Genomic DNA, 218,484 nt, shown 5'->3' with positions numbered 1-218,484 from the left:
GCCAGCATAATGAAAGAATTATTGTCATCAAGATAGACACCAAACCAATGCCCACCACAATAGTGCAGGTCTATATGCCTACTAGTTCAGCAGATTGTGAGGAAATCAAAAGAATATATGAAGAGATAGAAGACTTAATACAATATGTAAAAGGTGACTGGAATACAGTGGTAGGCCAAGGAAGAGAAGGTAATACAGTAGGAAAATTCGGATTGGAACAAAGGAATGAAAGAGGAAGTCAGCTGGTTGAATTCTGCACTGATAATTTAGTCCTTGCCAATACTTGGTTCAAACACCACAAACAACGGCTGTATACGTGGACGAGACCTGGAGACACTGGAAGGTATCAAATAGACTTCATTATGATTAGCCAGAGATTCAGAAACCAGGTGTTGGATTGCAAAACTTTCCCAGGAGCAGACGTGGACTCTGACCACAACTTGTTGGTCATGAAATGCCATCTGAAGTTGAAGAAATTGAAGAAAGGAAGGAATGCAAGGAGATGAGATCTAGACAAGTTGAAAGAAAAGAGAGTGAGGGATTGTTTCAAAGAACATGTTGCATAAGGACTAAATGAAAAGGCTGAAGGAAACACAACAGAGGAAGAGTGGAAAGTCATGAAAAATGAAGTCAGTAGGGCTGCTGAAGAAATGTTAGGAAGGAAGAAAAGAACAGCTAAGAATCAGTGGATAACTCAGGAGATACTAGACCTAATTGATGAAAGGATGAAAATACAGTACAAGAATGATAGAAATGAAGAGGGCAGAAAAGAATACAGGCGATTAAAGAATGAAATGGATAGAAAGTGCAAGGTAGCTAAGGAAGAATGGCTGAAGGAGAAGTGCAAGGATGTCGAAGGTTGTACGGTCCTAGGAAAGGTAGATGCTGCATACAGGAAAATCAAGGAAAGCTTTGGAGAAAGGAAATCTAGGTGTATGAATATTAAGATCTCAGATAGGTAACTCGTGTCCTCATCCTGAGGTGGTGCAGCTCTTTTCAGGCACACCCCCAACGGAGAAGATCTCAGATGGAAAGCCACTTCTAGGGAAAGAAGACAAAGCAGAAAGATGGCAGGAACATATCCAACAGTTGTAGCAAGTTAAAGATGTAGATGATTTGGTTCTGGAACAAGAAGAGGCTGTTGATGCTGATGAAATGGGAGACCCAATTTTGAGGTCAGAGTTTGACAGAGCTGTGAGAGACCTAAATAGGAATAAGGCACCTGGAATTGATGACATTCCCTCTGAATTACTGACTGCCTTAGGAGAAACCAGCATGGCAAGGTTATTCCATTTAGTGTGTAAGTTGTATGAGACAGGAGAAGTGCCATTTGATTTTCGGCAGAATGTTGTTATACCTATTCCCAAGCAAGCTGGTGCTGACAAGTGTGAAAATTACCGCACCATTAGTTTAGTATCTCATGCCTGCAAAATTTTAACACATATTATTTACAGAAGAATGAAAAGACAAGTTGAAGATGAGTTGGGAGAAGATCATTTTGGCTTCAGAAGAAATGTAGGAACATGTGAAGCAATCCTTACTTTACGTCTGATCTTAGAGGATCGAATTAAGAAGGAGAAGCCCAAGTACATGGCGTTTGTAAATCTAGAAAAGGCATTCGATAATGTTGATTGGACCAAGCTATTTAACCCTCAGCGGACAACTGTTGGGCATTTCCTGACATCCCAATTTCCTGTTCTGGACGTATGTCGGGATCAGGGGCGTATTCTCCTTGAATGCAAGGCATTCATTGCATGCGTTATGATAACACAAAGAACTGTCTCATGTACGATTTTAGGTTGTTTCAAGTCAAATATTAACGATTTCATCCCTGAGAAGTTCAAAAGGTCCGCGCAACTGTACTGGTTCCGTTGCTTGACTACGTGTGGTGCTGGTGTAGTCTCGCCGTCTACTCCACTCTATGGTGTAGATGTTGATTCCCATAGGGAACCTAAAATATTTGTCCCGAACGAGTAAATTTATAATACCAATATAATGGTCCGTTATTGGAAAATTTATAATGTCCAATAACGGACCATTATATTGGTATTACTCCACTCTAGGAAGAAAGAGACAGCAAATGGAGGAGTTACGGATGTAAGGCATTCAATCTTAAAATTGCATTCAGTGGCAGACGTAGTTCTGAAACCCTCCGAACGATGTCGCTGCAATTGAAACTTGGTCAGAATTTGTCACCCCATACCCGTGCTACCCTCTGCCATCTGTTAACAACTTGGAGAAAGTCGGCATCTTTATAGCGAACGGGACCCACAGATTACCCCCCAGCGAGAACCCAACGTGATGAAACTGACCAATGCCACTGGGGTGACTTACCCCCAGTGCTTCAGTTGTGGCTAACTAGTGAGTTAATTCATTGTGTTTTCGGTGTTTTATTATATTTTGCGCACATGTGGTATTAACGATGGATGAGTCTAAAACGGATATAATTGTAAATCAGTTTGAAAAGCCATTTACTGGCCGTTCGTTTGATGAAAAGATTCAAATAGGTAAAGCCGGGAGACCTCTACCTTCCCTCGTAAATTTCTTCTTCTTAATCTGCTTATCCTCCAGGGTTGGCTTTTCCCTCGGACTCAGTGAGGGATCCCTCCTCTACCGCCTCAAGGGCAGTGTACTGGAGCTTCAGACTCTGGGTCGGGGGATACAACTGGGGAGGATGACCATTACCAGCATTTGCCTGGAGGAGAAGTGGGAAACCACGGAAAACCACTTCGAGGATGGCTGAGGTGGGAATCGAACCCACCTTTACTCAGTTGACCTCCCGAGGCTGAGTGGACCCCATTCCAGCCCTCGTACCACTTTTCAAATTTCGTGGCAGAGCCGGGAATCGAACCCGGGCCTCCGGGGGTGGCAGCTAATCACACTAACCACTACACCACAGAGGTGGACCCTCGTAAATTTAAAATCAGAAAACAAGAATTGTGTACGCACGTTCAATCCAGAAACTTACAGTAAAACTGTTTGGCTCGAGTTCACCTACATGTAATTAGGGTGAGTAGAATTGAAATTTACTTAATACGTTGTGTTAACTGCATGGTTACTAGTTGCATGCCTCAGTGGAGATTCCAGGATACGCCACTGGTCGGGATATACCTGCCACCTGTTTCCGCGGTAAATATATACACGTGTGAAGCAATTATGCATGCTGTTGCTATCTATAGTTATTGTATAGGACCTTTAGGAATGTCACAGCCTTCTAGATGCGTTAAAACTTTGTTTTATGAGTTTTACAGGTAAATAAAGAACGAGCTGTTGTTTACATTAATCAGCTGTGAAAATGGTGGCGCACAGACAGGGTAATGCTACTTCGTCTGATATAGATCGTTTTGTTAGATGAAATTGACAGCAGTGATGACGAATTATCAGTTATGGACAGTGAGTTTAATGTTTCTGAGAGTGATGATGACAATTCTAGCAAAATAGAAGTAGTTGAAAGCGAGAATGAAAGCAATATAAATAGTAGTGAACCAGGCAATGGTTGAAGAGTTTATTGCCCAGATGATCAAAACTTTGTAAAGAAACCACACACTTTGATTAGTGGTTTCTCACCTCTCACAGGTAAGAAACCATCTACTCCCGTTGAATTTTTTACACTATTTTTTACGTAAGAATTGGTACAACAAATTGTTGACGAGACTAACTGCTATGCAAGAGAAAAAATACAAATGAATGCTTCGAGAAGTACCACACGGGGAAGAAATATAAATAGGAAAGGGGCAAACTGTCTTTCAACTACATGTTTATTGTGTATCTAGAGTGATTAATTAATTCATAATCTGTTAGTCAGACTTTGTATCTTCATTGTAACTATACAGCTTTTTCAAAAAAAAAAAACGACTAGTGCAGGACTACACAAGGAAAACATTTGTCCGCAAAGGGTTAAGATTCTGAAGGTGATTGGGATCAGATACCGAGAACGAAGAATTATCTACAATCTGTATAAAAATCGGTCTGCAGTGATAAGAATCAAGGGCTTTGAAAAAGAAGCAGCAATCCAGAAAGGATTGAGGCAAGGCTGCAGTTTGAAACCCCTCCTTTTCAATGTTTACATAGAACAGCCAGTAAAGGAAATCAAAGAGGAATGTGGAAAGGGAATCACAATCCAAGGAGAGGAAATCAAAACCTTGAGATTTGCAGATAATATTGTTATTTTATCTGAGACTGCAGAAAATTTCAAAGTTCCTGAATGGTATCGACAAAGTCTTGGGTAAGGAGTGCAAGATGAAAAACAATAAGTCCAAAACAAAAGTAATGGGGTGCAGTTGAGCGAAGGCAGGCGATGCAGGAAATATTAGATTAGGAAATGAAATCTTAAAGGAAGTAGATTAATATTGTTACTTAGGTAGTAAAATAACTAACGATGGCAGAAGTAAGGAGGACATAAAATGCAGACTAGCACAAGCAAGGAAGAGCTTTCTTAAGAAAATAAATTTTCTCACTTCAAACATTGATATACGAATTAGAAAGATGTTTCATCTGGAGCGTGGCATTGTATGGAAGTGTATGGAAGTAAAGCTTTTGAAATGTGGTGTTACAGAAGAATGCTGAAGGTGAGATGGATAGATCGAATCACGAATGAAGAGATACAGAATCGAATTGGTAAGAGGAGATCGATTTGGCTAAATTTGACAAGAAAAAGAGATAGAATGATAGGACACATCTTAAGACACCCAGGACTTGTTCAGTTGGTTTTTGTAGGAAGTGTAGGCTGTAAGAACGGTAGGGGTAGACCAAGGTATGAATATGACAAGCAGATTAGAGCAGATGTAGGATGCAGTAGTTACATAGAAATGAAAAGGTTAGCACAGGGTAGGGTGGCATGGAGAGTTGCATCAAACTAGTCTATGAACTGATGACTCAAACACACAACACACATTTCAGTAAGAGTATCACTGAGCGGAGTAGCCGTGTGTGTCAACATGCTACCGCTATGGAGTCAAGCTCTGCACTCGGCAGGCGAGTGGGTTCGAACCCCACCGTCAGCTGTCCTGAGATTTTTTTTTTTTTTTTTTTGTGGTTTCCCTTTTGCACTCCCAAGCAAATGCCAGGAAAGTTCCTATTCATAAGCCACAGCAGATTCCTTCCACCTCGTTACCCAGTTTCACTCACCATCATTCACTTCATATTCATCATCTTCTCAACTGAGGTTGGCATCAGGAAGGGCATCCAGCCATAAAAAAATGCTGTAAAATATAATCTCACTTCATCCCCGACACCGTTTTGGGCTGCGGGGCTATGGGTACGATATGCAATCCATTAATAGTACCAGTAAAAATTTATCTGTAAAAGTGCTTCTTCCTAAAAAAAAAATAAATAAAAAAACCGGCCCAGAGGGTTCTCCTAATCACCAAAACTTGGCAGTGAAAAGGGTAAAGCAAATTCTTACACTGAGACACCAGACGACTGAAGGATGTGCTTAGAAACAGCCGAATCAAAGCTTCGCTATTCAAAGCAGTAAACTGTGCTACCGACGTATTTGAGCACCTTCAAATACCACCGGACTTAGCCAGAATCGAACCTATCAAGCTGCAGTCAGAAGGCCAGCGCTCTACTGTCCGAGCAAATCAGCCTGGCTGTTTAAGAAATATTGCCAGTGGTAATGTTAGGCAAATCGCCTTGTATAGAAAGTTAGGAACGTGAAAAGGAATGTACAGTGTAACAGGAGACAAGGACATATATTTTTTCTTTCATTTGTGTCAGTGGCATCATACATAAAAATAAGGATAAAGAAAACATAATTACAATATTTCGGCCCAATATTTGGCAGTGTTTATCTGTTGACCACAGGCGTACAAGGTGTGTCCTTGTAGAAAATGCCATTTCTTCAGGTTGTCCTTGGATTTCCCAATCCAAGCTAGTAGCTTGTTTAACGACTTCCATGTAGTCCAGGTTTCCTCATGGCCAGAAGGCAGTTTTTCTTTAAGTTTCAATATTCCAAATGGTCTGGGAATTAACAGTTCCATAGTTCAGTTCTAGTTTTCTTTGGATCTACAACTGGAGGTGTTGGAAGGTTGCAGAGAAATACTTCTGACTTAAGCCTGTCTGATGGCAGATGACGTCCACGTAGATCAGAGTTGCTCAGGTGGTTGCCTACTGAGGCTGACCCAATGTGACTGGGATGCTTGTCGAAATAATGTGGGCAGCTTGCGTACCAATTGTAAATCACAGTCAAGCGAGAGAACGAACACATTCTGTACAACAAAGGAGTGACGTTCGATTGTTTAACTGGCATTCATTCAGGTGTGGCACGTTCTATATGCTCAGTGAACCCCTAGAAATAGCTAACTCTTAGTAAAATGGTTTATCTAGAGCCTATTCCTTAAATTAGCTCTGAATATTTGTGCACGCAGCAGTAGTTTTAACATCAACACTTGTTGCTCCTGGAACCACCGAACAGGTTTAATTTGTGGACTGACGGTGCAGGGCTATGCGATATAGAGATGGTGCACGAGACCATGAGAAGCAAACAGGGGAGGCTGAGAACATAGTCCAGGTATTGCTGGTGAGTCAGCCCGGGATAGACACGAGTTACATCGGGCAGTATCGAAATTAGCCGAAGCAATGTCTCACAGCACGTGGTTAAAAGGGATTTTAATTTTGTGACGATCATTGTTGTTTAACCTAACATCTAGGTCATTGGCCCCTGATGGAACGAAATGATAAAATGTAATGACAAAATTAAAAGTCCAAAATCATCCACTGACTGGAATTCAAAATTGTGATAATGATGATGAAGAATGAAAAGATGAATATGAATTTAAGATAATCAGTGGATATGATCTGGAATGCCCCACCTTCCCAGAAACTATCTTAAATCAATAGTACTACTGACCAAGGGATGGCTTCTAAAGCACAATCCTGAATCAATGATGCTTGTTGTCTAAAGGGGTCCAAAATCCAGGTCAACGGTCCCTCATAATGATACTTACTGCTAGCAAAGTAGAACCACGGTATTTGTCATGCTGCGGTACTAATCAAAATTAGCATAGACGCACGGTGTTCCACACATTATGGTACTAATAAATATTGTACGTCGCACAGGTAACACAGATCTATGGTGTTTCTCACATAATGGCACCACTCATAGGCAACGCAAACCAACGGTGCTCCTCACATAGGTGAACTAATCATGGGCACCGGTATTCCCGTGGTGTTCCTCACATAGTGGGTACTAATCACAGGCAACGCAGACCCACAGTGTCGCTCATATAGTGGTACAACTCACAGGCAACGCCCAGACCTGCGGTGTTGCTCACATGGGTATGACTCACAGGTACTGGAAACCCACAGGGGAACCACACTCTGCTGCTACTAATCACAAACCTATTTCGTACCTAATTTAGTGGTACTACTCGCAACTAAAGGCGACCCATGGTGTTCCCCGTGGGATGGTACTAATCACAAGTAGTTTCATGGTTCTAATACAATCATCCCTTGGTCGCCCATTTTAGTAGCGTCTTACGATAGGTAGGGGATACTGTGGGTGTGTTCTTCGTCTGCGTCCCCCACGTACAGGGGTATTTAATTTTGTGATTTAGCGTTTTTGATATAATTAACCACAATGAACCAGAGTATTTTGGTAACTACGATTTGTATAGCGTCAGTAAGCGTATGTAGCCAAAAGGAACTTTGACCCCATCAACACAGTAATTAAAACAGAGAGGACTTTTCCTATTTGTGAAACTCACAACCTGACTTTTAACCCTGTTTATCTGCTGTCCATCTCACAACATTTTGCAGTTGCTCACAATCTTGTAACTTATTTATTACTCTATACAGAATAACATCACCTGCAAAAAGCCTAATCTCTGATTCCACTTCTTTACTCATATCATCTATATATATAAAATAACTTGTCCTGACTGACTGACTGACTGACTGATTCATCATCGCCGAGCCAAAACTACTGGACATAAAGAAATGAAATTTTGGGGATGTATCCATATTAAGATGTAGGTGCTCGCTAAGAGAGGATTTTTGTATATTCCGTGGCTAAGGGGGTGAAAAGGGGGGTGAAATTTTAAAAAGAGTGTATCTATATCTCAAAACTTTAAAAGTTTACAGATGTAAAAATTGGTATTTAGAATCTTTTTTTTTTAAATAAGGATACACGTATTTTTTTGTTTTCTGAAAACCCCAATCGGAGGGGTGGAAAAGGGTGAAAATGGGGAAAAATGGGTTGAATGACTTCAATCAGGATACCGGTACTTATATCTCAGAAACTGAAGATATTACAGATCTGAAAATTGGTACTTTTGATCTCTTTTAAAAATAAAGAAACACGTATTTTTTTGTTTTTGGAAAATCCAATTAATGGGAGGGTGAAAAGGGGGTGAATTTTTAAAATGAGTGAATCTATATCTCCAAACTTTTAAAGTTTGCAGATGTAAAAACTGGTATTTAGAATCTTCATTAAAAATAAAGAAACACGTATTTTTTTGTTTTCGGAAAATCGCAATAGGAGGAGTGAAAGGGGGTGGAAAAAGGGTTGAATGCCTTTAATGAGGCTACTTATATCTCAGAAACAGAAGATATTACAGACCTGAAAATCGGTGTTTGGGATCTCCTTTAAAAATACAGAAACACGTATTTTTTTGTTTCTGGAAAATCCAATTAAGGGAGGGGGTGAAAAGGGGGTAATATTTTAAAATGAGTGTATCTATATCTCAAAACTTTTAAAGTTTATAGATGTGAAAATTAGTTTTTAGAATCTCCTTTAAAAATAAAGAAACACGTATATTTTGTTTTCGGAAAATCCTAATAGGAAGGGTGGAAAAGGTTGAAGAAGGGGTCGAATGCTTTTCATGAGTCTACTTATATTTCAGAACCTGAAGATATTACAGACTTGAAAATTGGTATTTGGGATCTACTTTAAAAGTAAAGAAACACGTATTTTTTCGTTTTTGGAAAATCCAAATATTGGGGTGAAAAGGGGTGGGGGTGAATTTTTTAAAATGAGTGTGTCTACATCTTAAAACTTTAAAATTTACAGATGTAAAAATTGGTAGTTAGAATCTCCTCTAAAAATAAAGGAACACATATTTTTTTTGTTTCCTGCAAATCCCAATAAAAGGGCTGTAAAAGGGTGAAAAATGGGTTGAATGCCTTTAATGAGGATACATATATGTCAGAAACGAAAGATATTACAGAAAATTTGTATATGGGATCTCCTTTAAAAATAAAGAAAAAAGTATTTTTTAGTTTTTGGAAAATCCAATTAATGGCGGTTAAACAGGAGTGACGAATTGGCGTGAATTTCTTGAAAGACTACATCTACAGAATATCTTGGAAACGTAAAATGTTACAGACGTAAAAAGTGGGTGTTTGGAATCTCCTGTAAATGTAAAGAAACATAGGTGATTTGTTTTTGGAAACTCCACTTAAGGGGAACTCAAAAGGGGTGAAATTTTAAAATGAGAATTTTTACAGTATATCTAAAAAACTTAACATGTTACAGAAGTGAAAAATGGTATTTTTTATCTCTATTAAACATAAAGAAACGTGTATTTTTAGTTTTCGGAAATATCACCTGGGTGGAGGGGGGGGGGTAAAAGTGACTGAAAATGGTGTTGAATTCTTTTAATTAGGCTACTGATATATCAAAAATTAAGATTTTACAGACGTGAAATTTGATATTTTCAATCTGCTTTAAAAGTAAAAATACACGTATTCTCTTAAAATCCAATGAAGCGGGGGGGGGGGGTGTGTGTGTGAAAGAATTGAAAAATTAATTGGCTTAATTGTATGAGAATACATACATCTAATAAAAACTAAAGTTATTACAGATGTGAAAATTCGTATTTGGATCTCCTTTAAATACAAAGAAAAACGCGTTTTGGGCGGGAAACCATCTTGGAGGGCGGGAGTGTAAAGGAGTTGAATTCCTTTCATGAGGACACATAAATAAAAAACTGAAGAAGTTAGAGTCGTGATAATTGGTATTTAGAAGATCCTTTACTATTAAAGAAACAAGTATTTTTTTCGGGAAAGTTCACTTTGGGGGGGGGGGGGGAGTAGTGTGAAATGAAGTGAAAAAGGTAAATTACTTTTATGGGGATACTTATATCTCAAAACTGAAGGTAATAGACGTGAACATTGGTGTTTGGAATCTCCCTTAAACATAAAGAAACAAGCCTTCTTTTAATTTTTTTTTGGGGGGGGGGGGGGTGGCGGTAAATAAACTTAACGGCGGTGGGGTGTAGAAGGAGGTGAGACCAATTGATTTTACTGTTATTAATGTACTTATAAGGATCCTCCGTTGCTCAGGCGGCACCGCGCCGGCCTCTCACAGCTGGGTTCCGTGGTTCAAATCCCGGTCACTCCATGTGACATTCGTGCTGGACAAAACGGAGGCGGGACAGGTTTTTCTCTGGATACTCCGGTTTTCCCTGTCATCAGCCATTCCAGCGATACATAATAATAATAATAATAATAATAATAATAATAATAATAATAATAATAATAATAATAATGTTCCGGACCGTCGTCAAATGTGCGGACCGCGTTGGTAACGGCTCCTGGACGGGTAATGACTAAGAATGCAGTCCGGCCGCGGGTTCAGTGCCGCCAAATCACCCAATATGACACCACGCCGGATCTCCTAAAGGATTTTATCCATATTAAAAATGATTAAAAGAAAATATGGCAAAGATTTACGGACCCAACTGACCAGGAGGAATACCTGAGCCTAGCCCGGGAAGTACGAAATCGATTGCTGGAAAGGAATATTGAAAAATGGGAGGAAACATGCCGTAAAATAATAGAAAACGAGTCAGATCGGGAATTTTGGAGGATTCTCGCAGAAAACGAGTTAGATCGCGAATTTCGGTGGATTATGTATCTAAAACAATAAGCATTCAATTATAAATTTCAGTATAATACCGTAGCGAAGCACGGGTATCTTGCTAGTTTATATATATAAGAAAACATAAAGGTCCAATGATACTGCCTTGAGGAATTCCCCTCTTAATTATTGCAGGGTCAGATAAAGCCTCACCTACTCTAATGCTCTGAGTTCTGTTTCCTAGAAATATAGCAAGTCATTCAGTCACTCTCTTGTCTAGTCCAATTACACTCATTTTTTCAGTAGTCTCCCATGATCTACCCTATCAAATGCCTTGGACAGGTCAATCGCGATACAGTCCATTTGACCTCCTGAATCGAAGATATCTGCTATATCTTGCTGGAATCCTACAAGTTGAGCTTCAGTGGAATAACCTTTCCTAAACTCGAACTGCAATCGAACCAGTTACTAATTTTGTAAACATGTCTAATATTATCAGAAAGAATGCCTTCCCAAAGCTTACATGCAACACATGTCAAACTTACTAGCCTGTAATTTTCAGCTTTATGTCTATCACCCTTTCCTTTATACACAGGGGCTACTATAGCAACTCTCCATTTATTTGGTATGGCTCCTTCATGCAAACAATAATCAAATAAGTACTTCGGATATCGTACTATGTCCCAACCCATTGTCATTAGTATAACCCCAGAAATCTTATCAATTCAGCTGATTTTCTAGTTTTCAACTTTTGTATCTTATTGTAAATAGCATTATCATAATATGAAAATTTTAATACTTCTTTAGCTTTAGTCACATCCTCTATCTGGACATAATCCCTGTAACCAACTATCTTTACATACTGCTGCTTTCTGAAGATCCTCACATACACACTCCCCTTGTTCATTAATGATTCCTGGAATGTCTTTGGAACCTGTTTCTGCCTTAAAGTACCTATACATACCCTTCCATTTTTCACTAAAATTTGTATGACTGCCAATTATGCTTGTCATCATGTTATCCATAACTGAGTTCTTTGCTAGATTCTATTTCCTAGTAAGTTCCTTCCATTTCTCCTTACTTCCACAGCCATTTCTAACAATTTCTTTCCAATCTGCAGCTCCTTCTTAGTCTCTATTTCTCTATTATAATAAGGTGGGTCTTGACCATTCCTTACCACCTTTAAAGGTACAAACCTATTTTCACATTTCTCAACAACTGCTTTAAACCCATCTCAGAGTCTGTTTACATTTTTATTTACCGTTTTCCACCAATCATAGTTACTTTTTAAAAGCTCCCTCATACCTGCTTTCAGCCATATGGTACTGCCTAATAGTCCTACTTTTAAGGCCTTCCTTTCTATCACATTTACTTTTAACTACGACAAAAACAGCTTCATGATCACTAATACCATCTATTACTTTGGTTTCTCTATTGAGCTCATCTGGTTTTATCAGCACCATGTCCATGACATTTTTTACCCTCTAGTTGGTTCGATCACTTTCTGAATCAGCTGTCCTTCCCATATTAGCTTATTTGCCATTTGTTGGTCATGCTTCCTGTTGCTGCATTACCTTCCCAATTGACATTTGGTAAACTCAGATTTTTTTTTTATCCGTATTGAAAATTTCGTTAAGTATATAGGAAAATATTTAAAATTTTATTTCCACCTATTCAATACAATATAAGATATTGACATTTAACTTAAAACATTTTTCAAAAGTGAGACATGTCTCACCTCATATTTTGAGGCATCTTCAGTCACTAATCAAAACATTATTTCAGTCAGACAACGTTTCCAAATATTCTACAGCTATTATACAAATGTTCATGAAATAACTAAAACTCTATTGTAGTGATGAAAGCATGTGTTGTTCACTTGATGAAAAGGACGTCATAGGATGGTACAGTATTACAGAAGATGGCTTGAAGCCTTAGTCAATATTAAATTTTAAATACATAGTGGAAAGCATATAAAATCATTTCATTAAAAATATACAATACATTTAAAATGATATTAAAATAGTAGGTTCTTAGTTGGTACATTTAAAAATGGAGGTATCTTATAATTATGAGTGACAGTTGATGGCTTAAAGCCGTAGTCAGAGTTTGAAGCATAAGTAGAATAACACGTTAATATGAGGCACAAGAATATGAAAAAGATTACATTAATGAATGTAGAAGATAAAGAAAAAACATTCCAAAATGCTGGGCAATTGTTGTTTACGCCAGCGTATATTTGCCCGTAATATTTGATGGTCAAACAGTTCGTAGATTGTTTATAAAATGGTTCAGCGAAATTGTGTTTACACGAAGTTTAAAGTTGGCTTAAATTTATTCTGAATCATCGGAGTAAGTTTGTGGAGATGATGATAAGCAGTTATTCTCTACGTTGGTAAGATTTGACATGAGGTTGAATGGCTGTTGTTTTCATAACTGATTGACAATTATTTTCAAAGTGTTGTTATTGGAAATTTTATCTTATTGACGAATGTTGTGGAAATTTGATGGGGCTGTTGAAATAATGTTGTCAGGATCTGACAACGATTCTCACAACAAGTCAAACAATCCCACAACGCCATAGAACCAACCAATCTACAACATTATTTCAACAGCCCCATCAAATTTCCACAACATTCGTCAATAAGATAAAATTTCCAATAACAACACTTTGAAAATAATTGTCAATCCGTTATGAAAACAACAGCCATTCAACCTCATGTCAAATCTTACCAACGTAGAAAATAACTGCTTATCATCATCTCCACAAACTTACTCCGATGATTCAGAATAAATTTAAGCCAACTTTAAACTTTGTGTAAACACAATTTCGCTGAACCATTTTATAAACAATCTACGAACTGTTTGACCATCAAATATTACGGGCAAATATACGCTGGCGTAAACAATTGCCTAGCATTTTGGAATGTTTTTTCTTTATCTTCTATATTCATTAATGTAATCTTTTTCATATTCTTGTACCTCATATTAACGTGTTATTCTACTTATGCTTCAAACTCTGACAACGGCTTTAAGCCATCAACTGTCACTCATAATTTTAAGATACCTCCATTTTTAAGTGTACCAACTAAGAACCTACTATTTTAATATCATTTTAAATGTATTGTATATTTTTAATGAAATGATTTTATATGCTTTCCACTATGTATTTAAAATTTAATATTGACTAAGGCTTCAAGCCATCTTCTGTAATACTGTACCATCCTATGACGTCCTTTTCATCAAGTGAACAACACATGCTTTCATCACTACAATAGAGTTTTAGTTATTTCATGAACATTTGTATAATAGCTGTAGAATATTTGGAAACGTTGTCTGACTGAAATAATGTTTTGATTAGTGACTGAAGATGCCTCAAAATACGAGGCGAAACATGTCTCACTTTTGAAAAATGTTTTAAGTTAAATGTCAATATCTTATATTGTATTGAATAGGTGGAAATAAAATTTTAAATATTTTTCTATATACTTAAATTCAGATCTCCCGCTACAATCACATTCCTTTCCATGTCGTTTTCCACATACCTGATTATCTTTACGATGACAATGACCATCACCTGGAAAACGAAGATGCTGTTCCAACAGAAAAAGTAGGACTGACAAGTCTAAATTCGAGTTATTTCTACGGCAGTCCTAGGCCTCATCTCTCAAAATGTAATGACTCGTGCATTGGCAATGTTACAGCTGAAAAAATGAATGCTTTCTTCGAAGACACAGAAACAACTCCAACTGAACTGATGGTGCAGTAAATTGTACTGCACGCAAACTTGAACAAAAGAAACTTGTGCACTGTTTCAGTAAATAAAAACAGTCTTGAATTTAATAGCCTAAAAAAAAAAAGCATTGTTTAATTTCTTGCCAGCATCAAAATGAAGGTTGGTATATTAAGTAGCTTTTAGTCTATTCTTGATTATCTGGTACACCTTCAGTCCCATCTCATCGGGATAAACGACTTTCTCGCATACATCCATTTCTTCTCGGCCCTGGATGAGCTGGTTTCTGCTTTGCAGCTTCAACAGATGACCAGGGATATACGCTCTCCGATAGGCTCTCTTGATAGATCTTCAGTCATGATGAGGTAAGTGTAGGATAGAAGAAAGAGAGGACAAAGGGAAGAGAAAAAATATAAGGATGAATACAGATGGCAAAGGACTGATGATGATGCTTGTTGTTTAAAAGGTCCTAACATCTAGGTCATGGCTATGAAATGTAATGACAATTTCAAAGTCCAAAATTCATCCACTGACTAGAATTCAAAATGTGGCTATGAAGAATGAATGAATGAATGAATGCATATGAATTTAATAGCATTTTACAAAAAAGATAAATACATGATAACAAAAGCATGGGACTCTGAAATCCTGTTGGGCAGTAAACAGTCTTAAAACCCAGTATTGACCACAACTTAGATGTATATGTTGAGACAAGATCTACATTAATTATTTAGAATTATTATTTAAATAGGAAACACATGAATTGTGGTGAATTATTAACTAAGTATAAAGTAACTATTTAACTAATATTTACAACTAAAAAATACAAAATATTAAATAGGCATTTGTGCTTTCTAACTCATGACTACATCAAGGTACAGGCCACATTTACAACTGAAAAATACAAGTATGCACTGTCACTCCCAACTTATCTCTACTTCACAGTACAGGGCAAAGCAGTTTTTCCTGTCACTGCAGCACAAATTAACTTTACAAATCTTTCAAACTGAGTAAGGCTTAGACTCAACTTTCTGCAGGCTGCACACTTCACATCTTCCTCCATTCAATGAAAATACAGGCCAATGACACCCCCTATTTCCTAGCCTTACATCACTGAACACTGAATAGGCATTTTTCCCTCTTTTAGGTTGGGGTGCATCAGTCGGCATGGGTCTTTGGCTGGATCTCTTTTTCCTACGTTCTTTTTGTCACCAGTCCTTTGGCAGCAGCTCTTCTGAATTGCAATACTTTTGGGTACATCTGGTTATGTATGATGAAGGCATTGACAAAACAACCTGTGCCACCACTTTCTTGACTTCCTATCAGATGATCAGCTTTGTCAACACCTCCCATATCTGCATTATAGTCTTTTACTACAATGGGACACTTTACCTCTAGTTTGGTGCCATCATTTCTTGTTCTTTGCACAAAAGTTTCTTCTGTTCCATGAAAGGTGGAAGCAAATAAAACTGATTTGTTGTCCATCCATTTGAAAAAACTAATCCCCACATTTGAAATACAATAGTCATAGTGTCCCCTGTTCAAGGACTTGTCAGGGATAAGAGGAGGCAGTCCTTTACGGTTTGCCCAAGCTGTACCACAAGCTAAAGTATTTTCTATTTTGAGGCCTTCAAGTAAATGGAGAGAAGAGAAATAATTGTCCAAGAACACTATCAAACCTTGTCCTCAGAATGGTTGTGCAAGTTGTAACACAACCCTCTCTCCCAATCCGTACTGAGCTAACTCTTCATCAATTGATTCCTCTTTGTCCTGATACACAATAAACTTAAAAACAGAACCATGTTGATCACCTAAATACCATAACTTGTATCCTCTTTTGATTGGTTTCATGGGGATAAACTGCTTGAGTTTACTTTGTCCTTTGAATAAAATCATTGACTCATCAATGCTGACAGATTTAGTTACATTGTATTATTGTGAAAATTGCCGGTTAGCAATATCGATAACAGGGCGAATTTTATATAATTTATCATGACAATTCTTTGGTCTAGCTAGATTATCACTGACATGAAGATTACTAAGTATGTCATTAAACGTTTCCTTGGCATTGCATCAGATACAAATGGTTGACCTAAATCATTACTACTGGGCGAGTTGGCCGTGCACGTAGAGGCGCGCGGCTGTGAGCTTGCATCCGGGAGATAGTAGGTTCGAATCCCACTATCGGCAGCCCTGAAGATGGTTTTCCGTGGTTTCCCATTTTCACACCAGGCAAATGCTGGGGCTGTACCTTAATTAAGGCCACGGCCGCTTCCTTCCAACTCCTAGGCCTTTCCTATCCCATCGTCGCCATAAGACCTATATGTGTCGGTGCGACGTAAAGCCCCTAGCAAAAAAAAAAAAATCATTACTTGTAGACCAATAATCCCTCCAGGAAGGCAAAGTAACATAACCCATCTAAAAGTTGATACCTAAGGAATGTAAAAAATTCAGTGTCTTTCATACATAAAGTCTTGCCATTTTGAACAGCAAATACATTGGACTGATGGCATATGTGCTCGATGAGTGGTCCACACAGCTGAATGAAGATGTCTGTTGGAGTCTTGCACTTAGTGAAATGCTCCTTCTTAGGCCCTATACACCAAAACAATCAACATCTTAAATCTTTTGGTTCTTACATAATAAGTCACTAGCTGTGAATATAATGAGGCTATTTATTATATCTGAGACTCACCTTCATGATGTTCATATACAAATATCACCGTCGAAGAGGGCTTTTTTCTGCATCCTCTATTGGGCTCAGGAAGTTTAACTTTCTTTCTTGCAGTCTTACTTTCAACTGATGGACCATCTTCAGCATTTGCTTCAAAATCATTGCACAGTTCATAGTAATCATTTTCAGGATTAACACCTAAAAATGAAACAAATATGCTATTTATAACGGCCTCCAAACCGTTCTAGTAGCTATTTTATAATTATTAGGCCTAACACTACAAATGAAGAGTAGCCCTACTCAGGAATAGAACTATTCAGACATCACTGTGTATTTGTCTATTGACATAACTAATAGGGAAAATAAAAATAAATAAATAAATAAATAAATAAATAAATAAATAAATAAATAAATAAATAAATAAATAAATAAATAAATAAATAAATAAATAAATAAATAAATAAATAAATAAATAAATAAATAAATAAATAAATACTAGTATCTGTTCTCTAATGTCAGTGACTAACATAAACCCATAAAAATAATGAAAATTATATTCAAGCCAAAGACCATTCAAATATCATTGTATATTTGTATTTATTTGCATTTGTATTAGGCCATTGATGGGAAAATAAATAAATACTTAGTCAGCAGCTTCCAATTCTGCATCAAATACACTGGTAAAATTATCAGCTGTTTCTTCTTTGTCACTGTCTTCTAAATCTGTTAAGTTTCCTTCATCTACTGGAATCTCTTCACATAAGACAAAAATAAGTTCACCTTCATTTAATCCTTTTGTCTTAGGCCGAAACATTTTCAACATTTCACTCTAATTTTAATTAATACAACGTGCATAATTATTGCCGCCCTCCAACAACACTAAGGCATGGAACAAAACACTCACGACACGAGTGTCACTAGCTGCCCATCGGGACTTGCAAGTCCCTCTTAGAAATATGTGAATATTTATGATATTATATATTAGAAGCCTTGTGCAGTAATAGAAATATATTTCCAAATATGCATGCTTCACACAAGGTAATAAATAATTTGAAAACTGATTAATTTTTTTCTACGGTTGCCTAGATACCACAGCTGAGATATAACCATTTAACTGCCATCTGTTGACCAGTAATAACACTACAAGTACATTTCTTCCTGCTCAGAAGTGGGATTGGCAAGTGCCATCCAAACTCTGCCAATAAAATGTGAATGCATTTTATATGGGCGGGACGACCAAGGGACTGCTTCCAAAGCACAATCCTGAATCGATGATGCCTGTTGTCCAAAGGGGTCCAAAGTCCAGGTCAACGGCCCCTCATAATGGTACTTATCGCTAGTAAAGTGGAACCATGATATGTCTCACGTTGCGGCACTAATCAAAAGTACCATAGACTCGCTGTGTTCCACACGTTATGATACTACTAACAAGTATTGTACGTCGCACAGGTAACCCAGACCTATGGTGTTTCTCATATAATGGTGCCAATCATAGGCAACATAAACCCATGGTGTTCCTCACATAGTGATACTAATCACAGGCAACGTGAGCCCGGGGTGTTCCGAATGTAGTGGTACTAATCGCAGGTATTGTAAACCCACAGTGAACCACTCTCTGCTGCTACTAATCACAAACCTATTGTATACCTAACATAGTGGTACTACTCAAGTTAAGGCGACCCAAGGTGTTCCCCCCCTCGCGTGATAGTACTAATCACAAGTAGTTTTATGGTTATTAATCATCCCTTGGTCGCTCCTTTTAGTCGCCTCTTATGACGGGCAGGAGATACCGTGGGTGTCTGTGTCACCTGCCCACAGGGGGGAGGTAAAGGACTTGCTAGTGGCTGTACGTCGCACCGACACAGATAGGTCTTATGGCGACGATGGGATAGGCCTAGGGGTTGGAAGGAAGCGACCGTGGCCCTAATTAAGGTACAGCCCCAGCATTCGCCTGGTGTGAAAATGGGAAGCCATGGAAAACCATTTTTAAAGCTGCTGACAGTGGGATTCGAACCCACCATCTCCCGGATGCAAGCTCGCTGCGGCGTGCCCCTAACCGCACGGCCAACTCACCTGGTAGGTAAAGGACTAGGAACACAGGACGGTCATAGGCAAAATAATAGGATAAAGACAGTAACAAGTCAGTACCGAGAGGTGTGGTCGTGCATGTTAATGTGCTATGGCTATGGAGTCCAGCTCTGCATTTGGGAGACACATGGGTTTGAACCCCACCGTCAGCTGTCCTGAGAACAGTTTACTGTGGTTTCTCATTTTCACTTCCTCGCAAATGCCGGGACAGGTCTATTCACAGGCCACAGTCGATTTCTTCCGCCTCCTTACCCATTTAATTAATTTAATCTTCATTAGTTCTCAACTGAGGGTAGCGCCAGGAAGGTCATTTTACCATTAAAACATGCTATATGAATTCATCTCATCTCGTCCCTGTTTTTGTATCAAGAAATGGGACAAAGGGGTAGACATACATCAATGATGTCCAAGTCAGTGCGTGAAAGAGCAGACAGCAAAGAAGGAGAAGAAATGGAATCGATGAGGAGATTGGCTCTGTGAGTAAACTGTATGAGTCAGTTAAGTATTCAGAAGATAAGAGGAATGTTAATTTATGTATACCACTGTCAATGTGCTGAATGTCCGTCTCCTTGGCCAAATGGTCGGTGTAGTGGCTTTCAGTCAAGAGAAACCCAGCTGCGATTCCTGGCCAGATCAAATGGTTAATTACCATGGCACGGGGACTGGATGTTTGTGGTGTCCCCAAAGCCCCTGCAACTCACACACAACACTACCCTTCACCACACGGCAGATGCTGCCCACCCCCGTCAGAGGGTCTGTCTTACAAGGGCTGTACCAGGCCAGCAATGGCCACAAAATGTTATTCATGTGTTGAATTAGTTCTCTTCAGGGAGAGAATTGTCACAGAACACCAATGAGACTGCAGTTTTCTTTTCATAAACAAAAGTGCAAATAAAACAAATGTTCATTTTATTAACAAAGTCATTTATTATTTAATTTGTACATTCACACTCTTATAATCCTACAAATGCCACACACATTTGCTGAGAACACAATGAAAAATATTTCTAGTTTCAGTTGGTCAAAGTTGCAGATGATATGTGGTCTGATCATCACATAGGCCATACAACATTCAACAATAACAAACATTAGTGAGAATTTGCCTGAAAGCCAGCAAACTGCCACCGCCTCTCCATGTTGGCTCCGATGCCCGACAACTCCTGCCGAAACACTGTCGGAAATCGACTCATCAGAGTCTCAACTTCGCCTGGCCGCAGGGTTGGCTCCAGTTTCTGAAGGTAGGACCAGACGTAATCCACTCCAGCACCAAACGGGTGGACGTGTAAAAATGTCGCAATTAGACCTGCAACATACAACAGACGTATTAAAGTAATTTATTATGTATCAGCTCCATCTGTGGTAAGGTTACAATTCACATAGCAGCCATTGGTTGGAAAAATAAAATAAAATCACCATCAGAATGTTGGCCTGCAGAATAGGAAAGGTGGTGGTATAAAAATCACTAGATTGCGTGCAAAATGACTGGATTAAATTCCAAGCCTCCAATGCAGTTTTCAACACTCCATTCATGTTCCTCGAGTTTACTGACCCTGTTACTTGCATTTGCCTAGCCATTTCTTCAGTATGCTCTTCCTGACATCACATTTTTTCCAGCATTTTGATCCCTCTTTCTTTCATTTTTTTACTCAGTTCCATTATAGATAAATTTGTCGTCATCCATTTGATTTCTTTAATTCTAGCATCTTTTGTCCAGTATTTCTGTATTTACAGTTACAATTCACATTCGAGCTCGTGAGCCCGCCTGGTGGCCATGACTGTTAAGGCGTTAAGTCTGTATGGTCTGACACCATGGTTAGCCAGTGTGAGTCCCATTGGTGACAAACATTTCCACCATCAGAATGATGGCCGGCAGAGTATACAATATCTAATCACTAGACTGTGTGCCAAAAGCCTGGGTTCAACTCCAAACCTCTCTGCAGTGTTCATGGTGATTAATGGTGATTCGTCCATCGAATGGTGACGTTAAGCCTTAAGCAGACCCTTTGGTGCTATTCAACAGGAGTAGGCTATGTGCCAGCACCAGGTTTCACCATCTCCCTTCCTAGTATCATATAGCACGTCATTCATTTCATCTCATTAACTCCTCTGACGAGGTTGACATCAGGAAGGGTATCATCTCGCTTCATACCTGACCTTGCAGAGAAATGGGACAAGGGTTGGATATATATAGTTATTATATATAGTTTTCCTTGACATTTTCACGGTCCATAAGATCAAACCTTTTGAAGATTTGTGTGCATTTCTGAAGCAATTATTATCATTGATGATGTATTACCTCTCCCCAGAGCCCAGCTGGCAAACATAGATACCAGGGGCGCATACTGAGGTCTACCAAGGCTATCGGTGAAGCCCAAACCTCAAATGAGAAAGATGGAAATCCGAATCACATTATAATGTAAGCATCTGACATCTGACACATTGTTCCATTTACAAAACTTGAAAGCAATGAGAAAAAACGTAGCTCGTATTTCTGAGTGCAAGGCATCGGAGACTGATATCGCAGACCAAGCACTGCGTCCCTCTTCCCTCGCCTCACTTTGCGCCACGCTGCCGAATGTTACATTGGTCCAGGGACCGAGGGGATAGGTGGACAAGGCTTCAGTCCTTCAGATCACCGCTCGCCCTGTCACTGCTAAGGAGGGGAGAGCTCACCGATTCAAAGTTCTCCGGAAGACTCCGAACAGACACGAGTGACCCATGTACTATGGTGTCATGTGTTTGCTGTTGCATGTATAAGACATCTTATAGATTAAAAAAAATTTTTTTTACAAGTTGCTTTACGTCGCACCGGGACAGATAGGTCTTTCGGTGATGATGGGACAGGAAAGGGCTACAAGTGGGAAGGAAGCAGCCATGGCCTTAATAAAAGGACAGCCTCAGCATTTGCCTGGTTTAAAAATGGGAAACCATGAAAATCACCTTCAAGGCTGCCGACAGTGGGGTTCAAATCCACTATCTCCCAAATACTGGATACTGGTCGCACTTGAGCGAGTGCAGCTATCGAGCTCAGTACCGATCATTTATAGCTGAGAAAATTATTTGAGTATTGTCTGACACATGATCACGGGTTCGATTCCAAACAACCATGCCTTCCTCATTGTAGATACTTCCGCACCTCATACTTCTGATTTAATTATATAGATAACAGAGTGCTGGGATTTCACTCCTGCCTACTTATACATCCTTGTAGGAAGACACTAGGGCCCTGTTTCATAAAACTAACTAATAATATCAGAACTCATAAAAATAATTATTAGTTAACCAAATTCTGTTTCATAAAGATTTACATATGAAATAAAATATCTTCACTAATAATATTAGTTCATTAGTCAGCTGATACAAATGGAGGTTATAATCGGTCTGTTGCATATGTTCTTGGTTTGGGTTTGTTCCCAGCAATAGGCTAACGCTTGACTACAACCGACTATTAATCCACATGTTTGAGAGGCTCACTTGATATTTTCGATGCTGTGACTTTGATACATATGAAAATGGATAAAAGAAGTGAAAATAATGTGAGAGAAGAAAGTTTCTTTGCAGAAAGTGATTGAGTTACAGCGTCAACTATTCGCAACCATTTGCACAATATAACCCTCCTTGTTCCTTTTTTATTTCATGTGCTCTTAAAAATCTCTGTTGAGATGGACTACTACCCTCTGTTGGTGGGGGCGGTAGAATAACAGCCGCGGTATCCCCTGCCTGTCGTAAGAAGTGACTAAAAGGGGTCCGAAGGCTCTCAACTTGGGAGTGTGGGTTGGCGAACACGGGGCACTGAGATGAGTCCTGCCATTGCTTCAGCTTACTTGTGCCAGGCTCATTTTCATCTACCCTTCCGGCCTCCCTTGTTCAACTCTTCTTTTCCGACCCTGACAGTATTAGGTTGCGAGGCCGAGAGTGTCTTTCATTATCACGCCCTTTGTGGCTCTTCTCTTTCTTTGGCCGATACCTTCATTTTTCAAAATGTCGGATTCTTTTCATTTTTCTATCTGATTAGTGTTATTATAGATGATGGTTGCCTAGTTGTAGCCTACTTCCCCTTATAACAATAATCTTCCCTACCATCATCTTGGTTTACTGGTGATATAAGTCAAGATTTTAAAGGATACCTGGAGTGTCCGAGCAGAAATGCAATAAATCAACACAATGGTACTGTGTATCACTACCAACCGGTGGAGTGCAATGCGAAGCTGCTATTTTAAGGTTATGCTTCATTCCTTGCAGTAGAACGTTCTATTACCAATCCTATCAATAAATACTCAAAAGTTCTGTAATCTAACCTAAATCTCCCATTGTATTCATATGTTTGTGACATGCCAGTACAGGCTGTTTATGACGTAACATTCATTGAACGGTGAATACCTACACTCGTTCCTTATCACTATTTGAATCAGAGTCGACCATTTCAGAGATCTTCACGATTTTATGCCAAAATATTAATATAACACTCAGTTTGATTTCACTAATAATATGAATTATGAGTCAAAATACACTCATGGAAATAACCCTAATAATATGAGGAACTTTTATTAGTAATGTTGTCTATGAAACAATTTACTAATATTATTAGGAATATCTACTAATAATTTTGACTCAAACTAATTACTAATATTATTAGCTAATAACTCTATGAAACATAATACTAATATTATTAGTTAATATTATTGGTTTCTTACTAATAATATTAGGGAAAGATATTTTATGAAACAGGGCCCAGGGCTGCTGTTATAGGAGTAATAGGCCTATCATTTATTTTTAAGATACTAAATGAAGATGACCCAATGAAGATGAAATGAATGGCAAAGATGTCATAAACATCCAATCCCCAAGTCAGGGGAATTAAAGAGTACAAGGAATTTGATCCCAAGAATTGAACCGGGGCCATCGGATCAAAGGCAAGCATTCTATCCGTTTAACAACAAAGCCGAGCTCTAATTTGCTAAACACTTTTTTTTGCTAGGGGCTTTACGTCGCACCGACACAGATAGGTCTTATGGCGACGATGGGATAGGAAAGGCCTAGGAGTTGGAAGGAAGCGGCCGTGGCCTTAATTAAGGTACAGCCCCAGCATTTGCCTGGTGTGAAAATGGGAAACCACGGAAAACCATTTTCAGGGCTGCCGATAGTGGGATTCGAACCTACTATCTCCCGGATGCAAGCTCACAGCCGCGCGCCTCTACACGCACGGCCAACTCGCCCGGTTTGCTAAACACTATGCTACCATTTCCACTGATCAGGCGTTGAGTATTGGCAGTGGCAGAGGCCTTGCAGTAGCTTGTGAAACAGCCCTAACAACACAGCAGGCTACTCTGGTGGCTCAAAACGTTAAAGATTTGACGTTAACTAAACCAACTGTCGAAAAAGGGGAATGGGGTAATTTAAGTCTAGTAGTAGCCCACATCTCGATCCCAACATATGCCACTGACAGATACCAAAGTGGTCTTGGGGCCATAACGAGGTCGAGGGATGGACTAACATACAGGGTCTTTCATAAAGAATGAACCAATTTCATCAAGCTATATTTTCCCAACAGTCAGTAGTACAAGATTAAACCTAAGACACATGTGTTTGACCTATGTTCAAGTTTAGTCCTACAAGTGTTCAATACGACCACCACCACCAGCAGCACGGACCACATTAAGGTGATAGGACAATTCCTCCCAAACGCGTTGCAGCATATCATGATCCACTGAGTTGATCACACGTGTTATCCGCTCTTGAAGGTCATCCAGTGTAGTGGGGGAACATAAACGTTGTCCTCGACGTATCCCCACAGGAAGAAGTCTCAAGGAGTGAGATCTGGGAGGCCATGCGAGTAGAGCATGATCTGTAGCAGTGTGTCGACCAATCCACTGTTGAGGCACTGTTTCATTCAGAAATGCTAGCACTGGTACACTCCAATGGGGAGGGGCTCCATCTTGTTGGAGAATGAAGTCGCATGAGTGTGTTTGCAGCAAAGGGAAGAACCAGGTCCGTAATATTGCGAGATAGCTTTGTCCTGTGACAGTGGTTGTGTTGAAGAAGAAAGGGCCATAAACCCTGACATTACTGACCGCACAGAAAACATTTACCTTGGGAGAATTCCATTTGTGCTCGACTGTAGCATGTGAGTATTCGGTTCCCCAAATCCGAACATTGTGACGATTGACACAGCCATTGATATGGAAGGTTGCTTCGTTACTAAAAATGAGGTGCGAAAAGGTGTGTATCATTTTCCATGCTCAGTATCGCAGCACAGAATTCAATCCCTTGTCCCTTGTCAACATGCCTCAGCTGAAGTTTGTACGGTTTCACGTATAGGCATCTTTTCAGGACACACCAGATACTGATACTGCTCACCTGAAGCTGACGGCGACCTTGAGATAGGGATTTCCGGGGGCTCCGAGTAAACATCTCTTGGATTATTCTCACATTTTCTTCTGACCGTGCAGTTCGCGGTCGACCAAGGCTTTTTCCTTTACACAAACATTCTGTTTCCTGGAACTGTTGGAACCACCTTTGGATGTTCTTGGGAGAGGGCCTGTATGCGCCGACGTTAAATCACCTACGGAACTCACGTTGCACCGTGACCACAGCCCTGGTCCGTGCGAACGCAACAACACAGAACGCTTTGTGCTGAAGTGCTGCCATTGTTAGACTCACGTAGCAATTGAGTGAGCTCACTACTGTGCAGGTTGAATGGACTACAATAATTTAACTTAAGAGTTTAAAGTCATGTGAAGTTAACACTATATTTGATCTGTGGTTTGGTTCCGAAACTAGTACCTCATGTGAACGACATGTGATTGATTCACATTAATAAATGTCTTTGTATTGAATAGGAGGACCCTTATGAAGTTCAATAATTGTAATCCCACTTCAATACGGATCATGAAATTTCTAAATATCAAGGTTGAATGGAGTCGGGGGAGGGGCGGGGAGGGGAGGAAGGCACGTAGTACTCTACTGACTACTAATAGAAATGTGAGGCCACACCCTTTGTAACGATATGCAACTCGTATGCTTGAGTATGGCGCAATAAGCCTTCGAAATTGGTTCATTCTTTATGAGAGACCCTGTATAATTCACATTAATTTCCTGAAGTTTCTTAAGACATTGCGGACGGGAGACGAGTTAACTTGTCTTTAGCTGGCTGAACGTTGCGGATGGGAGACGAGTTAATTCGTCTTCACGAGATTCTTATGTTCGGTGACATCTGTTGAAACTTCTGAAACTAGCTGGCGGTCGAGGTTGCTAGAATCTCGGTGTTGAAGCTTTATGTTATTCCATGATAGCTTAGCGTTACGTTCATCTTCTGTTTTGTGATTCATTTGCTAAGTTTTCCTATCTCATGTTTACGTTGTTAAAGGAGCCATGTGGTGGGTATGGCGTTTCCCAGACTGAACATGAGCTTAGATGCAGACAAAGATTTTTAATTAACTATATCTGGATAAGTAACCAGATTGCTCCAGCGATGTTGACGACCGCGAGTTCGACGTTGAAAGCTACTCTAACAAAAAAGTTTTGGTTGATCATAATGATGTGCGCCCTCCAAAACAATGTGACAGAGGTGGTCAAGAACGAGGCTAAAAGTGATATTGTGAGCGTAAATGGAAGTATATGCATATTTATTGTGATGAATGGGTAGAAAATAACAGTTCACTGACTTTAGAGGATTTCCCAAGAGTTCCTGGCAAAAACGGTAAGACTTGATGAACCTCAAAATATTGAGTAGTTGGGCTTACTTTTTGTGATGATTTCTTTGAACTTGTTGCCGAGCATACGAAATTGTATCACGAGCAAACTTCTTCATTACACAAAATATCCCCTAAGAGCTTGAACTGGCCTGATGTAATGATATGACAAGATGATTTTTTGCTTTGATTATATTGATGGGACAGGTAAAAAAGTCGTATTGGAAAGACTACTGGTCACCGTATACAGTGAGTAGAAATAGATTTGAGCAGATACCACACTAGGAAACGTTATTATGACTCTTAACAAAGGTCTCCTGTAAATTTCACCATAATCAGTACAAGGTTAATGAAGCTCGACTCATTTGTTTATGTGCATGCGCTGTAGCAATATGTTACACAGAAAATGGCCAGGCACAGGAGCTGAGCAGTGTGATGATCACCCGGTCCGCAATGTGTTAAGTATCTTTGTTATTTCTATTGCTCCTGCTTTTCTGCACATTTTTTCTTGTCACTTGCGACCTGCTTTAACTGATAATAGTTTCACAGGTTGTTCATATTACTTGTAGAATATGAAGAAGTAAAATTTTCAAAATTTCTTCTCTCTATGTCGCTTTAACATCAAACACTAACTAATTTGAAAGCAAAGGAGCACTGGATCCTAAATTCCATAAGCTAATCCATTCTATCGTTAAACAAGGTCAATTGCAATGACAGGGTGTCTATCACATCCAGATTTTGAAATTCTGACATTTCCCTGTTTTCCAGATATAAAAACAAATTTTTTTTCCCTGACCCATAATGACAAAAATTAACATTATAATAACATTATAAAGGAAGTTTTCAGCTATGAGAGTAATATTAAAATACATTTTGGAAATTTAACATCCAAAAAAATAAACGAGCAATTAATGTGCATATTAAATTTCAAAACTTGGAAGTTGAATTTAGTATAATCAAATTCACTTTAAGATTTAAAAAAATTGTTTACCATTACTGCTTCAGTGAAGAAATTTCTTCATCTGTAGCCACCAATGACTATCAAGCTTCTGCCATCACCCTCCGCTTCTTTTCTTCTAATTCTTTCAGCAACAAAGCGGCCTTTTATTTATTATTATTTTTTTTGCAAAGAATCTTCTACTTCCAATGCTTCACGTTTCTCCTTTAGATTTTGAACATACAAAGCAGCATGGAGCGTTCTAATAAATGGAAACCTCTTCAATTCCACCAAGGTTTGAAATAGCATCATATATTCTTCTTTGTGCTCCAAGGGATTCTTGTAGTATGTTCTCTACTATAATTTCTTTATTAATAGATTAACCATGTTCAAGTGAAGCATTTCCATGAAAAAATATTAGTATCATTTTCAGAAATGAAGCCTACTTTTCTGTTTTCAAATTTTCTGTTAGCAAAACAGTGTGGAGCCAAAAGTGATTTATCCTCTTGTCTTTTCAAGACAAAGAATTCACTACTTCTTTGAAAGTACCATTCTCCCAAACAGAAGTGAACTCCCTTTGTACATGATTGACTTCATTACCTGAAATTCATTTGTTTTCAACAAAGGCATTTAAAGCTATCCTTAGCCATTTGTTGCTTACAGGTTGCTTGGCTACACTTGGATCGAAACAAGAAATTCCATTAGTCAGTTTATATGCCAGCGGTGACTGTTCCAGTAACTTTTTACACAAAGCCAGACAATCTGTGCGAAACACTAATATATCTCGATCATTTAATCCAGAAATGCCACGAAGTGCTGCTCTAGCAACATAACCTACGACAATTTTAGAAGCAGGAAGAAGATTTTCTTTTCTGTCTAAATTAATTTTGAGGACATTTTCTGAAGACTGCAGTGACTCAGTCTTAACAAACCTTGTCATGGCATTTTTCATTGTTGCAATGAGAGATTTATACAGAGTGGTGCAAATGGAAGATCTGTCTGAAAATGTTTTAGGAATGGTTCCAAATCTCCAACAAGTAATAATAAAAATGACAACTTGGCCTTAAGAAGCTTATCTTTAAGTGAAGTTGATACTACAGTATAAGTCCGTTATAGCGAGAATTCATAATGGCGAAAAATTTACTAGCTATGGCGGATTGTTGTTACATCTGATTTTTTCGTAAACCTCACGTGCATTACAATCAAACGGCAAGTTGAGTTTTCGCAGATTCCCATTCTATGGCTTACTCGAAAATTATTTTTCTAATTCCGAGACAACGTGAAAGGAGATGTTCAATTTCATTCTGAAGAACTGGAGTAGTATCACTCCAGTGGCTTCTGTGGCAAACTTTTCAGTTTTCTTATTCAAACAAGAGTCTCCTAACCTAACTTAACTTCGTATGTATCATGAAAACATATTTCAAGCGCCAGTAATAACCTTTTCGCTATAAATTACTCAGGAATAGTCTTTCCGAAATTTAACCAGGCGTGAGAAAATACAATGTAACCCCATAGTGCGCGTTCCTCATTAAGACAACTTCTCGCTTATCACGTTGTAAATTCGAAGTCCCGATTCACATCGTATTAAATCTATTTAAAATACCCCATTTATCGCATCATATAATTTCATTATTACCACTCAGTACGATCACATTTTTCCCTGCACTGAAATTTTTCCTTACCATCCCTTGTGAAAGAAACGTTTCCAACACAGGTTAAAGCCCATGCCACAGTAGGCAGTATACCGGGTGGTACACCTCCACGCCGCTTGTTCGAATATTGCGCCAATTGAAACTCCTCTACAGGAGAGGGCCTGAACCTTGAAAAACTGTATTGACTCAACAGTTTCTCCGAAGATGGCTCTACCAAGAACTATGGTAATACACTAAGGTGTAATGGAATGTACTCCCCTGAAGAAATTTTGTATTCCTTTACTAAGTTTTGTTCTGTGGTTTGTGGGTTGGCAACATTAATCCTTTCTTTCCGCCTGTTTTGAATTTAGCCAATCACTATTTCTGTAATTAATTTTCCTCCAATCATTGCTTTCTTCTTCGAATTTCCATGTGTAATTATTTGTCTACCAATAAAATTGGGGGGTGTGTCTACTCATTCCTGAAAGGTCTCGAGTTTTCAGCAAGAGTATAAAAACTGCTGATTTTCTTGTCTCGGTGCCACTAGTATAACATCTAACTCAGTGTGTGAATATGTAGCAGGGGGCGGGAAGCGCCTCGTTCTTCAGTCAGCAGATCTTCAACAAGGTAATGGCCTTTTAACATCTTTATTTCTTGCTAGCTCAGCAATTTAACTCTCGGGGAAGGTTTGAATCCTTTAATATGTAACCCATCTTTTTAAAATGTAAATTCCTCTTCTGTCTATGTAAAGTCTACAAATCTCTTTTACTGTAAAGCGGGGATAGAGTGCGCTTTACCCTCTCGAGCTCCCCTTCATTTTGAAATTGAGGTGACTACGTTTTCATAATCGTTTCTTCTCTTCCTTAATGTATTAAAGTTTTCTCATATGAGTCACCTCCCTAGCTTGGGATTAGCCCCTGTATTATCGGCCTAGCGCCACATAGGTTTTAAAAAGAAACTTTAGTGTAGGAGTGCAAGTAAACGCCTCCATTCAATTTTGTATTTTGGGCCATTTATTTAACTCGTTTTGTTTTCCTTCCTGAGAAGGCCCAGTAGATTGGGTACGAGGTACCCCTGTACCATTATATGTGTGCCTTGAGGGCAGTTAGTGTGAAGTCTGCTCTTTCCTAAATTTGATCTCTGTGTGCCTCTAGGAGGCTTAACATTGTAATTAGGAGCAAGTGCTCCTTGGCATGATGGGGTTTTCTGCCCCTTTGTTCAATTTTGTACCTTGGTAAAGTTGGGCTAACAGCTCAAGGATTGTGATTGTGGGGCTCGAAGCCCAGACCTTGTTATAATCCCCTAACTCTTGTAATTTCTTTGTATCTGATTTTGGCTTGTTGACTTGTTAAGTTTTCAAATTCTATGTTACCATTGTTAAGTTTTGAAAATATAACCTTTGTTGAAATTTTAATTCATCTTTCGAACTTGTAGTTAGACCCATTCCAGCCCGCACCTTCTTTCACCTCTGCCTTCCACGGATAACTCTGTAACAGGCAGGTCGGGGAAAGTTTCGCGAACACGGGAAAAGACCTTGAATTCTGGAACTTAAGGAGTAAATTATAGGTTTGGGAAGCAAGCCATTAGCCTCAGGAAAGTTCAGTTTTGCTCTCCGGTTTTCACTGATATTGCTGAAGTTAGAAATGTATTATGTGTTGAATGATGTAGTGAAGGGTAGCAAATATTTGTCGCATGACAGACTATGTAAGGATTAGGAACATAATTGTGTGAAGTTGACTAGCGTAGTACAGATCTGTCTTGTGGTAGCACCATTACAGATACTGAAAAAGTAGTTTATTAATGAAGACAAAACCATGAAGTGGACAGGCATCTGCATCTTTCAACGGTGGCACGTATGTTGAAACTCGCACCGCCGAGTTTCGACTTGAGTCTATCAAAGTTTTGTCGCATTCAAGATGACGGTCAAAGTCATTTTTCTCACACATGGCCGAGTTTAACCTCCAAATAATTCATGGTCTAAGATTGTGATCTGCAATAAGGCGCTGATACTTTTATGGGTCCCCACTGAAAATGTTTTTATGTTTGTTGTCAGGTATTTTACACACCTATTAATACACTGTTTTTACTTAATAAGCCCCAGTGGAAAAGGTCCTCATATTTGTTCTCCTGTCCTTTTCACGCCTTTTTATACTTACATCGCATCTTTAGAAACGGTAGATAGCCTATATCTTTCACTATACCCCTACATACACGACGTAAAATGCATTCATGTCAGAAAAACATATCATGTGTTTATTGCTCTTGCTATGTGCCGTACTTGCTCTAGCGGACTTCTACTGTCTTTTGAAGCTGTTACAGTTTGGGATTTTCTTGCCTCTGTTTGTTCCTTCTACATATTTGTCAACATTGCATGATATTTTTGAGAAGCCTTGTTGTTATAAGCAATTCTTAACATTCATTCTGCACATCTTTAACAAACTGAACTCTTAATCTTTCGTTTTGAAATATTTTAAGATTATAAACTACAGCCCTAATGTACTCTTGTGAAATAGGGCTCCAGGCTGTAACGGATATTCAACAACAACAACAACAACAACAACACGTAGGATATCTATAGCACGTTCAATGACTTTCGAATTTTCAAGACATCCTATAGCACAATTATAGCACAACATTTTGAAGGAAATATGTTTGAAACTGAATAATGTGTATAATTAGCACGTCCTGCAGGAACGTAGCAAAACAAGAAGAGCACGTAGAAACGCAACAATATTCCACTGGATTTCTTTTACTGCCATTTTATATGAATTGCACACAGTATGCAAGCCATAAGGTCCAATGTTCACCAAAATAGGAGCATCTGGATCATCATTTAATAAATTACCGATATCCTGAAGGAACTTTTTATTAACATTTGGACCATTCATTGAAATTTGTAAGAGTTTTTTTAGATTGAGTCCTTGCAGTGCTCGCAAAAAACCATTTAACAAATCTGAGGTAGAGTGACCAAGAAACACTGAATCAAAATGAGAAGAGCATATCTCATTAGCATCAGGATTGAAACAACGAACTACAAGATCCATTTGGCCCATCTGAGAAACTTTATTCAGTGACTCGTCAAAACCAACAGTGAAATGTGTGCACTTACAACACATCTCAAGAACTTTTTTATGAAAATAGGGAGCCAAACCATGACTGATTGTATATGCAACTTTCATTCTGTGCAATTGAACTTTCAAAGCTTTTTCAGAGTCTGGAAACGTTACTGGGAACAAACATACACCAGCTTCACTGGCACGTAAAGAATGGTGTTGCATGATAGTATGCATGCACCATATAATCTCAGCTTTGGTTATTTGCTCTCCTGAAAGATAATTCTGTAGAAATCTCATTTCTGGTGAACTTTCTTCAAACCTGCCAACTTTTAGAAATCAAAAGTAGGAAGATTTTTTTAGTTTTTTGATTTCAACACGTATATTGTGCCACGGTCTTGGTGAAAAAAGGACAGGATAAAAGGTACACACATTTACAGTTACAATGTGAATTGACCATTAAATTCAAAATCTTAAACTAAGAAAACATAAAAATAGTTACAAAAAATTGACCTAATCATTCTCATTTATGACACGGGCACAATATTTATATCACACCGACACAGGAACAAAATGCATAATAGTTCCTTTTAGACTGTAAAATGAACGGAAATTATAATTTTATAGATATTTCTGAACACTTGGTAACGTTGGCTACGTTTTGTGACCATAATGTGAAGAGAAAATACCAGAAACTGTCACCAACACAACTCCCTGTAATACATGCAACTCATAAAAATTATGAAGTAAGAATGAACATAAATGCACTGAAATATGCATATCAATGTGTCTCATACATTATTAACATATGACTTTGACCGACGAAAAGCACAGAACCGTAAGAAAAAACTCGTGGCCTACAACTCCAACGAAACTATACACAGAAACTACGTTAACAGCGCGCAAATCACACAATAACAACCTCATTCTTTCGTCCCGATTAACGGAGTCGCTAGCGCATGCTAGCCTCTCTTGTTTGTAGGACGATTGCTGTCCCGAATTCCCAGCTGTGAAGCATACACGCTGCTATAGTGAGCGGGCTACACGGCAGGGACGCACTGGATACACTCGTGAAATAAAGCATAAAATAAATGCTCTATTGGTGAAAAATATTTAATTCCCTCCATGGGAATTTAGAATTTTCCATTCGGAATTGCCAGGCGGGCAATAATTCGATTGTGGAGATTTATCTCCCGTATGCAGTAATCAGACTGTGCCTCTTATAAGGGCTTCTGATAAGTTCACCTGCATACATCCCAGCGTCAGTGGGTAGGGTCTGACACATCCCACTCTGATGAGTCTAGTGTCAGACCTAAAATGAAACACTGGTTAATAGAGCAAACGCCTGAAAAGCCTTACATCTGATATGTTTTTGACATGCTCTATTGGTGAAAAATAAATAATTCCCTCCATGGGAATTTAGAATTTTCCATTCGGAATTGCTAGGCGGGCAATAATTCCATTGTGGAGATTTGTCTCCCGTATGCAATTATCAGACTGTGCCTCTCATAAGGGCTTTTGATAAGTTCACCTGGGAATTTAGAATTTTCCATTCAAATAAATACCCCTGAAAATGAGGTTGCGTAAATTACACAAGCACATAAGAATTTACCATTTATCCTAGGGGAAAAGTATTGACTTTACTGGAGGTTATATTGGTCAAAAATAGGAAGAAGTAAAAATAAGTCGGAAAATCGGTAGAAGAGTTAAAAAAATGGAAAGTTTCTGGGCAAATCGGAAGGGTTGGCAGGTATGCTTCTTTAATGGAAGAAGGAGAAGAAGAAGAAGAAGAAGCAGTGAAGTCATATATGATAGAGTTCTTTGTGGTAGCTGTGGCAGGCAGAGGACAATTTGTGCTTGCGACCAGGGTATTATCTACTGAGTTTAAGTCTTTTGTTACTTCACTATTCGAATGTTCTTTTTTAAAATAAATTGAAAGGTATGATGAGAACTAGCTGAACTTGACACTACTGGCAAGCTTCTTTCCTCCCATGTGACTTTTTAATGCCTGTTTCCCCATGTTGCTAAGAGAAAATTATGTTTGACATATTATGCAATATGCTGAAAATTTGTCCTGAGGCATGGGTTTCAACCATGTTCTGAAAGTATCATCAAGCAGCCACCTTTCATTAAACAAAGTTTTCCTTGGCTTTGATGAAGATACTGTCACCTGAAAAGGGAAGTAACATAAGGATATTGTAAAAATTTTAAATAGTCCTATACTCCGCACAGCTTTCTTCTAAACCGACAGTTTGCAAAACATGTGAGCAGTGCCTTACCTATGTTGCCAGCACTCTACGTGTATTGCTTTGATAACAGCTGATGCAATATAACTGCGGCACACAGTCCTTGTAAAATGTAATACCGTACTAAGAAAATCACACGCGAATCACAAGTGAAAACAAATTCACAAAACCTTCAAAGATAGTGTATGCACTTCCTAACAATATCCGTCACTAAAACAAGAATAGGTACATTATTATTAAGAATAAAGGAAATAAATTATTTGTGGCTAATGACTGGCATAGGAAGGAGGTTATGGCTGATCGAGAGCACGGTGCCAATTTTTGCCGAGTCACATTCTTGCCGCTTGTCTTTCACGAACTATACTGGGGTATGGTACACAGATGAACTATATACTAACACATGGATGTATATAAAATTACATCTACACTGAACACTAATAAACCTATACCACACATGCCGAGTGAGGTAGCTTAACCACAGGGTGATGTAGACAATACAGTTGGCAGCCAGGTTTCGAGATTGCGCTCAACCGATATAAATCGATATGAATGGAAGCTTAGGATTGGCTGGATCAAGAGCGAATACATACAAACATACTTCACAAAATCGAAATCTCCAAACCCACAAAAACTTTCTTCTTACAATGTGATGTCACTTTATCTTAAATCTTGCTCTGTATTCACAAAATTACACGTGATATTACAAGTTACTAGTCGTGCCTTAAAACTTCCGAACCTCTCGCACGAAAGATAGGTTAGAAACTCAACATGCCGTGGCCCGAACGGTGTCATGATGCATTACACATTTGCACAAAGCTTACCTGCGTCAACGCACTTAATAACAATAATACAGTAGAACCGCAAAAATTAGAAATCGGTTAATTCAAAATCGTGCCTAATTCGAAGAACCTTCTGTTCCTGGAAACATGAGGTACGGTTTTGCATGTTATTTAAATTGTTTAATTCAAAATACAGATTATTCATATTTCGAAGAATAATGTCGGTCCCATTATCAAAATTTAGACTTTTAATTCACAACTGCCTTTACATTAAAAAAATCCCAGTATTTTACAGAGTAACTTAAATTGAAAATTTATCCATGTCATGATAGAACGGGTCTTCCAGAACGTGCAGGGTAGCTTTTTGCACTTTCTCTCACTTCGGAGTACCTACAGTGTGCTTCATATCTGCTAGGTTTGAGTGAAATCGTAATTCTTTTGTATTCCGCGTTTTAAGGAACGCCACAATATTACGTAGCAGGCAGCGTGCGGAGAAGCAGAATCCGTAAACACTGGTGATGCCGACAGTTGGCGAAAAAGCGTGGGTCATATAGTCAATTCGTGTGCACCGAACATTATTGTCAATGCCTATGAAACTGCGTTGTTTCTTTTAATGCCAAGCCCAAATGGACTTATGGTTTTAAAGGAGCGAAGTGCTAGTACAAGGGTTGGGGTCATTGTATTGTGTTACAATTCACACGGAAACAAAAGACCTTTTCTCCCCTCATCTTAGGAAAGTTCGATAAACCACGATTTTTTATGGGCATCAGGTACTTTCTGTGCAAGTACAGGGCATATAAAATGCAAACAGTACAGTAATCAAATGAATAAAGCATTTGCACACGACAGCCAGCATAGATTTCTCCCTGTCTTTGAATCATGCTTGGTTTTTCTATCGTTGCATGAAGTTACGTTTGTCAGCGAGTTATTCGAGTGCATTATTTGAATACTGTAAATGCACCTTGTTGGGTACATTTTTTTTTGTTAGTTGCTTTACGTCACGCCGACACAGATAGGTCTAATGGCGACGATGGGACAGGGAAGGGCTGGGAGCGGGAGGGAAGCGGCCGTGGCCTTAATTAAGCTACAGCCCCAGCATTTGCCTAGTGTGAAAATGGGAAACCACAGAAAACCATTTTCAGGGCTGCCGAATGTGGGGTTCGAACCTACTATCTCCCGAATACTGGACACTGGCCGCACTTAAACGACTGCAGCTATCGAGCTCAGTGGATACATTTTGGAAATAGTTTTTTCCATGACATTTGAAGGGTTTAAACTGTGAATCAAGGTAACAGGTCTTAGAATATTTTGTGACACGGCAAGAGATGGCATTTCTGAATTACGAGTTGGCGGTTAATTCGAAATCATGTAATTTGAAGTCCGGCTTTTGCGTCCCAACGACTTCGAATTAACGAGGTTTTACTGTAATGAGCACTTGAATGAATATTAAGTTTAAGTAAATTTCTCACTTTCCTGCATTCAGTTACCTTCAGTTACCTTATGATCTATGCCAGTGGTTCCCAACCTTTTGTGACACATCTCCCCTTTGTGGAGGCTGACTAACACCTACTGCCCCCTTGTCATTTTCATTGTAGGCCTAATTTGAAGTAAAGTGTAAACAATAAACCAGTTTTATTATTTTAAACAAATTTATTACCGTATATAAAAACAATCAGAGCAGTTATCCGGTCACTCTTAAATAAAATAGGAAAAAGTAAAATGTACATTTTTACAGATATTTTAAGAAAAAATATATGAAATAATGAACTAATATCATTGATGTACATTTAAAAAACCAGAGTACATGTTTTTCATTTTAAAATCGGAATCTGGAAAAATTAAGAAAGTTGACAGTTAAAATTTGAAAATATAAATGAAAGTTTGAAAACTTTGTTATTGTTTTATTTTACCTTTTCAATGGCTGCCTTGTGCTTGGTGGATTTGTGTTAAAGCTTGAATATCCGGCCTTATGTTTGTCAAGTTCCTTTGAGGCAAATGTCCAACTTATTTCTATTGTGAGGAGCTGGATAACAGAACTAAATCCTTTCCAATTAACTATGTTGACAGGAATGAGATGAGATAAGTCATAAATGAAAGAAAAGTTCCACCTAATCAATACTATTTTATTATCACATGTAGGACCGTTTTCAACCTCTCAGAAGGTCATACTCAGCTACACTAGAATTGCATTTACATACTATGCCTCATATTGGGAGCTAATGACATACTCTAGAATTCAACAATTTTATAGTGGTTATACCCATGCTAAGAATTCATTTTATATAGTTACAATTACAAAAATTAATTGCTCTTATTACACTCAATGTACATATGTAAGAACTAATATGAGTTCGTCTTTTCTTTAACGTGATGAGTATGTCGGAGTATTTTTAAACATAAGCATTTGCCTAGTCAATTTAATTGATCTCCAATCTTATGAATATTTAGTCCTGTATGAAATGAACTTAGTTGAACAATTGCAAAAATAGTCAGTATTATAGTAGTTTTAACAATAATTTACACTAAATAGAGAGATACGTGTTGATAGTTCAATAAAACAAATGACTAGCCAAAATAAAATATTATTAAACATGGTTTAACGTGCTTGACTGCACTGTTGATTGTCTAATGCGGCAGGTAACAGTGGTTCTTGCGTTGTACAGTTTGTGTCATATTAGAATAATAAGAAGTTAGTCCATAAACAGAACACTTAAACGCATTAAAACAATAAAAGTCACAATAAAAAATTAGTAAACATGGTTTAACGTGCCTGATTGCACTGTTGACTGTCTAAAGCGGCAGGTAACAGTAGTTCTTGCGTTGTTACAGTGCGTATTATGTTAGAATGATGTGAAGTAGCTCATTAAGCAAAATTCTTAAACACATTAAAACATTAAAATCACTGTAATGTGCGTTGGATGTAAACTTCAATTGACAGTCCAAAGTAATAAGTGACAGACACCTTCTTATGTTGTTTGCAAGTTATGAGCTTAAATTATTTTGTAACTATATAAAACATTGAATTATTAGTATGGGTATAACCACTATAAAATTGTTGAATTCTAGAGTATGTCATTAGCTCCCAATATGAGGCACAGTATGTAAATGCAATTCTAGTGTAGCTGAGGACGACCTTCTGAGAGGTCGAAACCAGTCCTACATGTGATAAAATAGTATTGATTAGGTGGAACTTTTCTTTCATTTATGACTTATGGTGACTATCAATACGGAACAAAAATGAAATTTATCAATCAAGAATGAGATGAGATGTGGTTCAGTTTTTCCACACAGTTGTGGATAAGTGTCCACAAGCTTCACCCAGGCTAACTCGTAACCGCTGTGCTTGAAAATGATTTTCGCCTCACAATCACACTTCAGATCTAGAAACTCTGTCTGCAAAGTTTTATAAAGTTTATCCACAGCTTTAAACGCGAATGGATCTAGAATTCTATCCGGAATTTGTAACTTGGTCAAATCTTCAAACCTTGATTCCATATCAGTTTTTAACTGGTCAAGGTGATCGGTAAAAATTAGGATTTTGTCTTCTGGGAGTTCAGTAGTCTTCTTATCTGACAATGAACACTTTTTCAGGCTCAGAAACTGAATCAGCACTTTACGGACAATATTTACCCTGTGAATATCAAACTTGGCGATGAATGATGAAATAATTCCTTTGGCCTTGATAAGGCTCATCTTGTTTCCTTGAAGCCTAATACTGACTTCGTTCATTTTTTCAAAAAATATCTGTAAGGTACGCAAGTTCCAGCTTGCGTTGCTTCAAATTCTCACTTAAAACAGGATCAGACGAGTCGAGAAACTCAGTAACCGTGTCAAATAATTCGAAGAAGCGGCGCAAACAGTTTCCTTTGGAATGCCACCTCACGGCCGTTATGTAGAAGCAAGCGTTCGAATTCCTCATCTTTTTCATGGCAAAGTTGTTGGAACAGACGGTCATTGAGGGAATTAGCTTTAACATTGGTGACACCTGTAATAACCAATTGTAGGGTTTCATTCAGGACACCATTCAATTTTTTCGCAGCTAAGTGTTGACGATGAATGACACAGTGAATAGTGATGACCTCTGGCACTTCTTTCTTAAGGTGGGCTAGAAACCCAGCATGATGACCTGACATGGCAGCAGCACCGTCTGTTGCGTAAGCGCCCACGTTTGTTAGGGAAATCTCTTTTCCCTCAAAATAATCTTGCACCACTTTAAAAATAGACGATCCCTTCGTATCAGTGATCAAAATTCTAGCAAACAACATTTCCTCGGTAATTTCCTTTTGTTCATTTATAAACTTCACATAAGCTAATAAAATTGCTTTGTTATCAGTCACAGTTGTTTCATCAGTATGCAAAGCAAATTTACTTTTTTTTTTTCAACAAATTGGTGAGTTTGGATTCAATGTCCATGGCCATTTCGTCACTTTGCCTGGAAACAGTATTGTTTCTCAAAGGAACCGATTGATCGTATTACTAAGGCCCTCGCCTAGTATGATTTCAACAATTTTTGTGGTATCCGGTAAAACAAGAGTTTCGCCAATTGTCTGAGGTTTACTACATTTAGCGATCAATAAGAAACAAGAAGACCTTTGTCAAGATTGGTTGATGGTTTTATAAATGATTCACTCACATTAGGCCGTTTATCAGCTTTAGCTTTGAGGTGTTGGAAATAACTACCTAAGTTCTTTACTCTATCACTGTGTACTATTGTAAATGATCTTTCATTCGCGAAGGCTCCATGGCTTCATTACTAGTAAATGTTTCATTGCACAACAGACAATGTGAAAACTGCACATTTTGCGGTGACGCTATAAACCCGAATTTTAAATACTCAGCTGATTATTGACAACACTTCTTTTTCGAATCCATTGCGCATGAACTTCTACACTTCAAAACAAAAGCACAAAAACTGATTTTGAGGCACACAAAGGCTAGTTAAGACTGAAGACATATTTAGGTCAATGGCAAGTGTGTTGTGATGGCAGGAGTTGAGTCACCAGTTGGCTGCACTGAACAACAACAGTTGGGAACAGTGGAGAAGGGTGAGTGCAGTGAAATCGCTGGCTGAGAATAGCCAGTGACTCGTGCTACCCGGCAACTTCTATTGTACACTGCTATTTTACTTTCCCCCCTTTGAATACTCATCGCCCGCAAATCGACCCCCACTTATTTATTGCCCCCCTGATAACCCAAATCGCCCACTTGGGGGCGATCGCCCCCAGGTTGGGAACCACTGATCTATGCACTTCAAGCTGGACTATTCTCTTGTTTATCAAGACTCAACAACTGGGATACCTTCTCAAAAATTTTATATTTTACAGTCAGACACACCTCATCATTTCAACTGGTTATAATCTAACAGTGACTTTATAGGTGCTGTCATGTGTTTTAGATGGTCATTTAAAATTTGTCTTAGGTGCATTCAAGTGTTGTATATAGATACACCTTATGTTCTACAAACCTCAAGCTGGACTATTTTCTCGTGTATCATACCCTAACAATTGTGTTACCTTCTCTGATTTACTTTCATTGTTTTAACTTGTTACAATTTAACTTTTAACATTAATCCTTATATTTGCTGTCATGTGTTTTATATTTTAACTAGTCATAGTTTAACATTTGTCTTGTAGGTGCTATCATGTGTTATATATTGCTATTTGATGGTTGTATTTTGCTCAACTGATTAGTTGGTTGATGATGATGCGCAATGAGCGTCGAAACTAGTACCAATCTTCTTTAAACGTTATGTGATATATACTCACATCAATGAACATTCATGTGTAGAACCATACATAACAGAGTTCTAGCACCCTTGACTTCTGAATAGTTCCGGTATATCTCAAAACATAGCACTAAACTTCAGTCTGCTGCTAACATGATAACTCAGGACCGGTCCGTAACGCTCGGCCAGGCAAACACGAGTTTTCTCGGAACCAGTCCGCATTGTTTTAATAAAAGATAAACCTAAAACCTCAATAATTTCAACCTTTACTTTTAACAAGGACATTTTCAAAATCACTAACACTTTAAAAAAATACAATATAAATATAGCATTCAAAACTAATAATAATTCTGACATCTTATACAACTCCACCTCTATTAATAAATTTAATTGTTTTTCTAAATCAGGTGTTTATAGATTTAAATGTCATGATGGCAATTTTTCTTACATTGGACAAACGGGGAGAAACTCCATCACTAGATACTTGGAACATGAAAATGCCATTAGATACAATAAATTTTCGGCTGTAGGTCAACATATGCATGACTTTAACCATAATTTCACCAACATTCAACAAGATCTAAGAATTCTTAAAACATTACAAAAAGGCCAATTACTTGATATAACAGAGAATTTTTTCATACATTTAGATCAATATTTTAACTCTAATTACAACCAAAATGAAATATGTAAAAAAAAAAAAAAATTCCATTTGTTCTTTTTATCATTATTCTTAACAATTTTAATTTAACCAATCTGAATTCAATCTTCCATTCTATTCATTCTACCTTTCCTCAGCATTTATCCCCATTCCCTCATTCTTCAGTCCCACCTTAAGATTCCCTCTATTCTTAACACTTTTCATTAAACCTTAGTAATTTTTCCTTATAATCTCTATCATTTTCTTTTTTTCCTTTTTCTTTTTCATGTCATTTGCTTTCTAGCATGTTATTTTACGAATACGTCCAACATTTGGTTACGTAAGATGAGCAACAATTTGACTGTCATTCTTTTCATTTAATATTTTACATTCCTTAAATTTGTTAATATTTCCTACATTTTTCTAATTTATTTTTCCTTTATTTTATATAAGCATTGGATAAGATTTCACTCCACCATTTGAATACAAAGAATATTTTTTTCTAACTTAATTCAAGTGCCTTTTCACTTTCATTTTTAAAGTCATTAATCTCCATGGATACCTTCAATATTTTTACATTGCTTTCTTTTTACACAGCTATATAGAATATCCTTTCTACTGCAATAATATACTGTATTTACGCGAATAATCCCCGCATATTATTTTTAAAATTCGAGGCACGAAATTGGGTTGCGGGTTTTATTTGCGTCAAGGTTGCCAACATGCTCCTGGCTCACCTAGTTTTCGATGCTGAGTGTACAGTTATGCTTTGTGCAACCGTAGATGGAAGAAAACTGTCCCCATATGTCATATTTAAACAGAAAACTATTCAGACTTTTAATTCTAAACTGACTTTACATTCTTTTAAAAATAGTACCGTATTTTACAGAGTAATTTAAATTCAAAATTTTACCACGTCACGATAGAACGCGTCTTCCGGAACGTGCAGGGGTAGCTTTCCGCACTTTCACTCACTTCAGTGCGTTTCACAGTTGAAAATATAGTGAAATCGTAATTCTTTTGTATTCAGCGTTTTAAAGAAAGCCACAATATCACGTAGCAGGCAGTACGCGGAAAAGCAGAATCCGCAAAAACTGGTGAGGGTTGGTATTTCTGAATTACAAGATGGCTGTTAATTCGAAATCACATAATTGGAAGTCCGATTTCTGTATTACAAAGACTTCGAATTAACGAGGTTTTACTGTATCGCAAAACTAACATCAGTATGTCATAGAAAGAAAGAGATCTACCTTATCAATACTAAATTTATTAATGTTTTTTAAAACAGGACCGGTTTTGACTTATCACAAGTCATCCTCAGCTGTCATTTACATACACATTAGAATACATGTTTTAACAGTTGTATTTTACAAATAAACATGTCATGTTTGATAGACATTAGGTAGTATGTCTAGAAGTGAAATTCTGCTTCTTACGTCTAAGTTTAGAGGATCAAGAATATTAAAAAGATATCTATAACACATTAAAAGAATTACAACACATGATAAAAGTTGTTGTTTACACCTGACCTTGAATATAGCATTAACATTCAAGTTTTACTAGTAATAGTTCTTTAAAAAGACTTTCATATTGCGTTGTTTTTAGTCGACTAAATATGCTTAAATGTAGCCGCATGTGCTTATACAGTATACTTTTTATTAGGCTTAGACTTTGTCAAAATGAGTAATGTGAATCTGAAGTTGAAATTACAATAACAAAGTGAAATGCGTTTGAAATAACAGTAAGCTAGGTAATTGAAACCTCTGTTGAATGACTCCTTCAATTATATGCTATTTAAAATACATTTCATGCAAAGAAGACATTAGCACACTTCAATATATAAAAGTTGCAAGGTATAAGACAATCATATAAGTTTTGTGAAATTCATATGAAGTATTGTTCTTTCTTCATGCGTATGTGTCAAGTTCAAATGGGGTAGTATACTTTATATAAACTTTGTCAAAATAAATAATGTGAATCTGAATTTGAGATTGCGTTGAGAAATGAAATGCCAGGTGATTAAAACCTGTATTGAATGACCTCTTCAAATATATACTGTGTAAAATACATTATATGCAACCTATGACAATGGTACATTTCAATATGCAAGGTAAAAGGTAAGAGGCAGTCCTGCAAATTTGTAAATCTTCATATGAAGTACTGTTCTTCACGTGTATATGCCAAGTTCAAATGGGGCACTATTGGCCACTGTAAGATATTTGCTAAAGTCCAATCACTATAAACTTATATTGTCTTGTTAACCCATATGCATCCACCCGCCCTTTGCTCTGACATTGCTAGGAATCCGCCAACTTTTTGGTATGCAACCTGGCTGTTGCAAGCTTTCGGTTAAAACAGTATAGTGGGTGATCGACTGCGCGTATTATCACGGGACCTGTTGTATATTATTGAGAAATTCCACACTATTGCTCATGACACCAAAAACAGAACAATACAGAAATATAACACATAAAAATCCCTTTGAAATCTTAAATTTTTCATTACCTTATCTCACCTCGGAAGTTCTTTAGTGTGTGTTATGGCCTTAATTATACGGCACGAGCCTAACATTTGCCTGATTTGAAATAAGGAAATAATAGGAAACCAATACGACATGAGCCTAACATTTGCCTGATTTCGAAATAAGGAATTAATGGGAAACAAATCACGAGTAAGTGAATGAAGAGATTCGAACCTATATCCCAAATACGAACTTACAGCCGTCTCTCTCGGTGTATTATTATTATTATTATTATTAAGAGGATCAGTGGTAAAGTGTTCACATCTAGGTACCAAGATCGTAGGTTCAAATCCGGCAGTCGCAATCGGATCTTGAGGGGCGGGAGAAAGTTCATTCGGCATTCCATGTCGTACGATATTACAACGGAAAGATCTCTGGTAATATATTTCGTTTTCATTCATGAACAGGATCACTAATAACTTCTTCCTCACTAATACTGCTGAAATCAGAGCCTAAAACATCAAATATGCTTTGAATTTCGCTTTTACTGAGCATTTCGCGCGAGCAAGCAACTTCCTTCTCAGTCAGCCATCTTGTCAACAACAGAATACAGATTTCTCGATCGATATTTTAATCAATTCTCTTTGCCAAAGTTGCATACGAGAGCACTCTGGTGACACTTTGAGACACCAAGAACAGATTTCAATTAGAAATGTTTCCGGAAAATGCCAACAGATGTCACAAATGTATCCAATATGCGACCTTGCATGCCGGCGTACCAGTCCGCTTGTTGAGTCCTGGCCCAGCCGCTCGAGCGCGTACCAGTCCGCTTACGGGTGCATAAGGGTTAAATATACAGATTGAAGATGAATGTGCTGCTGGGGTTATGAAAGCTGTTGTTGTAGGGGGTTCTTTTTCGGTCTATGATACTCGCTAACTATTGTCGTGAGATGATCGGGAAGTGTATCGCTTGGCAGCTTGGCTTTGCAGGACTGCCTCTTACCTTTTACCTTGCATATTGAAATGTACCATTGTCTTATGTTACATATAATGTATTTTACACACTATATATTTGAAGAGGTCATTCAATACAGGTTTTAATCACCTGGCATTTCATTTCTCAACGCAATCTCAAATTCAGATTCACATTATTTATTTTGACAAAGTTTATATAAAGTATACTACCCCATTTGAACTTGACACATACGCATGAAGAAAGAACAATACTTCATATGAATTTCACAAAACTTATATGATTGTCTTATACCTTGCAACTTTTATATATTGAAGTGTGCTAATGTCTTCTTTGCATGAAATGTATTTTAAATAGCATATAATTGAAGGAGTCATTCAACAGAGGTTTCAATTACCTAGCTTACTGTTATTTCAAACGCATTTCACTTTGTTATTGTAATTTCAACTTCGGATTCACATTACTCATTTTGACAAAGTCTAAGCCTAATAAAAAGTATACTGTATAAGCACATGCGGCTACATTTAAGCATATTTAGTCGACTAAAAACAACGCAATATGAAAGTCTTTTTAAAGAACTATTACTAGTAAAACTTGAACGTTAATGCTATATTCAAGGTCAGGTGTAAACAACAACTTTTATCATGTGTTGTAATTCTTTTAGGGCCGATTGTATAAACATCACTAACTGGAGATCAGTTTTGATCTAAGGTCGGAAAATGATCTATGATCAGACCGGTGTCGTGTTGTATAACACAGACCTAAGATCAACTAGTCGAAGTTCAATTCTGATCCCAGTTCATTTTTGAGCGCTTGGCAACAGCGCAGAAACAGCTGAATATCGCTGGTCGCCGCGCGCATTTTGACACTGTTTTCCTTCTTATTCACGTGTGCTGTGGTGAAAAGAAGAAAGTTATGTCTGAAATTAAGCAGAAAAAGGACCGTTCGCCTAATTTTTCCAAGGAGGATAAGGCTTTCCTAGTAGAAATTGTATTGGATAAATATAAAGACATTATAGAGTCGAAAATGATGGATGCGATAACATCCGCGCAAAAACAGGATGCATGGAAAAATGTTGCTACAGATTTCAATTCTCGCAACATACATCGGCCTAATCGGTCTTGGCAAACATTAAAATTGTGTTACGAGAATATAAAAAAGAGAACGAAGAAAGCATTTGCCCATGATAAGGTAAGTTATAAAATATATTATGGAAATGTTATTTTGTTACCGGTATCAAAAACAACCCAACTATTAACCTAATGCATTTTTTTAAGATTCAACTGAACAAGACAGGAGGTGGTTATTTTAAAAAACCAACCGTGGATGAGACGGGACAAAAATTGATTGCTGCCCTGCAGGCGCAATTTTTTCCCCTTGCCAATCCATATGATGATGATGCCAGTTTTCATCCTGAGGTTATGTCAGGTGAGCTGCATTTTACTGTGTAAGATGCTATCTTATAGAGACCTAAATATTTGTATCGCCTGCCTTTTAAACCGAAATAATTTTGCTGTTACTTTTCAAAGAAAGTTCCTGTTGATGAGGTGTGTCTATATAGTCCTTTGCTGTTTTGTTTCAGAGTTGCACGGCGGTAATGAGTTTATTTCCGTCACTACCTCAGATGAGTCGCAAGCTATTGCAGCGCAGGAGATGGAACATATCATACTGCTGGAAGATATACCAGCCCATACTGAGGTTGTAGAAAGTACCTGTATTGAAGAAGTAAGTGAAGAAAACTTATTTATACATTAGTCCCTTTAACATATGTTAAATTTGTTGGCAAGCAATAGGCCTACACATCTTTGTTTCTTCTATTTCAGGTTTCTGATCCCAAATCAATAGGCCTACAAGATGATCTTCACACTGCTCTTGCTTCCACCTCAAAAACTGCTACTGAAGTCACAAAGTCAAGGTCGCCAAAGAGAAAGAAGACTGGGGACAGTGTACTTGACATGAAGAATGTATTTTATGAAAGAAGATTGGAATGTTTAGAAAGTGAGCACAGGATGAAAATGGAATGTATACAAGCTGAACATAGGGTGAAAATGGAGACCTTAAACCTTGATAAAGAATTGAAACAATTAGAAATTTTAGAGATAAAAATAAAATTAGGCCTGGACAAGGAAGACTGAGTTTAAATAGTACACTGACATTAATAGGGCAAGTATTGTAAAATAAATATTTTTAAAGCTTTTTTTATTTAAATTTAGTTTTTTGTTATTGTAGATAAAGTATTGCAATTATTAGGTTAGTCATACAACTGTTTTATGTACTTTTCACAATAGCTCAACTTTATACTTTCATAAATATTACATTATTAATAATTGCTATCCTCATAGCATTGTTCTCTCTTTCATGAACGTTGTTTGCAGCATGTACTGGACTTTCTTCATATGCTTTTCTTGCAGCGAACAAAAGTGAAGGAAAAATGGATATCCGAATTCCCTCTTCTTCTTCTTCTTCTTCTTTTCTTCGTGGGGCCTCTAAATTTTAGTTCCTAATTAGCGTCGACCTCTTAAGAACTTTTGCTACCATGTTTTTCCTTCATTCCCGCCTAGATATACCTGCTCCCTTCACAAAGCTGCAGGCTGTTCTTATTGGGTTTCTTGGATTCTTTCTCTCTCTTCACCTGGTAGTCCTAGGTGGACAGTCTGATTCTACCCAGCGCCTCATGTTCGAAAAGTATGTGTTCAGCTGATCTGACTACCTCAGCCAGCCAGCCTTTTTTTTTTTTTTTTTTTTTTTTTTTCTTCTCTCTCAGTTTTTTGTTAGAAGTTTGGATAGCTAGCTTCTCCGATTCCCAGGATGGAAAGATGGTTTGACGTAGCTGAGAACAAAATAGCTTTAGCAGTTATTTTCATACATCTTGGAGGTAACTTCCTGGTTGTGTTTCACTTCGGTTTCTTTAATAATGTATATTTAAGGCTGTGCGAGTTATTAGCCCGCAACAACACGAGTTTGGTGGCGGGGCTGCCACCTGAGCCTCCAAGCTTGCTGTTTTCTGTAGGGGTTGTCTCCCTTAGCCTCTGAAGATCCATTTTCACCACAAGGCAGAGTTTCCCCTTGTTTCTTTAAACCCCACGGAAAGAGGGCTGCCTCATCTTCCAGCTTTGCCATTCCAAAGGTGTCCTTTTCCGCCGCATCTGCCATTGAGGACTTCACCAGAGCCCTGTTAGCCTTCACTTTTCAGAGTTCCTGTAGGGCCTTCACAGCCACCATAGTGGTCATGGGGCACACACAGATCCCGCTGTACATCACCCCTACAGGCAATCCCCTACTTCATGCCATCGTCCACCTCCCACAATGTGAATGAGGGGTTGGGCTTAAGAGAGACAGTAATTTCATTAGGTTGGAGCAAACAAAAATAAATGTCCTTGTAATACACATCAGTGGAAGGATAATGAAAGAAAGAGCAGTTAGCAGTATATGAGACAAAACAATCCTGTCTGAGAAAGTAAGTTACATTCCGTAAATAACTAACTTGATTTTATTTTTAACCACTGTGTAAATGACTGAATACGTAGTAGTATACACATGAGTACTATATTTTAATAATTATTGACCTCATCGCATGTAAGTGCATATTTTATACATGAGAAGCACTGATTCTCCTATAAACATTACTTTTTGTGGCACAGTTGAAGTCCTTCTCAGCTCAGTATCAAACTGTACTGGAACAATTAGGAATGGTTTGTTAACATGTGCATATGTAGAAACAGAGTTTTATGTCACTAGTTTTAACAGGTGCTGTCATCAATGTACAAAACCTGAACAGTTGTACAGAATATATTAGAGGTAATATGTAAATAACCCTCAATCCTGTATCTTCCATGTTTCTAACTAATAAAAATTAGTATTGCCCTCATAGCATGAGAATGTGGTTGACACACCTTAAATCTTGCACCCTCGACAAGTACAAAGTATCTACTATGTCTATGATCTGCTGGACAACCTGTTTTATGTATTAAGAAATACTAATATAACGTAGATATTATGTGCTAGTTACATAACATTAATACATTTTTGAGTCATTTGCACTCCAAATTAAAATGTAAATACTGTAAATCTGTTTATTTAAATGATAAATCATCATTATTGTCAGCATAATTAAATTTGGATTAGTGTGGAATCACATGCGAACACACTATTCCACATGGCATCACAAACCTTCACGTTACTCCACAGCAATTGAGTGGTACGCTCCGGAGTTAAATGGTTATGAACGAGCAGTAGAACATGAAGTTCAAAATACCTCGCACCGACACAGATAGGCTTATGGCGACGATGGGATAGGAAAGGGCTAGGAATGGGAAGGAAGCGTCCATGGCCTTAATTAAGGTACAGTCCCAGCAATTTGCTGGTGTGAAAATGGGAAACCACGGAAAACCATCTTCAGGGCTGCCGACAGTGGTGTTTGAACCCACTATCTCCCAAATACTGGATACTGGCCACACTTAAGCGACTGCAGCTATCATGTTTTGAAATGTAATATGCTTATAAAATTTGTTTAATTGCACTAATCTACAGTATTACAAAATATTTCAATGTGAAAATATTATACAAGAGTGCAATGCGAACATACCAACAAGTTTGTCTTTTCATAGCATTCATTATTATTACTTGATAATAATTCATTACCTTAGTCCTGTCATTCCCTACTGCCACTTCTCGCTGGATGTGAGGAGAGAAATTAGGTGTCATTCTCAGTCCTGTATTGCTCAAAGGGCCTGTCTTACTGTCAGCACCCAATCCTTGTTATACTAAGGAATGACAATACATTTCTAACATGGCTTGTGTGCAAAACCCCTTTGTGCTGGTGCTGTCATAGCTAGATGAGTGGTGTATAGTAATTTTCTATGTATCATATAGATGCTGTATGTTATGATGACAATGTTCACCGATGAAGAATATTTTTTGAACTGAAAAAAAAAAAGTGGAAAAGAAGATTTAGGTACTATAAGATAACTATAACAACTAAAACTCTAGCAAGCTTCCATAAGATGTAGGGAGTGTAGTATTTTTTTACCAGATACTGTTACAATGTTTAATGAAGCAAACACATAATCTGTAAGTATTTGAAGTTAAATTATTTAGGGAGGAAAACATTGCTGACATGCTATACTCGATTGAGGTGGGGAATGGTCAAAAGACTGATCTAAAAAAAAACAATTTATGTTGTAGTCCTTCATTCAAAATCTCTGTCCCACAAGTTATTTCCTAATGAATGTGCTGATTCAAACAATCCTTCCTCCACGACTCAGATTCTAAATATTACAGTCAGTGAAAAAAACTGTGTTTGCTTCATCAAACGAAAACTCTGTTTGTTTCTTGCTGACATAAAAAACATGGATGTAATGTGTGTTCTGTGTGCAATAGTCTAACTGTTCATGTTGTGCGCTCTAGATGACTGGTTTACGTGAATGTAATGATAACTTTATATTTTGATGTTGAGTTGTTTTGTAACAAAGTGTAATGTACCCACATATTAAGTATAAATATATCTGCAGCAATTATTTCATACTTCTTTTGACCTTGTACCTGCCTGGTGAATCAAATTATATTTGTAATGAACTGCTAGAATGAACAAGCAACAAATCAAAATATGTACAGGAGGTCAGAAACAACGTGAAACGCTAACTTCACTCTTATGTCGATATCTCGTGCCATTGTCATTTTATCTGCTGCTCAAGTTAGCCAATCAGATCGCTAAGCAGACAAATTCAAATGGGCTATACGAGGCGGTGTTGCTAAATCTGGACGTGGCTTGGTTGGACTTGAGAGCCATGCTGAAAAATGAGCATCAAGCCTTATCACACCGTGGGTTTTAGCCAATGCCACCGTAGTACCGTAGCGTGCTTACTATGGGCCGAGTGGTGGCGATTATTGTTTTAAAGAGGAGGTACAACTAGGCAACCATCCTCTATATAACACTAACCAGAGAGAGAAAAAATGGGAGGGATGCGGCACTTCAAAAAAATGAAGATGTCAGCCAAAGAAAAAAAGGGCCACGAAGGGCGTGAAATGAAAGGCTCCCTAGTATTCGCAACCCTAATACCGTTGGGGTTGGAAAAGAACAAGGGTTGACCAAGGGAGGTCGCATAGAATAGATGAAAGTGAGGAGCCTGACAAAAGTGGAAGCAATGCCAGGACTCAGCTAAGGGTCCCGTGTCGTCCACCCACGTTCCCTAAGTTTAGAGCCCCTGGGGCCCCTTTTTAGTCATCTCTTGTGACAGGCAGAGGATACCGCGGGTGTTATTCTACCGCCCCCACTCACAGGGGAGAGCCGAGTCTATCAGCAGGGAGGTCTTTGTTCAAGTCCCTCCCCTGGAAAAATGTAATTTCTTCTATTGGTTCTCGCAAGCCGCTCATAAGCCACGTCCAGATTTAGCATCACACTGGCTCGCAAAGCCCATCTGAAGCCCACTTGAACATTTAACGAAAACCACTCATTACAAGATATTGGAATCATTCCGTATTGACGGTTTTCACTTTACAATGGCGAAAAATGAAAGTATCCTCCTATTCAATATATCATATATTCCGTCATTAGACGGAGTAAACAAGTTCAGACATGTTTCGGCTCGTTTGAGCCATCTTCAGTGAAAAAATTAGGGGGGTTGGAATAATTTACATAATATGAGTTGAAAGAATACTAAAAAACATAATGAAAGCGCAAATGAAAAAACAAACAAAAGAGAGCCTAGACGGAAACAAAATTAGCACAAATATACAATATTTACATCAATATGCAGAGCAAAAAACAACTTATTGCGACAAAATTCAGTGAAACAGGTGTTAATTTGAAATAATAATTGATACTAAAAACTGCGTTAACCTAAGAAACAAGGGAATGAGAAAAACAAATGATGCAGATGGAAATGAATAATAGTAGCACATGGTGAGGTTGTGGACCTCATAGTTTACAAATTATTGGTTTATAAAAATGACAAAACAGTTTGAAATCGCTGTCAAAATCATCCTAGTGGAAACCCATCACATCTAATTGGTCAGGAGGAGAGCGGGAGCAAACATTTTGAGAGAAACCAAGCCTGAATTAACCTGCAGGCGAAAAGCCTGTGATAAGGAGAAAAAAAAAAAAAAAAACACACCATGAAATTTAAGGCTTTGGAAATAGCAGCATTCTCAATATCTTCTCAATCTAGCGGTCCCTTTCTTCATTATTGTTTCATAATGTTGGCTGGTGTTTTGCCTTATTATAGAGGGGTCGGAAGGGCCGCATATAAAAATATGAGAAGCTGTGTTAGGTAGAAGACAGATGCATAGTAAATTGTAGTAATCTAGTGGAAACCGTCAATGAAGTTCTAATGGTGTGCAGTAGGTGGTTGTCCTCTCGAGTGGCCTGGCGAACGAGACCGTTACTTTGAGAAATATTGTTACCTAAATACATTATTAATAATTGCTGCCCTAATAGCAGTGTTTTCTCTTCCACGAACGTCATTTGCAACAGGTACTGAAATTTCTTCGAATGCTCTTCTTGCAGCGAACACAGCCTCATCTCTCTCAGGGACCTCATCTACTGCATTTACAGCGATATTGTGCAAGACGAATGCTGCAACTATGATTACTGGCACACGAGCTAACTTCACTCTTAGCCCCATTCTGAGACAAGGGAACCGTCTTTTCACAACCCCAAATGTTCTTTCTATTGCTGACCTGGTTGCTTTATGGGTTCGATTATAAGCTCGCTCTGCAGCTGTTTGGGCATGAAGTACTGGAGTCAGCAGGTAACGACAACACTGATAGCCATTGTCTCCCAGGAGTATGCCTTCTGGAAAGTCGCCCGTTTCGAACTGAGCATGCACTCGTGAATTAATGAAAATGTTGCTATCGTGAGCAGATCCTGGCCATCTTGCTACGATATTTAGGGACCTGAGCCTAGCATCACAAATAACTTGAACATTTAATGAAAACCACCCATGACGATTCCTATAAACTTCTGCGTTATCGCCCCCAGGAGATATTATAGGTATGTGGGTACAATCTATAGCGCCTATAACACCAGGGAAGTGTTTTGCATCAAAAAAATCACGCATGGTTTTCCTCACGTCAATTTGTTCGGAAGGCATTTTGATGAACTCTTGTTTCAGTGCAGCTGTAAGATTAGATACGCGATGAATGGCTCTGCAGACTGTCGCTGCATCTACATGCAGTAAATCACCAACGACTAACTGAAAACTTCCCGTGGCAAAGAATCTCAAAGTTAGTAACAACATGTGCATTGGAGACAAAGGTTTGTTTCTCTTGGTTGGTTTAACTAGATTATCACGCAACCTGAGTTCTAGCTGTTCCACGGTATCTTTCCCCAAGCGATACCTCAGTTTAAATTTCTTGTCACTTAATTCTTCCATTGGATTTCCTCTTTCACAGAAGACACGGGGAGCCCGACGAAATTCATCATTTTCATCATCGGAAGATATATCTGAGAAATCAGAGTAATCAGACATCTGTAAAATACGAACGAGATAAGATAATAACGTAACCAATTTATCGAGGTTATGTTACAAAATTATTACATTACACTGCAATAATAAAAGAAGCTTAATATTGGCTATATACGGACAACTATATCTAGCAATGTATGAGGTTAGACTTCAGTGGTTTTTTAAATATTTATCGTAAAAACACAGGTAATATTTTATTAACAATCAGCTGTTTTTGTATCGGAATTATGTTATAGAATTATTACATTACACTGCAATAATAAAAGAAGCGTAATATTGCCTATATACGGACAACTATAGCTAGCAATGTATGAGGTTAGACTTCAGTGTATTTTTTTACCATTTATCGTAAAAAAACACAGGTAATATTTTATTAACGATCAGCTGTTCTTGTATCTCAAGCAGAAAAAACTCCATGAACTTCGATCAAAGAATTTGATCGGAGAAATTTCTCCAGTCAAAGTTGATCGTAGTTCAGTGCAATTTGATCTCAAAATAACGTTTATACAATACAAATGTACGAGTTTTGCCTGAACTGGGATCAATTTCGTCTCTGATCTAGGATCAAGAGGTTTATACAATCGGCCCTTAATGTGTTAAAGATAGATATCTTTTTAATATTCTTGATCCTCTAAACTTAGACGTAAGAAGCAGAATTTTACTTCTAGACATACTACCTAATGTCTATCAAACATGACATGTTTATTTGTAAGATACAACTGTTGAAACATGTATTCTAATGTGTATGTAAATGACAGCTGAGGATGACTTGTGATAAGTCGAAACCGGTCCTGTTTTAAAAAACATTAGTAAATTTAGTATTGATAAGGTGGGTCTCTTTCTTTCTAGGACATACTATAGATATCAATACGGAACATCATGAAATTTATTAATCAAGAAACTAACATCAGATCTTGCCGGTGTGTCTATTTCAAGTGTTTACATTGCAGAAAAGAATTATCCACCATCGGTCGTGTTACTGTCCAGTAAAAAGAGACCATGTGTGAGAAGTGTTTTAGGCCCGTATTCACCTACATCAGTAACTTTTGCTGTTATCTTAGATTTTCAAAACTCTGATATGTCATTATTTCGGATAACGCTCGCTTCCGTATTCACCACAGAATTTATTATCTCGGTTTACCAAAACTAAGTTTTTGTTTCAATCTCAGTTTGAACTGCATTTTTTCATACTGACGCACAGAAAACAAATGACTACGTGCTGCCGCCACTATCAAATTGTAAACAAGTTTTTGATTCCATTCGGGGATTGCAAATAATTTGCATAAATTATGTCCACTATTGAGCAGAAACGGAGAAAGAAGCCTAATATGACTTTCCGAGAGAGGGAATGGTTACTGAACTTGGTGACAGAAAGCAGAAAGGGAATAAGAAAAACCAATTATAGCCTAAACATTGTACGTCACTCAAAAAATAAGTCAGTATTCCTTCATTCTTCATTAAAAGTTACCCAGCAGTGTATCGTACAAGATATTAGCTATAATTGAGAATTCATTTTAGGCCTACCTATGTGTTGGGATTTCCAGGTTATGTTCGGAAGCTTTAGATAACCTAAAATGTGTCTGAAAATTAGAGTCGTCGTAGTCCTGGAAATATGTCGCACGTTCTTTCATCCATCTAGGACGTTTATTAATTACATTATCTTGATCATATTACTCGTCGCTGTGATTTTATCTTTCAATTAGATATTCCAGCCGCCTATGGGCGTTAAAGATGTGGAGTGTGACAAACTTGTAAGTAAATTAGGAGAGGATTCTAGTGATGCAAGAGACAATGAATCTTCCTATCTACAGGGAATCGAGTCTATTGCAAGTTCAGATTAATGAAATACCTGTCACGTAAGTAGACCTACTTGCTTATTTTCATGGAAAATATATTTCATAGCAGTGATATTTGCGTAAAGATCGCGTGGACCTCGCGGAGTGATATGAAATATTTGTTTATGCCTAAGTTACTCTTCTGATGAAAGGAATTTTAGTTTGTTTCATTTTTTTCAAAATGAGCCTTTCTAAAATGAGGGTGCGGGCATTATTCGACGGCGGGGATTATTCGGGTAAATACAGTATTTGTTCAACTCGTATTTTAATTAGGACATTACTTTGCATGTATGCTCAATTCTACATCTCATCAAGATTATAATTGATATAAAGTGTAAAAGTGTATCTACACTTTGCAGTGATACAAAGAATTTCAAAATAATTCTTCTCTACTACAACAACATTGATGCATATATGCCCAATTCCATACCTCATCAAGATTGTGAATTTCGACTTGTATATACGTTCTTGAATACTACGAAAAATACTAAAAGACTTCTTCTCATATATTCCCACAGCTAAGTGAACAAAAGTGTTTTAAGGAAATTCTAAAAACATTTTTTTCATAGTGTCAAACTTCTATGTTTTGAGACCATCTTTAAAACAACTGTGTTTCAAATACGTTGTTCTACACGTGATAGGCTGAAGATGGCCTTTAAATAGGTTGAAACTAGTCCCATGAAATGTTTATTTAATAATCACTATTTAATTTGTATTGAAAAGGTGGATGTAACTCGCTTACTTTAATTTGGTTTAATCAAAGTTCAATACGGACCCATAAAATGAAATTCATTTCACTAGATAAGTTAGTTTACGTTACACCAACACAGATAGGCCTTATGGTGACGATGGAACAGGAAAGGACTAGGAGTGGGAAGGAAGCAGCCGTGGCCTTAACTGGTGTGAAAATGAAAAACCATGCACTACCATCTTCAGGGCCACCGACAGTTGGGTTCAAACCCACCATCACTTAAATACTGCATACTGGCCGCACTTAAGCGACTGCTGCTATCGAGCTCGGTAGATTCTCTCTCTTTTTTTTTTACTTCAATACTTGTTATAATGAAATTTCATTGTATTATCGCAAATCAAGTGGCTCTTACTTTGTACAATACTCTACAGAGTCAAGCACACAGACCACAGGATTGAGAGAAGCACAAGATTCACAGAAAGGAGTTAAGGTAGTTTAACCGCTCAATGATCACCTTACAATAGAAGAAAGCTGGGGTAAATCAGAATTAGATAAAGGGTAGACGAGAAGAGGAAGAAATGGGGTCTGTTACTCACCAATTAACTTCGCCTCTCTGTCGGAGATTCGTGCTGAGACACTATCCGCAGGGTCCACTTTGCCATCCTCCTCTTTGAGATCTGAACCGGCAATGTCAGCTGCCAACGAAGCGGCATCTCCGTTTGTTTCACTGCTGCCCATGTCTGTCTTGGAGGCTGCCAGCTGTAAACGAGCTTGTAACTCTCGCACTTTGAGCTCGTCCTCGTTTTGGCGTCGTTTAGAATCCATCAGTTGCTGCAGATATAAATACTGTTAACAAATTGTATTTTCAAGTCACATTTTCTCTAAGAACATGAAAACTGGAATACCTGTTGCATTCCTTGTAAAGTCTGCTGCAGCACCTTCAACTGCTTCTCTTTCTGGTCCAATTCGGCCTTCAAGTCAGACCGCACCAAGTCTACCTCGTTCTTGTAGGCTTCCAGCTGGCATCGCAGGCTATCGTTCTCCTCCTAGTTGATAAGAAATGACAAAATAATTTAAACTTTCTTTAAATATTCAAGTTATAAGGGTATATAGAAATATGAATACCTAATAGCAATGACATTTCAGTGAGGGATGAGGGAAGATCATAACAGGGGACACATCTTTGTATAATGCAGTCTTCAAATACCGTAGAGGGGTGTCTCTACTCATCAATTTCAATTCTTCTGTTTTTATTTCTTCTCAGCTCGACAAGCTGGAGTTAACACATATCTGAATGCGTTACCCTCCAGAAATCGAAGGATATTTTAATGTTTTTGAAATTTTTTTCAATGTTACGGAAAGCAATGAGTGTAATAAATTTTGGAATATTTAGAAAGATCACACTTTCTTCTACACAAATATGAGTTTTAATTATCATAATACTGCAGCAAATTGGTCGAGTGGCATGGGTATCCTTGTTTACAACCAGTAATTTGCTTCCTCGCCATTCGTCGCTTGACGATAGGCTCACATAGAGTTGTTGCAGGTTGTCATACATGGGAACCAACCAAAATTTTTAGGGAGTGGCATAAAACTATATTACAGAACCCACTTCACACCAATTAGAAATTAGCTTATTATCTAAGTTTACTTGCCTGAACCATCAGAATCATATTCACTTGGTGTGTAATTGTCATCCTTGTCCTCATTTTCAGAACCCGGGTCTTCCATAAGAACTACCAGTATGGATTCATCTAAATTTCGTACACTTGAATTAGACATGCCAAATATTCACAAAAGTGACACAAGCAAGCTTGCTTCTCCCTTCCTGTCGGCACGCTTATACTTTCCCCGCTTGTTTCACAGCTGAGAGTAAACGATGACGCAGCCTAAGGTTATGTAGGAACAAGGCTGTGTTATCAGCGCTTTGAAAGAAGAGCTCTCGACTTATGCTCATAATTAGTCCATTTTATGCTGCCAGAAGCCTCCAACAGTTTTCTGGTGAAGTCACAGCTCGCTGTACTACTTTCAGCTACAGTTAAAAACATGCGCCCGTAGAGTCTCCGAGTTACATCAGGAATGAAATGACGTGCCTGCAGTTTCTACGTGTGGTGTCTCCAATGTGTTAAAGATCAAAACAGGTGGTAAAAGACCAAGAACACAATGGGTTGATACAGAAGTTCGCAGGTGGTCTGAGGAGAAATGGATATAGAAGTTCTGTTGCTCTCTTCCCACTGGGTGTTCATGTCCCAATCTTTCTATACACATGTAATTAATTTCTTGATTAGATCTGTATTAAAGTACAACTTGACAATACACTTTTTAAGAGATGTAAGTTTGCCTGCTAAGCTGAAGGGACCAGCAGGAAACTCCTCTATCATGTTCAGCAGATACATTCACAGAGTTTACATTATTGTTTAACTTCAAGTTCTGGTTTGACCACATTTATATTTCTGCCCACAGATACAGTTAAGAGGTGTTCCCCAGTCCATCAGTTCTGGTCAAATGTACCACATTTACTACCAACAACAAGCAGGACTGATAGTTTTATGTTACCATTTGTTTTCTCATACAGAAACATTGTCAAGATATCGCACCGTTCATTTCAGTTTTAACGCGTAATCAGTGCCTGGACTAAGTGTGTGTTTTATGACAACAGTAAGGATTTTATCCATTTTTCATTTCTGTATTTTACTCATTAAAAGGAACAGCAAGTGTCAAGACAAAGAAGGACAGACAATTTTTCTCCATTTAAAATGTTGTGTGTTTTTGTGTATATTTTAATCTCCATACGGACTAGAATTTTTTTTTAGCAACGATATTCTTTCTGTCAATTGTAGCTCAGGATGTTCCCGATGGAGGATGAAACATACATACATACATACATACATACATACATACATACATACATACATACATTATCGTTAGAAACCGAATCTAACCATCGTCGTCTTGGTCTACCTCTACTTCTCTTACCCTCCATAGCAGAGTCCATTATTCTCCTAGGTAACCTATCCTTCTCCATTCGCCTCACATGACCCCACCACCGAAGCCGGTTTATGCGTACAGCTTCATCCATCGAGTTCATCCCTAAATTATCCTTTATCTCCTCATTCAGAGTACCATCCTTGCTACTTTCATGTCTGTTACTTCTAACTTATGAATAAGATATCCTGCATCCACCCAGCTTTCGCTCCTGTAAAGCAAAGTTGGTCTGAAAACAGACCGATGTAAAGATAGTTTCATCTGGGTGCTGACTTCCTTCTTACAGAATACTGCTGATCGCAACTGTGAGCTCACTGCATTAGCTTTACTACACCTTGATTCAATCTCACTTACTATATTACCATCCTGGGAGAACACACAACCTATATACTTGAAATTATTGACCTGTTCTAGCTTTGTATCACCAATCTCTCATGCAGTTCTGTTGAATTTCTTACCTACTGACATCAATTTAGTTTTCGAGAGGCTAATTTTCATACCATACTCATTGCACCTATTTTCAAGTTCCAAGATATTACACTGCAGGCTTTCGGCACAATCTGCCATTAAGACCAAGTCGTAAGCATAGGCCAGACTTCTTACTACATTTCCACCTAAATGAATCCCTCCCTGCCATTTTATATCTTTCAGCAGATGATCCATGTAGACTACGAACAGTAAAGGTGAAAGATTACAGCCTTGTCTAACCCCTTTAAGTACCCTGAACCAAGAACTCATTCTACCACCAATTCTCACTGAAACCCAACTGTCAACATAAATGCCTTTGAATGATTTTAATAATCTACCTTTAATGCCATAGTCCCCCAGTATAGCAAACATCTTTTCCCTCTGTACCCTGTCATATGCTTTCTCTAGATCTACGAAACATAAACACAACTGCCTATTCCTCTCGTAGCATTTTTCAATTACCTGGTGCATACTGAAAATCTGATCCTGACAGCCTCTCTGTGGTCTGAAAGCACATTGGTCTTCATCCAACTTCCTCTCAACTACTGATCGCACCCTCCCTTCCAAGATGCCAGTGAATACTTTGCGTGGTATACTAATCAATAAGATACCTTCCTGTTCCCTTCCTTATAGATAGGTGCAATTACTGTTTTTGTCCAATCTGAAGGTACCTTACCAACACTTCATGCTAATTTTACTAATCTATAAAGCCATTTCATCCCTGCCTTCCCACTATAGTTCACCATTTCAGTTCTAATTTCATCTATTCCTGCTGCTTTATGACAATGGAGTTTATTTACTATCCTTTCCACTTCTTCAAGCGTAATTTCACCAACAACATTTTCCTCCTCCCCATGAGCTTGGCTGTTCGCAACACCACCAGGATGATTTCCTTTTACATTGAGAAGATGTTCAAAATATTCCCTCCACCTCTCCAGTGATTCCCTGGGATCTATTATGAGTTCACCTGAATTACTCAAAACACTGTTCATTTCCTTTTTCCCTCCCTTCCTAAGATTCTTTATTACTGTCCAGAAAGGTTTCTCTGCTGCTTGACCTAGCCTTTCCAGGTTATTACCAAAATCTTCCCATGACTTCTTTTTGGATTCAAAACTATTTGTTTCGCTCTGTTTCTTTCATCTACGCACAAATGGCTGTCTGCCTCGGCCCTTGTTTGGAGCCATTTCTGATAAGCCTTCTTTTTACGTTTACAAGCTGCTCTCACTTCATCATTCCACCAAGATGTTCGCCCTTTCCCATCTTTACACACCGTTGTTCCTAGGCATCCCTTGCTGTTCCTACTACAGCATCCCTGTATGCCACCCATTCACTTTCTATATCCTGAACCTGCTTATGATCTACTGTTTGAAACTTCTCACTAATCATATCCATGTACTTCTGTCTAATTTCCTCGTCCTGGAGATTTTCTACCCTTATTCGTTTGCAGACAGATTTCACTTTCTCTACCCTAGGCCTAGAGATACTTAGTTCACTACAGATCAGATAGTGGTCTGTATCATCAAAAAATCCCCGGAAAACTTGTACATTCCTAACAGATTTCCTGAATTCAAAGTCTGTTAAGATATAGTCTATTATGGATCTGGTACCCCTAGCCTCCCATGTGTAGCGGTGAATAGCCTTATGCTTGAAGAATGTATTCGTAACTGCTAAACTCATATTAGCACAAAAGTCCAACAAACGCTTCCCATTCCCATCAGCTTCCATATCTTCCCCACATTTACCAATCACCCTTTCGTATCCTTCAGTTCTATTCCCAACTCTCGCATTGAAATCGCCCATTAGCAGTATTCTATCCTTGCTGTTGACCCTGACCACGATGTCACTCAATGCTTCATAAAACTTGTCAACTTCATCCTCATCTGGACCCTCACATGGTGAATACACGGAGACAATTCTAGTCCTAATTCCTCCAACTGACAAATCTACTCACATCATTCGCTTATTTATGTGCCTAACAGAAACTATGTTGCGTGCAATGGTATTCCTGATAAACAGCCCTACCCCAGACTATGCCCTTCCCTTTCTAACACCCGTCAAGTACACTTTATAATCTCCTATCTCTTTCTCGTTATCTCCCATTACCCGAACATCACTTACTCCTAGCACATCCAGATTCATCCTCTTAGCTGACTCAGCCAGTTCTACTTTCTTCCGTAAGTCCCATTAATATTGATAGCTCCCCATCGAATTCCATTTCGTTCACCAAGTTGTTTCAAAGGAGTCCCTCGCCTGTCAAATGGGAGTGAGACTCCGTTACTCCCATAGGTCCGAAGCCTACTTAAAATGTTCTGAGCTCGGTAAATTCATGAAGCAGGATGCTACCCTACTTGCACATAGTCCAAGCGAGGATCTCTCCTCTAATGGGTTATGGACCACCGGTGAACTGTATAGTCCTAGCCGCCTGAGCACAAGGAGGGCCATGATTCAGAATATGTCCGAGATGCCCACTCCCATTCCATAGCAACTGGTATCCCGACTCTCAGGACCACTTACTAGGCCACTCAGCCGTTGCCCATAGTTCACGAACTAGGACGTGACTACAGTAACCCACACCATGAACCACATGAAACATGTACTACATAATTTAATATGACTGAATTCCAATAACATTTAGTGGATATCAATTAGTATTGAAAAGGTGGACCGATACATCTCTTAAAAGGTGTATTCTCAAACTGTGTAATACTGCATAATATGATTTGCACTTGACTTATTAAATAAATATTAGCATCTTAACTTAAGCACTGACCTTGAGACTGTTCTTGTCATCCAAGTCGGAGCGACTTCGCTTCTTATGACCTCCGTAGTCCTCCTCCGTATCGGACACTTCCATCTCCTCGTCAGCACGTTCGTTGAGGACTTCTTCTAGCTGGACGGTCTTAATCTCCTGCACACATGAACCAGCCATCTAACTTTTGCATGATCAAAGCAAGTTTAATGTCCCCAACACCTCTCTCAATGGTAGTACCATATCAACTCGTGTATAGTGCGTGCCTTCCAACCACCAAGCTTCATTTCACATCAAAACGATCTGGCTTTTCCCCGCATACAAAAGAGCCTATTTCACTGTTATCAATATATCCATGTTCATCAGCACACTCAGATTCAATAAACAACATGCACAGTCTAACTTTCTTAACTCATACATCTACAACATGAATGTGCAATATCTCAAAGGAATTTTTGTTTCCCAATGGAATCATATATTTTAGGTGTAATGTAAGTTTTACTGTTCAAATTCTTCGGTACCTAGAAGGATATATCAAGTCCAGATGTAAAATACTTTTCTGTAACTCGAAGATATGCAGAACATTTTGCTTATCCCCTACAAACCTAGTTCCTGTACAAGGTACATCAACTTATACAGGGTGTCCGAGAAGTCCCCGTACCCCTAGTTTCAAACGTGTGCTGTCGTCGCTCAATCAATTGAGCAGTCTCCACTGAAATCCATTCGCAAAAGAGCAGCTGAACTTCAAGTACTGAGTCAACAATGCACGACCACATTAAAAGATATTTGAAAATGAAAGGATTTAGGCCGATGCATGTGAATGAATTATCTGACAATGACATGGAGCAACGAGTTTCAGCCTGCTGTGCTCTGTTAGCACAATTCCCAACTGCTGTGTCTCGCTCAAGTGTTATTTTCAGATGAACATGCGATATATCGCAGTTCACATAGGAGGAATGTGGTTTTCTGGTCTAAGGAAAATCCTCATTATGTGCAAGAGTTGGAAAGGAACCCCCCCTCATGATATGGTATGGGCTGGGATATCATCACGTCACTTGTGCGGACCGTATTTTTTTGATGGGTATGTGAATGGAAAATCTTATTTGCATACGTTACAATCTTGGTTAATACCTCAGCTTCAAGACAAGGGAATCATGGGTCATGTGTGGTTACAGCAGGATGGGGCTCCAGCACATTCTGCTATTCAGGTGGGCGAGTTCCTTGATGAACAATTTCAAGGCCGCTGGATTGGCCGTGGCTCACCAACATCTCCAGCCCCATTGAAATGGCCACCACAAAACTCGGACCTTGCCACGCCAGACATCTCATTATTGGGAATAATCAAGTCCCATGTGGCTCAACGTCGGTACACGACTAATGAAGAATTGCGCCAAAGTGTGGAGGAAGCCTTTTGTTCCAGAACTCCTGAGATGCTCCGCAAGATGTCAATGAGGACTTGGAGATGGATAGAACTCTGTGTAAGGCATGGTGGTGCACATACAGATTCCCTGGATTCATAGCTTTTATATGTAAGTACTCCACTATAATACGAAAGGTATGAAACTAGGGGTACGGGGACTTCTAGGGCATGCTGTACAAGAATAAGCATGCTCTAAATTTCAGTCGGAGTGTGTTTCACTAACCGCATGTCACAGCAGCTTAAAATCCTATGTTAGGCTACTTTGCAACCTGTTTTAGAGTACAGGGCAATGGTGATATCTATGTCGAGCAATACTCTGCTGGATTACTTGATTCCTGCTCAGAATAGCAGGTCTGTCACCACCATAGAGAAGAAATGTATGCCGATTTTAAAATGATACCATATGATTTTAAAAGTGTAGATGTAGAATAAAGCTGTGGTATTGGAAACAAAAATTAGGAAGTAAACAATCTTCTTCTTCTTCTTTTCCTGCCGCTTTTTCCCACACCTGTGGGGTCGCGGGTGCTGCGAACTACGTCGCACATGTGGATTTGGCCCTGTTTTACGGCCGGATGCCCTTCCTGACGCCAACCCTCTATGGAGGGATGTAAGCACTATTGCGTGTTTCTGTGGTGGTTGGTAGTGTAGTGTGTTGTCTGAATATGATGAGGAGAGTGTTGGGACGGACATATACACCCAGTCCCCGAGCCGGAAGAATTAATCAGAAGCGATTAAAATCCCCGACCCGGCCGGGAATCGAACCCGGGACCCTCTGAACCGAAGGCCAGTACGCTGACCATTCAGCCAACGAGTCGGACTAGGAAGTAAATAATGGTATAGCTAAATGTTTATGGAGCCAAAGTAGTATGCAGATTTTTCTATAACTCAAATTTTTGATCATTCGCAGTATTTTCAGCCTCTGCAAGCACTATGAGGCATTGAAATTATAATGTATTTACACCTTACACTCAGTTTGATCATTTCTCAAATTCGTTATTAGAGCTGAAGAGGACAAAGTCAAAATATGCAGTTTTTGAAGACTACAAATTGAAGAGCCTGGTCAAGAATAAGACTGCTCCACTGATTTGGTGCTTAGCTATAATGGAACACGAGCAGCTGGGGTTTATTTCACTCTTTCAGCTGACACATGACTGGAGATCGCTCTCGGAGCAGTATGGTTCTTTACACAGTTGTGAATCTTCTTTGACCAAGACAGCATAACAACAAGAGATTCCCGCAGCTGTGACATACAAGTTTTACTTTAACATAATCAGTGTTGTGAAGGAGTACAATTTTTTTCCTGAAATATTTGTCAAAAAAATGCATTTGTGTAATTTGATTTATTTTGCCAAGAACAGACATGTGACCATTTGCAGAATCAGATCACAGGAGTACAGAATGCTATTATTTGTATAATTTGAAGATTAAAATACTACTGCATAAGTGAAAAAGTGAAGAATTTCATCACCAAAAGGCAAAGGAAAATGAAAAGACTTTCTTATGGTCTTGCTACGCTACAATACATAGTTTCACAGCAAGTTTGGCACATGGGAAGAAACATGATCGCTCCATCCGGAGTACACAAAGTAAGAGGAGTAAACTAAACCAAGAAATAAAATCTTCACTTTTACAACTTGGACTTTGCACCGAGTTCTTCAATTAGCAACTAATTAGAGTAATATTTTGCTGTGCACAAACGCACAAACTTTGTATCAAATGCTGACCGAGTGTGTTTCAAGCACATTCACACTATACACGAGAAGACACGATCTTAACCACTGATGAGTGCTGGAAAGCAACAGCTTGTGCTACACGTGCAAAGTAATAATTTTTGAGTATAGCATAGACCAATTTACTTGTTCTTATTAATTAAAAGTGTAGCAACACTAAGCTACTCTTCTGAAAGTTCAGTGTCTAGCTCTAAGTTGCGTGTCACTTATAAAGTGTCTAAGGATTTGTATAAAAGCCCCAGGCAGGAGAAAAAATGCAGACAAAAGTTTCTATATAAAATATTTTGAATGAGCTACATCTCACAGCAACATTCACATAAAACAGTTCCAAAAAGGTCAAATCCTTAATAACATTTAACAAATGACACGGTGTGTCCTTGTTTTGTGATAATTTAACGTAATTTTGTAACCTGTGACCTGGCTGTTGATCTCGAGTGTGGTCCAGACCTCAAGTCATCACCTACCTGATCGTGGTCTCTCCTCGTATGCTGGTTTGACTCAGGGGAGAACAACAGTGCACTTTTAACAAGTTGTGAGAGACATTATTCAAACATCATTTCAATAAATCAATTATACCCATATGAGAACTTGATTATATTACAATAGCCTAAAGACAAGAGGATGTGATACCTGGAGGTGCAATGGATAGAAAATTAGTCTGTCATCAGTCCTTTCTAACAACATTGTGAATAATTGTTTATGAGCGTTACCTTAATTATCTTGTTCCTTACAAGTCAGTCAGCAGACATGACTACGAGAAATGGTAACAAACTACAGTATATCCGACTGACCCTGTGTGGGTGCTGTGAACTGCAAGCAAAACCTATTTGCACATAGAATGTAACTTGTCCCTCAACCAAATCCTGCTAAAAAATATATATACGGTACAAATGGCTGTTCTAGGCCCCTGAAATTTTAAGAACAACTGTTAGGATGCTGGGTATATGCAGCGGTTGTGTTCATAGGAGAAAGGGCGGAGGGACTGTATGGTTCACGGTGAGTCAGAATGTTTGGCGGACACCAGAATGTGACTGTGGGGGCTTTTTGGAAGAACATAATGGGTGTGGGATGAGGATGAGAGAAGAATAAAAGGTGGGGCTAAGATCACGGGACAAACCGTAGTAGAATATGCAGATAATCTTGAAAGAAATCTAACTTGAGGGCACGGACAGAATGACCAGAAGAGTATGGGGAAAAACGGGCAGGATGAGAGTAAAGGGAACTGAGAGGATTGTTGAACTCAGGAAGGACTGGGCTGAGAAACAGAACAAGGTGAAAGGAAAGGAAACCAGGGAAAATGAGTACACACAAACATGCCGGAACTCAACAACAGAGAAGAGTACAGGGAAAAGATAGAGAAGCACCAGTAAGGAAGACAAGGGAAGAGATACTCAAAATGTGAGAGGAAGAACAAGAAGAGAGAAGGACAGAAGAGGGTAAAGAGGTTGTGAGAGGAGAAGAGGTAGACCCAAGCCATGACTAGGCTATCCACGATCCTATAGGGGCCGTAACAAAAAGATGGAATGCTTGTTCTAAAATGTGATTGAGTTTTTGTGGAGCCAGGATGAAAAGTGGTTAAAAAGGATACCAGTCTCGGACAGAGCTCACAGCTTGGGAAATCTAGCTGTTCAACCAAATGGGTGCGGGTAACCCCTAGCAGTACAGGCCTTCCTCAGGTGGTCATCAAAACGAGGCATATGCTTTGGTGGTTGAACAAATCCGTACGTCCCGGATGGCACGGCTGAATGGTAGTGGCCGTTTCATGTCATATGGGTGAAAACTGTCATAGTGGAGATACTGCTGACATTAGTGGGTTTGATGTGTGAATGGCCAGTAAAGGGCCCTTCGGTTCAGAGGATCCTGGGTTTGATCTGATTGCCTCGAGGATTTGAACTCTGTATAGTCAATTCTCATAGCTCTAGGACTGGGTGTTTGTGTTAATACATATTTTAATTTACATACAACATACCACACTACTAACCACCACACACAATAATGAATTCATCCTTCTAAATGAGACTGGCATCAGGAAAGGCACCCAGCCGTAAAACTGGTCTAAATACATACAATGTGCCGACCCCAGGTAAATGGGGAAAGGCCAGGAAAAGAGAAGTTGGTGCGTTTGATGTGTCCATAGGTTGGAGGTCAATGTAAAGGAAATTGAGAGAAGTGGAGAAGATCTGTCAAATAAAACTGACAATATAATTAGAATTGAGGTAGTTCAGGAATGAGTCAAGTAAGTTTGCTTTGTGGTGTCGCAGAGGAAAGATGTTATCAATGAACTTCCATCGGAGCTCAGCAGTGAGGAAATCATCTTGAGTTCTCCCAAGAAAAGAGTGACATAGGAGGCTCACAGTGGTACAATAAATCTGGTGGAATGACTGCCTCCTAAAGTTGAAAAGTTGTGGTTAAGGATGTTTTGCGCAAGACAGATGAGGAAGGAGATAACGGACAGGGTACCGAGTTGTCTTGTGTTCAAGGAGGTATTTATTGCTCTAAGACCATCAGCATGTGGGATGTTGGTGTATAGTGAGATGAGAATATCTTTTAACATCATTTGTGTTTGTTTGTTCACTTGTTTTAGTTATTAGATGTGTTTGTACAGATTTGTATTACGGCTTATGATGGCCAGTCAAGGCCGAAACTACTTCCTCGACTAAAAAATGTACTGTAAACATTAAGTAATATAGTATTGAAAAGGTGAACCATTTCTGACATTATCTTTGTTATTATTGTAGTGAAATTAGCTCAATGGTGACTGGGAAGATTGGCAAGATGTTCTAGAAAACGACAAGTGTCGCGAATATGCAGTGTGGTATCACGATGGTAATCTTAATGTGCTAAAATGTCATGGAATCTATGCCAAATAGTGTAATGCAACTTATAAAACTGAAATGAGGATATATTACTTATTAATAAAGATTAAAGGTATGTAATAGACAATGTGAAGAAAAATTCTCACATGTGTAGAGTTTTTTGTTGTTGTCGAATTCTGATATTAATTTGCAAGGGACTATATAGTATACTTTTGCAGAATCTAATGTGGCTAGCAGTAGACAGCAATGGATAGTGCTGGATGATCTAAAGAAATAAGTTGCACGATAGTAAAAAACGCTCGTATTGCTACATATAAGTCGTAAAATGTGGAAGTACTGTCAATATCTCCCGTATGTGTATACTTCAGTATTTCTTGTTGCATGAGAGTAAGAAATGAAAGACATAAAGTAAACTCGTGTCCTCATCCCGAGGTGACAATCTCGTCTCAAAAAATACCACAACAGGATGTAAATGGATCAGAAAAGTAAGAGAGGATCTGAAGGAAATAGGCCTTACAACAGAAGACACCACACATAAGATAACCTCCGGTTAACTCTTACACAAAACAACCAACAACACGCATATTTTCAACTGAGGAAAGGGCACGAAGATCGGAGCGTCTGAAGAAGTACTGGGAGGACCGCAAAGCCCGAACAATCCCTTCAAAGAGACCTGAACGACGGACTGACTAATGTGATCCTATGTGGTCATAAAAGAAGAAGAAATTCGTATTGCTGGATAACATAAAGCATGTTCCTATACTAAGGTTGAAACGTGTATTTCATACCGGTACTGACGAATGCTTAACACTAGAACCGCCGGAGCGGTCAAAATGACCGCTACACTTTTTCAAAGCCTTATATTGACCACATTTTCTGTCGTATTGCAAAGAGCTTCAGTGACTTTTCCTGATTACCGGTCAGAATCATCCGTATTAAATGTAATTAATTTTGCGTCATTGGTTAGGACGTAGGTAACGAGTATACCAAGAACCGCCGGAGCGGTCATTTTGACCGCTGTATTGATTATCATAATAAAATCTATTAGAACATGTGCTTATTCCTCTGTTTGAGATAACATTTGTTTATAATTATTCTCCCTGCAATAATGTAAGCACAACTATGAAACTCTGATAGTATATCTACGGCCATTGTTCATTCTCTTCTTTATTCATTTTTCTAAAGGTGGCTAATGGGTCACTCTCCTCTGAGAGTAGCGAACATTCTTCCGCTGTCACAATTCCCTAATGATATACGTTATTTTGATGTCAACATTACAACCTTGGTACTGAAATTCAGCAATTAGACTGCAATTATGCCTGGTGTAGGCCGAGAACTGAAAGGTTTCGATTGTTCTATTACAGCAGTAGAAAATGCGATAGGAAAAGCTGGAAGAAAGAAGTGACGCATCAACACAAGCCTCCCAGGACCAAGTAATATGTTACTAGGTACAGATGGCATCACGTAGTGGACTGTAGGAGAGTTTGTGAAGACTACACCTGGCAGGATGGCTTGTCACAACATCTTGAAAGAAAATCCAGGACCTACTCCATACTCAAAGCGGTATGTTGCTGACGACAGTGTAGCGTGTGCATGGCGTCTTTTTATTGATGAATCTATATTGAAACACATCAAACACTCTACGAAAACTGAAGCAAAACGCGTATTAGGAGATAAATTGTGGAGTGTAAGTTTAGAAAACTGGAGGCATTCATTGGCTTAGTGTATGCTCGTGGTGTACTTGGAGCTAGTAGCACTATACCTAATGAACTCTGGTCTAAAAAGTAGGGGCCACCATTCTTCAGTGAAACAACGGGGAGGAATTTTGTCGAGAAATACAAAGATTTTTGCGTTTCGACGTCAGAATTACAAGATTAGAACGTTTGAAAACTGATAAATTTGCATTAGTATCAAAAGTATGGAACAAATTCATTGAAAATTGTCAATTGTCTTATATTCCAGGTGAAAATCTGCCTGCTGATGAGTAGCTTTTTACAGTACATACCCAACAAACCAGATAAAACTGGAATTACATTTTGGCTGCTTGTGGACGATGACTCAAAGTTTCCGTGCAATGGGTTTCCTTACCTAGGAAAAGACGATCTCAGACCACGTGACGAGGCTCTACCCGAAAGTGTAGTAATGAAGTTAGTGGAGCCTTTTCAAAACACGGGGCGAAAAGTGACTACAGATAACTTTTCATGCAACAGTGAAACTTGGTAAGAAGTTGAAAAGTAATAGTTCAAATATTGTTGGAACCATTAGACGATCAAGGAGAGAAATTCCTAAAGCTGTGAAGGCTATGAAAGCTAGTCTTTACGACTCAACTCTCCTGAAACATTCCAATGACACACTTACTGTTTATCAAGGAAAACGAAACAAGAACGTCCTTCTATACAGTACTTAGCACTCAGAAGTTGAACTTCAAGCGAATCCCAAAAGGATTCCCGAAACAGAAGACTTCTACTACAATACAAAATATGACGTGGACATGGTAGATCAAATGGGAAGAAAATATACTATTCGATCCCTTACACGAAGATGGCCTGTTCATGTACGATCGTATTTCATAATATTCTTGACTTGGCAGCTATCAACTCCTGGATGTCTGGCTCCATGGCTAAAAGGTTAGCATGCTGGCCTTTAGTCACAGGGGTCCCGGGTTCGATTCCTGGCTGGGTCGGGAATTTTAACCGAAATTGGTTAATTACCCTGGCACGGGAACTGGGTATATGTGTCGTCTTCATCATGTGTCCACGGACACATCCCGGCACTAAAAGCCATACACCATTTCATTTCAACTCCTAGATCAATTTCAAACACTGACAGGGAAGAAGATCAGTCGCCGAAATGACATCCTGAAACTAGCAGTGGAGCTTCGTGTGGGGTACATGGGATCGAAACTTAAGTCTGTGGATACAGAACCCGAATTTAGGAAGCCTGTGGAAGGAAATGTACAGACTAGGCAATGCCAAATGAGGAAATGCAGGAATAAGACAAGTTTTACCTGCAGAAATTGCAAACAGCGAGTGCGTGGTTCTTGCTCAAAGGACATAACTAAGGTCGTGGTATGTAGTTCCTGCTTCTAAAGACGCAGGATTGCATCAGCGTGTGCAAATACACTAAAGGAAAAGAAGGAGACAAATATGTTGTGGTACGTGGATTTGGCAAACAAGTTTCAGGTCATAAATTGTACTAAATGGAATGTTACAGTAATTCTATTTTCTGATAATGAGTAATAACTATTTTTACCGTTTATACTAATAGAATTTGAAGTAAAAACAATGTTGGTTTTTTAGATAAGTGTGTTTTACAGAAACGTTTTTGTGTTTGTAATAAATTAGGAAAATATCACATTTGCAAAACTATTAAATATTTTGAATCTTTTCTGTGTTAGATCCCATAATTTATGTTTTATAAATTTAGTATTACATATTTGAAACAATGATAATGAGTTACTATACGTACTGAGCATAAAAATAATAATTAGAATACAGCGGTCAAAATGACCGCATCGGCGGTTCTAGGTATACAGCATGTTCCGGCGGTCCTAGTGTTAATGAATGGACATGTGAACTTCTGAAATTCTGTTCGAAAAATAGAAAACAAATATTGTTAAAGGTGATGACTTTTAGCATTTAGGTTTGTACATGTAGTATTGTATTTAGTAGCATTTTATATCTTAAAGCATTTTGAATGAGAACATAGAATTTGATTTCATTCTGGCTTTTGATAAAACTGCAAAATCAAAATTGCATTTATATACAGCTAATGATAAAAATTCATGAATTTAATAAAATTATACATTTTAAATTGATATAGGCTAAAATATAACATTAAAAAATCAAAATTATACTGATGCAAAAATCAGAACAGAACATTTCTGAATATTTTGTGTCATTTGTGTTCTATCTCTAACAATTAACGTGCATTTACTGAAATATATTTCAGCATCTACAATCTTGATAAGACTAAAAATACATTGCAGAGCTGCTTGGGCAAGCCCTGGATATTTAACAGTCAACAGCAACAGCACCAACTGCCCAGTTTAAAATTTCCAGAAGAAAAACAAAATACAAAAATAAGGTTTTATTTAAAGAATACTCATTTTGCAATTTTATCTTATTTTCAAAATGGTTTACTAGTCATGAAATAATTTATAAGCATTTTGCACAGTATTGTTATTGTGAAAAATCACCACTCCTACAGTAATAATAGTCTGCTTTCAATCAGTAAATGACAGTGATCACTGCTAAAATAAATGTTTTGCTCAAATGGTGTTTGGTTAAAAGTAGAAGTATGGCCTCACTCCAATCCAATGAAGTATGGTCAAGCCAAGGAAAGGATGGGGGAGACCAAAAGTCCACGTTAAACAACCAGAAATCTCTCTGCTGCAGACAGGTGAGGCTTTTTCCATGGTACCAGTATCAACTTCAAAAAGGACTATGAAGGAAAGGAAGCATCCACATCACTTGTTCCAGGAGTCTTCCAACCTCCAGGTAGCACTTGTACAGGTTCTCTACCCACCTTCCTCTGGGAGCTACAGTACATAACATACAGTTGGGAGAGCAGATGCCAGGCCCTCATCCAGGGGTGTCCACATCACTGCTACTGCACTAATTTTCAGTGATGCAGACACTTTATTGTACTATCTTCACGACTTACCTCACTGCTGCAACAATGTAACAAGAACAGATAACTAAATAAGAGATTCTTACCTTACCTGGGATCAACTGCAACCTTCTCACTTTCCATGCTTCCTTCAAATAGGTAAAATGTATTTAACAATTTCTCTTGTTTGGTTGTAAAACCTTCCACCTGTGATCAAAAATTATGACACTCCTCAAACCAAGTGGATACTATCAGAGCCTCCATTTCTAAGCACTGCTTATACGAAGCTGAAGTCTCAAGAAAACAAGCAATGTGATTCTCCAATACAATCTAAGCTAGATTTTACTTACTGCCTACTACTGTATCTTGATGCACGTATCTGTGACAGTATGAAATCTGCCCAGTAATGGCATTTAGAACATGACTAGTGCATCTAAATACAATTGCAAAAGCAACTGCAACTGCTTCACTCATCACAACGACTTGCATGTCTCATTACAGTGCCGCCATCAGTTTTTGTGGTTTCCCCAGTAACCACCTAACCTTTGGTGGTATTACTTGTGAATTCAACCAGCTTCCAGGCTGAAGACAGATCTTATTTTTAATTTTATTTAACTTATTCACATCATGACCACACGCTTTACTGCAAAATGCACTCTTCTAAACGGCCAGGAGCTATTAGCAGAGACAAGATCCCAGGTTTGATTCCCTCTCCTCCAAAGACTAATTCTTGACCGAGGGCTCAGCCTCACGAGACGAACACAAGTTGTTTTACGTCGCACTGACACGCTCATTGTCTTATGGCAACGATGGTACAGGAAAGGGCTAGGAGTGGGAAGGAAGCGGCCATGGCCTTAATTAAGTTACAGCCCCAGCATGTGCCTGGTGTGAAAATGGGAAACCATGAAAAACCATCTTCAGGGCTGTCGACAGCGGGGTTCGAACCAACTATCTTCCGAATACTGGATACTGGCCGCACTTAAGCGATTATGAGATGAACAATGGAGCTGTCTGAAATGAGGGGAGTGCAGCGATATGGTTGAGGAAGTTGGCCGAGCAGCAGTCTTGCCTTTTAGCCCTTTGTGGGGTCGCGGGTGTGAACTGTGTCGCACGTGTGGACTTGGCCCTGTTTTACAGCTGGATGCCCTTCCTGACACCACCTCTATATGAAGGGATGTAAGCACTATTGCATGTTTCTGTGGTGGTTGGTAGTGTGGTATGTTGTCTGAATATGATGAAGAGAGCATTGGGACGGACACTTATACCCAGTCCCCGAGCCAGAAGAATTAATCAAAGTGGTTAAAATCCCCAATCCGACTGGGAATTGAACCCGCAACCCTCTGAACCGAAGGCCAGTACGCTGACCATTCAGCCAACGAGTCGGACAATTTCAGACAATATCAACATTATTATTTCAAGTTAAAAACAAGAGAGTCACCTACATAAATACATGCTAACTAATTTTCTTGTAGCATCTTCACTGTTGCTTCTTTTGCATCACACAGGTCCTTCTCAGTCAACTGCTTTTGATAACATGTGTAAGAGCACAAGAACATTCCCCCCCATCAGGAAAGCACCAAGGGTCCTTATGTCGTACTCAGAAACGTCTAAATAAATGCCTGAACTACACCACAGCACTGTACAAAAAAAACAGGCAATGAAATTAATAAACATCAGTGCAAGGAAACTAATTATTATATTCAAAATGAAAACCTACAACCTGTTTCCCAGTCAGTGACCGGGTCAGGGATGGAATGAATGAAGCCCCCATCTTGCGGCGAGGATAGGAATTGTGCCAACTGCCGAAGCCTGTCGCACTCTTCTGGGGCAATGATTAATGAATTACAGATAAAATGAAATGATACTGGAGAGTGTTGCTGGATTGAAAGATGACAGGGTAAACCGGAGTACTCTGAGAAAAACATGTCCTGCCTCTGCTTTGACCAGCACAAATCTCACATGAAGTGACCAGGATTCAAACTATGGAACCTAGTGGTGAGAGGCTGACACGGTGCAGCCTGAGCCACGGAGGCTTAATTATTATATTAGATATAATAGAACTAATTCAGGGCATTTGCTGAGAATTTGCTTTTGATCATTGTCAATACCAGATGTTCACAGTAGAACTGGAGAGGATGAAAACATCCGAGTTATCGTGAATCTCTACTGGAATCAGTGCGCACAAGTAAGGGTCAAGACAAACTGACCGAGCAAGTGGAAATTCACAGAGGTGTGGGGCAAGGTTGTGTGCTTCCCTCCATTCTGTTTAACATTTGCTCACAAGAAATCTTCATAGGAGCCCTGATAGATCTGGCAGTGGGCAGTACCAAAACAACAGCCAGTACACAGATTATACGTATAGTTCTGCTGACCAACAATCAAGAAGACCTGCAATGGTTAGGTGACTGAATAAGAGTTGCCAGACTTATGGCTTAGAGTTGAATATTAAATAGATCCAGTTCATGGTGATATGCTGCAAGGAAATACTATGCTGATGGTGGGAAACTATGAAATGAAAATAGTTAACCGCTTCAACTCTCTGCAAAGCTGACTCAACACACACACAAGACCATGACGCTGAATTCAAATCCCAAAAAGAAATGGCGAAATTCACTTTCATTAAAATGAGAACCAATGCTGTGCTGTAGAGACCAGGTTCCCACCACAAAACTACGCATCCTAAAATGCTGTATGCATCCTGTCTTATTGTTGAGTTGAAGCACAGATTCTAACAGAGTTATCAGAGAAGAAAAGACTCATTTGAAATGCGAAATTATGAATGAACTGTGGATCATAAAAAATTAAAAAGAGCTACAGAACACTATTAAGCAGCGTAAGTGGAACATTTTGGTCTCATGGTACGGAATGAAGAATGATACTATGTGGTTCAGCTCGTGATCCTAGGGGAATAATTTTGGCAGATGCCCAGGATGGCCCAGGAATCTATACAGACTGTCATTTGCTGAATTCTTCAGGGGAACTATCAACAACAATAGGATTGTCAACAACCAGACCAAACAGGGCACAATAATAATATTAAATGAGACCTGTGGAATATGTCTCTTTCAAAGATTCTGGAAATTTTTGTGACTTGGACTTTCGGAACAGAGGGTGTCTGCCCCTGTTGATTCTAGAATGATTTTTGAGTTGTTCGCTATTTTCTTAAGAAGGAAAGTTCTGGATAATAGTTCTGTTGGAGAAAATAACAGGAGTTTTGATTGGTGGATCTGGGTGGCGAGAGGTAAGCTCTGTGGCCTGATTGGTTACCTGGTGATCGGACCGGGGCCAGCCTCGGCCTTTTTAAGAGAGCGAGGCAAGATTTCGTGGTCTTTTCGTTTCTCGTCAGTCCAGCGATCACTCATGTCGGCGATCCTCCCTCCCTCCCTCCCTGGCCTACCTTGGGGTGAGCACTGTTGGTTTCATTTCTGCCTTCATTTAAATTAGCTTGCTTTCTTCTCACATAGGAGTTTACCCCTACTCACCCAGACTCACCACTCAATTATTAAGATGCCTTAGCTTTTCAGCTGGGCCTGCCTGTTTGATTTTGGAGGCATTCTCCTTTTCTTTTGGTTTTGTAAACAGTGTAATTAGTAGATTACTTTTATTTCCCTCGGGGTTTGCCTCCAGTAACCTTGCGTCACTTGATGCACGCTAGTTTTCCTCTGCCCGCATCAGAAGTGTTTTTGGTGTGCGAGTAAGTTGAACTGGCCTCTGTGTCAAGTTTAAGTAATTCTGATTTCCCCCATGTTTCCATTATGTGGCGCGATTGTCTGAAAGCGTGTTACCTTTCACTTAAAACTGTAATTGTATCATGTGGTTCCTATTAGCCTTAAACGTTGTATTCTGGAAGTGGCATTATGTTAAGGTATCTTTGGTTAGCCTCTTTGACTTAACAGAAAAGCCCTTGGCAATTTACATCTCATTTTGTTGTTTTGAGATATCGTAACTGGATTTTTGAATTGATGGGTTTTGTTTCGAATTTTACTTTGTAATATTTATTTTGGAAAAAAATATTAACAGATCAAGGGATCACCGTTAATTTTTCTTAAAATCCACAACCTATGTATCCCCGTGGCCCTGGTGAGGTTCCTACGCCTGCTCCACATTCTTTCTTATAGTCGTCACATTGCCCAACCTGATGTTCATTTATTTGTACTTGATGCAGTTTATTTGATGTTTTGGTTTGTGCTAAAGGTGTTAAAGTGCCATGTAATTTATGTATTCCCTTTTCTTTACTATGTGTCGTGTAACCATTGGAAACTGGTTACATATTGGTAGCCGAGCAAGTGATTGATTCTGGACAAAAGAAAAGTGAACAGTGATCGTCGTAACTAACCTAAAAAAAGCTTACTGTCTAAAATTTTTAAATCGCCTTGAAATTTAGTTACTGTCTGTCAGGATGGCTGGTGCTGTTCCTAACCCTTTCCATTTGAGAAAGGTAGAATTAATTTACGAACTTCAAATCCGTAAACTGAATTCCACAGGCAATGTCACAGATGACACGAGCCTGTTGAAACAGTACCTTAATTTGCCGGTAACCATACCTGCGTTAAATGCAGATGAATTGCGTGAGTCTTTGGTGGTGGTTAGAGATAAATTGTCAGAATTTAATGCCATTCTTGTGCCTTCCTATTCTTCTGAGTCCTCATATGGACAATTAGCACGGGTTAATGCAGAACTACAGCATTATCTGGATCAAATTCAGGATTTGTTGTCTCTTAAATTGCCAGCAGATGAGCGGCAAGAGTGTGAACCCTTATTAGTACAATTGTAAAGGATATTTAAGAAAATTGTAGGCTTGCTTGAAGGGAATGAGTAGCCTAATACAAGTTCTGAGGTTCAAATGTCTACCCCTTCTGAAGTGTGTGAAAGTGTTAACTCTGGTTCCATATCTGTAGCTTCTCAAATGTGTACTGTGGTCACTTAGTGCTAGTGTTATTCAGGAGTCGGATGTGGGTAACATTCCCCTAGGATCTTCTCATGCTTTGTTTTCAAGAGGTATGGCACCTGTAAATAATTCATGTAATGTATCTTCTACGCATGTTGGTATCTCTACTAATTTTCCTGTGGCACCTGGTAATTCTACCGTGGCTCAGCGTCAGCCTTCTGTTGCTACACAACCTGGCTCTTATGTGATGGTGCAAAACCATCCCCCTGTCCTAGTGCCATCTGTATCAAGTGCTCTTTTAGATTGCATAACCCCTACACAAGTGGTTAATGCTCCAATGGTCTCTCAAATTTGTGAGAATGTTTCGCAGATGAGAATATCTGCACCTGTCACCTCACAGTCTAATGCTAGTCCTAACCTCACTTTCAGTACCCCATCCTTTTTGTAAGGGCGCTCGAATCAAGGTTACTATGCTGCTGTATCTCCTCAGGACCACTCTAGTCCTTCCCAGATACCTGCTACACCTGCTTTCTCCCAGATTTTCTCCAAATTACCTCACCCGTTGACTACTGTATTTAAGGGAGTCTCTAAATTTTCGGCGAACTCTATTGACGATGTTATTTCTTTCCTTTGATTTTTAATTGAGTTTAAGGATCAGGCTATTGCGTGCAATCTACGTAACTATCACGCGTTTCAAATCTTATATCCACATGTATCTTGGAGCTCTTTCTGAGCATATCGTTAGAGCCATTTCGGAAAGATGGACGGTAGATCAGTTTCATGCACATGTACTTGAATTTTTCATTCCTTCTTGTGCCTTGTCTTCATTGGTGCAGAAACACTTATTTCAGAGTGCAGCACTTGAATGAGTCGTCGTCTGAATATATTCAGGACATTATGTTCTATGCTAGAATTTTTATGCGACCAGCAACTTTCGCTCAGTTGGAAGCTGTCACTTTAAGACGGAGGTATTCAATATGCCGACCAGCTACGCGCTGCGTTAACCCCCCTCCAATGAGCATGTCTTCTCCTTGGGTTACTAAAACTGCCCCTTCACCTTCTTCAAAGCCACGTAATTCTAGTGCATATTTTAATTGTGGTTCCACTAAGCATTTCCAGAGGAATTGTCCTAAGATTGGGCCCGTGGGCAATTCAAAACCTGTTTCGTTTTCCTCCGTATCGGCTGTTGCCTCCCAAATTGAAAGCCCTTAAGGCTATTATTGACCAAATGCTTGCTGACGGAGTGATACGTCCTTCTAAGTCAGCTTATTCTTCTCCCTTCATGTCCCTAAACTACAAGGTGGTTATCGTCCTGTTGTTGACTATCGGATGTTGAACCGTAAAGTGGTACTTCAATCTGTTCTCCTTCCTAATTTGCACTCTTGTTTTTCTTGGTTTGCTAATGCCAAATTTTTTACCACTTTTAATTTAAATCAGGCACATTACCCGATACCTCCTGCCGAGGAATCCAAGCACCTCACTGCTTTTGCTACCGATTGGAACCTCTATGAATTTGAAAGCGTCCTTTTGGATTAAGTACAGGCGCTGCTGTCCTTACTCGGTTACTGGATAATGTTTTGTCAGACATTAAATTCAAGTTTGTGTACAATTACCTGGACGATTTGGTAATTTTTAGTGAAACATTTGAAGAACACCTTGTCCATCTTGTCCTTGAAAGACTACGCAAAGCAGGTCTAACCCTTAAGGCTAGTCAGGTTTCTTTCGCACAACCCCAGATGTCCTTCTTAGGGCATACTGTGTTGGGGAAGGGTGTCTATTGATCAGGCCTGTACTGCTGCTATCCAAAATTTTCCTACACCTAAGGATGTCAAGGCTGTATCCAGATTTATTGGCATGGTTAAAATCTTCCGTAAATTCATCCCCAATTTTACTGAAAGAGCAGCTCCATTAAATGCCTTGAGAAGAAAGGATGCTAAATTAGTGTGAGGTGATGCCCAACGTGAAGCCTTTTGTGACTTGAAATCCGCTTTATGTAATGCTCCTGTACTGGCTATGCCAGACTTTTCTGAACGTTTCATCCTTCAAACTGATGCCTCTTCCACAGGTATATCTGGTGTTCTCCTTCAGGAATTTGAAGAGGGGCTTCGTCCCATTTTTTATGCTTCTCGTGCTCTGAATTCTGCTGAATGAAACTACTCCATTTATGAGTTGGAAGCCTTAGCTGTTGTATTTTCCTTAAAATGGTTCAGAATGTACCTTGAACATCTCCCTTTTGATCTTGTAAATGATAATCAGGCGTTGAGTTGGGTACTGGCCAAGCCAAGAAAGACCAGTCGTCTTGCGCGTTGGGCAGTACGCATCTCAGCCTTCCAATTTGAAGCTCGTCACATTCGTGGTGCTTAAAACATTGTGGCTGATGGCCTCAGTAGGATTTTCTATCCAGGCAGTTCTGATCCTCAATCAGAGCCTGCAGACCCCTCTCCTGAATGAGTTTCGGCCTTCGTGAATGTAGATCTCACTAACTCTTCTTTCCTTTTCAAGGATATAATTAAACATCAGGAAGACGATGCTGAATTAAAAGCTATAATTGACAGGATTAAATCTGGTGAACATATTAAGCTTTATGTTCTTAAAAATGGTGGCTTGTGTTGTCCTGCTTGTGGTCGCAGAGACCACAAAATTAGCTAACCTAGTTTCCGCTCTCTTCAAGTATTTTTGTAAACGCTTCACTTGGAAATCCATGGATTGTAATATCTGCACCCTTGTTAAATCTTGTAAAACTTGCAACATCAGTAACCTGCTCCTAATACTCGCCTAGGTCTATTGTCATCCGAGCAAGCTTCTTGTCCTACAGAAAGATTGTTCGTAGATTTCATTGGTCCTTTCCTGAGGTCACGGACCGGCCATTGTTTCATACTTGTGTGTGTTGATGCGTTTTACGTGGCTGTTCCCAACTTGTATGGCTAATGCTGACACTACCATCTCTTGCTTGAAACAGATCTTTGCTTCAATTGGACCCTGTCAATGTTTGGTGAGTGATAATGCAAGAGCTTTAACCTCAGTGCATTTCCGTAATTTCTGATTTGATCTATCCATTGCTCATGTAACCACTACCCTGTATTATCCAAGGCCAAATTATGCTGAAAGAGTGAATCATAATTTTCGATCTGCTCTCATTGATCACTTTGCTGACCACTCTAAGTGGGATTCATCACTAAATTGGTTGTCATTTGCTTTTAACACTGCCGTCCATGAGAGTCACAAGCAAACTCCTGCCTCATTAATGCTAGCCTTTACCCCAAATTCTCCACTTTCTACGCTAAGGTTCAGCGTAATTACAACCATGGGCGAAGACTGCACAATCTGTCTGTAGGTGACCAGGTGTTTGTCAAAACGCATCCCGTCAGTAGTGCTGCGGACCATGTTATCTGTAAGCTGGCCCCCATATTTTGAGGTCCCTGCACCATCTTAAAGATCCTTACCCCAGTGTCATTAGTGAGAGATCCCGAAAGGAAAAGGATCAGCAGAGTACATCTCTCACAGGTAAAGGTACCGTAACTTGTATAGGGATGGGTAAATTCCGTTTTTCGTGACCATGTAGATTTAGTTGTAAGATGTTTGTAAGATTTTAGATGCTGGCCAGCGCGTACTCGTTATTTCTGTACCTTAATCATAACTTATTTGAGTAATTTAGTAATAGGAATTGTAATAGTTGTGTATAAATACATTAGGTATCCTCCTTAAACATTGGTTTCCTTTAGTATAATGGGTTTAGTATGATAAGTAAGTAAGGTAGGTTTTAGTTCTAGGGTCACTAATTGGAATTTATTCCCCTAACATTTCTGCATTTGGGTCAACTCCTGTAGTTCTATTTTTCTTTCATCCACCTTTTATCTTGTCTGAAATGTAGGAATAGTGCTTGCCCCGGGGCTGGGTGCCCTAAAGTACCTGGTGTGGGAGGGATTCTCTACACGAAATTCGTTGAGGCACCAGCTGGGTGACTAAGCTAGTCAATAAATTAAAGAAAGATAATTATAAAAATCCCCCCTTGAAAACTGTCTTGTCTCCAAGATCTTCTGGTCCAGCAGGGTAGCTTTGCTTCAAGTATTCCCTGTCTGCTGCGTGTTGGTTTATGCTTCAGTGGCTGCGATAACTGACTCCATCTGACGGCAACCTAACGTGCTAGTTGAGAAGCATACTGTATGATTTGGGGCGCTACCATCCGGCACCGCAGTCCAGTGGCCAAATGTCCAGATGGCGGCAGTCTTCCTAGACAGCACCTCTCTTCTCTGCCTGCTACCTGTTAGTTCAAGACACAGTTGGGCTGCGCTGCAACTTGCCAGATGACCATGGCTGGACTGAACATGTATGGAGCCTGTTGGCAAATGGCAAACGGCCGTGTTGTCAGCCACATAATCAGCAATAACCAGTGGTCAAGTTGAGCAACTTTAATTCTATGACAAAGTGAAAACTGATGCAAGATCAACTTATCCCAAACTTAGCTAAGAAGGGGGCAGTGGACGCTTTCTTACAAGAAAATGAATGGGCTCTGAATTACTGAGATTGTGGCAGCAATGAGTAATACATACGTTTCAGTGGACAGAGTTAAAAGGTTGAAGCAATTTTGGAAGACTATAAACATATTTTCGGACTGTTATACTGTATTTTGTTGATGAAGATTCCAACTTTTTATGCCAATCACCTTTTGATATTTATGTTGTGTTTATATGTAACACTTAAAATATCTCAAGTTACTGAAGGGACCTTTGATGTAGTGACATTTTTAAATTTGTTTTTATTGGAAGTTCAACTTGAAGTAATCATGCTTGTCAGTAAAGTGACTGTCAAACTTTCTGAGAACTATCAGTGGTATACTTGAAAATCGTTTGTGAATGCCATTATGTTATGTTTGACAACATATCAGTGCTATGGTGTGCAAGTTTCCTTGTGTGCTCGACCCCCCCCCCCCCAGCAACCCCAGTTAATTTTATGGTAATTGTCGAGCGTAGCTCGATTCTCATGGGGAGGAAGAATGAGACCTGTGGAATATGTTTCTTTCAAAGAAACATTTACTATGTGGTGTAAAAAATTATTGTAGAATATTTTATTTGTATTCCTTTTATCTATATAAACTTGGAAATGTAAGTATTAAATTGTAAAGAGTTGTTATTGTTGAGTGATATTTTGTAATGTTCTGGACATTTTCATGACTTGGGCTTTCAGACGGAACAGGGGGTGTCTGTTCCTAACAATTCTAGAATGATTTTCGAATTGTTCGCTATTTTCTTAAGAAGGAAAGTTCTGGATAATATTTCTGTTGGAGAAAATAACAGGAGTTTTGATCGGTGGATCTGGGCGGCGAGGGGTAAGTTCCTGTGGCCTGATTGGTTACCTGTGATTGGACCGGGGTCAGCCTGGATTTTTGAATTGATGGGTTTTATTTCGAATTTTCTTTGTAATGTTTATTTTGGAAGAAAATATTAACAGATCAAGGGATCACCGTTGATTTTTCTTAAAATCCACAACCTATGTATCCCCGTGGCCCTGGTGAGGTTCCTACGCCTGCTCCACATCCTTTCTTATAGTCGCCACGTTGCCCAACCTGATGTTCATTTGTTTGTACTTGATGCAGTTTATCTGATGTTTTGGTTTGTGCTAAAGGTGTTAAAGTGCCGTGTAATTTTAAGTTTTCCTTTTTCTTTACTATTTGTCATGTAACTACTGGAAACCGGTTGTATTAACATTGATGCTTTCACGGCCCGTACTTGTGGACATGATATGGGCTTTTGGGCTTATGCCGTGTCAAAGAAACAAGGTGAAACTCTTTAAATTTTGCAGAGAACTTTGCTCCGCGACTTATTTATTATTGTAGAAGTCTTCCTTGTGAACAGTCGAGATTTTCTTCTGAAGACGTAGAGCAGAGTTCTCTGCGAAACATAAAGAGTTTCTCCTTGTCGTCTTGATACGGCATAAGCCCAAAAGCCCATATCATGTCTACAATAATAATAAGGAGAAGAAAAGAAGTAAGATATTATGCTCATAATCAAAGGTTGTGCATAAATGTCGCCATCTTGTAATCTTTTCATGGACTATTTTCGAACTATAAGTCACCTGCATAACTTTTTTTTTTTTTTTTTTTTTCATATTCATGGGAGAAAGAATTTGTGAACAGAATTTTGAATTCATAAAATTCTTAATAATCAGTACCACCTCAATATTGTAGAAACTATAGAAAATCTGTAGTACAGTAGTTTGCATTTCTGCATATATGACTTGATCTGTCACTCGTTCCTTCTGTAGAAGATGCCACTACCCAGATCTAAGTAGCATATTACACAAGCAACACAAACTGAATGCCACGTAACTGAGGCTTCCATTTGCCCTCCACAGACTCCCAAAGTCCCACACCCTCCCACTTATTTCCATTACCCTAGGCTTACACCTCACACGAAGGTCAGGCCACTACTTACATGTTTACGAGCTCCAATCTCCGACCTGATGGCTGCAACACTAAACCAACATTGAACATACTCCTGGATGTTCCTGTAGAAACACCTCTGCTCCCCCAACTGCAATTGGAAGATGTACAAAGGACTATGGCATTTAATTTTAAGTTCAAGTAGCGAAATGAGGCCATGACCTTTGTACATGGGGCAAGAATCTTCCAGGAGGCCATACGTACCGCCGTTTGCTTCTTCCACATCTCTATGTTCTTTCTCTGGGCTTTGGTGAAATGGTCCCAAACCTTCTTGTGGCTGGCAGCCGAGAATACTCTCTCGATCTGACCGACTGACCGTGAGGAGAGACAAGCACAGTTAGAGAAATGACAACACCCTTGATGGCTGAGACTGGGCTGACCCTACACACCCACATCTACACAACACACACATCCTCAAAGATTACACTTACAGAACTAAGTAAATTGATACATGGTCGGGGGAAGATCATATTCTGATTGGTAAGGGGAATTGGCTTGAACTGACTACTATGATGCATCATAAACCATGTAAGGCAGCTATGTGATATGTTGAGCACAATTCTCAACGTACAATATTATATTCGAGATTGCCAGCATATCATTGCGTTCTTGGTCCTATTGCAGAGGTGCCAACTTTTGAAGCGGGTTATCAGTAAATTCCCCCACCCGCACAACCCTTAGAAAATGTTCAAGTCAAATCCAAAGCATGCTCCTCCCCTGCTCGATAATGACACACTCTCTACCCTTCCAACAGCTCTCTATTCTTAAGTATATCATATTTCACAATAAAATTAGCACATTCTGTGATAAATTCTTTGTAGCTTGATTTGCACCCAACATCTGCTTTTCAGAGTAGGCTTTCTTGAAGCATCCCCCCCCCCCCCCCGTGATGACATTTTCGTCTGTTGAACCTTAAGTGATTCCAGTGTAGATGTGCCCAATGTAGGTCTAAATCCAGTCTGATTTTTCCTATCAATACTGAAAATTCTTTATGTGCAGAGTTAATGTCAAGTGCGCTTAATACTGTAAATACAACACTGCTTTAGGTTTTATAGTGGAGAAAAGCAGAGTAGATTCACAATGACATTTACAATGCTCACGGATAACAGAAGGAAGTGACGATCGAGTAAGTATCAAAACTAGGAGGGTTGAACAATAATGCTCCACAGGAATGGTACAATTTTCATCTTCCCTTCTTTTTTGTAGAAAATTATTTTTCATGGTAATATCGTTTTCCCGCAATAATTTCCCCTTTGACTGTAATGCCGCAATTGTGAGGTGAATTCGGTAATAATTACAGACAATCCATAATAGTTGGCAACTCTGCTATTGGCAACTGTCACTAAGAACAATTACAGTGATCTATTGTACCTTAAAACATCTTCTAAAGGAACAATCTGATGTTCACAGTCTCATTGTTATGGTAAACACATCTATATCTCTGCTATCGTGATGACAGCAGTATATGGAGATGTGGAGATTGTCCATGTCATTTTTATGTTTCCAGGTTTATCCTTTTCTCTTCTTTCTGTCGCTCCCTCTCTCCATACTGATCTGTAAATATGTTCCTTTTCACATTGCAGTATTTCTCTACATAATGCTTGTAACCAGTAAATGATACTTGTGCGTAAGAACTCTTACTAATTTCTCTTCTTCCCACTGTAATCAATTTGAACTCATGTTAGAGCTGTGCTGACCAATTTCCAATTCTAAACTTAAAAAACAGATTTTTAAAAGTTCTTTATTAAACCGTATGACAGCTGACCAAAATATCAATTCTTCTTCAAAATAAATACCATTTTTGATGGCTGTCACCCATTTCTTTGCCAGTATCTTAATTTGTAGGCAATACCAATCTTTGGATGCGGAGGTACCAACCTCTGCAAATTTTTTCTGTGTGTGAGAGAGAGAGAGGGAGAGAGAGAGAGAGAGAGAGAGAGAAAAAGAGATAATGCCACAGACCAGAACAAACCAGCCAGAAGACACAATATCTGAATTGTATGCTGGATGAAGTACCAGTTTCACTGCCATGCTGCACAGCTGCATAATGTCATCTAACTAACTAAACTGGATTCAGATGCTCACAATAGAACTCAAGTGTCAATTGCAAGGCCTGTTGGGATTTATTTGAAGTGAACAATATGTTCAAAATGCTAACAAACACAGATAGTGATTACTACACTAACCATGAACAACTTCTGATAAAGGTTTTTTTCCTCACATGGTATCCAAAGTTGTCTTCTTTCAGGCTTGTGTAAAAATAGCCATTTGGTGTTTCTAAGAAGATATCAACTTGCCAGCTTGGTCTACTTTTCAGCTTTTGGTTGAGCCACTGTACAATGTAGGAGGGTAATGGACAGTCAGTGGAGGAAATGCTACTAAATCTCAATAAAGGTAGTATATGTTCTTCACTGGAGCAGCTACGAAAGGCATCGGTACTCCATGTTGGGCAGCCTATATTCCTGCTGGAGGTAATAGCTCTAAAATGCCTTTGGGTACAGCAAACCCATCATAATATGGTAGGGGGCTCAATGAACATGAGTCACAGTGTACTCTAGAAAGTGTTACAGCATTCCCCACAGACAACGCACAGCTCGTGTAGTCAGACCTGTGAGAAGTGAGTGACTGACAAATGAGAGCACTAAGATAGGAACTATCAATGTAGAACAGGAAAGGAAGGGGAAACAAAGAGATCATAGGACAAACTGGCTAAGGAAAGAGAAATGCTGCTAGGATGCCTTGAAAGATTTCAGTACATAAAAATGGTTTAGGAAAAGGAACAGCCAGAACGACTGAAATACTGCTGGTACACTGATAAGACTGTATCTTCATTGGGAAAGGGAATCTGAAACAACTGATAGACACTGAAGGAGATCACCAAAGAGAGAGAGCCAAATTCTGCCTTTGAAACAAGAAGTCCATTATAGCAGGAATTCATAACATGAAAAATTTACTTTCTATAGCGGATTGTTGTTATATCCAATTTCTCGTAAAAGTCGGGACCCTCCCCCAACAAAGATTAAAACAGGTTTGAAATGGCAATAAGTTTATCCATACTACGGCTTACTCATTTGTTATTTTTTGAATTCCGATTCTAATGTGAAAGTGTAGGTTCAATTTCATTCAGAAAAAATTATAGTATTATTCCAAAGGCTTCTGTGGCAAATTTTTCAGTTTTCTTATTCAAAACCATAAAACATACTTCAAGCGCCAGTAGAGAAATTATAACCTCCGCGTTATAAATTTACATGGGAATAACCTTTCCGAAATTTAACCAGATGCAAGAAAATATAAACTATCTTCTGAAATCAGAGATGCACTCTGCCATATCTGGAGGTGTATCACATTCTTACTTAATAACAGTATATAACATTAAAATTAAGTGATCGTTTACTTCAGCCTTTAGGCTTATATCTAATAAGTTAACAACTGCTATCGGCCACATCATTTACAAAAATGTATTATCCTCTTTAATTTCAAACTTCTCTTAGAGAACAGCAGTTCCGACATCGCTTTTGAATATCCACGAGAGAGCTTACTAGTGCACATAGCAAGAAAACTATACAGAAAATGATCACATTCTGCGGCAAACGTTTCAGTTTTCTTATTTAATCAGTGTCACTCAACCGTATATCTACCATGAAATGATAATTTTCTCACTATAAATTTACATGGGAACAGCCTTTTGAAATATAACCAGACGCGAGAAAAAATAAATTAACCTCTAAAATCAGTGATGCACTCTGCTATATCTTGCGGAGTAGCACATTTTTACTTAATTTCAGTACATAGCATTAAAATTAAGCGATTGTTTACTTCAGCCTTTATTTCTAACGAGTTAACAACTACTACCAACCACATTATTTACACATTGATTACAAAAACATGGTTTTTCTCTTTCATTTCAAATTTTCATTACGGAACAGCAGTTGATGGGTATTGCTAATCAACTCCATCACCTTCAAATGTTGAAGAGAGAGTTCACTAGTGCACATAGCAAGAAAACACAGCAATCAACTCAGACATCAACCTCGCTATAAATTTACACGATAATAGCATTTACGAAATTTAACCAGATGGGACAAAATATAAACTAACCTTTGAAATCAGAGATGCAATCTGCTGTATCTTGAGGTGGATCACCTTCTTATTTAATTTCAGTATATAACATTAAAATTAAGCGATTGTTTACTTCAAACTTTATTTCTATAGAGTTAACAATTGCTATCAGCCACGTTATTTAAGCATTTATTATGAAAACAGGTTCTTTTTCATTTAAAATTTTCTTTAGGGAACAGCAGTCGATGGGTATTACTAATAAACTTCAACATCGCCTTTCAATGCCGACGAGAGAGCTCGATAATGCACATAGTGAGGAAACAATTTTGAAGATTATCAATAGCATTCATTAGAATCGCTGGGTGCATAAATTCGATAACAGAAAAAATCATGCACGTTTAATTGCTCGTAATAACAGATGCCTCAGTGATAGCACTCTCGCTGTAACCAAAGGCTAATACACAGTTAAATATAGGAATTTTCAAGGGACAGAAGAAAAGTTGTTATAATGGGGTTCTCGCTATATGCTGTATTCGCTACAGTGGACTTCTTGCTATCTGCTTTACGTCGCACCGACACAGATAGGTCTTATGGCGACGATGGGATAGGAAAGGCCTAGGAATGGGAAGGAAGTGGCTGTGGCCTTAATTAAAGTACAGCCCCAGCATTTGCCTGGTGTGAAAATGGGAAACCACGGAAAACCACCTTCAGGGCTGTCGACAGTGGGGCTCGAACCCACTATCTCCCGATTACTGGATACTGGCCGCACTTAAGCGACTGCAGCTATCTAGCTCGGTACAGTGGACTTCTACTGTACTTACAGCAAAAAGGCGGAAGAAGATGGGGACAACAAAACTATGTAAAAGTGAAAGAAAGGATGAGTTTCAGAGTAAATTGAAACAAAGAATGTCAAAGAAAAAAAAGAAAAACAGGTATAGAAGACAAATGCTCTAAAAACTGTAAAAGCAGTTAGTTGAACGTAACAATAGAAGAAGAATGGACATGTTCAAAACAGCACAGTGAAATGTACAAAAGTTAACATGTAGAAGAACATGTGGATGGAAGAAGGACAAAACAATACAAGGTTTCAGACCATTTGTTCTTACGAAACAATGCCGACTCTGGTCTGATATAAAAGGTTGCGTATAAAATTTCCCACAAGACCGGTTTAATATTGTACAATCTGTATAACACAAAGATCCAAGATTTAAAGCCATAACAATGAAAAGATAAAATTTTCTACTTTCTATCAACTCATTATAACAGGCTATTATGAACACGAAAGTATACCATGAATGGCAACGAAGTTAACTGGCTCAATATTTGTTGGATGAAGTATGAAACATGTATGCCTTTTATAACGAAGTTTAAAGAGACAATGAAAGAACATGTAAGTTTCAGACAAGTAATTTTTATGTAAAAGTGAAAAGAAACTTTGCTAAGATAAAGGAATTACTTTAGAAGTCCCACAGGAAAGTTACACCAGAAAAGTACAGAAACATACTTAGTTAATTTCATTACACCATTGACTTCAAAGTGCTACGAGAAAATCACAAAACAGTAATCAGGATGTACAGGCTGTAATCAAAACCGTTTGTCTAAGGAAGAAACGCAGAAGTGAACTGGCTTAAAATGACATTTACGGTATGTTCTTCAGAATCATATATATATATAAATTATGTCATTTTACAGGCTCTCATTTAAGCAGAAATTCCTTCTATATGAGACCCCACTGGCTGCTGCCGTCCAGACAGTAGCAGGCCTGACGGAATGACACTTGTGCCATGGAAAAGGGGTAGATCTCTCCAGTGGGATTTTACCTGCATTCACATATTCATCCAGTCCAATCTTCCGATTTCGTTAATGAGTGCTGGAGGTGCAGCCACAAGTATGGAATACAGTGATTTGTTAGACAAATTTTTCGTGCCAGCAACCATTGAATCCAGTGGTACCTGGGGCAATGATGGCCTCAATTTTATCAAAGAGGTTGGTCAACAAATTGCTCGTATTTTTGTCGATACCTGATCAACTACTTTTCTTATTCAGCGCATCATCGTGGCTCTATAGTGTGGGAATGTCACATCCATTCTCAGGACACTACCACCTGGTAAAGATTTGGATGAAGTTCTTCTCCTTTAAGACATGACTTCATATTTTATAAAAAAATGAATTTTATTACTTAGTAACACTTCCTCAATTTAGAGATTGGCTAAAACACAAAGTATACTAAATAACAAGTTATTAAATATCAACAATGATATATCTCAGATAAACAGAATTAAGTAATGCACTGAAAGAAGCAGGTTTCCGTGAAACATGTTCATTGCGGTAGTGGACCATGTCCATCAATTTGAAAACAAGATTTTTGGTTTGTTAGGTGAAAAATTGATTGTACATTGTATGCAAAATTCAAATTCGGATTTCCTTTCTGCAACAGTACATAAATAAATCTTGAATTTCTTAATTAACTAACTTTATTGGACTAAGTCCACTTATCTGAAAACAATACAATATGGACTTCGTCCACATTTGTTGTGAGGCCATCACTGCAGAACGAGGTAACTTCATTTCATTGAAGAATACAGGTTGCTGGAGCCTCAGTGATTAAAGATTCACAGGGCCTTCCTCTTTCTAACAAAGCCATTGGTTCTATTCCATACTATGATGGATTTCTTTCAACATTCAAAAGTGTACAAAGACACTATGCTTCAGTAGGTACTTTCCATACACTTTTATTTAAAAAGTGTGTCTAATTAGTTGAATTTTGGTTTGTTTACCGACTGCTTCTCAGATTACTTCCAATTTCCTTTCGAGTATTTATTTTCTGATTTCCCTCCGATGTCTAAACATTATTTATAATAAAACATTTCATTTGAAATAAGTACATTTGTCATAACATGGAATGAAATAATGTATGCAACAGCAGCCACTAAAATGACAGGTTTCTCTTACTCGTTTGAAAATTCCAAGCAAGCTCGGACATAAAAAAGCACCTTGCTCGTAAGGTAAGCTATCGCTTTCCGTGGTTGTTATGTAAATAACTACTAAGTCCTACTAGCTACTTACATGGATTTCAGAGATGCAGAGGAGGCAGAATAATCCCATGCAGAAGTTATATTACGTACCGGTAAATCTAACAACACGAGACTGGCATATTTGAGCACCTTCAAATATCACAGGACTGAACTGGGATCAAACCCGCCAACTTGGGCTCAGAAGGCCAGTGCTTCTACGTCTGAGCAACTCAGCAAGGCTTCTCTGTTTCTCTTCAACTATTTATTGCTGATCATATCTATAGTTTTACTTTGTGTGAATAGCACTGAATACATTACTCTCAAAAATAATTTGCATACATACATTTATTTCTGCTACAGAGAAATGCATAGGACCGTGGATATATTTTTGGGCTTGAAAGACAAGAGAGCAAATACAGATTCTTTCGTTGTTCCCTATTAATAACCTCTTACGACGTGCAGGAGATATAGTTCCGATAAATCAAGAGAATAACGAGTGTATATAAAGAAGATTGGTAAGGCTCAAGAATTGTGAGAAAATGAAAGACATTCTAGACCTCATAAATATATAATTATTATTACTGAAAATCCTCAGCCTGTTTCCAGTCATTCGAATTGGTCAGGAATGGAATGAATGAAGCCTCCATCTAGTGGCGAGGATAGGAACTGTGCCAACTGTCAAAGCGTGTCGCATTCCTCTGGGGCAATGATTAATGACTGACAGATAAGTGAAATAATATTGGAGTGTTGCTGGAATGAAAGATCACAGGGAAAACCGGAGTACGAGGAGAAAAACCCGTTTCACCTCCGCTTACCCACCACAAATCTCGCATGGAGTGGTCTGAACCACGGAACCAAGCGGTGAGAGGCCGGTGCGCTACTGTCTGAGCCACGGAGGCTCCTATTTATTTATTTATTTATTTATTTATTTTGTTTGTTTTGACCCATAAAGGATCACATAAATCAAATTATGATTTTTTGTTTTCTTGTTCTTCCAGAATTTCTTCATCATGTCGCTATGTTTAGTTCAACATTTGTCAGTACGTTTTCTCCTAGATCTGCTGGGCTTATCTCCTGAAGCAACTTCCCAAGAGTAGATCTCATGTCTGAAAGTTTTGCAGTCTTCTTGAGATCAGTTTGGCCTTGTTTGATCCAAACCATTGTCGTCTTTAATGTTTGTGAGAACATCAATATTTTCTTTGTTAGTCGGTTGTCATCTAGCCTTATAATGTGTCCATAAAATTGCAGTCGTCGTTTACGTAAATCTGTTTCAATGTTTGAGTATTTTTCTGTAATCTTGTGTGATTGCAGATGATATCCTTCATCTGTAAGTTTTGGGCCAATGATTTTTCGGATGATTTTCCTTTCAGCTTTCTTGATATTTTCAAGATCCCCTTTATAATTGAGGTTTAAGGTCTCACTGGCATTGCGTGTTTCAGGTTTGATGACCGGCATGTAATGTTGAATTTTTGTGTTAATGCTCATGCATTTTTTGTTGTAGATGTTTACAATTTTCCCTATATGCTTTCTGCATTTCAAGTTCATATGTTTTTTATGCTATTCTTTCTGTACCTGTAGGTTCAATGATTTCACCTAAATATTTGAAATTATTGTGCCATATTTTGTTACCAACGTTTGTGGTTCAATGAGTTTTTGAGGATTGCCAAATCATCAGCAAAGGCGAAGAAGTAACGTTGATATTATTCTGTTTTCTTCCTAACGTGATAGGTTTCCAGATGTTGCGACTTTTCAATTCTTTTTCCCATTCTTTGATGACCTTATCAAGAACGATATTGAACAGCAATGGAGAAAGTCTGTCACCCTGCCGGATACCAGTTTTAATGGGAAAAGGTTGAGAGATCTCTCCAATGAATATGACCTTGGAAATTGTGTTAGAGTTTGTTGCCTTGTCTTCGGATCAAGATTGTTTTCTTCGAGTATATTAAAAAGAGATTGTCGGTCAATGGAGTCATAAGCCTTCCGGAAGTCGACAACTGTACAGATGGTTGGGAGGTTTTGCGTGGCTCAAAGTTTCAAGGTGGATTTCAGATTGAAGATTTGTTTGAAGGCTGATCTCTTTGGTATGAAGCCAGCTTGATATTCACCAATTCGGGGCCCAAGTTGTTCTTGCACACGTTGTAAAAGATAGGTGGAGAGGATTTTATAAGCAATGGGTAAGATGGAAACTCCTCTTATCTTTTTTTTTTTTTTTTGTGGTGGGTGGATGAGGTGCATTTCCATTCGTGCGGTAGTTTTTCATTTTGCCAAATGTCTTGAATGATCTGTGCGATTTCCTGAGTGATCGTGGTCCTAAATTTTTCTATAGTTCAGCGGTGATTCCGTCTTCTCCTGATGTCTTTCCGTTCTTGAGTTTTTTGACGAGGTGATGGATTTCTTCTTGCATTGGCTTCAGGTCATATGTGTTCTGGGATTGTGTGTATGAATCGCTCAGGTGGTTCAGGGCAATTGAGGAGATCAGAAAAATAACGCGTTAGTTCTTCACAATTTTCTTTGTTAGTGATTGCTAGACTTACATCTTGTTTCTTGAAGGTCAAATTTTAAATCTGTTTGCGAAAGTTTTTTTTATAAAACTCGACTGTTGTGATTTCTGAAGCCATCCTCGATTGACTGAAATTGCATAGTTTGTATAATTATGTTTAGTTGTCCTGATAGTTCTGCTTGCCTGTTTGCAGACGTCAAGAAAGTGTTGTAGGATTTCTGGAGATTTGTGGCTGTTGTATTTTTGAAATGCGATTCGGCAATCTATAACAACTTGATCACAGTTGGAATCCCACCAGGGGTGTTTTGCTTTCTTTTTTAGTGGAACCTGTTCCTTGGCTTTTCTGATAATTTTGCTGCAGAAGTCTGTCCAATTGTTCACTAGTTCTTTATCCCATTCTTCTGCGATTTTTGTTTCTTGAATTTTGGATGTGTCAAATTCTGGGATGTACCGTCAAACAGGGCGATTTCGGACAGTATGGTAGATTTGCCATATTTTGTCGCTTAGCAACGAGCCGTCTGTGCTTTGCACTTCTGCGTGCGTTTTAGTTTGGCCTTGAAGTTATGTTTCCCGCGTTCTGTGCTTTTTATTACTTCATACTTTGGAAAATTTCCGTGTGCACTGGCATTGTTGAAAGTTCATGCGTTATCATTAAGTGGATACATAAACACGATTGCTGTGGAATTTTGGTGTGATTTAGTGAAAAATAGTGTTTTACGCACATTTTACTGAAAACTGAAAGCAGTCTGGGTGATTTCGGACAATGCCTAGAAATTATCAGATGCAGAAAGAAGCTGCTTCGAGGGGTAATTACGAACCAAAATTATTAGAAAAAGCCGTATGTGATATCAAAAGTGGCAAGTTGTCTTATAGGAATGCATTTGATTTCTATGGTATGCGTTGGTCCACCCTACAAAATAAAGTGCGGAATGTACATCCAAAAAATGGAAAGACAACCAATGCTAAATGAGGAAGAAGGAAATGCTCAAGGAAGCTCGTCACCCTCCGGCCATGCTCCAACCCAACAGAACCTGCTACTTCCCGCCGCCGCCGCAAATAAAATGTTCTTCCTGGGATGTCAATTTTTGGCCGTGACTTCCGCCGAGATGAAAGCAGTACAGAAACAAGTGATGGCGCTGGCATCAGCAGTGAAAATTAATGCGTTGAAGCACACAATGAATGTAATGACGTTCTGGTGTTGCAAGAAGAGGCTTTCCTTGTTGCAGATTATAAATAAAAGTTGAGGACAATGAGCATACTACCGGCAGTATTTTGGCCTGGCCTGGAATATTTGTTCAAGGGATGTGGATGTCAAATACTTGCGCCCATATAAAAACAACAGAAAAGTGTGTTCCCTAACATCCCTGCTGATGATACAACAGCTAAAGAACAAATTTTGAAAATACTTCCAGTCCAAGTTAAGAAGAGAGGAATGTTTATTTTCAAAGAAAACATATTTTAGATTTATAGGCCGTAGCAACTACATGTTCACTGCATCGATCTTTTTTTGCTCTGAGATTTGTATTGTTTGTAAGAAAAATTATTAAGATTTCTCAGTAGGATGTCTGTACAGTTTATACCTATTAACATTTCAATTTAGACCGGAAAACTTTACATTTACCTTGTCAGAAAAAAAAAAAAAAAAGATCAATCAGTAACACATTACATTTATCATTACTCTGATTTTAACCAGCTAGTCATACTTTGGACACCCTCAGAACACTTAAAATATCACAACACTAAAGCAAAAAGAACTAAGAATTGAAATAAAGGACTATTTATGTTCAAAATCACATAATACGTTTTGAAACTTCGGACAGCGGTTTAAAATGCACGTGCGTCCGAAATCTCCCCGAAGTACGGGGTGAATTCGGACACTAATTTTTGTTTTCTCAGGAAAACCTGCGTTTGTGTATATTTTTCGTTTGTGGGGTATTGCATTAATTGGATATATTCCTCATTATTTGGATAATAAACAATACAATTTAAGATTCCCTTCGTGAGTTAAGACAAAAAATAACCTCAAAACCATCCAAAATCATCCCGTTTAACGGTAAATTTTAAAAAAATTATCTTCGGCGAAAATTTCATTTTGATTCTTGTAAGGTAGTGATTCGAATCAATGTTTGCCCCTCACTAGACCTGAACGTCATGGATGGTTCTGTAATGGGCATGGGAGATGGCAACATGATCAATCTGGTATTCACCGAGATGTTGAATGGGAGAGCCAAGTTTTCTGTTTGTGTGCAAGTTTCCTGAAATGGGTAGACATAACTTTGAGGTTAAATTGATGACAAATGTCTACCAATCGTGCGCTGTTGGTGTTCGTGTTTTGGTGTGTGGAATTTTTGTCGATGGTTTTGCGATAGATTTTTCTTTGCCAAGTTGAACATTGAAATCTCCCATCAGGATTTTCACGTCATCTCGATGAATTTTATTCGTAATTTTTTCCAAGATTTTTCAAAATTTTCAGAATTTTTCTTATTGTCGATGTTAGTATGTGCACAAGCATTGACAAGTGTGCGCATGGTCACAATTCGATCATTAACGGGTGTGACTCCTTTGACAGAGTTGACGATTGATTTGTGGACAAGAAAAGCCATTCCGAAGATTGGTGTACCTTTCACGATTCTCTGTAATGTTTTGCTCCTGAAAATGCGGTAATTTCCATAGTCCATAGTTTCATTGTTAGTCATCCTAGTTTCTTGAAGAGCGAGAATGAGAATTTTTTGTCTGTCAATTTATTGTGTAAGATTGTGTAATTTTTCTGTCTGAATTAGGGTATTGATGTTCAGAGTTCCAATGAATGTTTTCTGTTTATATGGAAGGTGACCTTTCAAGATTTTTCTTATTGTCGATGTTTTTTTACCTACTTGCTTTACGTTGCACCGACACAGATAGGTCTTATGGCGATGATGGAATAGGAAAGGCCTAGAAGTGGGAAGGAAGTGTCCGTGGCCTTAATTAAGGTACAGCCCCAGCATTTGCCAGGTATGAAAATGGGAAACCATGGAAAACCATTTTCAGGGCTGCCGACAGTGGGGTTCGAACCCACTATCTCCTGAATACTGGCTGCACTTAAACTACTGCAGCTATCGAGCTCGGTGGTCATAATTCAATCATTAATGGGTGTGACTTCTTGGACAGAGTTAATGATGGATTTGTGGACAAGAAAAGCCATTCCGAAGATTGGTGTACCTTTCACGACTCCCTTTAATGTTTTGTTCTTGAAAATGCGGTAATTTCCATAGTCCATAGTTTCGTTGTCAGTCAACCTAGTTTCTTGAAGAGCGAGAATGAGAATTTTTTGTCTGTCAATTTCTTGTGTAAGATAGTGTAATTTTCCTGTCTGAATTAGGGTATTGATGTTTAGAGTTCCAATGAATGTTTTCTGTTTGTATGGACGGTGACGAGAGATCTCTGACACTCTCGGCTGTGCTTGGCTGGACTCCCCAGAATCCGAAAGCCCAGTTGCCATCTGTTGATGGGTGGATTGTGTACCACCTGGGGTAGAGTTGTGTTTGCTTGCACAGTTCATATTTGCTCGTACTTGATTGGTTTGGCCTGGTGACTGCCAGGACCACATAGGACCAGAGGTTGTTCAGGCCTTTGAAAGATGGTATTTCCAGCCGAGCACACTGAGCTAACAGATGCTGACCACTAGCCGCTGGAAACCAATACAGATGCTAATGGATTCAAGTTGCATCTAAGATAGTCCTTCCACCTTCTTCGCCATTGGGAATTATTTTCCTCTTCTGCCGTTGTAGCTGTTGACTATCTCTGCATTTCCCCCAAAACTGATCAGCTCACTGACCTGGTTTCCTGCTGGGATTGATTACCCAAACTTCCACTAGGTTGCTCTGCTTAACAGGGGGCACCTCTTGTAGGTTACATGTTGGAGTTTAATAGTAATAATAATACTACTCGAAGAAAAATGCTCGATAAAACCTCCACTACAATGCAAATCTTGGTTTTGATAAAGATCCACTACAATAAATTTGACAGAACAATGACCATATAAATGCAGATGAAAGCATTATAAAATCATTACGTCCATTATAATGGCATCGAGAAGTATAAATTCCATGACCTACGCAACGCTGGTGAGCTCCTGTCTTCTTCATGGTTTCCATGGCAGGGATGGCAAATAAAACAAGATGGCTGGCACTTAGGGCAAAGACAGTACACACATAAACCGAGTGTCTCGAGTTTCTCTCCAAGTAGTATTGTTATTATTATTACTCAGCCCTGTAATGTAGAGTTAGAGTGCCTGTCTCTTTTTCCAAGGGCCTGGTTTCATTCTCCAGCCAGTTCAAGGAATTTAATAATGGACTGAATAGAACGGTGATCACTTGATACAAGATTTTCTCAAGTTCTTAGTTATAGGAAGAAAGCACACAGCGAGAAGATGGCGCTACTGACCTAGTATACATAGATGAACACTGGTTGCCGTGGTAACAATGTTGTTGGGAAACTGATGACGCTGATTCCAGATAGACCAAAATCATAGCCAAGTTAATAAACTGACAGATCTACTGAAGATTCGTCTTCAGAAATGCTATGGCTAGAATTTAGCTCCAGTGTGGTCAACCTCTTTAAAGGAGCAATATTTCCTTTTCTTTCTGTCATTACCCCTCTCTTCATGATCTATCTTATCTATAGAGAATGATCATCCTGTTAAGACTTTTGGAACTTCACTTCCATCTTTACCTATCCTGTCATTCGTTACTTCTCTGTTTACCATGTATATATGCCTATGCTACTCGCACTAAGCCCATGATCCATTATATCCACTGTTTGGGAGGTGGTCTCACCCCGAGTTCCCTATAAGCTATTTAAAATACTCTGACATAAGCACGTGCAGTTCCTCAGGAAGCACATAGTTAGGTGTAGAACAAACTACGAACCAGCCAATGCTCCCAGCTTCCAATTAGCTAATTGTTAAACCTTCTGAGTATGTAAAAATCTAGCCTTCACTGGATGCAGGAGGAGCTTTCACTGGGCATTTAAAGGTTAGCATACCTGTGCACCAAACTGTTTTTTGATACCATATCTCTTAATTTCCAACCAATTTTGATTCTATTGGAAATAGCTTTTCGGTCCATCATATATAGTGTCTTTAGTCTCACTGTCGTTGAAGTGAGGTAATTTGCATATGGATTCAAGTTTGTCTAAAGATATGAATCAAATAGGGAAGTGACAATGGTACAATTTTTTGAGAAGTAAGACCTAAAATTTAGTTTCTGTACTCTTCCCATCAACATGAAGAAGGCTAAGATAATACTGTATACGTCTCATTTTCATTGACTGGAATTTACTCCCTTACCTCAGATCGAAATGGCAATAACATTCCTCGGGTCTTCACGTACCGCTAAGTGTAGTGATTTGTTTCCGTTACACTGGACGAGTTCCAGAGAAAAAGAAACGTTTGGAAGACTTTACTGGCCGCATGACATTTAGACCTAAACCTTGGAAAAAAACGTACAAAATGTTTATTTCTTACGTAATTATCCATGTCATCCCAGTAAATATTACACGCAGCACTACCACATCTAGCACGAATAATGTCGGAAATAACAGTCTCTTCTGTATCATTTCATCCACATCACGGTCTAATTCGGCAATATCAACACCACTGTCATCACAATCATCGCTAAAATTATAACTACTATCCTCATAATCACTAAAACACTTGTTTAACATGCCCTGTACAGCATCGCTAGAAAAACTATCCTTGTTTACTGACGCCATTGCGAGAAAAGTACATGAGCGAATAGTCTATGAATTTTACACACCGATAACTTGGCGAAAAATTGTTAAAATGGATCGACAGATACATGAAACGAAAGAATGAAGCTTTATCTAGATGGCTGTGAAGAGACCTAGGACATAGTTCGAAGGAAACTCACGAGATGGAACGATAATGCACTTGCGGCGCAATGCGCGTCAGACACGTCACGTTACTCCACAGCAGTAGGCGGCTACTGCATGACATGTGCTACACGTCGCTCCGATAATGCACTTGCGGCGTAATGCGTGTCAGACACGTCACGTTACTCCACAGCAGTAGGCAGCTACTGCACGACGTGTGCTATACGTTGCTCCATGATGCCCGGTTAAAACTAATGGTAGTACTACAGAGTGTGTGTCACGCGTATACCATATAATCCCGAATATCGCCCGCACTTTTTTTACAGAAACAATGCTCCTTAAATTTGCATGCGGGTCATATTTAAGCCTTTCGTATCGTGGTCTCACAATACATTGTCCCGAAGACGTGTCGACGGCGGTTTCAAGTCATGCGACTTGGCAACAGTTCAAATCTCGCCCCGTCGCTAACTTCCGCATTACCGGAACCACATGGTGTGGCAGTTGATTAATACTTTGTGCTCGGGGTAAAGAAGCACCAGCGTTCACAAGTGATGAATTCAAAAAAGCGTTTGCGGTCATTTACTGTGAGTGAGAAACTTAAAGTTGTAATGGAAGTTGAAACTATCAGAAATCGTGCCGCTGGCAGAAAATATATTGATGAATAGGTACAGTGGAACCTCATTTCTCCATTTCTGGAGGGACCATGAAAATAAAACATACAACACGGGAAAACAGAAAATCTGAGGATGAATGAAAACCATCAAAAATTTGGCTAAACACCACAAAAATGAAATATGTATACCAGTAATTATAATCTTACAAACACTCCTAAATCAAACCAAAATACTGCCCCAATGGGCCTTTGACCACCAAGCGACTGCTGCTCAGTCTGAAGGCCTGCAGATTACGAGGTGACGCACGGTCAGTGTGATGAATTCTCTCTGCCGTTATTCCTGGCTCTCTAGACGGGATCGCCATCTCACCATTAGACAGCTCCTCAATTAAAGGTAATCACGTAGGCTGAGTGGACCCGGAACCAGCCCTTATATCCAGGTAAAAATGCCTGACCTGGCTGGGAATCGAACCCAAGCCCTTCGGATGAGAGGCAGGCAAGTTAGACCGCGAAACCGGCAACAAACATTAATTACCGGTACGCGAGTTTAAAATCTCGATACTTTACATTCAATTTTACAGGGGGAAACTTGTCAGTTTTCAGTGAAAACTTCTTTCAGCACAGCAACTTTGATTAGCCAAACTCTTCAAAAAATCTAATAACGCCAAGCCAAAAGGCGATCGACCACAAGTAGTTTTTAATTCTCTCAGCTACTAAAATAAAGCACATTAGATACAAAAGCGCCCAACATGATGGCAAAATCCCTTCTTTTCTTAATCTTCCATTGTAATTTGGTCTCTGGTACACTGTTCATAGTCAGTTTCTGCTGAAAATCTTGTACCGCGTAAATTAGGCTTATATCGACTTTCAAAGGTCATTTTGAACTCGAGAACATGGTTTTGAATGTAAGTATCGATTCTCAAAAGTTCTTGAATGCACTGTATTCAATTCTGCCCATCACTAATCCAATCAAATTGGAAAGAGAAAAAAATATCAAAACTTCAGAAATTACGGTTATTCATGACCCTGAGCTCAGTTGGAAAGCGCGCTCGCTGCACGTAAGTACCAGTTGAGAATGATACAGACCATCTAAATGTAACGTGCGCAAATTAAACACTGCGGTTTTTGACATTTTAATACAAAAACGCAAAATTGCCAGTCTTATATTAGGACCAAAACAGTAATAGGCAATCCCAAGACCTCCCATGTCTTTTCGTATGTAAGGTGCAACATCTGCTCTGGTCTCGATAATATAATCGTGTAAGATAATATTAAAATACTACATTTGTGTTAAGAAGGAACAGTTTCGATTCCTGCCTGAAAGCCCAGTTACTATACAGTGCCCTGAGGAAAGTGCCGAAAACCTGCTCGGCAATACAATCGAAAAAAGTAAAAATATAAACATCTGCGTAATGTGGACATCCTATAAGTGCAAACACTTGACTGCGCTGTGTCGTCTTACAATTTTTGTGGCCACTCTCTGCTATATGATTTCCGAGTTTCTCTAAACAATACCACCCGAATGCGATGCTAAGATGGTCCCTTATGCAAGAACACCGCTGACCGCTTTTCCAGTACAGTACCGGTACTTGCTCTAATTATTGCAATGATGGGATGTTAACGCCAAGATCCATAAGTATGCCATAGCCGTCCTTTCGTGAGATACAGTTTATTAAAAAACGCTTTATCGAGGATTTAGCGTTGATGGGGACTGAAATTTCTTGACGGCTGATCCAGGAAATCGTTTCTTCGAGGAACGGATAATGCAGGATTTTTACGTGATTTAATTACGATGCTCACAAGACCAAGTAATCTGAAAGCATAATCCGGGAAAACATAGTCCAGGAACGGATAATCGAGGTTCCACTGTATTCGTGATTGGAGGAAGAAGGAGGAAATGTTATTAAAAAGTAACGTTGATTGTAGAGCTTTATAAGGGACAAGTGCACAGTTTCCCGATACTAAAGAAGAGCTTTATAAACACGTGACTGAAAGACATGAACTAGGTTATGGTGTATCGACTGAAATTTGTCACCTAAAATCATTAGAAATCACAAGGGAACTTAAAAAAGGACAGTTTTACTGCAAGCTGTGGGTGGATAAGGAACTTTTATATCGAAAGAAGGGATTGTGTATGTGAAGACTTCTCCCTGTTGCCTACAAAGAAAAGTTGGCGGCCTTTCATTGCCATCTTTTTTTCTTGTGAAAGCAAAATTCCTATTTGCTCTCTCAAATTGGGAATACTGATCACACACCCGTTTATTTCGAAATGCCGCTAGACAATACGGTTCACATTAAGAACTCTATAAAAGTGTTACTATCTGGACAGGTGGTAATGAAAAGCAACGCTGCAACGTAATGTTATGCACGTTAGCTGACGGAAACAAACTTCCTCTGTACGTAATTCTGAAAAGAAAAACACTTTCGCAAGGAAATTTGCGGTCTGGTATTTTCCTTCGAACCCAAGAATCTGGCTGGATGTACAGTGAGCTAACTGAGGACTAGGTGAAGTTTGTTTGACAACGTCGCCCAGGAAGAAGAGCCTGCTTATGCTCGACAGTTATCGCGGGCATACCACAGACGCCATAAAGGAACCGGTAAGTAAAGGAAAAACTGATTTGACAATAATTCCTGGAGGGCTGACCTCTATGTTACAGCCATGTGATGTTTGTGTGAACTGGCCTTCAAAAGCTGCATTGAAACAGCTCTACAGCGAGTGGATGGCGTCTGCTGGCGATAACGCACTGACACCAACTGGACGAGCGAAACGACCCAAAGTGGAACTCCTATTTATGCAAATGTATAAAGACTGCATGGGATCACATCTCCAACGACTTGGTGAGGAAAAGTTTCAAGAAATGTGGAATTTCAAATTCTATGGATGGTAGTGAGGATGACTATGTATGGGAAAATGACAGTGATCACAGCTCCGATGGTGGCAATTCTGATAATATTGAATCGTGACTGATTTGTACACTGAACTAGTTTTATTTCTCACTGTGGTGTTTTTATTACTTGTAAAGTGTTTTAAATTAGCAATTTTGTACACAATTGCAGAAAATAATTCCAAGTAGGCTAAACATGTGATTTATTTTCTTTCCAAATGTTGACGTTAGAAGTCCAGGTGTGCGGGTCTTATTCGGTGGCAGGTGTTATTTGGGATTATACGGTGAGTAATATTACCGCCATTAGCTGCTAAGTAGGGTTGCCATATCCTGTAACAGCCATTTTTCCTTTCTTTCACTTGTCTGCATAAAAATTAATAGAAACAGGTTTTGTTGAGGAAGCAGAGATCACAATTTTTTGTGTTTGGATTTGGCCACAAGGTCTTCGATGAGGCTTCTACCACCAACAATTAATCACAAGGTATCATGTGACAAGGAAAAGTGTAATTAAAATATTAACAGGTAATGTATATAATTTTTCAAGAAACTGGCTACATTTATGAAGTTAAAATAGAATCTTTCAGTACTTACTAGCATACGACTAAATACACTTCGTCAAAACATCCTTTTATAAGTGAAGACAACTGTGAATATATATTATAGAATTTTGTCTTCCTCCTTATTTTAGTACAACACAAGTTGTAATGTGGACCACTGACACAGCAGGAAAGAGAAGTAATAATTACAGCAAAGTCCACAATCCATCATTAGACGGAATGACTATGAGATGTTACTGTACTCTACTGAAGTTCAAATAAACCTTAGTGCAGTAATCTGAATTATTGGAAGATAGAAAGATCTGATGAATTTCTAGCAATCCAGCTGGAACAGTAATTAGGATCTTAAAATAACGACAGTCCGGTTTTCCTGAATGTATGGCAACCCTATGTTTACGAGGACCGTGCAAATCAGGTTCAACTGAAGTTGATACTTATAATTTGAAACTTTACCAGTATTTAAAAGATGTATATTATACCAAAAAACATTATAGATATTTTCCTGGTAATAAACAAATATTCATTTAGAGTGATTTTATCATCACTGAATATAAAAGTGTGGCTCGTGCAATAATACTGTAAATATAATAAGTAAACACTGTACTAGGGAGTTAGGTGAGGAAAAGATAGGATAATTCTTCACGCACTCATTACATTTGCACAGGCTGACTGAAGGAGTGTACGCAGGGCCAGCTCCAGCCTTCCAGCTCCAGGCGGTGGTGGGCCGAGGACGCCTCCCCCTCGTTCACTACTCACCAATGCACACTTCTACAGCAGCTAATTCAGACCAGCTCAAAACAGCATGCTCGCGACTCTTGTTCCACCAACGTACTGCAGTCTACAACAGATCTGAAATGCGCAACTCAACATGCTATCCCATAGAACATGATAACTCCATTGTTAAGATGGCCACGTTTGAATTCTGGTAAATGCACGCAAAATTTTAAAAAGGGAAGATTCGGAACAAGTACATGTAAAATATCTCCCACTGAAATACCTAGAATAACACAAAATGCAACAACAATAACTAACGGCAGAAAAGCGCGATTATATAATGACTATAAAATTTCCAATTGACTGAAGAGCGTGCAGGTCTGAACAGCTGCCATAGAGGAACATTACATGTGTCTATGTACATCACACTGTCACTTTGTGGCTCCCACCCCAGCACTATTTAAATGTGCATCATCAAGCATGACAGACAAGAAAGTACAGTTTATTATACCTACTTTTAAGAATAATTATATTTGTTTTATATCTCACTAACATTTTTACTGTTTTCGGAAACATCGAGGTGCCGGAATGCTGTATGTGCCAGAAAAATTTACTGAAACGAGGCTTGCATATCTGAGCACCTTCAAATAACAAAAGACTGAGCCAAAATCAAACCTGCCAACTTGGGCTAGGAAAGCCAGCACTCTACTGTCCAAGCTACTTGGCATGGTTATCAAACAACAAAAATCCTTACATAATCTTAGACGTCGGAAGAAGCAAAATACAGTATAACCTTCCACAATCCAGACTTTTCCACCCTTCACCCTATTAAACTATCTCGATTTAAATTGAGACTCATTGCGGTGAGGCCTTTAAAACCATGCACGACCTCCTTTGTCGTCATTCACTTGTATTATTGTTATGAGACATTCTGTATGTTACAGTTGTGTGTTTCTAATGCAACTGAATATTTTCAAGTGTGTGTTAAGTATCAACTATCGTCGGAATGAACCTTAACTCTGAGAAATACAAGAATAGAATGTTATCATGTGAAAAGTGTGATATCCTCAAGAAACTGGATCAAGAGGAGAAAGAGAATGATATAGCGAACCAATACAACAATCCACAATATTATAAAAAAATAGGTGAAAATTCAGACTTTTGTAAAAATTGCTGCATGTAAAAAACGAGAGAGACAAGGAAGGGAAATAACCCTAAAGCTGACAAAGCATACAATACATTGTTTCTTCAGAAATGTACCCATTAAAGGAGATACTGGTAAAGATAAAGCTTAGTTCTTACAAATCTGCCTTTTCCAGTAATCTGGCACAACTACAGTCTCGAGACGCCTGGATTACCAAGACGGAAAATTTTTTACTTCACCGAGCATATATTAGCTATCCACAACACACAGCAAACATTAAACATCAGTTGAAAGTTACATCCAAAAAAGAATGCCCCCACAAGGAACACATGTTATATCCTCTTTAAACTCAATTGTCAGACATAACAGTTTTGAAGCCCTGAAAGTAAGAGGAAACTTGTGACAAGCAATGGACAACAATAAAATACGTAGTAACAATTTCTTCCTGTTTGTAGGCAATTGATTATCTACACTGTACACATCATAAATAAAATACAAATACAAAATAAGCTTGGAAATCTAAATGTAGAGAAAGTAAAAGAATTTAACTATCTGGACAACAAAATTACAACATCCAAAGGCACATCACTGGAAATTCGGAGGATATTTCTGAAGTCCTATGCTTGGAGTGTAGCACTGTGAAAGTGTGGAACGTAGACTATTCCCATAGAAGAGGAGAGGTAGCTGCAGGTCACTGAACTCTGGTGCAACAGGCAAATGTTCAAAAATAAGCTGGAGGGATATGATTACGAATGATTAATGTTATGAAGAACATTGGACTTAAGAGAGAAATCATGCTCTGTATGATGACACCTATTAAGACGAGATAACTTTTTGCTGTCTTTGAAGGACAGAAGAGAGGAAAAGAGGAGGAGGTCATCCAAGAATTTCATTCTTTGACATTCACGAAGGAAACCAAGTACAAGTCTAGTGAAGGAGTGAAACTACTAGATCAGGAAAGAGAGAAATGGAAAATTTGAAACAACCATTCAAACGAGAGAGATACATACACTTTTGACTGTAATCTGAGACCCAGACCAAAGAATCATGGCACTTGCATAAAAACTGACTTACTGAACAGCAGATTGGACCTGTGTGTCCAGTTCTTCTTGTCTGTCATGCTTGACAATGAACTCTAGAATGAATGTCAGTTTTTCAATACTCATCTATTAACGTATGTCCTGAAGCTGTCAGGAAACCTTGATTCTTGACCATGGAGAATTCTGAATGCTCTGTACTCTTTGCTCCTCTTCATAGGAATGATTGTTTAAATTAGTTTACATAATACCACCAATTAAGGAACAGGACAGCTTCATCCTTTCAAGGATCAAAGTTGAAGAGCGCTAGCTGGGATCGAGAGCCACGGCTGAGCCATACTTACCCTCATGCACAAGCCCTAAATGAAGCCGTCTACTCACCAAAGACAGCAGCTCTTCAAAATGTTCTTAACTACTCACATTGAATGAGGATGCCCTGCATGCGACCCTTCATCAGCTCGCGGGCCCTCTGGAGCTCTTCCTCGTACTGTGTTTTCTCGGCAAGAAGTCGGCGCACGTGCGAGTTGGTCGACTGAATCATTGTGTAGAATGTATTGGCATTGCGCTTGTTGCAGTCTCCTCGTTCCAGCCAAGTGATAACCACCTGGACTGCTTTCGTAAACGATTCGTCCGCTGCAACAGGGCGAAGTTCTATATTAAAAGAAACCTCTGTTTACAAGTCGATAAAAATCCAGGACAATTAAAATAATGTATTGGTTTCACAACCCATTAACTACTTTTACAGTTTTCAGACACTGATGTGCCAAAAAAATGGAACAGAAGCATCAATATTACAACATATTTTAAAAATGGGATTAAAAAACAGGAACACCTTAAATTTTTTCCTTTGCAACTACACAGGCAGTAGGCCCAATATAGTACCTTATTAACACACCAGTACTTACAATGCAAATATAAGTGAATGTAAGTAAAAAAATAAAGACAAAGAAAATAAAGACAAGGAAGACGCAGAAGAAGAAAATACGTGAATACTCCCTGCATCTTCTTCCTGGAATTTAGTGAAGAAAAACTAGGGTGCATGCATTATTTGAAATAAGGTTGGTACTGCTTCACCTCAATGACCCTGTTATACTATAGGTCAGGTAGGCAACCCACTGATTAGAAGAGTCATGCAGTTTGTTCACCTACCCCTGATATTTGTAATCTGTTAGCATGACGAATAGAATACCTGGTGAGATCACTCACTGAGTTCAAACGCGCCCCGCAGAGCGGTGCTACTGGAGCCAATCACTAACGCTACACAGTCAGCTGTTTTAGTGGAGGCTACACTAACATGCAAATAACAAATACAACATCCAATTGTTTAGACTTAAGAATAATACTGTCAGAGAGTTGTAAATAATATTTATTCTCAGTCCCCACGAATAAATATCTTTGGACTTTATTAAGAGAACACATGAGATAAAATGGAACATTGCAAAAAGTGAAAGCAACATTGTGCTTTACATACTTAAAAAAAAAAAAAAAGACTCTTTAAACAAAGCACATAAAACATAAAACATTCTGTGTTCTTAATGTGCCCCTGGTGCCCCTGTAGGAAAATAATCCCAGCTTTGACTGAGGAAAGAGACATTTAGCTCACATTAAATTACGAGTTTCATTCTTTAGTCGCCTTTTAAGAGACACTGTTGGCTTTTGGATATTGGTAACAGAACTAGACTGGCCGTGGATCTGGCTACAACTAGACTGACCTTGAAACTTACCGCTCACTGTTACCATGACTGCTTCACTCATATCACGATTCTTGTTTCTTATTCTTCAATCCTTTTCCTATCGGGTGCCTTTTGCAATTTTACCTCTGTGGATAATTATTTTGGTAAATTTGGAAAAATGTGAGGCACCGCTCCTCATTTTAATTTCCACTTCACACTAGGGAGTTCAATGTTTTAATTGTTCACAACGAAGCAGTCCGCCTTCATAAGTGAATTAAATCTGCCGAAAATGCAGGTTACACATTCTGCTTTTGGCTGACAATTGCTTATCATTCTGCAGAATAACTTTCATCCACTTTTGGTGGTATAAAAAATATCACCTATCATAAGGCTTCCACCCATAACTCAATTTACAACCAGGAACGAAAGAGTACAACATTTTCTAGAAATAATAGAAAACTAGTCGATTGCATGTACACACAAAGAACGAGCCAGCTTGTGAATTCTGAGAACAGAAATGGGTACAATATCATGCCGAGTAATAGGAGACAGGGCCCTCTTAAGGACTTACATAGTGAATAACCTTTCATTTTCACTATAATTGATTTTCTGATTAATGGCTATTAGCTGCAATAAATCTATTATTATTCTTATAATATATTAATACAGACTTTTGGAAATTATCAAAACAAACAAATTCTCTCGATAGACATTAAAATCATGACCACGACTTCACGCACCTACGCACACACGCTGTTACCTTCGTCGGCAATTTGGCGCATGTATTGTTGCAGCTGATTCGTTGAGACTGCAGCGCCACACTCAGGCAAGGTCACCAACGACAATGTTAAGAGAGGGGAGTGATCACTATTTATTCTATTCGTAATGCTGCTAGTTTCGCCTATACGTTGTCCTAATGAAGGTACTGAGTCATGAACCACACAGACCGAGGCCGGACAACACTATTCACTTAAAGGAACCGAGGAGGACTCTCTAGAGGAAGATGGCAACTAGAAATATGATTTCTCTGCAAGTGATGACAATGTAAGGGACGATGAATAGAAATATGAAAGCATGCAATTACTGCACTGACTAATATTTTATTGCACACATCAAAATTAAATTGAAACACCAAGCAAGTAGCTGCGCGGTTTGGGTCATGTACTGTAGCTGTGAGCTTGCATTTGAGAGATAGTGGGTTCGAACTAAACTGTCGGCAACCCTGAAGATGGTCTTCAGTATCTCCCATTTTCACACCAGGCAAATGCTAGGGCTGTACCTTAATTAAGGCCATGGTCACTTCCTTCCCACTCGCAGCCATTTCCTATCTCATCGTCGTCTACAGACCTATTTGTGTCGGTGCGACATAAAGCAAACTGGAAGGAAAAAAATACTCACACTGATAAAAATTGTACATCATCTTTTTTTTTGCTATTGTAGACAGAGTCCCGGATGCTTTGCAACAGCATGTCAAGATTATGTTGTGTTTCTTAAAACAAATGCATACTTGTTATTTTATTCAGTTTCGGAGTACATAATTATGTAGGATTAACCTGATTTTTTTTTTTTTTTTTGCAAGGTATAACCTGCCTGGTAGCCATGATCGTTAAGGGGTCGAAGTCTAAACAGTCTGTCACCGCGTTTAGCCGGTTCGAGACCCGTTGGTCGAAAAAAAATTTCACCATCAGAATGTTGGCTGGCAAAATAAGAGAGGCGGTGGTGTACAATTTCTAATCACTAGATAATGTGCCAACAGCCTGGATTAAACTCCAAACCTTTCCACTGTGTTCATACAGAGTGAGGGCATATGACGCTGTTGATGGTGATTTGTCTGTCAGATGGGGACGTTAAGCCTTGAGCACTCCCCTTGGTGCTATTTGATAGGTGTAAGCATGTGCTGGCACCAGGTTTCACCCTCTCCCTTCCTACTATCATATATCACGTCATTCATTTCATCTCATTATCTCCTCTGATGGGGTTGATGTCAGGAAGGGCATCCGGTCTTTAAAACCCGCCACAACAGATTCATCTCTCCTCGTACCCAATCCCGTACAGAAATGGGACAAGGGTTGGACAAACAAACAATCTGATTTTTGCAAGGCAACAAGTGAAAGGATCGTGGAAAAGAGCAAGGACTTCCATCAATGTAAAAATGATGATGGTTGTTGTTTAAAGGGGCCTAACATCTAAGGTCATTGGCCCATCAATGTAAAAAAAAAAAAGTAAAGAGCAACCTACAGCCTACAACAGTATCCAAAGAGAAAGGGTATGGTTATCTAAAAAAAAAAAAAAAAAAAAAAAAGGTGCTCAACAATGTAAAGACTGAACTGAGACAAGGTAAAGTCAAGTTATGGTCATCGATGAAATGCACATACCAAAAGACAGAATAACAGAGGAAGAAACAAAACTATGGCTGTTTGCTGACGACATAGCACTAACAGGGCAGAGTGAGAAGCAAAAACAAGATTGAATTGTGTGGAATGAAATAACTGAAGAGTAGGAAATGAAAAGTACGTAGGCCATCCAGAAATTAAGTTTTCCCTATTTCTTTTCTTGTAAACGTATTTAGCCAGGAAATATGAGCATGCACAACAGGTCTATGGCATAGCAAACATATACCGGCCAGACAAGTCCCACCTGGTGTCTGTAGCGCAGCAGTAGCGGCTCGTATTCTTTCTCCCACCGTCTGTGATAGTTTCTATGGAAACTGCAATGGGCCATTCGAAACAAGAGGCATGGAATGCTCAGTGGAGGTGTTGTGGTGATCCATGGCAATGCTCGCCCACATACGGCTTGAAGCTCGGCAACTGTTCTGCAGGAGTTTGACTGGGAGGTGTTTGATCATCCACTGTACAGTCCTGATCTTGCTTCCCAGTGATTTTCATTTTTTCTTGCACCTCAACAAATTCCTGTTAGCATTTTCACATGGACGAAGAGCTGAAGACAAACATCACATGCTGATTCAATTCCCAGGTGGCAGACTTCTAAGACACCGGCACATAAAAGCTGATCCCATGATACAACAAATGTCTCAATTCTGGTGGTAACTTTGTCGAAAAATAGCTCCAACATTGCTGTGTCGCATGCCAATACAGTATTTCATGTAACTATGTATTTCTTTTTTTAAATAAGGAAACTTAATTTCTGTATGGCCCTTGTATTAAGGTTGTGATAAAAAGAAAGAGGAGTAATAGAAGAGGATCCATTAAAATGAATGGAGAGGCACTGGAAACAAAGTAGTTTAAATACTTCAGATGTGAGACATCAGAAGATGAAAAGATGAGCTGTGCTATTAGTACTAAATTAGTAATTAGAGATTAGTGGTGGGGTAAATTAGCAGGAGAGTTCTTCAGAATGTATGAGGTTTGGTTTGGAAGAAAGAAATGGCGTTGAACAGTTGAGAAAACCCTTCTACCAATGGTTTAATTTTGCATTAACACTCATAGATTTTGGTTGCCAATGGGATGGATAAGCCCAAGATTCAGAACAAAGTGTGGTTGTGGTCTTAATTAACAGTATAGCCCCAAGCATTTACTTGATGTGGAAATGGAAAACTATTGAAAACCATGTTCAGGACTGACAACAGTGTGTAAAGAACCCTGACTTTGAACGAATTTTGACAGGTGACTGCCCAGGCTCTAAGAGGAAAAACAAGAAGGGACCTTGTAAGTTGGTGAGGCGACAGAGAAATCACATTTGAGATGGTTTGTGCACTAATAGCAAATGCAAGAAAGAACAACCTAAAACCTAGTGTTTGAAGTGAAAGTGAGGGGGTGAAGAGACCTGGGGGAGACCCAGAAGAATAAGTTAAAAGGGAATCTGGGATGACATGGAAGAGGAATTTGAACAAAAGTGGAGTAAAGATGATACAAAACTACAGTGGAACCTCGATTATCCGTTCCCGGAAAATAAGTTTTCCCGGAATATGCATTCAAATTACGTGGTCCCGCGAGCATTGTAATTAAATCACGTTGTAAAAGTCCCGCATTATCCGTTCCTCGAAGAAACGATTTCCCGCATCAACCGTCCAGAAATTCCAGTCCCATCAATGCTAAATCCTCGATCAATCGTGTTTTTAATAAACTGTACCTCACGAAAGTACGGCTATGGCATATTTATGGATCCTGGCGTTAACGCCCCGTCACTGCGATAATTAAAGCAAGTACTGTACCGGTAACGGAAAAGCGATCGGCGGTGAACTTGCATAAGGGACCATCTTAGCATCGCATTCGGGTGGTATTGTTTAGAGAATCTCGGAAAATCATAAAGCAGAGAGTGGCCACAACAATTGCAAGGACACACGGCGCATTTCGACAGCTCTGCTTGAAGACGGAACGAGTTTCGTCAAATGTTCGCACTTATAAAACGTCCATATTATGTCCAGGGTTAGATGTTTATATTTTTACATTTTTTCGATGGTGGTACTGCCGAAGAGGTTTTCGGCACTTTGCTCAGGGCACTGCAGAGTAACTGGGATTTCAGACAGGAATCGAAACTGCTGCTTCTTAACACAAATTCAGTATTTTTGATATTATCGTACATGATTGTTAGCGAGACCAAAACAGATGTTGCACCTTACATTTAAAAAAAAAAAAGAGAGAGAGAAAAAGCCATGGGAGGTCTTCGGATTACCTATTACTGTTTATATAGGTCCTAATGTAAGACTGGGAATTTTACGTTTTCGTGTTAAAATACCAAAAAGGGCCGATGACCTTTGACGTTAGGCCCCTTAAAACAACAAGCATCATCAAAATACCAAAAACCGCAGTCGTTTTACTTGCACACGTTACATTTTAAATGGTTGGTATCATTTCAAACTCGTACTGACATGTGCAGCGAGCGCGCTTTCCAGATGACCTCAAGGTCACGAATAACCGTAATTTCTGAAGTTTTGATATTTCTTTTATCTTTCCAATTTGATCGGATTTGTGACGCGCAGAACTGAATATAATGCATTCGAGAACTTTTAAGAATCGATACTTACATTCGAAACCATGTTTTCGAGTTCAACATAACCTTTAAAAGTCGACGTAGGCCTAATGTGCGTGGTACGAGATTTCCAGAAATTGACTACGAACAGTACACCGGAGACCAAATTACAATGAAAGATTAAGAAATGAATGAATTTTGCCATCATTTTGGGTGCTTTTGTATCTAATGTGCTTTATTTTATTAGATGAGAGAATTAAAACTACTAGTGGTCGATTGCCTTTTGGCTTGGCGTTATTAGATTTTTCGAAGTTTGGCTAGCCCAATCAAAGTTGCTGAACTGAAAGAAGTTTTCACGGGAAACTGACGAAGATTCTCCTGTAAAACTGAATATAAGTACCTATCGAGATTTTGAACTCGCGTACCGGTAATTAATGCGGTTTCGCGGTCCAACATGCCCGCCTCTCATCCAGAGGGCCCGGGTTCGATTGCGATCGGGTCAGGCAATTTTACCTGGATATAAGTCTGGTTCCAGGTCCACTCAGCCTACGTGATTACCTTTAATTGTGGAGCTATCTATTGATGAGATGGCGACCCCGATCTACAGAGCCAGGAATATCGGCCGAGAGGATTCGTCGACTGACCATGCGCACCTCGTAATCTGCAGGCCTTCGGGCTGAGCAGCGGTCGCTTGGCAGGCAAAGTCCCACTGGGGCTGTAGTTTAGTTTGGTTTAGGAGTTTTTGTAAGATTATAATTACAGTGGAACCTCGATTATCCGTTCCCGGAAAATACGTTTTCCCGGAATATGCGTTCAAATTACGTGGTCCCGCGAGCATCATAATTAAATCACGTTGTAAAAGTCCCACATTGTCCGTTCCTCGAAGAAACGATTTCCCGGATCAACCGTCCAGAAATTCCAGCCCCATCAACGCTAAATCCTCGATTAATCGTTTTTTAATAAACTGCATCTCACAAAAGGACGGCTATGTCATATTTATGGATCTTGGCGTTAACGCCCCGTCACTGCGATAATTAAAGCAAGTACTGTACCGGTACTGGAAAAGCGATCGGCGGTGAACTTGCATAAGGGACCATCTTAGCATCGCATTCGGGTGGTATTGTTTAGAGAATCTCGGAAAATCATAAAGCAGAGAGTGGCGACAACAATTGCAAGGAGACACGGCGCATTTCGACAGCTCTGCTTGAAGACGGAACGAGTTTCGTCAAATGTTCGCACTTATAAAACGTCCATATTATGCCCAGGGTTAGATGTTTATATTTTTACTTCTTTCGATCGTACTGCCGAAGAGGTTTTTGGCACTTTGCTCAGGGCACTGCAGAGTAACTGGGCTTTCAGGCGGGAATCGAAACTGCTTCTTAACACAAATTCAGTATTTTTGATATTATCGTACATGATTATGTTAGCGAGACAAAAACACATGTTGCACCTAAATGTAATTTAAACAAAAGAAAGCCATGGGAGGTCTTGGAATTGCCTATTACTGTTTAGGTCCTAATGTAAGACTGGGAATTTTACGTTTTCGCGTTAAAATACCAAAAACCGCAGTCGTTTTATTTGCACACGTTACATTTTAAATGGTTGGTATAATTTCAAACTCGTACTGACATGTGCAGCGAGCGCGCTTTCCAGATGACCTCAAGGTCACGAATAACCGAAATTTCTGAAGTTTTGACATTTCTTTTATCTTTCCAATTTGATTGGATTTGTGACGCGCAGAATTGAATATAATGCATTCGAGAACTTTTAAGAATCGATACTTACATTCGAAACCATGTTTTCGAGTTCAACATAACCTTTAAAAGTCGACGTAGGCCTAATTTGCGCGGTACGAGATTTCCAGAAACTGACTACGAACAGTATACCGGAGACCAAATTACAATGAATGATTAACAAATGAACGGATTTCGCATTCATTTTGGGTGCTTTCGTATCTAATGTGCTTTATTTTATTAGATGAGAGAATTAAAAACTACTTGTGGTCGACTGTCGTTTGGCTTGGCGTTATTAGATGTTTCGAAGACTTTGCTAGCCTAATCAAAGTCGCTGAACTGAAAGAAGTTTTCACGGGAAACTGACGAAGATTCCCCTGTAAAACTGAATATAAAGTATTGAGATTTTGAATTCGCGTACCGGTAATTAATGCGGTTTCGTGGTCTAACATGCCCGCCTCTCATCCAGAGGCCCGGGTTCGATTGCGACCAGGTCAGACAATTTTACCTGGATATAAGTCTGGTTCCAGGTCCACTCAGCCTACGTGATAACCTTTAATTGTGGAGCTATCTAATGGTGAGATGGCGACCCCGATCTACAGAGCCAGAAATATCGGCCGAGAGGATTCGTCGCACTGACCATGCGCACCTCGTAATCTGGAGTCCTTTGGGCTGAGCAGCGGTCGCTTGGCAGGCAAAGTCCCACTGGTTTGGTTTAGGAGTTTTGTAAGATTATAATTATACATATTTCATTTTTGTGATGTTTAGCCAAATTGTTGATGGTTTTCATTCATTCCCGGATTTTCCGTTTTCCCGTATTTTACGTTTTATTTTCATGGTCCCTCGAAAAACGGAGAATCGAGGTTTCACTGTATACATATTTCATTTTTGTGATGTTTAGCCAAATTGTTGATGGTTTTCATTCATTCCCGGATTTTCCATTTTCCCGTGTTGTACGTTTTATTTTTATGGTCCCTCGAAAAACGGAGAACCGAGGTTTCACTGTAATTGGAAATTGAAAAGGAAGTAGAAACACAGTTAAAATATATTACACACATCAGAATTCAAACTTTTGAGCAGTTGACTGGGATAGCATTTTCATATGGTGTGATCCGATGTGAACGACTACAGGAAGGACAAGGGAGAGAGTCAAATGCATTGTATTGTATTGTATTATTTAGGTTCATAGATTCTCACCACAGACATTGAATGCATTATAGATTACACATAATTTGACTTTTAGACGTAACTGTCTAATGGGATAAACATTCTAGAATGACCTGGTACATGCAGAAATCAAAGAGACTTTGTGTCGTGAACTATAATTAAGTTAGTGGTACCTGTATGTTGTTTAGTTAGCTTAATATCTGGGCTATGGTGGATGAAAATGTTCTGAAGGTGGTAGCATCGGCTGTTGCAGATAACAAGAGTCTGTGCTAATAATGCTACACTACACTAAGTGTAGTCGTGTACAATATTTACCTGTAGATTACACTGAGATACAGACAGCCATAAATTATTATTATTATTATTATTATTATTATTATTATTATTATTATTATTATTATTATTAAACGCACAAAGTTTTCATTGTCTGCACAGAACATGTATGAGTTTGTCCTAGTTTGCCATGTGGCTATAATTTTTATGCATATGGCATGGAATAACATCAATATGTACACAACAAAATACACATATATACATAAAATATTGTGGTGCATTGGCCGCCATGCTGATTCCAAGGGGGGACGAGCAAGTTAGGCTGTCCCCAGCCACGAGTTCGCTCGCCTGCACAGGCAACCAGCCAGGAAGAAGCGAGGAGTGCCGACGTCCCTCTGTCATCCCCCTGGGAACCTTCGGCCACTACTAAATACCTTGAGACGACCAACGATCATGACTGTTTTGGGAATATCTGCTTTCCAGACTGTTTGCAAAGCCTGACTATATAGACAGCCAGCCAGTCAGTCAGTATTGCATGCGAGTGTACTACTGTGGAGTACTGAGTACTGTGTTATTGCTGAGTTGAGTCCGTCGTTCTATCCTGTAGTTTCACAAATAAGTATTTTTTATTTTCCACCTTGTCGCTACACTAAATTGCTTAAGGCAACTTATTGGTTAAAAGTGGTACATGTTTCGTATATTATAAACACCTTCAGCCACATAACACTGTTTAGATGAAAAATTCATAAAATGACAAAGTATCAATGCTTTAGAGGAAGTGTCCTTAAAATTAACATAAGAAGATTGTCAATTAACATAAGAAGATTGTCAATCTTCTAGTCTCCTGTCTGCCACAAATCGGGTCTTTTTTGACAAACACTGTTGCGCATATTCTTAAAACTTCCCAATAAAAGGTTTGCACATTGTTCACTTAAACTTACCATCATAAAAAACGAAAGAAGAACAAAACAGTGCTAGCAAAAACAATCACTGCAGTTGAACAGAACAAGCCAGGTCGACAACACAGGCGGCACTGAACTGGCAATGAGCTGTGCTATACATGCTTAGCATCAGAAACACAATGTTAAAAAGAGAGTTAAGAGGTTCCACCTATTCAATACACTGATATACAGTTGTACAAACTTATGTTACAACATGTTTAATTCGGTTTGTTTCGACACATATTTGGTACCATCATAGCCAACTGAAAGAGCAGGGCAAAAAGTATACAATTATCAACACACATAACACAAAATATCATATTTACTTGCGTTATTAGACCCTTTATTTCCCCCACTTTTACAGCCAAAAATAGTAGAGGGGGGTCCAATATGCGATAACCTCAAAATTTTGTGCAGTGAACATGACTTCTAGGCTATAAAGAGCTATAAATTGTACGTGTAAACATTCTATACTATTAGTTAACAAACTTCGAATGTATTCAAGTTATACTGGTTATTTTCGTCAGAAGGCAGTATTTCTAAACGTAAAAAAACAGGGTGGCCACGACTTTTAGGCAAACGGTACATATAAAAGTCAGTTTTAGTTACTCATATCACGTCATTCGTTACATCTCATTAATTCCTCTGGTGAGGCTGACGTCAGAAAGGGCATACGGCCGTAAAAACTCGCTACGAAGATTCGTCTCACACCCCGTAGAAAAAGGGATAAGGGTATCGTGTTATCATATAATTAAATATTGATACAAAAGAACTTAATGGCCAGTCATTTGTCTCTGTCAGTTCAGCAGTACGCCTACCGCACAGTAAACCTGATCACTGCTTTCATTTGAATATGATTGCCTTGCGCCATCTACTTCCCTGCCCTGTTACCTGCATGTCGGCATATCAAGTGACGTCATCTTCACTGCCATCTCATCACTTGTGTCAGCCATGCTTCATTCTTTTTGAGCCATGCACTGCAATCGAAAGCATACGAGGTCCCGTCTTTTTGAACCTTTTAAAAATAACTTCGTTCCTGACTATAGAGTCTAAACAGTGTGAATCTATTCCCAAATGGTTTCTGGAGACGTCTCTGATATTCCCAGATGGTGTATATGTAGCAGAAGCCACTCCATCCGAATAAAGCCATGCTGTAGAAGGCATGCCAAACCATCAGCTGATTACTAGTGTATGTTACGAGTTGTACTTCCGAATGTAATACATGGTAACTGGAAACATTCTTTTGGTAACTGCGGCTGTTAAAACACAGACCCTTATTTTTAAGTACATTTCATGCTTGTTCTCTACATTTATCACATCAGGATTTACGTAAACAGCTGTCCATGAGATAAGACAGACCACATTGTTTAGGTTAGGTATATTATCGCCCTGATAGTGCCAAAAGTTCCTCGACAGAAAGAATAAAAATAAATAACAGGAAAATATACCACATTTATGGATATCTACAGGTGTAGCGGTAATGCATTTTATTATCATAATGTTTAATTTTGTACCTTTGTTGTATGTTTTGTTTGGCATCTCCGAAAATCGTTTAAAGTAGGCCTACGTAGGGACATAAAATTATTATTATTATTTGTTAGGTACGTTGGCGAGTAAACAATCGTTTTAATTGGATAGCTTTTATCACATTTTAAACTTACTTCTGTACAAATATAGGTATACCTATAACGACCCGAGTTAAGAGATATTAAACGACCACTTTGTTAATGGTCTCGCCTGGTGTATAAATAGCAACAACCGTGAATATTTCTCAACTAAAGTAAACTCGTTTCCTCATCCCGAGGTGGTACAGCTCTTTTTAGACACACGCTCAGTGGTGGGGAAAGTTACATGTTCCGCTTTTACTGCATATCAACCTTCCTGCCATTCATACATATCTGGCAGTATGGTACAGGGAATCGAAGTCAGACTCCCGAGAACAGCAACTAATTGTGCTAACCATTATGCTGGTGGATTATTATTAACTACAAAACACAGACATATAGCATGACTGATGCATGCTTGCAATGCGCGGGTCGGACACGAAGCTAGGCCTATTCACCCACAGTATTTGTGCGACGTCATCACAGCTGCAGTAGACCTATGCTACAGAGGAAGACATTTCTTAACTACGAAACACAGATGTAGGTACCGCATGGATTCGACGTGGTTTCATTGCGTAGGTAGTATGGACGAAACTATTCACAAATTTGTGTGATGTCATTAGAGCTGCAATAAGACTTGTACCCGCTTTGAAGCGGAATCATTGTTCTTCTTTGATGAATTACGTTGGGGGGTCTTATATGCGAGATTTATTTTTTCATTTTCTTTGTCTCGAAAAGCCAGGGGGGAGGGGGGTCTACACGCGAGGGGGTCTAATACACGAGTAAATATGGTATATGACAATGTTCACACTCTAAAGGATATATGTAAAAATGTAACATTTTCCTGAAGATGAAATATTCAATTGAAGTTTATAAGTAACGTGACAGTCTTGTACACTCCTGCTGCGAGTGTTGAAATCACATATAATGATGTTGAATTAATGGATAAGAACTAAAGGATACATGTAAATATGAAACACTTTTCACAAAAATAAAATTTTCAATGCGAACTACTCAAACTTATGTTATTTTTTTGCTACTGGCTTTACGTCGCACCGACACAGATAGGTCTTATGGTGACGATGGGATAGGAAAGGCCTAGGAGTTGGAAGGAAGCGGCTGTGGCCTTAAGTAAGGTACAGCTCCAGCATTTGCCTGGTGTGAACCAGTTATTTTTGGGCACCCCCTCATATCTGGCCATTTCTAATTCTATCTTTCCTTGTTTTCTGTACAGCTGATCTAACAAACATAATTTCCAAAGCTTCTTTTTCAGGTATAATTCTGTTACCATATGTTTTCTTTTTCAGGTAATTTATAAATTTATTTTTTCAAAATTAGTTTCAGCAGACTGAAGAACCTAACAGTTATAAATTAACCAGGTCAAAACTGAAAAGAGATGACTTCAAATATCACAAATTACTGTATGAAGCCACATACCTTTGATCTTCTCCGAGATAGTGACTGCTTCGTGGTCAGTGTAGTGTACAACAGGAGGAGGAGAGGGCGGTCGCAGGCGTTCCTGCTCCATGCGTTCTCGGTGCCTCTGCTCACGCTGCAGAGCTCGCTGGCGGCATTCCCACTCGTAGAGATCATCACGTGCCTGAGCGTAGTCTACGTGTAATCGCCCGGTGTTGGGTGCGTCAGTGTTGGATCCCAACCGAATACGATAACCTGAGGAAAACACAAACAGAGATAAGAAACAAGTGTTTACAATTATAATTAATGAAATAAATAATGAAAAAATACATTTTAAGAACACCATCTTAGCAAATCATCAAGGAAAAACGTTTTTAGAGACGCAAACTATACAAGTCGCTTACAATTATGTTTAAAGTTATCACAGGAATGTCCAACATCTGAGCTATTTGCACACGTTTCATGTGTGGATTAGCATCCGCACTCTCAATATGCTTTAATTTTTCATCATTTGCAAAATGTCCAGCTTTTTTCTTCTCCGTAACTGAATGTCCTGCAAACCACTGTGGGTAAGTACAGTAGGCCTAACTTATGTACATTTTTACACAATTAACCTCACTCTCTCTCTAGTGATCAGCTGTGAGGCTGGTTGACAGCAGATCTCCATTCTTCACGTTTCAGTTTGTAGTAGGAGTCACATCTCGTGTCATCTAATATTTACGTTATGTACTCTAATCTTGATCGTTGTCTATAACTTCTTTCCTCTATGGAACCATCTATTATTTTCTTCAATAACCCATCACGTCTAAGTATATGGCCTATTAGATGATCCCACCGTCTTTTTATTCGTATCATAAAACACCTCTTCATTTTGACTGACTCTCGCTGCAGTTGTAGGCCAACACGCTAGGGCCGGGAAATGAAGTTCTCTACCTAATCCTCACCCAGGCCAGTTGTCGCTGGTGCATCGTGCGGGCAACGTGACCAGGAACGCTAATTTAAATTTCCTATGGTGGGACTATTATAAATGTACTAAAGAGTGACGTAAATGTGCTATCCAGGTTTCTTTAACATGTATTTAATAGGTCATGGACTGGGACTTTAGAATAATGACGTAATAACCATGGAAACGCGCTAGAGAGGGACGTCTTAACCAGTTTCGACTGTACCATGTTTACTCGCATAGATTAAAAATATAGGCAAAAAATCCACTATCTGTGTAATGATGATATAAAAAAATTACAAAGGAATATAGGAAGAGCTTGATAGTCATTTGGTGTAAAATTATAGCACGAGTTTCCTTCTGAACTGTCAAGAGCATAAACTTACCACTGGCCAAGTTAAACACCTGGGTTTGAAGTAGCCTAATGATAGTAGAATGATACTCTTGCCGTTGCGAGCTGATAACACCATTAAATCAATAAAAGTAAACTTCCACCTGCTTGATACTATATATTTGCTTTAAGCAAATTAATTTTTAGTAGTACATGTTTCATTCCTTAAGAATATTTTCAGCTACATTACATTGCTTAGGCAAAATTACATAGAATTTTCTCCTTCTAAAAACCCATGTTAAAATAGTACCTTTGTTATGCTTAAAACAAAAAATAATTAAAATATTTGGGGAGGGTTGAGTGGGGCAGTGAAATGGGAAGGGAAGATGGATCTACTTATGTTCTAACCTAATTTAAAACAATTCACTTCAGTAGACGTCAAAGATTTGTTAGTATACAGCACCTCTGTTCATATACGATGTGTATGATTTTCTTAGTCATTCATTTTTTTTTTTTTTAACTGTTCTATTCAGCTGCTCTTCTTTTCCGAAGTGAGTACTGTAATTTGATTTAATTTGGTGAAAATGGGTCTCTTGAATTTTTGTTTATTAAGGGATCCTCTGAAGCTGATTGCTGTCTTATTAATGTTATGAAAAAGCTTTCCCCAAAGTCTTATTATGTCGTCAAGCTACTGTGCCCTTGAAGGGGTCTAGCAGCTTTCCATCGTTAGAAGAAAAGAAAAAATCCTTTCCTTTATATACTATTCTTCGTCGCTACTGCAACAAGAATTTCTTTTATCACTTGCACCTTTCCAGAGAAAATCATCTTCACTTTCGTCCAATATATTCAAGATTCCCATTTTCTTGAAAATGTTTCCAATTATCTCTGAAGAATTCATGTCATGAGAATCAGCATATCCATTGTTATGCAACTATGTCACACATTCTATATGTTCCTCTTCTATTTGTGGAAACTTAACAGTTTTGCTTGGCTGCAAAAGGGTTGAGTCACTTATTGGTAGTTCGAAGTGGATTTTTCTGATCCTGCTAGTATTGCACATTGTACTCTGACTCTGCTGCCCTATTTCCGTTAATCTCTGCATAACTGATTACCATGAGTTTATATGGTGAAGTATTACCAAAATAATTTCTCATCGTGGGTTTAATAATACACAGTTACAAGGTCACAGAATACATGTGAAGCACTTGCAAAGAATATTATGTTCTGAACAGGCTAAGCAGAGTGTTGCTGTGTCAGGTCACTGCTGTCTCACACAATGAACTAGTCAAGCACTGCAATTTGGAAATACTAGATTTCAAAATAGAAAGCCTGCTACTTCCCACCCATATTTTGCAACACGCACAGAACAGCACAGTAAATGCTCAAGAATACAGGTGCGTTAAAACAGTGAAAATTCCCCACTTTACACTAAAAAGCCAGCGTTCAAAAATTATGCAAGTAAATATGGCACACATTTGATCTGATGATTTATATTTGTAATTAAGATCACCATTATCCTTTATCTGCTCCAGCAGGATTTTTTTTGCTCTGTGTTTTACATCGCACCAACAGATAGGTCTTATGGCGACAATGGGATAGGAAAGTCCTAGGAATGGGAAGGAAGCGGCCATGGCCTTAATTAAGGTATAGCCCCAGCATTTGCCTGGTGTGAAAATGGGAAGCCACGGAAAACCATCTTCAGGGATGCCGACAGTGGGGTTCAAACCCATTATCTCCCGGGTGCAAGCTCACAGCTGCGCGCCCCTACCCGCACGGCCAACTAGCCCGGTGGGCAGGATTTTAGGTTGTGGGTAATTTTCACCCACTGAGCATCCTTGCATCTTGACAGAGAGCTCACGTCCTCCTGGGTTAAAGAGGTATATATTTTTCATATCCTGCATGAAGCTCTGATCTATCAGGGCGAGATGCATTTTTGTGGGGATTAATGAAAGAACAGTGCTTGAAATTCACTCCAGGTAATCTTCTACATCTTTGGGAGGACACAGACGGTTCCCCAGAATATCAGCCGGGAGCAGTGTGAAGCTATAGTTATGAGGTTCAACAAGCGCATGGAGCTCATCATAAACAGTGGCAGACAACACATTAAATACCCTGCTGTTCGATAAATGATGTGTTAAATGTTCATGTTAATTGTGTAATGTTGTGTAATAAAACTGCATTGAATTAATGACACAATCAGAAATATTTTTTTTCCCCACCATGTACATTTTATACAGTGTATCATTTGAGGATTGGGGAAAAGATCCATCCCTGAGAAGGTGGCACATCGAGCAATATAACCAAGGAATTTGTATTCAACCCGGTCTCGAAAGCCCAGAATAACGGCTGAGAGGATGCGCCGAGCTGACCACACGACCCCTCGTAATCTGCAGGCCTTCGGGCCGAGCAGCGGTCACTTTGCAGGCCAAGGCCCTTTCAAGGGCGTTAAGTGCCGTGGGGAGTTTGTATTCAACTGCTTATTTCTTGTTTGATGGTGTGTAGGTCACACAGGTGCATCAACTCAAAAGACCTCCAATGAGGCCTCTACGGAGGCCATACAGCATTTATTATTATTATTATTATTATTATTATTATTATTATTATTATTATTATTATTATTATTATTATTATTACTGCTAATTCTTAATCCCATCTTTTCATATGCTGTCTTTGACTTTAACTGTATTCTGGATTCTGTCTCCCCTCATAACCTTAACAAGTGATTTATAATTCTTTTTATAAAATTCGCTTACAGTCACTTCTAAAAACACAAGTCTCTGGATGTAGTCAGGGTCATAACACTTACCAGATAAGTATATGGCCGCATCTACAGAAGATTCGAAAACAAAACGAATGTGACAGAAGTTCTTCTTGCTTAGCCTCACGGTTGTCATCTCCCCACACCTCTCGAATATCTCATGAATTATCTCCTCTGAAACATAGCAAAAATTTGTTACAGAATCCCTTGATAAGCATTGTAAAATGCACCACACATTGACACAATCTCAAAATAAAACCTTGAAGTTTCTCAGTCTGCTAAAATTAATACTAGATTAATAAAACTACAAAATACATGAAAAAGAAAACATTTAATTAAAATATCTTGTTATTAATATCTAATATTACATGACGTGGCACGAATTCCACAAGCTCGGGGCATTTATTTCATCATTATGATAGTATCACACTCCAATTAGATTCTATCAACATCTCTTTTTGCAAATAGGCCAAGTTTCCTACGAGATTAATGTCAGGGGAGTCCCATGCCGCTCTAGCGCACAAATACTGTTATCCCTGAAGTTAATTTCTTTCAAACGTGGCAAGGAGAAAACCTCCATCACCAATTGCAAACCTTCTGTGGAGTTCACAAAGAACTCTCCTTTTTAGTATTCCAGTGTACTGGTCACTTTTAATCATAATGCTATTGGCTTTATGTCCAACTAACTGCTTCTTTAAAACGGTTTTTGGAAATGCCAAGGTGCCAGAATTTAGTCCCACAGGAGTTCTTTTATGTGCCAGTAAATCTACCGACATGAGGCTGACATATTTGAGCACCTTCAAATACCACCGCACCGGACTAAGCCTGGATTGAACCTGCCAAGTTGGGGTCTGAAGGCCAGCGCTGTCTGAACCACTCAGCCCGGCAATGGTCACTTTCATCATACCTTTGGCTGGAACTAATTGTCCCAGACATTCATGTGTGAAACACCCCCAAATAGAGTATTTTGTAGTCTGTTCCAAATGTGCCCAATCTGATGGCTTGGCGCACACACACTGAAACTTCTGACCCTGCACCTCATCAGAGGAAAGAACTCCCTTCTCGCGTTCTATTGTCCTATCTGATGACTACTTGCCCACAAGAGACATTTCCTGCACATTTCTCCTGTTGGCAGGCATTTCTATGGGGGTCTGTGAACTTTCTTTCCATCTGAGAGAAGTATGCAACAAACATTAGGCATTACAAGTAATGAACTTCATTCCAGTTCCATTATTGACTTTAAATATCTAAGATAAAATTTTAAAGAATTTCACTGTATAAAGTCCACCTGTTCAATACACGTTTGCCATTTGATAAATGATCTGTCTAAAAAGCTACATAGGACATGTTTCGACCTAGCCTAGAGGTCATCAGCTAAAAAAACGGTGATACAAAAAAAACTTGAGATAAAATACAATCAACAAAATGCAATGGAAATCTATGTTGAAAATGTACATAGCTTCAATCTTAAAACACAATCTACAAATGCAATGGAAATCTGTCTTTAAAATGTACATAGCTTCAAACTTGGATGAATTTTGTTGTAAGTGTGGGTCCAACCGTATTTAATACAGCTATTGGTTGGCTGGAGGAAATGCTTAAAAATTGTGAAGACTTAAATGTTGTTCTATTTGTCATATGTCTGGAAACGGAGTGAAGTTTCGAAAGATCCATTACATTTCTTCATGGAGAATATAAGTGTAGCCAGGATTTCCTCTTTCCTCCAGCCGTGTGCTTGTATAAATCAGGTTGGGTCGGTGTTGACCTCACTGTATTCACTGTATTACGTATCACTGTTTTTTGTATATGTCTTTCCTCTTTATGTTATTTTCGCTGATGATGACCTCTAGGCTAGGTTGAAACGTGTCTTATGTAGCTTTTTAGACAGACTTTTTATCAAATGGCAAACATGTATTGCAGAGGTGGACTTTATACAATTAAATTATTTTAAAATTTTATCTCAAACATTAGGCACGTATGAATTCACTGCCATGTTGCCCAATTTGCAAGTTAAGTCCAAAGCAGTGAGCCTGTTTCTATTTGCATATTTGTGAAAAAAAAAAACATATTTTAATAGGTTTAGACTGTATTGCTGATACAAAAGGATGAAATCAGCAATGCCTGCTCATCATGACAGGAGGTAATCATTCCTCATAAACAAACTCTACAGCACATTCTGTCTCTGTAGTAGGCCATTGTAAAATGCTGTCATAAAAGTGTCCATATTCCATCAGGAAAGGTTTTAAGGCATTTAGTTCACGTATCTTCTTGATATTGATGGGCACCAAAAACAAAGAATAATGTAGGGCTCAGACCAGGTACTTCCTTGTCTGAGTAAGAAATATAACCTTCTCCTTTTACCCTTACATTCCGAATAATATTGCGCGTGTGAGTTTGTTTGTCTACCACTCCTCGTTTCCTTTTAGATACAGGTTCGTCTTCTGATTTATTTATTTATTTATTTATTTATTTTTTTGCTAGTGGCTTTATGTCGCACCGAGACAGATAGGTCTTATGGCGACGACGGGATAGGAAAGGCCTAGGAGTCGGATGGAAGCGTCCGTGGCCTTAATTAAGTTACAGCCACAGCATTTGCCTGGTGTGAAAATGGGAAACCACGGAAAACCATCTCCAGGGCTGCCGACAGTGGGATTCGAACCCGCTTCTGAATTTTCAGATATATCACTAAGAATATAAAAAACACTGCACTAAACAAAAGAAACTTTTTGAATCAGTTGTTCACAAAACTAGGAACATGCGATTCCAGAAACACAACAATGACAACAAAAAAAGATGAACAGCTGGTTATTCTGGATTCAGAACAGCAGTGCCAACCGGAAAGGTACCAGCAGTTTACCGCAGAAACCAACCAAGCGGTGTAACTTAACTGGTTTCTGAACTAAATACGAAATTCATCATAATGCCTGACCATTATAGGACGATGTTTCTTGGCTGGTTTCAGCACCAAAATGTGCATATACCCTCTTAGTAACATATTCTGCCATTAACTCATGTTTCCATTTTTTGGCACTTGACTGCTTTCTGAAATAACCGATTCAATTAAGGCCACGCCCACTTCCTTCCCACTCCTAGCCCTTTCCTGTCTCATCGTCGCCATAAGACCTATCTGTGTCGGTGCGACGTAAAGCAACTAGGAAAAAAAAAGAGATGACACTTAAAGAAGGATATATGAAAGTGAGGATCCCGGCACAAGTAAGTGGAAATATTATGATGATGATGATGATGCTTGTTGTTTAAAGGGGCCTAACATCAAGGTCATCGGCCCCTAATGGTACGAAATGAAATAACAAAAAGTTCAAATTCATCCACTGACCAAAATAAATAAAAAATGTCATGAAAAATGAATGGATGGACATGAACCCAACAAAAAACAAAAAAAAAAACAAAAAACAGTGGATCAGACTCAAAAAGTAGGTAGTGAATTAGAGTATTACTGACCAAGGGACCACTTGTCTGTCTGTTAGGTCATCAGCCCAGAGGCTGGTTGGATCCTCAAATAGCACCACCAAAGGCTGTGCAGTTATAGGAAAACCACAAAAACCAATGGCAGAGCCCAAATGAGGCGTACTAGGCAAGATGAGTGAGGTAGTTTGCCATTACTTTCCTCACTGGACCAGAAGGTGCTACTGCAGCACGACTGATCCTATGAGCAACACCTTTCATAACATTCAGATACTATTTGTGCTCCAAATGTCATTAAACAGCACCACTCATACCCCAGCAGCTTCCATATTGTCACAGCCATGGATGAGACTGGGACTTTGGTGGAAGCTACACTTTGCTCTGGCCTGTGCCAAGAGACGGATACAAAAATACTGCATCCATCAAGAAATGGCAACAGGCTGAGGGACCACTTATAAAGCACAATGATGCCTGATGTCTGAAGGGGTGCTAAATCTACGTCTAAGGCCTCACAGAATGGTACATGTCGCGAGTAAAGTACAACCATGGTATTTGTCAATTTGGGGTACTAATCAAAAGTAGCGAAGACTCACGGTGTTCCACACAAGATGGTACTACTCACAAGTATTGCACGTCGTACAGGGAACGCAGACCTATGGTGTTTCTCACACAATGGCGCCACTCATAGCCAACGCAAACCGGTAAGGTTCCTCACCTAGGTGTACTAGTCATGGGCGCCGGTATTCCCGTGGTGTTCCTCACATAGTGGGTACCAATCACAGGCAACGCTGACCCACGGTGCCGCTCATATAGCGGTACAACTCACAGGCTACGCCCAGACCCGCGGTGTTGCTCACATGGGTACGACGCACGGATACTGGAAACCACCAGGCCAGGCTTTTTACTGCAACTAATCACAAACCTATTTCGTACCTAATGTAGTGGTACTACTCGCAAGTACAGGCAACCCATGGTGTTCCCCGCGTGATGATACGAATCAAAAGTAGTTTCATGGTCCTAATTCAATCATCCCTTGGTCGCCCCTTTTACGACAGGCAAGGGATACTGCGGGTGTATTCTACATGTGCGTCCCCCACCCGCAGGGGGTAGTGTGTTTGGTCCGCAAGAGGTATTTTATTTCCCTCAAGTCCGCCGGCAAGCCGGTTAGGACTCCCCTATCCGCCACCTGGGACGCGCCACGTGGGAGTATCACCTCTCCCCCTCCTACGCCAGCGTAGTAGGTTCGTGGTAAGTGGAAATAAAGCTAGGACTCAGCTAAGGGCTCCGTGGTCGCCAACCCAGACTCCCTAGTTCAGAGCCCATGGGGCCCGCTTTAGTCGCCTCTTACGACAGGCAGGGGATACTGTGGTTGTTATTCTACTACCCCCACCTACAGAGGGAAGTTGCAGTGCCCTTCAGCTGTTGCGTTCTTTACCAGTAGCGTTTCAGAGTTTCACAACGGGTGGGTATACAAAACCGTCGTTTACAATCCTTGTATTTCTTGGAAATGGGGTTTTCCAACGTAACTATAAGAACTCACAGGTCAGATAGGTCATTCCGGTGAGCAGCGTTCCTATTGGCTAAAGCGCCTGACGTCATGAAGAGCGAGAATGACGTGGTATTTTTTCGAGCTTAGTAGTAACTTTAATTACGCTCCACTCAAGTAATGAAATACAGAACTAATGGATATATACGAAAACATACGACTTCAAATCCGTCTTTGTAAAGACAAAGAGACTCTCACAACGGCTCGAAGGTTGGAACGCAGGCCTTCTGTCCCTTGGCAGGTTTGATCCTGGGTCAGTGCGGTGGTATTGGAAGGCTCGAAGGTTGGAACGCAGGCCTTCTGTCCCTTGGCAGGTTTGATCCTGGCTCAGTGCGGTGGTATTGGAAGGTCGACACGTTTAAGAACTCTTGCGGGACAACATTCCGGCACCTCTACGTCTCCGAAAACAAGTTATTTGATCGAATTCAAATTTTAACACAATATGCAAAGGGATGTTTTATACATTGTTTATATATTTCAGAACTGTGTGTTTCCAAGGGGAAAAACTGTTATAAATTTGTAAGGCTTTTTTTTTTTTACTCCGGGTTGTTGGAAAATTCCGTTCTTGGTCGCGTTACAATCTTTATCGTATGTCCAAAGTATCACCGTGTGACTAAAAAATGCGTAAATTAATTAACTTCTGTTATATCAGTTTGTATTTTCATTGGATAGAATTATACTATGTATCACTGACTGGCCGGTACAGGGAAAGACGTGAGGCAGGGACGGGGTTGATGCACTACTTCATTTCAACATCGGAAACAGTGTCCAGCGTGCTGGCCTCTGGTCACAGGGGTCCCGGGTTCGATTTCCGGCAGGGTTGGGAATTTTAACCATAATTGGTTAATTTCTCCGGCATGGGGGATGGGTGTATGTGTCGTCTCTATCATCATTTCATCCTTATCACGACGCGCAGGTCGCCTACGGGAGTCAAATCAAAAGACCTATCTGGCGAGCCAAACTTGTCTTCGGACACTCCCGACACTAAAAGCCATACGCCATTTCATTTATTTTTGTCGGAAACAGTACCTTATTTTGACTGTTTTGCTCAGCACTAACCCACGCTCAATAATTTCCTGGAATGTTTCACATTCCGTACAAATGTCAACACCATCAGCTCCGTGCAAGTACTGTATCACAACTTCCTGGTGGACAGACTATGTGACGTTGGAGGGTGAGAGGGGAATCGCTCGCTCGGCCTTGGCCTTTCTTACCGACATCTATGCACCCGCTATGTAACTATCAATGGAGTTAGCTGTCGACAGCAATGAGACTAGTGGCGATATTTTGAAATAAAAGGTGGTTCTAGAACCGACTCAGGCCGCCTCTTAATACAGAGATATCGTCCACCACATAATATACATACCTGTTGTATTCTCGGGAAGACCACCAACAAAGATAGTTCTGCAACCAGGAGGCCTTTCTCGTGTCGTGGGAGGTGGAGCATTGGGGTTCGGAGGGAATAACGTACAAGACTTGCAGTGGATGATCTCCTTGGTCATCGGTCCAGCAGCCATCATGCTCGGGTCAGCCGGCATCATGGTACCGTCAGCTCCCATTATCGTACCATCTGGCATCATCCCTCCCATCATGCCATACTGAATACACAGAAAACATTAGACACTTCTAACTGTAGTCCACAAGTTTAAGAACAATGTACAAATTATATTCACATAAATTAGTTCATCTCCTAAAGAGTAGAATGATACTGGTAACTACGATACTGTTCAAGAAACAAGAAGTATCTTCCTATCACACTATGCTATAATGATACAGCAAATAAAAAACAGAGATAGGAAGCAGGATCAGACCACCAAAGGACAAAAATGATGACAAACCAGTACAGAAAGAGGAAGCAGCATATGCGGTGGTGATTACTGTTTGAAGAGGAAGTACAACTGGGCAACCATCCTCTATTAACAATAATTAGAAGGAAAATGGGAGAGTTCCAACATTTCAAAGAATGAAGGTATCAGCAAAAGAAAAGGAAAGGCGTAAAAACGAAAGACTCCCTAGGCGTCGGTCAGAAAAGAACAAGAGTTGACTAACGGAGGTCGGACAAGAAACATAAAAGTGAGGAGCCTGGCACAAGTAACTGGAAGCAATGCCAGACTCAGCTAGGGGACTGAAGGTTGCCAACCCACGCTCCCAAGATGAAAGCTCATGGGTCTTCTTTCGGTCACCATTTACAATATGGTGGTGGTGATTATTGTTTTAAGAGAAAGTACAACTGGGCAACTATCCTCTATATAACACTAATCAGAGAGAAAAAAAGGAAAGGATCTGACACTTTAAAAAATGAAGGTATCAGCCAAAGAAAGACAAGGGCCACGAAGGATGTGAAAATGGAAGACGCCCTAGGCCCTGAGTGCTCTAATACTGTTGGGGTTAGAAAAGAAAGAGAGTTGACCAAGAGAGGTCGGATAGGATAGATGGAAGTGAGGAGGCTGGCACAAGAAAGTGGAAGTAATGCCAGGACTCAGCTAAGAGCCCCGTGGTCACCAACGCATGCACCCAAGATCAGAGCCCCTGGTGCCCCTTTTAGTTGCCTTTTACAACAGGCAGGGAATACCGTGGGTGTTATTCTACTGCCCCCACCCACAGGGTGACACCATTTACGACAAGCAGGGGATATCGTGGATGCATTCTAATGTCCCCCAACACAGGGGCTGGAGCAGCATTACACACTTGCCAGTCCCCATTGAGTTCCCCTCTGTTGTTGTTGTGTTTTTTTTGTTTGTTTTTTCCCCATCTGTTCTGTGCAAGTCCTTTTCTGCTAAATTCTCCTTCTCCTTCCTTAACTTTCTCCTCAACATCAAGATCAACTCCTTTACATCAAGAACGAAGTTTTCTCAAGTTTCACTCCTTCTGGAAGTGTGGATATCAGTCCCCCTAATGACGCCAAAAGTAACCACAAGATCAATCATGGCTGAAAAGAAACATGTGGCCTGTTTGTGTAGTGATGAAAGAAACATGAAAGATTGTTTCTTCAGCCCTCATCTATTTTGAAAACATATGAGTTAAATATCTATCAGAATACAGAAGTGCAAATCCAACTAGAGGCTTCAAATGACAATATTGAGAAATATGGTATGAAACTCACGTGTGGAGAAGAGCAAAACAGACAAGAGGAGAAAGAGAAGGAAACGGAATCTTAAGTATCACCAGACAAAACCTTGAGGTTGTTGAATGCTTCAAATATTTGGGAAGTGAAATAATGGAAGATGCAAGGCTGGATAAGGAGATCAGCAGAAGGGTACTAGTAGGAAATATATTCTACCAGAATGTAAGGAACCTGGTGAGGAACAGAGAGGTCCCTGTGAAATGTAAAGAGATAATGTACAAGATGTACTATACCACTATATTAAAGTATGTGTCAGAGACTTGGACTTTGACAGCAAAACATTAGAGTAAAATTCAGGCCAGTGAGATGAAGTTCCTGAGGAGTATGGTAAGGATAACAAGGAGAGAGAGAGAGAGAAAGAAATGTTGAAGTCAGAAAAGAGATACGGGTAGTAAAAGTGAGTGGTATGATGGAGAAAAATTGAATTGAGATGGTTTGGACATGTTATGAGGATGCAGGACAGAAGGATACCAAAACAAGTGTTGGAGGCTAAGATAGAAGGAAAGAGGGCAAGAGGGAGGCCCAGAGCAAGATGGATAGACTCTGTCAAGAAGAGTATAAGAAAAAGAAGACTGGAGTGGAATACAATTACTGAAAAGGATGGGTGGAAGGAGAGGCAACGGTGGAGAAGTGCCATCAACACCCCGACCTGGCAGGAGCCCGACAAAGGGAAATGAAAACGAAATGATCTTCACAGGCTTTCACAATGCTAATGGTAGTATATTGAGACCAAAAGTGTATTAAAAAGGGATCAAGGTTCCACTGCCTTTCTGATTAACAGATTGCACAGATGAATGAGAACATTAATCATGTGGCACAGTGTGTTCACCATAATAGTCATCAAACTATTGAAGACACCATAAATACTTCTCAAGAGTCTGAGACCATCTGTCGGTGCATACTGACAGAGGTCTTAACATGCACCACATGAGCACATGATTGCTTATAACTTAACCTCAAAAAACAATGGATACAGACATCAGATGAAATTGCAAAAAGCCCATAGTGATCCAAATGTCTCTGGACGTCCTGCATCCAACAGTACATCCACTATAATTGTTATCATCCATATCATATGAAACAATCATAACTATTCAGGATAAACTGATATAAACTCCTTAAGCCCATATCTCCAGGGAATTAAGTACTTTCCATCAAAAGTCCTCCCAGTTACAACCCAATATTTTTCATCTCAAAATTTTGAAACAAAGTGGGGAACATATAAGAGTAAATAGGATAGATAGCTGTGCAAGAAGTCCCCATACCAAATCTGTTCACTACATTTAAGTCTGTCCAGATCTTACTAAGTCTGTAATTCTGAGTAACTCGTATAGGATGGGCTCCACTGACTTCTACAGAGAGATCCAATCAACTATGAAATGGGCAGCACTCGTTGCTGTCTGCGGGTACTGTAGAGTGGCGCTGACACAACCAGTTTTTTTTCAAAAGATTTTACTTACTACAGTAAAATGCCATTATAACTCCGCCATTGTCCGGTCCCAAGTCCGGAATGAGAAAGGAGGAGGGTTTGCTGGTCTGGCACCCAGCTGTAAAACTGCCAACGCCGAGGGTTGGGCGGCGGGAAATAACCTGACTCACTAAGGGGGCCAACGGCTTCGGGCAAATGAGGCCCTTTGGGTGGGGTGATGGTCCCCACAGTGGAGGAAATGCCACTGGAATCCATTATGCAGCGTCTGTTCTCCAGATTAGGGGTGGCTGCACAAGGCGTCTGTACTCCAGAGGAGCGGCCTCATTATCACCTCACTGGATCACATCCAGAGTTGTAATTCGGGACCTAGTCCCACACAGGTGACACCATGACAGTCAACCATGGAAGGTCTTTTAAGGAATACTCCACCGGCTGAACCAAGAGTTCAGAGAAGGCAGCATTCGGATACGGTGGGCTGCCACCTGAAAGATACCGTGAAGTCGAAGGCACGGAAATACCCCAGTACCACATACACGAACGAGACAAAATCAAGAATCAAACCAAAGCAGATAACCTACTTCTCTACACACAATATAAACTCACTCATGCAAACCGGTAAACTAAAAGTGATCAACATAATGGACCAACACAAAACTCTTATCATGGGATTACAGGAAATTAGAAACACTGACCAGGATGCCTTGGAATCTCAATGGTACAGACTTTATAAAGGTATACCTCGGAAGAGAGTGATGAATGTCCCACAATATGGAACAGGATTTTTGGTCAGCCTTGAAATAATAAACTCAGTTCAAGAATTCAAATCATAGTCTCCATGACTCTCAACGCTCACTTTAAAGGCATCTAATAAAATCTATACTATAATAAATGCCCATGCTCCCACTAATGATAAAAACAACTCCTCAAAAGACCATGAGGAAACAGAAGAATTTTGGGACCTATTGGACCAGACCATAGATAACATCCCATGTAAAATTATTAATAGGCGACTTCAACACTCAACTAGGCAGAGAAAGAAAATACTGTGACATCATCGGAAAATGGCCAGCACACAAGAAAACAAATAAAAATGGAGAGAGACTAGATGACCTGTGTACAAACCATAATTTAATCTCAAACTCTACATGTTTTAAGAGGAAACCTCAAAAACTCAAAACATGGAAACATCCTGACTACACTAAAGGAGAATGGCAACTGAATCACATCTGCATGGACAAATACCACCACAAAGAGAACTATAACGTCAAAGTCCTCCGAGGAATAGACACAGGTTCAGATCACTGCATAGTTAACCCTTTCCACTCGAATTATTTGTACGTCCTGATTTCTCCCAACTCGCATTTATTTTTGTCAGCATTCTTCATATTTTAAAACCTGGTGTTAAGTACTGGTTGGAACAATAATACAGGAAGAAACTACAAAATTAATGAATGTATGGTATTTACATGACAAAATCATGTTTTTCACTTTCTTAACGGTATGTCTTTAGTGTGTGGAAGCGTTCAAAGCAAATGCTTGGATGGAGCCCTGCTTGCTTATCCAACCAGTCTGCACTAAATTAATCCTGCATTTTTGCCTTACTGTTCATCCCCATGTTGATAATTGTACCAATAAATCCCTTCAGCTCTTCTAATGTCACAGCTTTCCAAGAAAACCACCAGACAGATCTCTTCAGAAGTGGAGTATTTTTCTGTAATTTATATTTCGGCAAATTTGTTTGTCTCATGGACAATAGAGGTTATCAACTGATCAGTAAAAAAATAGCTACCAGTACACTAGTTCTATTTTAAGTCGATTGCCACAATTTATGAATGCACTGACTAATCTGTAAGGACATTTGGGTAATCCTGCATCACCCGTTCTCCGCGATCTCCAAGGTATGTTTGAAGTCAGCACTGTATCACTGGGACCGGGACAAGTCAAAATACTATCGCCGCCTCCATGATTTCTTGCGACGCTGATATCAATATCGCCATTTGAATCACTAATAGATATATCTCTTTCATTGCCAGATTCAAAATTTTCACCATTTTCATGGTCACTATAAAAACAATCAGCCGAAATAGACGGAAGAATCTCAGCTTCGGTCAGACTGTGCGCCGCCATGTTGCTTCACGCGACTGCTTTCCATTGTCAAGGAAACGGAGCAATTTTGCCAAGCAAAGAGAAACTAAAACACACCTATTTGGTTTCTTTCAGTTTCCGGAAGGGACCAGCACTTACGAAACGAAGTACAAAAGACCTGGCATTCCAGGTAACCTAGCAACCAGCGGCGAAACATTGTGTCGACTCAGGGTCGACACACGAGCTATAACGCTGAGTGACGGCTATCGACCTCAGGTCGACACACGAGCGGAAAGGGTTAAAATTAAAATTAAACTCACTTCCCAGGAGACAACAAAAGCAAGCCCTTAAAACTAGAAGAAAAATAGATCCTACCCAGCTAATCAACAACAAAAATTACCAGAAAGCAACTGAAAAACTAAAAATCACAGATAAACTTGAGGACTTGGTACACAACCTTAAACAAATTGCAGAAGACCTGGCTCCAATTAAACCACGTAAAAAACACCAATGGTGCAACAGTGAATGTGATGAAACAGTGGAGAAAAGACATCAGGCATGGCTGTTACATCAGTTCCAAAAAACAGAAATATTCTATCAAAATCTAGTAAAACAGAGAAAAGAAACTACCCAACTCTTAAAAAGAATAAAAAGACATCATAAGGACACACTGCAATTAATTGAAGAACAATTCAATAAAACTCAATCAAGGGACTACCACAAAACCTTCAGAAAGCAGCTTCAAAAATATGAACCCCCGACCCTACTGATGAAGGATGAAAATGGTAAGCTGGCTCATTACAATAACGAAAATGCAGAAATTCTGGCTAAATATTTCAACAAGTTTTTAAATTGTAAGGAACTTACAGAACTCCTTCATTTGGACACCAATACCCCAATAAAAACACCACCAGAGAACATTAATCCCCCCACAATAAAGGAAATCTACCAAGCTCTGAATAAATTAAAAAACTACAAAGCACCAGGAGATGATCAGACCTTTGCGGAAATCTGGAAATACGCAGGAACATTAGCAAAAGTTGCTCTCCATCAACAACTTGTCTCTATCTGGATTAAAGAAGAACTACCAGAACACTGAACAACAGCCCTCATTCATCCATTGCACAAAAAAGGAGACAAAACCCACCCTAATAACTACAGGGGAATCTCGCTCCTAGACATAACATACAAAATATTTTCAATAATCATCCTTAATAGGATAAGTTTACAACTTGAGAAAGAACTAGGAGAATATCAAGGAGGTTTCAGACCATGGGGGAGCTGTCCTGATCAGATCATGAGTCTTAAATTGATAATGGACTATAACAGGAGAAGATACAGAGATATGGTGATAACATTTGTAGATTTCAAGAAAGCATATGATTGCATCCATAGAGAATCTCTGTTTAAAATTTTAGTACACCTTGGACTACACCTCAAATTAATAAACATGATAAAATTGACTCTCACCAACACCAAATCAAAAGTGAAGTTTAGGGGTGAAGCACCATAGACATTTTAAATTAAAACTGGACTACGGCAGGGAGATGGACTCTCACCACTATTATTTAATTGTGCTCTAGAAATGGTAATGAGGGAATGGTTTAGGAAATGTCTCCCCAAAATAAAGATTGGCCAAAAAATCAAAACAAATTGCCAGGGTTTTGCTGACGATTTAGCATTACTAGCAGTGGACATAAAAGAAGCAAAAACCCAAATATCAGAACTTCAAAACGTTGCAAATAAAATTGGCCTCAAAATATCATTTGAAAAACAGAAATTATGCCCCAAAAACCAACACAACTAAAAGAAGTTACCATAAATGGTAATAAAATCAAAATAGTAACTCAATTTAAATACCTTGGAGAAGTAATAACACATAACCTAAATGAAAAAATCTCAATCCAAACAAGAACAAATAGATTAGCTAAAGCACAAAAATTAACATGGGATATCTACAAAAAGAAATGTCTATCAATAAATACAAAAATAAAACACAACACAGTTATAAAACCGGAAGCTACATATGCAACAGAAACACTTTTTTACCTGAATAAACAATCAAAGACTGACAGACTTCAGAAAAATGAAAGGAGGATAGGAAGAACCTGCATCAACAAAAAAATACCAGAAAGATGGACAGTGGCGGTTAATACCTAACAAAGTCGTGTACAAAGAGCTAGAACCCATTACAGATACTATGCGTAAGAGGAGACTGGGATTCTTTGGACATATCATGAGAATGCAGGATTCGAGACTTCTGAAACAACTAGTACAACACAATCTCGTCTCAAAAAATACCACAACAGGATGCAAACGGATCAGAGAAGTAAGAGAGGATCTGAAGGAAATAGGTCTTACAACAGAAGACACCACAAATAAGATAAAACTGAATACAAAACTCAAGAATACAAACCTCCGCTTTACCCTTACACAAAACAAACCAACAACACGCATGTTTTCAACTGAGGAAAGGGCACGAAGATCTGAGTGTCTGAAGAAGTACTGGGAGGACGGCAAAGCCCAAACAATCCCTGCAAAGAGATCTGAACGATGGACTGACTAAAGTGATCCTATGTGGTCATAAAATAAGAAGAAGAAGGAAAAATGCCATTATAACAAACGCCAGTTTAATGAAATGTTCAGAATAGCAAAATTATTTTTAGGCCCCTTCCCTTTTCTCTATTTAATGTGTGTTAACGTATTTCATTGTAACGAATTTCGAACTTTCAGTATAACGAATTAAAATGTAGCGTTTTTGCTTATATTTAACATCTTTTCCCTTCAAAATATAATGGAAATTCATCCTGTTTTAATTGCCGCGCATTTCACATATGTCTCTATAGTACAGCTAATACCAGGCGGCACACAGACGGAATTACCCGATTAAAAGTCAGGGGAAGGTAAGCAAATGCATCACAATTCTGACGAGCGAGTTGCCTACCCAACATCACGTGAAGATTATCTTATTCAGTTTTGTTGTACTAGTACTGAACATCATTATGTAGGATTAATTTCTTATACATAAAACGCAAATTAAAGCCAATTTTCTATTATTAAAAATATCTCAAATATTGGGGTGCGCAGATTGGATTACAGTATTCGCGTTTACAGAATATGGTTCAGGTAGCCATTTTCCATAGATGTACGCGATTGGTCGAGCTGGATATCGAAGTCAAAGTAACCAATACGTAAGAAGTAACGCTATTGGCTGGGTTAGGAACGCCACATTTAAAATCAACCAATGAATGTTGCGGTTTCACATCTCTACACTCATGGCGTGTTCATTGTTTATCTTTTGTTCATGAAGCAACGTGTGTATTAGTGCGTCAGTTAACTCTTGTGCCAATATAGATAAAAAGAAGCGAAAGCAGTTTCCTTTAAAAGAAAAATGTAAAATACATCGAGAAGTGGAGAAAGGAGGAAAGAAAAGAGAAATAGCGAAGAAGTATGACTTCAGCCCTTCTAAGTCATGAAATTCCTTACTAATGAAGACAAAATTAAAATCTGTCAGAAAGTGGGCGTCCGCATCTTGAAGCACACAGAGGTCGCAAATGTTGAACTCGCACCTTCGAGTTTTGACTCATCACTTAAGTTGGTCGAAGTTTTGTTTGATTCAAAATGGCGGACAAAGTCATTCCTGACAGTCAAAGAGAGTGATCAGAGAATAATGTTTAATAACCCCCTGCTCCAAAATAAAAGGCTGCTACTAACATTTGTTTTAGAAAGAGTGTGATCTGCAATAATACTCTGATATTTTTATTAGCCCCCCCGTGCACATGTTTTCGTATTTGTTGTTTGGTGTTCTTCACAACTTTCAGTGCACTTCTTATTTTATGAGCCCCAGCAGACAAAGTTTTCATATTTGTTCTCTCGTGTTTTCCACACCTTTTAATAATACTTTCCTCTCATCTTTAAATATGGTACATATAGTTTACATTGTACCCGTGGATACACGATGTAAAATGCTCTCATGTCGGAAGAAGTTTTATTTAGTGTTTCTATATCGTTGTTGGATAGTTTTTATTTGCATATTCAGCAGTACTTTTCTTGCTTAACACGTTCTTTTTTTGTTGTTTTACTGTATATCATAAATGTCATAAAAGAATACTAAAACGAAACTATTCATAATACATAAAATAAACACATCCATAAGTTCAATAGTAAATTTTAGGAATAGTCTAACCTATATGATGGCAAAGTTTATACGGATTTTTTTTAAAAGAAATATTTTAAGTTTACTTTGACAGCAGTACTCAACAACATAATTGAATTTTGCAACAGAACCAAGGATTTTGAATTAGAGGAAAGTAACACAAAGTAACATATAAGTAACAAATAAGTAACATAAAAAAACATGTATTCCAACATACAAATTTCTAAAAAAAAATAGATATTATAAGTGACAGGAATCAGTGTGATAAGGAGGAAATTTTACAGGGTAAAATTTGACATGCTGAAAACTTCTTACAAGTACCTGTACTTTATATCATTACTTCATGTATATATATGTCCTAATTTTCCTCTCATTTAATAAATACAATATTAAGATTTTTTATGTGTAAATTCATGTTGATATAACATATTTTGATCAACAGGTTTAGCAAGGGGCGAGTTCGTAAGAATGATTTATTTCAGTATAACAAATTAAGTTCTGAGGTCCCCAAAATTTTGTTATAAACTGTTATCTTCATGAAACATGGTGCTGAAACTGGCCACCTTCACTGTCCAAACACTTTTGGCACCTCTTTAAAAAAAAAAAAACCCTGTCCATTCTCCAAATGACCGATATGCTCTCTCTCTTTTTTTTTCTCTTCTGTGGAAACCCTACACTGTCTGTTAGTTTCTTAGTGCTGAATACCACCTGTAACCTGAAATTTATTATAAAGATTATGGATTGTTGTATAGCTCGGAACTTTTACACCCAGGAATCTTTCCACAAGTCATCTTTGAACTTCAAGAGCTATGCAAGCTAACACATTAGAATCATCATAAAGAAATACACATTGTGCAGTAGAAAACATATACCGAGCCATGTGTTATTTCATGAGTAAATAAAAATAATATACCAAATGCAATAACTGAACTGAACTTTCGGATCCACACCGGAAGCAGCTGGTGTAACTGTGTCCCCATCACCAGGTAGACACACGTGCGTTCAGTGGAGAAACACCACAAGTTGGTTCACAGTTCAATGGATCGCTCTAAATTTCCTTTTTTGAATAGTACATCTATGTCAATAATCACTCGTTTATTGGCTTCTGACTCACCTGTCCCATTTGGCCCATGCCCATGAGGCTTGGATCTCCCATCATGCCACCTCCCATCATGTTCATGTTCATACCCATCATGGGATAACCCATGGGCCCCATCATCCCTCCCCACATGTTGTTAGGTGGCCCCGCCGGTCCCAGTGCCTGGGGCTGGGGTGCCATCTGTGTGGGCGACTGCAGACTGTTGTTCACAACGACAGGAGCCGGCTGCGGAGGAGCCTGTTGCTGTAAGGAGTTTCCCTCGGATCCTTCTCGCTCCTCCCTGCGCTCACGGTCTCTCTCACGCTCTCTTTCTCTTTCCCTGTCTCGTTCACGATCTCTGTCCCTTCGATTACGACGCTCTCTACGGCTGCTCTCGTTACTGTTGTTGCTATTGTTGTTGTTGCTATTACTGCTATTGTTGTTACTGTTGCTACTTCCAGTTTCTTCTGATGCACGACCAGGAGTTCGTTCCTCACCTGAAAACAACAAGAATATCGCCTTAAATTACCTTTTTGCTATTTGCTTTACATCGCACCGACACAGATAGGTCTCATGACGACAATGGGATAGGAAAGGCCTAGGAATTGGAAGGAAGCGGTCGTGGCCTTAATTAAGGTACAGCCCCGGTATTTGTCTGGTGTGAAAATGGGAAACCATGGAAGACCATCTTCAGGGCTGCCGAGAGTGGGGCTCGAACCCACCATCTCCCGATTACTGGATACCGGCTGTACTTAAGCGACTGCAGCTATCAAGCTCGGTCCTAAAATTACCAAACTATAATCAGATACAGTATTCATCCTGAGCAGACTATGATCTCAGTTCAACTGCTTTGGTCATTGTCAATCATCTGCACTGGAATTTGATATTGCAACTTTACGCTTATAAGACAAGCCCCTAATCAAAACATGCTATGCAGCATTGATTTAACCAGTAACTTTTTTATTTGATTTTATCTCTTCAATGCAAATGATGGCTGCTTTACATTCAATTCAGAAAGAAACTATAAAATACAGGACATTTTTATTCAGAAAAACTGGTTTACTATGAAGATGCCAGTTGCACCTGCATGGAAAATTTCAGCAAACGATAAAAGCTTGATGCGGTGGAACCACCCAAAAGTTTGCTTTACAGCTCACCATGGTTAGAGCCCTGCACAGATGCGAATATCTGAGAAGTTAGTATCTTTAGTATCTTGGCGGATGCAAACTGTATGGCAGTGCAGATAATTTTGCTGATAATTTCTAAAGAATGAAATTTATTAATTTTCGCTCAGGTATACTTTTATTTGTGCTTGTGGTTAGGCAATCCTTGAGAGAATGGTGACATATAAAGAGCCTTGCGACCATAAAGCCGTAAATCTGACATAAGCCTAATTGGCTCCTGCCCTCAATTAGTGGAAGGAAGGAACAAAGATCCATACATTGCTAGTTGTCGCAAGAGAAAATCCCCTATAAACCTGTCACTGCAGGGTTCTGTTGTCAGGTATCAGGCCTATTGTATTATGTTAACAGATCCATCAGTTTCAGTACCTTAAGTGTAACATACTGTAGTTAAATATTTACAATATACATGGATGAAGGAAGTGTGGATGCGGATAATATTTTGTATATCCGCGCAGGGTTCTTACCATGAAATAGCATATGGCTTTTAGTGCCGGGAATGTCCAAGGACAAGTTCAGCTCGCCAGATGCAGGTCTTATGATTTGACTCCCATAGGCGACCTGCGTGTCATGACGAGGATGAAATGATGATGACGACACATACACCCTGCCCCCGTGCCAGCGAAATTAACCAATTATGGTTAAAATTCCCGACCCTGCCGGAAATCGAATCCGGGACCCCTGTGACCAAAGGCCAGCACACTAACCATTTAGCCATGGAGCCGGACACTTACCATAGTCACGAAAGCCTGCAGGAGACATCAAGTACCTCAGAAGCATAATCTACAAAGACAATACCCTCAAGCAGGCAAGACTCAGCAGGATACAGAAATAATCAAACTTTTACAATCAAATCAGAAATCTACACTGGGGCTGCAAAATAAGACAGCAAAAACAACCTTGTACCACAACTACTTCCTACCAATTCTCACATATGGTTAAGAGGCATGTACTTTACTAACCGATGACTACAGCAAAATTCAGGCAATAGAAATGAGATTCATTAGAACTATGAATCAAACTTCTCTACATGTCAATTTCTTTTTTTACAAGTTGTTTTAAGTCGCACCGACACAGATAGGTCTTATGGCGACAAAGACAAAATCAGGATTGAAGTAAACAGGAGGGCAGCTGAAAATGAGGCCCCTATTACCAGTATAATAAAGAAGCATAGACTTCAGTTGTATTGGCATATGAGAATGAAGAACAAGAGACATGCCAGAAAATACTTTGACCTTACTGTCCAAGGAAAAAGACCAAGGGAAAGCACAATGAAATGCTGGATAGAGACAATGAAATCAGATGTGGAGGGGAGAGGTCTCAAATGGGAGGATATCCCTAAACAGAAGTATGCTGACAAGAAGAGATGTCAAGCACTTGTACACCACACCCAGGAAAATGGAGTTGGATGATGAAGATGCTTATAAAAACAGATCACCTAAAAATCATATGCAAGTTTACCTCAGTATGAGTCTCATGTAAACAAATGCACCAGCTCCCATTAAAAAAAAAAAAAAAGAGCAACAGGTTTCATTGTTTCAGATACACCCTTCCCTGAAAATTAATCATTTGTAGAGATGTGCACTACCGGCTAATAACTATTGGATTTCACAAATTTGACCATTTTCGGTCCCTAGACGTCTTAAGTTCTAAATGCGTAATTGATTATATCTGGTTGAATGGAATAGCGAGTGCTATGTTGGTGTTCGGCTGAAATTTTGACAGTGTGGATCAAACCTACCATCATGTCCTTAAATTTGTTGATAGCGGTCTTCTTATGGTATATTGTTGGAGTGAAGGAAGTCTACTCGCTCACCGGCCAACATAGTTGCAGCGACCTGAGGCTACTAGTGGATAAGCCCCAGCTGGACATTTTATAAGTGTTTTAAAGTGTTCTATTACATAAACATTGTCACGAAATGTTTAGAGAGAGAGAGAGAGAGAGAGAGAGTGTGTGTGTGTACTAAAATAAGGTTATATATTGACGATTTTGTATATATAGCTGAATAATGTTGGATCTTAAGATTTGGGTAATCTTGCTTTATGAGGTAGAAATCGCTGATGAAGGGACTGGGGGCTCCCAAAACATGTACGAGTGAAATAATTGTACAAAATTAGGAACTTGATAATATATTGACAGGGCAGACCAAACCGTCCCCCATAGTATATTTATGTAATAACTATCGAACTAGCTGATCGTTTCAACAATTGTCATATTCTACTACAAAACAAGTCGACTGAATTCAATCGGACTCCTGTCAATTCCAATGGCACAGCAGAAGTGAATTATTGTTTGCAATGTTCAGGGATAGAGCCTCATTATTGTCCCTCCACGGTTCCTTATTTAACCAGGAGCAAGAAAAAACACCATTTGTATTCATATTGGTTCATATCAGGGACATATCTGGTTATCAGTCTTATGTACATCTGATCATCTGTGCCCAAGGACTTCGCCAGGAGTGAGTGTAGAAAACCCATGGAAAAACTATACCAAGGATAGCGATTGTCGTCAGTAGTAGGATACGATGCTCTGATCTCCAGGCAGTCCAACTTCCTATTCCTAATTGAGTGGACTTAACTATCTGGTTATAAAGGTCTGTATGAATCTGTAAGTCACGTGATGTAACGTTCTCTGTCTGGACTAGCAATTTCTAATTATTGGTCAATTACATTTTTGTATCTAATTCGGAAATGTACAGCTGTAAACTTTTCTTTTACAGAGTTTATGAGTAGAAACATTTGAATGTTTAGACATGAAACCACTGACTGTGATACACAAAAAATTACTGAAAATATTTTACTATTCACTCGATAGTTTGAAGGTCCCATCACCCAATTAGTCGATAATGGAGATCAGTTGTCGATGCACATCTCTAATAACTCTGCCACCAGAGTTACACAATATCTGGATCTGGCAACAAGATTTTGTCCCTTGGTCAACTCTTGTTCTTTTCTGACCCCGACGGTATTAGAGCACTCGAGGCCTAGGGAGACTTTCGTTTTCACGCCCTCCGTGGCTCTAGTCTTTTTTGGCCGATATCTTCATTTTTGAAGTGTTGGATCCCTTCCATTTTTTTCTCTCTCTGATTAGTGTTATATAGTGGATGTTTGCCTAGTTGTACTTCCTCTTAAAACAATAATCACCACAACAACCTTTGTTATGGGGCAATTCGACTGGATCACTAACCAGGCAACCATGGCACGTGCTTACCTTCCCTTACCTTCTTCTGACACCTACGTATTTGCTCTACGGTGCCTACAAATATACTACCATACCGCTGTTTGACCTAAAACCTTTAATTCACCGTAGGTATTACATAAAGGAAAAATGGTTAAGTGATGACTTTTAGGGCACCCCATTCATTTGAAGACATTCCATTTCCTCAAAAAGTAATTGTCGAATTTTGAAAATAAATGTCCCTGAATTTGCAACACAAATATCTATAATCCTAGTTGTAGAAAACAGTGTTGTTTAGCACCATTATCTTAGCAGATATTGTCACACTGCACAAGTACAGCAAGTCTGATTATGCCCTTCGTTGAATTACTGAAAATGAAAACAGACTTTCGATATCTTTGTTTACGAGTTATCTGAGGTGAACATTTTAGCTGTATAACCTGGAGATAATAAGGACACAAACTGTAAATCAAATGCAACAGCTTTATATGAGAACAAACCTGAGATAGGCATTGGTGGCTTATTCTTGTTCATGTTAAACTCCAGGGGAGCGTCATTGACAGCTGGATTCAGTTGCTGCAGCTGTTGGATCTGCTGCTGTTGGTGAGTTCCAGGAGGAGCAGGCTGAGCTGTCTGCCCTGGCATGATGTACCCCATGGGAGCACCCATAGGTCCTCCCATTGGACCTGTCATAGCCATCCCTTGCTGCGGTCCCATCATCCCCATGGGCATTGGCGTCATGGGGGGTGGCGGAGGAGGTGGATCTGAAAACAAGTTACACAATATAATAAAGCACTCCTAAACATACATACAGGGTTATTCAAATAGAAGGAACTGATTTCAAACATTTATTTCTTCCAAACTACAAAAGACAGAAACACAATTCCAATGTTCCTGGAAAGAGAAAGAGTTCAATTTTCACTTTTGTAAGGTTTCAATATGAGCACCATGTGCTGCATGACAAATACCAAAACGGTGGCTCATTTCTTGCCACACACGAAGCAGATGGTCTCTAGTTATCGAATTCACAGCTTCAACAATTCGATGCTGAAAAACTTTCAAGTGTGTTAGGCATAGGGGGGATAAACACACGGTCTTTTACGTAACCCTACAGAATAAAATCACAAGGAGCGAGGTCTGGAGACCTGGGAAGCCACAGATGATGAAGGTTCTCTTCTGCTCCTCCTCTTCCAATCCAACGCCCTGGAATGGTGTCATTTAGGTAACGTCAAACGTGCTGAGAGAAATGAGGCAGGGCACCACCTTTCACGAAGTCTTCGGAATCATCTTCCATTTGAGGCAATAACCAGTTTTGAAGCATGTCTAGATAGGTTAGTCCTGTCACAGTTTTCTCCATGAAGAAGAAAGATCCATAAACTTTCTTTACAGATATGGTACAGAAGACGTTCACCTTCGGTGAATCTCTTTCATGTTCAATAACTGTCGTAGGATTTTCACTTGCCCAAATTCTAGCATTATGCGGAATAACTTTACCAGAAAGATGAAAAGTGCATTCATCTGAAAAAATTAATAATTCAGAAAGATGATTTTCTTCCACATCATCTAGCATGCTAATGCAAAATTCGTACTTTTGTGCTAGTCGTCTGGATGCAATTTCTGCAATAACTGCAGTTTGTACACCTTCAGGTGCAGATGGTGTTTCAGAACTCACCATATCGTTGGTTGAGGAATGTTAAGTTCCTTGCTTCCTCGTGTTGTGGATTTCTTTAGACTCCTTTCATAAACTGCACGAATACACTCAACATTTTCATTCAATGTACGTGGATGTCCCTTGCTTTTCCCTTTACAGATGCAACCATCTTCTAAGAACTTTTGATGCCACTGGTAAATCTGCTTATGCCGAGGTGGTTGTTTATTAAACTGACGGCAAAAATCACGTTGAACTCCAATAATAGACTAGTTTTGCTAATTGCAACACACAAAATGCTTTTTCCTGTTGTCATTTTACAAAGATGAAATAATAATGATTTTGGAGATTGGAACTTGCAACAGCGGCACTTCTACATGGATTGTTCAAATTTTAAACCTTTGTCTGTCAGGGAACCTTGGAATTGTGGTTCAACCTTTTGTAGTTCAGAAGAAATGTTTGAAATCTGTTCCTTCTTTTTGAATAACCCTGTACATAAGGGTACATCCTATCTGCAAAACTTTTAGTGACACTTCGACTCCCTAGTGCTGAGCCGGTAGAATGTTGTTATATTCTGAGATATGGATTGGCAACCTCTGACATAAAAAATGAATGGATTATGCATTGCCATTAGACATTGAGTTTAATTGCAAAATTTTGAATACTACTGTTATTTATACAGCAAAGCAAAAAAATAACTTATAGGTGAATACTGAACTTTTGAAACCTAATGAAATGGAAGAAAATCCAACTACCATAAAAGGCTTTCACACTGCAGGCGGAGCGCAGCGTGTCCGGGTCGAATCGATTCCGTCATTGAAACAAATACATGTAACAGTGTGGGGCCATTCAAAGTGAAAGCCGAGAAAGTCCAGACCGACATGGACATGGCCAAGCCGAGCAAGTTGAAACAAACTTGTTTGTTTTGAGAGCATTTTTGCGGCTGGGCATGAATAGCACCAGCACCAATGCAGCCGGGAATGCAACCTGCAACAGAGGCGCAGGAGGGTCGATTGGACCGTCTGGAGCTGCAAATCATCATACGTGCTGTTAGAATACTGTGTATCTCGTTCGCATTACCTTGATACATTTGAAAAGGTGTTTTGTTTGGCTATGGTAGCACATATAGCCTCAAGTATGTAGTCAAATGTCTTCGTACTCATTCCAAAGTATCTCCAGAAAAGTTCATCATTACGAACATCCTCATATAACGTATGAAATTCTCCATACTTCTCATGCTCACCATTCAAGTCATGAACGCAATAATGTCTCCTTTTTCCACTAATTTCCCACCATGGGCTGTCTAGAAGCAATGAAACAACAGCTGATGGTAGAGACATTCCAATGTCCCAGTTGTGAATACTCGCTCGCTAGGCTAGGGCTCTCCCAGTTCGGACATGCTCCTCTCCGCCTGCAGTGTAAAAGCTGCCTTAGAACTCCTACTCGAAAATGAACATCACGGACTCAACACAGCAAGGGTAGAAATATAACAGCGAAATTAGCAGGCTGCTGATGCAGAAAAAAGTTGCTCTCCCCCTTCAGTATGTTGACTGAACGAACTGTTGCATGTAGGAAAAATCTGTTTTCAAGATTAAGAAGATTAAAACATTTTCTGACTCTCACCCTGGTGAATCTCTAGGCACGCTGGTAAAAGGAGGTAGGCCAGTATTTTTTTATGTTCAATATTATAATGACTAATAAACAAAAATTCAGAACAAGATATGATTTGTGCGCAATATAGTTGCGGGCTTTAGCAATATAAAGGTTTGAAAAATTCATATCAATCGTACTACTGATTTGATTCAGATTTCAGTTCCATTCAGCTGGCAGTACTATGGAACTGCTTAAGATCCCTCCTTGCCCCTCACCCCCGTAAAACGAAGTGCCACTAAAAGTTTCACAGATAGTGTATACAGACTGTCACACCTTTCAGCATTCACTCTACAAGCTTCTGTGAATTAACTAAGCATCTCCACAATGCTCTATTTGTAAACAACTCTGTGGCTTCGTTTAGTTTCACGCTTATCATTAAATCGTCCACTCCTAGGCTGAATGGCTGAAAGGTTCTATTCCTAACTGGGTCGGAGATTTTAATTTTCAATGGTTAATTCCAATGGCCCGGGGACTGGGTGTCTGTACTATCCCCAACAGCCCTACAACTCCCACACCTCTATAACAACACGCGGTTTCCTATACATGTCAGATGCCGTCCACCCTCGTCTGTGAATCAGTCTTACATCGGCTGCACCAGGCTAGAAATGATTATTTATTTATTTATTTATTTATTTATTTATTTATTTATTTATTTACATCGATACAGCCAACTGTTGGCTACGGTTACACAAACTACCCACCTTTCTTTCTTAGGCTTACACCTCTTTTGTTTACATAGTAACCAAAGGCTATTCAACCTCATGCTCCTTCTTCTGCCGAGATGTTCTGCAGTTTAACAGGTTCTTTCTCTGGATCATCCCGCAACTTTCTTCCTAAAGATGGTCCCCTGCAATATGTCCTCTGGTCTTATAGCATTTACCCGCATGTTTTTGTGCACCTTCTTCAGCCAGCAGGGATGAGATTTCTATTTTTTCTGTAAAGTGAGCAGTTTGCGTGCTAATCTCTCCGTGTTCATTCTCTTCAGGTGACCATAAAAGATTAACCTTAGTTTCTTCATAGCGGCGGTGATCTTTTCGACTCTCACATACAGTTCCTCAGGTGGAAGACAAAATCCTCTTGACACTTTCTTAGGACCTAAAATCTTTGAGGAACTTCCTTCCCTTTTCCTCAATCAACAATCAATTATTTTTATCATTAAATCACTTTAAAGCCAGTCTAACCATACCTGCCTCGTCTCCCTCTGTTTCTCTTAACCTCCTGGCCTTAGTAACTTATCCTCTTCCATTAACCTTGCATGACCTCACAACCAAAGCTACTTTATATGCTCAGCTTCATACTGGACAGAAAAAAGAAACAAGTGATCAATTCTCATGAAATAAAATCCACTTCTGGAGCAGTCTTTTGCTCAGAGTGCAAAATATTCCTTTCATTACACCTCTCAAGAAGTATCTGCCTTAAATAGTTAAATGTGTCTTAAGACCATCAGGCACGGGCCTTAGCACAGATAAACGAACACCTAGTTATGAGTCACATATTACTGTATTATCAGCATTGTCTGAGTTTGCCTGAATAAGCGCACAGAAAACTTTCAAAATAGAAAATGAATTCCTTCCTTTCAGTCTATCATGTGAATCCATGTTCGTACAAAGTCGTAGTCACAAATTTGCATTCTACTACACTTGAAAATTCTACAAGTTTCTTTGCTGAAATTCTTACTCCCTTACAGCAGCCGCAGCAAAAATGTGACTTGCAATTACATTCCACCTCACTATCCATTGTGTACCATGGTAGTATTCTCTCACAAGATTGTTGTGTGGTAGCATATATGTCACCTACAGAAATGACAAAGCTACAACAGCATTTCAATGCTTAAAACCTATTTGGTCAACAAGAACATTAAGAACCAACACCAAACTACAGTTTTATAGGGCAACTGTCATTCCAACAGTGATTTATGCCAGTAAAACATGTCCAGTTAGAGGATATTGTGAGAACCAAGATGTGTCTAGTGGGACACACTCTAAAATTGCCAGAAAATAAATATTCAAAGAATGTAGTCCAATGGTTACCCCAGGAAGGCAAGAGGAAACCAACACAGCACTGAATAGTCCGAAAAGACCTTCCAACAACAGGCATCAGAGAAAAAAAAAAGCAAAGTCATCTCCATACAGACCATGAAGGCCCTGGGAGTGGTGGAAGGTAAAGGCTTCCACTATTCGTAACCTCGGCACTTGATGAGGTAGAGTGGTTAGCTCTACGCCCGGCCGCCTTTGCCCCCCACGGCCATATGCACCTTCGGAAGTGGAAATCTCATTTCTTAAATTGTAAGACTTCCTGATGGGGATTCGAATCCACGTCCTTCCGGGCGAAGGCATCAGAGAGGAGAATATAAAAATTGCTGCTTTAGACAGGAATCTGTGAGGTTACAATGTTACAATGTGAGATTAGCAAGAAAACTAGAAGTAGGTCAAGGACTTGACAGATGTGGACATTTTCAAATCTTTGTCCAAAGAGAAGTATCCACAGCTTCATTCAGTTATTCATGATTTCCGTTGAAGCCATGTACACGACAACTTATGTTCGTGAACAATTATTTTCAACAATGAAAACCAAATGTAGATCACTAATGACAAACACCATTCTGATCAATTAGGACTGCGAATAAATAGCTTCTAAGTTGGCCATGCGGTTAGGAGCCCGCAGCTGTGAGCTTGCACCCGGGAGATAGTGGGTTCAAGCCCCACTGTCAGCAGTCCTAAAGAGAGTATTCTGTGGTTTCCCATTTTCACACCAGGCAAATGCTGGGGCTATACCTTAATTATGGTCACGGCCGATTCCTCCCCACTCCTAGGTCTTTTCTATCCCATCATCACCACAAGACCTATCTGTGCCAGTGCAACGTAAAGCAAGTTGTAAAAAAAATTATATATATATTCCGATTTGAAATGCGCAAGGAAGGTCTGAAGTCAATTAAGTTTAGGCTTATGTATCCCATATTTTTCATTCTTCTTAGAAGATGGATACCGTATGCTCTTCTCTGTACTAAACTTACACCCATACCTTTGTAGCCCTGTACTGTAAAAAATTATATTTTCTGTACATACCATATATATAATGAACATCCGTCAGACTGTAGCTTCATTTCCCTTTTGGGTTTCCTTCCTGCTAGATAGGCGCTATGCACGTTGCATTACTTTGGTACACAATCACATTTTCGCCATGGCTCCTGTAGAGAATTTTTTTTTTTTCTCTGCCACAAATGTTCAACTCACGTTTAGTTCATAGCACACTGTACCAGTTTCATAACTGAGGGGCATAATGCCGGAAGCTAACCCACAAATATGAAAAAATGAGTTTTTAGGGTATTTGTGTTAAGAGCTGAAATCTCAAGTATGCGAGGTATCCCACCTGCCATTCACAGGCAGTTACGAAAAGCCTCGCATTGTGAGTTGGTAAGACTAATAATAATAATAATAATAATAATAATAATAATAATAATAATAATAATAATAATAATAATAATAATAATAATAATAATAATATTATTTGCTTTATGTCCCACTAACTACTTTTACAGTTTTTGGAGATGCCGAGGTGCCGGAATTTAGTCCTAGTGCTAGTAAATCTACCGATGCGAGGCTGGCGTATTTGAACACCTTCAAATACCACCAGACTGAGCCAGGATCGAACCTGCCAAGTTGGGATCAGAAGGCCAGTGCTTCAACCGCCTGAAGTTGGCAAGACTCTCAGTGCCAGATGGAGCTATCCCACATCTAAACATGGCTGGACCTAAACATCACAGAGATCCTACAGCTGTATCCTATTATATTACTATACTGATGGATGAACTACCAACCTTGTTTCCTGCTCATTCCACCATTTTACCATTAGTTTTATGGTGATTTAACAGCATCAAGCAGTGCCGATTCCAATGAACATGCTGAAGAAATGTAATATTCAACACAGTGTTTGTAGTTTCAAGACTTTTCAAATCCTTTAATTACTGTGCTTTGAAAACTTAGTAACACTGATGGTCTTTCTAAAAGAAAGATCTGTGGTGAAAACATAGTTCTCTCTTCTTCCTGTGAGTCCAGTGTTGCATACAGGTCGTTATACTGATTGCGCCTAACTTCAGCTACAGCTTTCTTAGCCTCATGTTTGGCTATACTGTATGTTTTTGGCTTCTTGGTTGCGGTGCATTTGGTTATACAACAAAGTCATCCACAGAAGGTCTTATCTGTGATGCCAGTTCTCTACTCGTGTCATTTCTTTTTATACGAAAACAAAGGATCAATAATACTGCCTTCTGGAACCCCTCCCTATGATATCATTACAAGATTACATTAAGCTTTACTTTCTGTAATTCTCTGATATCTTTTCTAGAAATGTAGTCAACCCATTCACTCATTGTTTTATCTCGTCCTATAGCCCTCATTTTCGTCAGTAGTCTCCCATAAGCCTTGGATATGTTAACAGCAGTATAATCCATTTGATCTCCAGAATCTATAATATCTGCAATATACTGTATCTTGTTGGAATCCTACAAGTTGTGATTCAATAGAATAACCTTCCCTAAATCCGAACTGTCTTCTATCAAATCAGTTAGTCATTTTTGCAAACATGTCTTCATATAATCGGAAAGAATCCTTTTCCAGAGCTTACATGCAACACATGTCAAACTGACTGGTCTGTAATTATCCACTTTATGCTTATCACCCTTTCCTTTGACACAGGGGCCTGATATAAATGCACCCCAACCAAGTACCCAAGAACATACAGACTTATCCCACGGCAGCAAGTTTCAATGAGTATATTGTGGACAGATGTTCTCTGGTCACAGAAGTGCAATTTTTCACATAAGTAAGGTCCAAATAAATGTTCAGAGACAACACAATCAGATGCCTAACACTGACAAATCCCCAAAGGTGAACTGCATTTTTCTGCAGGTAAACTGAAGAGTGCCTGGATGGCACCTCTTTCTCCAACCAGAATGGCCACACAAAGAGGTTCAATGGAAAAAAATCTGATGGAAAATCTAAGAAGAGAATGACTGGACAAAGTGGGAAAAAGATGTAACATCTAGAAGAGCCAAGACAGGAGAGCAGTAGTTATATATACAGCACTTGACAAACCAACCCAGAAAGTGGAGTTCAACTATGCTGATGAAGAATGTGAATGGAGAGAAAGTTGATGGTATAATGAGTTCTTTACATTACGTTATTGGTTTTATCCACTGACAACCTTTAGGGTTTTTGAAGACGCCAAGGTGCCAGAATTTTCTCCTGCACAAGTTCTGTTACGTGCCAGTAAATATACCAACACAAGGCTGATGTATTTAAGCATGTGTTGTAGTAGAAGGGCAAGTAACCCCCCCCCCCCGCTTGCAGTGTGCTGTAGCTCCGTCATTGTTGCAGTGGCGACATTCAGTACCGACTGATGTTCGTAATTTCAGTACTTGTTGTGCTGTATGCTTTGTTCACTATGGCAACCTTCAACTGAGGGAAGTTCCTGTAAATAAAATAATTCAATAAGCCAGGGCCTCTCAACACCCAAAATCTCACGCGTGCAAATCGAGGCGCAAGAGCTCCATGCACTGTGTATCGGTCCTGTTCGGCTCGGACCAACGCTTCATCTCTGGGCTACTCGGCTCGGATTTGGAGCACTACGGAGCACGTGAGGAAGAGGGAGACAGGGGGAGCGAGCGAGACAGGCGTGGGGAAAGAGAGAGACAGCGCTATTGCTCCAAAACGAGGAGTGGGGGTCTGCACTCTGGTCAACCAAGCGAAGTCGTCTTTTGCACCATGCACAGTGCATGCACCAGACGCATGCACCCTGAGAGGCCCTGCAATAAGCTATAAAAGAAAATCATATAGGGCCTACTGTCAGTAGGAATTTGTAAGCTTCTATATAATTTTTCCTTTGTTTATATGACTGGCATGTTTGATTATTTCATCAATAATGAATAACACGGGAGGTGGTGGTGGTGGTAATTTTTGTTTTAAGAGGAAGTACAACTAGGCAATCATTCTCTCTGAACAAATTAGTGGAAAAGACATTGAAAATAAAGGAAAATGATTTATTCAACAAAGGAATTTGGAAACTCAGTATAAAATATTTAAAAAATATTGAATTAGGCCGGAAAATTACTAATGAATCAAAAGGGAAAATGCGTTCCCTGAGTAACAGTTCGCTTGTAATTTAAATACCCTTGATTAATCCACTATTGCACATAAAGCAGATGATGAGATCAGCAGTACTATCAAAGGGTAGGAAGGGTCTACCCTTTGATAATGATCAATTGTCAATACGGACCATAATGAAATTCTTAACTTATGAGATCAGCAGTAGTCGCATCATTGGCCAATACACGTTTGAGTGTTTCCTGCAGGCCGAGGCTCCGTCTTAGGCCACAGAGATCGGCGCACTCTGTGAGGATGTAGGCCACGGTGAAGCCGGCACAACAAGAACACACTGGGGGGGGGGGGGGGCCTTCCTTCTTCAGGAGATAAGAGTGCGTAGATCGTAAATGACCTATCCTCAACCTACACAATACCATAGCCTCTCTCTGTGAAGGCCGGAAAGAGGACCGCCACACGGTGGTTATCTTCTTAATTGCTCTCAGCTTGTTGGGAGTTTGGACAGTTAGTCACTCAGATTCCCAGGACGTCAAGATGGTTCGACGTAGCTGAGAACAAATAACTTTAGCAGGCACATTGATAGGTGGCTTCTTTCGTCACCCAGTGAAAACTGCAGAGCTTCTAAGATGGTGTAAAGCTCCGCAGTATACACGCCCCGGGAATCTTTATTGTGCCCGTCCTTTTAGTGTTTCCATATGTACGGTGTACCCAGAGTCCTTGTTGTCTTTTGCAGTACTCCATTAAATTTTGGCTGCATAGCCATCTTTATGTTAAAATTCTTTCCTTGTCTTAGAAGAGTTTGCTTCAGCATCATATACTACAAATACCAACATTAATTCTGCAAATGTTTACAGATTGAGAGAACACACTGTGCACTGTGATATCAAGAAACATTAACAGGGTATTAATGATGTTCCTTTCAGTAGGAGTTTGAATCGATTGCAACAAAGGCAAGCTGATAACTGTGAGAAACCTCTCTGCCATTAAGTTAATGGGACAAACAGGTTGTATTTTTCTTTGTTGGTTTGTAGAAGTAAAGAGCAGGATAAACAATAATTCATAACACTTTCATGGTAGAAAGGGAAACCAACCCTCATCATCATCATCATTTTCCAACTCCAGTTTCCCGTGTGTGGTGTACAAGCGCTCGCCATCTCCTTCTGTCTTCATACATCTTCTGTTCCAGTACATCCTCCCATTTGTGTCCTCTCTCCTCCACATCTGATCTTACAGTCTCTATCCAGCACTTTCTTGGTCTTCTCTGTGATCTTCTTCCTATGAGATTAAGGTCAAAATATTTTCTGGCAGGCCTTTCCCTGTTCATCCTCATGTGCCCATACCACTGAAGTCCGTGTTTCTTTAATGTCACTGGTAATAGGAACCTCGATATCAGCTAGTTTCCTATTCACTTCATTTCTGATCTTGTCCTTTCTGGTTGTTTGGTTCATGGTTCTAATGAATCTCCTTTCAGTTGCTTGGATTCTACTGAAGTCTTTGTTTAGTGGGGTGCATGTTTCTAAACCGTAGGCGAGGATTGGTACAAAGTGTGGTACATGATTGTTTTAGCTTATTGTGGTATTTTGTAGTCGCAGAGAAGATTTCTGACTTGACTGTAGAAGTTTGATGCTTTCTGTGTCCTGCTGAGTATTTCCTGCCTAACATTGTCTTTCGAGGTACCTGAAGAGGGAAGCTGATTCGATTTTTACTCCTTCCAGAAATATATTTGGCTTGTTCCTTCCCTGTTTATGGTCATTACCACTGTCTTTGTTTTGCTCATATTCAGTCCTAAATTTTTGAATGTATTGTTCCATTCGTTTCTTCTGAACTTCAGCTTCTGTCTCACCCCATAAAAGCATATTATCAGCAATTACTAGGGCGTTTGGTTCACTGACCATTTTCTTGATAGATTTTATGACCTTGTCCATTACTATTACAAACAGGAGTGGTGATAGGGCAGTTCCTTGTTGGACACCTTTCTTTGTTTCAAACCATTCTGATCGTCTGTTGCCTATTTGGACACAGCTGTAGCACTTCTGGTATAGCATCTTGACTTTGTCAATTAAGTACTTTGGCACCTTTAGGTCTTCCAGACATTCCCATATCTTGTTTCAAGGAACACTATCATATGCTTTTTCAATGTCCACAAATGCAATCACTAGATTTCTTCCGTACTCCCAGTACTTTTCTGTCAGCATTTTTACTGCAAAGACAAGATCCACAGTACTTCGACCTTTCCTGGACCCGTGTTGTTCTTCATCAAGCAAAGGTTCCACTATCTTCCTAAGTCTCATTTCTATGATCTTTTTCAGCAACTTCAGTGTGTGTGACAACAGCGTGATGCCTCTGTAAATTCCACATTTCCATCGAATGCCCTTTTTGAACAGTGGGATGATGACTCCTTTACTCCAATCTTCTGGGATTTTGTTTCTTTTTAAGCTAGTTGCTTTACGTCGCACCGACACAGATAGGTCTTATGGCAACGATGGGACCGGAAAGGGCTAGGAAAGGGAAGGAAGTGGCCGTGGCTTTAATTATGGTACAGTGGGGTTCGAACCAACTATCTCCTGAATACTGGATACTGGCCGCATTTAAGCGACTGCAGCTATCAACCTCTGTATTTTGTTTCTTTCCCAAATCACTGATAACACTCTATATAGCGAATTCAAGCCTGGTTTGCCAACTGCCTTTATCATGTCTGAGCTGAGATAATCAAAGCCTGGGGACTTCCCATTTCGCATGCTCTTTAGTGCTCATGACCTCAAGCCATGTTAATGGGTATTTGTTGCTTCTGGCCTCACCTATACTACAGTCATTGGTGGTGGTGTTGCCCCATCTCCATTTAGCAGCATGTTGAAGTACTTAATTTCATCCCTGATCCCTTCCTCTGTTCGTATTAAGCTACCATAATCTGTTTCCAGTGCAAGGATGTTTATATATTCATTTCTTTAACTGTTTACTATTTTGTATAGTAGTTTCCTACTTCCTTGACAGTCTTCCTCCACTCTTGTAGTAAAGTCATCCCAGCACTTCTCCTTTTCTTCCTGGATCAGTCTTTTTACAGCCAGTTTCTTTGGCTGTGGCATCATACGCAACCATTAACCTGGCTCAAGGGAGAGAGGGTCACCTTCCCTGTTCTCCACTTGAGTAATTCTTGCCTGGTGCATCCAAACTGCGGGGGTGGGCATCCTCCACATCAGTAGCCCGGTGTGAATAAGGCAGGAGTATTTTTGTAGTTATAAGAGCAAATGTTTTACCACACACCATTTCTCTGGTTGCACTCTTCTTTAATAACTTGTATAGGCAAGAGTAATACTTTTACCATTATTTCTTTTTTTTTTTTTTTTTTTTTGCTAGTTGTTTTACGTCGCACCGACACAGATAGATCTTATGGCAACGATGGGACAGGAAAGGGCTAGGAGTGGGAGGGAAGCGGCCATGGCCTTAATTAAAGTACAGCCCCAGCATTTGCCTGGTGTGAAAATGGGAAACCACGGAAAACCATCTTCAGGGCTGCCGACAGAGGGGTTTGAACCTACTATCTCCCGAATACTGGATACCGGCCGCACTTAAGCGACTGCAGCTATCGAGCTCGGTCATTATTTCTTTCTTAGAGAATAATGTAAGAAAAAGTATTTATTTTTGGATATATGAATTACCTTTTCCTTTATTTCAATACAGTTGAGAGAAAATATTAATGTTGAATGCAGAAAGTTTGCAAGAAGTTGTTCTAGTATGCTGCGAAGATCGTGAATTGCTTCTCATCCTTTGGAATTGTGTTAATTCCTGTGCCTATTTAGCCTCCCTCCTGATACAGTTTATTTCAGTTTATCTACAGAATCTGATGGTTCACACTGAATAATTTTTGGCTGACTGAGTGAGCTGGTGTGCTCCAACACCACATGCCTAACCCTTTGCCAAGTTTTCAACTCCATCTGCCAATAGCACCAAGTCATCAGCATAGCCCAGATTGCTTACAATTTTCCCACCTAATTGAACATCATCTGAGATACTGCAATACGTGATGATTTTTTTTTTTTTTTTTTTTTACAAGTTGATTTACGTCGCACCAACAAAGACAGGTCTTATGGTGACGATGGGTTAGGAAGGGTCTAGGAGTGGGAAGGAAGCAGCCGTAGCCTTAAGGTACACCCCCATCATTTGCCTGGTGTAAAAATGATAAACCATCTTCAGGGCTGCCAACAGTGGGGTTCGAACCCGCTATCTCCCAAATGCAAGCTCACAGCTGCGCGCCCCTAAACACACAGTCAACTCGCTCGGTACATGATGAACAAAAACGGGGATTATAGCCTTGTCTGACCCTTGCCCAAACCCCATGGTGCAACAGCCCCAAAGGGCCATGGTCTACCAAGTGACTGCTGCTCAGCTCAAAGGCCTGCGGGATTACGAGGTGTCGAGTGGTCAGCACGACGGATTCTCTCGGCTGTTATTCTTGGCTTTCTAGACCGAGGCCGCCATCTCACCATCAGATAACTCCTCAAATGTAATCACGTAGGCTGAGTGCACCTCGAACCAGCCCTCAGAAGCAGCTAAAAATCCCTGACCTGGCCAGGAATCGAACCTGAGGCCTCTGGGTAAGAGGCAGGCACGCTACCCCCACACCGTGGGGCCGGCTTGTCTGACCCTTATAAGTACAGCAAAACAAGAACTCATTCCATCATCAACTTTCGCTCAACTCACATTCTTCATTATCATTTTCCAACTCCAGTTTCCAGGTGCGGTTTACGAGAGCTCCCTACATACCACTCAAGACTATAGGCACCGTGCAGGAAGATCGAAATGCTACTACTAGCGCTACATAGTGGCCCGTTCTGAAACAAGAGGTGAGGTGTAGTGCGAGAGTCTGAGTACAACATGTGTGACATTCGAACAAGTTGCGGCTTTAAAGCGATTCAGTTCGGGGATCTAAGCGAATCATCATGCAATAAAGGAAGAAACCCTGTTGTCAGTGGCCACGTGAACGGCGTTGAAGAGTTAATTTCGAATGGTTTCGGATACATCACAGGAAAAGTCACCCGACAAACGTCTGTCACTTTACCGCCTTATATCGTGAAACTTGAGGTAGGCGAGGTGTAGTTAGGTAAAAACTTATAAAGTTTATTTAGTAAGGATTAGTTAATGCATGTTTGCTAAGTTGTACGCATTTGTCATACTGGCGCCAGAGGAACTTGCAAACACGTAGCTGCGGTACCAGTAGTGTATTAAATAAATAATGAAAGTGTTGTCGCCAAAACAGACCGTCCGCAATAATGGGGAAAACTGAGTCCGAAAACAATGTCAACAGAAAAATATAGAAAAGGCAAACGCGTAGAGAACTGTTCGGTAAAAGAACTTGAGAGACATCTCTCCCCCCCCCTTCGAATTAACCGAGAATATTTTAAAACACATCCCTTGCAGTCTTCGTAAAATGCTTCGAGCAGAAGCAAGTACTGAAATCGAACAATCGTGCAGGCCTTCCTGATTGAGATAGAGTGTCCAGGGAGATTTTAATTACATGATCTCTATCAACCTGCATTTTGCTGGTAAAAACATTTCGTCACTCACAGTGCGAAAGGTGTATCTGTCTGGCAAGCGCACATCGTTGGAGACTTGTAATTGTAATAGCTGTGTCACAATTTCCTCACATTCTTCTCTCTCCAAACCATTCACTACCCTACTCTTTAATTACTGGAGGTTGCAAATTCGTTAACACGCAACAAATATGCACGATGTCATCCACGTGTGGAAAAAGTTCTGTTGGCAATTTCTGATTTTGATTCTTTGAATACACCTTTCTACGTGAATTTTAACACTCGCAATATTGTACGTACTCTCAACTTCCTCAGCTGTTAATCTCCCGTCATGTAAGAACGCTGGTGTCACGATTATGACACCGCGGCCAGATAAGTTAGTTCTGATGCCAGAAAATCCTTTATCAGCCATGACCTCATCGCCAGCTTGAAGGCAAGTTAATAAACCACTGTCGGTTGTTATGAATGAGTCGCTAGCTTTTCCACCGTAACATTTAGATTTAAGGGCGATCATGCCACTAGGCGTGATTGCAATTAAAACTTTTGCAGTGTAGCAACTCTTGTATTGAGAATAGAAATACACACTCTGATCTACGCAGGGAGGCTGTTCAACCCTAAATTGCGTGCAATCAATAATGACTCGACAATTACCGCAATTTCTCTTAAATGCTGGAGGCATTGTTTCTTGAACACTTTCCTTACTAGGCCAGAATATGAAATGATTGGTACGCAGTGCCAGTTGCATAAGCAGTCGTAAAAATACGTGAAATTTTTGTCCTGGAGCACCGAATAGCACTCTCAAAACAGAATAGGACCGTCTGGTTTTCATTTTCACTAGGAAATTCAATAATGTGGTTTCTCTACATAATTTTGAAACGTTGCAGTTTGGTAATAACGCAAGCAGCAAGGCAAAGACGTTAAAGTTCACACCTGTTAAATCACGCATTTGTGTATTGTTCCTTATGGAACTGTAGCCTTAGAAACCTGGACCCTTGATGTCTGCATGATCGTCTTCTGTTCCACACATTTTATCATGTTTCGTGATGTCCCCTCCCAGACCGAAATTAAGTGGAATACATGCTTGTGTATTTACGTCGTTTTCATTTATTGAGCAAGAAAACATGAAGTCTGAACAATGAAAATCAGATGCATCTGTTCCCACGGATGCATCCTTGTTTATGTTACTTGGGCAAACTGTACTTGAAAATTTTCCGTCTGATTCTTCCTTTTTTTAATCGCTTGAGTTGTCTATGAAAGCGCTGTAAACTGGGTCCCGGCGACACATTCCTCTTCTTGTATTCATCCAGAAATATTGTCGGGACATAGGCTGGATTTAGTGGGTGTCCAGATCTTCTGTTTCCGTTGAAATGTGCACAACATATTCTTGAGTAAGTCGTAGGTTTCCAAAGTGATCCATCAGTGCTAAAAATTAAATTAAATCGGATCAATTGTACTTATTGCAAACTTGTGCAGTACGTATGTGTAGGCCTACTTACATTGTTCGGTTAACTGCTTGTATCCATCGCCTCCTTCGGTCCACTTCTATCGCTCGTTTTAGTAAACAATAACATTGTACTTCACTTCCCGTATTTGCGTAAGTATTGGAACATCCGACAACACAACAATTGCGTTTACTTGATCTCCTTTTCTCTGCCATTATCATCGGAGTAACTACACGCTCAGTCATACCAGAACAGCTACTGCGAGTCTGGAGTCTGCCTCATGTGGTGTTCTCCGCCCGGCCGCTAGAGCGACGCGCACGGTGCCTATAGAAATTACATCTTCACTTCATTCAGTGATCTCTATCAAGGCCTTCCATGGAGTTTCTTTCCGTTAAATTCCTGAGGTAGCCACTGTATAGAATTTTTTTTTTTTTTTTTTGGCTTTACGTCACACCGACACAGATAGGTCTTATGGCGACGGTGGGACAGGAAAGGCCTAGGAATGGGAAGGAAGCGGCCGTGGTCTTAATTAAGGTACAGCCCCAGCATTTGCCTGGTGTGAAAATGGGAAACCACGGAAAACCATCTTCAGGGCTGTCGACAGTCGGATTCGAACCCACTATCTCCTGGATGCAAGCTCACAGCTGTGCACTCCTAACCGCACGGCCAACTCGCCCGGTTAGCAACTCTTTAAAATGCTCCAAACCACAGCAAATATGTCCTAAAGTCTGTTCAAGTCATATATGAGGGGGTTGATGATAATGCTTGTTGTTTAAAGGGGCCTAACATCTAGGTCATCGGCCCCTAATGGCATGAAATGAGACGAAATGTAATGATAATTTAAAAGTCCTAAATCATCCACTGACCAGAATTCAAAACATGAGGAAGAATGAATGGATGGATATGAATTTAAAACAATCAGTGAATCCGACCCGTAATGCCCCACATTTCCAGAAACTAGCATTAAACAATAGCATTACTGACCAAGGGACTGTTTCTAAAGCACAATCCTGAATCTATGATGATTGTAGTCTAAGGGGGTCCAAAATCCAGGTCATCGGCCCCTCATAATGGTACTTATTGATAGGAAAGTAGAACCATGGTATTTGTTATGTTGCGGTACTAATCAAAAGTAGCGTAGCCTCGCAATATTCCACACATTATGGCACTACTCACAGGTAATGCAATGCGCACATGTAACACAGACCTATGGTGTTTCTCACACTGCAGCGCCATTTACAGGCAACACAAACCTATGGTGTTCCTCACACAGTGGGTACTAATCATAGGTAAGGCAGAACCATGGTGTCGCTCATAGAGTTGTACTAATCACAGGTACTGTAAAACTCACCCTGATTCACACACTGTCACTACTAATCACAAACCTATTGTGTACCCAACATAGTGGTACTACGTACAAGTAAAAGTGACCCATGGTGTTCCCCACGTGGTGGTACTAATTACAAGTAGTCTCATGATTCTAATTAGATCATCCCTTGGTTGCCCCTTTTAGTCGCCTCTTATGACGAGCAGGGGGTACCGTGGGTGTATTCTTCGCCTTCGTTCCTCACCCACAGAGGGAAAGAGGGGTTGAAAAAACAGGAGTTTCGCCTAAATGTCTACCCATTGCTTCTTTTTTTATAAAACTTCATCATGTGCACTAGTGGCATATGTCATATTTCTAACAAAGTGCTGAATGTATGCAGAGGCATTAAATGCTATCCCAGTTCAAACCAAAGCAACACAAGCGTACATCAGGAGTCACAATGACGTACTGACAAATGCCAGCCATTACTCAGAGAAAGGATATGTTGGCTCTCTTGAAGTTCATACTATCCAATCACCATGACCATACACTGATAAAGATAATGAATAAGATGGACTTGATTCATAACTGAAGTATTGTTAGTTCCTAACTTAACTTTGATCGAGAGAGTTACCACCTTTCAATACTTAACACATTATGTACATATGTTCATTTAGGACATGTTTTGTCTCATTGTGAGACATAGTTAATTACATATTGCTACTATGAAGACATAAATGAAAAATTTCCCAACTACATTGCGGGTAAGTCAGTTTTTTTCTCTATTGACAAAACATGTGATGAACTGGGTCACTCCATTGCAAATGTGACTTTGTATGTTAGAGGACGACAAACCTGGGAAATTATTTCTCCTTGCAATGGACAGATATGTTAAGAGTGTAATATTTATATTTAACTTGTGTGTTCGACAGACTGAAAGGCTTTTAAATTACATTTAACTGAGTCGACAATATGGCTTCCTTCTTAACAAAATGTCTGAAAGAAACAGCAGTTCATTCATATAGTTTTCTCGCACTTAACGTTGTACCATGAGATTTCTGTATTGTTTAAACATTACATTCATAAAGCGCGTAATTAAAAAGAAAACTAAAATCAATTTGGATCACATTTTACATTCCCCCCCCCCCCCCCCCCAGTTTTAGGTCCTTTCTTGGGGATATTTTTAGGTATATTTTAGGAAATGTACAGTTTTCAATTTCCAACTCTAGTTGACGGTTCCAGGTTTAACGATACATATCCAAATTATTGTTATAATCATGACTTTCATATTATTACCATTATTGATTTTGGTCATTTGATTGTCTTCATTACTAATATTACTAAATCCTATGGTAAAAACTTATAAGGCAGACCTTCCCACAAGAGTAGGTAGCATCTACCTTGTAGGAAAATTGCGTTAGTGTATTTTACGAGTTTCAGGGATAATGGGGACACCAAAAAAAAACATTTCCCAAGCCAAGGTAATAAACTATTTAAGAATAAAATCCATTGACCAAGCCGGGATCAAATCTGGGACCCCAAGGACTACATGCCAACGCGCTGACCACTCAACTATGGAACTGGACAAATAGTATGACGATGTTTGGTTACTATTTCCAAAGTAAAAAGTCAAATCTAAAAAAAATATTCTTAAATCATAGACTTTCATGACTACTATACTCTGGGCCATCTTTTGAACAGACTAAAGCGGAAGTGACATCAATGCCTCGTCACACTCACCTTGGTTGCCAAATGAAGCGGCGCAGCGTGCAACTGAAAGTTGTACTCCAACAACTATACCACAGCACACCTCACCGGTTGTAACTTGAGCACATTTGAAAGAATTAATGAATTAACGTATTAGTGGAGTCCCATACTACCAATGCTGTTTTAAATGTAATACGATAGTAACTGCACCTATGTGGTCAAAATATCTACTGAATAGTATGCCAACGCCATGTTGGATACACCATTGCCATAACTCGTACTGACAACAGGCATGAAACTCGTGCCCCCCGTGGCCGTCTCCTACCATGTGACAACACTGCAGGCACAGCTCTTCTCATCCGCATCTTTCCCTGGCCTATTTCCCAATTAGTAGCCAAAATAAATTTTTTAATGGGCCGTTTTTTTCTGGTTGCACTCTTCTTTAATAACTTGTATAGGCAAAAGTAATACCTTTACCATTATTTCTTCCTTAGAGGTGTTATCATTATTTTCTGCTGGTGTGTTTCAATCTTGCAACCAAGATAGTCTCTTCAGAACAATCACAATATAGAATGAAAACCATTAACTGCTCAAGCTCAAGCCGGTTGGACATGTACGTGTATGGACCTACAAAACATAAGCCAGGAGCAGTTTGATGTATACTTGTATGGACTAGGCTAGCGATGTTTTAGATGTACATCTGCTGCCATCTGTTGGTTGTCAATGTGAACTTTTAGCATGGCTCGCAGCACAGGGTATCATTCTATGCAGTGGAGTATCTTCTACTATAATGTGTTGGTGAAAATAGAATTTGTTTCTTCAACGTCGATCGTTGTAAACAACATGGCAGCATCCTCGCACGGTCTGTATTTATCTAATGCAACTCTTAAACGCTTATTAGGTGAAAGTAATGATGAAAATAATCCAAGTGGTGATGAAAGTATTAGTGATGATTATGCACAGCAGGAAATTACATGTGATGTACATAATGATAGTAATATAAGTGAATGCTCACCCGAGTGGTCATGGACACCAGTGAATCAAATTTTATTCCAACAAGAAGGTAGTCAGGCATTTTTTACTTTGCATGCCACCTTTTTGTATGTAGATAAAACATCTGCATGATATGAACTGCATATCCACTTATTTTGAACAAAATCAGACAAGTCGTTTAGAAGTTATAGCAATGTTTGTGGCAGATGTACAACTGTGATATTTTTACTGCTGTAGGGTAAAACTTGGGCAACTTTTAATAGCGACTTGAAGGGTTAATGGAAATTGTCATTCCATGGTAAGAGCACTCAATAAAGAAGTTCCCTATTAGAAATGTAATTCATTCCACGGCCTCCAGAGCCAAGGAGAAAGATGTTGAAGACTTAATAATGGAGGGTAACCATGTTCTACTCAAGATAAGCAGTCCCCTTTGTTAAAATTATTTGGGTATTTAGCAATTTCTAATCACCTCATGAATGATTCTATGTGTAAAAAGTTTCTTTTTACAAATGAAGATCTGCAAATGCATAAAAAATTATACGACGGTCATTCTGTATGGCAATTTCCACCCCAGCGGACTACTCTGGCTGTCAAAGACGTAAGTGCCTGCAACGTTCCTTAGCCCTTGTTGCTACCTTCCTACATGGCTGGTCAAACAAACAGATCCACACAAGCAAGAATCATATATATTCCAGCACAGTTTAAACCAATAGAATCTTGAACAGTTCACAGGCAATTTAAACAAAGCAACTTTATATTTCTGCCTTGGTGTTTATTAATGCAAGGGGGACATATTGCACAAACATTTTTTTACAATTGGCTTTGAATCACACCGACACAGGTAAGTCTTATGGCGACCATGGGATAGAAAAGGGCTATGAGTGGGAAGGAACTGGCCGTGGCCTTAAGGTACAGTCCCAGCATTTGCCCGGTGTGAAAATGGGAAACCATGGAAAGCCATCTTCAAGACTGCTGACAATTAAGTTTGAACCCACCATCTTCCGAATACTGGCCGCACTTAAGCGACTGCAGCTATCGAGCTCGGTGCACATTAATTAATGTACCCCTTATTATTATTATTATTATTATTATTATTATTATTATTATTCACTAAGGTGAGAACTGTCTATCGACTTCAGAAGATATTTGAGGCAAAACTTCAGGTAGACCACCCTGTATAGAAAGACAGTAACATGGAAAAGTAGTATACAACAGGATATACACAATGACAGGTGAACATTTTTTTAAACAGGGGTATATTTTTGGGTTGGAGGTCTATCCAGAATTAGTGTCATCAATTTCCAGACACCACTGTAACCATGGCAACCAAGTTGGTCTATTAATTCTATGTCAGCAGCATCATCTATAAATTGCTTTTCTGTGTACCACAGAAAATGTACAAGTGCCTTTTCTATTTGTTTCACGTTGCACCGACAGAGACAGGTGTTATGCTGATGATGAGATAGGACAGGGCTGGGACTGGGAACGAAGCGAATGTGGCCTTAAGGTACAGCACCAGCATTTGCCTGGTGTGAAAAAGGCTGTCAACAATGGGATTCAAACCCATTATCTCATGAACCCTAAATGGAGTAGCCAAATCCCTCGGTGACAGGTCAATATATTTAATGGAAAGGAACAAATAAAGAGTCAAACTTATCGTGGATAGAAAGATAGGAACACGGGGAAGGAAGAGGGAGCCACGGTATATCTGTTCTTGCCTGTTAACATTGTACTAACTTGGGTTTTTGCCGACGATGGAAAACAAAGAAAGAGGAAGGTGTGCAAATGGATTCCTTAAGAGTGTGGGAGGATTGATATGGAACAGGAATGTACCACAGAGATGTAAAAGGAATTATTTTCCTACAACCTGTCATAGTAAGTGTTGGAAAGGAACAAATATGTTTCAAACCAAGCCCTACATACCAAGATAGGAAAAAAAGGAATACAATGACAGATCTTTCTACTGCTTCCTCTTCCCACACGCATCTGTCATTGGACTCATCCTATTATCCCTTTTCCTGTTCCTATCTTTATATATATGAAAAATTATATATATGAAAAATTGACTTAATTTTAGAATACCCAATGTGTTCCGTTCTAGACTGACATGTATCATAGATATCTTAACCCCCACACTGTTTTCAGATGAATGCCTTCCAGTATTATATTCCCTTTTCTGATCAGCCTGTCTGACATCATTGCAACAGATTTAGACGTATGAAGGGTGCACCAAAACTAAACTGACAAAATAATCAGGGATGCTCTTCATGTTAAGAACGATGGTGCAATCAGATTGGCAGAGAAAACTTTTCTTTTCGAGAAAATGACACTTTGTTACTTCCGGGCGTACGATTCAAATTCACAAACTTGCCGTATTTGCTACACCACAGAGCCAGCTGCTGCCTGTTGCTGTGCATCAGAGGAGGGAAGGGAGACAGCGAATGCACAAGTTTCTTGTTCATTTCGCATAGTTGCTTCCCAGCCCCAGTAGGCAGCGTACCGTTTGTTCTGCACAAACTGACTACTATGCGAACCCCATAGAAAGAGAAGATGAACATGTACCAGCTTTCCAGGTCGTTTGCAACACACTACACATCCTGAACAGAGTCCAAAGGTCATTACTACACCATTATGAACTGTGCATCGAAGTACGAGGGAGGCATATTGAACATCTACTTCATCAAACCACTGTTTCCTTCAGTATTCCATTCCATTTACAATGTTGTGAGTGAAGGAATACACAACCGTGGGGGCAGCAGCATTGCATCTTTGAACATGTTAAATAATAAATAATGTTACTGCGACCAACAGACAAGAGGAGAAACAATCTGGTTCATTCCTTGACTAACAATTGTGTCTTAATTACAGCATGTTCTTGTACTGTGTGTGGAGTTACAGCTGTTTAATAAACTAACTGTGGATATTGCCTGTAAGAGACAAGGACAATCTTGTGCGAGTCGAACAAGGATGATGATGATGCTTTTTGTTTAAAAGGTCTAACATCTACTTCATCGGCCCCTAATGATACGAAATGAGACGACAAATTAAAAGTCCAAAATCCTCCACTGACCAGAACACAAAACGTGAGGACGAAGAATGAATGGATGGATATGAATTTAAAACAATCAGTGGAACTGACCCACAGTGCCTCACATTCACAGAAGCTGGCGTAAAACAATAGTATTACTGACCGAGGGACTGCTTGTATAGCACAATACTGAATCGATGAGGCTTGTATTCGAAAGGGGTCCAAACTCCAAGTCATCGGCCCCTCACAATGGTACTTATCGCTAGGAAAGTAGAACCATGGTATTTGTCATGTTGCATAACCAATCAAAAGTAGTGTAGACTAGCGGTATTCCACACATCATGGTACTACACAAAGGTAATGAAATTCGCACATGTAATACATACCGATGATGTTTTGCACATTGTGGTGCCATTTACAGGCAACAAAAAACCTATGGTGTTAATCACATAAGTACTAACCACAGGGAGTCGCGCTATCCCGTGGTATTCCTCATATAGTGGGTACTAATCATAGGCAAGCCAGAACCATGGTGTCGCTCATATAGTGCTACTAATCACAGGTACTGTAAAAGCCGGCAACGCACTCTGCTGCTTCTAATCACAAGCCTATTTTCTTTTTTTTCTTTTTTTTCTTTTCTTTACGTCGCACCGACACAGATATGTCTTACGGCGACGATGGGATAGGAAAGGCCTAGGAATTGGAAGGAAGCGGCCGTGGCCTTAATTAAGGTACAGCCCCGGCATTTGCCTGGTGTGAAAATGGGAAACCACGGAAAACCATCTTCAGGGCTGCCCACAGTGGGGCTCGAACCCACTATCTCCCGATTACTGGATGCTGGCCGCACTTAAGCGTCTGCAGCTATCGAGCTCGGTACCTATTTTCTACCTAACAGAGTGGTACTACGAGCAAGTAAAAGCGACCCATAATGTTCCCTGCATGGTGGTACTAATTACAAGTAGTCTCATGGTTCTAATTCGATCATCCCTTGGTCGCCCCTTCTAGTCGCCTCTTACGACAGGCAGGGGATACCATGGGTGTATTCTTCGTCTGCATCCCCCACCCACAGGGGGTTGTGTGTTTGGTCCACGAGAGGTATTTTATTTCCCTCAAGTCCGCTGGCAAGCAGGTTAGAACGCCCCTATCCGCCAGCTGGGACACGCCACGCGGAAGTATCACCTCTCTCCCTGCTACGCCAGCGTAGTAGGTTCGTGGAGTCGAACAAGGAAACTTGTGCAAATGCAAGAAGCGTTACCTCTACCTACATAATACACTCTGCTTCCCCTCCCGCCCCTTCTTTTCCCTGAAGCACAGCAGTGGCTTGTGCTCTGGCATAGCAAATACGGTGAGTTCGTCAATCTGGATTGCGCGCCCAGACTTGGAAAGGAAAATGTTTTCTGCCAAACAGATTGCACCATCGTTCCTACCATAACACGAAGAGCAGCCCCGATTTTTTTTTTACTATATAATTCTGATACACCCTGTATGTTTTTAGTCCATGAGGCTTCAGATGATCATTCCTGATGTTCAGCCCTTTTTGGATCTCCAACTTGGTATTTCTTTTTATTAGATAACTATATCATCCGCAAAAGCAAATGCTTGTGTCTAGCTTGTTGTTCTACTTCTCTTCTTTCATAACTTCATCCGTAATTCTAGTCCTGGTAGTGCAGGTTATGAAGACAGCTATGAATCTGGCCTCTCAGGAACGTAGCCGTGGTTCAAATCCTGGCCTATGCATGTGGAATTTTCTGAAATGAAAAGTCATGTCCCTGTGGTTCAGACAGAGGTCCCATGGCTATGTTCACAATATCAACAGCCATGTAAAATTAGAAGCTTGCTCCATTTCTATTTCTAGAGAACAATATTTTACTCTTTAGAACTGCACACTAAAATATCAAAGGAACTGAACACTAATTTTGAAAATAGAGACAACATATACAATTTGCCCTGACCTGACTACATCTGGTTATGGGTAAATTATGATAAAACAAATAATAAATTGGGCGAATTCCGAGGAAACTTGGTCAACATACAGAAATCGGTTCCTTTACAGGGAGAATACCGTACAATGGTACGATTAACCCTCAACTGCTGCGGTGAGAACTCAATAACATTGTTACTGATGTTGAGTCTGAGAGACTCCCTGAAATAAATTTGGACTGTTAGTATCAGTTTTCATGAGCAAAGTATTATCAATGAGTTTAGCATGGATTGTATGAAACGGTTCAGTGCAAGATTTGACATGACGTGCTTTCTGACTTGTATTAAGCATGACATGCTTCTTAAAGACAGAAAAAATTCACATTTGTTCCCATCAAATGAAAACTAAACTGTGCATAAATGAATAAATACCAGATACATCATACGGTATGATTAATAAAAATTTAAAGAATATATTTCTTATATCATAGGCCTATATGATTAAAAAAACTAATACGTACATCATCGTACTGATGTGAGTTTGATTTTTTGCAAGTTGTTTTACGTCGCACCGACAAAGATAGATCTCATGGCGACAATGGGATGGCTAGAAGTGGGAAGGAAGTGGCCGTGGTCTTATTTAAGGTACCTTTGCCTGGTGTGAAAACGGGAAACCACGGAAAACCATCTACAGGGCTGCCGACAGTGGGGCTCAAACCCACTATCTTCCGATTACTGCATACTAGCCGCACTTAAGCGACTACAACTATCGAGCTCGGTGATGTGGAGTCTTGCGAGACTCCTGCACTGCTTCAGACATTATTATTTCGTCTCCATATTACCGCTCAATAACGACCTGCTGTGCGAATGCTTGAAACAATGATAGAGAAAGGTACCAAGAAGAACAAGGAAGTAAAATGAAAGGTCTGAACATATCATCTACAGGAGTCTGAGACTCCACGCCAGTAGCTGAGGGATAAGATACCAAACTCACACTTTTCTTGTGGAAACATTAAACATACATGTCCGGTTCCATGGCTAAATGGTTAGCGTGACTACAGAGGTCCCGGGTTCGATTCCCGGCAGGGTCGGGAATTTTAACACTAATTGGTTAATTTCGCAGGCACGGGGGCTGGGTGTATGTGTCGTCTTCATTTCATCCTTATCACGACACGCAGGTCGCCTAACGGCGTCAAATTATAAGACCTGCATCTGGCGAGCCGAACTTGACCGCGGATACTCCCGACACTAAAAAGCATACACCATTTCATTCCATTTTACAGAAATTTAAAAAATATAATTTGAAATAAAATGCGGCTAATCGACGATGACAGCCTATACAATACAGTGTAGGCCCTACATGATGAATTCTTCCAACACTTCAAAAAGATCTTCGAAATTATTCCTCAGAAGCTAGCCCAAAGAAATAACAAAAGTACACACGCAAGAACGTAGTGTAACTATCTGCTGAATTATAAAAACTTACTCATAGCACCCGGAGGAAGCGGCGGATTGCCAACAGCAGTATAGTTATAAGCCATTATATTTAAATATCAGTAATATCACAATTCTAAGCAGAACACACACGCGATCAATAACATCCCCACCTACGACCAAAGATCTTTTGTATCGTACTTAATTGTACCAACATGCGGCTCTGAAAGCTGCTGCCCGTCATTTGGCAGTAACCAGCAACCAAAGAAGATCCTAATAATAAAGATAAGTAAAATACCAAAGAGAAGATATTCTTAATTTTCAACTAATTTAGCATTTTCTATCATTTTGATAATATTAGGACAATTTCCTCTATACAACATATTCTATAGATTTGTTCGTATAACACCTTCTTAGACATTATAAATCCTTCCAAGCTGAACTGAATAATTTTGCCAATCAATTTAAAAAAATGTAAAATCTCATATAATATAGTCAATAATATGAACAAATCTGTTATAGGATATATGAAATTTTAAAAATCACACTTTTTATGTCACTGTTACACGTATTGATTCATGCACCGGCATTGCCCTTAATATTAGCGCTGGTCCACAGCGTTTGAAAAATCGAATTATTATTATTATTATTATTATTATTATTATTATTATTATTATTATTATTATTATTATTATTATTATTATTATTATTATTATTATTATTATTATTATTATTTGCGCTTGTGAATGGTCGGTTGTTGAGATTGCTCTTCCATTATCGTAGTGATAAAGTAGTTAAAACCTATTAAAATAGTTTAATTGTGTGTGTGTGTGTGTGTGTGTGTGTGTGTGTGTGTGTGTGTGTGTGTGTGTGTGTGTGTGTGTGTGTGTGTGTGTGTGTGTGTGTGTGTGTGTGTGTGTGTGTGTGTGTTTATGCAATCCATTTCCCCACCAACCTGGGCCCAGTGTTTGGAGAGCCAGGCTCTGCCTGTCACAAGTCAGGACAAAGGGAGAACGATAGAGTAGTAACACATCTTTAAAAAAAAACTTGGTCCGGCTGACCCGGCTGATAGTCCCACGTAAGAGTCCCTTGTCATGGTTACGGTGAAGACCTCAATGGCAGTGAAGATGGAGAAGTGGGACTTCGGAACGGTTTAACTGGCGGAAGGAGCAACCCTCCTATTCTGGGTAGATAGAACAGGAAATTCTGCCTTGCATTAGAAATGGGAACTTCAAAGAGTAAGGGAAGAAACCCCGACAGAAAATCAGCCTGGTGCCTCAGGTTTAAGATGGCAGCCCCGTCAAGGTTTTCGGAAGCAGTGGGTTAATCACTCGCTCTTCTTATATAATCTGATCACAGAAATGAGAGAAATTACAGAAATACAGATTACAAAACCGGATGGATAACCTGATGACGACCTTTGGCATGACGAGGATAAAGAAAATTGGTTTCTGGAATGCTAGGATCATGAGGGAGAAAACCAGACTGAAGCAAGTGACACAGGAAATGGAGAACAACGGGCTAGACATTCTGGCAGTGACGTGCGGTGAATATATCCATTACCCCAGCTGCAAAATGTTAAAAAAAAATAAACAATCGTAGCCCCACTACACGCTCTAGAGTCAACATTACCATTTTCTAAGGCTGCATTTTTTGTAGAAAGGTCTACCTGAGAAAGATCTTTCAAGAATATTTTCAAGCACACGCTCTCACATACTTCCAAATTGATATGCACGCCAGTGACGACACCATCATAACATAATCTATAGCAGATTTTAAACAATGTAGGTATTTACAATTTCATCCGGTGACGCTTTGTGATAGTACAGTCATGGTTTTCACAAAAATATACTGGGAATATTTGTTTTTTACTTCAAAAATCTAATCTAATTGACGCTTCGTGGTAGTACATTCATGGTTTTCACAAAAATGCACTGGGACTAACTATAGCTTTTTTACTTCAAAAATCTAATCTAATCAGGAAAATTTAACTGGCATTTTACCGTCGATGTTTTATACTTTCATTCGCATACTGAGTTTACGTGCATCAATGACAAACGAGGAAAAATAACACGACGTATAACACACGTTATATTCATGAAGAATGCCACAGACCTCGCGAAACCTTCACCTATAATCCAAGAGGAACACTACAAAAATTCAATATATACCACCATCATAGAGGACCATTCGCGCTTAACTCTGTGTTCATGCTGGGCAACCTAAATATTTTTCTGCGGCTATCGGAACACATACTCTACACCTGCCATCAATGAATTGCTCGAAAAAATTGTATACATGCCGAAACCCAAGACTAAAATATAATCTTCTATATTACAACTGATTTCATATACTGGCTCTATTTTTATTAGCAAGACGATGTGCAGGTGGCTATACTGTTAAGATGTTGATACATTTCTTGCAGTCTCTTGTGTGTAGCGCTGAAGACTTCGAGTGTCAAGTATTAAAACTAACACCCCTTACCTAAGCTAGCTGCCCTGTCGCCGTAAATTGCTGTCGGGGAGGGGCACAGCTCCGCCTCGAGGAAGCTTCAAGTGCATGTGTCACCTAAGCGACCTTAAATTTCGCTGGGGGTAGCTCTCTATCGCGGGCAAGGAAACCCTGCTCCCTGGAGAAGTTGAACTGCGGTAGTGCGAGCGGATTGTTGAGACAGCTGTACTTGGCTTGGCTTAGATGTTCGCAATTTTGTAACATTATAAAGAGCGTTCTAAGGAATAATTAGAAAATGTTAATACTGTCCCCTTCTCCGGGGTCGCTCAGTCGGCGGAGCGAGAGTCCCAAAGGGTGGGACATTCGCAGGGCCAACTATACTGTTTCGGGACTGACCTTCAGAAATATTTTATATTTGCAGGGCCATAGGTGACTGGATAGGTGACATAACATGAAGAAAAAAATCGGAACAAAATAACAATAACATTTATTAAAATATAAAACAGTCTGGATAGTGCATAAGAAAAAGAAAAAACTATTTACATAAATAAAACTCAAATCGATTGATTCTGGTTTGCAACACAGCATGCTCATGGGTTCTATTTTGATTCAACCTGTCTTCGATTAAACACCATCCGAAGTCATACTCTAGGTCAAATCCTCCATTTATGGAACTGTAACATTGGACCAATCATAATGTTAGCGACAATGTCGTTATGACCAATAATGCTACATTAGATCATGAAATGACAATATTCCCTTGTGGGATAAATTTGTACAAATAATTTCTACCTCCTCATAACCGTTTGGGTAAATTCCCAACAATTAGTTCTCATTAAATTACCATGTCCTTTCTCTGAAAATATTAATTATTTATTTTCCAGAAATTTCCTTTAACTTATTTTTGAGAATAAACAATATTTTACTTCTAAAATAGTTTTCCAATACTCAGAAAATCCACTTACAAAATACTCGGAAATCTCTGAACATTATCGTAAGAAAACCTCTCAAACTTACATGGGAAATTTCCTTACAATACCATTTGAAATTCTTTGACAAATTTCTTTGGCAAATTCCCCTCCTTTATAGATTACGTTCGACTGTATTCCTTTTATAAACCACATTAAACTATTTTTCACTGACTAATACACTGTGGATAGATAATCACGTAGCGAAACGCGCAATCAACGTAAACTAAAATTCCATTGGACAATGAACCACATAAGGAAAATCACTAAAAGGAATAACACTTATAAAAACACATGGATAAGCTGTCACACAATAACACAATCACCCCCAATTATTTATCAGCAGATTTTATCACATTGTCGAGGATATCATTATCATTATTTTTATTATTATGTCTCCCTTCAGAATTAGGTTGAAGACCCTCGAATTATTGCAGATAATAGCAATGACTCACCATGACCTGTGATAAATGACAAAAATAGGATGAATAAAAACATCGAAGAAGTAATCATCACCACCATCAGTTAGGGAAACTTCGAAGAATGCACTCATAACTTCAGGGAAAGAGAAAAATAATTATCGAGTCATACTTTACATAAGTTGTTGAGCGAAAGTCTATTATTATTCCCTGAATAATTAATTATATCACCATAAATCACAATTATCCTCACGACTAACATGTACCCTAGCGGTCCCATGTCGTCTAATATCATCATAAAAATTTATCATCACAATCGTCGCTCACATTTAATTCTCAACAACCATTTTAAATTGTTCCGACTTATTATTATTATTATTATTATTATTATTATTATTATTATTATTATTATTATTATTATTATTATTATTATTATTATTATATCCCTGATTATTAGTCCTAAAAGCACCTTCTCGATGAGCTGCCTACTGTCCACAGCTATCACCTTCCCTCACAAATCATTTCTTTATCAAAGCTCCTATTTAATTATTATTTTAACATAATCCACTTTATTACATCCTTATCGTCATGATTTTTAAGAAGTCACACATTCTTCTTCTTCTTCTTCTTCTTCTTCTTCTTATTATTATTATTATTATTATTATTATTATTATTATTATTATTATTATTATTATTATTATGCTTATTATTAGGCTTCATTCCCCCGTAATTCATTTCGAAGACCATCATTACTCGTAACCTCGTGAAATTCACTAAGAACTGGGGTTTATCAATCATTGAATCAAAACAGCAATATTCCAAGAACATGCACAAAATGAAACTAATGAATCAATGAATCCATGACTACTCTACCATCACCACCACTTAAATACTACATCTGTAACTAATCTACATTTCATTAAATAAGAATACAATCCAACTAGCAATCTACTGAAAGAGCAGAAAATGTAACAAGAGTACTTATTATTCCGATGTAAATCTCCGGCATCTTGAATGTAGCTTTAGATGTCGGTTCCTCCTCTGGATTATGGTGGATTGTAGATGAACAAATTTATCGTGCTTGCTCACACACGTCGGCTTAACACATCAGGATTCTTGTGAAGTCAAATAGAGTAGAATCACTCCATCGGTGTTTTAGAGTTCCCCAGGATTTCCTTCTTGATCGGTCCATGATGACGGCTGGTCTTTGTTGAAAATGCTGAAACTAAAATTTATTATACAAATTTGATCCACACTCGTTGTAGATCAACAGTTTGTCTTACAGTACTTAACTGGCGCAATGATGTACACTTTGGTTCAACCCTACAGAAAGCTTCAAATCTTGAGCTCATTTATAAGTTAACAGCACATCGTTAAGTTGTCGGAATCTCGAATAATCCACTGTATTACTGAGAAACGATGTTCCTCGGCCAGGTTTCTTCTCGAAGATTCTATTTCAGTGATAATCTTCCCTCGTAATTAATACTAGAACATTCCACAAATTTCTGCGGCAATACTTGACGTAATGTGTGCACTGACTGTCCGTGGTTTGGAAAGCTCCACCCAGGAGAAAATGTACGGCAATAATATATCGCACTAGACTGAATCGTCTACTTTGAAAATTAAATTAGCACTCTTAAATATCATAGTCGTCTTGCAGTACTAGATTGCAGTCAGTTAGAACCACACTGTTCGCTTTCTCCACTGGAACTGTACTGTTCGACGTCTCCTCCAAAACTCTACTGTTCGCTGTCTCTCTTCGGAAACCACACTGTTCGACGTCTTTCTAGAATGATTCTCCGACCATCCAACCTCTTCACTAATTTTCATTGGTCGTCAGCTATTCTGCGATGTGATTCGTTCTTCAAATTTGGAGCAGATCTTTCTGGAATGTCACTCCCTTTGGCTTCCGGCTCGCTAGGTGACGTAAATCCTGTGACGTGCGGTGACCTTAATCGCCTGACCCAGTTCTCTCTCGTCCGCAGCGGAACGGCACAGTAATCAGCTGGTGCTTGCTCACGCGCAGACCCGTATTGCATTACGAAATTTAAACCAACTTCTCTAAATCCGATAAAATACCATTTGGACGGGTACAATACAAAGTTCTTTACCCCAGCAGCGCTGGGGTAGATGGGGTTCAGTGCACTCCACTGCATTCTGGGATTGTGTGAGGTGAGGTGGCCAAGATTTGGCGAGGTACAGACAACAGATGGAATTACATTTCTATATTGTGGTGGTGAGGGCGAAGAGCACAGGGATGGAGTGGAGTTGCTGCTCAGGAGAAATGCAATGAGAAGTCTTATGGAGTGGAAGCCGATTTCTAGTAGGCTCCTGACTGCTAGGTTCAAGACCAAGATCAGGAATGTTGAGCACTATCCAATGCTATGCACCTAGAGAACAATCGGAGTTGGAAAGAAAGGAAGCATTCTACCAAGTGTTGCGAGATGCCACAATGAAAAAGTAAGAAGGATATTCTCATCCTTATGGGAGACTTTAATGTGAAGGTCGGCTAAAGAAATGAAAGATTGGAGCACATCATGGGTATACACGGTCTTGGCGAGATTAATGAAAATGGGGAAAAGTTTACGGAATATTACGCCGGTCAAGACTTGGTGATAGGTGGCACGCTGTTCCCGCATAAGCAATGTCACAAGGTCACGTGAGTGTCTTCTAATCAAGTCAAGGAAAACCAAATTGATCACATTGCGGTGAGTAAGAGGTTCAGAAATAGTTTGGAAGGTGTTAGGAACAAGATAGTTGCGGACATTGTCAGTGACCATCATCTTGTTATGTCGCCAACTTCCGTATAAAGATCGTGGCAGTCCACCAAACTTCAACACTCGGCACAAGAAGTTGGATGTTGTTAAGCTAAAGAAAGAGCAGACGTTGGAACAATTTCAACTGGAACATAGCAGGAGATTCCAGGTGTTGGATTCTGAGATATAGAAGGATGTGGAGACTGTATGGAGAGAGGTAAAGAACATCTTTATGGAAACAAGTGAGAAGCAGCTCGGGTACAAAGGCTACCTCCAGACAGAATGAATATCTGATCAGACCTGGGACAAGATAAAATACCGGAAGGTTAAGACCAAACTAAATATCTGCAAGACTAGGCTGCACAAGCTAAGCTTCAATAGTAGATAGGGAAGTAAGGAGGAGTGTGCGAAAGGATCAAAGTAACTGGTTTTATGAGCAGGAAGAGAAAGCAGAACAAGCGGCAAAAAGGGGGATGCAAAGGAGCTTCATGGAACCAAAAAGATGTTTTCCAAGAAAGGTTTTGATAAAACTAGGCCTGTGAAGAGCAAGGCAGGCAAGATCCTCACTATGTGCGAACATCAGCTGAGTAGATGGAGGGAACACTTTGCGGAGGTTTTAATAGAGATGTGGAACTGGAAAATGAGCAGCAAGGAGAAGATGCAGAAGCAGAAGAAGCATAAAGTTATCCAGGCATCAGCCTCGACTTTCCAACCCAGGGTGAGGTACGGACAACGTTGAAGAAGAAGACAAATGGAAAGGAACCAGGTCCGGACAATTTTCCAGCGGAAGTACTGAAAGCAGTCCTTGATACTACAATCAGATTGCTGCAAACGGTATGGAGAAGATGAGGAGTAAATACCGACCGACTGGAAGAAGGGGCTAATAGTTAAGTTAGTGAATAAAGGGGATACAACAGACTGCAACAACTGGAGGGATATCACCTTGCTCTCCGGTCCAAGCAAAGTGCTGTCCTGAATCGCATAAAGGATTGAGTAGAAACAAGGCTTCGAAAGGAACAGGCGGGATTTCGGCAACATCGCAGCTGCGTGGATCTCATCAATACACACCGATTCATCATGGAGCAGAGTGTGGAAAATCGGATTGCCCTCTACCTCGCATTCGTGGACTTCGAGAAACCCTTCGATTCTGTAAATCAAAGAATCATGTGGAAGACCCTCGAGAAATACAGAATTCCATCAATGATCATCAAGCTGATTAAAGAGATGCAGGAGAGGTATGAGTGTCAGGTTCCTCAAGAAGGGAAACTAACGGAAAAATAAACGTCAAGTCTGGAGTGAGACAGGGGTGTGTTCTTTCTCCCACTCTGTTCCTGCTGGTCCTAGGTAGAGTGATGAAGAGGGTAATGGGAGGACGGAAAAGGGGTGTTCAATGGGGGATGAGAGACAGGTTTGAATATATTGAATTCGCAGACAACATTTGCCTTATGGCACAGCGGTACCGAGACATAGAAGACAAACTAAGTACGTTGCAGAAGGAAACGGAACCTGTAAGTCTCATGATAAACACAGACAAGATTAAAGCGATGAGGATTAATTGGGATATCATGACCAGCTTGACAGCAAATGGGAAGGAAATTGAGCGAGTTGAGTCATTCCTCTACCTTGGAAGTATAGTTATAGTACAAAGAACTTACCAAGAAATTGAATCTTGCAAAGAAGTCATCTAAGGATAACATGATGGCAAGCATGAATGGCAGTAATACAGATTTTAGTGTAAAACGGTACAAACGAAGATGTTCGAAGCCGTATCTGGAAGCTGTTTTCGTCGTAGTTAAAAATAAAAGTGATAGAACGGTAGGTCTTAAAAGTAGGACTATTAGACAGTACCATATGGCTAATAAAGCAAGCATGGGGGAGTTTTTAAAAAGTAACCATAATCGGTGGAAAATGACAAATAAAATGTAAAGCAATTACAGAGGAATGTTTGCACCTTTAAAGGTGGTAAGAAGTGATAAAGACCCACTTTATTACAACAAAGAAATAAAGAGACTAAGAAGGAGGAGCAGGTTGGAAATAGAGTTAGAAATGGCTGTGGAAGTAAGGAGATATTGAAAGAACTTACCAAGAAATTGAATCTTGCAAAGAAGCCATCTAAAGATAACATGAGGGCAACCATGAATGGCAGTAATACAGATTTTAGTGTAAAACTGAAGGGTATGTGTAGCTATTTTAAGACAGAAACATTGTCCAAGAAGGACATTCCAGGAATCATTTACGAACAATGGGAGTGTGTATGTGAAGATCTTCAAAAGGCATAAGTATTCAGTCAGGAGTATGTAAAGAATATTGGTTAAAAGGATAAAGTCCAGATAGAGGAGATAACTAATGCTAAAGAAGTATTAAAATTTACCTATGATAAAAATGACATTTAATAAGATACAAATGTTGAAAGCTGGAAAAATGGCTGGAATTCATAAGATTTATTGGGGATATACTAAAGACAATGGGTTGGGATATGGTACCACATCATAAGTACTTATTTGATTATTGTTTGGATGAAGGAGCTATACCAAATGAATGGAGAGTTGCTTTAGTGGCACCTGTGTATAAAGGAAAGGGTGATGAACATTAAGCTGAAAATTACAGGCCAGTGAGTTCGACATGCAATGCATGTAAGTATTGGGAAAGCATTCTTTCTGATTATATTAGACATTTTTGCAAAATTAATAACTGGTTATTCCACTAAAGCTCAACTTGAAGGATTCCAGCAAGATATAACAGATATCTTGTATTCAGGAGGACAAATGGACTGTATCGCAATTGACCTGTCTAAGGCATTTGATAGGGAAAAACATGGGAGATAACTGGCAAAAATGAGTGCAATTGGGCTAGATAAAAGTGTGACTGAATGGGTGGCTATATTTCTAGAAAAAAAATCTTAGAGAATTAGAGTAGGCAAAGCTTGATCTAACCCTGTAATAATTAAGAGCGGAATTCCTCAAGGCAGTATTATTGGACCTTTATATTTTCTTATATATATATATGTATGATACGAGTAAGGAAGTAGAATGAGAGATAAGACTTCTTGCGGAGTGCGTTATTCTGTACAGAGTAATACATATGTTACAAGATTGTGAGCAACTGCAAAATGAGTTCGATAATGTCGTGAGATGGACAGCTGGCAATGGTGTGGTGAAAAATAGGGTTAAAACTCAAGTTGTGAGTTTCACTAATGAGAAAAGTCCTCTCAGTATTAATTACTGCGTTGATGGGGTGAAAATTCCTTATGAGGATTACTGTAAGTCTCAGGGTGTTAATGTAAGGAAAGATGTTCATTGGGGTAATCACATAACTGGGAATGTAAATAAAGGGTACAGATTTCTGCACGTACTTGTGAGGGTATTTAGGGATTGTAGTAAGGATGCAAAGTAGAGGGAACACAAGTCTCTGGTAAGGCCCCCAATAGATTAAGGTTCCAGTGTATGGGACCCTCACCAGGATTACTTGATTCAAGAACTGGAAAATATCCAAAGAAAAGCAGGTCGATTTTCGATTTGGTCTTGGCGATTTCTGACAAAAGAGTAGCGTTACACATATGTTGCAAACTTTGGGCTGGGAAGACTTGGGAGAAAGACGACGAGCTGCTTGACTAAGTGGTATGTTCTGAGCTGTCAGTGGAGAGATGGCGATGAATGACAGTAATAGGCAATAGTAGTCTGAGTGGTGTCTTTAAAAGTAGGAAAGATCACTATACGAAGATAAAGTTAGAATTCAAGAGGACAATTTTAGGCTAATATTCGTTTATAGGAAGGGGAGCTAGGGATTGGAATAACTTACCAAGGGAGATGTTCAATAAATTTACAATTTCTTAGAAATGATTCAAGAAAAGTCTAGGAAAACAACAGATAGGGATTGCCCTAAATGCAGATGAGTAGTGATTATTATTATTATTATTATTATTATTATTATTATTATTATTACTATTATTATTATTATTATTATTATTATTATTATTATTATTATTATTATTATTATTATTATTATTATTATTATTATTATTATTATTATTATTATTATTATTATTATTATTCCACCAACGGCCGTAGCCGTGTGGAAACGCCGGATCCCATGAGATCTCAAAAGTTAAGCAACATTGGGCTTGGTCAAAATTTGGATGGGTTATCACGCGCTGTTGGTGGGGTTAAGGGAATGGAGGAGGGAAAGGAACTGGCCACCCTACCGTACGTAAATTCCGGTTCAGGCACATCTCTACGGAGGTTCGGACTTGCCTTCGGGAAGAATATACCCTTACCTTACTTTATTATTCCGCACTCCATCACAAGGGCTCTAACGCCAACAAATATACATCGGAAGGAAGTTATTTCTGCCTCCTACATAATTAGGCATCTTTTTAATACTAAATTTAATAGCATTAATATCCATAAAATAAGTGTACATGAGCACATGTGAGTCACTTACCGCCGGTGTATTGAAACTCTTGATCCTTCGTTCTTCTTTATTCGTGAATGGAAAAAATCACCCAAACACTACGCAGATATTCACCATTCTACTACGCAGTAATTTGTCGAAAATAAAAGGAAAATGTGCTTAAAAACAGCATAAACCGCAACACCACGCAACACACTAACATTCGTGTTTAGAGTGTATTTGTAGTGTCGTAAGATGGCGGCGAATGGAAGTTTCCAACTTCACTAGCACCAATGCTACGAGATACAAGGTTGCCTGTCTGTCTATATATATGAAATAAGAATTTTGCCTGTACATTGCTCAGAATTTGAAAATAATTCTTTTTCTGGTATTTCTGTATGTCCATAGTGAGAAGGAAATGCCACTTTTTACTTTTCCAAAATTTCTGTCTATCTGTCTGTACGTATGAACACTCATCACGAGAAAACGGCTGAAGAGAATTTAATGAAAATCGGTATGTGAAGTCGGGGGAATGAGCCACTACAATCTAGGCTATAAATCATTTTACTCACGCTGAGTGAAATGGTAGTTTAGGGGAAGTCTTAAAATGGAATTCCCAAATATTTATATTATTAGGTGTCCTATCGATAAATACTACATAACTAAAGTTGTACAGAATTACATTTCCGTTCATTTATGTAATGCATTGTTACCGTACCGGCTTTGATAAAATAGATATTCATAAATTTGCGTTTTTCCTGCCAAGTCCATATCAACGCGGAGCCACGAGAAAATGGGTTAACAGTGTTTAATGAAAGTCGGTATATAGAGTCGGGGAATAAGAAACTACGGTCTAAGCTACAAACAGTTTTATTCACCCTGTATGAAATTGTAGTTTAGGAGAAGGCGCCTACAATTTAATTTTTAAATACCTATGTTATTAGTCCTATCGCAAAGTACTACATAACAAAAGTTATAGATAATACAATTTCCGACCATTTATGTCTTATTCAGTTTTACCGTACCGACTATGATAAGAGTGATATTTCAGAGTCGGAAGAAAACTAAATGTGAAGGCCTACGATATTGAACACCCATTACATTGAACATTGTTTGTTGTGATGTCCTTTGGCTCTTATGCTGCCGCTCAACTCCGATCGATGGTATAACTGCTGCTTACCAAGTATTACAGCCCGACTGAATATTGACGGGAAATAGCTGGGGAGTTAGAAAACTTTCTTCTTTAGCATGTAATTCCTCTGGTTTATACATTTTTTGATACTGTTCTGCTGGTACGTAACTCACTGGTTCATCATCGTACTCCAGCTATTCGATCCCTACTGTGACGCGCTGTTTTGAATGAGCAGTGTGCATTATTCAGGAAAAAGCCCACTTAGTAGCAGTAGCAGTAGTAGTAGTAGTAGTAGTAGTAGTAGTAGTAGTAGTAGTAGTATAACCTGGTATAGAATTACAATTTAGGCATATTCCAAATTGAAGCACCACAATTCACTAAATAACACTAAATTCAACCCTGAAGAGAGCCTTTTCTTAAAAAGAGCTTCTTCCTCTTCACTTTTATTAAATTTTACATTCATTTTATTCTAAATTATCACTGGCTTGGAGGAAAAAATTACCTCCAAGTCAGATAGATTTATCCGCCGCCAGTGTAGTGAATTGAGATTTTCCGACTCATCGGGTACTCCTAGGAAACAGATTAGTAAAAGGACATAGTTTTTGCCCTGGGACTCTGCGCTATTTGAACCCCCCCCCCAGAAATGACCAATAGTGTTCACGGATCACGGCTGTCTGGTCATTCCAGCTCTGGAATTTTGGACTGTTAGATCGGCAGTGTAGTTCTGTTCGTTAAAAGTGAGAAAATGTGTGGTGTTTCAGATTGAGTATTTCATGGGAAATAATTGCTTTTACTCCTGCAATTCCCACTGACGTCATTGTAATGACCTATGTTAATTTCCGTTGGGGAAACCATTAAGACAGTCATTCTTAGGATGTAAAAAGGCAGGTGGAGAGTGAATGTCTGCCATTATAATGCAATTCCCCAACCTGATTGTAACTGATGGTAGGCAAGCGATCCTACCATTACAATAAAAAATCCTAACGCAGTTTTCATATGAGAAAAGACGTTTGGTGACTTCTCCGTCGTGTTTCCAGGGTAACGTTAAGGGCTATGCAATTTAATACAGGCTTGCTCACAACGTGTACTATACCTAACCTACAATTGTGTATACAATGTAGAATTCCGTAGCGAAGCACGGGTACACCAGCTAGTTTACTATATGACTGTGGGTTGAACCATCGAGCTAGAATAACATACATGAGGTGTATGCTTGACATCCCTGTGGAAGCAAATTATAAAGGGAAGCCATATTAACAGTTGTCAAAACAAGGCGATTTGGCGCAAGAACGTATGTTGAGGTGACAGGGAGATTGTGCATGACAATTTAATTTCGTAATTTTTAAGAAGTGAAAAGGTAGATTCTCGCTTTCAAGAATGCCAGTCGTATGAACAGCGTACGGTTTTACTAATCGGAGTAATAAAAACAAGGTTATATCGTGTTTTCAGTATTACTGAATGATAACCGAAATCATGTTTTGTAATTTCTGTTTGTAATTAAACCCATTTTAATACTTACACAGCGAAAGTACTGATATCCGGGGTGATTATTTGTCGGAAAATATTTCAGATTTCCTTGAAAGAACAAGGAATGAATGCAATAATGGGTTGTGAGAACGAAAATAGTTAAATGTATCCCTTTCAATACAGTCACTTATGCTCTGCACATTTCGAAGAAAAGTACAAATATGAGACAAATGACCAACGGCGATTACTGGCAAGTGCCGTCCCAACAGTATTTAATATTCATTCACATTTACAAAGGAAGAAAATGGACCACCAAGGAAATGTAACCACGAAAGTTCGCCTGAGGTGATTGATGGGGAACCTTTTGCTCTTTGCAGTTGACCCTACTGTAACCAGCAGCGGTGAGGTTCAGACAACAAAAAGTACCCGGGGGAGGTATATATGTCAAAACTGAAAAAGGAGGAAAAGGTTATAAAGTGGTAGGTTTGTTATGCTCTCTGAGCGAATTTCCACAGAGTGGTAAATGTTAACAGTTTACAAATACATGATCGGCAATAACATTTTTTTGAGATTTTTATTAAATAGTATATAATAAAACTTTCACCAAAGGAACAATATTACACATGTATTACAATTAAATAGAAGTACGGCGTGATTATAGAATTAAAAATCATATAGTATTTGACTACACCCTAAGAAATTAACAGACACTAAGAAGACTGTCAGACTGACTAATGCGAGCAGTGTCCATGACCTTGGCAAAAACATACATCTGCTACCCTATCTTACAGTACGAGCAAAGTCTTCCCTACTTCCTGAGGCGCTATACAAATCTGTGAGCCGCGACGTACGACATTGTATGCGTATTTCCGCTAACATTTTTGTTAATAATTAAAGAAAGTATAGGAAACAATTAGCTGATAAGAAAACAGGGCTTGTACAAGTTGCCCTTTTTAATAATTCCTATAATTAACAGTTTTAGGCGGCTAAAATGGAATAAAAATCTAATGTTTTCTCCACAAATTGGGGGGGACTTCTCCCCACCCCTCGCCCCCTAATCACCACTACTGACCCTATTAATCTTCATGCCAACAGTACTCATGTACTTTTCGTTAGTCATACTCACATGGCCCCGCATATGACAGTCTGTAGGGAGGCCTAGACCTGGAGGAACGTAGTATTTTTTAACACATTGGAAGATAAATGGCTACTTGTATTCTGCGGTAGAATAACTCACGGTATACCCTGCCTGTTAGTGGGAGACGGTACTACCTCTTCTGCGTAATACTGACTTTTAAATCATTTTCTTGAAAGGAAAGCACCTGACTACATTAGATTTTTGCCTTTCCCTAGGAGCTAGGGGAGGGGACGGCCCCACCTAGCCCCCGTATATGGGCGCCCTTGCATTCTCATGACCACATTCCACATGCAGCTAACTTGATGTATGTTGAGGATGTGATGCAATGTAGCTGGTTTTGCTGTGAAAAATTTTCAAAAGTAATGAAATGTGAAACCTTTTGCCATTGAGAATTCATTTTAGTTGATATATGCTGTTATAGTGTATAAATCACTGAAGTTTGATATTCAGATTCTTCCTTTTTCCATCCATTATGGCCCTGAAAGCAATGTGCCACTCACTGTGTCTTGCGCTTTGGTTTGATGTAGGCCTATTTTGATTAAGCGTACATCAGCCATGGTAAATATAGTTTTTTACTGCTGTTTGTGAAATGTATGATACCTTCATTGTAAATATTAGTTGCACTGGTGTTTTAAACCAGGCTACCGCTTTTAATGGTCAACATTCAAGGTTACCTTTCAGCTAGTAATCACAGCATTTACGGTTATGTAAAAAATTATACGTACCCTATATGATAATAAATACCTTCATTGAACAATCAGAGTAGTACAGTACTCATGGTAATACAATAATTTGAAAAATATTATCAGAATGAAGTTGAAACCTATTGTAGGCCCCTATCATTTTAAGGATTCCTTTCATAAATACTTATGTCCACGGTTTTTGTTGTCATTTACGCTTAACCACATAAGCCAAGTTGGGTATCGCTCTTGTTCCGATTTGGAGGCCTATTCGTATGTAAGATTGCGACTATTTCGAATTACCCTACAATCAGCTGATCGTAATGTTGCCCTCGTGCAGCAACATGATGGAGTGTCAGTATTCGCATTCTATAATTTATAATGCTTTATGCTTTCGGATTACGGTCTTTAATTCTGCCCCAGTGATTCTAAAATGCGTATTTTCTACACTTGTCGTCATTCTATTCACTATTCTAGTTCGTAGAGTTGAGATTTGAGGGCTCCTGCAGCGTTGATGACAATGTTAGCATCTCAATCTCACGCTAAAACACAATCAATCAAAGAGAAATTTACCGGTATACTTTGTCGCAGGAGTCGTGGCTACTGTTACAACAGCTGTAACAAGAAGCTTGTCATACATTTGAAAGTGTGGTGTGCGGAGTATTCTTTTAGAGTGAAAATAAATGTCCGTTGTTATAACGTGAATCGCGGCGGTGTGGCGGATGAATTGTGGGTGAACTGTAAATAAAATAAGCGCTTTTGAAAAGCATTAATAGCACAGTTTGAGGCGAGAGCTCTTGGCGTTTTTATTGTTACTATTTGAAGCGTAGCATAATTGTTTTCGTATGTACGTTTGTAGAGGAAGTGCGTTTGAAATTCATTAGCCTATGTAGCGTGCGAGGTCACGCTTAAATAGAATACTTAAATAGTTTATTATAGTGTGAAAGAATAGTGTTCCCTCCAAGGCGTTTTTTTTAAAACGGAACCCTCCGTGAATTAGATCGTATTTGAAAGAATCTCCGTTTTCGAAATAGAAGGAGGAAGATAAATATTGTTTTTTTTTTTCAAGCAAACATCCCCAACCAATTTTTACTTATCTGAATATAACTGGTTCTGCCTCCGGAAAGATGCACACACGAAATTTACAGGTACCATGGTATAGTAGTTATCAGTCGTTATGCGGTAGTCATTATTCGCAGAAACTCCTTTGTGGGCCTTGTCTTATTGTTGAGTGAAACAGGGGCCTGGAATCACACAAGATTGGGAAATTTGTCCTATGCTACTAGCTATTTCCAAAAGCAAGAAGTTTCCTCTGGGCATATAAAAACCGCCGTCGGATTTAAATAACTAAAAAAGAATCAGAATCAAATTGTTGACGCTCGTCTATACATCACACAATTTAATGAGAACCTGAAGCTTAAGAGAATTTTCATGCGATTACCTATCAAGCAGAAGGAAGAGAAGGAGTGTCACATAAGGAAACAAGAAGCTTCTCATTCACAAATGAGAAATTTTCAGAGAAATCCAACTACTTCAGCTCGCAAAGTCCATACGAACTTTTCCGAAACCTGTGCGCACGCGCAATACGCTCATGAAGACTTGATCGGTGCTGTCACTAGGCGCAAGTCTATACGCGAACCTTTTCTTGAGCCCTGAACTCCCTAGTGCTGAATCGGTAGACCTCGGTTATCTTCGACATCCATACTGGCAACCTTTGAAACACAAAGTATGAATCGCTTATTCATCGCATAATTGTTTTGTTAATTTAAAATAGTATGTGCTGCTTCTTTTCAGGTTCGTGTTGTTATGATGAAGTGGAAGAAAGTGGAGATTAAGGCTGGATCCGAAAACCAAACATATCCTACCGTACAGAGTCAACGATTGCAATTGCGTCGAGGGGAGGAAGTCAACGCAAGTGCACAGCATGATCAAGGTGAAGAGGGACAGCTGAGCGCAGAACACAGCATGAACTGTCTGGTAACTAAATTGAACAAAGGGTAGTAGAGTAGAAACAAGAATTCTGGACCAGCGCTGCGAGAGAAGAATTCTGGACCAGCGGCAGCCACTGCGAATGCGCGTGCGCTTCCTCTCCCCCTGAAGGGGCCTCTCACTTGCTAAGGCACGTGCGGAGGGCGCCTCTCGCTGTCAAGGCTACACACAAGTGTGGAATGTCGCTCCTTGCGGTAGCTTTCTACTGCTATGCCTAGGTGGGTGGGCGTGATAGGTAACATCACTTGTTATAGTGCGTAATTGAGTATCTTTTTACTGAAAGGTATTGTAAGAGCAAAACAAGTTCACTATTAACCTTACTCTTCTAGTAGAGATTTAAAAAGAACCTCTATTGAGTGTAATTAACTGCTTAGTTCAATTAGCAAAAAAATTTCTACCCTACTTGCCTATGTGATTACCTCTTAAATTGATTATGTTGGTGACAGGAAAGACATTTAGACATAATTCATCATTTTAGATATGGTACTAAATTTATATTTTTTTGCAGAGTTCTTTTACTTGTTAGGGTGCATGTAGGAAATGTTAACTACACTTACCCAGAGGTCTTTATGTAAGAGGTAAATATTTCTTGAAAGGCAAGGTCCTGTGAGTAGATTTGCTTCTAAAAGTTACTTGCTGGAGTTCCTCTCACTGCTCAAGGTGAGACAGCTACATGTGAAATAATTGCAGCAACTGGATTTGCTTTACAAAGTTACTTGCTGGCGAAAGGTGAACAGGATATGAGATTTTTTTTGTAAAAAAGAATCGCTCCTCTCCTCCTGCTTACCTGTCGAAGGTTAGCTACTAACGACTCTAGCCAACTGGTGAGCAGTGAAGGTTGAGACAAAAAGTGCTTAGTTTAATAAAATAATTTTTTTCCTTCGACTACTTACCTTTTAATTATTTTTAGACAGAAAACACATCTAGCTGTAAAATCGTGACGTTAGACACACACACACACACACACACACACACACACACACACACACACACACACACACACATACACACACACACACTGTTTACTAACCTTACATCAATAAATGTTATCTATGAAATATCATTGTAATAGTTAAAAACTAATTTTAAAAAACTCGGATAAAGTCTGAAATCAGAGGTTGATTAAGACATTCCGTTGTTACGAACGCGATAATATGAATTTTTACATACGGAATAAAACAAAAACATCTCGCCATTTTTTTGGATACGTCGGCAACTGTTTGTACTCTTCGAGGTCAAACAGCCCATACATGAGAGTGTCATGTCTGTGATTTCTTATTATCTTTGTCCAAGATGGCTAACACTAAAACATGCATTATGATCTCTGAACGAATAAATTAGTTAGGCTAACACATGATGTGCTATCTCATCAAAAATTATATCGAATATATATGTTCAGCACGGAAGATGAAATAATAAATCGTCTAATGAATCAGTTAGGGGCGCGTGAATTCACCGCAAAGAACAACAACAAAGAACTTCAGTGAACAAAGACATCAAACACGACAGTGTTTTAACAAAACAAAAGAACGTGCAGCCACGTAGCCGAAATATTAGTTGAAAAACTGTATAGCATGGTTTCTTTTAAAATAAAATATTACGAATTATTTCTTAATCAACCTCTGAATTGAGACAGTGTGTGAGTGAAAGCTATAATTTGTCACACCTACACAGGTTGGTGATTTGATGATAGGAAAAATAAAATCTGGTAAAGGATTCAAGGTTATCGCATTTGGTTGGTGTAAAAACAAAAAAACAACATATGCGTATGCATATATAGGTTAGGATGAATTATTCAAGCAACTCGAATAATAAGTGGAACATCACACTGTTTTATTTACCTGTTAGTTCAAAATACATGATTAAATTCTTTCTTACATGCTTCACAGTCTTTAATCATTGGATTCGGTCCGTCAAAACCATCAACTTCGTCCTGTCCTCTGTAGCAATAATGTCTGACACATGGGCTGCAGACTGCTATTTCCAGTTTTGCTTTTACATAGTAGGGTAGTTTCTCCCATGCTTCATCTAAATCTTTAGCGGCATATGTTGAGAGAAACCCAGATGGTAAATAGCGAATTAGATGTTGAGGCATTCGAAGTAAACTGCCATGTGTATAGTATGATGTAATAGCCTCACTTACTAGTGAAATATATTGTACGTAAAGGATCAGGTTTAATATTTGGTGTACAAAGTTCACATTTACACTGGATGTTACGGTTTCTCTTCTCACCAAACTCATTCTTTACTTGTCGCTCCATGACTGATGACACGCACACACTGTTGCCAACAAGGACAATACCTTAATATTTATTCACACACTTTTTTAAATAGTGTGCTACAGTTTACGTTACGTCACACTGACATGGCGTAAACTCCAGTTAGCTTTAGGGTATACTTCTCTTAGCAGTTGCCTAGTGTGAAAATTGCGAACTAGAGAGAATAATTTTATGATTGCTAACGAGGAGGATCGAACTTGTACTCATCTAGATGTGAGCGAATTCACTTGCTTTATATAAAAATTTTAATGCTAGGTGTAAGATAATCTCACATTATATTACCAGACGCGACTTTATTGTGTGTAAAATTATTATTTTGAAGACATATGTTTGAAGCAGAACATTCCTTTGTAGTGTATATCTATCCCGGATGTTTCCTGCAAGCAGCTTTCGCATAAACCGGTTAACGTCTTACTTCTTTCGCGGTCATTGCTGGTCATGGCCGTGCTTTGACCACGGTTTCGTCAAGGCTACAAAAAAGGATGCGTAAACTGAAGTCCGGGTCGCTACGCAGCTTACTAGCAGATGTTGTATTTAAGCAGGTTTTTTTGAAACTAGTTTTTTTTTCAAATAACATGTCGCCGTTACAAGGGGTATATATACTGCGAATCGCTTGCTGTAGGTACGTTACAGTTTCAAACAGCTATCGAAATGCCATCTGTCCAAGAAACTCTCTTTGAAAAGCTTCTAGTGCTGCGGGAAGTAGTTAGATTACAGGAAATGTGTGAGATAAATAATATAGTGGAAGTACAGGGCTCATTTGAAAGAGCGATTTTAAACAAAATGCGTCATTTGACTAACGAAGAGTTTCGGCTTCTCGTTAGGGTGCATACTCGTATTTTGTTACGACGCGAAAGTCCGAACTTTCATCTATTGTTTATTCACAAATTTAGTTTCTTTTCCTGCAACGTTATATTAGCTGAACTAAGAGAGTTAATGGACGATCACGGAAGTGATGGTGATATTTTTGGTGAGTTTTAACTTTTTTTAAATTTCAAGACTTCGTCTATTGTCGGATTGCGAAAGATTTTAATTTTACATTAACTTTTTCTTTCCATATAGTAGAAGAATAAGAAGTGAGCCTGGAGGAGGAGGAGAATTTAATTTATTTGAACCGATATAGGTGAGTGCAAAAATATATTTTATTTATCTTGCTTTCTTTTCTGCTCTTAGACAGATATTCTAATTAAAGAGAATTTTTTACGTCGCACTAACACAGATACGTAAAGGAGTAGGAAAAAGGAGGGAGTTTAATTTTTTATTAAAAAATTACAAGAGGTTATCTTTAGTTAAATTTTGTTTATTATAATTTATTAAGATACATGTTACACAAATGTTTCGAATTAATTATGCAGAGTTGAGGTGATAATATCTTCTTGTTTGAGGTAATGTCCAACGTTGCCATCAACAAAACAAACAGCACAGTTTCTTGAGCAAGGGAAGTCTGCAACAATAGAGAGAGGACACTATAAAATGGTAAATCTATCAGACATTAGAGTAGAAAATTAAAAATATATTATACTAGCGTACTTACTATTGATTTTTTAGAATACATATTCCTTCGGAATCCATGAATTATGCGTGGCGTCGAATCCTAGCCACGATACGAAAACCTTGTCGTTCTTTCTTCTTAAAATGTTATCAATGAGGTATATTTTAGGATGTTTTGTCTTCTGCAGTTCTTGTTCATAGAACGCACCAAATATTGGTTTATTTTGATAGTCGTGAAGCAAGTAAGTTCTCGGTGATGTTTCTTTTACTTTTCTTACAGTAAATAATTCATTACTCCAATTAGGAGTATAGCCCTTTGTAAAATATCGCTTAATTTTACTTATTCGTACTGTGTCACCTACTTTAAATTTTGGTGGATAAGGTGACTTCTTTTTCTTCATTACCCGTAATTTGTACACAGTAGCAAGTTGTTGTAGATTATTTGTGACGTCTATAGGTTTCATACCAATCGTACGATACTTTCGATTATTATATTCATCTAATAGTTTTGGTAGCATGCGAAGCCAGTGGTATGATCCACACGCCGAGAATTTCCTCCACATCCACTGCTTCAGTGTTCGATTGAAGCGTTCAACTACGCTTGCCTTCAAGCTGCTCCCTGTCGAATAGTGCTTAATTTTTCTTATTGTAATCCACTGTTGAAAAATCTTATTATAAAATTCTTTTCCCCTGTCAGTTTGCAGATGTTTTGGATAGCGTTTACATTTTGAATAGATGCGTTCCATATTCTCCACTACTTCGTTTCCTGTTTTTGTTTTAAGTGGAACTGCCCAGGCTTACTTTGAATAAACATCAATAACAGTTAACATGTATTTATATCCACTATTAACTTTCCAAAACAGAGACATATCAACAAGATCCGCTTGATGTAAATCATCCCTTCCGAGGCTAATAACGCTCCGTCTTTCAAAATTCTTTCGCACTGGAGCGTGGAGTTCTTTCGCTATCTCTTCTCTGATATTGTTCATAAAGTATAGGTAAAAGAATTCGTTCTGTGTCGTCTATTCGTTTCTTGAATCGCAGTCGATCTATAGCCAGTTGTTGCCAGTTGCTTCTTCTGTCTTCACATCCAATTTCATAGATTACTGAAATATCCTTTGAGAATCTAACCGCTTTAAATATATTTGCGAACGGAAGTTCGTCCCACCGCGCAGTGTTCATTTATTCGATGTACTTCGACTTTCGAAGTTCTTCTTCGATTGACAAGATTTCGTTTTCGTGTGACGAATGACCAGCACTTCTAGATGCTATTAACTTTTTCAGTCTCTCTACTAGACTGTTTGGATCATTCCAATGAACTAATTCGATCTTCTTTCTTTGTTCATTTTTCCACTTGGCTACTTTTGATCCTCGTCCTGTGCGTTTGTATTTGTGTACACTTACAAATTTTGGTGTGCTCCTTCCTTTTTTCACTTTTGCATCTTCTACTAATGGCTTGAAATTTTTTTGAAATTTGAGCGATTTCGTGCCTCTCATTGGCTTGCCTGCGTCATACTGTTTCCTGTGCACGTTAGTGTAATTTAATATATGACTGTAAGCTGACAGATCCTTATCATCATACAACTGTGCGTCCGGATCTTTCTGAAATATTAATTCAAGGAGACCTTCAGTTAAAGGATAGTTAAAATTGTCAACTATAAGATTGTTATCGCGAAACAGTACTTTTACTCCCTAAAGAGTGTTCTCCATGAACTACTCGAACCCCGAATATTCTATCAACTTTGTGTCTTAATTGTGGGTTAAGATAATTTTGCAGGAGAGTTGTAACCTTTCTGTATAGAGTTTCTTCTTCTTCTGAATCTTCTTCTTCTTCATCACTTATATAACTATTTAATTTTCGATTTTTCTTTGCATTTAATCCATTCGAGTTAACTGTAAGCTGCTGTAGTTTATTTAATGGTGCAGTTATTGGTTTAAATGTTTCTTCTAACTTTAGTTGGTTTAAAGCCATATCTGCTTTAAGAGAGTTATATTTTTTTTACATCTTTTCTTAATTTTGCTAGTTTATCCTTAACACGACTTTTTCCCACTATGTTCGCCTGCATTTTGTAAACTGAAGTGTAACGTCTATTGTTTTACTCATATATAGTATATTCAAAGAGTATATGGAGCGGAAGATCGTTAGTATTCCATTGTTCTGGATCTTTTAGGCGGAATTGAATTTCATCACCTTCCTTTACAGCAATTGGTGTACCTACTTCTAATTCGATTGGATTGTTCACGTGATTAATCATCGCATATACCAGAGAACCACGTGAAACTGTTAACGGTGTAAGTGTACCCGTGTAGGGAATCTTATTCATAAGTCGACAGTTTTGTAGCATATATATTGGTGACTGATTTGACGGTAGACTGTTAATTTGAAAAAGAGCTTTTCTTGGTTTTTTGTGCAGTTCCTTTTTCATCACTTCAAACTCTTCTTTTGCAGTAGCAAACGTTTCTAAATACTGTTTGGTAACAACATCTTGTTCGTGGATAGGTGAATCAACATTTGTAATTCGTTTGTTCTTCATATTTAATTCTCCGTTAGATTCTACTGGTAGAGAATTTTTCTGAAGTTTAGATATGACAAGTTTTAACTCGTCAACTTCTCTCCGCGCAGCTGCATACTGTTCTACAAAGATTTTATTTGCAACATCTTTCTCATTTAACGGATTATGTACGTCAGCAATTCGCTTATTTTCCATACTCAAAGTACCACCTACATCAACGTTTAGTTTCTGTTGCTTATTTCATTCTTCAGTTTTTCGAGTTCTTCACGCGCTGCTGAATGTTTTTCTAGGTATGCTTTATTAATCACATCCGTCGAATGAATAGGTTTGCCGATGTTTCTTACTCGTTTATTTTGCATATCTATCGATCCATCGTCATTCAGTTGTAGTAGTCTACCTTTTGCATGCTTTTCAAAAATAAAAGCGAAATTGCATCTTGTTCCTCTTCAGGATCTGCCACACCCGATATTCTCTTGTTGTTCATGTTGAGGTTATTGTCAGTTACAGGAAGGTGATCATCCACAATATCACGTAAAAAGGAATCAACATATTCTATGCGTGCAGAAACGTCGTTAACTCGTTTCTCTAAATTTCTCTGCACATGGTTAGTGTGCGTACGCATTGTGTCAAGCGAAACTGCTTCGTTTCCATTCATCGCTGGAGCTATTCCTTTCAGCCTTTTGTTCTCAAAATCAACTGCATCCTCTTCTAGTTCACATGTCATGTATTTCATTTTTAAGATCTAAAATATCACGTTGTATTTCTTCTTTATTAATACTGTCCTTAACGGTTTTTAACACATAATTTTTATTACAAGCATCCTCCATGTTTATAGGATTGCCGACGTTCTTTAAACGTTTACCATGAATACTTAAGTTTCCGTCAGATGATGATGTTACGTAATTTGTATTAACCATCATTTTTTCATCTACATATGATTTAGTAGCAATATCATGTCGTGATGATGGTCGCGTTACATACACGTTACTGGTTCTGTTGTTTGATGCCATCGTGATGTTCTTTCTCTACTCAACAATTCGAAAATGAGTTCGTTAATGTATACACTGTCGTATTTATATCACATAAAATATATCGAATCCATTTCGACATCGACCTTTGCTTATTTCGCTATCCTTATCGATAACGAGAAAGCTGAATTTCGACTGCGACCAACAACGATAACATAAATCAGTGAACTGGTTGTAACTCATATCGGTGTTCACGTGATCGTCGTAGACATGCCGAAGATTTCTTGCATCTTGTTTAAACAGAATAATGAAATTAGCGTTGTCTCTAATAAGTTGTTTGGGAATGCAGGAATAGGTCTGACATAAGTAAAAAACATCCACGATATGCTGTCGACCTCTACTAAAGTAGTCTTTCATGTGCTGCTGTTTGTCGCTTGCTACATCGTCAAAAATAAAAACGGAATTTCTTTGAGCTTTTTCTGGCGGTATTACTTGCTCACGATCAGAGTAAAACTCACATTTTATTTTTTAATAGATTTTAAAAGCTTCTCTAGCTCAATATATTTCTTCTGCGACAATGATTTTGAGTAAACATACACATTCTCAAAACATAACCCGTTCGGTTGCAATAACAAATTAATCATTACATTAGTCTTCCCTGCATTCGATGGTCCGCATATGAGACCGCGTATTGTGTCAGGCAACAGTTTACTATGTTTATTTTTCTTTCTTACTGAACGTTTTGTGTCGTTCAGATTTGCAACAGGTAAAGATATCGATTGTTTTATTGTCTTTACCATCACTTTCTTTTGATGATAATAATTTTCAACGATCGAGTGCACAGTGGATTTCTTTTTTCTCAAAGTTATTGTTGATTACTAAATAAACACGAACATTTTTACCTTCTGGTTTTACTTATCTAGTTCCAAAATGGTTCGTGCATCACACTACACGTAGTATTAAGAAGTGCTGGAAGAGCTGTCCTGTTATAGTGATCTAATAATATGTTGCCAACTTCACAACCCCTCATATACCGACAAGAAGGTGACCATTTTCTATGTTCTGTTAACGGATCATCATCTTTATCCCACGAAAATAATTCGATTCCGCAAAAAATACATTTAACTGCGTCTAGGTATCCCGTGAAGTAAAATCCAGCTTTAGCTAAACTTACGGGGTCTATCCACGGTACACGCCATCTAGCGAAAGTCCTTATCCGATCTACCTCAGATTTTAAATTTAACGGACGAGGAATATATGCCATGTCGCTGTAAAATGAAGAGAGCAGTAAAATATCTCTCTTATTTATATATATATCTTTCTACCTTTCAAAAAAAGAAATAAAAATAAACTTACATACATTTTTAGTACTCAACAGTTGCACATCGTGTAAAAATGTAATTCGTATATAATAACACACTTGATAGCAGGAGCTCTTATTTGAGTATGCTGCGTCGAAGACGCAACGTTGTAGCAGCTCCATGTAAACGAGTAGGGAAAGGAGGAATAATAGGCAAAGTTCTTAATAAAGCTATAGATAATTTACCAGTAGAATTACACATACCAGGTTATGAATTCTGTGGACCTGGGACAAAGTTAGAAAAACGACTTAAGCTTGGTGATCAAGGAATAAATCTATTAGATAAGGCATGTAAAGAACACGATATCGCTTACGCTACATACAAAGACCAGAACAGAAGGAAAGAAGCAGATGAAATCTTAGCCTCTAAGGCTTGGTCTCGTGTAAACTCTCAGGACGCATCATTAGGAGAAAGAGCAGCTGCACTAGCAGTTACGGGTGTTATGAAAGCGAAAACTAAAGTAGGTGGCGGTAGACGAAGAAGAAAATAAAAACATCGAAGAGAACGAGTAAAGCCGTAAAAAAGACAACATGCTGTAAAAAAAGAAAGGTGGTTTTCTTCCACTCCTTCCGATATTTGCAGCCTTGTCGGGCTTGGGCGGTCTAGCAAGTGGAGCTGCGGGCATAGCATCGGCTGTAAACAAGCCGAAAGCCGCACAGGAAGAAATAAAAGAAATGAAGCGCCACAATCGAATGCTAGAAGCGATGCGCGGGAAAGGGCTTTCTACTCGAAACAAAGGAAAGGGCATTTACTTAAATCCTCCAGCATACAAAAGATAATGGAAGGTCTGCCGAATAGAGCATTAACTAACATAGATCTATATCGTTACGCATATCGTTTAAAAATTCCCTACTTCAGAGGTGTGTTTGTGCGAGATACGTTACCGAAAATTTCTCGTAAAAATGAGAGTTGTATTTTGAATTTAGATCCGATAAGTAAATCTGGTTCGCACTGGGTTGCGTTCAGTAAACGAGGTGCGTATGTCTACTACTTCGATAGTTTTGGTAATTTACGTCCCCCTAAAGAGGTATTAGAATATTTAAGAAAGTGTTACATTCGATATAATTTTCATTCTTATCAAACTTTTAATTCATCAATTTGTGGTCATCTGTGTTTACTATTTTTATACTGTATAAATATTTGTGTTCAGTGTGCACGATGCCGTATGAAAGACGGATTACACTCGAGGGTAGAGGCTCGAAGATTGATGTAGTATTAGAAACTCCGATTTATTTGAATAGAGCTTCTTTCTATGAAATAGGTCTTGCCGCACTATTTACATCTTATAGTATTCGAAATGTCACTAGTAAAAATAATAAGTTTGCTATATATTTGAATGGTAAAACAATTCTTTCGAGTGTAGCAGAAGGCATTTATGAATTCGAAGATCTTGTTGCAAAAATAGAAAGTTTGCTAACTATTAAAAATGTGAAACTATTTCTGTGGGAGTACACTCCAAAACTTAGTTTTTTTTCTTGACTATTAACAACAAACCTACTATGCATTCTCCGTTTGACATTGATTTCAATGTACCGAACAGTGTTGGTACTAGCTTAGGTTATCTGTTAAATGTATATGAGAAATATGCTAACCATGAATCACAGCTGAATGAAATAGGTAACGTAATCGTTAATAGCACAAATAACCAGATTGGTATTAAAATGAAGGGAGACAAAACAACTGTACTCACATTACCGGAAGGTAGTTACGCTTTTTCGGAAATAGGAGCTCTAGTTCAAGAAGCAATAATTAACAACTTTCCTATTCTCGAAGAGGAGAATGACCCTCTAGATGGAGATAGTAAACTTATTACTATTACTTACGAAAAGACCTATCTTCGCTGTAAAATGTCCTCCAACCTAGACGTAGACTTGATGTTTCCGATTCAATTGCTGATTTGTTAGGATTTTCACGTCGAAAATATGATGCTAATAAATTACATATTTCAGGGAAGATTATTAAAATTAATAACGTGAACTCGATTCGTGTATGTTGTAATCTCGTGTTAGGTTCCGGTTCCTACCTCAACGGTAAACAAACACATTCGTTATACAATTTTAAACCGCTTGTTTCAGCAGGCTATCCTATCGCAGTTCAACCGTCAACTATAAGCTTCTTACCGGTAAACACTAGTGTTATTCAACATATATCCGTCGTACTCGAAGATCAGTTCGAAAACCCAATCGACTTACAAATTGAGGATGTAACAGTAGAGTTAATTATTCGTTCAGTAAAAATACAGTGATCATATATAACATAAAGCGTACACTTATGTACTATCATTCGAGTAAGGAACAGTTGAACAGCAACATCATGGTAGTAATTTACAACAACCAGTCAAAAAACCGAGGATTAAAAGAGGAAGCAGCTAGAGTAGTAAAATATAGAGTAAAGCTAAAAAACAATATCATCGTGTACGCGACAAGAAAAAATTAACCACAAACAATAAAGACTTTTTACAATCGCTAGGCTACCGACTACTATAAGTTCTATTTCTCCTACGGAAACTACTTTACTCTCTTTTCGTGTGCGCAATCAAGGTAACATTACTCTCTTTTCGTGTGAAATCACTTTACAATGCTACCGACTGCCACTGGATAAAGCATATAAATTCTAATTCTCTACCAAAAACTACTTTAGTCTCTTTTTGTGTACAATCACGCTAACATCAAGGAGAAATATGTTCAACGTAACGGACAAAGTTATATTTGACAACAGAGTTGCCAGGCGGGAAGTAAGGAGCTATCATCCAGATGCTGGCACGAAATATGAAAACAACGATGAAATTCGAGTTGCTGTACACAACCAAGAACATATCGTTTTACCCTCTGAAGCTGATGTTCACATCGAAGGTGAAATAGTTAGATCAAGCGCAGATAATACACCTTCAGCTACAGCCGCTCCCGATCAAAACTTTGCAGCAAATCTCTTCGATGAAATTCTTATTGAATTGAATGGGAAAGAGATTGAAAGAACACGACGTGTAGGCACGACTAGTGCTATAAAAACTTTCGCCTCTTATTCTAAAAATGAAATGTTAGCGCTGCAAAATGCTGGCTATTTTCCAACAATTTCTACACCACCAAACGAAGCTAATATTGCCCACGCAACTACAAAGCTGTTCCATGCAATAATCCCACTGAGTCTTCTTTGCAGATTATTTGAAGACTACAGGAAACCATTCATAAACTGTAAACTTGAATTTATCTTTATTCGTTCTAGAGATGACAAATGTGCACTGTTTTCAGCCAACGCGGAAGATACAGCTAAGGTCAAAGTACGAAAAATGTATATAAATCTACCAACTCTAATACTGTCCGAATAGGAAGAAGTTAAACGCATAAAGTTAATCCAAAAAATCCTTCTATTCCTGTAGCATTTCGATCGTGGAGTTATCAAGAGTTACCTACTATTCCAAATTCAACGAAAATTAATTGGACTGTTATGACTACGTCACAAATAGAAAAACCGAGAGTTTTTATGCTTGCTTTCCAAACCGATCGTAAGAAAATTAATGCTTCTTCTTCTCTGCTCTATCACTGTAATATTCGATCCGTTCGCGTATTCTTAAATTCAAACTTTTATCCCTATGAAAAGGCTGTAGCTAATTTAACAATGGCGACTACAGTGAATTGTATGATATGTTCATCAAGTTTCGTAATGCGTACAATCAGCTTGATGATAATCGTTCCGAACCGAACATATCACGAAGTGAATTTCACTCGCATTGTCCTATTGTTGTTATTAATTGCATGGAACAGGTTGAATCGATAAAATCTTCCTCTGTAGATGTTCGCGTTGAAATTGAAACAAACGAACCTATTCCAGCCAACACTACTCTGCATTGCATTATTATTCATGATCGCATAATAAATTATAAACCACTAACGAATGAAGTATTTTTCTTCCAATAATCTTGCGCGCATAATAAATTATAAACCACTAACGAATGATGTATTTTTCTTCCAATAATCTTGCGCGAGTTTTTCTTCCTTTTTTCCTTTCTAATAGTGTATATAGACGAGAGAGTGAAGATTCTCTGCTTCAGTTCTTCGATATCAAGCACACCATGAGTGCAAAACCTAGAGGAGTGATAGTTGACATTCAGAGGCTACCTACTGGAGGTTACGAGATAGCCTGTTGTAATATAGATTCGTCTACAAATGTGTTATATACTGCTCTATTAGGTATGAGTGTACCTAATTTAGATTTCACGCTTACGTCGTTTTTCAATCTTCTCAGTGAACAACAATACCAATATCTGGTTGTGTGCAACTGTGTTAATGAGTTACGTCTATTAGCACTGCGAGAGTATCCTCATACATGCATAATTGACTTGAACACTATAGAAGGTGTACCTGATTTAAGAACAATGCGTAACGAGTGTTTCCCTGTTGACTGTCCACGCCATTTACCACATGTTGCAAGACATTCAGGCAGCTGTGCTATGTTCAACGTTCACGCAGTTCATAGTTGGCTAAAATCGTCAGATGGTGTGATGAGAATAGTGTGTTCAGTGATAAACAAATTTAAGAAAGAAGGTGTGAGCAGATTCAATAAATTTGAGTGGGCTTTCTTCCCTGAAAACATATTATCTATTTACGAACAACATCAGTTAAGTGCGCTCTGGCAGTACCTACCAGATCATCTGAAGGCGAACTTACACCAGGCTTGTCAGGATTCAGGAGCTAACAACAACGACATCGTCCGAGCTTGATATCAGCTACTAATACATCAATTATTAAGGTGAAAAATAGATATAATACCATCCTTTTCTCCTTGCTTGTTTTTTGGTTTTATTCAGCTTCTAACTAATTTATGTATTTTTTCTCCTCTGCAGGTCTCTCCTCATAGTGCCAACAACAACGTCCGTGCTTGATATTAAGTGCCAACAACAACGTCCGAGCTTGATATTAGTTACTATTTCATCAATTATTAAGGTAAAGAAAAAAATTAGTTTCCTTTTTTCTTGCTTGCTTTTTCTATTTTATGCTGCTATCAACTAATTTTTCTTTCTTTTTTCCCCTCTGCAGGACTCTCCTCTGGTGGCGGTCGAAGATTCTGTCTCTGCAGATCTCTCCTCGTGGTTGCAGTTACAAATTCAATCAAAAGTTCATATTTTGAAAAACCTCTGTAGTTTCCTATTCAATAAACTTGATTGTAAAAGGAAATATGTTCTTTTTTCATTCTCCTACTCCTACTTTAGTTAGAGTACAAGGAATAAAAGGAGAGGATGCGCAGGATAGTTTGAAAGAAAATAAACTTTTTGATCATCTAGTGTAGAGTTTTTATTTTTTCGAAAAAGAAAAAAGATTAAATAAAGATTTACAATGCACTTTAATATATAAATGATAGAAAGTTAACTTACAGTACAATACTAGTTAGTACAATAGTATACAATGTACTTAAACAGCGAGTGAAATTCTATAAGATTTTTTATAATTAAATAAATATAATAGTATGCAATGTACTTTAAAAGTATAAATACAGTACAATACATTGAATAAAAGAAACAGCGAGTGAAATGTTTATCTAGTTTGAAATTCTATAAGAAAAATAAAATGATTAAATCAATCACAGGAGCTTCTCCTCTTATTACTTAATATTCACCTTCAGAGAAAATTACATTATTTTACATACAGAAGGGTAAACTGATGACAAAGTGGAGGAGGTGCTCACAAAAAGCAAAATATTCACCTTCAGAGAAAATTACATTATTTTACATACAGAAGGGTAAACTGGTGACAAAGTGGAGGAGGTGCTCACAAAAAAAGCAAACCAACTTTGCAAGATAGCTATACATTAATTATACTGCTTTTCTCTGCAAGACTGTAATGTCCAAACGGTAATGTATTAATTTTGTTATCTGTGATGTACCTTTTGTCATCATTAGCTGTGAGTGCTAGTTTGTATTGACGAACCGTGAACACAGAATGAGAATTGGAAGTAATGCACACTTGTAGTTTGGTCACTTGTTCACCTTCATACAGACAACGTCTATACTGATCAATTGTAAGGTGATCGACAACATTTTTTTTGACACCCTTAGCTTTACATGTAGGTTTCTCTTTTTCACACAACCTATTAGCATACATCTTTGGTCGCACACCTACAAATTCTTCAACAATACTTCCACCGTTTTCATCCTTCATCAAACCTATTTCACCTGAATTTTTTCTTTCAATTTGGAAAGGATTATTTTCATCATAATTTCCTGTATCAAACAAAACTGAATTTTCCTTCATAAACTCATATATATCAAATGAAAAATTGTATATCAAACAGTCGGTGTCAGTGTATAGTAGTTGTGAGTTTGAATCAGTGTTTCTCAAAATAACGTTGTAGTGGAAATCGTTCATTTTCATTTTTTACTAATCTAAAATTGTAGCACCGAGGTAAACCGGTTGATTGTGATGAATTTGAAGTTTCTTCATTTCGATAACCATACACTGTTCGTCTACTATAATACGACGTTTGAAGTTTGCTCTTGAGATCAACGTACCTGCACCAGAACGACCCTCCCACTGTGTGACCCATCTGACGTCGCGCAGCTTCCTTACGTTCATTAATGAACGACCAAAAATTGCGTTATTCATTAATTTATAGAACCTTTTCTCGAACTCATTTTTTGCTAACTTTCGTTTCTCTGTGTTCAAATCAATGTAGCATTTAAACCATGCGCTCTGATTAAACTGAATCGCTCTGTAAATATGAGCTACTTTCATACCTAATTCTACACACTGTTTTCATAGCCTATAATGAAGAACATACCGTTCCTTGTTGTAAAGAGTGCTCATAAGTTTCGTAGATTTTTCAGGACACAATGGATAATCGGCATGTTTATCATGAAGTTCTGGCGGGTGGATTAAATCAACTTCTACCATAAACCCAACATCTGCTTCATCTCCTACATTCATAATGTCTAAATTCTCAACGTTTTCGACCCATTGAAAGCCGCCCGTTGGAAGAAACTGTTGCATAGCGAATCCATACAAATTGTTCACGTCAAAGTACATTATGTATGATTCCGGTTTGGACTCATCGTATGTTAACATGTACTTGTTATTTGCTACTGCATGCCGCGTAACGCATTGCACATTACCACCGCGTATGGAGCGTTCGAAAAACTGCAGCATGTCGATATCTTGAAGTAATTCTAGCTGGACAGCTGTTATTTTCTTCATAGCACTCCATGCCATAGACGGTACCGTGTAGAAATGAGCGGCATCAATACCATATCTTTTCCACTCAATCTAAAGTTTTCAAATACATCGGCCAAGAGTAAACTATCGATTTTTAAGTAAAGATCAGAATATTCACCCAACGATTTACAGTTAAACTTATTCCAAATAAGCTGAGCAAACGCGTAGTTTTCTTCCGAAGCAGTATCACCCTTTAAAGAGCTAAAGAATGAACTCCTTGATGGTAAACTAGTGTCGTCTAACACCTCCATACTAGTAACATATTCGTATGGAAATATCCCTTTCCGAGAAGCGAGTTTAAACTGTAAATCATCGGTGAAATACCGTTTCGTTACAAGCTTTGACTCGTCACTAAGTAATAGGGACATTTTGTCCAGCGAAAAAGGAATAAAGTTGTAAGTGTCTATAAATCTTAGTTCAACACACTGTCTTTGGTTATAACGTATAAAGTTTGAAAATCCTTTGTATCGTTCCATGTTCACTGCTAATAGTTTAATGTTCGTTCTGAGATTTGTTACAACATCCCCTCCCTTCCTATGCAGTTCTCTAATTATGAAATGACCATCATAGGCTGTCAAATTATGGAATGCTACCGGCAAGATAGAAATTTTACGATACTGTAAGTTACACAATTGATGTGCTGATCCCCTGTAAACACCCGTTAAATGACAATGATCGCGAACTTTAATTTCATTATCTGCAATTTCCTTCTCACATATGTGACATAATGTAGACGAAAGAAATTTATTTTCTTGCTCAACAGTTAATGGTAACATTGGTTTCGTTTCAAAATAATAGGGCGCAAGCGTGTCCACCAAGTTATACATCTCATCTACGAACCATTTTACACAATCACTACCTCGATAGAGTTTGAAAGAGCACAAATCTCTGTCAAAACTACAGTGTAAATAATATGCTACGCTGTATGGCACATGTTCGTGAATTGGAGTTGAATGTGAGGTGTTATCACTTGGAAAACAAGTAGACACAGGTTTCAGTATGCATTCTGTGTCAGCATACCCAATAAAAGGCACTGTCTCTTTAACCTTATACTCGGTAAAGTACACTAGCCGTTCCCTATCCGAAGGCATTATACCTTTGCCCACCGGAAATTGTATACAGTTATTAGTATGCAAAGCTAATTTTTCCTTATTAGAAAAGTAAGACAAACACCGTCTGCAAATATAAATTCTATTATGGTTCTTCGTAAGAGATGAGCGCACAAGACGTGGAAGATTCTTAATCAAACAAAAGTGATACTTCTCACTGTCGCCAATATGAAGCATTAGAAGATCTACGATCTTTTCACACGTTTTATGTGAAATGTACAAAGGTACAAGAGTAAACTCTTTTTTCATCATTCCGTCCTATGCACACCCAGTTATTCTCGTCATACTGCGCTCCGAATACATTCACGGAGATTTCGTTTTGATCTTCAAATTTTCTCATGTATCTCATTTCCATCGGGATTGGTATGTCTTTTAAATTTAAAATTGCATTATAATGTGGATAAGAAGAAATGCGATCTACATGATGTTTAGCTGGAACTAAGCCAGCAACTACACTCCACGCAAAGCAAGCATCTCGTGTGTTCTGCAGATTAATAACTGCTTTCTTGTTTCGAATAGCTGTAGGCAACGTTAGAATAGTTGGCGACTTGCCCACGTGAAAACCTACATTTTTATTAATGTTTATCCGCAATTCGCGAATTCGTAGCAGAGACCATCCCGAATCACGAGCCTCGATAATTTTTTCAGAATCGGTTTCGTTGCATGTTCGTTGTACCATTCTCTTAAATTAGTACCTTCAGTAATTTCAGCGTTCCTTGAATGAAAATAATTGTTATCGATTTTATCGTGAAGGACATGTTGTGTGCAGAGAACGGTATTTACTTTTAATGCTTGTGTCTTGAGTGCTTCCTTCACGTATTTATTAAACCACACGTAAGATATATCTAGGAACTCTTCGGGGAGTAAGAAATCATTGTTAACATTTACCACCGCTAGTGTGTACACTCTGCGCCGAAAAGCTTCCTCGATTTGTTTACACTGGAAAGCAGACAAATCTTCTATCTGAAAAGTTAGTCCATTAACAGCGCGAGCGTGAAAATAAATTTCTAACATCTGATTACGCATTTCCTCTAGCTCGTTAAGATTTTCAATCAGTCTGAACTGAGCTTCTTCTCGCTCCTCTCTTGGTTCGAACCGATATGAAATTAGTATTGATCCATTTACCTCCCTCATAAACTCGCGAATGCGTTCAAACGCTCTATCAAAATGAGTTTGCATTCTTCCCACATCTTCATCTGTCTGTAAATTAATGTCTAGTTTTCTACGTTTGCTCGAAGGATACTCCATGACTACAAAAAAATTACGATTTGGTGCTAAATTTTTCAGCAATCTCAAGACAAGTCCAGCAGTTGCTGTAGCAACGACTTATCAAGAATGTACAATCCGTCATTACACAGTATAACCATCGAGCTAGGTCACTACCTTCTACATCGAGTGAACAGTGTACAGCTTCGCTTGGAAACTCGTCCTGAAGCTTCCCTAACAATGTATTCCGGTAATAGGAAATTTTATTCGATTCTTGTGAAGAAAAGGAAAATTCAATTTTATAAATTTCTTCGAATGTATTATACCCAAGAAATAGTAAAAAATGTTCATTACTTGAAAATTCACTCAAAAGAAATCGCACTACAGCAGCTGTCACTTCCTGCTGGCTTTCGTAAGCTTTACTCAGGTTCGTCACATATACTGTATAATTAAAAAGAGGAGCCCCTCTGTTCCATAGTTCAATACAATTAGCACTCACTTCTTGTTGTTGTTGTGCGCTCAGTTGTCCCGCTTCATCTTCGACAGGCTGCGAAGTAGCGACCACATCCTCCTCACGATGTACTTGCAGACGACGACTCTGTATGCTTGGATATGCTTGATGTTCAGCTCCTGGTTTAATCTCAACTTTCTTCCACTTCATCATATTACCACCACGAACCTAGAAAGAAACACCACATACTATTTTCAATTAACAAAACAATTATGCAAATACGGCGGAAAAAAGTTACATTAAGAACGAAAATACTCTCTGCATACTTACTTAGTTAAAATAGATGTCGTAACTGTTGACATTCTACTGTAGGAAGCACACTTGATGGTAGCCCCTCTCCATGCCTCTGTACATCATTTTCAAGTTGTTTTTAAAGAATTTATTTCTTCTATTTCTTCTGCTGTAAGTTTTGAGAATTGCGCCGGCAGGAAAACACTCACAGTCTCCTCATCTTCCCCTTCTATATCAACGATTATTTTCCTCCCAAATCTTGTTTCTACCGCTCTCAGCTCTTTAACCTTAAATGGATGGTTAAGTTGCAACTCACTTAACTTTCTATTATGAAATTGTGGTGCCTTTGCAATTTTGTTTAATTTCATTAACATATCCATTCTGTTGAAGCTGCTATATCTTTTTAAAATTAACAAACTAAATAAACTTACACTTACTGAAGAGGAAAGAAAAGTAGTAGTAGTAGAGAACTCTTCCAACTAGATGATAGTTTTCATGTTGTGCTCTGCTCCTTAAATACTCCCTGCCACGACCTTCACTCCTCACCAGTAGGCTGGACTTGTCACTAGTTCACCTTCACTCAAAATTACAACCTACAATAAACATCCTGTTCGTGACAGAGATAACCTTCAACAAGTTAGAAAGCGGATCTTGCCTAGTAACAGCTGCACTGTAGCACTCCTTAGTGTTTCCCCCTCACCCACAGTAAGAGAGGAGTGAGGGATCATTTTTTTTACATAAACTAACATCCTGTTCAGCTTTCACCAGCAAGTGACCTATTAAAGCAAATCCAGTTGCCACATAGTTACTGTACCTTGGCCACAAGAGTAACCTTTCAAGAAAATTAATTACCTCTTACATAAAGACCTCTGAGTGTGTTGTCCTCATTCAACATGTGGTTGACCCCCTTAGCCAGTGAAAGCTAGTCCAGCAAATCCAGTCACAGCATCTTGCCCCACACCTTTCAAGAATTAATTACCTCTCACATAAAGACCTCCCAGTATGTGTAGTTATCATTCCACACACGCCTTGGCAAGTGAGAGGCCCCTTCAGGGGGAGAGGAAGCGCACGGGCATGCGCAGTGGCTGCCGCTGGTCCAGAATTCTTCTCTCGCACTGCTGGTCCAGAATTCTTGTTTCTACTCTACTGAGGGTGTATGTGACGAATCTTAGTAAAGCATATGAAAGCCAGCAGGAGGCAGCTGTCGCTTTCATCACCTGTCAAATCTGCATCGTCATCAATACCATTCAGACAATTTTGCAGGTCCTAATAAAAGTATTAAATGCAGCATGTGTGATTTTTCATGTTCTGTGAGGGCAGATGTTATTGCGCATTTTGAATATCAATATGATATTAAGTTGAGGTATGAAGAAAAGCAGTTCCCGTCTTTCACAGACTTCACATGTTGGAAGGAATCGGTAGAAAGAGATACAAGCTTCAGTTGTGAGACCTAGAGGTGTGAAAGTTTCCAGGGATGGAGCAAAAACATACACTTACCACTGCCATAGTTCTGGTAATTACAGTTCGAGGTCTAAAGTGGAAAGACACCTAAAACCCAAGGCAGCTGCAAAATAAATGGTTATTGCCCAGCTAGCATTCAGATTAGAATGACAGAATGCACGGTAAATTACGTAACTACACACGTATGTCATCACTGTGAATTAGGCCATTTATTTTTGACACAGCTAGAATGAGAACAAACTGCATCAAAAATTGCTGTCCGTATTTCTATGAGCACACTTTTAGATGGAGTTCAACGTTCCATATGTGATCAACTAGAAAGACTGCGCTTACTTCCTCAAAAGGATTTACAGAATATTGAAAGGAGTTTCAATCTAAACTGCAATATAATGCGACATCAGGACGACGGAAGAAGTGTGAATGCGTGGGTGCACGCCATGCAGGACTCTGACAATTATTGTGTGTTATTCTATAAGCCACAAGGCAAATAATACACAGGACTTAATAGAGATGATTTAGTCTTGTTGCTTATGAACGACGCGCAGAGAGGTATGCTGGAGAAGTATGGAAACGACTGTTTGTGTATGGATAGTACGCATGGTTTGAATAGTTACGGTTTTGAGTTGGTTACAGTACTCGTACTCGATGACCTGAGACAAGGATTTCCCTACGCATGTATGATTTCTAACAGAACAGATCAAACTGTGGTGACATTTTTTTAAATCACATTTTCCGGCAAACTGAAAAAATTACGCCAGAAGTGTTTATGTCCGATATGGCTGAAGCTTTCTACAATTCTTGGTGTGAAGTTATGGGGCTCCTAAGAAAAGTATGTTTTGTTCCTGCCATGTAGACAGGGCGTGGCGAAAAAATCTCACGAAAATAAAGACAAGTGAAAAGCAGGTAGAAATCAACAAACTTGTCCGAACGATAATGCAGGAAAGACACATTTTCAATTCTTTTAAATGAAGGACTGAAAATTATTAATAATGACCCTGACACCGCTGAATTCGGTAATTATTTTCCGAATTCCTATGTTTCCTGTAAAGAGTTGTGGGCTTACTGCTACAGATTACACACAGGGTTAAATACAAATATGCATCTCGAAAGAATGCACGGAACAATAAAGCACATCCATATGCAAGGAAAAAAATTGAAGCGTTTAGTCAAAGCTTTGCATGCCATTATGACTTTCGTCCGAGATAAACTGATTGATCGCTGAGTGATTCTCCATAAAGGGAAAGTAACATCAAAAATATCACATCTGAGACACCGATACAAAAAAGCCTTTCTATGTCGAGCGATGTTGTATTACCAAACGGTGATTCATGGAATGTGATATCTTCTTCTCAGGTGAAAGACATGTATAATGTCAGAAAGATCATAGAACTTTGCGAATGTAAAATTGTTTGTGACGTATGTAAAGCCTGCATTCATCAGCACGCGTGTACATGTATTGACTCAGCAATTAAATGGAATTTAGGTAAACATATTCATCTTGTGTGCCATGTCATAAATGAGTCCAATCAGACTCAGGTTAATGTGAATACAGATTCTCTGGTGTTAGATGAAGCTGCCACATCAATGAATGAAGTTGAAATGCTTACATAATCTCTGAGAAAGCCCACATGTATAGAAACATCCACATCACTCAAAATTAAAAAAGCAGAAATGACTGGAAAACTACAGAAACAACTAACAGAAGAGGCAAATCAGATAGAAACAGAAGAAGAAATCAGGGCGTTAGGAAATCACTTTGAACCACTGCACACATTATTGACGGCTGTCAGAAACAAGAAAGAACATACTGAGATATTCAGAGCTAGTGTCACTGGCCCGGGGAACAAAAAATATGTCCACAGAGATTATTTTCTACAAGGAAATTTACGGGAAAACCTAAAAGTAAAATGTGCAAACCTACTCTGGAAGAAAGTAATGCTATTGCCACAAACATTGTCCTTCAGGCACAATATTCAACGCGGGAGGAAATGTAACTATTAATATAAATTCAAGACATTTTATGTGTGTTAGTTTTAATTAGGATAGTTGATTGGCTTACATCCCATTTTCATTGTACTAGTACTGCTACCGTTATCGCACATAATCCGATATTAAAATTATATATAAATCAGACATGTACTAAAATGAATATTAGTGCTTCAAGAGTTAAGCAGGAATATTTGTCCGCTGCATTTGAACCTTCCGTCGGTGCTCAGCTCTATGCATCAGAAATCTGTGAGTATAAATGTGTGCATATTTTTATTTAATAACGATTGTTTTCTCTACATTTGTATGATGTATTTGGTAAGCGTTATGCTGTGAAGTTGATTTGACATTAGCTGACAAGATGCTGCAGAAGCGAATGCACGAAATGAGTTGAAGACATGATCAGTGCTGTCTCTAGGCGCAAGTCGCGTATAGTAGTTCCTACTGTGAGATAAAACGACAAGCTGAAGACAGAAGACAATGGTTGAATCGACAAAGCATTGCCTTTAGACATTGGTTAAGACCGGCTGCAATTTCTCAGACTATAATGCTACTATCGATTGTCTGAAAAATGGTGGAGTTCTTGGTGGTCGTAAGGTATTTGAATCGCTAATTGCAGAAACCACCTAAGTGCACTTTTTCAAACTGTTGGGAAAATGAAAAAAACTGTGTGGGAGTATAAGCTGAAGTCTGATCTCCTTCTAACTTTTTAAAATCAAACTTTAATGTGCTAGAAAAGTGTAGTAAACAAGAAATAAATTTTTAAAAATTTTAAATACCACAAACATCTTTTTGAAGACTTTGCACTTAGGTTGTTTCTGAAATAATTTTTGTTAATTTTTGTAGCAATTATTAAAAAAACAGCTAATTGATTAATGTATGCAAGTTTTAAGATGAAAGGTTACGTAAATAACACAGTTCGATTCATACAAAATGTAACAGACATCAGTTAATGAACAACAAAATACAAATTAGAACAGTAAAACCTTTTCTGGCTTTATTCAGACTCTGGCATATCCTCAGCAGGTTCTCTCTCGGTTGTTGGCCACTGAATGATGCTGTCATAAAAGTCTTCATAACCAACGGTGTAGGCCATTAATTTTTTCAAGTCTTCTATTTTCTTTTTGTTGATTGGAACCTAAAATCGAAGATTGCGTTGTGCAGAACCCATTAAAAGTTTATAAAGTTATTATAGACTACAAAATGTTTTTACTTGCTCAATAATTTATATCTCTAATAATACTATTGTAATCAACTTACCTTTCCCAAAGGATAAGCCTTTTCGCAAGGTAGCTCAGATGGGCTGTCAGTTTTCAGTTGTGCGAAAGTAGATGAAAATCCTCCAATAAACGCCTTTTTCACAATTTGTCCTGAAGTATCTTTATAGTACAGAAACTGTTTGTAACTAGAAACCGTGAATGGCTTCTTACGTTCTTTTGGTACTTCCCTGCCTGATGTTTCATTAGAGTTTGTTATTTTCCTGTGCGATATAGGCCACTAACTTAAGACATCGTCCGAGGTAAGCTGATAAACGGTAAAAACGTCCTGGCACAATTGCCTTGCTCAGTATACTCATCTAGAGTATAAATTCTGATCACCTTCCTCACGAGCCGTTTAACCCTCTACTGCATGAATTATTTTTGTTTCCGTTTGGTGAAGAAAATTTCAAGCTTTAATGTTCAGCATATGTTCAGTGTATTAGATGTACCAGCAATTCTTAACTGGGGCTAATAGCTTAACACTCATATGTGATGTGGATTGCCATAGTTGAATATATATACGATTTTTCACGATTTTACGCTAAGCTTTTAACATTCAAAGACCGAACATTACTACCTTTGAGGTTGAGCCAGAGGTACTCCTGAAGCCTGTGGTAATGTGATGGGGAGGGCCCACGTAAAATAAACGGTGGTTGGTTCGCGTGGATGTTGACGGGGTGGAAGGAGTACCTTTGGTTGTAGGGCTGTTTTGACTTATGTACACAGCTGCCTAACAGCATTGCTTGTATGGAATCCGGTTTGTTTCTGCTAAAACAATGTATTTATCTCCGAATAGTACAATCCCGCCAAAACTCAATTTTGATAGAAGTGTCACTTAGGTTGGTGCCTAAAATAAACGATTCATTTATGAAACGCACACAGTTATGTTTGTTTACATTGTATGTAGATGATAGGAAGTACTATTTCACCCGCGTTATTAAGTATCAAGTATATATGTAGTCATTAACAAGTAAATCGTAGCCTACTGTGTAGGCCTAGTTTTAGAGGTATAAATAATTGTGCATAACAGAGTCTATTGTTGTGCTATAACCGCTGTAGCATTTGCCAAAATGGGTCATTCGTGCTGCGTACTAGGTTGTAAATTAAATTGTACTGTTGCAGATACCGTACTTCAGTTTTTAAATTCCTTGGATATACAGCTCTAAGGGATAAATATATAAGGAATATACACCGGGAAATATAAGTTAAGGCCAAACTGTTCAACGTGTTGAACCATGATTTGTGGTTAGGAAGCGTCTCTTTCCAACAGACAGTGGTAGTATAATAGGGAGACGAATTGCATTTTGCTAAGATTTGATCTACTTTTGATGAACTCAGTAGAAACTCTTGGTTAGACTTACGTGGATGATAGTGCTCTTTTTATTGAGTTACACGATGGTGGTAGATTTGACGATATCTTGTCAAGGAACGTGAAGGTGTTTTATAAGAAAATATGTCTGTGCCAACCGAGACCTTCTGTATAACATTTAGATTCTAGAATAAGCTGTACAATTAGGTGAGTGAATTGACAATTACGATTATCTTTCCACCTCAATAGGATTTATATCGTAGTGAATATATTTGAGGATGCCTTCATTAATGATAGTGATATGGATATAGTAAGATGTAGGAAAATAACATTGGCTTTGGAATGATATTGCAGTTATTAATTTCAGCTTAGGGCACAGTATCCACGAAAGCTTCTGATATGGGCTCCTACAATTTCTCACACATATCCAGGAGTCTATCAGTTGATACAAAGAACTAACATCATGTATACCTTTGAGAGAATAGGCTCGTACGAATACTACATAAGCTTGCTCTAAGTTTGACCACGAACTCCTTGTATGCCACAGTTATCGTGAGAAAGTTGGTCTAGCTTTTAGCATCTATCATAACATAACAATATAGCATAAGCTATTTCTGAGGGCACAATCCAATTTCCGAATGTAATAACTAAATAGTGGATTAATTGATATGTGCCCAACCTATATGCTCACACTATCTTACTTTGAATTTCTTACCGTAGGAATTCTGTCTTAATATTTCTGTAACGGCTCAGTTAGGATTGCATTGATGGATATTGTTGAATCTAGCGAATAGTATGTCACGGGTTCGGCCTCCACCTACCCCTCAGGCTCTCGGGAGAGGCCCTACCTCATTTACCTCTGGCAAGGTCATGTTTGTAAACAAAGCCACGTGATTTTGATAGCTGTCAAGCTGACAGCCACGTGCTATTTGACAGCGGCCATCTTTAATCAACAAAGCATCGTACTGCCCTCTTTACGGCACTAAACCTCATCGTGGTGGCGGGTAATTTAAAATCCACTTGCTTTTTGACAGCTGTCATGCGCCATCTTGCATCGCTAACCTCAGTGCTGCCCTCTTTACGGCACTAAACCTCATCCTTATGCATGTAGTGGTGGGTATTTGAAAGCGACGTGCCTTTAGACAGCTGTCAGCAGTCATCTTTAATCAACAGAGCATCGTGCTGCCATCTTTACTGCACTACCTTTTAAATGTGGTGGCGGCAATTTCCACGTGCTTTTTGACAGCTATCATTTTTAATCAACAGAGCATCGTGCTGCCCTCTTTCGGCACTAAACCTTATCCTTAGGCACGTGGTGGAGGGCAATTTGAAATTTCACGTGCCCTTGTTTGTAAACAAAGCCACGTGCTTTTAGACAGCTGTCAGTAACCATCTTTAATCAACAGAGCATCGTGCTGCCTATTTTACCGCACTACTTTTGAAATGTGTTGGTGCCCATTTCCACATGCTTTTTGACAGCGGCGATCTTTAAATAACAGAGCATCGTGCTGCCATCTTTACGGCACTACCTTCGAAATGTGGTGGTGGAAATATCTGCGTGCTTTGTGACTGCTGCCATCTTTAATCAACAGAGCATCGTGCTGCTATCTATACGGCACTAAACATTATACTTATGCATGCGGTGGAGGGCAATTCAAAATTCCACGTGCTTTTCAAAGCCACGTGCCTTTTGTCAGCGGCAGTCTTTAATCAACCGAGCATCGTGCTGTTATCTTCAGCTACTAAATTTGAAATGTGGTGGCGGCAATTTCCACGTGCTTTTTTGAAAGCTGTCAGCCGCCATCTTTTTCTATATGCACATGGCTTACTGCTACGGTACAAGCAAGCAAGCTGCTACACACCGCCAGCAAGGTCTCCTTCTGAACATACTATTATTTTTAAACCAAGCTGCTGTTTTCAACACTTACATACTTACGAAGCTACATCAAGTGTTTAGAACATGTACAAGAGAGATAGATTCGAACAGGCTAGAATCGAGCAACAGGTGTTTAGAACATGTGCAAGAGATACTTCTTTTAGAGAAGTTAGTTTTTAAACCAAGCTGCTGTCTTTAACACTCCAAGTAGCGTTCAAGTTTGAGGCTCAACCTAACTAGACATGATCTAGGGACTTTGGTGCTGAGAGCTGTAGGGGAGATTGAGTCTGAACTACTGCGGGGCTAACTTTAGGACGTACACAGAGATTACATCGGGTGCTAAAGTCAAGTTGTAACAGGAAAAGTGTGTGTCAGGAAATTTTTGTGGAGACATGAAATAGCGAGTTTATTGTTTTTTACCTAGCATGCTAAGACTGCACAGGCCAGTTGGAAGTATTTGCTGACACAAGAAATACAAAGTTCACTGTTCGTACAAGTTCGCGACTTGGGTGCATATATGCAGGAACTTATCTTCATACTGAATACCTAAGGTGGTGCTGGAATTTTAGCCCTGCAGGATTTTCGTGTATGGTCTACCTACACTTTACAAGTTCAGAACCGCTGAAAAAACGAAAAGTTTACCGTGCTATTAGAACTAAAAGGATTTCATGCTACACACAAATAATAGTGAATAGAGCTCAGGGCTTTCTTCTTCTTCTTCTGCTTCTGTGAATAGCAAAAAGGGCAAAAGGGCTGTTCCAATCAATAAAGCACATGTCTTACAGTACTCTTCCTAGTTCTTCTACAGGTACCGTCACTCTACATGATGCTTTCCAAATACACGATCGGGTTTACTATCTCATATCTGCTAATCTTCATAACATTTAGCTGATCAGAATGATCTAATAAACATCCTGAACCAAGCTGGGAATTACAAAATCTTGAATAAAGACGTGTTTATTACTTAGAGAGCAAAGCAGTTCATGTGTGTTAGGCTCGCAAATTATGCTGAGAAGCAGACAGGAAGTTTCATGTTTCAGATGCAGGTGTTTGTACATGCTATTGTCCGGCCTGAATGAGGAAATATAAATATGCGCACGTTTGTACTTTGGATTGCTTTTTAAAGTCGGGGTTAATAACAGCGTGTGTTATTACGCAGGAAAGCAGCGACACCCTTATCGATTGTTATCTGCAAGAGCGCTTCTACTTTGTTAGGTATGGAACATTAATCTCTCTGTTTGTTTCTTCTAACTATAAACTCACGATAATATCTAACCTATATAGGTAAAAACTTAGTTTCTTCCGAACTTTACAACTATGTGTGTCTCTGTTTTCTTACATTTAATCATTATTAGTAATCTTGTAACTTCAAACTCGCGACGATGTCTGACCTCTATAGATTAAAACTTTTTTCTGAACATTGCAACTATATGTAACCCTTTATTCTTTCGTCTAATCTCTATTGATAAATGGTTGTTCTCTTCAAAACTCAAGCTGGTTACTGTATCTGACCTTTATTAATCGATTTTCCGTTTTTCCTACATTTTAACTTCGCGACTCGACAGAAGGACATTGAGTTGACATATTTTTGAGAACAGCAGCAACGTCCTCATCGATCGTCATCCGCAAGAGTGCTTCTACTTTGTTAGGTATGGAAAATTAATCTCTATTAGTAAATTGTTTGT

At 39.0% G+C, this 218,484-nt stretch overlaps 1 protein-coding gene across 2 annotated transcripts; it reads right to left on the bottom strand.

The window, feature by feature from the left end:
• Positions 1-20,199: 20,199 nt before the first annotated feature.
• Positions 20,200-172,876, bottom strand: LOC136857400 (ecto-NOX disulfide-thiol exchanger 2). Of its 2 annotated transcripts, none has more exons than XM_067136038.2 (12): positions 172,701-172,876; positions 146,392-146,655; positions 141,569-142,029; positions 131,027-131,258; positions 124,740-124,865; positions 120,681-120,914; positions 107,344-107,574; positions 84,734-84,840; positions 62,647-62,784; positions 57,329-57,469; positions 57,020-57,254; positions 20,200-20,599 (listed from the first exon to the last, which is right to left on the bottom strand). In XM_067136038.2, the coding sequence occupies exons 1-12, from the start codon at positions 172,753-172,755 to the stop codon at positions 20,385-20,387; spliced, it is 2,439 nt and encodes an 812-aa protein (XP_066992139.1). In that variant the 5' UTR covers positions 172,756-172,876; the 3' UTR covers positions 20,200-20,384. The 2 variants fall into 2 exon arrangements, with proteins under 2 accessions (XP_066992139.1, XP_066992140.1); XM_067136039.2 differs by having other exon boundaries at positions 107,344-107,556.
• Positions 172,877-218,484: the final 45,608 nt, after the last annotated feature.

This window comes from Anabrus simplex, chromosome 1, assembly GCF_040414725.1.
Source record: "Anabrus simplex isolate iqAnaSimp1 chromosome 1, ASM4041472v1, whole genome shotgun sequence".
NCBI classification, from domain to species: domain Eukaryota; kingdom Metazoa; phylum Arthropoda; class Insecta; order Orthoptera; family Tettigoniidae; genus Anabrus; species Anabrus simplex.
The sequence above is the reverse complement of the archived record's forward strand: the minus strand, read 5'-3'. Positions and strand labels throughout refer to the sequence as shown.

Bases quoted from the DNA above. Each gene is read 5' to 3' on its own strand.
- LOC136857400 (XM_067136038.2), bottom strand. From the start codon at position 172,755: ATGGCTTATAACTATACTGCTGTTGGCAATCCGCCGCTTCCTCCGGGT. The intron at 62,785-84,733 runs GTACGTATGGCC...TCATGTGTGCAG, and splicing joins TGTGGAAGAAGCAAACGGCG to GAGATTAAGACCGTCCAGCT. The intron at 57,255-57,328 runs GTATTCCAGTTT...TTATATCTGCAG, and splicing joins CTTTACAAGGAATGCAACAG to CAACTGATGGATTCTAAACG.